The sequence below is a fragment of the Apodemus sylvaticus genome, chromosome 3, assembly GCF_947179515.1.
Source record: "Apodemus sylvaticus chromosome 3, mApoSyl1.1, whole genome shotgun sequence".
Classification (NCBI taxonomy): Eukaryota; Metazoa; Chordata; class Mammalia; order Rodentia; family Muridae; genus Apodemus; species Apodemus sylvaticus.
This window is the reverse complement of record NC_067474.1, coordinates 165,222,558-165,446,833: the sequence shown is the minus strand read 5'-3', so window position 1 is coordinate 165,446,833 and position 224,276 is coordinate 165,222,558. Positions and strand designations below refer to the sequence as shown.

The 224,276-nt window shown below is 49.5% G+C and overlaps 4 protein-coding genes and 2 long non-coding RNA genes across 11 annotated transcripts; 3 read left to right on the top strand and 3 right to left on the bottom strand.

The window, feature by feature from the left end:
- The first annotated feature begins 15,832 nt into the window (after positions 1–15,832).
- Positions 15,833–32,569, top strand: Ca6 (carbonic anhydrase 6). The gene is made up of 7 exons (XM_052175759.1): positions 15,833–16,111; positions 19,127–19,272; positions 20,476–20,568; positions 24,564–24,633; positions 25,778–25,935; positions 29,769–29,892; positions 32,071–32,569. Exons 1-7 carry the CDS (start codon positions 16,057–16,059, stop codon positions 32,160–32,162), a joined length of 738 nt encoding a protein of 245 aa, XP_052031719.1. The 5' UTR covers positions 15,833–16,056; the 3' UTR covers positions 32,163–32,569.
- Positions 32,570–60,073: 27,504 nt separating this feature from the next.
- Positions 60,074–78,308, bottom strand: Slc2a7 (solute carrier family 2 member 7). Of its 2 annotated transcripts, none has more exons than XM_052175757.1 (12): positions 78,258–78,308; positions 77,722–77,831; positions 75,068–75,253; positions 73,036–73,160; positions 70,454–70,606; positions 69,838–69,963; positions 69,418–69,608; positions 67,777–67,887; positions 65,237–65,338; positions 64,315–64,390; positions 62,796–62,923; positions 60,074–60,292 (listed from the first exon to the last, which is right to left on the bottom strand). In XM_052175757.1, the coding sequence occupies exons 1-12, from the start codon at positions 78,306–78,308 to the stop codon at positions 60,074–60,076; spliced, it is 1,578 nt and encodes a 525-aa protein (XP_052031717.1). The 2 variants fall into 2 exon arrangements, with proteins under 2 accessions (XP_052031717.1, XP_052031718.1); XM_052175758.1 differs by having other exon boundaries at positions 75,068–75,228; positions 77,733–77,831.
- Positions 78,309–86,783: 8,475 nt separating this feature from the next.
- Slc2a5 (solute carrier family 2 member 5) lies at positions 86,784–121,133 on the bottom strand. 5 transcript variants are annotated; one of them, XM_052178227.1, is made up of 14 exons: positions 121,007–121,133; positions 113,791–113,841; positions 110,989–111,068; positions 106,102–106,200; positions 105,517–105,677; positions 100,952–101,076; positions 95,670–95,822; positions 91,207–91,332; positions 90,933–91,120; positions 90,656–90,766; positions 89,647–89,748; positions 88,323–88,398; positions 87,614–87,741; positions 86,784–87,518 (listed from the first exon to the last, which is right to left on the bottom strand). In XM_052178227.1, exons 3-14 carry the CDS (start codon positions 111,016–111,018, stop codon positions 87,312–87,314), a joined length of 1,506 nt encoding a protein of 501 aa, XP_052034187.1. In that variant the 5' UTR covers positions 111,019–111,068; positions 113,791–113,841; positions 121,007–121,133; the 3' UTR covers positions 86,784–87,311. The 5 variants fall into 5 exon arrangements, with proteins under 5 accessions (XP_052034187.1, XP_052034185.1, XP_052034188.1 ...); XM_052178225.1 differs by having other exon boundaries at positions 110,989–111,073; positions 121,007–121,132; XM_052178228.1 differs by lacking the exon at positions 110,989–111,068 and having other exon boundaries at positions 121,007–121,131.
- Positions 121,134–122,172: 1,039 nt separating this feature from the next.
- On the bottom strand, positions 122,173–149,445 carry Gpr157 (G protein-coupled receptor 157). The gene is made up of 4 exons (XM_052178230.1): positions 148,835–149,445; positions 134,779–134,992; positions 131,012–131,209; positions 122,173–130,277 (listed from the first exon to the last, which is right to left on the bottom strand). The coding sequence occupies exons 1-4, from the start codon at positions 149,215–149,217 to the stop codon at positions 130,080–130,082; spliced, it is 993 nt and encodes a 330-aa protein (XP_052034190.1). The 5' UTR covers positions 149,218–149,445; the 3' UTR covers positions 122,173–130,079.
- Positions 149,446–151,530: 2,085 nt separating this feature from the next.
- LOC127680195 (uncharacterized) lies at positions 151,531–161,831 on the top strand. The gene is made up of 2 exons (XR_007976944.1): positions 151,531–151,713; positions 161,712–161,831. It is a non-coding gene; the product is annotated as an uncharacterized LOC127680195 (long non-coding RNA).
- Positions 161,832–189,602: 27,771 nt separating this feature from the next.
- LOC127680194 (uncharacterized) lies at positions 189,603–192,933 on the top strand. The gene is made up of 4 exons (XR_007976943.1): positions 189,603–189,787; positions 190,207–190,386; positions 190,793–190,952; positions 192,606–192,933. It is a non-coding gene; the product is annotated as an uncharacterized LOC127680194 (long non-coding RNA).
- Positions 192,934–224,276: the final 31,343 nt, after the last annotated feature.

Genomic DNA, 224,276 nt, shown 5'->3' with positions numbered 1-224,276 from the left:
CGTGCTGAGCGGAAGAAGCCAGGCATGGAGGCTGCTGGTGTGTGATTCCATGCACATAAAACATGCAGGACCAGTAAACTGGGTGTCAGGCTGTGCCCGGAGCCGGATCACAGTGCACTACATTCCCAGAGGTGGTGGTGGTGGCTCCGTCTTCCTCCTTCAATGAGAAAGGGTCTCATTTTGTAGCATTTGCTGGTCTGAAACTTGTAGAGTTTGGCCTGCCTCTGCTGAGTGCTGTGGACTGGTTCTAATGCTATTTATGTGAATTCAGCTCCCCAGCTCCCTAAATCACATGGGAACCTGAATGTCTGCACTGAGGGTCCCTGGCCCCAGTAGACTCTGCTTGGGAAATAAGGTTGCTGGACAGGGTGACAGGGGTGGATTTTTTTTTTTTTTTTTTTTTTTTTTTTTTTTTTTTGGTTTTTTGGATTTGGTTTTTTTCGAGACAGGGTTTCTCTGTGTATCCCTGGCTGTCCTGGAACTCACTCTGTAGACCAGGCTGGCCTCGAACTCAGAGATCTGCCTGCCTCTGCCTCCCAAGTGCTGGGATTACAGGTGTGTGCCACCACCACCCGGCAGGGGGTGAAACTTTTAAGATTCCCAGGCATAAAACACACGAGGTGGAGAAGAGAGAGAGAGAGGGAAAGGGAGAGGGAGAGGGAGAGGGAGAGGGAGAGGGAGAGGGAGAGGGAGAGGGAGAGGGAGAGGGAGAGGGAGAGGGAGAGGGGCTGAATCACTGTGACTGAGAAGCAGAGAGATCACAGTTGAGGGAGCAGGAGAGAAAGCAGCCAGCCCCAGAAGAGTCAGAGAAGCCTCCCTGACCCTGAGATTACTAGTGTACACAGAATGAAGGAGGTGCCAGGGGTCTGACCCAAGGTTCTTTCATGCCAGCAAGAGAGCTCTACCAACTGACCTGTCCTCCAAGAGGGTTAATGCCAGCTTAGTGTGGTGACATGTGCCCTGATCCCTGTTCTCTGGAGCACGAGGCAGGAAGATTAGGAGTTTGGGCCCGGTCTGTGATACACTGTGAGTTCAAAGCCAGTTTGAGTTATACTGAAAGATCATCTCTCAAAAACAACAGGAGGCCTCTTCAGATAAAGGTACTTGTCACACAGGCATGACACCCTGAATTCTTCCCTCCTGGGACCCACATAAAGGTTAGGGAAAGTCCTGAGGCCACAAAGTTATCCTTTGACATCAACACACCCCACGGCAGAATCTCCATGCCCATTTTGTCTCCAGTACCATCAAAAAAAAAAGGGGGGGGGGTTAATGTTATGCTACCCTATGCAAATTTTACCTCAATATGACAAAATCAGGGCAGATACTAGATGAACAGGGCCTGGGCCTAATGCTCAGCCCACTATCTACCACTGAACCCCTCCCCCAGCCCCAATCACACAATTGTTTTAAAAGATTTATTTATTTTGTTTATATGAGTACGTCGTAGCTGTCTTTAGACACACCAGCAGAGGGTGCCAGATCCCATCACAGATGGTTGTGAGCCACCATGTGGGTCCTGGGAATTGAACTCAGGACCTCTGGAAGAGCAGTCAGTGCTCTTGACCACTGAGCCATCTCTCCAGGCCCAGTCATACACTTTCTTAAAATTGCTTTCTCTATATTCAGTTATATTCACTATAACTAAGTGGCTGGAATGCAAATTTCTTACATTTCCAAACACCTTTTTCTAGACATCTGCTCACTCTTGAGATAGGCGGTCCAAGGTCTCCTGGAGATGATAGAGCCACTATTAAAATAGGTGCTCAGTAGGTTGGGTGCCCTCTCTCCTTGGGCACCCTCAATCTGCCCATCATCCCTCCGCCATCTAGAGACCAGGCATCTGTGGTGACACCCTGGGTCTTGCATGAAAAAGAAAACACGTGTGTGGAAATGGTAGTTCTTTCCGCACGTGTGCCCTCTTACCACTGGATGTCATGAGTGTACAAACTATCCTTGGGTCAGAGCCACTGCCTTAAGGGAAGCGGTTTCATGCCATCTGGGGGAGGTTCTTCTTGTCTCTGCAGAGGTCACTGAGGAGTGATGGGCCTGTCACAGCTGTTTTCTTTGGAAGCCTGACATTGAGCTGTAGATCTCCTTACGTTCCTCAGATCACTCAGGAGAGTGTCTCGATGTGGGAAAAACGAAAATCTAAGGTAAAGCGTTCTTCAGATATTTCCCAGTGGTTTTGACCAAGAAAGGGAAAAGGCCTTGGGGCCTTTGGTCTCAGGCAGCTTCTGTCACCTGGAGAATTGAAACAGGTGCTCAGTAGGCTGCTTGCCCAGCCCTGGCGAGCTTGTCTGGAATCCCAGCACTTAGAACTGGAGGCCCAAGGGTCAGGAGTTCAAGGTCAGCCTAGGCTATATGTAACCTTATTGCTCAAAATATAACTAATTAAATACTCGTTATCATTATCTTTTTTTTTTTTTTGAGACAGGGTTTCTCTGTATAGCCCTGGCTATCCTGGAACTCACTCTGTAGACCAGGCTGGCCTTGAACTCAGAAATCTGCCTGCCTCTGCCTTCCAGACTGCTGGGACATTATCATTATCTTAATTCCCATCAGGTCCTTATTTCCACTGGAGAGTAGTGACCTTGTCACTGTCCTGAGAATCAGGTCTGTTCTATTTGCTTTTCTGTCGGGACTCAGGGCCGCAGCTGGTTCTGCACCCATAAAAGCACCCCGTCTCCATCCCTGCTGAGGGCAGTTCAGGGAGGGCTGACTGCAAGTTGGGGCTTATGTGACGATAACATCACTAGGATTTATTGAAATTTCTACTTTATTTTGAGCTGGTGTCTCACTGTGTTCTTCAGGCTGGTTGCAAATCCCTGGACCCAAGCCACCATCTGTCCTCAGCTGTCCAGTAGCTCAGAGGACAGTCTTGCGTGCCAACACAGTCATCTGGCCTCACTAACTTTTTCATTTGACTGGGGCTGGAGAGGTGGCTTAGTACTTAAAGTGACCGCTTCTCTTGCCAAGGACCTGAGTTTGATCCCTTCATGTCTGGAAGCTGCCTCTTCTGGGCTCCACAGACACACAGCACCCCACCACAGCATACATTCACATACATACATACAAAAATAAGTCTTTGTATTTATTTATTTATTTATTTATTTATTTATTTATTTATTTATTTAATGTGAGTACACTGTAGCTGTCTTCAGACACCAGAAGAGGGCATCTGATCCCATTACAGATGGTTGTGATCCACCATGTGGTTGCCGGGAATTGAACTCAGGACCTTCGGAAGAGCAGTCAGTGCTCTTAACCACTGAGCCATCTCTCTAGCCCCCAAATAAGTCTTTTTTTAGTGTATGTGTGTGTTTGTCTATGTGGGTATGTGGTAAAATGGAGTCGAAAGTGTGTGTGCCCACACCAGGCTCTGCTGGGTTTTGTTGTTTAATTTTGAGATTAATATAATTACAACATCCTGCTCTTCTCTGCTTTCCAATTCATGGACTCTTTTTTCACTGTTTGTAATTGTGTGCATGTCTCTGTGTGTCTGTGTCTGTGTATGTACATAGGCATATGTATATGCATATATATATATACATATGTACATATATATATATACATACATGCATATTTCTGAATAGAAACTATCCAGTCTTTTTGTTTGAGACAGGATCTCATTATGTAGCCTCAGCTGACCTCACAGAGGACAGCCTCTCTGCATCCTGAATGCTGTGTGCAATCACACCAGGCCCTGGCCTCAATTTTTATATTATTATTGTTAATATAATTATTTGAGATATGGTTTCATGAATCTCTGGGCTGGACATTGGCCTTAAATTCTCTGTTGAGAGGAGGATGACCTTGAACTTCTGGACCTCTTGCCTTTACCCTCTAAGTGCTGTGACTGCAGGCATATGCCACCATGCTAGGTTTATTCAGGGCAGGAAGTTGAACCCAGGGTTATGCACAAGCTAGGTGGTCACTCTACCAGCTGAACTACATTCTAAGCCCATATCACTAGAGATAGGTGGATATCCGTGAGTTCCAGGCCAATCTGGTCTACATAGCAAGTTCCAGGCCATCCAGGGCTTCAATGAGACCTCATTTCAAAAACAGTGGTGGCGGTTGCAGGGGCAAGAGGGAGTTGTAGAGGTGGCTCAGTGGTTAAGAGAACTGCCTGCTCTTCCCAAGGACAGGAGCCTGATTCGCAACACCCACTAGGGTGTTCATAACTGTTAACTCCAGTCCAGGAGGATCCAGTCCCATGCCCTCTTCTGGCCTCCAAGGGTATTGTACACAAGACATACACAGGCATACATGTAAGTAAACAAAGCTGTGACACGCTGAAAATTTAAAAAAAAATAAATAAATAAAAAAAAAAGGAAAGCAAAACTCCAAGGAGTCTCTTCAGAAAAGTTCCCATGTGTCCGGGTGTCTAGAAATGAGTGATGTCTCTGTTTCAGCTCTAGGAGGCACTGGGAGGTGACTGGGAAATCAGGCAGCTCAGTCAGGTTTGTCTCCCATTCAGCATAGTAAATGAATAGAGAGACTGAGTAACAAAAACATTATATTCATAGAAAAGGACCAAATGTTCCTAAGAGGTAGAGACTGGGAGTTAGGAAAGTGCTAGGAGGATTGAACAATTGCTTATCCATTTATCTATCCATCCATCTATCCATCCACTCACCTACCCACCCACACAACCACACACCGGTCCATTCACTCACCCACATACCCACCCCCACCCCCACCCCCACACACCCACCTACACACTCATACATCCACTTGCCCACACACACATCCTTCTATCCATCCATCCATTCATTCATCTATCCATCCATCCATTCATCTACTCACTCACCCATCCATTCACCTGCCTACCCACCGACCCACCCACATATCCTTCCATCTACCCATCCATCCATCCACTCACACACTCATCCATCCATTCACCTGTCCACCACCTGTCCATCCATCCATCCATCCATCCATCTACTCACCCACACACTCACCCACTTATCCACCCACCTACCCACCCATTCACCCATTCACCCATCCATCCACCCACACATCCATCCATCCATCCATCCATCCATTCATGGCTTGTTTTGAATTTTTAAATAGCTAAGCTCACTTATAATTACTTGCTGACAGTTTTTGCTTATTTTGGTCCTTTGTTAGATCAAAGATATATTGGCTTCATAAAATAGGTTGGTTAGCCTCTCTAGACAAAGTTATGTTGGTAAACATGTGGGATCTGAGACTCTCTCTCTCTCTCTCTCAACTGCCTCAGGGATTCGCTGCAGAGCAAGCCACAGACAGTACGTAAAGAACAGGCTGCCCCAGTGTGGCTCTCATGCTGTGGTTTACCAAGCCCTGTCTGGCTTATGGTTTTATTATGTTTGTTTGTTTGTTTTGTCAATCTTTGGAAATACTTGACACTAATACATCCCGGGTTTGTTTTTTATTCACGAGAATACATTTCTATTTTTTAAATTTTAATTTTTTCTAATGTCAAAAGTTCTAGTCTCTCTCTGTGTGTGTGTGTGTGTGTGTGTGAGCATGTGTCCCTCAGCACATGTAGAGATCTGAGGACAACACGTGAGAGTCTGCTTGTCTGTTCTTTTCCTCTTCCATGTGAGTTCTAGGGATTAAACCCAGGATATGCGTCTTTACCCACTGATCCATCTTGTTTAAAGCAGCAAGCCAATAAGCCTTCTGCTCGGTTCTGGCCTCCAGGTTCCTGCCCTGAGCTCCTGAAATGTTTTTCCTTCACGAAGGACTGGAACTTTAAGGCCAGTTTAACTCTTCTCTCTCCAAGTTGCTTTGGGTCATGGTGTTTATCACAGCAACAGAAAGCAAACTTCATGGTGCCTGGTGCTTTTCTCAGGTTCTCAAGGTTGGCGTAGTTCAGTCAGCTGTCATAGCACAGCGGCCACAGGGAGCTCAGGAATGTCCCGGCGGTGGCAGCTGTGTTCTGCGGTTCACTTGTCTCCTCCGAAACCCCTCCATGCCCGGGAGCCTCAGGCCACTGCAGAGCTCTCATTTTGTTCTCTGAAGTTAGAATCCAATTTCCAGAAAACCCCGGTTTTGCTTAACCTTTGTACGTGTGTAGGAACACACATGTATCTGTGTATGTAGGATACATGCAGAGGTCAGAGGTCAACTTTGGGCGTCATTTCTTGAGAGCTGTGCATCTTATTTTGAGACAAGGTCTCTCATGGCACCCGGGGTCACCAATTAAAGTAGGCTGCTTAGCCAGGGAGCCTCTGCATCTGCTTCTCTCTGCCCTGTGCTAAAATTACAGGCCCAGGGCGCCAAGGCCCAGCTTTTTACATGGGTTCTGGTTTTTAAGCTTGCACAGCAAATACTTCACCAAGGGAGCTGCCCCTCCCCCACCCCATAATTTAATCTAATGGTGGTTCCTTCTCTCATTGCGGCAGGCTAAATACTTATCTGGGTCCCCTGGAAACTGTGGTTGGTTTCTGCTGTTGTTTGAGCTTTTCCCAGGAAGCTTTGGACAAACACCTTTTCTTCCAGACGGGTGTCCACAATGGATCAAACAAAGTACGATTTCATCTGAGTTCAACTTGGTGAAATCAGTGAGCTTATTGTGTTTCTTTACAGGAGTGTAGGGGACTCCGCAGAAACAGCCGCCGCATCATTGCAGAGTCCGTCACGGCAGTTGCATCATGGAATCATCTATTCGGTTAACTCCACTTTCTGTGCAGCCTAGACTCTCCCAAGATCACTTTCAGTGAGGGAGAGGGCAGGGAGTGCAGCGACAGCCTACATTTTTCTATCCTACTTGCCGTGGCTACTAAGCAAAGACATTTTTACTCCAAGGTGGCAGGCATCAGGTTAAGTCCAGAGGGAAAACCATTGCACTAGCATGTTCGAAGGCAAGAGTCATGGTAAGGGTGAGTGGGGGTCTGGGGTGAGATTATTGGGGGTCTCAGGAGGGTCAGGATTATAACTTTAGCAACCTCGATCAGAGAGAGGCAGGAGGTCAAGGAGAGAACAGGAGTAGGGGTGACGTCAGATATCTGAGTGGTTTGTGGGTGAGGGCACAAGCCTGGATGTAGGTGACCACCAGGAGCTTAAGGATACATTGTCTACTTGAGGCCCGTAAGGCACCAGTCCAGCAAACACCTAGACCTGACCTCCTGACCTGTTAGACAGTGAGTCTGTGTCCCTGTTTCTCACATGTGTCGGCACACATATGTGTGGGGATTGCATACATCTGTGTGTGCATGCGTGTGTAGATCAGAGGACCTCTTCTGGTTATCATTCCCCAGGAGCCTTCCACCTTTTATTTGAGAGTCCCCCATTAGTCTAGAACATCACCAAACAAGCTAGACCAGTAAGCTTCCGGGGATCCACTTGTCCCCAGCACCCATCTCTCTGTTTCTGGAATTATAAGCCCCCATCATGTTTACATGGGTGTGGGAGTCTAAACTCAGGTCCTCAGGCCCGTGAGGCAACCACTCTCCAGACAGGGCCACTGCTCCAGCCAGAGTTCTCCCCCTTTTAAGTACTGAGTTTGTGGACATCTGTTTCATTGGCGCCAGGAAACCAACAGAAACTTCTTTCTTGTCAGGTTACACTTGCATAGACTTTAACTGGACTTGATCAGTCAAGCGTAGGGTGGAGAGACACAAACTTTTCCTGAAGAAGTAAACTGATAGGTACCCAAGTGCTGGGATTAAAGGTGTGCGCCCCTACTGCCCAGTGAGATCCTATCTTTAAAAAGAAAAAAAAAAGAAAATTGTTAATTTTTCCTTGAGTGCTAGATATCCAACCTTGTGCTCTAGGTAAATTCACTGACACTGAGTTATATCCCCAGCTCAGGAAAAGCTTAGACACATTCCTATTAATATGGTTAAGAAAGCAGGTTTTACCAGGTGTGGTAGCCCATTTTAATCCCAGTACTCGGGAGGCAGAGGCCTGCAGATCTCTGAGTCAGAGGTCAGCTTGGTCTTCCATGGCAGATTCTAGGACAGCCAGACCACGGAAGACCTTGTCTCACACAAAACAAGACACAACACAACAGCAAGAGGCAAGCAAGCGGGTGGGCTTCGACTGTGACAGATTAAGCAAGGGGAAGGGGCTTAAATAGGACCAAACGATGCAGAAGGCTCAGGCAGAATGGCTCAGCCTTCCTGATCCTGGGAACTCCCAGTGCTGTGGGGAATGGATAATGGCCTCTCTGTGTTGGGCACAGTGCATTCTTGTGCAACTACAGTCGCCCTGTATGTCAGACCCGTGTGAACCTGAGCGTCGGCTCACGGGCTCTCTTCCAGCTCACCTGTGCTCCCCTTCCCTGATCTTGTCTCTGTTCCCTGTGCGGCGGCTGGATGGCCCCTCCCTGCCCATGAGGGTTGCGCACAGCTGTGCCTGCCTGTTTACTTGGGCCTCTGGTACTTCCTCCTCACCTGGGATGACCATGCCTCCCTCTCTGAATTTTCTTCGCCTCCTTGGGCCTTTCCATGAAACAGTCAGTCACAAACCCAAGAAACACAAAGACTCCTTTCTCACTCTTAACTTCTGTTGTGAGGAAGACGGTAAACTTGTCAGCTCATCAGATGCAGTCAATAAAGTCATGAGTTGTGGGGAACAGGAGGGTAGAACCAAAACGTGCTTCAGTGAGCTGGGGGTGTGGGAGGGTGAAGGCAGAAGGACATGTACACACATACACAAACACACACACACAGGGACATACACACGCACATGCACACACACACAGGGACATACACACATGCACATGCACACACTCACAGATACACACACATGCGTGCACACAGACACATACAAATTCATGGGCATGTGATCCACAAACACAAGCACATACAAACATTCAGAGACACACACACACACATATACAGGGATGTACACACTCAAACATGCACACATAGGGTATATGCTCATGTGCTCATGCACACAAACACATATACATACATTGGTATGTGACTCACAAACACAAGCACACACAAACACACACACATACACAAATATACACACATGCACTCAAACAGACACAGTGTTGTACACACATGCACGTGCACACATACAGGGCATATACACATATGCAAGTGTACACAAGCACATATACATATACACACAAACATACATACACACACAGACACACACGCAGGCACACACACACACACACACACACACATAGACATGTGACCCACAAACACATGAAGCAAGGCATCTCCTCTTCAGAGTAGATGGATGGAAAATTTTAGGATCAAAGAAGACAATGGGTCAGAAATTAGGCAACAAAATTGTCATTGCTTTATCTGTGTGAGTCCATCATTGGGAGTATGCCATGCAGAAGAGGGAGAGACACCCATCTAATGATGCGCCCTCATTAGCAGGCTGTTGATTTCAGGAGCCCATCTGATCTCCTTTCTTTATTAATTTAATTGCTGCCTGTAACACAGGCGACAGCATGGGCAGCTGTGTGTGGCGGTGGGCGGCAGGACCTCTGGAAGGTGGCAACGAGGCTTGGAGTTACAGACTCAGCCACAGCAGCCATGGACAGCATGCAAGGAGAGTCACGGGCCATATGAGCACAAGGGAACCCCGAAATGCTCACCCCAGGGTTGCAGAGATGGGCTGGGAGTGATGAATACAACCCAGGTGCCACTTCCTGGAGGCCCCCCCCCCACCTCAGCGTAGTTGTTCTCTCTCCTCCTCCTTCCCTCCCTGTGGACTTTGCCTCCCCAAGGCCTAGCCTACTCCCAGATCAACTGCCTCCTGACCTCAGCTATACACATTGCAGAGTCCTAAAGAAAATCTGCACGCCTTAAGCCCTAACACTCTGGAGGCAGAGGCGGCCAGGTCTCCAAGTTCAGGGCCAGCCTGAGATCAGCAGAGAGACCGTGGCTCCGCGGGCGCTCTTCATTCACCCTGAACAAGATGCTGTCTTGTCTAGAGTTGGTGGGATGTTGGTGGGACGGTGAATATCTCCAGTCATCCAGGTTGATCTCAAACTTAAAATCGGTAGCCAAGGGTGATTTTTAACTTCTGAGTGCCGGGAATATGGTCATCCTTCCATACCAAGGTTATGTGATGGTGGGGATTGAAAGGCTTTTTGTTTGTTTAAGATGTATTTATTTATTATATGTAAGTACACTGTAGCTGTCTTCAGACACTCCAGAAGAGGGAGTCAGATCTCGATACAGATGGTTGTGAGCCACCATGTGGTTGCTGGGACTTGAACTCAGGACCTTTAGAAGAGCAGCCAGTGCCCTTAACCTCTGAGCCATCTCTTCAGCTCTGAACCCAGGCTTTTGTGCATATGGGACCAGAGCTCTACCAACTGAATTACAACCTCAGCTCTCAAGAACATTTCTATTTCTTTTACTTTTGTTATTTATGTGTGCATGCATGAGTGCCTGTGTGCAAGAACTTGTGTGTGTGTGTTTATGTGTGTGTGAGTGTGTGTGTGTGTGTACTCACGTGTGTGCATGAGTTACAGTGCTGATGCCCACAGAGACTGGAATAGTGTCAGATGCTCAAGGTGTGGACTTACAGGTGGTTGTGATCTGCCCGAGGTGGGTGCTGGGAACTGAACTCAGGTCCTCTGCGAGAGCACCATTTCATCTGAACTGCTGAGCCGTCTCTCCAGCCCCCTCTCTCCAACCCTCGCATTTTTATGTCAGAGCTTCACTCTGTAGCTTCGACCTCCCTACAGTCATCCCGTCTTAAACTCGAGACACTCTCCTGGCCACAGTCTCCCAGTTGTGATGAGATCTACTAAACTCTTCAGCAGATATGGCGCTCATGGGGTCAGCAAGGCGGCCCTACTGCAGGTCCACGGGCTCAGCGGACCGGGTGGGTCGGACTTTGTGAGACAGTAGAGTGGGGTTTGAATTTGGGGAAGTTCCACACGCTGAAGAGCAGTTGCTTTGTAACCTCTCCCTCACAAACTGGGTGACAATGGTAAGTTACTCCCTTGTCATAAAATGCCATTAAATGTCATAAAATGTCAAAAATAATGCCAATCACCATGCATCAGGGCTACTCTGAGTACATAAAGCTACTGGTGAATTCTGTGTGTGTGTGTGTGTGTGTGCAAGGGTGTGTGTATATATGAGGGTGTGTGTGTGAGGGTGTGTATGTGTGTGAGGGTATGTGGGTGTGTGTGTCAGGGTGTGTGTATTGAGGGTATGTGTTTGTGTGAGGTTGTGTGTATGCATGTGTGTGTGTGTGAGGGCATGTGCATATGTGTGTGTGTGTGTGTGTGTGAGGGCATGTGTGTATGTGTGTGTATGTGTGTGAGGGTGTGTATATGTGAGGATGTGTGTATATGTGTCTGTGAATGTGTGTGTGCATGCATGTGTGGAGTGTGTGTGTGTGAGTGTGTGTATGAGTGTGTGTGTATGTGTATGTGTGTGTGAAAGAGAGAGTGTGTGTGTGTGTGTGTATGTGTGTGTGAAGGTAGGTGTGCGCTGTCTCAGGCTCCTGTTGAAGATGGGGAAACTGAGGCACAGAGCAGTTGGGTAGCTGGTTCCTTTGCACTTCTTTGGGTTCTTGAGCTTTAAGGGTCTGGGATCTGTGAAGATCAGTGGGATCGTCACAGCAATGGATGTCTCCCGATTAAAGGTCTGCAGGGAGCCCTCTGAGACATGAGCGACCCACCCTGTCTCATACACTCCACCAATTGCTGCCACTTTGCTTCCCAGAGAGCAGATCCAGTCTTTGTCAGAGCAGATCAGTTCTTTGCATCCGGCCAGCATGGCAGGTACCCTCCGGGAGCCCCGCCTGCCTATGCCTTTGCCTCTCTGAAGGACATGGGACAGGCTGGCTTGTCAGGGAGGCGTACATGCCGGTTTCTCCTGCGCTATCCACACAGATGCACAGGATAGGGCAACTCATTGATTCAGTCTGCGTGTTCCCACGTGCACTGCGGCTATCAGAACAAATCCCCAGGGAGGCGGGAGCCCCTGCACCTCCTCTACCTCAGTGTCCCCAAGGCCTGTGAACTGGTGTAGCTCAAAAGCCCTGCTCTGAGGTCAAGGTTGGATTACCTTATCTCTGCCTCTAACTGGGCTCCTCCGGTTCTTGCTCTAAGCTCGGCTACAAGGCCATCTTTCCGGTTGCCTAGCAGGCCAGGGGACGGGGGTCAACCCTTGAGCCATCAGGGATGGGCTTATGTCCACTCTTGGACAAGCAGGAAATACCAACTGGAATCTGGCACGGTTTTCAGACCCTGGTGACTCCACTTCGCAGCCAGGAGAAAGGGCAGAGGACTCAATGCTACTGTCCAGGAAGCCCCTGCTTCCGGGAGCGCTGCGCCTCGGGCCGTTCGCATCCCTCCAGCTCACTCATCCCTCCAGCTCCACAATGGCTGCAGTGTGTGGCCACCGAGCTGAGTTTCCAAAGACGCTGAACAACCAGACGTGGGCTAATTGGCTCTGGTAAAGCCCTGGGAGGCGGCGAGGCACGTGCACAGGCACCCAGTCAGAAGGGCCATTGTGGGGAGGGTGTTGCCGCTCAGTGGGCGCAGCAAGGGCGGAGCGGCCAGCTGGACCTGGTAAATTGTTATTTACAGGTTCTGGGCATTTAAAAGAAGTGCAGCCCAGAACCTGTCCCGCATCATTCAGGGCTCCAGCAGCCGCCATGCGGGCTCTGGTGAGCGTGGTGTCCCTGTTCTTCCTGGGCACCCGGGCCCACAGTGAATGGAGCTACACAGGTAAGCACCTGACACCTGGCGCTTCAGGGCAGACCGACTGCACTGCATGTGGGTCCTCTGTTGGGGCCCGTCTGCTCTTTGTGGGTTCACGTGTGTTTTGGTATCTCTGAATGAACAACAAATAGACTTAAAACCCCGATGAGTGAAAAGAGGAGACAGTGTCCCCTGCCTCTGCCCCCCTTCACTTGGCAGCTTTAAAACTTCAAGAACCCACTTCTTTCTTTTTTTAAAAAAAGAGATTTATTTATTGTTATATGTAAGTACACTGTAGGTGTCTTCAGACACACTAAGAAGAGGGCGTCAGATCTCATTACAGATGGCTGTGAGCCACCATGTGGTTGCTGGGATTTGAACTCAGGACCTTCAGAAGAGCAGTCAGTGCTCTTAACTGCTGAGCCATCTCTCCAGCCCTGAGAACCCACTTCTGACTGTAAGGTTGTTATCAATATCAGAATATGTGACGAAAGTGGCCTCTAGAAAGGACAACCAGGGCCTCCTAGGGACTACTAGATCACAGAAGGCGTCCTCCTTGGGAATGTGCCCGCTCACAATTTACCCAGGATGCCTGTCCTTCCCCAGAGCTCACTGACATTACCTATAGATGCCCAGTCAGACTTCTCAAGGGAACATAAGAAGAAGCTTCCCCTTGGAGCTCCCTGGAACTGGGTTGGGGGTGGTCGTGCCTGGGGGAGGCTGGAGGCTGCTGGGTGGTGCAGGAGGCACGAGGGACACAGGACAAAGTCTGCTCTGCATGATCTGCCCCGTCACACGGGGACACACAGTCAGAGCAGACTGTAAGTCCTAGATGAAGGTGACAGGGACGTCGTGGGGGCTCAGATAATCCAGTTAGTTCAGGGGCGGTTCTGTAAACTACCCTACTGGGAGATGGAGCCCACGCCTGCCTGGGAGGATCGTGGCTTTGCAGTGTCCCCAGGCAGCCTGCTGGCAGAGCTTCAGAGGTGACAGAAGACAGAAGATTCAGGAGGCAAATCCTTGTCTTCCTTAGGGTTTCAGAGATTCCCAGACTGAAGGCCTCCCTCTCACAAGGCCCGCAGAGGGCCTGGAGAACAGGGTGACTTTTGTAAATGCCTGGTGGGTTCTCTGTCTCCTCCCCCCACTCCCAGCACTAGAATCGGAGACTGGTCTTGTGTATGCTAGGCAAGCTCTACAGACGCTAGCTATGCCTCTGGCTTCTTCCCAATATCCTGAAGACCCAGACCCAACGCACTGGATCAAGGGAGGGCTATGCTCCAGAAAGATTTGCTCCAATCTTGGTTTGAATTATTGAGCAGGGTGAGAAAATAATAAACGTTTCTGTTGACTGTAAACCAAGAAGCTCCAACCGTGCTCTGGTTCCAGAACAAGCCGTGTGCTCAGTCAAAGCTCCCCTCGAAGGGGCCTCACTGCAAAGGGCTGTACAGAGCTGGGCACGGTGAGCCTTTAATCCCAATACTCAGGAAACAGAGGCAGCCAGATGTCTTGTGAGTTCAAAGCCAGCCTTGTTTACGTATTGAGTTTAAGGACAGCCAGGGCTGTGTTTTTGAAACACAGAGACTGTGTTTCAAAAACCCCAAAGTAAACCAAAACAAATAGCTTAACAAACCCCTCAGTGGTGAGGGCCTCTGTCATCTGCAGTGACTGGCCACCATTACTCTGGCCTTGGGATTATTAACCATCTCCTAGAAGATAAACTTCACACCCTTCCTTTCCTTCCTATCTCCCTCCCTCCATCTTTTCTTCCTCTTCTTCTTCTTCTTCTTCTTCTTCTTCTTCTTCTTCTTCTTCTTCTTCTTCTTCTTCTTCTTCTTCTTCTTCTTCTCCTCCTCCTCCTCCTCCTCCTCCTCCTCCTCCTCCTCCTCCTCTTCCTCCTCCTCTTCCTTCTCCTCCTCCTCTTCCTCTTCCTCCTCTTCCTCCTCCTCTTCCTCCTCCTCCTGCTTCTCCTTGACATGATTTCTCCATTTAGCTGCGTAGAGCTCACTCTGTAGACCAGGCTGGCCTCAAACTCAGACACCAGCCCCCCTCTTCTTCCTTGGTGCTGGGACTAAAGGCCTGTGCCACCACCTCCAGGTTGTTCTTTCCTTTTTAAACAGTATCTCACCATGCTGCCCAGGCTGGCCTAGAACCTCTGGCTCAGTAACACCTGGTATCACAGGACTATAATCGCAACACCTAAAAGACAGAAGGTTTTTTTTAGCTGGCCACAAGTTTAAGGCCAGCTAGGACTACATAGTAAGATGTTTCAAAAAACCAAAACAAGTTAACTCCTCAGTTCAAAAGAAACTTCTGCCTCTAGAAAAAAGACAGACAGACAAACAAATAGAAAGAAAGAAAGAAAGAAAGAAAGAAAGAAAGAAAGAAAGAAAGAAAGGAAGGAAACAAAGGAAGAGATTCTCTCACCTCTGCCTCCTGAGAAGCTGGGAAGATAGATACGCCTAAGGCTTTTTGTTTGTTTGTTTGTTTGTTTTTGAGGCAGGGTTTCTCTGTGTAGCCCTGGCTGTCCTGGAACTCACTCTGTAGACCTCTGATCTCAAACTAAGAAACCCGCCTGCCTCTGCCTCCCAAGTGCTGGGATTAAAGGCATGTGCCACCACTGCCCAGCGAGTGACTTCTAAAATCGGATCCGATGTAGCCCATGATGGCCTTGCATTTGTTTTGTAGCTGAGGATGACCTTGTCCTTCTGATCCTCCTGCCTCTACCTAGCCAGTGCTGGGGTTCCAGGCCTGCACCACCTTTATGACTGTGTGCATGGGTCGCCATTTAGATGGTCTTTGCCTCCCTGTGAACCCAGAGAAGCAGTTACAGGAAGAAGAAAGTCCCTGCTTTTCGGGGGGTTTGGGGGAGGGGTGTTCCAACTGTAGGGGAAGCTGGGGTGGGGATGGGGCTCAGGTCCAGGGCTTGGAAAGGAACTGTGTGCTCTCTGAAAATGAGGTCAGGGGTTATTGGTAGACCCAAGCCATCTTCAGGAGCCTTCATCACGTGACTACTGCAAGGTAGAGGCCCAACTGCTCTGCAGAAGACCTTGGGCTTCCATCACCAGCTCTGGGTTCTTACTGCCAGCAGCCGCAGGGGAAGAACACTATTGTCACCCCCATGTCCTGGGCTTAGTTTAGAGCTTTCCCAGCCTGCCTCCGGGAAGCCCCGTTTCTGTTTGCAGAAGGCTGCCCCATGGGTCATCCACCCAGAAGCCTCTGACCCCAGCCTGCTGAGAAGCCTCAGAGAAGAAGGCTCAGTGGGGCAGCTCTGAGTTGGGCCTCACTCTCCTATTGCAGGGGAGGACGGCGTGGGAGAAGATCAGTGGCCTGAGAAGTACCCTGACTGTGGCGGGGCAAGGCAGTCGCCTATCGACGTGAAGAGGAGGAATGTGCATTACAATAGCTATTTGAAGCCCCTGCTCATGGTGAACTATGATGAGAACCTGGACCTCCCGGTGGTTAACAACGGGCACACAGGTAGGCGGTACCCGTGGGGCTGGCGGTCGGCATGAGAAACCGGGAGTGCGCATGCGTGTCAGGAGCAGCATGCACAGAGACCCAGTTTCCTAGGGCTGAGGTAGGACAGCTACCGCAGGAGCTCCTCTCCTGCTGGGCATACCCGGGGGAGGGCTAGCTCTACTTGTCAATGTTCCTCCTTTTAAAGACAACCCAGGCTGACTTTGGTAAAGAACGACCCTGACTGAGCTCCTGACTTCCCCACTTGCGCTTCCTGAGAGCTGGGGTTATGGGGTGTATTACCACGGTTTGTGTCGAGCTGAGGATCAAACCCAGGGTCCAGTGCATGCTGGTCAAGCGCTCTACCTCAGCCCCATGGGCGGTCACCTGAGGACGGCAAACATCTGGCGAGACACTGGTTAAATCGTCACTCCTCACAAAGGGAGCAAATGCTTTCACAAGGTGAAGCCATTTTCAGAATCTGGAAACTTTAGTCAGTGGAACTGGGGACGGAGAGATACGAACTGAGCTTCTCTTTGCTTTTTTTTTTTAACTTTTTTTTTTTTAAGATTAATTTTCCTATTTTATGAATGTGAGTGCTCTGTAGCCATCTTCAGACACACCAGAAGAGGGCATTGGATCTCATTACAGATGATTGTGAGCCACCATGTGGTTGCTGGGATTTGAACTCGGGACCTCCGAAAGAGCAGTTGGTGCTCTTAACCACTGAGCCATCTCTCCTGCCCTGGGCCTGAGCTTTTCAACAGCACAATTACCAGCTCAAAAAACAAACAAACAACAAACAAACAAACACTAAAGGACAACAATAACAAAACCCAGGACAGCTCCTTTCTTAGCTGCCTGAGCAGGCCTATCAGTGGCATGGCCAGATGGGGACAGCCTGTCTCCTAGAAGCTGCGCTCTGGGAATGGTAATTGCCAGGACCTCTCTCGTTGCTCCTGTGGTGACAACTGTCTGTTTGTCCGAAGCTCTGTGGCGTCTAGGTTCCTGGCTCCCACCAACTCTGAGCAGCGCTTGTGCTGCAGTTTCATCCTTTCAGCTCTCTTCAACTCTTGAGAATGTACATTTTTTTAAGGCTCTAAACAGTAAGCCTGTGTTCTGCAAGGGGGCCGTTCCCACCTCTGAGTTAGTAGGTTAGTTACTACTAACTCAGTTACTAACTACTACTGAGTTACTGGGTTAGTAGGTTATGTCCACCCAGTCACAGGCTCCCAACTCCCTGGTACAGTTTGGGAAGAAAAAACGTTTCAAATATGAATGCTTGCTCTTTAAGGAAACATATGCATTCACGACCAGCTTTAAAAACACTTAAATGAAGCCAGGCGGTGGTGGCGCACGCCTCTAATCCCAGCACTTGGGAGGCAGAGACAGGTGGATTTCTGAGTTCGAGGCCAGCCTTGTCTACAGAGTGAGTTTCAGGACAGCCAGGACTACACAGAGAAACCCTGTCTCAGAAAACCAAACCAAACCAAACCAAAACCATAACAAAACAAAAACAAAACAAAAAGTTTAAATGAGAGAGAGAGAGAGAGAGAGAGAGAGAGAGAGACATGGGAAGGGACCCCCATCAGTCCTGCTCTGCCTAAGAGTCATCTCAGTGGCCCTGTAGGCATTTGGGTGGCTTTTAATAAGAAGACCTTGGCAGCAGGTCAGATATTGTTTTCATAGTTCCAGATCAGATCCTTTTAAACAGTACTTTTGACTCGCCGTGACTGCATGTGTGATCTGTGTATGTGCACATACCACAGAGGTCAGAGGACCGAAGTCAGGGTGCCAGGCTTAAAAGTCAGCTTCTTTTATCTGCCAATCCATCCAGCTGATCTCATTTTTTTTTTTTTTGAGACAGGGCCTCAGTTTGTAGCCAAGGCTAGCCAAGAACTCATGATCCTCCTGCCTCAGCATCCTGAGATTGCAGAGATATAATATCAAAGACCCTTTCTTTCATCCTATGCTGGCGACCTGGCCTTGTGTCTGTGCGGCAGACACTCAGTAACTGAGCTGTAGTCTCAGCTCTTAAATTATGCCTTTTTTGTTTGTTTTAAAATGGGGTGTCCTGGAGCCCAGGCTAGCCTCCAAATGCAGAAGCAGGGAGACGGTCCTGAAGTTCCGATTGTTCATCTCTGTTTCCCAAGTGCTGAGACCACACTGGGCCCGACCCTCACATCTTTTCCTTCTCAGTCCCTGGGGTCGCTACCCAGTGTTGCTCTCGGGTGGCTCATTCTGAGAGACAACACCGTTTAAAGGTCTGAGCCAGTGGGATGGATGTCTGCTGACATTTGACCCGAGTAATGCCCCTGTGGGAAGTCTGGGGGCATGTGGCAGGAGGACACATTTATTTTTCCTCTGGCAAAGGCCTCCCATTTCAGGGTTAGAATCTCAGTCAAATTAAGACCTAAGCAAGAGTGCAGGTCCTGGCTGGCTGTGCATCTTGGTTTCTTGTCTTCTGAGGACAGGCTGAGCCACACCATGGCGGTGTGTGGATGGAGATGCAGATGTACGGTTCTCAGCCCAGCTCTGCCCCGGCCCAAGGCACAATAAGATACTGAGTCTTCCCATCCCCGGGGTCAGTTTTCTTGTCCACAAAATGGGAGTGCTGGAGCCCAGCCTGGTGCTGTCTCAGACCCCAGCAGAGCTGGCACTTCTGTGGGCTGCATGGGCAAAAGCCATGAAGCCATGCCTCAAACTAGCAATCCTCCTGCCTCAGCCTCCTCCAAGTGCTGGGAGTATAGGCATGTACTTTGGGCAATATTTTTTTCTGAGAGTTTCCACTTTCTAAGATCAAAAAGCTGCACCTCGTGCTCCATAGTCCTGCCCCTGACCGGTTGGTTCTCGACAGAGAGGTGTCCTGGAACCCATCTTGGCTCGCTCTGTGCACCACAGGTGCTCCAGGGCCATCTTCCCTTTGGGGACAATGCTCTGATCCATCAATAACACCTTGGGTTGCCTCAAGTGCGTGGTAGGGGATGACCACAGAGCTCCTTACGGGAAATCTGAGTGCCGTGTTCTCTCCTGCAGTGGAGCTCACCCTGCCGCACACCATGCACATGACAGACTCTGACGGCACTGTGTACGCCGCAGAGCAGATGCACTGCCACTGGGGCGGGAACTCAGAAATCAGTGGCTCCGAACACACCATTGATGGGATCAGGAGTATGATGGAGGTATGTGACGAACCCCTCACAGGGTCCCCTTCCCTTCAAGCTCCAGTGTCTGCATGCTTGTGTTATCTAGGTGTCATGTATGTGCACATGCGTGTGAGTGTGCACGCACATATGTATGCATACGTGTGGAGGCCGGGGGTTGCTGCTGCCTTCCTCTATCACACACTCTCTCTCTGAGCCTGGATCTCACCCATCAGCTGGCCATCGGGCCCCAGGGGTGCTATTGCCACAGTCTCAGAGATTATGCAATACTGTGCCCAGTTTTCCTTTGTGGGTGCTGGGAATCGAACTCAGTTCCCTGTGCTCGACAGCAAGTGCTTTTACCAACTGAGCCATCTCTCCAGCTTGACCTTTCTTTTTAAAATAGCCAATTTGAATATATATTTTTTTTGGTTTTCCAGACAGGGTTTCTCTGTGTAGCCCTGGCTGTCCTGGAACTCACGCTGTAGACCAGGCTGGCCTCGAACTCAGAAATCCACCTACCTCTGCCTCCCAGAGTGCTGGGATTACAGGCGTGCGCCACCACCGCCCAGCAATATTGGCTATTTTTATAACAATAACCAATATGATTCTGAGCGGTGGTGATGGTCCAGTCACCCTGTGGTCGAATTTATTTTTGGTTCCTTCGGGAATGTCTCTGTGTCATTGCATTGTGGGGTGTGTGTGTGTGTGTGTGTGTGTGGTGTAAACAGAGTCTCCGTAGAACTCACAGCACGGCAGGAGTCTCTTGTCTGCACTGAGGTAGGCCCTCCTGTTTCTGCTGAATTTGTGTGTTAGCGTTTTTAGGGCACCTCTCTGGCCTGCATCCATCCTTGGGCTGGTTTCCAGGCCTACTGTAGATTCCAGTGGCTTCCTGAGGGAGGGGAGATCATTGCTTGCCCTCTCCTTAAACCCCTCTAGAGGCCCGAGGATCGCATAGAGGACTCATAGAATCCAGTCTCTGGCGGAGAGAGTTTGAATCAAGGCAAACTAGGGCCACAACCTTCCAGAATCCCACGCACCCTCTTTTTATTCTCAGAAGAGTTTCTGGTCCTGGCAGGTGGGACTTGTAGCCTGCACAGAAGGAGAGAGGCCAGAGCTGTGTGCGTGGCTTAGCCTGAGACCTCTGCTGGAGCGAGCATCTCACATTTCCTCTCTCTTTAGAATCTTTGAGTGTTTGAAGTCCAGATGAACTACCCTCGACCTACTTTTTCTCACTCGCAGATTCACATCGTTCACTACAATAAGAAGTACGGGAGCTATGAGGAAGCCAAGGACAAAGAAGACGGCTTGGCAGTGGTAGCGATCTTGGTCAAGGTAGGCTGGAACTACGCATGCGTGTCTGCACTCAGGCGATGGCTGCAACTACGCATGCCTGTCTGCATTCAGGCTATAACGGGAATGATGCATGCGTGTCTGTACTTAGGCTATGCTCTCAAATCCAAATGAGGTATGCGGTCTGAATGACACGTCTTCTTCATTTTTCTCCCTCCATCCCGTCCTGAGCTCAGCATTCCTGGGAAAACTTCCCAGTGGAAGGCTGAGCATTTCTCCAGCCCTTGGTCACTTTTGTGTTACGAACCACATGGCCCTGGGTACTAAGATGATTTAAAAGGCCTGTAGTCCCAGAAGGGCTCACTAGACAGGCTGGTCTAATGGGCTAGGTAAAACCAGCCAGATGGATTCTAAGAAAGTCTACATGAAGCCAGGCAGTGGTGGTGCACACCTTTGATCCCAGCACTTGGGAGACAGGGCAGGCTGATTTCAGAGTTGGAGGCCAGCCTGGTCTACAGAGTGAGTTCCAGGACAACCAGGGCTACACAGAGAAACCCTGTCTCAAAAAACCAGAGAGAGAGAGAGAGAGAGAGAGAGAGAGAGAGAGAGAGAGAGAGAGAGAGAGTCCACACAATAGACTTAGGGATAGGTCCTTTGAAGCCGACAGGAATCTGGGCTGGAGAGATGTTCCATGATTAAGAGTTGTGGCTGTTCTCCCCGAGGACCCAGGCTTAGCAATCACATGGCAATTCACACAACCAGGTCTAGGAGATCCCCGGCCTCTGAGGGCACCAGGCTTGCACATGGTATTCGGGCATACATGCAGATAAAACACCCATACATATAAAAAAAATCTAAAAAAAAACAAATTCAGAGCAGTCAGGATTCTAACTCTCAAAAACTTAATGTAAATCTGGATAAAGTTATAAGCAAAATGAAACACCCAGTTGTTTCCATAGTATCTCAAAACACGAAGCTGGTCGTGGTAGTGTAGACCCGTAATCCTAGCATTCAGGTGGCCGAGGCAGAGGATCGCAGGTTCAAAGTCAGCCTGGGCTAGACAGTAAGATCTTGTCTCAACCAAAACATAGCAAACCAAGATTTAAAAACAAAAGCAAAATAAAAAACCCACCCAAACCTCTTCCCACCATTTCAGCATGAAGTCGAGGCAAATAATACATTAAGACATTTATTCACCAAATAGGGTAGAATTTCTGCAAAGCATGAGTTCTAGAAGACATTTGCCCGGGGTTCTTTTGGTCCCCACCCCTACTGAGGTCAGCCAGGAAGTTTCTTCAGGATGAGGCTGGCCTAGAGAACAAGTTATGGTTGAAGCCCCACTGTCAGCGAAATAACATGTGATCAAATGGCCAGCAAACACAGAGAACTCACCGACAGAGCAGCCGGGGGTGGGGGGTGGGGTGGGGGGTGCAGTCCAGAGACTGCGGTAGCAGTCAATCAGATCTTTACCGGGCAAACGCTCAGAGGAGCCGGGAGGTAATGCAGGCTACAGGAGCTACATACATGGGTGTGTGCTGAGTTTCTCACAGAGAGGTCTGTAGAAAGGCAAGCCACAAACTTGTGGGGTTTGAGCATGACCTCCAGTTCACTGTGACCACGGAACTACAACTGTCCCTGGGCACTCCAGCGAGTCAAGAAAAGTGAGATTTAACAGCCATGTATGGCCGGGTAGTAGCACACACCTTTATCCCCAGCCCTCAGGAGACAGGTGGAGCTCTGTGACATCAGGACCAGTCTGGTCTACAGAGTGAGTTCTACTACAGCCAGGGCTGCCTAAAACAACAAAAACCCAAAACCCAGTCTCAAGAAACCAAAAAGAGAGCTAAGTTTGGTAATACCTGCGTTTCATCCCAGTTTGAAGCCAGTCTTGCCTACTTAGAGATCTAAGCTATCCAGGGCAACAGTGAGACCCTGTCAGAGAGAGAGAGAGAGAGAGAGAGAGAGAGAGAGAGAGAGAGAGAGAGAGAGAGAGAGAGAGAGAGAGTTAGAAACTGAGCAGAGTCAGGTGTAACACATGTATTTGCAGCACTTGGGAGGCTGAGCTAAGATTGTCGTGAGTTCAAAGCCTGCCTGGAATACACAGTGAGTTCTAGGACAACCTGAAGTAAAAAGGGAGGCATCAAATAATAGATAGATAGATAGATAGATAGATAGATACATACATACATACATACATAGATACATAGATAGATACATAGATACATAGATACATAGAGAGATAGATAGATACATAGATAGATAGATACATAGATATATAGATACATACATAGATAGATACATAGATAGATAGATAGATACATAGATAGATACATAGATAGATAGATAGATAGATAGATAGATAGATAGATAGGTAGGTAGGTAGGTAAAGTTTAAAATCTAGAAGCATCAAGCTTAGCAGCGACATTACCTGCTCTGTGCTGCTGGGGAGGCACATTCTGCAGATTAAACAGGCAAGTACCTAAGCAAGCCCACACAGTACAAATAAGAAAACACCCTAGGGCAATTTTAGAAGATCAGAATCAGAATTGCTAGCATATACCATCTGATATGTTCAAAAAAAAAGTTTCCCTTGCTAAGAAACAGGGAGACACAGGAACTGGGGTGCTAGAAAGTCAGTGCTTTCTGTGCAAACCTGAGGACCCGAGTTCCATCCCCAGCACCCACATGAAAGGCCAGGCGTGGTGGCACATGCGCACATGTGTGCACACACACAGATAACAGAAGGCAGAAGTAAGAGCAGCCGAGATCGCCTCGTGGGCAGAGTCCGTTGCTGTTAGAGCATGGCGACCTAAATTCAATCCCTGGAACCTGCATAAGAGAGAACCGATTCCACACAGTTGTACTCTGACCCCGATACGTGCATGCCACAGTCATGACCCCTCATTCAAACACACCATAATAACAAAGTTAAAAGAAGAAATCAGGAGACTAGCATGAATAATTCACTTAAACTATATGAAGGAGAGAGGAAAAAAAAAAAAAAACCAACAGAACAGGCCCCAGGAGTCTGTCACCCAGCACTTGGAAACAGTATCAGATGGAAACAGTATCAGATTGCTGCAGATCTCAGACCCCGTCTTAAAAAAACAAAAACAAGGGCTGGAGACAAAATTAAAAGCACTGGCTGTGCTTCCGAAGGTCCTGAGTTCAATTCCCAGCAACATGGTGACTCAGAACCATCCGTAATGATATCTGACGCCCTCTTCTGGGGTGTCTATAGCAGGCAGCTACAGTGTACTCATACACATTAAATAAATAAATAAATAAACAAATCTTTAAAAAACAAAACAACACACACACACACAAACCCCAAAATTAAGTCAGTCAATTGTGGTACACACCTTTAGTCCCAGCACTTAGAAGGCAAAGGAAGGCAGGTTTCTCAAGTTGGAGGTCAGCCTGGGTCTACATAGTGAGTTCCGGGACAGCAAGGGCTACACAGAGAAACCCTGTCTCAAACAACCAAAACCAAACCAAACCCAAACTAAAACAAAATCAGACCTAAACCAACCAAATCAACAGGGGGAAACAACAACAACTTTTATTTTCTTCTTAAAAAAATCAGGGCTGGAGAGATGGCTCAACAGTTAAGGGTGCCTCCTGCCCTTACTGATAATCGCACCCTTAGAATAGCTTGCAACCTACTGTGACTCCAGTTCCAGTGGGTCTAGTGCCCTCTTCTGGATTCCATGGGCACTGCATGCAGATGGTGCCCGCACAGCCACACAGGCAAACTCTGATACACATTAAAATAAGTCAACGAAATCAACATTCATGCAAAAGAGTGTTGTAGCAATAGCGTTACAGGAGCTTCTTGTGGCATCATGTCTGTGAGGAGCCCTGAGGATAGAGATGAGGGCAGGTGGGGAGCAGGGAGCAGCCATCATGTCTCCCACTAGGACTGCTGAACCCGGCTACCTGCGTGTATTTTGCTCAGCTGGGAAATCAACCAGCTGGTGTGGGGGGGTAGTGGGCCAAGTTCTCCCGCGTGGTGAGCGCTCTGTGCTTCTCCCCAGGTTAAGGAGTACGACGAAAATACGTACTACAGCACCTTCATTTCTGAGCTGAAAAACATCAAGTATCCAGGTGAGGAACGCCCACAGGAGGGGCGTGGCATGAGTCGGAAAGCCGCAGCCCTCCAGAGAGGAGCAGTGTCTCAGACTGAGGGCCTTGTCCCGGCCCTTTCTGCTGCAGGTTTAGGAGGGAAGCACACCTCTGAGGAAACCATGCATAAGTTCTTGTGCCCTGTCCTCTCCCCATGTACTAGTTAGAATCAGGTCCTTTGCCAGGCGGTGGTGGCACACGCCTTTAATCCCAGCACTTGGGAGGCAGAGGCAGGTGGATTTCTGAGTCTGAGGCCAGCCTGGTCTACAGAGTGAGTTCCAGGACAGCCAGGGCTACACAGAGAAACCCTGTCTCCAAAAACAACAACAACAACAAAAAGGTGTAGCGGGGTTTGCCATTGTGCTCTGACACGCTCCCAGAGCCCAGAGCCTTCATGCTCAGTTGTTAAGAGAACTCGATACTCTCAAAGAAGACCTCAGTTTGATTTCCGGCACCTAGATAGCAGCTCGCAACTGTCTGTAACTCCTGTTTTAGGGGATCTGAAGACAGTTTCTGACCCCTTTGGGCACCATGCATACACATGGTATACATACGTACATACATACATACATACATACAAAAATACTCATACACTTTATTTGTTTATTTTAAAGATTTATTTAGCCGGGCAGTGGTGGCGCACGCCTGTAATCCCAGCACTTTGAGAGGCAGAGGAAGGCGGATAGATAATGAGATCTATCTCCCTCTTCTGGTGTGTCTGAAGACAGCCACAGTATACTTAGATATAACAATAAATAAATCTTTGGGCCAGAGGTCCTGAGTTCAATTCCCAGCAACCACATGATGGCTCACAACCATCTGTACAGCTGCAGTGTACTCATATACATAAAATAAGTAAATAAATCTTTAAAAAAAAAAAAGCCCAGGCTGGCTTTGAACTCAGGGACAGGTTTGGGTCTCACTCTCCCAAGCGCTAGGATTACAGTGTGCCCCACCAGGCCCAGCTCTCTGCTGCCTACCCATCCACAGAGTGGTAAAGCCAGGGGACAGCTTTTCAGCCATCAGCCTCTTTGTTCTGCGGCTTAGGTCAGCCGACTAGAACACTCCTGAGTCCCTGCAGGGTAACAGGGCTCCACTCTCCTTCACTCTTTGTCTTTTCTCTTAGGACAAACCACCACTCTGAAAAACATTAACATTCGGAACCTGATGCCTGAGGACATCGGCCAGTATTACACCTACCCAGGCTCGCTCACCACGCCCCCCTGCACGGAGAACGTCAAGTGGTTTATCTTCCGTGATTACGTCTTTATCTCCAAGGTCCAGGTAACAACAGCTCCACTCCCCAAAGCCTTCTCTCGGCTGCCTGGGTAGTAAGGACACTCCCAGAAGCCCACATGACTCACTGAAATAAGCCACACACAGACTCCGATACTCTTAGTCAGGGTTTCTGTGCAAAACACCGCGACCAAAGAAATGGGCTAGGAAAGGGTTTATTTGGGTCACGTTTCCATAGCACTGTTTGTCCTCAAAGGAAGTCAGGACCGGAACTCAAACAAGGCAGGTTCCTGGAGGCAGGAGCTGAAGCAGAGGCCATGGAGGGGTGCTGCTGGCTGCCTTGCTCTCTTACAGAACCCAGGGCCAACAGCTCAGGACGGGACCACCCACCAGGCTGGGCCCTCCCCCACCAGTTACTAATTAAGAAACCGCTGTAGAGCTGGATTTCATGGAGGCATTTTCCCAGCTGAGGTTCCCGCATTTGAGATGACTCTAACTTGTGGCAAGTTCATATAAAACCAGCCAAGGCCAATATCAACCCCACTCCCACCCACTCGGAACTGTGGGTGACCTTCAGCCGTCAAGGCAGGGATGGGTGCGAATGGCGCCTGCTGCTCCGAGGAGGAGGAGCTTTGATTTAACATAGTAAAAGCTCTGGAGTCGGATCCATGGGGAAGGGAAGGCGCAGGCTGAGGACAGATGCTCTCAAGCCGACCTGGCTAAGCCCCGTCCTAGGTCCTGTGTGGCCTACATCCTCGTGTCCTAGGCCAAGGACTGTTTCTGCTCTTTGTTGTGGTAAAACCACAGCTTTATAGTCTTAAAAAAATTGTTAACTTTGTGTGTATTGTGTGTGTGTGTGTGTGCACCTGAGTGTATGTCTGTTGCACTGGAGTGTATATTTGTGTATCGTGTGTATGCAGGAGCTTGTGGAGGTCAGAAGAGGCCATCAGAACTCTCTCTCTTTTTTTTTTAAAGATTTATTTATTTATTATATGTAAGTACACTGTAGCTGCTTTTCAGACACACCAGAAGAGGGAGTCAGATCTCTTTTACGGATGGTTGTGAGCCACCATGTGGTTGCTGGAATTTGAACTCAGGACCTCCCGAAGAGCAGTCGGTGCTCTTAACCGCTGAGTCATCTCTTCAGCCCCATCAGAACTCTTAGAATTAGAGTTAGAGGTACTTCTAAACTGCGGTGTGGGTGCTGGGAACCAAACTTAGGTCTACAAGAGCAACGAGTGTTCTTAACCACTGAATCATTTCTCCAACCCTATATTCACTCTTCTGAGGAGAACTGTTCTTAGATTGTCTTTCAGAATGATAAAACATCTAGGTACATGAAGGAATCAATCAACCAACCTCCCTCTCCCTCCCTCCCTCCCTTCCTCTCCCTCTTTCCCTCCCTCCCTCCCCTTCATTTCCTCCCTCCCTCCCTTCCCCTCCTTCCGTCCCTCTTTCCCTCCCTCCCTTCCCCTCTTTCCCTCCCTCCCTTCCCCTCCTTCCGTCCCTCTCTCCCTCCATCTCTTCTCCTCCCCACCCCTGCCACCTCCTCTGCATCCTTCTGAAGGATTTTATAACCCAGAGTCATGACCATCCTCCTGCTTCAGCTTCCTGAATGTTCAGATTACAGGCAAGAGCCGCCACGCCCAGCTCTGAATTCTCTTGACTTTAGTGAACAGCCGTACCACACACAGTACACACTTGTGGAACTGAGTATACTGTAAGCACTGCTGACGCTACGAGGCGACTTTAATAGTTCCTTAGACTGATATTTTCCCCCAGAAACCAAAATTTTTTCTCTTAAATATTATTTCTCTTCTCCAAGAAAATGATGGAAAAGGCTTCTATTAAGCAAGGACCCTTCTACACGAAAATTCTGGAAGTGCCCCCAGATAAGAGACCTAGCATGTGCCACTTCTCTCTGGAAGGATCCAACAAGTGGCGTCATTAGAAAGAAGCAAGCCTGGGCTTGTTCATGTGTTACCTCAGCAAAGGCTGAGGCAGGAGGTTTGAGAGCTCTAGGCCAGTCTTGGACACACACACAGTAAGTTCTAGGCTGGCCTGGCCTACAAAAGAAGAGTTGTTTTTTTTAAAAAAAAAAAAAGCTCAGATTATAGGTTGGTTTTAAGAACACTTGCCTAGAATAACAAGGCCTCAGATTCAATTCCTACCACTGTGGGGGAGAAATCCCAAAACACACAAGGAAAAAAACGGTGTGAAAGAGGATTATTGCTAGGCGGTAGTAGCCCATGCCTGTAATCCCAGCACTCTGGGAGGCAGAAGCAGGTGGATTTCTGAGTTCGAGGCCAGCCTGGTGAGTTCTAGGACAGCCAGGGCTATACAGAGAAACCCTATCTCAAAAACAAAAAACAAACAAACAAACAAAAAAAACCAAATCCAAAAAACCAAAAAAAAGGATTATCAGAGTCAGAGTTACAAAGACTTCAGACAGGGGAATCACTAGACAAAATGTAACAGTGTCTGATGTATACACACACACACACACACACACACACACATTAAAATATACACATAATTGTCCGTGTGTGTGTGTGTGTGTGTGTGTGTGTGTGTGTGTGTGTATGAGTTTCTCTGTGTAGCCCGGTCTGTCCTGGAACTCACTCTGTAGATGAGGCTGGCATGATCTCGCAGAGATCCTCCTTCCTCTGCCTCCTGAGGGCTGGGGATTAGAAGCATTGCCCCCACCCCCACCTGGTGAAATGAAATTTTGTCAAGCACAATTCCCGACTGAATGGCTGGGTTCAACAGCACATTAGATTTAATTCAAGAGGTAACTAATGAGTTGGAAGACCGAGGCAGGAAGACAGTCTAACTGTGGCACAAAGAGGAACACGGGTGGAAATGCACAGTGTCTAAGAGAGATGAAGGAGGAGCAGACAGACCTAGCAGATGCCGCCAATCCCAGGGGAGGCTCAGTTGGGTGTGGGGTATATGGCTTTGGTTGTAGCACCTGGGAAGCAGAGGCAGGCAGAATTTGGGGAGTTCGAGGTTAGCCTGCTCTACATAGTGAGTTCTAGACTAGCCAGGGCTATGTAGTGAGACACTGTCTAAGAAAATAAAATTATTTATTATTATTATTAATCAAGTTAGCCATAGAGAGAGGGCAGGGGACTCAAAATCTCGTTCTCTCTCTCTCTCTCGGTTGGTTTTTTTGTTTGTTTGTTTGCTTGTTTTGAGACAGGTTTCTCTTTGTAGCTGTGGCTGTCCTGGAACTCACTCTGTAGACCAGGCTGGCCTCGAACTCAGAAATCCACCTGCCTTTGCCTCCCAAGTGCTGGGATTAAAGGTGTGTGCCCCCACTGCCTGGTCCTCTCTCTCTTTTTTAAAAGTTGGGTCTTCAAACACTTCAGAAGAGCGAGTCAGATCTCTTTATGGATGGTTGTGAGCCACCATGTGGTTGCTGGGATTTGAACTCAGGACCTCTGGAAGAGCATTCAGTGCTCTTAACCATTGATCTCTCTTTCTAGGCCAGGACTCAAAATCTTAGAGGGAGGAAAATGACTGGAGAATCCAGACTTTCTCATACAGAAGAAAACAAAAAACAACAAAACAAAACAAAAACACTTCTCAAAGATGTAGACAGAATATATTTTAGAAAAAACACTGAGCTGACCTCAATATATTTCTGTTACTGATTGCTTTTGTTTCGTTAACCAAATACTAACATAAAATGTGGAAGGGAGACTGTGGAGACGTTTGCTGGGAAGGTGGACGGACAGACAGATGGATGGATGGATGGTGAGGTAGATCGCTCAGAACAGATCTACTTGACATTTGCTTATGGTTTATGACCAACTAAATGCTTTCACGTTCTCCGGTGCTTTCCACCTCATAACCAACTCCCTTTATGTTGTCTGCAGGCTGTGACCATAGAAAATTCTGTCGTGGATTACAACAACAAGACCATTCAAAATGGTTACCGCCACACACAGCCCCTCTACAACAGGACGGTGGAAGCCAATTTCCAATACTCCTCTGGTGAATGTGAGTGCATCGACTCTTAATTCCTTCCTTAGATTTGCGAGCTCAGTGCTCGTTCCTCTTCTGCCTGGACCCATGTTGGCAGAGGGGAATTCAAGGCGGGGATGCTCACATGGGTCGATGTGGGCAGGGCGGGAGAAGAACACAGTCTCCCTGCAGCCTCCCTGGTCTTGAGAGTGGGTGGGAGAAACTGGCAAAGAGATAATCCGAAAACTCTCATCTGAGTGTAGGTCCGTGTGCGGTCATTTCCCGGGAGCCTGCACCTGCCTTCCTCTGTATCACGAACGACTCTCAGACCGCTTCACAGATCACACTTCTACCCTTTACCCTACACATTAAGGCCCATCTTAGCCCCTCCCATCTTACTTCCGGCTCATTTATTATTCCCTCTTGTGCTGTTTCCCAGAACGCGTCTAACAGATTAGTGACAGCGCCTGCCCTGCCGGGTTCCCAGCTCTGGCTGTGGCGATTCCTATTCTTAGAGAGACGCCTGTCACGTGGTTCACGCAGACTCATTCATTGGTCTTTTTGTTCCATGATTTTCCATGTCCCATTTTTCCCTGAAAAAAATTTTTACCATTCTTAAACATATATATATCTATAATTTAATGATTAATGATTAATGATATTATATAATTATATGTTAATATATCATTATATCATTATATCATTAATCATTAATCATATAATGTTAATTGTTAATATATTAACACCATTTAAGAATGGTATATATATATATATATATATATATAATTTTACTCTTCTTGCACACATACCATTTGGAGTTTTGCACCCCACGTCCCAAAAGCTCTTTCCATGGGAGACTCTCCAGCTGACCCTCAGACTCACCCAGACTGGGGTGCTCCCTGGTGTAGGTAACTGCCTCACCTCCCACTGGGCGTCAGGACACCTCACCCCTCAGTGCCACCCATGGGATCTCAATGACTGGGCCCTGTGCTGATGCCAGTGCTCTGAGAACAGATGTCCTTCTGTTCTTCCTTGTGATCCGGATTTCTGTACAGCCGTGGGCAGCTCACCTCAGCCACGCTGCACGACCACAGCAACGCACAGCTCTACAGGATTCCATCACGGCTGAATGTATTAACTGATAACATTTTATGTCATCATTTCTTTTGTTTGTTTTTTGTTTTCGTTTTTGTTTTTGTTTTTGAGACAGGGTTTCTCTGTGTAGCCCTGGCTGTCCTGGAACTCACTCTGTAGAACAGGCTGGCCTCGAACTCAGAAATCTGCCTGCCTCTGCCTCCCAAGTGCTGGGACAAGGCATGTACCACCAATGCTCAGCTAGGCAGGCACTTTATTTAAGAGAGCTGAGGAATTCTCGGGTGACTGGATAAAGAATGGATGATGTCCCAAGTGAACGTGTGTTGTTTGACCCGGGCACAGCCGTGTCAAAAACCCAAACGCCTCAGGCCCAAGGCCGCAGGCAAAGCCTTCCCAGGCGAGGGTCAGAGGAGTCCCAACGCCTTCCTGGGGTCTGAGTGTAAGTGTTAGCACTGTGTGCAAGGACATGCATGTCTGAGCAACTGTGTGTGCAGAAGCCAGCTTTGCAGCTTCCTCCTCAGTGTAACGACCTGACTCTGCTCCCTGTGGAGATGCCCTCCCACTGAGACTCTCTAGCTCCTCCTTCTCCGCTGTATGTAAGAAAAACTTGGAGATTCCAGGCTGTGCACAGTAGGTGCACTCCGTCAGAGTGAGTGGAACTTACTGATCCTGGTGGTTTCCTGTACGTGTATCTGTCCTTTCTTTGTCCCCTTGTTGCCATAGTCAGGGTCCGGGATCAAACAATGTAGGACATGACAGTTTGTCAGCTCAGTCATCTCTGGAAATTTGTAATTACACTGTCTCTGTCTCTCTCTCTCTGTCTCTCTGTCACTTTGTTTCTCTCTGTGTCTCTGTCTCTCTATCTTTGTCTCTCTGTGTCTCTGTCTCTGTGTCTCTCTGTCTCTGTCTGTCTCTTTTTCTCTGACTCTCCCTCTGTGTCTCTGTCTGTCTGTCTCTCTCCCTCTCTCAGGACAGTGCTCCTCCACATACCTCTGGCTGTCCTAGAACTCCTCTGTAGCTCAAGCTGGCCTTAAATCCAGAGACACGCCTGCCTCCTGGGATCGGAGTCATGGGCCTCTGTGCCTGTCTTAATTCTTCTTTTTCTTCAATGTGCTCTAGGCTGTAGGTACCCCGCTCACACAAAAAACCAGCAGGAGAGTATTCCACACGGTTGGAAAGTGAAGAAAATAAAGAAAGTCCACCATCATTGAGCCGGAGATGACACGAGGCCGAGGGCTCACCCTGCCCCTTTCCTAAGGAATCCTGGAATGTGGGTCTCCTTGCTGCCTGCGGCAAGTCTCTGATTGACCTGGAGGGAGTTCTCATCCATGAGAGGAAGTGGAGCTACATCTGCCAGAAGAGGAGGGATGGGGGTGAGAGAGAAAAGACTTGGACGGATGTGCAAGGATCAAGCCTTCCATAATCCCCTGTCAATCATTCACCTAAATTTGGGGTCTGCAGATGCAGTGCACGGTAGAGAGCTTGTCATGATCTTAGGTTTGATAACCAGCACCAAAAAAAGGAAAATCATTCACCTTGATCTACGTTATAAATCAGCCCGAACTTCCCTTTAGCATTTAGATGTAATAAAGTGATTTTGAAATTTTTCATTTTTAAATTCTGTGTTACTATTCTTTTTGTACCACTTTACATTTTTAATTAAGATTTATTTGTTTATTTTTAAAGATTTATTTATTTTATGTATATAAGTACACTGTCACTATCTTCAGACACACCAGAGGAGGCCACCAGAAGCCACCAGATGTTATTATAGATGGTTGTGAGCCACCATGTGGTTGCTGGGAATGGAACTCATGATTTCTGGAAGAGCAGCCCCTGCTCTTAACCGCTGAACCATCTCTCCAGTCCCAAGATTTATTTTTAGTTTTATGTGTAAGTTTTGCCTGTATGTGGCTGTGTATAATATGTGTGTAGTCCCCAAAAAGGCCAGAGGAGGGCAGTAAAGCCCCTGGGACTGGAGCTACAGATGGTTGTAAGCAGCCTTGTGGGTTCTAGGAATTGAGCCATGCCCTCTGCAAGATCAACATGATCCTAACCACTGAGCCATCCCTCCAGCCTCTATGCCACTTGGAATAACCCTCTTTGCCCTATTCTGAGGGGCATACATGAGTGATTGCAGAGGGAAGTGTATTCTTTTGTGACTGAATTACCTCACTCAGGATGATATTTTCTAGCTCCATCCATTTGCCTGTGAATTTCATGAGGTCATTTTTTTTTTTTTAGATTTGTTTTTTTTCCTGAGACAGGGTTCTCTGTACAGCCCTGGTTGTCCTGGAACTCACTCTGTAGACCAGGCTGGCCTCAAACTCAGAAATCTGCCTGCCTCTGCCTCCCAGAGTGCTGGGATTACAGGCGTGCGCCACCACCGCCCGGCTGAGGTCATTGTTTTTAATAGCTGAGTAGTATTCCATTGTGTAAATGTACCACATTTTCTATATCCATTCCTCTATTGAGGGCCATCTGGGTTTTTCCCAGCTTCTGGCTATTATAAATATGGCTGCTATGAACATAGTGGAGCATGTGTCCTTATTACATGTAGGAGCATCTTCTGGGTATACGCCCAAGAGTGGTATAGCTGGATCCTTAGGTAGTGCAATTTTCTCCAGAGTGCTTGTACCAGATTGCAATCCCACCAGCAATGGAGGAGTGTTCCTCTTTCTCCACATCCTCACCAGCATCTGCTGTCCCCTGAGTTTTTGATCTTAGCCATTCTGACTGGCATGAGGTGGAATCTTGGGGTTGTTTTGATTTTCAATTCCCTGATGACTAAGGATGTTGAACATTTTGTTATGTGTTTCTTGGACATTTGGGTTTCCTCAGCTGAGAATTCTCTGTTTAGCTCTGTTCCCCATTTTTAATAGGGTTATTTGGTTCTCTGGAGTCTAACTTATTGAGTTCTTTGTATATATTAGATATTAGCCCCCTACCGGATGTAGGATTGGTAAAGATTTTTTCCCAATCTGGTGGTTGCTGTTTTGTCCTATTGACAGTGTCCTTTGCCTTACAGAAGTTTTACAATTTTATCAAGTCCCATTTGTCGATTCTTGATCTTAGAACATAAGCCATCAGGAAATTTTCCCCTGTGCCCATGTGTTCCAGGTTCTTTCCCACTTTCTCTTCTATTAGAGTCAGTGTATCTGGTTTTATGTGGAGGCCCTTGATCCACATGGACTTGAGCTTTGTACAGGGAGATAAGAATGGATCAATTTGCATCCTTCTATATGGTGACTGCCAGTTGAACCAGCACCATTTGTTGAAAATGCTTTCTTTTTTCCACTACATGGTTGTAGCTCCTTTGTCAAAGATCAAGTAACTATGGGAGTGTGAGTTTATTTCTGGGTCTTCAATTTTATTCCATTGATCTACCTGCCTGTCACTGCACTAATACCAGGAAACCTTTTTTTCCCCTTCAAGACAGGATTTTTCTGTATAGCCCTGGCTGTCCTGGAACTCACTCTTTGGCCAGGCTGGCCTTGAACTCAGAAATTCGCCTGCCTCTGCCTCCCAATGGCTGGGATTAAAGACATGTGCCATCACTACCCAGCACCAGAAAGGTTTTTTGTTGTTGTTGTTGTTTGATTGTTTGTTTGTTTTGGTTGTTTTAAAATTACCATTGCTCTGTAGTACATCCTGAGGTCAGGGATGGTGATTCCCCCAGAACTTCTTTTATTGTTGAGAATAGTTTTCACTATCCTGGGTTTTTTGTAATTCCAAATGAATTTGAGAATTGCTCTTTCTACCTCTATGAAGATTGAGTTGGAATTTTAATGGGGATCACATTGAATCTGTAGATTGCTTTTGGCAAGATGGGCATTTTTACTATATTAATCCTGACAATCCATGGGACATGGGAGATCTTTTCATCTTCTGAGGTCTTCAATTTTTTTTTCTTCAGAGACTTGAAGTTCTTGTTGTACAGATCTTTCACTTGTTTGGTTAGAGTCACACCAAGGTATTTTATATTGTTTGTGACTATTGTGAAGGGTGTCATTTCCCTAATTTCTTTCTCAGCCCATTTATCCTTGGAGTATAGGAAGGCTACTGATTTAATTTTTTATCCAGCCACTTTGCTGAAGTTGTTTATCAGCTGTAGGAGTTCTCTGGTGGAATTTTTGGTGTCACTTAAGTATATCATCTGCAAATAGTGATATTTTGACCTCCTCCTTTCCAATTTGTATCCCTTTGACCTCCTTATGTTGTCTAATTGCTCTGGCTAGAACTTCAAGTACTATGTTAAAAAGATATGGAGAGAGGAGCAGCCTTGTCTAGTCCCTGATTTTAGTGGGATTGCTTCAAGTTCTCTCCATTGAGTTTGATGTTGGCTACCAGTTTGCTGTATATTGCTTTTACTATGTTTAGGTATGGGCCTTGAACTCCTGTTCTTTCCAAGACTTTTAACATGAAGGGATGTTGAATTTTGTGAAATGCTTTTTCAGTATCTAATAAAATATCCATGTGTTTTTTTTATTTGAGTTTGTTTATGTAGTGGATTCCATTGATGGATTTCCATATATTGAACCATCCCTGCATCCCTGGGATGAAGCCTACTTGATCATGGTGAATGATTGTTTTGATGTGTTCTTGGATTCGGTTGGCAAGAATTTTATCGAGTATTTTTGCATCGATATTCATAAGGGAAATTGGTCTGAAGTTCTTTCTTTGTTGGGTCTTTGTGTGGTTTTGGTATCAACATAACTGTGGCTTCATAGAATGAGTTGGGTGGTGTTCCCTCTGTTTCTATTTTGTGGAATAGTTCGAAGAGTATTGGTGTTAGGTCTTCTTTGAAGGTTTCATAGAATTTGCACTAAACCCATCTGGTCCTGGGCTTTTTTTGGATGGCTTATCTGATCCTGATTTAACTTTGGCACCTGGTATATGTCTAGAAAATTGTCCATTTCATCCAGATTTTCCAGTTTTGTTGAGTTTAGACTTTTGTAGTATGATCTGTTGATTTTTTGAATTTCCTCGGTTTCTGTTGTCATATCTCCCTTTTCATTTCTGATTTTATTAATTTGGATACTGTCTCTGTGCCCTCTGGTTAGTCTGGCTAAGATAGAGTTATCTATCTTGTTGATTTTTTCAAAGAATCAGCTCCTGGTTTTGTTGATTCTTTGTATAGTTCTTTTTGTTTCTACTTGGCTAATTTCAGCCCAAGTTTGATTATTTCCTGCCATCTACTCCTCTTGGGTGTGTTTGCTTCTCTTTGTTCTAGAGCTTTCAGATGTGCTATCAAGCTGCTAGTGTATGCTCTCTCCAGTTTCTTTTTGGAGGCACTCGGAGCTATGAGTTTTCCTCTTAGCACTACTTTCATTGTGTCCCATAAGTTTGAGTATGTTGTGCTTTTATTTTCATTAAATTCTAAAAAGTCTTTGATTTCTTTCTTTCTTCCTTGACCAAGTTATTATTGAGAAGGGCGTTGTTCAGCTTCCATGTATATGTGAACTTTTTGTTGCTTTTATTGTTATTGAAGACCAGCCTTACTCCGTGGTGATCTGAAAGTATGCATGGGGTTATTTCACTCCTCTTGTATCTGTTGAGGTCTATTTTGTGATGATTATATGGTCACTTTGGAGAAGGTACCATGAGGTGCTGAGAAGAAGATATATTCTTTTGTTTTAGGATGAAATGTTCTATTGATATCTGTTAGATCCATTTGGTCCATCACTTCTGTTAGTTTCACTGTGTCTCTGTTTAGTTTTTGTTTCCATGATCTGTCCATTGATGAGAGTCGGGTGTTAGCTGGCTGATGAGAGTTGGGTGTTAGCCAGGTGGTGGTGGCGCACACTTTTAATCTCAGCACTTGGGAGGTAGAGGCAGGCAGATTTCTGAGTTTGAGGCCATCCTGGTCTACAGAGTGAGTTCCATGACAGCCTGGGCTATACAGAAAAACCCTGTCTCAAATAAACAAACAAACAAAAAACAAACAGAGAGAGAGAGAGAGAGAGAGAGAGAGAGCACCAGGTGTTGAAGTCTCCCACTATTATTGTGTGAAGTACAATGTGTGCTTTGAGCTTTAGTAAAGTTTCTTTTATGAATGTGGGTGCCCTTGCATTTGGAGCATAGATGTTCAGAATTGAGAGTTCATCTTGACAGATTTTTCCTTTGATGAGTATGAAGTGTCCTTCCTTATCTTTTTTGATAACTTTTGGTTGAACGTCAATTTCATTCAATATTAGAATGGCTACTCCAGCTTGTTTCTTGGCACCATTTGTTTGGAAAATTGTTTTCCAGTCCTTTACTCTTAGGTAGTGTCTGTTTTTGACACTGAGGTGCATTTCCTGTATGTTGCAAAATACTGGGTCCTGTTTATGTATGCAGTCTGTTAGTCTATTTTTTTTAAAATTGGGGAATTAAGTCCATTGATGTTAAGTGATATTAAGAAATAGTAATTGTTACTTCCTGTTTTTTTTTTGTTGTTGTTGTTATAGGTGGAATTAACGTTTGTGTGGCTATCTGCTTTTGGGTTTGTTGAAAGATTACTTTCTTGCTTTTTCTAGGGTGTAGTTTCCCTCTTTGTATTGAAGTTTTCCATCTATTATCCTTTGTAGGGATGGATTTGTGGAAAGATATTGTGTACATTTGGTTTTTATTATGGAATATCTTGGTTTCTCCATCTATGATGATTGAGAGTTTTGCTGGGTATAGTAGCCTGGGCTGGCATTTGTGTTCTCTTAGGATCTGTATGAGGTCTTCCCAGGATCTTCTAGCTTTCATTGTCTCCGGTGAGAAGTCTGGTGTAATTCTGATAGGTCTGCCTTTATATGGTACTTGGTCTTTTTCCCTTACTGCTTTTAATATTCTTTCTCTGTTTTGTGCATTTGGTGTTTTGATTACTATGTGCCAGGAGGACTTTCTGTTCTGATCCAGTCTGTTTGTAGTTCTGTAGGCTTCTTGTATGTTCATGGGCATCTCTTTCTTTAGGCTAGGGAAGTTTTCTTCCGTAATTTTGTTGAAGATATTTACTGGCCCTTTAAGTTGTAAATCTTTTCTCTCTTCTATACCTGTTATACTTAGGTTTGGTCTTTTCATTGTGTTCTGGATTTCCTGGATGTTTTGTGTTAGGAGCTTTTTGAGTTTTGCATTTTCTTTGACTGTCAATGTTTTTTCTATGGTATCTTCTGCACCTGAGATTCTCCCTTTTATCTCCTGTATTCTGTGGTTGCTGCTTGTGTCTATGACTCCTGATCTCTTTCCTAGGTTTTCTTTTTCTTTTTTAAAGATGTATTTATTTATTTTTATGTGAGTCCACTGTAGTTGTCTTCAGACACAGAAGAGGGCATCAGATCCCATTACAGACAGTTGTGAGCCACCATGTGGGTGCTGGGAATTGAACTCAGGTCCTCTGGAAGAGCAGTCAGATGCTCTTAACTGCTGAGCCATCTCTCCAGCCCGGCTACAAGCATCTTTACCCACTGAGCTACCTGACCTACACTCTTAAGCCTTTTTTAATCCAGAGAATAGCAAATGGAAAAAGATCATAACCGTCATGTCAAAACGACATTGGGGTCTGAGTGTGACAGTGCACACCTTTAATCCCAGGGCTCAGGGGGTAGAGGTAGGGGATCTCTGTGAGTTTGAGGCCAGCTTGGTCTGTCCAGTGAGTTGTAAGACAACCAGAGATATACATAGTGAGCTCCATCTTAAAATTCACACACACACATGTACACATACTCACACTCACACACACACTCACACACTCACGCAGACACAGATATACACATATATATACACACAGATGCACACACACTCATGCAGACACAAATACACACATACACATATGCAGACACACATACACATGCAGACACAGATACACACATGCACACACACATACACACACTCATGTAGACACAGATGTACACACACATACACAAGTACACAAGCTCAGTGGTATGCCTAGAGCCATGCAAAAATGCAGAACACGTGCATCCATCATGGTCTCAAAAATGCTAGGAAGGGATCTGGGGAGAAGGAGGGTTGTAACGTTAGATTTTCTCAACCCTAATTGTAATAACGGTTCTTAAATGCTTTGGCTTCTCTTCTGGCCCACCAACCACAGAGGTAGTGGAAGAGAAAGGTGGTTAGGATACGGGGGGAGGGGGGAGTGGACCTGTTTAGAAATGGTTCTTTGAGGCTGGAGAGATGGCTCAGCGGTTAAGAGTACCGCCTGTTCTTTCGGAGGTCCTGAGTTCAAATCCCAGCAACCACATGGGGGCTCACAACCACCTGTAATGAGATCTGATGCCCTCTTCTGGTGTGTCTGAAGATTGCTACAGTGTACTCACATATAATAAGTAAATAAATAAATAAATAAATAAAAAAAAAGAAATGGTTCTGTGGGACAAATCCTATCTGTGTTTTCAGGAAATCAGGCGTGCAGTTTACAGGTCAGCAGTGGCAAGTCTATGCACTCACGAACATTTCACAAACACACCAGCAGTCCAGTTCAGTAGTGTTGGGACAGCAGCAGCAGCAGCCATGGCATGACTTAGCAGAGACAAGCCTGGCCCAATGGCTTTCCTTAGTTGCGTGGAGACTCCATAACCCCTTTTCTGGTATCCTTGACTCTAGAGCCAGAACCTCGTGACCAAAACTCCCAAGTTCTGCTGCTTGCTGAGGCTGGCACATGGGCCCCTCATTCAAATACATTTTCACCAGCTTCCTGTTTTCAGGGGTCTCTCACTGCCTAACTCTGGCTGTTCTAGAACTCACTCTGTAGACCAGGCCCGGAACTTTCTGTCTCTCATTGCCTAACTCTGGCTGTTCTAGAACTCACTCTGTAGACCAGGCCCGGAACTTTCTGTCTCTCATTGCCTAACTTTGGCTGTTCTAGAACTCATTCTGTAGACCAGTACCCATTTTGGGTGGCTAACAGTTTTCTGTAACTTCAGTTACAGGAGACCCAGTGCCCTCCGTAGCCTCTGAAAGCACCTGCATGCATGCGGAACACACACACACACACACACACACACACACACACACACACGCACTTAGGCACACACATGTCCTCAAAATAAAATAAAATAAATCTGAAAAAAATTCCCCTTTCAAATAAGGCCATATTCGCAGGTTCTGAGTGGACCTGGGTTTTGGTGTACGGTTGATAATCTGCAGTTGGCAAGGGCATTTTTTCCTTGGAACAATTCCATTTAGTGAGTTCAGCAGGTATACTCCTAGAAACTCTGAGATAATAGACTCAGGTTATAGTCGCCATTGGTGCGTAACACTAGCAGTTGGAAGACTGATAGGCTCGAAATACAGGGTAAGATACGATTGTTACATATAATTATATAATGCACAGTTATTGACATTTATCATAGGCAATTAGCAATTTTCTTAAACATTAAATTATGTTATATAACATACCATATATCTTACCTTATGGTATATGGGATGGTTCAGGGTAGCAACTTTAGAAACACAGAGTACTGTTCACATCACGTAACGAAAGACAAGCTGGTATTGATTTCCAGAAATGCAGGTCATGAAAGAATATGTAATTCACCCCCAAAGAAGGGAGCTCCACAGGTCAGGTGTGATGGTGCGCACCTGCAATGCCAGGTCAGGTGTGGTGGTGCACACCTGTGATCCCAGGTCAGGTGTGGTGGTGCACACCTGTGATCCCAGGTCAGGTGTGGTGGTGCACACCTGTGATCCCAGGTCAGGTGTTGTGGTGCACACCTGTGATCCCAGGTCAGGTGTGGTGGTGCACACCCATGATTCCAGGACAGGTGTGGTGGTGCACACCCGTGATCCCAGGTCAGGTGTGGTGGTGCGCACCTGTGATCCCAGGTCAGGTGTGGTGGTGCACACCTGTGATCCCAGGTCAGGTGTGGTGGTGCACACCCATGATTCCAGGTCAGGTGTGGTGGTGCACACCCATGATTCCAGGACAGGTGTGGTGGTGCACACCTGTAGTCCCAGGTCAGGTGTGGTGGATCCCAGGTGAGGTGTGGTGGTGCACACCCACGATTCCAGGACAGGTGTGGTGGTGCACACCTGTAATCTCAGGTCAGGTGCATGGTGCACACCTGTGCTCCACAGGTCAGCTGTGGTGGTGCAAAGCTGCAATCTTGGTGTTCAGGAGGCAGAAGCAGGGTGGGTCTTGAGTAAGAGAACCTCCTGGGCCTCACGGAGAGACCTGTCTCAAAGCAAGATACCAGTGGTTGGAGCACACAGCTCCATAACAGGACCCTTAACCTGTTCATGGATCTGAGAGCAATCCCCAGAACTGATAAGAATAAAAATCTTGGGGGCTGGAGAGATGGCTCAGCCGATAAGCACACTGACTGCTCTTCCAGAGGTCCTGAGTTCAATTCCCAGCAACCACATGGTGGCTCACAACCATCCGTAATGGGATCCCATGCCCTCTTCTGGTGTGTCTGAAGACAGCGACAGTGTACTCACTTATAATAAATAAATGAACGAATAAATAAATTTTAAAGAATTATAAAGATCTAGGCAACGTAGTACACGACTGTGATTGCAGGATCCACCTAACATTCAGTATTCAGCTAGTCTGTGCCTGGTGAACCTTGCTGTGCTCGCCAGTTTTAAGTTGTAAGTCAACTTGACTCAAGGCAGAGTCATGGAGGAGGAGGGAGTCTCAACTGAGAAAATGCTTCCATAAGATCAGCTATAGTGAAGTCTGTAGGACATTTTCTTAATTGGTGATTGACAGAGGAGGGCCCAGCCCATTGTGGGTGGAGCCACCCTGGGCTGATGGTCCTGGGTTCTATAAAAAAGCAGGCCCAGCAAGCCATGAGGAACAAGCCAGTAAGTAACAGCCCTCCATGGCCTCCACATCAGCTCCTGCCCTGTTGGAGTTCTGGCTCTCACCACTTATGATGATGAGGTGTTGTGAACAGAACTGTGAGTGTAACAAACCCTTTCCTCCTAATTTGCTGTTGGCCATGGTGTTTCAGGTCGCCTGTCTTTTTTGTTTGTTTGTTTGTTTGTTTGTTTGTTTGTTTCGAGACAGGGTTTCTCTGTGTAGGTCTGGCTGTCCTGGAACTCACTCTGTAGACCAGGCTGGCCTGGAACTCAGAAATCCGCCTGCCTCTGCCTCCCAAGTGCTGGGATTAAAGGTGTGTGCCACCACCATCCGGCTCAGGTCTCCTGTCTTAATGAGAGGCCTGGGAAGGTTCAGTCAGGAAGGCGCTGGCTGCACAGCACAAGCGGCTCTCCATCCCCAACGCCCACATAAAAAGGCAAAGCCAGGCCCAGAGGTACAGTCTATAATTACAGTTCTGGGGAAGCAGGGACGGGAGGCTCCACGGGACTCGGTGGCCAGCCGAGAGAGGTCCAGTCTCAGGAAGTGGAGAGTGCTTGAGGGAAGCATCCCGCACAGACCTCTGACTCTCCACTCATGTGCACGTGGGCTCACACAGGTCCAAACATGTTAATCGGAGGAGTGCTTTGTAAAATAATCCTAAAAATTAAAAAAGGAACCCCAGGAGGAAATCATAAAAAAGAACAAATTGACAGTTTATAGGAGAAGTAGGGGTGATCAGCAGATCTGAGAAGGCTCCGCCTTGAGGTGGAGAGACGGCTCAGCTCTGGCCACTCCCCCAGAGGACAGGTGTTCAGTTCCCAGCATGCACATGGCAGCTCACAGCATCTTAACTCCAGCTTCAGGGGACCTAGCGCCATTTTCTGGCCTCTGCTGATATTGCAAGCACATGGTGCACATAAAGATAGTAGGCAAAAAACCGCTCATAAACAAACAAAAGGACTCCACCTCACTCATCTGTGGAATGGAATTCAGTCACAGAAAAGTAAAGGAGGGAGTTTTTCACACCTCCAGACAGACGCAGGGAGGCTTGATGTTACCCCACGTTTCTGAGACAGTGGAGCCAGCTCTGCCCTGCGCGGTCACTGCGCAGATGGCTTGGCGAGTTGGCCACCTACATGTTGTTAGATGCAGAAATTAGTCTGCTCTTATTTTTCTTGAGAGAGACATCCATGAATGGAGAAGAAAGAAGATGTTCATAGTAGCATTTCTCTCTCTCTCTGTGTGTGTGTGTGTGTGTGTATGTGTGTGTATGTGTGTGCGTACACACATGCTCGCGGCCGGGCACCTGTTCATTGGAGACTAGAGCTCGGCACTGGCATCTTGATCTCTCATTCTCTACCTTATCTTTTGAGACCGTGTTTCTCATTGTACTTGGAGTTCTCATGGAAACAGTTGACTGTACTGACTGGACAGTGAACTCTGGGGATTCACCTGTCTCCCTCCCTCCCTACACACACACACACACACACACACACACACACACACACACACGTGTGTGTACACACTGATGTGCACATGCACAGATGTGCACATGGATGTGCACACCCACAGATATGCACACGGAAAGATGTGCATATGCACAGATGTGCATTGCCTCTACATCCAGCTGCTATGTGAGTGATGGAAATCCACATTTAGGGCTTCACTGCTATGTAACACTTTAACAGTCTCCCCAGCCCCACAATGCAGTCCTCTACCGTGTGCGTGTGCGTGTGCGTGTGTGTGTGTGTGTGTGTGTGTGTCTGCGCATGTGTGTGTTCAGGTACATGTATGTACACATGCATGTGGGAGCTATCTGTATTTTATTTTACCTTCATGTGTGTACCTGTGTGCACTCTATAAGAGAGTAGAAGCCCTTTGTCATGGTTTGTATATGCTGGGCCCTATTTAGAAGGTGTGGCCCTGTTGGAGTAGGTGTGCCACTGTGGGCGTGGACTTTAAGACCCTCATCCTAAACCGGGCGGTGGTGGCACATGCCTTTAATCCCAGCGCTTGGGGAGGCAGAGGCAGGCAGATTTCTGAGTTTGAGGCCAGCCTGGTCTACAGAGTAAGTTCCAGAACAGCTAGGGCTACACAGAGAAACTTTGTCTCAGAAAAAATCAAAAGAACAAAAAAAAAAAAAAAACCAAAGCCGGGCAGTGGTGGTGCAAGCCTGTAATACCAGCACTCTGGGAGGCAGAGGCAGGCAGATTTCTGAGTTTGAGGTCAGCCTGGTCTACAGAGTAAGTTCCAGGACAGCCAGGGCTATACAGAGAAATCCTGTCTCAGAAAAAACCAAATCCAAAAAACCAAACCCAAAAAACCAAACAAAAACAACAACAACAAAAAAGACCCTCATCCTAGCTGCCTGGAAGCCAGTATTCTGCTAGCAGCCTTCAGATGAAGATGTAGAACTCTCAGCTCCTCCTGCACCATGCCCACCTGGACGCTGCCATGGTCCCACCATGATGATAATGGCCCGAACCTCTGAACCTGTACATCAGCCCCGATTAAATGTTGTTCTTGGTCATGGTGTCTGTTAAAAACCCTAACCAACACACCTTTGACAGAGGGCATCAGATCGTCTGCAACTTGAATTATAGCTCTCTGTGATCTGGCACACGGGAGCTGGGAACCTCAAACCCAGGTCTCTGCAAGAGCAGTCAGTGATCCTTACTGCTGAGCCAGATCTCCAGGTTATTACCTTGGTTTTTGAGACAAGGTTTCTCACTGATCTGAGACTTGATGATTAGGCTGTGCTGGGCAGCCAGGGATTGCCAGGGACTCACCCATCTCTGCCTTTCCAGTCCTGGGATTCCAAGTGTGGCCCCATACCTGGCTTTTTATGTGGGTGCTAGGGCTCGAGGTTAACTCTTAAAGGTTGAGCGACCATTTTATCAGCTGAGCCAGCTCTCCTGCCCTCGAAGCAGCACTTCTTACAATTAAATATTAGTGGGGAAAACCTAATGTTTGTCAAGAGACTGATATAAAATAATGATGGCTTATAGATCATAACAGCAAAGGGTGAGGGAGTGCAATCAGACACATCAACAGGGTTAAAAACCCACAAACGACAGTGAACCGTAAACACGGACAACGAGAGAAACAGAATAATATTATTCCTAAAAAGTTCAACAATATGACATGATCTATTCACAATTTTAAGGAGGCAAAATACATAACAAGATAATAAAGAAATACCCAAGGCAGAACAGTGGTTAGGTCCATTAACAGGAGGGGCGGTCGGAGAAAATGCAGGATTCTGCACTTGTAATGACCTATTGCTGAGAGTGGCCGAGGGCAGTGTGTTGGAGGGTAGTCATTACTCTTTATTGCTATTTATTTCCTTGAAATACAAACTTAATCATGTCATTTTGCTACCGAAATCCCTCCAGCAGTGGTTTTCCATTACATGGAATTAATTCCAAAGCCTCAATCACAGGCTATGTCATTTGGCCCCCGGTTATTTCTAGACGGTCAACTTTTACTGAGTCCCCTTTGCTCCCTGAACTCTGGGCCATGGTGTTCTAATCTCAGGGCCTTGGAATATGTGTGAGTGTATGTGAGTGTGTGTGAACCTGTTGGTATGCGTGTGTGAACCTGTGTGAGTGTGTGAGTATGTTGGTGTGTGAGAATATGTGCGAGTGTATTTGAGTGTGTTAGTGTGTGTATATGTGAATGTGTGAGAGTATGCTAGTGTGTGTGAGTGTGAATGTGTGTGAGTGTATGTGTGTGAGAGTATGTTGGTGTGTGTTAGTGTGTGAGTGTATGTATGCGAGTGTGTTTGTTAGTGAGTGTGCAAGAGTATGTTGGTATGAGTGTGAATGAGTGTGAGTGTGTGTGTATATGTGAGTGTGAGAGAGTATGATAGTGTGTGAGAATGTGAATGTGTGTGAGTGTATGTGAGTGTGAAAGTGTATGAGTGTGTTTAGTGTGTGAGTGTGTGAAAGTATGAGTGTGTGTGAACACATGTGTGCGCATTTGTGTGCAATAGCATGAGGGCATGTGCCATAGCGTGTGTAGAGGTCAGAGACCATTTCAGGTACTAACCGTTGCCTCCCTCCTTGTTTGAGATGAGTTTTCTTGGTTGGCTATCATTGTGAGCTGGCCTGTGAGCTTCTGCTGAATTCTCCTGCCTCCCACCTCAGTGGCAGTGCACTGGGTCTAGAGACACACCCGCTGTGCTGGGCTTAATGTGCTGGGCTCTACATGGGGTCTGGAGGTTTGAATTCAGCCCATCAGTCTTGTATTCTTGTATGGTATGTTTACTCACCGAGCCACTGCCCCAGCCTGGAACCTATTCTTTCTTACAGTGCTTCTCCAGCCAGAGCAGAATAAAGGATATCAGGACATCTGACAACAGACGTGAGCACAGCTCACTCCAGCAATACTGTGGTGGACAATGCCATCTTCAGAGGCAGGAGCAGGGGGAAGTAGGGAAGGAAGAATGAGAAGGCCCAGACTAGTCTGCCCTGGCCTGCACCGCTGCCTGGAGGTCTGGCTTCCTTCAGTCCAGGACCTCCTGCAGGCCACTGGGTGAGCTGAGCCTGGGTGGCTCTCAAGGATTATTAATAGGGACAGTGAAATAAACAGAATAGTTCCTGCCACCCACTCCAGGAACAAAATACTTGAGAGCAAAGAGAAGTTTTAGAAGCGTTTTATTTAAAATCTTTATTACTTTTTAAGATTTGAAGACAGAGTCTCACGATGTAACTCCAGTTGGCCTGGAACTCTCTAAGTAAACCTGGCTGGCCCTGAACCCACAGAGATTGGTCTGCCTCTGCTTCTTGAGTGTTGGCAATTGAGGTAGATGCCACTCTGCCCATAAGGCACACATGCTGTGACACATTTGTGTCACACACAGACAACCTCCAGCATCAGCTCAGGAATAGAACTCAGGTACTGCACTTGGTGGTAAGAACATTTGCCTCCTGAGCCGTCTCTCTGTCCTTAAGAATATTTTTCAGTAAATTTTAGCCCAAAGTTGGCCATTATCTGTTTTCTTTGGGAATGAGAACAGGCCTGAAATTGTGTGTGTGTGTGTGTGTGTGTGTGTGTGTGTGTGTACATATAAAGAGATCTAGAGGGGGCTGAAGAGATAGCTCAGCAGTTAAGAGCACTGACTGCTCTTCTGGAGGTCCTGAGTTCAAATCCCAGCAAGCACACGGTGATTCACAACCATCTGTAATGGGATCTGATGCCCTCTTCTGGTGTGTCTGAAGACAGCTACAGTGTACTTACATACAATAAATAAATAAACCTTTTTTTAAAAAGAACCTTGAAAAAATTCCTGTTTTAAAAAAAAAAGAGAGATCTAGAATGTTCTATGTGCTTGGGTTGGGTAATATGTCTCCCATACAAGTAGCACTGATTCTATAATAATAAGAAAGCAAGTAATAAACTCAAATTAAAACAGCTAGAATTTTTCAATATTTAAAATTTCTGGGCTGGTGAGATGGCTCAGTGGGGAGGGCATTTTTGGTTAAACCTGATCACCTAAATTCAGACTCCAGAACCCACATAGTAGGAGGCAAGATCCTGACTCCACAAAAGTTGTCCTCTGACCTCCACACGTGTGTTCCGTGGTCTGAGACCCACACTGTCTGTCGCACCACCCCTCCCCCACGCTAAAAACGTTAAAATTTTAAAAAGAGGCTAGGGAGATGACTCAGGAAAATCATCAATAATGCTTTTGTTATTTCTAGGCAAACTGACTGTGGCCATAATTGTGTTATTACGGTTAATTTCTGATTCCAGCTTTCCCTATCACAAACATAGTAGAAATTGTTTCAAAACAACCCAAACACCAGCCTATGGGTGGGGGGGTGGGGAGGACATTTTCTTGTGATAATTTGAGGGTAACACTCTTTAAGCCAAATTTCTGAGGTCAACCTTGTTTTCTGAAAAAGGTTCTCGGAGGGTCACCTGGGAGTCAGAAAACCAGTTTCAGGCAGAGGGAACAAAGTCCTCAGGCAGACTCCTCAGGAGGAAGCAGGGCCAGGATCCAGGAGGCCCTGGGGCAGGCAGGCCCTGAGGTTTCAGTGTTCAGAGCTGGCTTCAGGAAGCTCAAGATGGGCATTAGAACCCTTGAGGAACTGGCCGTTCTTCAGAAACAGCGAGGCAGGCCTCTTCCAGGGCACAGCCTGTCCGTGTTTCTGTCACTAGTGCCAGAATGTTCTGAAAGGCCTTTTGGGAAAAACAAGAACACAGGAAGGTGCTACCTGGGGCTGGAGGGGAGGGGTGAGGAGGGGCAGCAGGGCCAGTGGTGCTGCCCTCTATGACCCCCGTGAGGAGTGCCTGGTCTGTGCATACAGGACTTTTGAGACCTAGGTAGCGCCTCCTATAGTGTGTGCCTGCACTTTCCTGAGGCTGTGTGTATGTGGGGGACACACCCTGCACAGATTTACTAGAGCACCAGCTCCAGGAGGAGTTGCAGGGGAGGTACACACCGAATATTCTCGGGTGCAAACGCCGAGGTAGGTCAGTCCACAGACCGTGTAACGTTACCTTTCTTGTTTCCGGACAAAATACCTGGCAAACCAACTTAAGAAAGGAAGACTTGGATTTGCTCACTGTTTGAGGGCCTCTGTCCATCATGGTGGGGAGGCAGGCGGCTGGATTGGGAGCAAGCTGTTCACATCACATCAGGCATCAGGAGGGGGGAGGGAGGCAGAGACTCGCAGAGAGACTGAGAGGATGGGGATATGTTGGCGCTCAGCCGGGGTTATTTATTTATTTATTTAATGTATGTGAGTAATGTGTCTTCGGACACCTCAGAAGAGGGCATAGGATCCCATCACAGATGATTGTGAGCCACCATGTGGTTGCTGGGAATTGAACTCGGGACCTCTGGAAGAGCAGTCAGTGCCATCTCTCCAGCCCTCAGCTCACGGAACAGTGGGACCCGCATTCATGATGGGTCCTCCCTCAGGTGTCCGTCCAAATTAGAATTTCTCCCAGGCATGCCCAGAGAGGTGTCTACTGGGTGATTCCAGCTCCTGTTAAGTTATCAATCAATATTAACCGAGGCAGGATAAACGGGAGAATTATGAGGACACGGGAAGGAAAAGGCCCCTCCGCTGGCGTCTGGTTGAAGCCTCTTGCCAACTGGGAAGCTGGGATTCCAGCACATTCCACCACATTTGGCCTGCAAGATGGCTTAACACATAAAGGCATTGGCGGCAGGCCCGAGTTTCATCCGCTATATGCTGGAAAGGGAGAACCAGCTTCTGTAAATTGTCCTCTGACCTTCACGCATGAACTGTGGTTCCTTCCGCACACACAGAGCAGCTAAACAAAATTCAAAAATAACCCAGAATTTGCTATAAATATAGAGGTACTATCCTTCTCACATGTAGATTTTTTATGTTAAAATAACAATGACCAGGGTAAAGGCCCAACCCACACATCTAAGCTTATATTAAAATATCATAATTAAAAGTCCATTAGAGCTAAAGTTTTTTGGGGGGGGGGTTGTTTGTTTTTTTGTTTTTTGTTTGTTTTTTCGAGACAGGGTTTCTCTGTGTAGTCCTGGCTGTCCTGGAACTCACTCTGTAGACCAGGCTGGCCTCAAACTCATAAATCCACCTGCCTCTGCCTCCCAAGTGCTGGGATTAAAGGCATACACTACCACCGCCCGGCTAGACCTAAAGTTCTTTTCTGCGCTGAAGCCACGGACACCGGTTGGGCCTGAGTCATCTGAGCTGAGGTCCCAGGAAGGCCAGGGGAGCTCCTCAGGGGGCTGCGTGTGACAGTGGGAAGCTGTGCTTCCACCTCTGTCCTTACAAACACGAACTGACCCGCTCAGCTTTCTGTTGCTGGGTTAAACATTAGGACCAAACCGGCTGTGGGAGGAGAAGGCTCACTGGTTACAGTCCCCTGAGTGGACCCATGGAACCAAATCAGGGAGCGTGAAAGAACCTGCTTCTGAGCACCTCGGTTTCTTTATAGGAGCTAGGGCCACCGATCCAGGGTGGCACCGCCCACGGAGGGCAAGGCCCTCCTCCATCAATTACCAATCAAGAACATGCTCCGCCCCACAGACATCCCCTAGGTGAGAGAGAGAGAGAGAGAGAGAGAGAGGAGAGAGAGGAGAGAGAGGAGAGAGGGGGGGAGGGGGAGAGGAGAGGAGGGAGGGGAAGGCAGGGGGGAGGGGGAGGAAGGGGAAGGAGAGGAGAGGAGAGGAGTGCTGACTACCAAAAATGTGTGACTAACAATTACAGTGATATCAACCGTCACACCCAGTCAAATAAAACAACAAATATTGTTGACGTTTTGGTACTAGGACTGGAACCCAGAGTCTTAGCACACTCATCGCAGCTGCTCCTCAGCCTTGATCAGGGTTTTCTGTTTCTAGCAACACATTATTTTTTTTTTCTGGAGATTTATTTATTTTTATTTCACACGTGTGGGTGTTAAGGTCTGGGCGCCGCATGTGTGCAGTGCCTGCTAGGGCCAGAAGAGGGCGTGCTTCAACCTCCCAAGTGCCAGGACTAGGAATGCAAAAGACTCAGAAGAAATGTCGAGTTAGGGGGCTGGAGAAATGGCTCAGCGACTGCTCTTCCGGAGGTCCTGAGTTCAAATTCCATCAACCACACGGTAGCTCACAGCCATCTATAAAGAGATCTGATGCCCTCTTCTGGTGTGTCTGAAGACAGCTACACTGTATAATAATACAGTGTATAATAATAAATAAATCAATCTTAGCACATGCCTTTAGTCCCACTGGGAGGCAAAGGCAGGCGAATTTTCTGAGTTCAAGACCAGTCTGGTCTATAGTGGCCCATGTCCATGAGGTCTGGCCTCAAGACACTAATCTCAACATCCCAAGTCAGCAGAGCCCAGGCTACCCTCATCCTGTGTCCCCTCCTCTCTGCTTCAGAATGGAAGAGAGGATTGGTGCAGAAGCTTTTGCCTGCTGGGGATCCCTAAACACAGACTCACAGTGTAGGCCTGGCCTTGCTAAAAGCTCCTCTGGACACAAGTTTTTTTATTTTGGCTTTTGTGTGTGCGCTAGGTATGGGACCCGTCACGTCCTGCGTGCTCGGCACACATTCGATCGCTGAGTTCCTTATACCCTCATCCTCCACCAGGACCATCCATCTCTGTCGCAGACTGAGACGGGATCCAGGCCCCGAGGAGGGACAAGGTGGCCCATGCGCATTCATAAGTAACAACTGGCTTCCTCTGGCTATGGGGTAGCAATCTCTGCCTTCCTTCCCCCAGGGAAAGAAAAATTCAGCTCAATGGCACCTCCTGGTGTCTGACAGGAGCAATCACAACAGTATTTGGGGAGCCGCTGTGGACAGCAGAGTACATAGATAAAGCAGATAATATATGAGAAAAAAATGAACAATTTGAAATTTGAGACACTTAATAAGATGCTATTAAGACATAAAACATGATTTTATTTTAAAAGATAAGGCATGGAAAATCATGATGTCTGTTGCTTAAAATTCTTCAGCCAATCCAGGGTGTGGTGACACATGTCTGAAATTCCTGCACTTTGGAGACAAAAGGCTTTGAGGATCAGAGCTCGAGGTCATCCTTGGGTACATAAAGAGTTCTAGGCTAGCCTGGACTACATGAGACCCTGTCTCTCTCTTATATACACTCAAACCACCTATAAAAATGGAGATTCAAAACACATTTTTCCCTAAAGATCTGTCACTGAGAACAGTATTTTACACACACACACACACACACACACACACACACACACACAAACCTGTGTGCAAAGAGGCCTTAGGTGGGCACTGGGTGTCTTTCCTCAGTCACTTTCCACCTTAATTTCTGAGACAGGGTCTCTCGCTGAACCTTGAGGTCAGCAATTCGGCTCAGCATCCTGGCCAGCGAGTTCCAGGAATTTTCTCGTGTTTGCTTCCTCAGCAGGTTGCAGACACCTTGCCATTCCTGGTGTATTAGTTTGGGTTTTCTAGAGTCACAAAATGTATGGGCAGTCTCTATATAGTTAGGGAATTTGTCAATGACTTACAGTCTATAGTCCAACTCCCCAAAAATGGTCAGCAGCAGCTGTGGATGGAAGTCTAAGGATCTAGCAGTTGCTCAGTTCCACAAGGCAAGCAGGCAAAGAAGAGTGAGTGAATCTTCCTTCTTCCAATGTTCTTATATAGATCTCCAGCAGAGGGTGTGGCCCAGATTAAAGGCGTGTGCCTCCATGTCTTTAATCCCAGATGATCTTGAACTCAGAGATCTCCTTGTCTTAGTCTTCCGGAATTCATAGCCACTGTGCTTCAAGATCTCCATGCCAAGATCCAGGTCAGAAACTTATATCTCTGAGCCTCTGAAAAGATAGAAAATAATACAGCCTAACTCTAATGACCCCAAGAAGTCAGAAGTTTAAAATGCTATCTCGCTTTGTTAGAAACTAGGTAAAAGGTCACATTCCAGAGCCCGCCCTTTGTTTAAACCTAGCAGAAAGGCCTTGAATAGGTGATCCTGGCACCACAAGGTAACTGGAAATGGGCTAAGCTTATCTTGCTTCTGTAAACTGCTTACACTATTACCCCTATGCAGGAGTTCACGCAGCTGTAGACATTCAAGAAAATAGGAAACTGGTCCACTGAGCGCGGGCTCCAATAATTTAAACTGATTGGCCTAAAAACTATGGAGTGGTACAAATCAATTGGCTCGCATTTCGTAGGCTCTTCATGTTAAGAAATGATTGGTTTGTGATTTGCGGGCTTTGTTGTAAACTTATAAAAGCTGTCGCAATTCGGCACTCGTGGTCCTCAGTCCTCTACCCCTGCGCGGTGTATGGCTGTGGAACCCAGAATTCTGGAATAAAGAAATCCTCATGTTATTGCATCGAGACCGTTCTCGCGAGTGATTTGGGTGTCGCCTTCCGAGGTGTGGGGTGCTGGGGCACCCTCTGGTTTTGGGGGGTCTTAACATTTTTTGGTGCATTGGCCGGGAAGTGTGACTTTCCTTCACACAGGAGAACCAGCTCGGAGGTAAAGGGGATCCCCTCTGGAATGTGTGTGTGCCAGCTGGTGTCTGTGTCCTGAATGTCTGTACTGGTTTGTTTTCTGTATCTGAGGAGATGCGCGTTTTCGGTGGACAGCTGTCCTCTTGGGTTCGTGAGAACCAGAGGACTGTGGTGAGCAGACGTGCTCTGTACCACAGGCTGCGACCCGGGGAGACGTTCCTGGGTATTTTGGGGGAACTCCAGAGACCCTGGAAGATTCCCGACTGTATGTCAGAGAGGACATGGTAGTTCTACTGAATTGGAGAACTTATACGCCCTCCCGGCCGTCTGCTTTTCTGATCTGGTTCTGTCCCTCTCAGTGGAGCCGAATACTTGTCAGTTTTGTGTCTTTGTCTACAGTTTGACCACTGGACGGGTGCCGCATTTTGTTTTCTGTCTGTCTCACTGTGTGTCAAAGTCTGAGTCTATAAGCCTTTCTGAAAATTTCGGTTTTGCTTGCAAGCTTCTGGTGTGGTGCGTTCGACTGGCTGCTGCTAGAGTCGAGACCGTGAGGGTCTGGAGGAAGCTTTAGACCTGGGAGAGAGTTGAATAAGGCTCTCCTCCATCTGTAAACAGCAAGTCAGTAATGGTGGAAGCCATGCTTTGCTGAAATCTGTTTTATCTGATCCCTGCTGTGTGTGCAGGGACGCCTGGTGTCTGAAACTGGGCCGCTCTGGGGGGAAATTGTGTGATTTTCCTTGCTCTGTGTTCTTGAATCTAGAGTCCTGACTGTGGCAGGGTCAGGCTGTCTATGTGGTGTTGTTTTGTATCGTGTTCTGTGTTCTTGGACTTAGATGGACGATATTATTTTGACTTTGACTGAAAAGCAACTCTGTGGTGCCAAAATCAGGTCACATGACTCAAGCGTGACTCAAGCGTGTCTCAAGCACGCCAACTTAGAACAAAAGGAGAGACAAAATACTTGGGCTCTGATGCCCCCTGAAAAGGAAAACAAGTCTTAACAAGACGCTCAATGTGGCAGGTGCGAGAATTTTGGGTTTAAGTTGGTATAGATGTTTATTTGTTCTATTTTAATTTGTTTAAATTGTTATGATCAATGTGATGTTAAACTTTGTAATTATATTGTTCCTCTGGGAGAGAGGTCAAAATAAGGGAGACCTCCAGAAGACTAGATTCTAAAATATTAAGTGAAAAAAAATCTGTATTTGTGATACTAAAATCTTTATAATTGGTATTAAGTTCAAGGCATAAGTTCTTATTTGATAAAAGGTTTATTTTGATAGAAAATCAAGGTTTTCATTGGTATAAATACTAAAAATTTGAAAGTACAGGATTTACAACCAGTTCTTTGTTATTATTACTGATCTGAGATGTGTTTAAGTCTATGCGTTTAGGGCTAAATAGAAATATAAGGCTCTGAGTTTATTGTTAGGATGTTTTCTAGGTTTTAATCAGAAATAGCTGAATATAGTTTAACAGACAACAGTCCACATTACTTTACATAGATAGTTGGTTTTCAAAAACATCAAAAATCCATGTTTAAGTCTTAAAAGCTGTGTTAAGCTTTCTATATATTTTCAGTTAATATTAGTCACTCTTAGATTTCTGATGGTATTAAAGACTGTTAGTCTCACAGACAGCCCAAGCTGTTTAATCCTGAGAATGCTGATATAGATTTAAATAAATGATTTTCAGGTGACATGAAATTTAAAGCCAGGACATGAGTCAGTTCTTACAATGTTAATTCTTAAGTGTTAATTCTGACAGTCTTTTAAGATAATACAGATAAAAAGGGTTCTGTTTAATTGACAGGGATGATAAACTAGGTGTTATGTCTATCTTATAGTTTATAATTTACAAAATGGTAATAATTATGCTCAATTGATATTTAGAGAGGACCACAGAGTGGAGTAGGAGAGGACCTGAGACCTGATACCATGGTAGCTTTTTCACTAAGGATATATTTCCCAAGAGACTGATCAATCTCTTTGAGACTGTTTTATTTGTAATACAGGAAGCCAAAGGGACAAAAAGTAAGAGGCACCTAAAAGACCAACACACCAGACTCCATTGGCAGGTCTCGAGGGCATGGCAGCCCACAAATTTGGCCAAGGTATGTAAGGTTAAGCAGGGACCAGATGAGTCATCTGCGGCTTTTCTAGAGCAGCTCATAGAGGCATTCTGCCAATATACGTGCTATGAATCCAGGGGCTCAGAATATAAAGCTACTATGATGATGGCTCTTATAGACAGGGCTAGTAGAGATATCAGGAAAAAGCTTCAGAGGCTAGAGGGATTTGGTGCAGGTTGCTGAGAAGGTCTGTAGAAGGATTTAATATAGGTTGTTGAGAAAGTCTGTAGAGAGATTTAGTACAGTTTGCTGAGATTGGGAGACAGAGGAGGAGAAGAAACAGAAAAAGAAAATGACAGAAGAAAGGAAGCTACAGAGAATCCTGGCTATAATAGTTAGAAAAAGCAGAAAAGGGAGACAGAAAAGGACCAGTGTGCATACTATAAGGAAAGAAGCCACTGAGCCAGAGTGTGCCCTAAGAAATAGAAGCCTGGAGCAGGAATTCACAGGTCTTGGGAAAAGTGCTCCCAAATGGCAAACCCAGGTGTTAGCCCTGGGTGAAGACAGCTACTAGGGGAGATGGGTTTTCTGACCACCTCCCCAAACGCAGGATAACTGTGGGAGTGAAAGAGAAACCCATTCAGTTCTTGGTGGACACAGGGGCTCAACACTCGGTCTTCCAAGCCAATGGCGCTGTTTCCAAGAAAAGATCTTGGATCCGAGAAGCCCCTGGCACCAAAATGTATTCATGGACTACCCAAAGAACAGCGGACCTAGGGATGGGATGGGTAGCCCATTCATTTAGGGTCACCTCAGACTGTTCCTACTCTCTGTTGGAGTAAGACATACTCTCCAAAATGGGGAGGGGGCAGATATGCTTCCTGCCCGATGAGCTGCAGCTAACTGGCCCAAAAAGAGAGACTGACCCCTGCTGAAAGTCGCTACAGACAGGAGCAGTTTTCTCCATGATGGACAGAAATAAGCAGGTGCTGCTATGGTGGACGACACAAATGTCATCTGGGTGTCAGAATTTTTACCCCCTGACATGTCAATGCAGAAAGTGGAGTTTGTTGCCCTCACCAAGACCTTGGAACTTGGAACCAGCAAGAAAATCAACATCCACATGGATAACAGGTATGCCTTTGCCACAGCCCATGTCCACAAGGATATATGCCAAGAGGACTGCTCACATTAGAGAAACCAACAGGAAATCTTGGACCTCTTAGATGTCCTAATGAAGTCAGTCACTGTGAGTATTCACTGCCCAGGACGTCCAAAGGGAAAAGACTCAATGGGCAATAACCAGGCAGAGCAAGTGGCTCCAGGAATGGATATATAGGAGCCTATACTGATTATGGGTCTGTAAGAGACACCCATTGGGAAATGAGACAAAATTAAGGAACAGCCTCACTTAAAAAAGAACTGAGATTGCTGGCCACCCTACCAACTATTACCAAGAGAAGGTGCACACAAGAAGGGAGAACTATATTTCCCAGAAAGTAAGCCAAAGACTCACTAGGCCAAATGCACAGAAGGACTCATTTAGGGGATTTAAAAAAAAAACGTTGTCCTGGCAGTTAAGAGACCAAATATATATATTTATGACTCAGGTTTTAGGCTAGAGAGATAATAGAACAGTGTATAATAGAAGATATGCCAGCAAGTAAATGCTTATGCAGTAAAGAATAAACAGGGCAAAAGACCTAGAAGAGAACAGCCTGGAATATATTAAGAGATTTTATAAAAGCTAAGGCAGGAGAATATGGTTATAAAATATCTTCCAGCATTTATAGATACTTTTCTCTAGATGGGTTGAAGCAGGAAACACCTGCAAAGGTTAGAAGAAATTTTCCCAAGTTTCAGAGTGCCCAAGGTAATTGGATCAGATAATGGTTCTGTTTTTGTTTCTAAGGTAAGTCAGAAATTGACAGAGATATTGGGGACTAATTGGAAACATTATTGGATGTACTGTCCCCAGGGCTCAAGGCAGGTAGAGAGAATAAACAAAATGCTATGAGAGACCTTAACTAAATTGACCTTGGAGACTGGCTCAGGCTGGGTAGTGCCTCTCCCCTTGTTTCTGAAGGGCCCCTACCATTTTAACCTGACCCCCCCTAGAGATCCTCTTTGATACCCCAACTCTTTTGGTGTCCACTGGGCCCTCCCAGGAGGTGTCCTACAATATGAGATTTGCCTTAAATGCTCCAGACATGCCAGAGACTCCTCACTGCTTCCAGACAGGTGACTGGATCTGTATAAGAAGGCTTCAGGAACTGTTGCTAGAACCCTGATGAAAGAAACCCTCACCAAATTGACCACAGAGACTGGTGTTAATGATTAGATAGCTCTCCTACCTTTTGTGCTCTTCAGGCCTTTGTTCTCTAGGCTCAAGACCCCCGGAGTGGGTGAGGCAGCGAGCGTGGAAGGCCTACTCAGGAGAAAGAGACTTGCAAGTCGTTTCCAAGTTGGAGGTTCAGTCTACGTTATACGCCACTGTGCAGAATACCTTGAGACTTGATGGAAAAGCCCTTATCTTGTACTCTTGACCACCCTGCTATGCCAACAATATCAGAGATTTAGGGCAGGACAATCCAGAATATAGAGTCAGAGATTTAGCTCTATAGTTCTAAGATTAGAACTATTAACAAGAGAAGAAGTGGGGAGTGAAAGGATAGAAAATAATACAGCCTAACTCTAATGACCCCAAGAAGTCAGAAGTTTAAAATGCTATCTCACTTTGTTAGAAACTAGGTAAAAGGTTACCCTTTGTTTAGACCTAGCAGAAAGGCCTTGAATAGGTGATCCTGGCCCTACAAGGTAACTGGAAATGGGCTAAGCTTATCTTGCTTCTGAAAACTGCTTACACCATTACCCCTATGCAGAAGTTCACGCAGTTATAGACATTCAAGAAAATAGAAAACTAATTGGTCCACTGAGCGCGGGCTCCGATAATTTAAACTGATTGGCCTAAAACTATGGAGTGGTACAAATCAATTGGCTCGCATTTTGTGGGCTCTCCATGCTAAGAAATGATTGGTTTGTGATTTGTGGGCTTTGTTGTAAACTTATAAAAACTGTCGCAATTCGGCACTCGTGGTCCTCAGTCCTCTACCCCCGCTCGGTGTATGGCTGTGGAACCCAGAATTCTGGAATAAAGAAATCCTCATGCTATTGCATCGAGACCGTTTCTCACGAGTGATTTGGGTGTCACCTTCTGAGGTGTGGAGTGCTGGGGCACCCTCAGTTTTTGGGGGTCTTACACCTCCAGATTAGGATCAGAGGTGAGCCTTCCAATTCTAGATTGTAGTTCATTCCAGATATAGTCAAGTTGACAACCAGGAATTGACAACTACACCTGGCTTTTATTTTTTAATTTAAAAATATTTTTATTATGTTTTGTTTAGTGTATGTATATATGCATGCATGCATGTATGGGTGAGTGTGTACTGTAGTATGAATGTGGAGGTCAAAGGTCAACTTTTGGGAATCAGTTCTTTGCTTTTACAATGGAGATCGGGAGGTGTGTGTGTGTCAGGGGGAGTAGGGTAGTGAACTGTGTATGTACGTGTGTATGAATGTATTTGTGTATATATGTGTATGTGCATGTGTTTGTGTGGTGTATGTGTGTATATGTACATGTGTATGTTTATGTGTGTGTGTTCTGTGTATCTGAGTATATATGTATTTCTGTGTGTATCTGTGTGAGTGTATGTTTGTGTGTATATGAGTGTGAGTGTTTGTTTGCTATTAGCGTTGGGGGAGGGATCCTGGAGAGATGGCTCAGCAGTAAAGAGTAGAAAATGGTGCTTGTTTCCAGCACTCACGTTGGGCCTTTGGCAGTCTACCACACCTGTAACTCTAGCACCAGTGGGATCTGGGGTCCTCCTCTCACATCTGCAGACCCCAGGGCACTCCTGCACCTGCTGCCACTGTGATCTATAGAACACAGTTGAAAACATTGGCTTGGACATTTCCATGATCTCCTGTCACAGAAGGGAGAGAGGGACCCACCTCATAGGGACGGTGGTGACATCTATAATCTTGATTTTAGATCCTTTTATTTGTTAACAGAAACACTGTCTGGAATTCAGGTTTCTACCATCAGTTGTGCACTTTTTAAACAAGTGTGTGTGTGTGTGTGGTTCATGTGAGGGCATGTGTGTGTACATTTGTGCATGTTTTTCCTCAGACACCGTCCACTGGGACCCTGGGTTCGTCAATCAGCTGGGCTAACTACCCAGTGAGGTTCTAGAATCCTCCTGTCTCTGCTTCCCCTGAGCTGAGATTACAAGCAGGTGCCACACCCAGCAGTTCATGTAGGTCGGTGGTTGGCATCAGACTCGTGGTTGGCATCCCTGGGCTCGGAGGGCAGGCTCGGAGGGCAGGCTCGGAGGGCAGGCTCGGAGGGCAGGCTCGGAGGGCAGGCTCGGAGGGCAGGCTCGGAGCTGACTGAACCATCCCTCATCCCTATGGCAACCATTGAATATTATGGTTTGGATGTTGTGTCCCCAAAGTTTCATAGGTTGAAAGCTCAGTCCTCAGCCTGTGGTACTGGGAGGTGGCAGACCCCTCCCCCACGGGTGGAGCCTAGTAGGAGGGTTTTAGATTATTTGTGGCATGTTCTGAAAGGGGACTTTGTGTCCTTCCACATCTGGATTCTGATGTAAGAAGTCTGTTCTGCCGCACATTTCCACTGTCATGAGTCACATCTGCCAGAGGCCTAAAGTCACGGGGTTCACCCAATCTTGGGCTGGAACCCGAGGAACAGGAGCCCAAATAACCTTTCATTTTTGTTTGTTTATTTCTGAGACAGCGTTTCTCTCTGTAGCCCTGGCTGCCCTGGAACTCGCTCTGTAGACCAGGCTGGCCTTGAACTCAGAGGTCTGTCTACCTCTGCCTCCCGAGTGCTGGGATTACAGCCATGTGCCACCACTGCACAGCTTATCTTTAAAAAAAAAAAAAATCAGTTAACTGCCTCAATGATTTTGTTATGGTAACATGAAGCTAAGACCTTGAACTTGTAAAGCTTTAGCTTTAAAAAAAAATGCACCCATACCTCGTGTATGTTTTGGAATTAATATAGAATCAGCTCCTATCAATCAATAAGTCCTCGCCAGCCTACTCAGTCTCTCTCATGGTTAGCCTTGAAGCCTGGAAGCCAATCCCTGCCAGTAAATCAGAGCTGAGCTGTGTTTTCCAAAGTCTTCCAGTTGCTATAGGAGCAACAAAGTCTCAGAGCTGTTACCCTCCCTGAAGGCCTGGTCCCTGAGTGCCCTTCAAAGAAGGGACTAGGTATGGGTCCCCAGAGCCATCAAAAGAACGTTTCCTTGACAGGCAGGGAAGGTGTGTGAGGCTTGGCCGTGGTTACTTCTTTCTCTTCTGGAAACTCCACTCCATTTCTCTTGGCAAAAACACAGTTTATCTCCACAAATGTCCTGCCCTTGGTCTCAGGGATTACCACGTAGATGTAAGCAGCCGTGAGGAGACAGATGGCAGCAAAGATGACAAAACTGTAGGCCCCGATGGCCACCTAGAGAGGGGACAGGAGGAGGGGGACCCTTCAGACAACACACTTGGTCTCTTTGTGAGTCAAAGTTGTTCTATCCCTAGAGGTAACAAACAAAGCAACAACAACAATAAAAAAAAAAACACCGGGGAAAACTGGGCCCCTCCCTAACCTCCAAAGGAATCTTCAGTGTTTGGCTCACGGGGCCCTCTTGAACTGGAGTCTGGCAGACTCAGGAGAGGGAGGCAGCTGGCTTTGCCCCTCTTGTGTGCTATCACTTCAGATCTTCACAGCTCTGAGCCCTCAGCCATGAGCCATTTCCACCTCTAGGTGCAATCTAGGTGTGTGTGTGTGTGTGTGTACTGGCTGGTTATCACAGAGAAAGGAGCTACAGGTGAGGAAGTGCCTCCATGAGATCCAGCTGTGGGGCGTTTTCTCAATTAGTGATCAAGGGGGGAGGGCCCCTTGTGGGTGGTGCCATCCCTGGGCTGGGTGGTGCTGGGTTCTATAAGAGAGCAGGCTTAGCAGCACGGTGGTGGTACACACCTTTAGTCCCAGCACTTGGAAGGCAGAGGCAGGGAGATTTCTGACTCTGAGGCCAGCCTGGTCTACAGAGTGAGATCCAGGACAGTCAGGGCTTCAGAGACAGAGAAACCCTGTCTTGAAAACCCAAAAAATTAAGAAAGAAAGAAAGAAAGAAAGAAAGAAAGAAAGAAAGAAAGAAAGAAAGAGAAAGAAAAAGAAAGAAAAAGAAAAAGAAAGAAAGAAACAGAAAGGAAGAGAAGAGAAGAGAAGAGAAGAGAAGAGAAGAAAAGAAAAGAAAAGAAAAGAAAAGAAAAGAAAAGAAAAGAAAAAAAGAGAGCAAGCTGAGCAAGCCAGGGGAAGCAAGTCAGTAAGGAACATCCCTCCATGGCCTCTGCATCAGCTCCTGCTTCCTGACCTGCTTGAGTTCCAGTCCTGACTTCCTTTAGTGATGAACAGCAACGCAGAAGTGTAAGCTGAATAAACCCTCTCCTCCCCAACTTGCTTCTTGGTCATGACGTTTATGCAGGTATAGAAACCTGTTTGAGCAGGAATAGGAACCCTGACTGAGACATGGGCTGTGGCATACGCAAGAATTACCAATTGGGTTCCATGGCATGTGCTTCTAACCCCAGCCCTATGGGTGCTGAGGCAGGAGGATGAAGAGTTCCAGGCTGGGGTGGAGCATTGCCTGACAAGCATTGTTAGGTTCTGGGTTCGATCACAGGCACTGGAAAATAAGTACATAATAGGAACTGGGCCGGAGTGAGTCAGCTTGTGCCCCTTTGAACTGGTAGATTTTTGGGGGGGATTGTTGTGTTTAGAGGCAAGAGTTCATGTAGCCCAGGTTGGCCACAAACTCTATGCTGCTAAGGATGACCCTGAACTTCTGATCTTTCGGTCTCCATCTTCTAAGCACTGGTTTTACAGACCTGGACCCCCAGATGCAGTTTATGCTGTGCCGAGGACTGAACTCAAACCTGTGTGGGTGGTAGGCAAACACTCTGACCAACTGAACTACATCCCTAGCCTCTAGGAGGCGTTCTTCATAAAGCAGGAACTACTTCCTGTCTGAGGTAAGGCGAGGGACCAAGTGTGGGATGTAAAACCATGCCAGGAACGTTGGTAAAATAGTTCCTGGAGACTCGGTGGACACACACCTGAGGCTTAGGCGACTCCCAGCTCCCTGCCAGACTCCTGACTTAGAACAGGTGCCATGCTTCTCACATAAAAGAAACGTGTCTGGACGTTCTCCAAGGCTCAAAACAGGGTTCTCCATGTTAATGAGGTACCTAGAGACCCGGAGAGCTTAGCCACAAATCGTCTATGCCCAGACACTCCTCCCTGCAAACGATATTTAATCTCAGGCCCACCCTGAGAAGTGGGGTATGGTTTTACACATCCATTGCCGCCATGACAGCAAACTGTTTAGAACTTGGACTGCCTCTTTTCATCGAGATCTGCCGTGGGGAGCCATGAGGAAGGCCTTCGCCTGCAGGGCTGCAGCCTAATCTCCCGTAGAAGGCCTCTCTGTGCTCCCAGCCACAACCACCACCAAGCCTGCCACCTAGCTAAGGACAATCATCCCGACCAGGACAAGCTGGAATTCCCCTTTCCCCCAGGCCCTTGGGTTCGATGCTATCCCAGCCTGCAGGGCCCCCGACTCCATTCCCCCTTCATCTTTGACTCCCAGTGGTGCCTGGATGTCCTTGAGTCTGAGAACCCCATGGCCCCGGGCCTCCTCGTAGACCCAGGGATCCCCTAACCAGCTCTGGTTTTCCCATTTCTTAGACTGCGCTTCCCCCCACCCCTACCTCCACCCCGCCCCCCCCCCGCCCCCCAGCGGTACCTCAATGCTACCTATAGCCCAGCACCTGCCCCTGCCCTGTCTTCAGTGTGGTATTAGGACAAATTCCCAGATTTCCACCTCCCCAAGTGGCCATGAGTGGCATGCCCTGTGGCGAACTGGAGTCGATAGTCAAGGATGGCGTGAAGGGCCACTCACCTGGATGGATGGAAATGCCAAGCCCACGATGAAGTTAGTGAGCCAGTGCACAGCCCCGTCCACTGTGAAAGCGGCCGTCCGAGAGGACTGCAGGACAATCTCTGTCCTCACCACCGAGGGGACAGGACCTGGGGGAAAGGCAGGCTCAGAGGGTCCTGAAGGCTGCTAGGACCTGCCATGATCTATCTTTGAACCTCACATCCCTGTATGGACCACCCCTGCTGGGACTGGGGACTAAAAAAAAAAACCCAACCCATCTTCACCCACAAACTATGGCAGAGGTTTGGAAAGCCAAGGATGGCCGCCAGGACTGTTTCTCTCAACTGGATGCTATCGAAGGTTTGTAGAAACCCAGCAGATGCTGGGCGGTGGTGGCACATGCCTTTAATCCCAGGACTTGGGAGGCAGAGGCAGGCGGATTTCTGAGTTCCAGGCCAGCCTGGTCTACAGAGTGAGTTCCAGGACAGCCAGGGCTACACAGAGAAACCATGTCTTGAAAAAACAAAAACAAAAACAAAAAAAACAAACAAACAAAAAAAGGAAAACCAAAAAAGAAACCCAGCAGATGCTTCTGGGGAGCCTCATAGTGCAATCCCCTCCAGCTTCGCTCTATATCCGCACGGTTTGGAAATTCTCGCTTGTCGGGAGTCTCTGGGCCCTGCGACCTCCTGGCTTGGGCATTGCTGCCCATGCCCCACCCATGGTGTGTACAGGGATGGTAAGGCCAGCTCTCCACCTCTTTTGCAATTCCAGATCTTTCTCTGCTGTCTTGTTGCTTCCAGAGAGAGTCTTGTCTCAAATGTCTATAGCTATGTTTCTCCCTAATTGCTACCTCCATTGTAAAAAAGTGTTTTTTAGGGGCCAGTAAGTTGGCTCAGTGGCTAAAGGTGTTTGCTGCCAAGCCTGGGGACCTATGTGAACCCCAAGACCCACAAAATGGAAGAAGAGCATCACCTCTCACAAGTTGTCTGTGACCTCCACATATGCACGGTAGCACATGCAAGAATACGGGTATAATATATATAATATATATATTATATATATTATATATAATAAATGCATAAATAAGAGGTAAAAACAAGTTTATGTATTTTTAGACAAGGGCTTCTTTATCTCAGGCTGGTTTTCAAGTCACCTAGTAGCCAAGGAGTATGTAGCCTTGGCTAGCCTGGATCTCATTATGTATGCATGAATGAAATTGATAATACATTTTAAAAGATCAAGTGGGTCCAGAGCTGAGCAGGGTAACAATACACAATTGCGATCCTAGCACTTTGGGGGCTGAGACAGGAGGTTGTGAGACTGAAGGCAGCCTGGTAAGGAAGATTTTTATATAGTAAAATTATGACTACAAAACCCCAGACTGAAAAAGAATGCTGGAGCTGTCCAGGCCGCTGTTTGAAAGGTGGTGGCGGCAGAAAGAGGAACGGGCAGCCGCGGACTCACGCATTTATCCAGCACCTTACGTGTGTCGAGCTCTACAGACGGGCAGAGGGGGAGGCCCCGAACTGGAACTTACTGGGCCCTATGGAATGTCCCACGATGTAAGAGAAGACACAGCCGATGCTGAGGTAAGACAGCTCAGGGACCTTGCTCTGTGGGAGAAGCAGCCCTGTGTGTCAGAGGGCGTGGCGAGCGAATCCCCCGCCTACCTCTTAACATTTGAGGTTCTGTTCCTCGCGGCCCAACAGGATGGCAGATGCTAAACCAGGTTAACCGGGTTAACTGAACTAAATGGCAGGCTCCAAGCTAAGTGGCCAGCTAACCGATGATCAGGACAGATGCTGCAACGGCGCCACTGACGGAAGGGTCGGGAGCCGTGGAGAGCCACCGGGGCTTCTGACAGAGGGACGTGATCTCTTCTCTCTCTTTTCCTTCTCGTGTCCCCTACTGGTTTACATAATGAGTTCCTGGCCAGCCTGGGCTACATGGTCCCCAAGTATTTTCTAGCACCTATTGCTGTAATCCTTTCCTTTCCAGGTTCAGCGCAGATCTGGATTTGGATCTGGCTGATGAACCCTGGGACTTAGCGCTGTCACATCTGGCAGGATTCCAAGAGGGGATCTGGGCCCAGCTGTCCCCATCACAGGGTATTGCCTCAAGACTGTGTTTATAAATCAAGAGTCCAGGGGCTAGAGAGACGGTTTAGCACTTAAAAGCATTTGCTGCTCTTATAGAGGACCGGAGTTCAATTCCCAGCATCTACATCAAATGGATCCCAACAGCCTGCAAGTCCAGGGTCACGCTGAGTTTCATGCCTGCATTTACCGGCACAAGGGAGCCAAGCCACTCCCGAGCCTCACGCTGGGAATGGGTTTTCTGAAGCAGTTGTCCAGGAATGAATGGCGGCCGCTGGAGAGGGCTGAGACCCATCCAGGAAGTTGGGACCTCGAACCCCTCATGCCAGCCTCCCACCCACAGGGCAGGACGTGAGCACAGACCTGGAGGAGGAGTGCCACGGTCAGTACCAGGCAGGCAGAGCCGCAGATGCCATAGCCAGACAGCAGGAGAATCCGCCGCCCCAGACGCTCTACGATCATGGCCTGCAGGGGGTGTGAATGACCTTGAGTCTCTTGGAACTAAGGATTGACCTCGAAGCTCCACCCTCTCCAGCTTGGGTTCCTTAGGTGCCCCTCCCTTACATCCCCCCCCCTTCCCAGCTACATCAGGTGGCCTATTTGGTGTAACTTACACCTTGGGATTCTGCCGTCTTTGTCATTTACAGACCCTTGGGTATCTACTCCCTGCAGCCCCATTTCCCAGTAGTACCCGCATTACATTCTTTTAGGTAGAATAAAACCTGCTTGACCTCTATGTGCATGCAGTACCCAAGGAGGACAGTAGGGGGAGCTGGATATCCTGGAACTAGAGCTACAGTGGGCTGTGAGCTTCCCAATGTGGGTGCTGACACCCAAACTCAGATCCTGCTCAAGAGCAGTGAGCACTCTTACCTGCTGAGCCACCTCTCTGCCCTGAGACCCATATTGTCTAGTCTGCATATAACGCTTCAGCATCTTTGGGCTTTTCTCACTTGTGGAAGGGTTGCTTCTCTTGCAGGCAAGTAACGCCAGAAGAGGCTAGCAAACTCTGTTGTCTGAGAGTATATCTCTCATCTTCTGGAGAGCAAAGGAGAAAGGCCTTTGCCACCAATGTGTAAGATCCCTCCTCTCTAGCCTCCTGGGTAAGATCCATCCGTCATCCTAAACACAGAGTAACGTTACCAGCCTTTCTTTCCCACTCCCTGCTTGGAGAAATCCCAGACAGAAAAATAGCTGTGTGTCCCTGAAGACAGTCTGAGATGGCCACAGTGCTCCAGTCTGGCTTTCTCTGGATGGCAGTGACCACTTTTGTTGTGCTGGCTAATTTAAGTCAAATCGACACAAGCTCGAGTCCTGTCGGACAAGAGAGCTTCATTGAGAAAATGCCTCCGTAAGACCAGTTTGTGCTTAAGACTATAGGGCACTTTCTTAATCAATGATTTATATGGGAGATCCCAGATCCACTGTGGGTGGGTGCTGCCACATCTGGGCTGTGGTCTGGGGTTCTACACGAAAGCAAGCTGAGCAAGCCATGAGGAGCAAGCCAGTAAGCAGCACCCCTCTGTAACACAGCCTCTGTGTGCCGACCCTGAGGAAACACTTCCAGAGGATTTTCACCTCGCTGGAGCTGGTCTCTTTTTAACCACATTATTCTTTAGCCCCCATTGACCAGAACCACAGATTCCCAACTCAAAACAGTAAACGGCCCTGGTAGTGTCTGTAAGTGACTCTCTCTGGAACTTTACAAGCCTGGACTCCACCATCTGTACTGTTTTTTAGGTGTTTGTTTGCTTGCTTTTGAGACAGGGTTTCTCTGTGTAGCCTTGGCATCCTTAAACTCACTCGGTAGACCAGGCTAGCCTCAAACTCAGAGCTCTGCCTGCCCCTGCCTCTGAGTGCTGGGATTAAAGGCGTTCTTGCCCTCGCCTGGCTCAATATGCTTATCTTCCAAACTCCTACCAGAGCTCACGAGGCTTCAAACTCAATGGCATTTCTAGCCCAAAGTCCCCCAAATCCTTCCATAGTCCTCCTGAAAATAACATTTGTGTCGGGTCTGTCACAGCAGCACCTCACAATCCTGGAATTAAATCTACATTTTAGCCAGTGTTCTTTAGAGGAACAGAATCTCCAGGTCCAGCTAGTCCAACAATGGTTGTCTACCAACAGAAGGCCCAGGAATCCAGAGGTTGTTCAGTCCATGAGTCGGGATGTCTCTTTAGCTGGTTTTCAGTATACACCGGAATTCTGAAGTAGTAGTCTCTAACGGCAGTGAAGAAATAGACTTGCCAGTGAGAGCGAGAGCAGCAGGTAATTTCTTATTCCACATGCTTTATATAGGCTGCCACAGAAGGTGTGCCCCAAATTAGAGATGGCTCTTCTAGTTTCCGATGATCTGGATTAAAGGCGGCTCTTCCACTCTGGGCAGTGGCGGTGCACACCTTTAATACCCGCACTTGGGAGGCAGAGGCAGGTGGATCTCTTTGAATTTAAAAAAAAAAAAATCCCGTACACATGTGCTTAGCTGCTTGGGTTTCATTTCATTCCTGATGTGGTCAAGTTGACAACGAAGAATGACATCACAGCTGGGTTTGCAGTGCTTGAGTCTCACGTTGCCCAGGCTGGTCTGGAATTCACTATGTTATCAAGGATGACTTTGAACTTCTGATCCTCCTGCCTTCGACTCCCAAGTGCTGATATTATAAGTGTGAGCCATCATGTGTACTACGATTCTGCCACTGGGGACCAAGCCCAGGAACTTGTGCATGCCAGGTAAGTGTTCAACCAACTGTACTATGCCCCAAACCCTGACCAAGGTTACCATTGTGCCTCCCAGACTAGGGTCACTCCTACTCTCTGGCCTGAGAGGCCTCTGTTTTCTAGTCAGGGAACTGATTGGGGACCCTGCTATGACAGGCCACCTCCTCAGCCCCCCAATAACTCACCGAGACGAGAGTCATCACCAAGTTGATGACACCAGAGCCCAGGGTCACATACTGGGACTGGGTGGGGTCTACACCAGCCGAGGTGTAGATGATGTCTGCATAGTAGTTGACCTATGATGCAAACAGGGGTGTGAGTAGAGGCCCCGAGACACCTCACTGTGAGCAATGGAAAGGTTTAGGAACCTGGGTTGGGGAGCCTGGGTAGGATGGAGCTTAGCAGGGTGTGGTGAAGTTAGGCGCCTGGTAGATCTGACCCCACCCTGCTATCTCTGAGTCTTGGCTTCTGTGCTTATAACATGGGAGCCAGGCCACAGTGCCACTAGGTAGTTTTCCCTGCTGACTTACTATTCTGCACACACAGACTCTTAACTGTTTGGGGCCAGCTCTGGCCCAGTCTCAGGACAGTCACAGAAAGCCACATAAGCTGGTCCCCACTGAGTGGCTCAAAAAAAAAATCACTTTGCTAAACAACTCAACTCTTGAAGACAGATGTCACCTCTTCCTGTTTCTTCTCCTAGACATCTACAGGGTCACCTCTCTCCAATGGCTCCAGAGTGGGCATTTGAGATTTTCCTATTTGCCCACCCACAGAGAGAATGAAATAGCCACCAGAGAACATGACATATTTCCACGGCAAATGAGTCTACCAGGGCCTCCTGACCCAGGATGGATCAACAAGGGTCCTTCTCTGGAGCCTGTGATTGACACCCGAGGTCAGGCACCTCCCCGATGGTCTCTTATGGAGAGAGTAAAAAACTTACAGGCAGGAGATTTTCTTTGCGGGACTAAGAAACAGAGAAAAACAGGCATGTAGCAAAAGAAGAGTAAAGGGCAGGGAGAGGTGGTCCACACGGAGTTCAGAAGAGTTATCGATGGCTGTGAGAGATCATTTGAGGAAAGGAACCTGGAGCAGGGCAGGAGTAACAGTAGTTCTAACTGATGAGCTATCTCCATCCATCCACCCACCCATCCATCCACCCATCCATCCACCCATCCGTCTGTCCGTCCATCCACCCATCCATCCGTCCATCCACCCACCCATCCATCAATCTGTCAACCCACCCATCCATCCACCCATCCATCCATCCATCCGTCCATCCACCCATCCATCCACCCACCTGTCCGTCCATCCACCCATCCATCTGTCCATCCACCCACCCATCCATCCATCCACCCACCCATCCACCCATCCATCCATCTGTTCATCCTTCTATCTTTTTCTTCCTTTCTTCCTCCACTCCTCTACCTACACTCATCTATTTATCTTCATTATTTTTATTGCAGGTATTTATCTCTGTGACATTCTACAGCACTTGTGTGGAAGTCTGAAGAGTTAGATCTCTCATTCCCGGTGTGGGACCCAGGGATCAACCTCAGGTTGTCAGGCTTGGTGCAAGCATGTTTGAATATGGAACCATCGAACCATCCTGCAGGCCGAGGTCCTGTTAGTTTTGAATGAAACGCCCCCAGTGCTAAAGCGCACTGCGCTCCCAGAACTCTCCACCCAGCGCCAGCCTTGTGGCTCCTCACTCCTGGAGACCTGAGCTCTCCAGAAGTCAAAATGCAAAATGCTACTCCTGAGCCTCTGTGAATTCATTCAAAAAGACCCAAGAGGACCAAAAACCAGGTGGCACCGCGCACCGCGTTAATCCCGGACAGCTGCTGGCCCGCCATGAGCACGACGATAGAGATCAGCTGCCAGCGCAGGGGCCGGAAGGTGAAGAGGTTGAGCACAGACAGGCGGCCCTCGGCTTGCTCGGTGCGCTCCTCTGTGCGCATTTCTTCTATCTCAGCCTCCACATTGTAGTTGTGACCTCGCAGCCTCCTTAAAGCTGCAGAGCAGAGAGGCGGCACGCCACACTCACCCCCTGCCCTATGGCACCTCAGCCAGGCCCTTCTCCAGAGCCCAGGCCTTACCCCAGTCACCACCGCCCACCCTGCTCAAGCTCTCTATCCCTGCCCATGTGCCTGATCCGGATCACAATCTCACCAGATGGTTCCTGCCCATCCCATGCCCCTTCGTGCACTGGGAGCCTGGGCGAGCAGCCTGAGTCCCGGTACCTTGTCTGGCCGTCTCCTCGTCTCCTTTCTCAATCAGAGTGTAGCGGGGGCTCTCAGGGAAGAAGGGCAGAGAGAGGAGCTGAATCAGTGCAGGGACGCCTGTGAGAGCCAAGAGGATTGGCCAGCCTGGACGGAACACAAATGGCGGCTTGAGACTCGAATCTGCTGCAGGGAACCTACAGGGCCACAGGTGCTTTCCCTCGAGCTCTCCCTCACCATGCCCACCCAGGTGATAGGCGAGGGTGGTGGCCACCCAGTCCTTGCCAAGATGTCGCTGCCCACAAAGAACGTCCCTATTAAAAATAGAGGAAAGGACCTGGTGGGTGAGGACATTTGCACGAGGACCTCAAGCTAAAAAGCTGTGTTTGCGCATGCCGGGGACCCCAGCATTCAGGTGGGTGGGTTGGGCAGGGGCAGGGAAGCAGATCCAGGGAGCTCATTGGCTGGCCAGCCTAGCCTAGGTTATTTCTGGTTCCTCTCCCCGTTTCCAGGAGTCAGAAACCCTGCCTTGGGCAAAGTACTAAAGGTCACCAAAGCACCTTCCTGTTTGAACTATGGCTAACTTTGGGCTCAGCTGAGAACTCTGCATGCCTCACCCCCACACGGTGCAGGTTACCTGTGGCGTTGCCCAGGATGGGCTGCAGGCTGAAGATCTGGGCCAAGAGGACTCCAATGATGACGAATACCTCAGTCATTGTCCCCAATGCACCCCTGAGGTTCTGGGGAGCCAGTTCTCCCAGGTACATGGGAAGAGTACTGTAGGCGATGCCTGGGTCAGAGGAGACGGGAATCAGGACCACTAAGAACAGTCCCTGCCTCTCAGAACCCAGTGCCTACGGTTGTTTCAACCCCATCTCCTGGGACGGGAAGAATCTGCTCTGTATTTAGTTTAAACCTTCCCCCAGTCTGCCCGTTCAGCTGGAGAAATTCCTTTTCCCAAAGTTTGGCATTTATATAAAAACTAGTATTCCCTCAGGGACTTGAGAAACTAGTCCCTACCTGGAAAAGGAGTCATTCTTATCTCTGGCAAAGGGATCTCTGGCTCTTCCATTAATATATGTCTACAGTGTTTATTAGCACACGTTCTATGCTGGCCTCTAGACTCCTTCAATTCTTACTTACAAGTACGTGTTAGACACCTCAAAGCCCTCTACCGCAGCACACAGGTTCCCTCCTTCTGGGTCAACTGTTCCCTTAAAACCCTTGAAATAGCTCACTACCACCACCACTGCTGCCACCTCTGCCACCACCACCACCACCACCACCAAATGTCACCCCAGCTCCTGTCCCTTCTCTCTGCTTTCCAGAGACACAGAGGTTTAAAATAACTTCTCCCTTTTCATATGGAAACAGCTGTTTTGGTTTCTTTACTGTAGCCATTTCATTCAAAAAACGATACTGTTTCCTTCTTGGTTTCTGGGCCAGATTACAGTTAGAGGGGAGGAATCTAGGCAGGGTAGGAACTCTTGATATAGACTTAAATATCTGTCTTTTTTTTGGTTGATTTTCTCTTCTTTGTTTGTTTCTTTCTTTTTGAGAAAGGGGTTCTCTGTGTAGCTCTGGCTGTCCTGGAATGCTCTCTCTAGACCAGGCTGGGCTTGAACTCACAGACATCCATCTGTCTCTCCCTCCTGGCTGCTGGGATTAAAGGTGTGCCACCACCACCTGGTGGTCTTCTGTTATTTCTTAAGCACACATTACTTCCACAGCCTTTTTGCTTTGATTTTGCGGTGGTATTCATGCATGCTAGGCAAGGACTCTACTACTGAGCTGGGCTCAACCTTTTATTGTTTTCTGTGTGTGTGTGGGGTCTGGGGAAGGAATCTAAGGTTTTGTGTATACAAGGCAGTCACATTCCTGGCCCTAGATCTCTTTCTTTAAAAACCGTAAAAGAGACCACGTAGTGAAGACTCTTAAGTGCTGCCTGAGGTGGAGACTCTGGATTCTGTAGTCTCAGTTTAACCTGTTTGTCTTTAACACTGAGAGTGATCTGTGGTAGTCTGCATGAACATTACCCCACAGACTCACAGGAAGTGCCATTGTTGGAGGCGTGGCCTTGTTGGAGGAAGTATGTCTTGGGGGCTGGGGGAGGATGGGTTTTGCAATGTCAGAAGCTCAAGCCAGGCCTAGTAGCTCACTGTCTCTTCATGCTGCCTGTGGATCTGGATATAGAACTCTGGGTTACCTCTCCAGGGTTGTGTCTGCCAGCATGCCACCATGCTTCCTAACATGGCGATAGTGGACTGAACTATACTGTGACCCAGCCACAATGAAAGGTTTCCTTTATAAGTGTTGTTGCGTTCATGGTGTCTTTTCTCGGCAATAGAAACGCTAACTAAGATCCCATCCTTGGAAGGTGCATGCAGAGCTGGTTTGGTTATGTGTTTGTCACAGTAAGGGAAGTCGTCCTCCCCACCCCCCATGCCATCTCTCCTTTCCTCCCCCTCTCTTCCTTCCTTTCTTTTGAGGTAAAGTCTCAAAATTGTTTGATCTCAAACCAGGGACAAATGGCAATTTGTCATATCCTATTCGACATATCCAAGCAGAAGCTGGCTGTCAGGTTCTCCCAGCGTCCCTCTGTCACTACCTGTTACACAGGCCCTGGGCGGCAAACCCTCCCCCTCTCCTAACCCTCTCCAGCCTAGGGACTGAGCTTGTCCTTGCCCAGGGGCTCTTACCTATAGAAGCCAGACATTTTGTTTACTCGGGCTCTTCTACCTTCACGCCCCTGGGCTTTCTCCTGTCCCCTCTCCTCTCTCGTCACATGACTCAGCTCAGGGTCTTGGTCGCTCTGGACCCTTCCAGATGCCTCTGGCTATGCTGTCCCTCATATCTCCAATAAACCTTCTCCTGCACATTCTAGGAGCAGCCATGTTCTCCTGTTTATTTATGGATAGCCGTGGCTGGCCTGGAGCTCACTATATAGACTGACTTAGACTTGAATCCACAGCAATTCACTTGCCTCTGCCTTCTGAATGCTGGGACTATGGGCAAGATGGAAGACCTTATTACATCATGGGGAGGAGCTAGGAAGCATGGGGCCTACTAGGGCCTAGGACTGGAAACTGGAGGAAAAAGCAGAGAGCCAGACCCCTTGAGTCCAGTGTTGGCTCCTGTCATAGACACCCATGTCTCAGAGCTGTCCCCTGACTAGTGCACATCGGAACACCCTGGTCTTCCGTGGCTGCCCTAAGGTACCTGCACAGATTCCCACCAGCACTCGAGACAGGATGATCAGCTCAAAAGCCCGGGCCACTTTGCTGATTCCCATCAGGATGGCAGAGGTGATCGCGAAGACGTTGTTGATCAACAGCGTTCCCTTTCTGCAAGACAGCAAGGCCTAGTGGGTGGGGGTGGGGGGCACCCAGTAGATGCTTTGACACCCCAAACCCAACATTCCAGGGTGTTCCCTACAGAGGAGCTAGACTGTGCCTGAGAAGGACTGGAAGATAGGATAGTGTCCTGGAGTGTCCGCATTCATTGTGTGTGCTGCATTCCCTGCTCCTCAGTGTGAGGAAGGGTGATTGGGTCTCCTCACGATGGACTAGGGCTCTTATAATGTGTAACACTCTCTCCACGGATACAAAAGACAGTCCACGCTGTCCAAGAATGGGCACAGCTGTAAGGAAATTGGAAGGAAGGAAGCTAAGGGGCCAGCGGGGGTGGGGGAGGGGAGGCGTGTCTCAAACACTGCAGCCATTCCACAAGTGGGAGCCTCCTGTGACTGGTGGGCAGTCAAGCCCCAGTGGGGGTGTCTAGACCAGACCTGATGTTGGTCAGGGATGCTAACCAGATGGGATGCGGAATGGGGCCCTGACCTCTATGACCCACAGGGCTCAAACCCAATGGTCCGTGGAGGGCAGGGCTGAGAAGCAGCCCTGAGCTTGTTTTGGTTTTTGGAAATAGGGTCTCATATACCCCGCGCTGGTCTTAGATTTGCTCTGTAGCCGGTCCTCCCGTCTCTACCGTCAGAGTGTTTGGTTACAGCTGTGTTCTTCCGAGCTCAGTGTAGGAGCTGCTGATTGCTCCCCATCCTCACACTGGAGAAGACAGGTGCAGAGGACCCAGCCTCTGACTGTTACAGGTGAAGCAGGGCCAATAGGGTCCTTATAAAAACGTCGTCCGGGGTCAATACCCCGGGAAGTACCAAGATCCACAGACGTGCACCCTGAAGACCCAGGAGGGTAAATAGCACATAGCAATCCTGTACCCCTGATACCCTCTCCTTCTCTCTGATCCCTAAGAAACCTGCTGGACTCACAGAGGCTCAGGCTGGTGGCTCCTCACCAGGCAGACTGATTCCACCCCGCCCCCTGCAATATGCTTCCAATAGAAGCAGGTGGATCTCGGTGAGTGACAGGCCATCCTGATCTACATAGTGCGTCAAAGGATGTGACGCCTGGGTCTTTAGACGAGCCTAACGAATGCTTACAGGTCATATATAGCCTGGCCCCACAGCAACATTACAATCTATCAACTTCTCTCTTCAGTTAGTGCACAAGAGAGGACAGGGGCCCGGCTCACTAAGCATTTACAAGGCGATGCTTCTGGGTCCAGCTTTCATAAATAGGTTCCAGCTGATACTATTTTCTTTAATGCGTGACCATGAGCCTGGCTGCTGTGTTTTGGGGGTTATTTGTCCCGAGGGGTTCTCCACTGCCCATTCTTACACAGCCTAACTCGGCCTGACAACTTCGATCGACCGAAAGCAAGCCTGCCCACGCAGAAGAACGCAGCTGTGCCCCGCCCTGTGACTTGAACTCAGCTGCTCCTTCCTGGGGACCTTGATCGGCACAAACCTCCTTATCTTCAGTCATGCCCCTGCAGCGTGGGCCTCTGAGTAGCCAAGCAAAGTGCACAGAACAGGGCTTCACCTTCGAAGCAGACAGGAGACCGAGGCCCAGCTTCGGGAGAGCATGCCGCTGAGCCCGCGTGTGTGGGCGCTGCTGAGCTCTCGTGTGGGGGCGCCGCTGGAACCCAAAGCCGCCTGACCCCAGAGAGCCCCTCTAGCGGCATTTCTGAATACCTGCCGCGGTGCTTACAAGGCTGAGCACTGACAGAAGCCGTTCCTATGCAGCTGTCGGGGAAAGAGATTCCAAAGGGTCTCTGGCAACATGGGAGCTTGCTTTTAGATCTGCTTTTCAGGGTGGTCTCAGCTACCCACCAGCAACTCAATCATCGAAAATAGCTAAAATTAATCTCACGTTTGGGAATGCCGTCTTCCATTTACCTGCCCCACTTATCGACCATCAGGCCAACCACCAAGGACCCCAACAACCCTCCCAGAGGGAACATGGAGACTGTGCACGACCACAGGAGGAGCAGGGTGTTCTCATCCATGGACGTTCCGTGTCGCTCCAAGTACGTGTCATTGTAAAATGACTTCAAGACCTGAAAGACAGGACACCATCCGCCGCTCAGGGTATAATGTAACTCACAGAAATGGAGCTGTAGATCCTCAGCTGTCCTTGTCATCCATCTCACAGAGATGACACATTCCTGCCGGTACCCACAGGACATAATTGAATCCAGGTTTGTTGTTGTTGTTGGTATCTGGAGAGCAAAATAATATTCTGAGGAGAAGAGAAAGGGAAAATTCACTTCTGTAGCCTTATTCTGCCAGGGAAACGTGGGAAAGGTTCACACTAGCTGGGGACGCTGGGCAGTGGGTCATCCTTCGTAGTCATATTTTCTCGCCAGTAACAGAAAGCACCTCTAGCCACCAGGCGGAGGAAAAGGTTTTATTTCGGCTCACAAGTCTCAGGCCAGACTCCATCACTGAGAAAAGTCAGGGCAAGGACTCAACAGAGACCTGGAGGCGGGAACTGGTGCAGAGGCTGTGGAGGGGAGCTGCTCACTGGCTTGCTCCTCGTGGCTTGCTCAGCCTGCTTTCATATACAACTCAGAACCCCCTGCCCCAGATGCTACCACCCACGGTGAACAGGGTTCTCTCATAACAAGCCTTCAGTCAAGAAGACGCATCATGGTCTTAGCCATAGGCCAGTCTGGTGGCAGTGTTACTCAGTTTAGCCTCCCTCAACCCGAACAACTCTAACTTGTGTCAAGCCGGCATAAAACTAGCCAGCGCTTTAATGATAATACTGACGTAGCCTGTGTTGCACTTAGAAAGGAGGACCTAGGCCTGCTCATTCAGTCCAGAGTTGGAGTGCTTGCTCTATATGCACGGAGCCCTGGGTTCCAGCCCCAGCCCTGAATGAGATTCGCAGATGTACACCTGTACCCTCAGCACTTGGGGGGCGGGCGGTAGAGGTGGCCGAGGGATCAGAAATTCAAGGCCAGCTTCAGCTACATATATGAAATTTGAGGCCAGGCACAGCCACATGAGACTCTGCCTTGAAAAAGTGTGCTGCGGTTGGGCGGTGGTGGCGCACGTCTTTGATCCCAGCACTTGGGAGGCAGAGGTAGGCGGATTTCTGAGTTCGAGGCCAGCCTGGTCTACAGAGTGACAGCCAGGGCTATACAGAGAAACCCTGTTTTGGAAAGGAAAAAGAAAAGTGTGGTGGGGAGGGGAGGCTGGAGAGACGGCTCAGCAGTGTGGTCACTTAATGTTCTTCCAGAGGCTCCCGGCATCCATATCAGATGACTCGCAATCACCAGCTTCAGAGGCTCTTCCTGTCACTACTGGGACACACACAGTAACATACACACACACACACACAGAGAGAGAGAGAGAACGAATTCCCAGACTGGGGGAATAGCACATTGATGGAGCCCTTGCCTACCACTCCACACCTTGGGTTTAATTCTTGATACCACAAGATCCCAACACTGGAGAGGCTGAGGCAGGAGGATGGTTCAATGCCAGCTCACTATCTTGATGTACATAATGTCTCAATCAACCTGGGACTGGGGCCGGTAAGCTGGCTCAGTGGGTGAAGGTGCTCACAGCCAAGGCTGATGGCCTGAGTCAGACCCCGAAGACAGAAGCAGAGGAAAACTCCTGTGCACTGCTTTCTGACCTTTACACAAACACTCTCGGTGGCAGGTCCACGCCCCACACACATGCAGACACATTCAAGACACGTGGACTAACTACAAATAACAAAAGTATAAGTATATTTTTTCTTCATTGTCGTTGGAGACAGGGTCTCTCTATGTGGTCCTGGCTGTTCTGGGGCTTGCTATGTAGACCAGGCTGGCCTTGAACTCCCAAGAGGTCCTCCTGCCTCTGCCTCCCCAGTGCTGAGAATAAACACGTATGCACCACCATGCCTGGAGAGAATAACCTGGGCTGGGGATGTTTTTCTCTTTTCTGGCATGCATGAGGCCTTGGGTCTGGTTCTCAATATTGCAAAATAAAGCACCAGCAAAACCTTTATAAGATCAAAGGTGCTCCATTAATGATAATAAGTAGTGAATATATGTATAGATAACATACACATAAACCCAGGCTCCTGCTGCACATACACACATACACACACACACACACACACACACACACACACACGCACACACACACAAATGCACACGCGCGCGCACACACAAATGCACACGCGCGCGCACACACACACACACATGCACACACACGCGCACACACACACACACACACACCCGTCTCCCCTTGAACTCGCTCCAGCCAGACTTTATTCCCATTGCTCCTCCGTGACCCAAACACGATCCCTAAATGTTAACAGACTTCAGTTTTGATGTGTCTGTCATCTACAAATGGCCGCCCTGGTGAACAAGGCAAGGTACCCAGGCAGAGCATCCAGGTCCCCCCCACATCTCCGCCATGCTGATGTCCCAGAGAAAATGGCTCTAGTTGCCCCTCATCCTCAGAGGTAGGCATCTAGGGGACCCCTAGAAGAAAGCGGAAGCTTCCAGAAGCAAGACAACAGCTGACTTCTCCCTGCTGAGACCCACCTTGCGCCCACCTTGTGAGGTGTGTTGATCACGGAGATGTTGTAGCCATACTGGAAGGCTGAACCGAAGGCCGCACTTAGGGTAGTCAGGACCAGTGTGGGCTGGAGGCCCTGAGCGGGAGAGTTGCGAGGTCAGAGACTCTAGGGTGGGCTCCTGTAACTTCTAGGATTGGGGTGGGGTTAGGGTGGAAAGGGAGGTCTGGCTGGGAGCAGGCTATAATCCTGGAAGGCGGAGGAGGAGGAGGGGGCTGTCTGGGAAGGCATCCCAAGCAGACGTTGTCTTGTTTCTAGATACACATTTTCCTGCCTTCGGTGGAGAACAGGTAGGGTTGTTAGGTGGTACAATCCGGCTTCCCAAGGCTTTACGGGAGTGTGCTTATGTCTGAGCCAAAGGGCTTGGGCGTGGCAGTCCCTCTGTGACCATCTCGGTAGGTGCTCCCCCAAGCCCCCCTTGATAGATTGATTCCAGGGCCCTCAGCTGCATACAAAGATCTCCAGCTTGGTGGCAGAGAGGCAGTATCCAGAGCTGGCACTTACCGCTTTTATGTGTGGTGAGGGCGGAGGTGTCCCTGTCTCCCTGTTTTCCATTCTTATTCAGGTAGGTAGATGCACAGGTGTGCTGTGCCTCTCTGATGGCACTGGTCCCTGTTCTGCCAGCTGCCCTGCTGGGTCTGCTGGTTCCTGGAGGCTGGACTCACATATGATCCTCTTGCCCTCTGGACCTTGATGGCTTTCTGCACGAGACCGTTCTCCCTGGCAGCTGATAAGATATGTGTTCTTATTTTGCTGGTGGCGTCCATGCACAGGGTGGGTACCTCTTTAGTTCCTACAACCCCCACCCAGCAGCCTCCCTGTTGCCCCAAGGAGGGGAAAGGGCACTGGTTGGTCCCCTGAAATGAGTTCTAGAAAACAAGGCAAGCTACAGCTTGGATCTTCTCTTGGGCGTTTCCTCTAGATGTGCCTCCTTTGTGCATTGTCTAATTGTCTATGTGGGGGAAAGAACCCCAGTTGTTTTCTAGTACAACTTTGCTGGCCCTGTGGACAAACACCTATAATCTCAGCACTTGGGGATCAGCGACAGGAGGACCATGGGTTTGAAATTAGTCCAGGAAACACAGTAAGACCTCATATATATATATATATATATATATATATATATATATATATATATATATATAAATGCACAGCAAAAACAAAATCCAAACCAAGGCTGAGGAGAGGGCTCTGGTGCAATCAGCTGCTTAGTGTGTAGAAAACTTTGGATTCCATTCTTGGTATTGTAAAACAAGACACAAGGACAACCTTAATAAAATTATATTTATAATTTTATAATTTTATTATTATTATTATTGCGTTCTTATTGCTGTGTATGGATGGGGGTATGCATGTGTCACAGCGCACATCTGGAGGTCAGAGGACAGCTTGCAGGAGTCAGTTCTCTCTTACCATGTGTGTCACTGGGACTGAACTCTGAGCGTCAGGACTGGTAGTAATCATCTTTACCTCCTGAGTCAGCTCATGGGCCTTCTGTGTTTTGTTATCTCTCCATGTGCATTAGTTATTTTCCTGTTGCTGTGATAAAACACAAGGGCCAGAAGCCACTTGAAGATAAGAGACTTTATTTTGGCTGCTGGCTCCAGAGAAGTTGAGTCCATCAGTGCCAGGAGGCAGTGTCAGGCAGCTGGGGCAGGAAGCAGAGAGCTCACCTATGTAACAGCAAGCACAGAGCAGAGAGAGCAAATCAGAGGTAGGATAGATAATGTCATGGCTCACTCGCAGTGACAGCTGTGCCACGTGGACCTCCCCAAACTGCTCCACCAACTGGAAATCAAGTATTCAAATACCAGAGCCATGAGGACATTTCTCACTTAAAACACCATGGTGTTTGTGTGTGTGTGTGCATGTGTGAGACAGAGAGAGAGAGAGAGAAAGAGAGAGAGAGAAAGAGGTGTTGTAAGTGAGTGTTTTAGTCAGAGTTTCTATTCCTGCACAAACATCATGACCAAGAAGCAAGTTGGGGAGGAAAGGGCTTATTCAGCTTACACTTCCACATTGCTGTCCATCACCAAAGGAAGTCAGGACTGGAACTCAAGCAAGTCAGGAAGCAGGAGCTGATGCAGAGGCCATGGAGGGATGTTTCTTACTGTCTTGCTTCCCCTGGCTTGCTCAGCCTGTTCTCTTCTAGAACCCAAGACTACCAGCCCAGGGATGGCACCACCCACAAGGGGCCCTCCCACCTTGATCACCAACCCAGAAAATGCCCCACAGTTGGATCTCATGGAGACACTTCTCTAACTGAAGTTCCTTTCTCTGTGTTAACTCCAGCCTGTGTCAAGTTGACACACAATGCCAGCCAGTACAGAGTGTAATTGTGGACATGCATGAGAAGGTCACAGGACAATTTCAGGTGTCTGTTATTGGCTTCTATCTTCTTTGAATCAGGGTCTGTTACTGTTTAATGCTGCGTGTGCTAGCTTAGGGGGCAACTAGCTTCTGGGGATTCTCCTGTCTCTGTCTCCCATCTATATGATCGTAGGGGTGGTTCTGATGCTTTGATTTGGAATCCCCATTTGGACACTGAAGGTCCTGTTCCCCAATTGGTTCTTGATCAATCAATAAAGATGCTAGCAGCCAATGGCTGGGCAGGAGAGGTGGGACTTCCAGGATTCTGAAGGCAGGCTAGGAGACACAGAGGAGGAAAGAAGATTTACCATGATTCAGAGGGAGAGAGAGCCGATTTCAGGTGGAGTGGCCATTGGCTGCATCCCCAACTGGGCCTGGGGTAGCAGGTGGGAGATTAGAAACACAACTGAGCTGAGGGCAGATTCAGAGGTGTTGAGCTAGGAGCGACAATCCGATAGCCATGGGAATCTTAGAAGTGCCCAGTCACTGTGCACTGTGCTAAAAAGCATATTTAATATAAGCTAGTGTGTGTGTGTGTCTTCCAATGACAGATCCAAGGGAAGCAGGGCAGTGGCTAGTAGTGTGTTCTGCCTGGAGCTTAAAGCCAGCTACTAGAAACAACATGTTACATATGATTAATTGGATTCAGCCCCATGTTATCATGTCTAGGTGTTACATGGGTTATAAGAACTCAAACTCAGGTCCTCATGTTAGTGTGGCAAACATTTTACCCACTGAGCCATATCCTTATCCCATGACCTTATTATTTCTAATTATACTTAGAAATTTTAGTATTAGGAATAATGGCTAGAAGTAATTAGTAAATAATTGTAATTGCTGAGATTTGGATCTGTGATACCCCAAAACCTGTGTGTTTGGGCCCCAGTTTGTTTGGCAGGAAGCCTTGGGTTACTGCAATGTGTTCTTGAAGAGGATTGTGGGATACCTGTGTCTTCCTTTCCCTTTACTTCTTGGCTCTGAGGTGAATGAGTTTTATCTGCTCTGTGTTCCCATCATGGCATGATGACTCAAGACACAAAAGCAAAAGCCAAACTGACCATACAGGGACAGCTCCCAAACAGACATAAGTGTATTCCTGTTTTAAAGTTGACTATGGGGCTGGCAAATGGCTCAGAGGATAAACATGTGTGCTGCAGTGTCTGATGCCCTGAGTTCGGTAACACATGATGGAGGGACAGGACTGACCCCCTTTGTCAGGAAGAAAACTGATAACACAAGTGTTTGATAAGTCAGTAAAATATTGAATGACAGAATGATAATCATGTCAGTTAGATTGGAAGTTAGAGTAGGAAGGAAGGAAAGAAGAAAGGAAGGAAGGGAGAGAAGGAGGAAGGGAGAGAGGGAGGAAACAGAGGGAGGGAATTGGTTCTGTATATGTGCTCAAACGCCCATGGCTAAGGAGGATGTCTGAGTCACTGCTTTATTACCTGAAAGAGACACCATGACCAAGGCAACTCTTATAAGAGAAGACATTTAATTTGGTCTGGCTTAATTTCCAAGGTTTAGTCAATTATCATGGTAGGAAGCTGTTGCAAGATATTTCCTATCCATTCACATTGAGGCACTAAGAGGCCAGTGATTGGAGGGGAGAGAGGAGGAGGAGCTAAGAGAAGTGAGGGGAGGAGAGAGAGAGGAGGCTCGGTGGACCAGAAGAGAGGAGCAGAGCGTGAGACATGGATACCCAGATGGCTTCAGACGTGTTTCTGGTGTTTGGGAGAGGTTAGAAATATTGGGATAAGACTTTATCATTATAATTTGGCATTATGAAATTGGGAGTTTCTTATACATAGATACATTTGGTTAACTATTCAAGCTTAAAAGTCATGCTTTACTGGATACTTGGAAGGAGTGGGTGCTGGGCGGGAGCGTGGGACTCCCACTGTTTATTGAGTCTATAGCAGAGAGGAAACACAGCTGGGATGCTGAGAGATCTAGCTGGGAAGGATTGGCTTGGGTGAGAAATCTGTGAGGGTCGAGCTGGGCAGGACCACCAGGACCTGGTACAGAGGCCTGGCAGGGCGGTGCCTTTTATAATTATTTAACACTACAGGAAGCATGGCTGCACTCAGGCAGACACTGGAGCAGTAGCTGAAAGCTACTGCCCGATCTGTAGGCAAAGAGAAAACATTGGGCCTGGCTTGGATTTTAAAAACTTCAAAGCCCACTCTCAGGAACACACTTTGTGACAAGGCCACATTTCCTAATCCTTCTAATCCTTTCCAACAGCCTGGTGACTGAACATTCAAATATATGGGTCTGTGGGTTCATTCTTATTTAAACTACCACAGACGTCATAGGCTAGGGGCAAACCTATTGTTTTGCTCAAAGGTCATATTGTCATACTGCCTTCTAAATATGCATCTGTGTGTGTGTGTGTGTGTGTTTATACTCATATATTAGTGCTGCCTTCAGTCTTGGAGAAATTTTTTTACAGTAAGCAGAGAGATCAAGGCAGAGACTCATATACTGGGGTTCAGGAACCACCACATAAGCCACTCAGACACCGATCTCAGATAGATACGATGAAAGTTTATTGAAAGCCTAATTCAGACTGATTGACTAGGGCCATAGAGAGGACTTGGGGGGTGGGGAGCCAGACTGTGATGCTGGCTTGTTCTTAGGTCTGGCTTTTTATAGGAAAACCAAGTGCAGAAGGCAAGTGGGGATTGTTACATTTTGCCTAACTAGTCCAAGTATCATCAGCTGACCTTTAAGTTGATCGGTCCTCACTGAGGTAAGTGTGGTGGAGGTTAGGACTTTTCCGGAGCACTGAGATAACAGGACATGAATACCACAACCATAGCATTGTGACCTTTTAGGAGAATTTTTCAGTGTCAGCTACGAATAATTACTTCTGGGAAGTGAAGTCCGAGAACCTGAAATTAATTTCACCCTTTGAGCAAAATGGAGACTAAATACAAAATGGCTACAGTCATGTTCAAAAGAGCAGGCCTCAACAATTGGTCAGGGCTGAAGAGGTGGCTCAGTGGTTAGGAGCACTGGCTGCTCTTCCCGAGGTCCAGAGTTCAAATTCCAGCAACCACCTGGTGGCTCACAACCACCTGTAATGGGATCCGATGCCCTCTTCTGTAACGCAGGCATACATGCGATAGAGCACTCATATAATAAACAAACAAAATAATTCATATTGGTCAAATAATTCATATAATCACATCACAAAACTCTTATATTTGCTGAGAATAGTGGCTGTGAGTGCTCCATCTTTTTTTTTTTTTTTTTTTTTTGGATTTGTTTTTTTGTTTTTGTTTTTTTTTTGAGACAGGGTTTCTCTGTGTAGCCCTGGCTGTCCTGGAACTCACTTTGTAGACCAGGCTGGCCTCGAACTCAGAAATCCACCTGCCTCTGCCTCCCAGAGTGCTGGGATTACAGGCGTGCGCCACCACCGCCCGGCTCGTGAGTGCTCCATCTTAAAAGACACGCCGTTATCATCACCCCCAAAGCTCAGGGAACATTGTGGAGAAGGGCAGGAAGGATGCAGGAGCTGGAGGATGGTGATGGTGAGTGTGTGAGTGTGTGTGTGTGTGTGTGTAAGTGTGTGAGTGCTGTGTATGTATGTGAGTGCTGTGTGTAAATGAGTGTTGTGTTAAGGAGTGCTATATGTATGTGGGGGGGTGCTGTGTGTGTGAGTGCTGTGTTTGTGAGCATGTGGCTGTAAGTGTGTGGGTATGTGAGTATGCAGTGTGTGAGTGTGAGACCCTGGGCCTAATTTGGGCTCTGAATGTGTCTGGTCACTGGGGCTGCAAGAACCCTTGCTCAGTCCTGTCCTTTCCACCTCTGCTCTCACGACTTAAAACCCTCCCCGTTGAGACTCACCTGCCCTGATGCATTTCCATTTGGATCCACCCAAGTGTCATTTCTAGGGGAGGAGATTGGTTTTGGATTTTGGAGACAGGTTCTTAAGTGTCCCAGGCTAGTCTGGAATCTACTATGTAGCCAAGGATGACCTCGAACTCCTAATCTCCTCCCTTCTCTTTCCAAGTGCTAGGATTACAGAGAAGTACAGCTATGCCTGGTGTAGCCCCTGGAACATCTTGACTTCACACCTCTGGAATCTGGGGATTTGTCATTGACCACCAGGTGACACACAGATGAGGAAGCACTCAGACTGAAGGGCAAGGAGAGAGAACTGTTTGATCACTCCTGTCTCAGGAGTGGTCCTTAGCCTGCGTACTTACCTTCTGCCCTTGCCCCCACCAAACCATGCACCTTGGGGGGCAGGGTCACTGAATCCAATGAGTCTCTTCCCTCGGCCCTTTCCTTGCAGTTTCTGTGCAACCCCCAACTTCTCCTGTGAACACCCGAGTGACTCTTACACAAATGAAGTCTGTAAAAAGCTCTGGAGACCTCCAGAGCTCCCCCAACTCTTCTGTGGGACACAGGGGGTGATTCTCTAGACTGTATGTGTGACTAGGCCTGGGGCTCTGCTCTGCCCACGGACTGACCATCACACTCAGACCTTCCTGCGGCCTCTGTGTTCCTAGTCATCGCTTCTCTGGCTTTCTCATTCACCGTCTCTTTCTTCCAGCCCTATGTTTCCCAGCAGGTCTCTCCCTTCTCCAATCCCACCCAGAACTGCTAGGGACTTGCTGTTCTAACACCAGGGTTATCGTGATTGTTTTTCAAGGCTGGGGATGGAACCCAGGGCCTGGTATCTGCTAGGCTCTGCCACTGAGCTACACACTCAGCTTCCAGGACGATTGTAACTAAGTTCAGACTCAGTGTGGTTCTTAAGACTTAAAGGGTCACCGAATATGGTAGGGCACCCATTTAATCCCAACACTCGGGAGGAAGAGGCAGGCAGATCTGAGCTCAAAGCACATTGTCTACAAAGCAAGTTCCAGGCCAGCCAGGGAATTCTAATGAGGCCCTGTATCCAACCCACTCCCCAGCCCCCAAAGACATATTGGCTCTCTTTTAGCCCTGCAACTTACAACCCACTCACACAAGCAAAACTCTAGGTGTTTCTATTCATAACTACCGTGTGAGTTTTAAACTGCATGCGAGCTCAAGCCCAGGTCTTTAGCTCTAATCAACTGCCACACGGAGTATTCCAGGATCCATACCATTGGCGCTCTCTGTCTGCCATCCACTCAGTCTCTCTCGCCTGTGATTCACTTGTGGGCTTAAGTAGTCTTGAGTGGAGCTGGAGCGCTTATCTCAGAGTGCTTTACCCAGCAGAGTAACAAATGCACATCACTGAGCTAGACACCATGAGTATATGAAGTCTTTTAACCCTGCAGCAGCCACATGGGACATGCTCTGTTTGTTCTACCTTCACTAAAAGTATAGAAAAGCTAAGTGACTTGGCATTTTGCATACATAATGGCAGAGCCATGGTTAGAACCAGGGAGTAGATTTGTGTAGAGTGTAGCTTTTGCTACCCAGTCATAATGTTCTAGGAACTGGCTGCCCTACCAGCCCTTGCCCAGAAAATCACTCACACTCACACAACACATACACACACACACACACACACACACACACACACACACACACACACACGTTGCTCAATTTCTACCTGCCTTTTTGGCTCAACCCCTGGGTGCCTCCAATCTACCATGGCTAGCGTGCCCTTTCCAGTACACCCAGCTCAACATTCTATCTGCTGTCAACTTCAGTTTCTCAGACACCTTCAGTCCCAGCTCAACACCCCAGCTTCCTGCCTGGAAAAGTGGCCGATGGCCGGTCCAACGGAGATCTCACATGGTCGCTTGGCCTTCCCTCTCCCAAGCATGGTGAAAACTCTCCTCTCTCCTCTCTCCTCTCTCCTACATTGGCTGGCTTGCCAGAGACCAGAAGTCCCGCCTATTTCTCCCAGGTCATTGGCCGCTAGTTTTTTTATTGATGTGATCAGGTCAGGAACCAATTGGGGAACAGAACCTGAGCAGCAGTACCAGTCCTACAGATTCGGGACTCTCCAGGGGTTCCTGTTCCTGGGAGCAGAATCCACAGTGGTACCACAATCCCTAGCTCCCGATACTGACAGCACCTCTCCTCAGCATTCAGAGAGTCTGGCCTTCAGTGTTCTCTGTTCCTCATGTGGCAAGCCAAGGATGGCTCAGTGGTAGCATGTGCTTCCTGTGTGTCAGATTGTTCTTGCATGATTCAATGCGGGTGGGGGGCTTGGGGAGTAACTTTCTATCTGTAACAACTGCTCCAGACTCCCATAGCTTTCCCTGTTATCCTGACTGCTGCCATAGAAGACACCACCTTCCACAGCCCACTTAGGACCTCCTTTCACATCTCAAGGCTTTCTCTATACTTTTGTAATCTCTCTCTCTCTCTCTCTCTCTCTCTCTCTCTCTCTCTCTCTCTCTCTCTCTCTCTCTCTCTCTCTCTCTCTCCCCCAGTCCCATCCCTCCCATTTCCCTTTCTGTAGCCTCCTCTTCCGGCCCCCTTGGTATTCACCATGTAACTGCAGACATGCAGATTCTCCCCCGACTTTACACACAACACTTCACAGTTTTGCAGTTCTCTCCCAGCCCTTCCTTAAGCAGGGAGTGTCTGTGTGTCTCTCTGTGGCAGATCCTGCTCTGGGGGCGACCAACCATCCTCGGCAGCAGCAGTAGGGCCACCACTACAGCCTTCCTCTGCTCGCAGAGAACTGCTTTGTCTTGGTGAGAAGTGATCAGATCTGTTTTATTGGCTATACAGAATAGTATCATTTACAGTTAATAATTCATGCTCAGTGTGTCTTCCCAAATGGTCTGTTCCCCAGCTTTGTGACATGGCTGGGTCGGAAAACAGGATGTCATCGATCCCAAGTAGATGCCAGCGGCCTCTCCAGGCCCACGGGAACCACACAAGAGTCAGTGTTTGCTGGTAAAATATGATCGCCACATCTGGTCTTGCAGTAACTCTCTTTGTTAGAAAAGCGATGTTTCAAGATCCTCACCAGAGTCAACCCAGCAAGGGCAAGGGACGGCTTTGCGTGTGACTGAGAGCCTGTGACTGGTTCTACGTTAGAGGTGGCAGAAAAGCACAGGAGTCGGTCAGATGTTCCTACTGAGAGGAGGCTGGTGACAGGGCTGCCGCTCCCCACCAGGCTTATCTCCCTTCCAGTGTCACAAACAGTAAGAATCCAGAACCGAAGTCTAGACAGGAGGTCCACGCACGCTGGCCACGCTGGCTGGTGGCCTGGCTCTGCTATGGTTCCGTGATAGCAGATGGGAGGTCACTAAGCTCCTCCGCCTTCTTCGGATATATTTCCGACACCTTGTTCTTCTTGGAAAAAATCTGGTTGATCTCAACGAACGTCCTGCCCTTGGTCTCTGGGATGATCATGAAGATGTAGATGGTGGTGAGGAGACATATGGTGGCAAAGATGATGAAGCTGTAGGGACCGAGGCCCATCTGTGGGGAGACGGAGAGGGGCCGGCGTGTTAGGGTGTGCTACGGGGCTCTGGCTCGGGGATGCAGGGGATGCAGGGGCCTTGGGTCCCACTCACTTGAATGAATGGGAAGATGAGCCCCACGGTGAAGTTAGAGAGCCAGTGGACGCTGCCTCCAACCATGTAGGCGGCTGGCCGGGAGGACTGCAGGAAGATCTCAGTGATGAACAGGGCAGGGATGGGACCTGAGAGAGAGGACAGAGTGGTGAGGGAGCGGCGTGAGAGGGAAGGGGTGCAGAGAAGAAGAGGAGGACGGGAAGACAGGTAGGTTAGGGGGAATCATTTTCTCGGACAGCACAGTGGCTCGCAAAGGGACCTGGGACCCGTGGGTGCTTTGGCACCCTAGCTACCTGGCCATGGGGGCGGTGAGTAATCTGCAAGACACAAGACTCTCTGAGGTGCTAAGTGAGGATGCAGTGGAGTTCATAAGGATGCCAGGCGTGATGGATGCCAGGCGTGATGGATGCCAGGCGTGATGGATGCCAGGCGTGATGGATGCCAGGCGTGATGGATGCCAGGCGTGATGGATGCCAGGCGTGATGGATGCCAGGCGTGATGGCAGAGACTGCCTGTGGAGCTCACTCTGCCAATCAAACATGGCGGCACTCTCAACCCATTGTGCTAATTACAGCCCCTCCCATCCTGTGCTGGAAGGAGTGAGGGAGATGCCACTTGGGGTCACATCCACCCTCCCTGGGGACTCAGTATCATGAAGGATCAGGATGTGGGGTCACTGAAACCGTGAAACCGGCCAAGGGATACCTACTGGGCCCCAGGGCGTGTCCTATGACGTAGACAATAACACAGACAATGCTGATGTAGGGCATCCAGGAGATGGTGTTCTGTAGGGGTGGAGAGATGGAGTTAGTACGTAACAATGCAAAGGCCAGCTGGGGTGGGAGCCTTGGGGACCTCAGGGCAGAGATGGTGCTAGGATCTGGGAGGAGCCAGTGGCGACTGTGCAACTTGATGGGATCTTAGAAGTCACCTGAGGGGGAGCTGGATTCGCTGGGGGAAGGACACTCGGTCCCTCCACATCTGACGAGGACTACACCTGCTAGGACAAACTCATGCTAGTGCCTAGTCCCTTTACTATGGTGAAAACATAGGCGGGGACAGCATGCGTGTCACTTCTGAGCAGGGCCACCAGCTCAGCTGGAAGCTGCTGTGTTAATCTTTTCCTGAAAAGTCTGTGGCCTTCAGAGGGGCATAGCTTTTGCTGGCCCTTGTAGCTAAGTTACTAACATGCTCTGAGATCATGGACAACTACGTACATAACCTGCCCTCCTCCTGTCTGCTCAGCCTGTACATGTGTATTCTCCCGTTAAGGCAGCAATGGAACCAACCCGACTGTGCCTTGATTCCCTGTGCAACCAGCTCTCAAAACCTAAGCTAAATGCGTAACTTGTACATACGTGCATGTGTGCGTGCACGTGTACAAGTGTGTCTGTGTGTGTGTGTGCTGTGGTAATCATTTGCTGATGGCAGCCCCAATAGGCTAAAAGCAAACTTGAACAACAAATATCCTGTGTGTGTTGGAAGTATCGTGTGGATACAATTTGATAGCCTCTGTGTGTGATTTCAAATGCTATTCTAGTCTAGTCAGGGTTAGTACATAACGCCTTCTCTTGTAAGACTCTGTTCAATGTTTCTGTAAAATAGTTTGAGGCCAGCCTGGTCTAAATAGTGAGTTCTAGGACAGCCAGGACTACACAGAGAGACCCTGTTTTAAAACAAGCAAGCAAGCAAGCAAGCAAACAAACACCTATCCCTCATTCATTTCTATCTCATAGTATTTACTATGCTGTTCAGTAAACAGAATCAATACAGAACAAAGCCCTCTGTTAGAGACAAGCGTCAGAAACACACACACACACACACACACACACACACACACACACCATAATATACAACACAGGCCACAGGCCATAAACTTCAGACAGGTGGGGGACACAGGTGAGAGAGGAACTTCTATGTGGCCTCACTCTTGGTTTAGAGAACCCGAGAGGGTCTCTTCCCGCTTCTCGTTTGATGTGGCACTGCTTTCTCTAAGGTTCCTTTAAGTGGATTGTCCACACCGCGCTCCTTACCTGCAGTGCCAGCGCGACTGTCAGCACGATGCAGGCTGTGAGGCAGGTGGAGAAGCCGATGAGGAGTAGGAATCGCCGTCCCCAAAGCTCTACCACGAAGATCTGGAGGTGTGGGTGTAGGAAGGGAGACTGTGAGCGTCTAGGCCCCGTGCCCAATGCCCTCGTGGGATGGAGCGCCCCCACCAGAGGCTGCTGTCACAGGAATAGCCCTCACTCTCCCTTGACCAACTTTTGAGGGCCAGGAGGAGTGTGTGCCCAGCCACTGGTGTGTCAATAATTATACACCCATCCACAGAAGCCTGTGTTGGCGGGTGGCCAGCGTGAGACCCGGCTGAGTTACTAGGTCCCAGATGCTCACTCTTAAGTGGGTACTCACATCAAGAGCCTCAGTCCTGCCGGGTGGTGGCGCACGCCTGTGATCCCAGCACTTGGAGGCAGAGGCAGGCAGATTTCTGAGTTCTAGGCTAGCCTGGTCTACAGAGTGAGTTCCAGGACAGTTCTCCAAAAAACCAAATACAAAAAACAAAACAAAACAAACAAACAAAAGAGCCTCAGTCCTGTGGTTTGAGGCTTCTGGCCTTCCATAAAGAAGAAGCCAGGCACTGGAGTAAACCCGAGAGACTCTGTCTGCATGGAGGCCTGGCTCCAGGCCCCTCTACCCAGGGGACAAGTTTCACTAAGGAACCTAAACAGAGAGTCCTGGGCTCCCTGCAGGGCCTATGCAGAGACCTTGCACTTCTGACATGTTGGACAACCCTAGATAGAAGAGGTCAGGGCACGCTGTGGGAGCTCTGTGTCAGCGGTCCGTGGCTGTCCCCACTAGAGACAGGGACATGCTTACAGCAGAGCTTTGAGGCTGAGGCGTTGGAGCCCAGGGGGCATGTTGCAATCCGAAGGCCCAGCTCCGGCCAAGGCTGGGAGCTTTTACACTCCTCGGATATGTAGGATACACTCGGAGGATACACTCTTCCTTTGGTGGCTTAAGGACCGTCGCCTAGCAGACACTCACCGTGAGGATGGTCATGAACACATTGACAGCCCCTGTCCCAGCTGTCACATACTGGACGTCGTTGCTTTTCACACCCGCGCTGAGGTAGATCTGGTCAGCGTAGTAGTAGATCTGGAGGAGAACCATGGGGTTTGTCAGAGGGCCTCGAGTGTACGATGGCCTGCCAGTGGCCCCTACACTCCAGCCCCTCAGAGATGTGTGGGAGGATCATCATCAGCACCACACCCGGTCGGTCGCATGCCTCCTTCTGCCCCGCAGGCTCACGGGATGCCCGTACCGCGTTCACTCCCGACAGCTGCTGGCCGGCCATGAGGACGATCGTGGAGATGAGCTGCCAGCGGAGGGACTGCATAGTGAACAACTTCCACACAGAGATGAAGCCCGCCGCCTTCTCGGCCTCATCCTCCTTCCGGATCTCCTCCATCTCCAGGTGCACATCATTCCAGCCTCGGAGGGTCTGCAGGGCTGAGGGAGAGACAAGCGGAGGGCGTGAGCTCAGAGCTGGAGCCCCCGGGGCCCAGGGTCAGGAGAAAGCCTGCCACAAACCTCACCTTTCTCAGCCGCTGGCTCATTTTTCTTCTGAATCAGCAGGTAGCGGGGGCTCTCGGGAAAGAAGGGGAGGAGGAGGAGCTGCAGGCCCGCAGGGACTCCAGTGAGGCCAAGGAGAATTGGCCAACCTGCAAGCAAGGGTTACAGTCACAGAGGCCCGGAAGGAGAAGTGGAGAGCTTTTTCTCCACTCTCTGAACTGTGCTGGGGACGCTGAGCCTCCGCCCTGAGGGAGGACGAGGGCTCTTTGGCGTTTAAATTTGACTCTTGCAGAAGTTTGGTGGCTATTGACACAGTAGCTGAGGCGTGACTAACCACGGCCCATGAGGAGCTGGGCAAACAAAAACATCTGGCAATGCCAAATGTGGGCATGGACATGGGCAAACGGCAAGTCTCCGTGAGCCACATAGAGACCCGTGTTGTCCTTTAGAGACCAGCTGGCTGGGGCATAGAGACTGACCCTGCCATCCCACCCAGGTGTATATATGTCCAGAGACACTCGTGTGGGACAAAGACGCCTGACCTGGAGTGGTCCGAGCAGTGCTGATAACCCCAGAAGCAGTGGGAATGCAAATGCCCACTGTATTCCTCAGCGGGTGGACAGGGCAGCCATCCTGTGATCCTCGGATGTAAGTGAACACTGAGGAAAATGGCGCTGGCCTGGACAGGTCTGCCGGGTGTGGCATGGAGCGTGAACACGCATTGTCTAGTGAGGCCCTTATGCCAGGTTCTGAAGCAGGGAAAACTCCACCCTACCATTTCCCAGGGCAATGAGGTTTAGGTCAGCGCAGTGATCGCCTTCAGGGGAGGGAGGGTGCTGTCGAGGGGCTCACGGCGGCCTGGGGGCTCGATGCAGCTGTCTCTTGACCTGGGGGGTGGTCTCAGGGCATCTGGTTTCTTTGTCTTTCTTTATGTCTACTGGGAATTATGCATCATGTGCTCACAATAAAGATAGCTATAGCACGGGCTGGCCGGATGGCTCAGTGGCTGACAGCATTTGCTGCCCTTGCAGTGGATCCGGACTCAGTTTCTAGCACCCGACAGTGGCTCACGGCCACCTCTAAGGGGGTCTCGTGGCCTCTTCCAGCCTCTGTAGGCACCAGGTATGCACATGGTGCACAGACAGACATGTAAGCAAAACACCCATTTACATTAAAACATAGAATAAGTGGCTACCGAGACGAACGAGGAGTTCTGCCCCTGCTTGGGTCGTCTCTGGTTCTCTAGCCCTTTCTCCTGTGCTCTGGACCACTGGTCAGACATGTGCCTGCCAGCGGCCAACCAGCCAGTCACAAAGTAGCTCTCGCCCTCCATAAGACTCCCTTAGGGGGCGGGAACCAGCCCAGCCCCATTTGACACAGGCAGAGCAGAGTCGGGAGCCCTTGCTGAGAGCACTTAGTTCTCTGGGAGCAAAGCCGGACACACACAGGCTGACTCTGGTTGCTTGTGATGACACAGCGGGCCCTGCTCATCCAATTTAAGGAGGTTAAAGTCACCTGATGGCTGGCAAATAGCCAATCATGTGTCTCCTTTTGATATAGGTCTCATGTAGTCCAGGCTGCCTCGGACCTCTGTCTTCCTGTCTCAGCCTCTCGAGGGCTAGGATTACAGATGCACGTGCACCTTGATGCCCAGTGCACGTGCACTTTGGGTTTTGAGTTTTTACATTTTCATTACATTTACTTATTTATTTTATGATATGTGTGTGTAGACAAGGGAGAAAGAGGAGAGAGAGGAGAGAGGGTGGGAAGGAGGGAGGGTAAAGAGAAAGGGGGAGGGAGAGAGCAGAAGAAAGGAAGAAAAAGAGAGGGAAGGAGATGGGGAGGGAGGGAGGGAGAGGAGGAGAGGGGAAGAAATCCACAGAGGCCATGCATTGATCAGAGACAACTTGTGACATCACTTCCTCTCTGCACGGTATGGTTCCTTAGATCTTCTGATTTGACAACAAGTACCTCTACATACTGAATCATCTCTTTTTTTTTGTTTTTTGTTTGTTTGTTTTTTAAAGAAAATAGACTGTAAGTCAGGATGGCTCAAACCTAATCTACGTCTCAGGCTGACCTTCTGTCCCTCCGTCTCTTTCCTTTCCCTTCTCAACCCTGACCACTGTGCAGCCTTTATGGAGAGCGCCCTCTTCCTGCGCCTCCTCTGGCTGCGCCACCTGCTGGCCAGCCCTGTTATAGCAGAGCAGCTGTCCTAGGCCAGGGGCCACACTGAGGGCTCTAAAATGGGCAAGGTCAAACCACAGCCTTGCCCGGCAGGAAGGTCACAGACAACGGTGGAGGTCTAACACGCCACCCTTTTTCAGTTCCCTAAAGGCAGAAAGGATTTCAAAAATCTTGTCTCCTCTATCCAGGCCTAGAATGTTTTCTTCTGGACAGAACCGGCCCTGCCCTCCTGTGGGACCGTGAAAGGCAGTCTGTGGCCCGCTTGAGCGAGGCTTACTCCAGCGACCCAGAAGAATATTCTACAAGGGACGGAACATGAGCCATGCTCCCAGATACTCAGGCTCCTGACACCAACTCCATACTCCTGAGTCCTCAACTCTATAACCCTGTAGTCATCAGTGAGGTAGGGCCAGGCCCCCAGTGTTCTTGGCTGGACTCCACCCCACAGTCACCTGGCTACAGCCAGGTTTTCCCCGCCCCACAGTTACCTGGCAACAGCCCACTATAAAAAGGGCTGTCAGGCCCCTCCTAGCTCTCTTGCCCCCTCTCTCTTGTCCCTGTCTCTTGTCCCCCTGATCCCCCCTTCTTCTCCCCTCTTTCCACGTGGTCACGGCCAGCTCTCACCCCTCTATCTTTTCTTTCTCTCTTTACTTCTTTATCTCTTTTCCTACTTTTCTGTGCCCTCCCCCCAGCCTTTGAGCGGGAGGTTCAAGAACTCTGTTAACCACTGCTTCCCACCTAGGGTGGGGCACTTGACCAAGGTGAAGCCCATTGTTCTCCAAGAACCTGTGGCTTCTAGCTGCCCCCTGTCGCCAGGCTCCTGTGGAGCCAGTGAACCAGTTCCGCAGACCTGCTTCCAGCCTTGGGGGAACGATCTTCCCCCCGCCTATATATTTGGAGCCCCCCCCCCCCAACAAACTTTGAGCCTTGAGCAGGAAATCTTGTCTTGACTCCATGTTTCTCTTGCCACCCTGTTCCTATCCCCAGCTTTCCTTCCAGGGAACTTGGTAACCCAATCGAGTGTAGCCACGGGCGGCCCCACTTTTCTATAGTAAAGCTTTGAAACTGTGGGCTGCCTCTTCTTATCAAAAGCCTCTGTGTAGGAGCAATGGAAGTGGCCTCAGTGTCTCCAGCCGCCAGACGGGGCCAAAGGCTTCCCCCCTCCTCGCCAGGCTTCCCCCCACAGGCACTCAGGCCCACACCAGAAGGCCCTGCCTTCTAGGCAAGAACCTCCCCACTAGCCGGACAGCCTCCCTCCACAGGTACACGGGCGGGCGGTCGCCATCCCTACACGGGTACCCGGCCCCTCCTGCACAGTGCAGTGCAGTGGAGTGTCTGCTCCTGTTGTTCCCTGAGCCTCAACCCCAGGCCATCCATTTTAGGTCCCATCTCCTAGGGATAACAGGGCACCTTGATGGGGGTGTCCTGGACACGTGCCTGGACGACAGGAAGACGGGGGCGTGGCAAAGTGACACAGAGCCAGGCTCAGGCTGTAGGGCCTGAATCTTAACAGGACTTTGCACATGTTTCCAATCTGCAGAGTCTCAGGTTCTGTTATCTGTAAAATGGGTGTGTTTAAAGTACAAGATCTCCAGGTGCTGCTCAGAGGAACAGATGAACTATTACAGAAGTCATGGCGCCCAGGCCACGGCAGGCATGGTCACTGCGACTGATCTCCCTCGCAAGGTTAAGGCTCAAAAAGAAAGACAGGAAAGTAGGAACTAAGAGAGAAGAGATGGGAGTAGGGCTGGGCCCAGTTGGGAGAGTGTTTGCCTAGCATTTGCATGATCTCTGTGTTTGGTCTCCAGAACCACATAAAATGGTTGTAGTCTTGCCCACCTGTAATCTCAGGACTTTCTGGGTTGAGGCAGGAGCATCAGGAGGTCAAGACTCTGACTACCATGTGAGTTTGAGACCAGCCTGGCTTACACGAGACCTCGTCTCAACAACGGAAAAAAGTGTCTCAAGACTCAAGACAGAGAAAGAGAAGGTACCGGTGCCACCCATCAGTGGTCGTGTGCAGTCTGAGAGTGTGGCTGGTTGCCTAACTAGCGGTTCAGGGGGAACTAGGCCCTTCCTGTTCAGTTGAGATGCCTCGATGTCTTCTAGAAGGAACTTTTCACCATGTGCTTGTTTATGTAAAACCTGCGTAGTGAGCTCCGGAATAGCTCATGGACAAAGGACAGTTTCCACTGGACGGGACAGGGATGTCAGCAGGCAGAAGCTTCCAATAATGGTGGGAGGTAGGGGCTCTGGGGAGAGGGAGCGGGGCTATGGGCGAGGCGGGGCCTCTTCTCACCATCCTCATTGGCCAAGAGACTCCGAAGGCCGAACAGCTGGGCCACCAGGATGCCAACAGTGATGAAGAGCTGAGGAACCACTCCCAGAGCCCCTCGCAGGTTTTTCGGGGCCAGCTCCCCTAAGTACATAGGGACCACGTTGGAAGATATACCTGGAAGGAGAGTCGCCGTGAGAATACATCCAGGAAGGCTGGAGAGCTGGCTCAGAGGTTAAGAGCACTGGCTGCACTTCCGGAGGGCCCAAGATGGCTCACGACCATCTATGGTGAGATCTGGTGCCCTCTTCTGGTGTGCAGATATACATGCAGATAGGGCACTGTATGCATAATGAATATATCTTAATAAAATAAAATAAAATAAAAAGAACATAACCAGGAAAATGTCTGGTGGAAACCAACTGTGTCTTCAAAGACTCAATGTACCTAGCGAGGTGCACTATCTAGCACACACACATACCCTTAAAATGGGATCATTCGGTTGGTACGTGCTTGCTGTACAGGTAAGGGGACTTGAGTTCAATTCCCAGAATCCACAGAAAGTTGGGTATGAGGTACATATAGGTAATCCCCATGCAGAGCAGCCGGGCCTATCTATCTCTGCAGTTCGAAGGCCATCCTGGCCTGACCAGTGAAAGACCCTGCCTCAAAAATATGGAGAGCCCCTAAAAAGCACCCCCCCCAGAGGTGGACCTCTGTCCTCCACACACCTGTGTACCCTGCCTCTCACACACACCACACACCCTCCCATAACACAGTGAGTGAGTGAGTGAATGAATGAACAGCCCTTACAAACACTTCTTCTAACTCCCTTACACATCAAGGAAAGAAATGACAGGCTCGAAGCTCCTGACAGGAGTATTTGCTTCTTGGCTGTGTTGCCTGGGGGCGCAGCCCAGCCAGACCCTACTCCCTGCTCCTGACTTGCCCAAGTCGAAGAGGGAAGATTGGACACGCCCTCTCCTTTGCCTCAGGGAGAAAAGAATTAGCCATGGAAAGGCACAACAACAGCCCTGCCCACTGGCTTACTTTCTGGGCATAACGAGTGACAATGAACCCCTGCCTTAGGCGGCTAACACACATAGCAGGCAGAAGGTTAGATCCAGGCCAGCCTGGGATACAAAGGGATACCATGCCTTAGAAAAGCTTTGAGCGGCAGGTTAGCTCAGAAGAAAAGCTTAAAACATAAAAAATAACAAATTTCAGTATATATGTTTGAAAATCTGCATTTCTGGGATTTATGTAGGCTGAGGCTACTCTGAACCCCACTATGTAATGTTTTAAAAGGTTTATTATTATTGTTTTTAGTAATGTGGTTTGATGTGTGTGTTCAAATCCCCTGGGAGCTGGAGTTATAGGACCGTGGGTGGTTGTGAGCTGCCCGACCTGGGAACTAGGAACTGAACTCAGCCATCTCTCCAGAGCCTGCTACTATGTAATCCCGTAAGATTTCCCATCTATCAAAACACGACTCTTTTGGGAATAAATAGATGAAGCCGGGGGCTGGTGGGATGGCTCAGGGGGTAAGGCACCAGGTGCCCCAACCCTCGTGATCTGAGTAGGGTCACACATGGTGGAAGGAGAGAGGTGCATGCCTTCGTCCCCCCATGAAATAAACAACAACAACAACAAAAAACCAAAAACAAACACAAATGCAACAAAAATGTAAGAGCTCAGCAGTTAGGAGAGCGGGCTGCCGGTGCGGGGGTCCTGAGTTGGGTTCGCAGCGCCCTCACCAGGCGGCTCACAACAGCCTGTGACTGCAGTTGCACTGGATCCGATTCTCCTGTCTGCTGGCACCTGCCCCCTCCCCCCAGATAATAATAAAATAAATATTAACAAAAAGCATAGGCGGGGCCCTGGGAGACGAGAAGAGTGCGTGTCTAGTGTGCACGGGGCTGTGGGTTCCGTCCCAGGACGAAAGAAAGAAGGTAAGGAAGCTCGTGGTTTAGCTTAACGGGGAAAAAAATAAATAAAAGAGGGCCAGGCAGGATGCTCCACAGGCAAAAGCTCTTGAAACAAAACCCACCAACCTGACTTTCACCCCACACGGTGGGAGGAGAGAGCTGACTCCTGCCAGTTATCCGCTGACCTCCAAAGCGGGTAGTGGCAGGTGTGTGCCCGTCACTCCACACTCAATAAATAAATGTAAAAAAATAACAGCAAGGACAAAATGAGAACAAGTACAAAGGCCTGGTAGGTGTGTCTGGATTAAGTTCATTCACGTGTCCAGAAGCAATCTCTACTTTGTATATTTTTTTTAAGAGGAGGCTTTCTTTATGTAGCCCATGCTAGCCTCAAACTAGAGGCCCTCCTGTCTCAGGCCCCCAGGGCTAAAATTACAGGGATGCTGCTCTGCTGGGATAGACCCTGCAGACCAAAGTGGGAAGACCCTAGAGTTAAATTGGCGCGGGACAGGGCGGGGCGTGGAGGAAAGGGGCGGGGCGTGGGAGGGGCATGGGGTGGGGGGTAGGGGGGGAAAGCCTTCAGTCCTCTTGCCAAGGAGTTGATCAACAACAAACCCATGAACTGTGAGCCTCCGGCAAGCAAACCTCAGCTACCTTTGCTCCCCAGTCACGGCTGGGCTGCTTCATTCTCAGGAGAGCTATGCGGCTGGCGAAGGCGGTCTAAGGAGCTTTCCAGAAGCCGCTTGTCATCTCCTGCCACGGCTAACATCCAGAGAACCCTCTGACTGGGGCCTCACCCCAGTAGCCACTGGGCTCCTCCCACCGAGGGCCACCCAGCACACACCCCTTGGAGCCCGTGGTGCTGATAAGGAAGCCACGGGCTCATTATCATGTGTGATGGCCATGTGTGATGCACACGTGCCCGTGCCCTTCCTGGGAAACACCCGGGAGGAGGCGGGGGAGGGGCGCTGGTAGGCGGTTTTCTGATTTTGTTGACTGTTATACTTACTATATACCTATAATTTATCATTTGTCTTATGAACAAAACAACAACAACAACACAAAATCCAAATGTCTGCTGTTAAGGCGGACATTAAAGTGATTTGCAAAGGTGTGGAATGATGTCACCTCCGTGGGAAACTTTTGTTAAGTCCATTTAGGTAGGGCAGCCTGGTCTTGAGGCCTTCAACTCAGCACGCTGGCAATTGTATTGTTTTGTTTTCCGGCTGACTATCTTTCTTTCTTTTTTTTTTGTTTTTTTTTTTTTGTTTGTTTGTTTGTTTTTTGGATTTGGTTTTTTCGAGACAGGGTTTCTCTGTGTAGCCCTGGTTGTCCTAGAACTCACTCTGTAGACCAGGCTGGCCTGGAACTCAGAAATCCGCCTGCCTCTGCCTCCCAGAGTGCTGGGATTACAGGTGTGCGCCACCACCACCCAGCCCTCTGTTACTTTTTATTTTGCTTTGAGACAGGGTTCGCCCGAGCCAACAGAGAGTCCAAGCCAACCTTCAACTTCCAATCCTCTGGCCTTTGCTTCAAGTAGCTGGTATCATAGGTGTATGGCATCTGTCCTCTGTCTCTGTCTCTGTCTCTCTCTCTCTCTCTGTCTGTCTGTCTGTCTTCTGTCTTTCTCTGTCTCTACTGCCCTCTCAATGCCCCTCCCCATTCCCTGGTACCTCAGAGGGGGAAGGGATGCCTCAGCATGGGCCCACAGAGGTGCCCTTTCCCCCACATACCGCGCCTCCACCAAATGTATTCCTGGTTTCTCTTTCTTTTTATAAAACACAACAGCAAGTACTTTTACTTGATGAGCCATCTTACCAGGCCTACTTGTGGGATTTTAGCTGTGATTTATTGGTCACAGTTTATCGTCATCATCATCATCATCATTGGAAACCTATCCTGAGTGTTCCTAATCAATGGAAAAGAGACTGTACCAGCTCACAGCTGACAATTTCTGGAAGTTTTCTACCTCTTGAAAAGCTTTTGCAGGGAAAACCAAAGGCAGAAAGAGACAAGCCAGATGAAGATGTGACAGATGACTGCCCACGCGTTCTCAGGGGCGTGGTGGGGGCAGGGGGGACATGACTCAGTACTGAGTGGAGTCTGCCCAAAGGCTATAGTTCCTCCCCCACATATGGTTACCCTCCTCCCATACACACACACACACACACACACACACACACGTACGCACGCGTACTCACATCCTGCAGTTCTTCACTTTGGCTGGCCTAAGCTAACTATAGTAGATCAGGCTGGCCTCAAACTTAGAGAGATCTCTACTTGCTGAGTGCTGGACCAAAGGTGTGCACCACCTCTGGCAACAGCAGCTTCCGGGTTTCTCTGCCTGCTAAAGGACTTGAGGCATTCGCTTACATCTAGCTGAATCATCCCTCTGCCAGTCAGACATCAGCTAGATGGGGATGCAGGGGGTCAGCGTTCAGGAGGTGCCCGCCCTGCTTCTGAAGGATCCTGAGGGCCGGCAAGGCCTCTCTTAACTGGGCACTGGGAAAGGCTGACTGTCGGGAAGCCACAAGGGCAACTTTAAAAGTGTCTCCTTTTCTAACAATTAGGGAAGAGCTTTCTAAAGCCAATGCAGCCCTTCCCTGCAGCCTAGGCTGAGGAAGCTGTGTGTGAGGCTTATGAACCAGCTCCTCAACCTTTTAAAGACCACAAATCTCGGCTTTAAAAAATTACAGAAATTGGTCTGGAGAGAGGGCTCACCAGTGTGTGAACACTGGCTGCTCTTCCAGAGGACCCAGGTTCAATTCCCAGCAACCACATGGCAGCTCACAACTGTCTGTAACTGCAGGTCCAGAGGATCTGACACCCTCACACAGACACATATGCAGGCAAAACACCGAGCACATAAAAATAAAGAAAAACACAACAATTCAGAAATCTGTTGTTTGACTTGGTCCTCTTACACACACACACACACACACACACACACACACACACACACACACAGATAAACAACAACTGAAATAGAATTTCATGAAACCTTTCCATTCTCATGATGTAGGACAGTCTACCAAACAAAGACACCGCTCACTAAATGACGCTACCCTCCCACGGGCCATTATCTTAGTCAATGCTCAGATACTGAGAAGTAAGACCAGGCTGGAATCCTTCTAAACTCAGGGTTTGTAGTTTCCTCATAGAAAGAGCAGCTTTCCTGGACTAGGAATTGTGGCTCAGTGATAAAGTGATTATTTAGCTTTCACAGAGTCCTGGATTCAATCCTAGCTTTGGAAAAACAAAGCAAAAGACAGCTTCCCCCTTGGGGAGCACCGGTGTGCAGGTCTGTCATTAGTCTCTGTGCTTCAGAGGCCGTGGGTGGCATCGGATTCTTGGGAGCCGCCTGGTAGGGTTCCTTACCTGCGCATATTCCAACCAGAAGTCTGGAAGCAATTATTAGCTCAAATGATTGGGCGAGTTGGCTGCACCCCATTAAGATGGCCGGCACGATGGAGAATATGTTGTTGAACAGCAGGGCCCCTTTTCTGTGGAAGGTAAAGGTTGGGTTAGCTCAAGGATCCGTTCATTCATCTATTGCATGGCTTGGTCAACAGACACTCCTTAATGTCTGCTCTCCGCAGCGTCCCCTAGTTACAGTTACAGCAGTGAGCTTTGCTGGGCCCTGGACCTGACAGAGGTCAGGTGCATATCCTGCTGTGGGGGCAAAGGTCAGAGGGCACTGGTGACGGGGACAGAGAAACATGGACTGAAATACAAGGCCTGGGCTTGTCCCTGGGCCGTAGCCGTAGCACTCAGAAGACTGAGGTTATGCGGATTGCTGGACCTGGTAGTTCAGGCCAAACCTGGCAGCACAGGGTGGAGGCTGTTTCAAAAACAGACAGACTTGGCGTGCGGCTTGGGGGTAGAGTAGTTGCTTAACACGTGCAGAGGCCTGGATTCAGTTCCAGCACAACAATCAGAAACAAGACAAACAAACAAACAAACAAAAAACTATTAGAATGTAGACTAGAGGCCACTGTCTTGCAGAGGCCCTGGGTTCAAGTCCCGGCACCCACATAGCACCTCACAGTCACCTGTAATTCCAGTTCCAGGGGAACCGGTACCTTCTTCTGGTCTCCTGGGCATCAGTCACACATGAAGGCAAAATGCCCATAAACATCAAATAAAATGAAGGATAAAAAAAATTTAAGAAACAAATAAAAATGAATCTAGGCACAGATTTTATACCCTTTACAGATAGTAATTCAGTAAGATAATAGACAAAAGTGTAAAACTAGAAGATTCTAGAAATATAAACTCTAGGTGGCTTTGAGATGAGTTTTTAGATACAATGCCAAAGTATAATGCATGGGAGAAAGAAAGGATGCTTAAAATGAAGGGGGGAAAGTTGAAAAACAGGAATTAAGACAACAAAAAGCTAATATGGACTGAGGTCGCCTTAGGAAATGCGAAAATATAAACTGATGTAAAATAAAAAAAAAATCACAAACACAGGGCTATTAGAAAGAGGCAAACAGGGAGCTGGAGAGATGGCTCAGTGGTTAAGAGCACTGACTGCTCTCCCAAAGGTCCTGAGTTCAATTCCCAGCAACCACATGGTGGCTCACAACCATCCATAATGAGATCTGATGCACTCTTCTGGTGTGTCTGAAGAGAATGATAGTGTACTCACATACATAAAATAAATAAATAAATCTTTAGATTGGAGCAAGCAGGGCCAACCAGAGTGAGCAGAGGTCCTGAATTCAAAATCCCAGCAACCACAGTGGTGGCTCTCAGCGCTTGGGAGCCAGAGGCAGGCAGATCTCTGTGAATTCGAGGCCAGCCTGGTCTACAGAGTGAGCTGCAAGGCATAGAGAAATCCTGTCTTAGGGAGCAAAAGAAAATAAAAAACAACAAACAGGGCTAAAGAGGCAGCTCAGTGATTAAAAGCACTAGCTGTCCTCCTGTGGGACCCAGGTTCAATTCCTGGCACCAGTCTGATGTCTCACAGCTGCACACAGTACATATACACAGACAAAACACACACACACACACACACACACATGTTTAAAAAAGGCAAAACAAAAACAAAAAGCTTCAAAAACAAAAAACAAAACTAAGACCAAACAAAAGGAAGATAGAGCCATCTTGTCCACAGCAGCGCAGCTTCAAGACACACAGACACATCCATTCTATCAGTGATGCACGAGGCCTGGGGTTCCACTACCACGACCTCAGACAGAATAAAATAAGCAAGCGAGCAAAAGCCAACTAAAACTCCCATCAGGGTGTGTGTGCATGTATGCACATACATATTTAAGATAGTTTTGAAAAACACAATCTCACTATGCCATCTATGATGGTCTAAAACTTTAGATTTGCTGCCCCTGAAGAGCTGGGATCATAGGACTCAGCTGTGAACATACTTCTGGAAGCTCTTTAGATAGCATTTGGCACTTAGAAACCATCCATAAATTAAGCCGCTGCTGCTGTTCTGAAAAAATATATGCAAATATCTGGAGCAGTTGCAAGCCAGTGAGCCCACCCATGCCGACTGAATTCCCAGTGCTTGCCTCAGAGACAAGGCTTGGCCCCACCTGGCTAAGCTTTCCCTAGGGCCGACCTGTGTCCTGCAGACCTGACTTGCACTGGCAGCCCAGGTAGAAAGCTATGGGTTCACACTAACCCCACAGGGCAATCTCAAGGTCTCAGATCCAGAACCAGAGGTTGCATACTTAAGGAAAAATATAAAGATTTATTTAGGGCTGGGGAGATGGCTCAGCAGTTAAGAGCACTGACTGCTCTTCTGAAGGTCCTGAGTTCAAATCCCAGCAACCACATGGTGGCTCACAACCATCTGTAAAGAGATCTGACCCCCTCTTCTGGAGTGTCTGAAGATAGCTACAGTATACTTACATATAATAAATAAATAAATCTTTTTTAAAAAAGATTTATGTATACATTTAATTTTATGTGTATGAATTATTTTGCCTAAAAGTATGTATGTGCACTGAGTACATGTGTGTCTGTGGAAGTCAGAAGAAGGCATCAGATCCCCTGCAACTGGAGTTACAGGTGGTTAGGAGGAGCCACACAGGTGCTGGGAGCCCAAACTGGGTCCTCTGCAAGAGCAGCAAGTGCTCTCAGCCACCGAGACATCTTTCCATCCCCAAGACTCTTTCTAAAAGTCCTGCTGCATGAACTGGGGGACAGAGGGCTCAGACCAACACAGCCAGTTTGTTTCACGGAAAGGAATAACAGGTGTTTCGCTGCTGGGTGGGACAGCCCTAGCGGAGATAGGGACAGAGCTGCCTGGGCGGTGTGTTGTTTACGACACCTGTGGGAAGGTGTCAAAGCAAGGTTCCAGACTCCCGGGCTTGATTCCAGATCATGACTGGGTCTCACTTTGTAGACCAGGCTGGCATTGAACTCAAGATCCTTCTGCCTCCACCCACCGAGCCCTGAGATTATAGCACACTCTACCGCATTTGGGTACTTACTCTTCCAAAGTCAGAAATCACTAAAGGGGAAGTGGTTTTTGGTGTGACTGAAGCAAAGGACATGGAGTCCTGTGTCTTCTCTGGCACATGATGTTCATTCTGGGGGCGGGGGGGATGTCCCCAGCCATCCCTGATACCTAGGTCCTTTGTCTAGGGCCCCAAACATTAGTCCCTGTCCAGTTCCTTTTGAATGACCCCAATAGAAAGGAAAATTGGCCATGCTGAGTTTACCCTCATCTTAGGACACAGACTTCAGTTTTAGGCCATGTTTAAAAGCTGGTGATGGATATTTATGTTTGGGGTGACAAAAATCTATCTACCCTAATGGGGCAAGTGCACACATGACTGCAATGCCATCAATTAGGAGGAAGAAGGGAAAAAAATCACCCTGATTACACAGTGAGTGTGAGGCCAACCTGAGCTACATCAGACACTGTTTTGAAAATAGGAACAGAGGCTGGGGAGACAGCCCAGCCAGTAGAATGCCCATTGTGCAAGCTTGGGGACCTGAGTTCTGATCCCCAGAATACATCTTAAAAGCTAGGCACAGTGGCGTGTGTGACTGGAGCCCCAGGAGAAGAGAGAGAGAAGCGGTGGGGACTGAGGGGGAAGAGCAGGCGTGAAGCTGGACTTTGCTGTTGATGTGAAGGTGTGCATAACCACCTGAGACCATGTTGAGGCCTGTGGTCCGTGCCACCGCTGAGGGCCGTGAGTGAATGGGTTGGTGGTCCCGATAAGGCTGGGCACTGTGAAGTCCCCTAGGATTCAGCAAAAATATGTTGGAAATATGTTAGAAGGAAGATGGAGGAGGAAGAAGGAGATGAAGAGAGATGGTCTAGTGGTTAGGAATCCTTGCTGTTCTTGCAGAGGACCTGGACTCAGCTCCCAGCACTGATGTGGCAGCTCACAGCTGCCCGGGATCCCAGTCTAGTGCCCTCTTCTGACCTCATCAGGCATTAGACACACAGGCAGTGCACATACTTACATGGGGGCAGAACACTCAAGCACATCAAAGAAGAGGAGGAAGAGGAGGAGGAGGAGGGGGAAGAAGAAGAAGAAGAAGAGGAAGAAGAAGAAGAAGAAGAGGAAGAGGAAGAAGAAGAAGAAGAAGAAGAAGAAGAAGAAGAAGAAGAAGAAGAAGAAGAAGAAGAAGAAGAAGAAGAAGAAGAAGAAGAAGAAGAAAAATTTCTTTTGGTTTTTTTTTTTATTTGTTTTTTTTTTCCGAGACAGGGTTTCTCTGTGTAGCCCTGGCTGTCCTGGAACTCACTCTGTAGACCAGGCTGGCCTCGAACTAGAAATCCGCCTGACTCTGCCTCCCAGAAGAAAATTTTTAAAAAGATGAAAAGCAACAGAGGAAAGAACACTAAAGCGTGCACTAAACATGTTATACCATGTGCACCCTGTCATATACCAGCAAGTGCACACACACACACACACACACACACACACACGCACGCATGCACCAACCTACTCATCTCTTACCTGCCCAATTTAGTCACCAAGGTTCCAACCATGAGAGACCCTATAAAGCCTCCAAAGGGGAACATGGACACGGTCAGGGACCACAGCAGTGTCAAGGTGAAGGACTCGATCTTTTCCTCGTTTCGGTCATAGTAGGTGTCATTGTAGAACTGCTGCATGAACTGGGGGACAGAGGGCACAGACCGACACAGTCAGTTTGTTTCGCGGAGAGAATTAATAGGTGTTTAGCCGCTGGGTGGGCCAGCCCTAGCGGAGATAGGGACAGAGCTGCCTGGGTGGTGTGTTGTTTGCGACACCCGTGGGAAGAACTCTGGCAGATCAACCCCCTCAGTGTTTCTCACACCCTGGAATGGCTATAACCTTGCGGATGCTGTGGCCACTGCCCTCCAGATGACTCCACACACTGCCAGGCCACAGAAAGGTTGTGTCCGTGAGAATCTGAGGTCTGAGGACTTGGTCATTCATATGACCTAGGTCCTGAAGGGACCCTTAAGGGGCAGGCTGAGTTTGCTCTCTAGGGATCACAAGCACTTCCAAGCCCCTCCTTCTGTCAGCGGCTGTGGGTCACTCACCACAGTGACCTACCTCTGAGGGGGAGTTGACGGCAGCCACGTTGTACCCATATTGGAAGGATGAGCCAAAGGCGGCGATCAGTGTTGCCAGGGCAAGGACCAGCGTCAGCCTCTGTAGGAGGTAGGACAATGCCAGTGAGGGGCCGAGGGAAGTCCCTGCCGTCCTTCAGGGTGCACATTCGAGTCCACTCTACATCCAAGGACTGACCCACTGAGGTTAGGACAGGCTCCCAGTCAGGCGCCCCCTGTGTGACTGTTCTCCACCTCCTCAGTGCAAACAATCCTCCTGCCTACACCCAGGGTACCTGGGACTTCCAGCAAGAGCACTCTGCAGGACTCTGCAGCTGCCTTGCTGCAACTGGCCCTCGGGGGCTTTCCCCAAAACTCCTTGCATACCGAAATCCCGTGTGTGGAGGTCTGGGCAGGCGTGTGTGCACCAGGGCAACGGGTGGCCAGCTCTTGAGGAGTTGGTTCTCCCGTTCCTTCCCATGGCGTCCAGGCATGAAGTTTAGGCAGAAGGTTTACCTGCTGGATGCCGTCGCTTATCTAGACAGCTTGGGCCCTTCCTCTACAGACAAAAATCAACAGCCACAGGGAGCGCCCTCTGTCAGATTTGCTCGCCATGGTATCTCCGGCACTGAGACCGGTGACTGGTTCAGTTGGCTGTAGGATGGATGGATGGCCAGGTGGATGGGAATTGGACATTGACTGGGTCTTGTTCAGGCGAATCAAGTTTTTCACCACTTAGGGTGGCTGTTGTCGTCATTGTTGTTTTGAGACAGCTCTTAAGTTGCCCAGGCTGGCCTCGAACTTGTAATCCTCCTGCCTCAGCCTCCCTGAGTTCTTGCATTACAGATGTGAGCTACCATGGCTGCATGCTTTCCTTCCTTCCTTCCTCCCTCCCTCCCTCTCTCCCTCCCTTCCTTCCTTTTTTCCTTTTTGAGACAGAGTTTCTCTACATAGGTTTGGCTGTCCTGGAATTTCCTATGTAGAGCATGCTTCAAACTCACAGAGATCTGCCTCTCTGCCTCTGCCTCTGCCTCTGCCTCTGCCTCTGCCTCTGCCTCTGCCTCTGCCTCTGCCTCTGCCTCTGCCTCTGCCTCTGCCTCTGCCCCTGCCCCTGCCCCTGCCCCTGCCCCTGCCCCTGCCCCTGCCCCTGCCCCTGCCCCTGCCCCTGCCCCTGCCCCTGCCCCTGCCCCTGCCCCTGCCCCTGCCCCTGCCCCTGCCCCTGCCCCTGCCCCTGCCCCTGCCCCTGCCTCTGCCCCATGCTGGTATTAAAGCTGTGAGCTATCACCCCTAGCCTGTGCCTGACTTTCAAGAAGAGGTTGCAATGGGAAAGTTCTTAGAGGAGGCTTTCAAATCTCTGTTTCCAGCACCAGAGATTTCTCTCAAGAAGTGAGCTGGCTGGGCTGGGCTGGGTTGGGCTGGGGGCCCTCACAACAGAGGCATCTCCCACGTCCTCAGAAGTAGGTCCCCAGCAGCCCCTGCCTTCCTAGATAAGTGCTTTACAATGGACACCATTACCCAAAAGAAACTGTCAGTGTATCGACCCTATGAGCATCCCTCCGCCGCTGACAACTTTTAAGCCTTAGGTTTGTGGTAACCATGTGTATGTGTGTGGGTCTGTACAGACATACGCATGTGAATGCTGGTGCCCAGAGAGGCCAGAAGTGTCAGATTCCCCGGAACTGGAGTTATAAGACGGTTGTAAGCTGCCCAGGGTAGGTGTTGGGGATAGGACCTGGAGCCTCTGCAAGGGAGCCAGCACTCTTGATGCTGGGCCGTTTGCTCCTGCCCCTTGGCGGCTATTTTATTCTCGGATGGGGAATGTACCTGTTGAGGCCACATCCCACCTGTGGTACCGAAAAAGACCATTTTGCCCCCAAGCTGGATCCTTTCTCCTTTGCCCTCCTGGAACTGTAAGGCCAACAAGACTGAGCACCAGGGGCTGTAGAGACGGCTCAGCGGTTAAGAGCACTGACTGCTCTTCCAAAGGTCCTGAGTTCAAATCCCAGCAACCACGTGGTGGCTCACAACCATCTGTAATGAGATCTGACACCCTCTTCTGGTGTGTCTGAAGACAGCTACAGTGTACTCACATATAATAATAAATCTTAACACACACACAAAAAAAGCCTGAGTACCAACTAGCAATGAAAGAGGCTTTGAATTCTTGGTCAAAAACAGAAGTTGTGGGGGATGGGGGGAGGGAAGTTTTACAAATTAAGTTTTCATTTTCTGGGGATGTTATGAAGTTGCCTGCGCTGATCTTGAACTCTCTTTGTGTTCCTTGTGTCCCGGCCTTCAAAGTAGTGGGCAGGCCTGGGTTTTCTTCATGGTGTGTGATGTGGTGTTCTAACGCATGTGTATTGGTGAAATGGTTAGCACAGGATAGCCCATTAATACATTAGCACAGGATAGCTCATTAATACATTCTCCACCATGCACGGCGGTGAACACAGGTAAATACACTCGGAGCACTCCAAGCACCCGTGGCAGGCGTCGCTGCAATCAGTAAGTTCACAGCGCTGCGCACCGAAGCATCATTAACTGCATCATCGCCGGGCGCACTCTGACCAGCGCCATCCATGACCCTCTTCCCGGGCCCCTAGCAACTGCTCTAGGAGCACCCTGGTCTGATAACGCGCCCCATGTCCTTTGTGCCTGACCATCCACTTGTGAAACCATCGAGGCCTCAAAGCCATGGGGCTCCGCTCAGATTCTGGGAGCGATGAACTGTTTCTTTACCTGGTTGAATCACATGGCACGTGAGCTACAGTCTCACCTCAGCTTTCTTTCCTTTTCCTTCCCCGCCCCCTCCATTCTTCAAAGGGGAGGGAGGAGGAGAATTTGGGGATAGGACACAGCTCAGTTACAGAGCACTTGGGGAGCATGGACAAGGCCCTGATTCCATCCTCAGCACCCCACTCTCCCCACTGGGGAAAACATCTTGAGGCTTCAGGAAAGGCTTGACCCTGGGTCGGATGTGATTCAGGGGTGCAGGGAAGGAGGCCTCCCAGCCCCTCCCAGTCTATATAGTAAGTGCCACAGAGGTGGGCTAATTCACATAGCATTTGTTCAGTGTCCGAAGCTCAGTTTCCCAGGGAAAAGGGGACATTCAACAGTTCTTGAGTAGCTTTGAGACGTGAGCGGCACAGCCACTGAGGGACAGCTGGGCACACCTGCTATCTGGCATCTTCTCAGAAGACTACACAGCCTCCGCCTCCCTGGCTTCTCCTAACCCCCGGGTCCCTGTGTGGCCAGTTGAGGGGCGGGCACCTGAGGCCAGCCCAGGCCCCAAGCTAGTGGCTATCCGCGTAGTTTCCTTCCACACCGCTCATCCGCAGAGTGCACCCAGAGGGGCGTCTCCTTTTTATTGTTACTATTTCTTGTTGAGCTGCGGGCACAGGAACTCTTGTGACCCCGAGCATTCAAAACCTTAGCCGGAAATGTCTTCCCATCAGTGTTATCAGCCGGAGTTGCCTTCCTATCAAATACAGGTGATAACACTTGACCTGTTGGGATGACAATCTCAGACAGGCTGGGTGGGAGCAGCTCAGGCCTGGGATCTCAGCCACTTGGGAGGCTGAGGGAGGATGATCCAAGTCCAATTGCCAGTTTAGACAATTTAGAGAGCCCCCATTTTAAATTGAGAGGGAGAAAATGGTGGGGTGGGGTTGGGGGACAATTCAGTGGTGGAGCCCTTACCAGGGTCACGTGAGGCTCTGGCTTCTGTCCCCAGCACCAGAAAAATCAACAAACAACAAAACCAGAACAAAACAGTTCCCAGGTTAACTCTAATTCTGGGTTTCGGGGAGGGATGGAATCTGCCCTCTAGGGGACATTTGTTTGTGGGGTATTCCTCCTCATTCTAGACAGCTCCAGAGATTTCCCAGAGCCAGCGTCAATCGTGAGGTCATCTATCTGCTCCACAGGCCAAGCCAAGCTGTAGTGTTGGCAAGAGGACTCGGCCCTGGCCAACCGCCTGCTCTGCATTGCTACCTGTGGATTGTCTAAGTGTACACCCAGGGGAGGGCGTGGTTATCAGTCCACTTTACAGATGAGAGAAGTCACCGAAAGAGGTGTGACGGCACACACCTGCAATCCTAGCCCTGGGGAGTTTGAGGCTGGAGGATCAGGAGTTTGAGGCCAGCCTCAGATGCTCAAACTGACAAAATAAAGCATTGTGCCGAGGTGCTGCTAAAACAGGGAGGAGTTGGAACCAATCACAGGTGCTTCTCCCTCCCAAACCCACGCCCACTCTGTATGCTACAGGCCATGCTTCCAGTCCCTGGGTTACAGACCTTGATAAATAATATTTCTCACAGGTGCCTGCTTCTCGCCACCCACCTAGGAAGCAAACTCCGTGGGTCTAGGGATTTTTTTTTTCCTCAGTCAAGGAAATCTACACCTAATCTCCAGCTACACTGTAAGTTTGGAACAGAAAATAATTTTTTTTTTTTTTTTTGGAGAGACAGGGTCTTTATCCTAGGCTGGCTTCGAATTCCCCTTTGTAGCTGAGGTTAACCTCAAACTCTTTATCTCCTACTTCGACCTCCCAAGTGCTAAGGCACAAGCGTGATCGGTACCTGCTTCACCCTTGGACCTTCTGGACCCTTGGCAACTCTACTGAACCGTACTCCCCAGTCCAGTGCCACCTTCCCCAGCAGCTGTTCCCGGGGCAGGATCCCTCACCCACAGCTGTCTACAAACACCGCACTGACGCCTATAAAACCCCACCGTGTGCTTCACTGGGCTTATGAGCAAGTTGCCCTCTTCCAGACAGAGCATCCAGCTGAGGGCAGACTGCAATACCAGAGCCCTGGGGCATCCCATGGGAAGCTGAGCTCCCCATCCCCTCCCCCATCACCCCCTCCCCTGCTGCCAGTCACACACTCACCCCTGTCTTCTCTTGATCCTCTTTCTCCATCGTCTTTGCTCTGCAAGGGCAGCCCGAGGCTCACCTCCTCAAAGTGCCAGCTGTGCTGTTCAGGGAGGGAAGATATTTAGGCTGCCCTTTGGCCCTGCCAACTCTCAGCCAATTGCATTTTTATTGCTAGTCTAAATCAGAATAACCCTTTCAGGCACTGAAAGGGTTTGCCATTCCTTTCACTTCTGCTTTTAAGCTAAACATCTAGAGTTTGGCCAAGCCGGGGGAGGGGGGGCTGAAACTGCCAGGCTCAGCGAGGTACCCAGGGGAAACAGTCCGCACAGCTCAAGTCTTCACCAGTCACGGCTTTGAAGAATGACTAGAAAGGTTATTTCTGTCTGGAACACATGGGCAGCAACAGCTGTCACCGGCCCTATGCCACATCAGATAATGGGCCAACAGATGGGGCCTGAAAAGGCTTAGCCTAGTGGTGCCCACCACACCATCTATAGCCAAGTGTCCCTAGTGGAGAGTCAGTCCTTGCCCAAGCAACCATGCCAAAACTATTATTATTACTGTTACTATGATTATTGGTGCTCTGGTATTACTGAGTATAGATGGCTGTGCTCTCGGGCTGAGCTATACCCTGGCCTTAAGTGACGCTGTCTGAGGAGAAAAACTTTATTTTGTCTTTTTAAGGAACCCCGAGTGGCCCGGAGAGATACACTTCTCACTATTGGGAAAGTAGTAAATACCTTCTTGTGCTTTCTTTGCAGGGCAGGGTAAGTAAGTCGCCAGAGGCTGGTCCGGGTCCAGCAATCTGCCCACAAGCTGGCCACCACGGGCTCCGGCGCTCAGCACGTGTTCAGCTGCTCCCGGACTGACCAGACCAGGCGGCCAAATCCAGAGCAAAGTCCCACCAGGCCCGCAGATTTCCATCCTTGTTAGACATGTTCCTTTGATTTATTAGCTGCAGCTCGAGTTCAGTCAGCGATGTCTTCCTTCCCCTCCTTCGCCCTTCAGCCGTTTATCCAGAGGCCACTGTAGATCTGCTTGGGTGGCAACGGACAGTGGGGGCGTCTCCTTCCAGGAAAGCTTCCTTGGTTTCTTCCCACACCAACACGCGGGTCTCCAGCTAAGGCGTGACGGGACCAGAGCTTTCCATATATTTCAAATAGTTTAAAAGGAAAAATAAAACACCCCAAAGAAAATGCACGTAAATTGAAGGTGGCGTCACTTACTTCGGGGGCGGGAGTGTGAGTTGGGGTCCAAAAATAGCGAGCTGAGTTTGCAGTCTTGGGAGTGTAGAAAACGGCGACCAGTTTCTTGGCCCCCAACTAGTAATCTTCTCTCTGCCTGTTTTGCGATAAAATGATATCTGAAAGCTGAGGGTTCAATCCCTGCCTCAACTTCCCCAACAGGGCGGATGGGTACAGGTCTGGGGTCAGATCCTGAGAGAAGTATCCAGACAGTGGGATCTGGCTCCTGCGCAGTCGCAGTTCAGCGTGACCAACGCTCATCTTCAGTCCCAAGAGCACTTGCGGTTGAGCTGAGCTGGGGAGGGGTGCGGGGGGCAGGTGGGGGGCAGGGGCGTAGCTGCTTGGGACCCTGTGTCCCGTGGAGGGAGATGGCGATTCTGTAGGTCCTCCGCATCCTGAATGATCCTTTGGGCTGGCAACTGCAGTCTGCCCACAGGAATCACAGACCTTGCCCCAAAGACGCCCCCAGGGCTCTCATGGAGGTCATTCTATAGACACGTCTTCTGCGTCCCCTGAAGAACCTGTCTCCAGTTTCAGGACCCAGACAAGCCACGGCCAGCAGGCTCTAGGGCTGGAAGGTGTGCAGTGGGCACGCTTGGGGACACAGTACCCCGGGTGCTTCTGCTTTGGAAGTGTGTGGATGGATCTTGGTGGTTTTCAGACAGCCAGATGGATTTGGTCTGCCGAGCCTTCCCTGGCCTTGCTTCTGTGGCGTCTGGATGCGGAAGGAAATCCGCCACTGGATCTCTGGGATTCATTTTAATGCTTTGTTTGTTTGTTTGTATTTTGAGACTGGGTTCCATTCTGTAGTCCAGACTGTTCTGGAATTCACCGTATAGTCCAAGCTGGCCTTGAAACTGAGATGGCCCTGACTCCGCTTCCCTCAATGGGGCGTTTTAAAAGGCCTTTAATAAGCACCAATGAACCCACGGACATTTTGGTGAGCACAGAATGAAGCGGGTGGAAGGAACACACATGACTAATTACTAATATTTCCAGGAATTTAACCCGGGTTTGCAGCCATTTCTGATAAGAGCCTTAAAGAGAAAAGGGAGTGGCTAGGTGCAGCTCTTTCTTTATTTTTATATTATTATTGTTGTTGTTGTTTTTGTTGTTGTTGAGACATTATTTCTCTGTATAGCCCTGGCTGTCCTGAAACTCACTCTGTAGAGCAGGCTAGCCTTGAACTCAGAAATCTCCTGCCTCTGCCTCCCAAATGCTGGGATTAAAGGCGTGCTCCACCACTGCCGGCCTCCAGGTGCAGTTCTTGAGGCCGGACTCTAGGGGGCCTTCTTCTATACCCTTCTCTTCAGGAAGTCGTTTGATCCACTGTCAAATATGGACTTGACACTGGCAGGATATGAGACAGGCAGAGCTTACCAAGCATCCTCTCAGACCTTTTACAATATGTTGCTTCTAAAATATTTTAAAATATCTATTTATGTCGTTTTATGTGAGTATTTTGCCTCCACGTATATGTGTGTACCCCAAGTGGTGGTACACCCCACACACACCTCCCCCCGTGTCTGCTTAGGTCAGAAGAAGATGACAGGTCCCCTTGAACTAGACTTACTTGTATGGTTTCGAGCCACCATGTGGGTGCCGGGAATCAAACCTGGGTCCTCTGCAAGAAGAAAGAGATTTCTTAGCTGCCGAGTCCATTTCTCCAGCCCTTAAGTTGCCTCTAAGTGGGGAAATAACTGCCAAAAATTCTGGGATGAAGGTTTAGGACTCAGATCTCAATTCCAAAATCATCATTAGTAACATAACACAGAAACTTTGCCAGCACAGTTTCAGAATAAGAGTCTTGCCCAGTGTGGGTGGCACAGCCTACAATCCCAGCACTTGGGAGGTGGAGGCAGGCTATCAGAAGACCCAGGTCAACTTTGGATAGACAGCCTGGCCTATTCGAGACTGTCTAAAACAAACAAACAAACAAAAATTAAGAAAGAAAAGGGAATGGGGAGGGTTGGGGAAGGGAAGAAAACTTAAAGTTCGGAAGCTGCTTTTTCTGGGCTGTGAGTTTATGTACGATTTTTCTGCTAGTATTTTTATTTACTGGGCCCTTTGCTGTACTAGAGAAGAGAGAAAATGGATACAAAAATAGCCTTGGCCACTTGGGGCTCAGACTCGTTGGGGAAGCAGAATGGCCTAGTTTGCTTTGCGTTGCTGTGGTAAAGACCACAATGAAAAAGCCACAACCAAAAGCAGCTTTAGGAAGGAAAGGGTTTGCTCCAGCTTACAACTGCTGATCACAGTACATCCTCCTGAGAAGCCAGGGCAGAAACTCAAGCTAAACTAGGAACTGAAGCAGAGACGTGGAGGAACGCTGTTTGCTGGCTGTTTGCTGGCTCGTCTCTAAGGCTTGCTTTTTTGATATATCCCAGGACCACCTGCCCAAAGGTTGCACAATCCATACATAATGGGCTGGGCCCTCCCAAGTCAATCATTATTCAAGAAAACACCCACTGGGCTTGCCCACAAGCCAATCAGATGAAGGCATTTTCTCAAACGAGGTTCCCTCTTCTAAAGTCAATTGATAGAAAATTAAGCAGTGAACCGAGTTTAGTCAAGTGAACATATTGAGCAACTCAAGTCGAATGAAGGCTCTAGGTGGGCTGGAGAGGTGAGGTGGGAGCTGAGGAGGAAGGGGCTGGGGAAGGGGAAGAGTGCTGGGGGGAAAGGGGAGGCTCTAGACAGGATCTCTTTGCAATGAGGGAGTTACAAAATGACATTGTCTGAAGAGTATAAAGGAAAGGGGGGGGCATTGAAAGGAGACAGTGCATGTAGCCTTTGTTTGTTTCTTTTTGGTTTTGTTGTTTCTAAGACAATGTTGTTTTACATAGCCCTAGCTGTCCAGAACCTCATTATTCTTTTTTTTAAAAGATTTATTTTAGGTATGAGTACACCATAGCTGTTTTCAGACATATCAGTAGAGGGCATCGGATCCCATTACAGATGGTTGTGAGCCACCATGTGGTTGCTGGGATTTGAACTAGACCTCTGGAAGAGAAGTCAGTGCTCTTAACCACTGAGCCATCTCTCCAGCCCCAGAACCTCATTATGTAGATGAGTCCTGCCTTAAATTCACAGAGAGCTACCTGCCTCTACCCTCCCCCCCCCCCCTCCAAGTTCAGGAACTTGCTGTTTTTTTGGACATAGAGAAGATATTTAGAATTTGGGACAAGCCAGGTGTCCTGGTTTCCTTTCTACTGCTGTGATAAAATATCATGACCAAAAGCAACTTAGGAAGGAGGGGTGGAGGGGTTTAGTATTTTTTACAGTTCCAGGTTACTGTCCATCACTGAGGGGGAAATCGAGGCAGACATTCAGTCAGTAGTCAGTTAGTCAGTCAGATCATACTCAAAGTCAAGAGCAGAGAGAAACAAATACACCCCCAAGCTGCCGTAGCTCTCACTTGTTCTGAGTCCTGCAGGATCTCTGCCTAGGGAATGTGCCGCCCACAGTGGGCTGGGTCTTCTCATGTCAATCAGCAATCAAGACATGCCCCTAAAGACATGCCCACTGGCCTGATCTGAGCCTTTCTTCAGCCAAGGCTCTTGTCTCAGATGATTCTAGGTTGTCACAAGTTGGCATCACACTGGGCATGGTGGTACCTATCTGTCCTTCCAACACCAGGAAAGCTGAGGCGGGAAGATTTTGTGTAGCCACCAGTCTGGACTATATTCTGAGACTTTGGCTCCAAGAAAAATGTTTTGGGGTGGGGGAACTAGAAGTATATAGTTCAGATGCCCAGCATGACTAGGCCCTGGGTTCATCTGCTGCACTGTAAATGGAAAAGAAGAAATTCAATAAAATGACAAAACATGTGATTTTTGTTTTTTTATTTTTTTGTTTTTTTGTTTTTTTGTTTTTTTGTTTTTCGAGGCAGGGTTTCTCTGTGTAGCCCTGGCTGTCCTGGAACTCACTCTGTAGACCAGGCTGTCCTCGAACTCAGAAATCCACCTGCCTCTGCCTTCCAAGTGCTGGGATTAAAGTCGTGTGCCACCACTGCCCGGCTACATGTGATTATTTCTTGTGGAGTTTCTTTTTTTTTTTTTAAAGATTTATTTATTTATTATATGTGAGTACACTGTAACTGTCTTCAGACACCAGAAGAAAGCATCGGATGTCTTTTCTCTTTTCGGATGGTTGCAAGCCACCATGTGGGTGCTAGGATTTGAACTCATGACCCTTTGGAAGAACAGTCGTTGCTCTTACCCACTGAGCCATCTCTCCAGCCCCTCTTGTGGAGTTTCTTATATTAATTTTAATTCATGTTGTCTACGAGTATGTGCCACCATGTGTGTATGTGCACACTGTGCATGCCTAATGCCTGAGGAAGCCAAGGCGAGGACATCAGACCCCTTAAAACAAGAGCTCATGTAACACCGAGCCATGGATATCTCTTGGTGGCTGTCTCATGTGACCATGCTGATCCAAACTCCATAGGTAGAGAAGATGACCTTAAACTCCCGATCCTCTGTGTGCTGGGACTGCGTGTCTCCACTGGTGGAGGAGTGGAGAGGTTCCATTTGTTCTGATTCTGCCCTAACTGGACTTTTTTTCCCCAATGTATTCACCACCATTGTTCTCTTTAGACAGAAGAGGGCATCAGACCCCATGACAGATGGCTGTGAGCCTCCATGTGGTTGCTGGGAATTGAACTCAAAAGCTCTGGAAGAGCAGTCAGTGCTCTTAACTGCTGAGCCATCTCCCCAGTCCCTGGGCGTTGTTTTCTGGGTCATACCGGTGTAGGTAGGGCTCACAGCCTTTGCCACTGAACCACACTGCCACCTCTTCAGATTTTAAAGCCGAGGAAACAGTATCCTCCCAGCAGTGAGGAGCCTGAGGACCCTCTTATGCTGCTGAATGCCTGCTGAGATTTCCCAGCTTCTGTCTAACCGCAATTGCAATCTCTTCTGTTCGCATTCAGATTACATAGCATTCCACTAGCGGGCACAGACCGGCCTCTCGGTAAGCCGTTATCTTTCTATGCCGTAGGGCAGCACATCAGGTTATTCATGACAGCGTTAGTGGAAAGCCCTGATGCCCTCTGAGGGCATGGCGTGAGGCGGGCGTGTAAGGGAGGTTGTTTTCGGGTAGGATCTGGCACTCATCATTGCCATTGCGGGCTTCGATAAGGAAAGGGTCGTAACAAGGTCCAAGCACACCCATCCCTCAGCCACGCCGCCGTCTTGCACCTTGTCTCGAGAGGGAGGTGACATAGGATGGCTAAAGTCCAATGCTCACCCAACATTTTCTCTGTCACCTGTGCCCTGTTCCTAGCTATACTGCTCGGAGGCGTGTCCCCTGGCTGGGAGAACCCAAGTTCAAAACAATGAGTCAGCGATGAGGGAAGAGGCGAGAGCGGGAGTTTGTGCCTGGTCATCACTTCAGCCGCTGTCCACGCTGCTAACCAGCGTCTCCGAAGCAGGGAGCCTGGTCCGCCGCCGCACCCCGCACCAGGCGCGGACGGTCCAGAGGCGAGAATGACCAGCGTGCTCTGCGCTTTCCCTTTACCAAGGACAGGCTTTGACCTTGTCTATCGCAGGGGACGGTGGGCAAGCAGGGCGCGTTCCTCAGAATCGCCCGCAGCATGAGAGTTCTCAGCAACTTCGCGTGGCTTCTGAAGATTAAGGGTGGCCTCTTTGGTTTTTTTTTTTTTTTTTTGTTTGTTTTGGTTTTGTGTGTGTGTGTGTGTGTGTGTGTGTGTGTTTTGTTTTGGTTTGGTTTTTTTGGATTTTGGTTTTTCGAGACAGGGTTTCTCTGTGTAGCCCTGGCTGTCCTGGAGCTCACTCTGTAGACCAGGCTGGCCTCGAACTCAGAAATCCGCCTGCCTCTGCCTCCCAGAGTTCTGGGATTACAGGCGTGCGCCACCACCGCCCGGCTGGTTTTTGTTTTGTTTTGTTTTTAAACCATTCCTTTTATTTGCTTAAGGGATGTATTGTTTTCAGTTTTATTCCTGGTTTGTGCACACAGGTCATGTGTATGCAGGTGCTCTTGGAGGCCACAGATATCAGCATCCTTGGAGCTGGAGTTCCTAGCGGCCATGAATTGCCTGACACGGTGTTAGGAACCCAGCTCAGTCTCCGAAAGGGCAGGACATACTTTAACCATGGAGTCATCTCCCTCCCCTCCCCCATAGCATCTTCACTTTTTAATTTGTGATTAAAAAAATACATAAGGGCTAGATCTTATTTTATTTACCTTTTAAAAATTCAAATATTGGGGCTGGAGAGATGGCTCAGTGGTTAAGAGCACTGACTGCTCTTCAGAAGGTCCTAAGTTCAAATCCCAGCAACCACATGGTGGCTCACAACCATCCATAATAAGATCTGACACCCTCTTCTGATTTGTCTGAAGGCAGCTACAATGTGCTTACATATAACAATAAATAAATCTTGGGGTCAGAGGGAGCAGGGCCGGAGCGAGCAGAGGTCCTGAGTTCAATTCCTAGCAACCACATGATGGCTCACAGCCACCTGTACAGCTACAGTGAACTCATATACATAAAAACAAATAAATATTTTTTAAAAAAAACTTCAAGTACTTGTGTGTGATGGATGTGCACGTGTGTACACACGTTTGTGGAGACCAGAGGACAAACTCAGAAACACTGCCTACGTCCTTTGAGATAAAGCATCTCATTAGCCTGATGCTTACAACTTGGGCTAGACGGGCAGGCCGCTGAGCTCCAGCAATCCCGTCTCTGCCTGAGTGTTGACAGCCACTCTGCGAATTGAACCTGGGGACTCATGCCTGTAAGACAAGTGACTTGTCTTAATGACTGAGTGATCTCTCTAGCCCTCCAATCTTTTTATGGTATTTTGGGGGCTGGAACCCAGGACTGCCTTGGACATGGAGATAGCTGCTGACATTGGTTTTCTGAGCCTTGGTTTCCTGAGCCTGGACTCAGGATATATCCCGGCCTGGTCTGGAACTCACATAATCCCCCTGCCTCAGCTTCTTCAGTATTGGGATTACCCGTGTGTGTACCTCAGCCACCTTAAACATTTTGTACAATTTTTTTGTGTGTAAGGATGTTTTTCCTTCATGTTTGCATGTGTACCAGGTGAGTAAGGTACCTGAAGAGGCCAGAAGGGACCAGATTCCATGGAACTAAGGTTACAGATGACTGTGAGCTGTCATATTCGGGGAATTCACTGAACCAAGGTCTTTCAAAAGAGCAGACAGTGCTCTTAACCTCTGAGCTATTGATCCAGCCCCACCTTAACCATTTGACGGGTGCATTTCAGGGATAGGACGTCACCTAGGTGCATGTTGCTGGGCTTTGATCTCCAGCATCGCAAAGCAAGCAAACCTACTTGCTGTTGGACGAGGATATTTGGGAGGGACCAGAGGGAGGAAGGGGAGGGGGAAAGTAACATATTGCTACTTCAAGAAAAAGGTATTTCAAAAAAGCGTAAAGCTAAGTTAAAAAAAAATCCACACAGAAGACTTCACATGATTTCATTTAAACAGAAATTTTGGAACCTTGGGGGGAGGAGGAGGTGACATAGTTTCTGTCGGTAGCAGCTGTGTGGCGCTATGCGCTTCAAGGCCACCAGAGGGCAGAACAGGCAGTGAACACTCGTTCCCTACAGTAGTTTGACAGCTTCAAATCAGCACCCAGATTAGCGAGCAGTACGACTCCACCCCCTGGCTGTGCTGTCAATTATTCCGCAGCACCGGAAAGAACCGAATCCAGATACTCTTATCTTCCATTTCCTACCTTCACAGCCTGAGGAGCGTGCTGCGGAAGCCAGCCGCATCACGGGGGCCACACAGCTCCCCCCCCATCCAAAACTACCAGCAACTTCCCACACCCTGAGGGCTCCTGGAGGTGCAAGTTCCTCCAGGCGATGAGTCTGTGGGCCACCACACCACGGAGCTTGTCAGAAAGGCAATCTTGGGGGAGAGCACAGTAATACACACCTTTAATCCTTTGGGAGGCTGAGGCAGGAGGATCAAGAAAATTCAGGTCTTGACTGGGTGGGCTATAGAGGGAATTCTGGGCGAGCCTGGGTAACTTAGTGGGACCCTGTCTCAGGCTTGGGCTATGATATCTAATGACTGACTTCTTAGGGTGTCTTGTGTGAGCCCACCGCATATTTACAGCAGGCCTGGAAGGAGAGACCCAAGCACACTTCACAAAGGCCACAAGAATCGCTGCAATCCAAACAGAACTTAAAAGTCTCTAGCTGGCTTGCTACGCCCCACCTTAAACAGTTAAACGAAGGCTGAGAGCGTAGCTTGGCACAGCGCTCTTACCTCCCACGCACTTGTGCGCGCGCACGCGCGCGCGCACACACACACACACACCGCACGTGTGAGACTAGATTCACTTCCTAACACTACAAATACTGCTGGAAGCCAGGCTCTAGGAAAGCTGAAGTGAATTGGAGGCTGGCCTTGACTATTCGGTAAGGCCATGAGGTGGGGCACCTGGGTAGGGCCACTGTTTACAAGCCTGGGTTTGATCCTCCGATACCACGAGTCTCAGCTACGAGATTCACAGGTGAACTATGTCTGCATTCCAGAGATATCCCATCGCTTGAGACCGACACAAATATCTGAGAAGCATCGCCCTTTGCTTTTCCTGAATGTCACCGTCAATAATTCCGGTTGGCTACAGCAGGCATGCAAGCCGGTAATTCCAACACCAGGAGGCCCAGGTAGAAGGTGAACAGGAGTTCCAGCCCCTCTCCCCCCCCAACTACACAGAACGAGACCCAAACCCCAGAATAGTTTCTCCCAGATTTGAGCCCAGTCCAAGGCCGACTCACCCTCAAGGCTCCCTGATGCCTTCTTCCCCAGCAGATCATGCGAGGACTCTTGCCTGTCTGTGCCTCCTCCTGGGATGGTGGCCAAGGGGGCGAGGGAGGGAAGAGGGAGAGAAGAGGCAGGTTGTGTCCCTAGGGCTAGTGAGTGGCTCTCTCTGGTATCTTATCTGCATAAAGGCAGACCTGAACAGGAAAACATGGCCGTCTTGTACCTCTAGCCTGCATTCTGATGACCTACTCGCAGAAAGACTGCCCGAGGCTGGAGTATCAGGGACCGTACATGCCTATAACCCCAGAACAGGGGCAGGAGGGTACTTGATTCTGGAGTTTGGTTAAAACCCAGGCAACACAATTTTTAAAAAGAAGTCATCTTTGTGTAGTGGCGCATACCTGTAATATCAGCTCTGGGGAGGTAGAGGTGGCAGGATCGTGAGTTCAATGCTAACCTTAGCTATGTGAGTTAGAGGCCAGCCTGGGCTACATGAGAGTCTGTCTCAATAGTCCTGTCTTAGTTTGCTTTCGATTGCTGTGATAAAACACTGACCAAAAGCAACTTGGGGAAGAAAGGGGTATTTTATCTTCGAGCTTACAGTCCATTATGTGGGGCATCAGAACATTAGGGCAGGGACTCCAGGCAGGGACCTGGCATGGGAAGCTAATGCAGAGCCCACGGAGCTTACCTATGGTTTGTTTGGCTTTCTTGTATCTACAGCCTAGGACCACCTGTCCAGGAATGGTGACCCCACAATGGAGATGGGCCCTCCCACCTCCATCATTAATCAGGAAAATGCTCCACCGACCTGCCTGTGGGCCAGCCTGCTAGAGGCATTTTCTCAACCGAGGTTTCCTCCTCTCAAATTAGCTGGTTTCAAGTTGGAAAAAACAAACAAACAAAACACAGAAAAACAAAGAATCAAGACAGTTACTGCGGTCGGGTATCTGCCAGAGAAGACTGCTTGGGTGTGACTGTTAAGCCAATGGAAAAACTTTATTAGTTATCTGTCGACCACACTGGGTGTTTGGATCTCAGGGTAGCCCTGAGTCGATTTCAGCATGTGCTTTAAAGCTCAGAAGCCATATTCTGGGTTGATATATTTCAGTTAACAAGAACAGTTAGCCAGAATCAGAACCACAGAGGTCAAAGTACATACAGAAACGTGTCCAGAATAGACTTTGATAGATTAGGTCTTTGTTTTCATTTTGGCTGGTGGTACTGTCTACGTGCTGAGTCTTACAGCCTGAATGGGTGCTTCCATCATGGAATCAGTTGTGCTAAGGTCTGAGGGCCTCTAGATCTGGGGCTACTAAGGTCTGGGAGCCACTAAAGTCTGGGGGCCACTAAGGGTTAAATAACCTAAACCCCAAACCAAGTCAATTGAGCCCTGGGCCTGGGGTGTGGCTCAGAGAACACTCGCCCAGCACACAAAGCCCTAGATTCCGCCCCACACCAGTCCTGGATGTAACCCAGATGTAAGATGTTTACACGCTAGTTCCTGCCTCCTGAAGACGCTATCCCCACAACCATTTCACCCTGAAATCTGCTTTCATTCCTATTACTCTCTCTAGAAAAAGAAACATACAGCTTGTAATTTATGCTGGCCTGGTGGGTAATTTCACTGACTGCCTTTTGGATTTCGTAAGTTTATCTATTTTGTAACTAATCTTTGTCAGTTTGTTCTAGCAAACCACCGGATCTTTGGTGACTAAACCATAGCACAGTGAGCCCAGGCAAGCTCTTGCCTCTGCTATCTGCCAGGAAGAAACGCTGTGGGGAGGGCCAGAGGTGGGAGCTCCTTCTCTGGCAGCATGGGCATAAGAAATTGCCAGGCATGCTTGTATAAACAGAGCACCAACAGGAGTCATTATTAGGCTGGAGAGATGGTTCAGTGGTTAAGAGCTCAGGCTGTTCTTCCAGAGGACCCTGGTTCAATTCCCAGCACCCGTGTGGTGACTCACAGCCATCTATAACTCCAGTTCCTGAGTATCTGATGCTTTATTCTGTCTGATGAGGGCACCAGACATGCAATGGTGTGCAGACATACATATACAAAACACCTGTACATACATGTAAAAGTAGATTAATTACATTTTTTTGGGCTGGGGAGTTGGTTGGAGCACTGGCTGCTCATCCAGGGACTCAGGCTCAGTTCTGAGCATCCACGTGACTTACAACTTCCTGTAACTCCAATTCCAGCAATCTGACCCTGCTTCGGACCGCCAAGAGCACTAGACATGCATGTGGAACACAGATCTATAAGCAGGCAAAAACACATGTTAAAATAAAGTTACATTAGCCAGGTGTCGTGGCATCTGCCCTTCATCCCAGCACTCAGGAGGCAGAAGCAGGAAGAGCAGATCTGAGTTCAAGGCCAGCCTGGTCTACATAGTGAGTTCCAGGCCAGCCAGAGCTACATAGTGAGACTTTATCTAAAAACAAACCAAAAAACAAAACCAAAAGCCAAAACCAACCAACCAAACAAACAAACAACCCTATTTTTCTCTCAGGGTCCCCACTGACACCCAAGGCTGTGCCTGACATCAACTAGGACGTCTTCCATGCAGGGTCAGGCAAGAACTGGAATCTTCAGACTTGCTTCTTGGCCATGACGTTTGTCCAGGAATACAAACCCTGACTAAGACACATTACAATTCACAACAGTGCCAAAATTAGTTCTGAAGTAGCGACAAGAAGAACTTTATGGTTGGAGGTCACAATGCCGACGCTAACGCTGCTGCTGATGACGACATGGGGGACTGCGCACAGAGTGTCAGCGTGAGGAAGGCTGAGAAGCTCTGGAGGTATCAGGAAGGGCCTAGTGGCCTGGGCCCTGTGGCTGTGCCTCAAGGCGAGTTCTCTCTGCCGGCCACAGCCCCTACCTTCGCCTGCTTCTCAGTTCTACCAGTTCCTCCTTTCTTTGTATGTGCACGTGTGTGCACATGTGTGCATAGGGAGGCAAAGGACAACATCAGGTGTCATTCCTCTGGTGCCATCTTTTGAGAATGGGTCTCTCACTGGGACCTGCTGATCAGACCCAGGGGTCCTCCCATCTCTGCCTCCCTCATGCTGGGGTTCTAGGCATACACATAATGCTTTACTTTTTCAGTGGGTATTGGGACTCAAACTCTGGTGCTCATAATTATTCAGAAAACTCTACCTATGGAGACAGCATGCGTGATGGCTGTTTCCGGTTGTCATCTTGACCACATCTGGAATGAGCTACAATCCAGAAATGGAGGGCACAGCTATGATCCAGATCTTGAGGCTGGAAGACCCAGGCTTCTGACCCGGATCTTGACACGTGACAATTCACGCTTTTGATCCGGATTGTGAGGCATGGTGGCCATGCAAAGCTAAGGTGGTGCAGGCCTTTAATCCCAGGAGACAGAGGCGAGCAGATCTCTGAGTTCAAGGCCAGCCTTGGACAGAGCAAGTCCCAAGGAAAGAACAGCTTAGGCCCAGGTGTGGTGGTCACACAGAAGGTGTGGTATCTGGGTCACACCTTCTGCTGGAGGTCCACATAAGGACAACGGAAGAAGGAAGGCTTCTCCTTGCCTGCTTTTGATTACTTGCCAGCACATCTATTGGAGCCCACTTCTTCAGGATAAAGACCACCTAAAAGCCCAGCCTTGTGGGACGGAGCAACCACTAGATTCTCGGACTTCCCACTCTCAGCTGCACATTGTGGCTTAGTTGGACTGCAGGCTGTCAATCATTCCAACAACTTCCCTTCAAATACAGAGACATAAGTTCTGTGACTCTACAGAACCCTGACCAATACAGCACGTTTGTGGGAAATTGTTTTTCTTGCCTGAAGGATGTAGGAAGTCCCAGCCTGGGAGTGAGCAGTAGCATCATCAGGTTTGGACCCTGGGTTATCTAAGGTTATTCATGCGTTTGTTACTCTGTTCTTTGCTGTGGATGTGATGTGACCAACTGCTTTGAGGTTTTGCAACTGTTTCTTAAAATGATGGACTATAGCCTGGCGGTGGTGGTGGTGCACACCTTTAATCCCAGCACTTGGGAGGCAGAGGCAGGTGGATTTCTTGAGTTCGAGGCTAGCCTGGTCTACAGAGTGAGTTCCAGGACATCCAGGGCTACACAGAGAAACCCTGTCTCGAAAAAACAACAACAACAACAACAAAAAATGATGGACTATATGGAACATGCATTGGTAAGTTAAAGCAAATCTTTTCCCTAAATTGCTTTTTGTTGTTTTTTTGAGATACCATGTAGCCCTGGCTTACCTGAGACTCTCTCCTAAGACTGGTCTTGGACCCTCAGAGATCTGCCTGCCTCTACCACTCAAGCATGGGGATTAGAAGTGTGAGCCACCAGGCTCAGCCTCCAAATTGCTTTTTGTCAGGACTTTTTATTACAGCTGTGGAGATGAAACTAGGTTACAGGTGCACACTGAGCTGATCCCTGGAACACACGGTCCTAGAAGAAAATGACTTCCAGCTCTGCTGGGGAATCTGTGGGCACAAAAAGTCATCTGCTGGGTGTCCACTGGGTAAGGGCAGAAAGAGGTCACGAAGCACGGGGACACCGGGGAGCAGCAAGCTACCTTTCCTGCAGGGAGAAGGTTAGAGACAGCTTGGGAGACAGGGAAAAGCACCAGGTCAGGGAGGCCTGGCACGCCACATCCAGGCACTGGATACGTGGATCCTACGTCACTGTGGGGGCCTGTGACCCCAGCAGTGAGAGGCTGAGGTTCAGACCCATGGTCCTGATGGAGCTGGGGTGCTGCAGGAGAAGAAGAGAGGAGCTAGTGCTCAGAGTGAGGTTGGCAGTCAGGTGAGGCAGGAGAAGGATGGATGGAAAGGGAGAGAGGTATGGCAGTCAGTGAGAATGGAGTGCTGTGGAGGGCCAGGGAGGGTCACAGAGGGTCAGGGGGGGTCACAGAGGGTCAGGGAGGGTCACAGAGGGTCAGGGAGAGACAGGGAGGGTCACAGAGGGCCAGGGAGGGTCACAGAGGGTCGTGCAAGGTTGTGGAGAGTCACAGAGGATCATGGAGAGTCAGGGAGGGTCATGGAGAGCTAGGGAGGGTCAGGGAGGTCCAGGGAGGGTCATGGAGAGTCACAGAGGCTCATGCAAGGTTGCAGAGGGTCACAGAGGATCATGGAGATCCAGGGAGGGTCACGGAGGGTCATGCAAGGTTACAGAGGGTCAGGGAGAGCCAGGGAGGGTCACGGAGGGTCAGAGATGGTCATGCAAAGTTGTGGAGGGTCACAGAGGGTCAGGGAGGGCCAGGAGGGTCACAGGGGGTCACTGAGGGTCATGCAAGGTTGCAGAGGGTCACAGAGGATCATGGAGATCCAGGGAGGGTCACGGAGGGTCATGCAAGGTTACAGAGGGTCAGGGAGAGCCAGGGAGGGTCACGGAGGGTCAGAGATGGTCATGCAAAGTTGTGGAGGGTCACAGAGGGTCAGGGAGGGCCAGGAGGGTCACAGGGGGTCACTGAGGGTCATGCAAGGTTGTGGAGGGTCACAGAGGGTCACGGAGAGCCAGGGAGGGTCATGGAGAGTCAGGGAGGGTCATGGAGAGTCAGGGAGGGTGGGAGACACAGTGTATGAGAACCAACTGCTAACGGTGAAAGGCTGTGACTGGAGAGCGCTGTAACTTCAGGGTTACAGACTGTAACTGACCTGGGACTTAAGGACAGAAGCTAGACAAGGTGGTGGCGGCGGGGTTGCTGCAGCCAATCAAAGCAGGTTCCTGCACCTTCTCAAGTATCTGCTGGCAAAACCTAAGCACGCAGCCAGTGATTATACCCTTAAAAGAAGGTTCTCCAGGCCTCAGCCACACCCAGGCCAGCCGGACTGGCCTCACTCACCCCCTTCCCACATTGGTGTGGAGTCAGCTTAGCTCAGCAAACACGGGGCAGGGGGTGGAACGGGGGAATGACTGATTCGTTTAATTTAAAACAGCAAGAGGTTGGGCTTTCACCGAGAGTCAATATCACACTTCCAAAAAATCTCATGCCAGGTTTAATTATGCCACAACCGTGAGTTCACACAAAACATTTGCAGGGGGGGCTGGAGAGCTGGCTCAACAGGTAAGAGCACTGGCTATTCTTGCAAACCCGGGTTTAGTTCCTGTTACCCAGAGCTCACAGCTATTTGTGACTCTAGTTCCAGGGGATCAGAGTCCCTCTGGCCTCTAAGGGCACTGCACACACACTAAGGTGCACTTACACATGCAAAAAACCCGCACAAGTAAAAACAAAGACATACGGTCCCGTTTGTACTCTGAACTTCGGACACATAATAATTTTTATTTTTATTTTCAGAGAGGGAGAGGGAGAGGGAAAGAGAGAGAGCAAACAAACTAAAATGCTTTTAAAAGCAGGCTGGGGTGGCAGAGGTCTGTAATCCCAGAAACAGTAAAACAGTTTAAGTGCTACCTGGACAAGTAGTGAGAACCCTTTGTTTCAAAACTTTAAATACAAAATAAAAACAGAATGGGAAAATATCTAAGTGCTAGGACATAATGTCACACACACACACACACACACACACACACACACACACACACACAGAAAGTCAGGAGCAGGAAGCAGCTGGCGACAGATTAGCAGAACAAGATTCACAAAGTGCTTAAGAAGGGGGGGGAGATGGGAGTGCATGGCAAAGGCTGTAGCACCCATTAAGGCTGAGGTCACGTTTGGGTGACTGAGGGACACGGACAGATAGATATTAATAACACTGCCCTGTAGAGATGGGAACCCACCAGGCTGAGCAAAGCGATGGGGAGCCGGTGGCCTCACAGGCTCTACGCCTCCACCTGGCCTGAGGATTCTTTCTTTCCTCTTAAGTTCTGAACCCTGGGCTCCCAGAAGACCCACTTGGCTACTGACTGAGCTACACGTGATGTCTGTGAGCTCATAGGGCTAGAGGCCAGGCACCGAGCCCCGGGTCACCAGCAGCCACCTTCGGTGACAGGGCGTTGTGGGGAACCGAAGGAAAAAGCCGAGTGAAGACTTTGTAGAGGGTGTTATGGGCAGCAAACCTGGCCAGTGGCAGCAACCATCAAATAGAAAGCTTGGGTAAACCGCAGGCTCCAGGACCAGGGATTTCTGAAGCCCCTCTGCAAGCCTTTCCTTGAGCAAGGCCCCAAACAGCCAGGGCTCCACACTTCCCTGTCTAGCTGCTTTATCCCAACATCATTTCCTCTGTGGTATTTTGTAGCTTATTTTCTCCTCTACAGGAAACAAATTCCTAGAATTTCTGTTCCATTTTAGAAGCCAGGGCATCATGACCACTGCACGCTGACAGCGCACCCAGTGGCTGTAATATCTTCACAGGATCTCAGCTCCACCCTACACAGGCTGGTTTTGTAAGCAGACCGACTACCAAGCCAAGCCAAGGAGCTTTGACTCCCAGAAGGGAAGCCACCTCTTATAGATTTTCCTAAAGCAATGCTTTAGGAAACCAGAAAAGGAGCACACAGACACAGCCCTCTGATAGAGAAGAGAATGACGCCCCTCCTGCCCCCTGCATGACTCTTTAATTTTACTGTATTATCAGGCTCCGAGCATCCTCTTGGTTTTGCAGGGTATTGACAGAATCCAAGGACGCTACCTCACCTTGACTGCATACTTCCTGCACCAAGAGTCTGCAAGTCAACACACACTGCTTTCTGAAAAGAGGGATGTGTGGGTAGAAAGAGATGCAGATCTCAGTGAAACCCCACTCTAGGCTACAATCCTAGCTTCATGGGAAGTTGAGGTAGGAAAATCTCAAGTTCAAGACCAGCCTGGTCATTGGGGAGTTGAAGCCAGTCTAGGCAACTTAGTGAGGTTATGTCTTAAAAGGGGAAGAAAAGCAGGGCAGTGGTGGTGCACGCCTTTAATCCCAGCACTTGGGAGGCAGAGGCAGGGGGATTTCTGAGTTGGAGGCAAGCCTGGTCTACAGAGTGAGTCCCAGCACCTGATTACCAGGCACAGCACAACAAAACAAAACAGTTTTAAAACATGTCATTATCAGGAGGCAGAGGCAGGTGGATCTCTGTGAGTTTGAGGCCAGCCTGATCTACATAACAAGTTCCAGGCCAGCATGTCCACATGAGACCCTGTCTCAAAAAAATAAAATAAAATGTAATCATCACACAATCCTTTTTCTATATTCCCGCAGATAACTACAAAACAAAACACTTTTAAGTGCTTAAGCCTTTTAAGTATTCGGGGAGCTAGGACCAGCCTGCAAACTACCCTGAGCTGTAGGCTAGCCCAAGGCTGAATCTCAAAACATCTACCTTCGGGGTGGAATCAGATTCATTCGATGATCACCTTTCCTAGCCAGAGTGCAGAACCAGAGCCCGAGCCCCTCCCCACCGCACCCCGGCACGAATCACGGTAAGGACAGGGCTCTGTGGGAACAGCAGGTAGACTAGTGTATTGTCCACAGGGACCGTAGCAGAGCTGTCTTCTGCTCTGGGACTGGGAGGGGACATGGATGCTAAGTGATGGCTGGTGGACAGGACTCTGGACTCTGGTTTGCGCTGAAATTCAGACGTAATAAACATTGAGGGGCGATGACGTCGTGAGATGCCATGAGTGTGTGCCTGGGTGGTTTTGATCAATGCTGGCAGTCTCTTGTGACTTTGGTGGACTTGGGACCTAGTTTAAGGATATTACCCTCAGCTGGCCAGCATTACTAATCACCCCCAGGGTTTCTAGGGACTCTCAACACCCCGGCAAATCCAGACTCCATACTGTGATGTCTAGGATCCAAGACGGTGTTCATTATTCAGTCATGCCTGGGATGGGACCACAGATATGGGTCCCTCGGACTGTAAACAGCGCTGGTGTCCGGGGACACCGAGAACCAGTGCCCTGGCGGCATCCTGCATAGCCGAGTCTTGCGTCTTTGTGCTTAGAAAAACAAATCCCGCTGAACCAGGACATGAGTGTGCAAGAAACGCACGGCCTGCCTGAGAGTCTGGGAGGTAGAAGGGGCCACCCTGACGGCTGTCCCTCCGCTTCGGCGAGGCTTCCAGTGTGCTCGTCCCCGAATCCTGTCGCAGGAACCAGGAAGACAGCACCAGCGCGGACTGTGAGGAAAGCCGACTGACCGTTCAAGTGCTGGGCTCTTCTGGGGTCCGTCTGGATTCCTGAGATTCTCCCATCTTGGGGGGAGCAGGAGCCCCAGGAGGGCTCTGGGTGGAGGGCCTTGGGTAGCAGCAGCAGAGAGAGAAGAGCCTGGAGCGCACGGCCCGGGTGCACAGGACGAACATGATGCAGTTGGCCCCTCCCTGGAAGGTGTTTCCAATGCCCTGTGGGGGAGGGGAACAGACATAAACACAGGGCTGGGGGTGTCTTAGAAACATAATCATGGGGAGTCTGTGGCTGTCCCTGCCTCCAAACTGTCATGGGATGAGTTCAGACACATGGTTTTTTTTGGTTTTTTGTTTTGTTTTGTTTTGTTTTGTTTTTGGAGATAGGGTTTTTCTGTGTAGCCCTGGCTGTAGATCAGACTGGCCTCGAACTCAGAAATCCACCTGCCTCTGCCTCCTAAGTGCTAGGATTAAAGGCATGCACCACCACTGTCCAGCTTTGATACATGGTTGTTTTGTTTTGTTTTGGATTTGGTTTTTTAGAGACAGGGTTTCTCTGTGTAGCCCTGGCTGTCCTGGAACTCACTCTGTAGACCAGGCTGGCCTCGAACTCAGAAATCTGCCTGCCTCTGCAGAGTGCTGGGATTACAGGCGTGCGCCACCACCGCCTGGCGATACATGGTCTTAATTAGAGTTCTGAACAGGTCTAAACTGGCCACGTAGCCCGGACCTACATTTAGGCCTTCTGCATTGAGAAGAACCCAGGATCAGTGGACTCTGCCAGGGCTTCTCTAGTTTGCTGAGGACAAGCGGACACTCCAAGTCACGCCTGCTTTGGGACAGGGAAGGGACAGTGAGCTACCCAGCTTCCCATCCTGGCTAACACATTGGGACCTGAGATGCATCTGTAGGGAGGGGAGGGGAGCAGGGCCCACGGGAACAGACGTACGTACGTGTAGAACAACCAGCACGGGCGTCTGCACAGCCGGGGAGCCACAGAGGGTCAGGACAAAGCGGACGGTGCTCCAGACCCGGAGGCAGATGAATATGAGCGGAATGAGGACCAGCTTCTTATCAGCCATGGAGGCGGTGGAGCCTCGCCGCAGCCGGCGCCCCTCACAGATGGGCCGGTATTCTGAGAGCGCCTGGTGCTGTGTGGAGAACAGGGAGCAAAGTCGGGAATGAGCCGGATGGGCCTCTTACCAGATCACCTATGCAGGCCCAGTGCGCACACCTCTTACCAGATCACCTATGCAGGCCGAGTGCGCACGCTGGCCACGGAAGGCAAGAGGCGGACACTGGGGAGGACGGGAGCCTTTCACACTTGGAGGGTTCTCTCCAATCGCCAGCTCCCGGATAGCACGCCTTGCGATGGATCGCACGCGCCGGGATCGCACCTCTCCACAGACGTGACTCAGAGACCTCAGAGGTCATGTCATGGACCTCTGCTACCTTAGCCCTCATCTCGGCTGAAGCACTTCATCCTTCCGGCCACCCGTGTGACTTGGGAATCCTCTTTTACTCCTCCCTTTCCAGTCATGCCTCACCTATAGGCCACGGGACCTATGGGTCCCACCTCCAAATCAGACCCACAATCTGGATGCTCCGACCCACCACCACGCATGAACCAGGCATGTTCAAATTTGCCAAATGTCAAATTTGTCTCTCCTTCCCACGGCAGGCCATCCCCACCGCAGGCGGCAGGTTCTCAGAAGGTGTCGGGCAGGCTTGACAGGAGCACTCTGCTCAAAGCCCTCAGAGGCTCCATTCCAGCCCTTTCTTGCACGACCCCCGTCAGGGTGGACACGCCCAGCTCATGTCGGACCTCTGTTCCATGCTCTCCCCTGCTCAGCCACGTCGCTCTCCTCCGACCCCGGGTCTCAGTCAGTCCTTGTATCTGGGAAAGCATGTCCAGTTTCCTGAAGTTCCCTCACCGCCAAGTCCTTAGCCAGAGTCACATCCAGAATGCAGCTCGCAGCCAGCCCGCCTGCCCGCAGTGAGCCCTGACCCCACCCCAGCCCCGGCTGCTGGCTGCCTCCCCTGGTTCTTCCAGGCTCCCATCCTCTGAGGTCATCCACCCTTTTCCTCAGCTTATCCCCCTGCCCCCTCCACAGTGTAAGACCCCCAGAGTGCAGCCTTGCCCACAGAAGGGGCGGAGGAAGGGATGGAGCCAGGCTTGGCTCTTGCATTCCTTGGGAATGGCTGGCATGGCAGGAAATAATGTTCAGTTTCAAATCGTAATCAAATCTGCAAAACCAATTGAAGTGGCCAGCGAGGGGTGTCCGTTTGAGCCTGGTCTGGGACCCTGACGCCCCGGGAAAGAGAATAACCACATGCCTAGCATCCCTGAGTGCTCGCCTGATTAAGGGACCCACTTCCTCCTCCCCTAGGGGTCTGAGACTGCAGCCAGGGAGCCGAATACCTGCCTCACACAGCTAGGGAGGGGCAGGGCAGGGCAGAGCTGTCAGGAGACATGCAGCTCGGAGAACCTGAGCCGCTGGGCTGCTCCTCAGAGCCAAGTGTGCGTCCTGACTTGTTTTCTCTCCTCCCCATCTGCAGGCAGGAGATGATCTCTGCTCCCACCTCCCTGCCCACCTCATCTTCTTTTCTGAAAACTCTTGCCAGAGGGCAAGAGGAAACGGTCACATGCAGAGACCAACCTGGCAAATAGAGGGCTCCTGCCCTGCTCTAGAAAGGACAAAGGCACAGGCCAAGAGGATAAAGCCTGGTAGGGATGGGGGCGGGGCCTGGTAGGGATGGGGCGGGGCCTGGTAGGGATGGGAGCGGGGCTTCTTTCTCCAGGAGCAGCCCCCATCTTCCCCATTCAGTAGGAAGGGATTAGGACCTCCAGAAAGGTCCGGCCACTTGTCTGTGTGGAACCCACTGCCGGCCCTGCCCTCCAGCCAGGACTCCAGCGAAGCTGCGAGTACGTGGAGCAGGAGGATTGGCTAAATGGGGAACCAGGGTCTGAGAAGACACAGATGTAAATGCTGTTGAGGGATGAGGTGTCCCAAGAGCACAGATACCTACAAGAAGTATCTGTCGGTCAGAAGTGGCTGCTCAGGGCCAGGTAGGATGGTCTCTCATACCAGCACTGGGGAGGCAGAGGCAGGTGGAATATGCGAGTTCAAGGCCAGCCAGGGCTACACAGTAAGATTTTGTTGAAAGAAAGACAGAAAGAAAGAAAGAAAAGAAAGAAAGAAAAGAAAAGAAAAGAAAAGAAAGAAAGAGGAAAAATAAAAAGAGAAAGAAAGAGAGAAAGGAAGGAAGGAAAGAAGGGGAGAGAGAAAGAAAAGAAAGAGAAAAAGAGAAAGAGAGAGAAAGAAAGAAAGGAAGGAAGGAAGAAAGGAAGGAAGAGGAAAAATAAAAAAGAGAAAGAAAGAGAGAAAGGAAGGAAGGAAAGAAGGGGAGAGAGAGAAAGAAAAGAAAGAGAAAAAGAGAAAGAGAGAGAAAGAAAGAAAGAAAGAAAGGAAGGAAGGAAGAGGAAAAATAAAAAAGAGAAAGAGAGAAAGGAAGGAAGGAAAGAAGGGGAGAGAGAAAAAGAAAAGAAAGAGAAAAAGAGAAAGAGAGAGAAAGAAAGAAAGGAAGGAAGGAAGAGGAAAAATAAAAAAGAGAAAGGAAGGAAGGAAAGAAGGGGAGAGAGAAAAAGAAAAGAAAGAGAAAGAGAGAAAGAGAGAGAGAAAGAAAGAAAGAAAAGAAAAGAAAGAAAGAAAGAAAGAAAGAAAGAAAGAAAGAAAGAAAGAAAGAAAAGGACAAATGAGTTGTTGGGTCAGAAGAATCTACAGCCGTGGCCGTGCCTCTGTGACAGCCTGTTTAAGCAAGCAGAGGCCCTGGGGTCAATCTTAAGCACTGAAAGACAACGCAACCCAGTAAGACACATCCTCCCAGGGTTTCTGCCTTGAAAACTCAGGGGGTTAGAAACTTAAAGTTCCTCATTCCTTGAGAGGCAGAGGCAGGAGAAGCAAGGGTTTACGGTTCTCCTCAGCTGTCCAATGGCAGCCTGAGCTGCACCGGACCCGTCTCTGGGGCTAAGGGATATAGTACATTTGACGGGGCTCACTGAGCATGCACGAAGCCCTGGGTTCCAGCCCCGGCACTACCGAACTGGTATGCTGGTGCATGCCTGTAATCCTAACCCTTGGGAGGAGGAAGCAGGAGAAGAAATGCAAGGCCATCCTTGACAGGACTGTATCGTGAGTTCAAGGCCAGCCTAAGCTGCATATTACCCAATCTCAACAAGACCCCATCTCAAAAAAAAAAAAGTATGTAAATACACAGGAGGAAATGGGGTTCTCACTGGCCGGAATCTGAACTCAGTGCACCTTTTTGGAAGCCATCACTGCTTTAGCTACTGGTCAGTTTATCGGCTCCCATCTCTCTGAGGACAAGCCTCCCTTTCTGGATAGCCCTGTGAATTTGGGTCTTCATAATTCGGATTGCCAAAGGGTAACTAGGTGCGTTATCTGTGGACAACTCTACTTAACATCCATGACTTTAATCTTAACTCTTTGGTGTAATACTGAATCATGCCACACGGGGGCAGTGCAGGACCATGTGGATGTAGCTGTAGAAAATGTCGCTGCGGTCCAGCTACTTTTATATGCCTGAGCCTGTTCAGCCAGCCTCGAAGTAGGCCCAGGTACACAATCCCTATGGCCTAGACCTAGTTTGGTTCTTCAGATACACCCTGTCCCCTAAGGGCCAGTGCGGTGGCACCTACCGCCCTGTTGATGTGCTTCCTGACCAAAAGGTACAGCAGAGGTAGCAAGATATAAGCCAGCATCTCCCACAGCTTCCCGGTCAGCAGCATCCACAGGACACGGTCCTCGGCCTCCAGGTTGATCCAGCACCAGCCCACGGACACATCCGAGGCATCGTAGCCTATCTTCTTTAGCGAGACAGCTGCCACTGTGATGGCCAACGGGACACCCCAGCTGAAGAACAATGAGAAGAGAGAGGTGCCAAGGTTAGCCCCTAACACAGTGTCGGCATGGGCAAAACTGACTGGGGTTCTCTTTGAAGAGGACAGTGCTCCCCAAACCGGCACCAGTGCTCCTGCAAGACAAGGGGAGGGCAGGAAGGGCATGGGGGAAGCCTGCTCTAATTTAGAATGACAGGACTTTGGGGCTGGGGATGTGGCTTGGTTAGGAAGGAGACGGTCGGCCATCTCTAGCATCACAGAAACTGAGCATGCTGGTAGCTGCCTGTAGCTCAGCGCTTGAGAGGTGGAGACAGACAGACAGACCAGTGTGAGATCCAGGCCAACCTGGACTACATACACAGTGATATACTAGCCTGGGCTACAGAGTGAGGCTCTCTCAAAATGATGCACCTCAGTGGTCAAGATTACTGGCTGCTCTTCCAGGATTCTAAGCACCACATGGCGACTCACAACCATCTGGGGCCAAGGGGATTGGCTGTCAACCCACAGCCTACAATCCCCGATCCAGACCCTGGGTTCTCCCAACCCAGGTTGCCAGGGGCCTGAAGGAGGGTTTAAACGTCACACAAATGCTGGTATTTGCAGACTGGTACAAACTGGTAACTCCAGTTTCCGGTGATCCAATGCCCCCTTCTGGCACAGGCAAGCAGACAGACACACACACACAGGCAAAACACTCATATTGAAAAATAAAATAATTTAAAGCGAAGGTGTGGCCAGACAGTTGTAGCTCTTACGTGCCCAGCTCTTCGCCCTGTATCCAGAGGGGCGTGGGCCCCAGTCTGCAAACATCGGCATGGATGTCTAGGGTGAATCCCCTTCTTGTGTGGAGGAAGCGTAGCCGGGTGAGCATCAAAGTGACCTCCTAGACCACCTGGCTGGAGAGATGGCTCAGCGGTTAAGAGCACTGACTGCCTTTCCAGAGGTCCTGAGTTCAAATCCCAGCAACCACATGGTGGCTCACAGCCATCTGTGATGAGATCTGATGCCCGCTATTTGGAGATCACCCCCACAGCAACACAACTGGAATTAGGTCCCAGTTCCAAGTCTCCTTTGCAGAATCCCTATCCAGTTTCCTTCCAAAAAAAAAAAAATAATAAAATAATTTAAAGAGAAGATGTGGCCAGACAGTTCCAGCCTCTCAGAGAGATACCTCTTATTGACGGCTCTGATTTGATGCAATGGTTAGGCCCAAATTATCACTGTGTTGCCACTCTGGGCAAGCTGCTTAGCTTCAACACGCCAGGCCAGCGTTCCCACAGGGTGGGGATGGTGACCGCACCATCTGAGGAAATCCAGTGAGCATTCGCACGGCCAACACAAGCCCAGGCAACAACACGTCTGCCAGCGGCCATCAAGGCTGTGATTAGAGCCAAGGCGTGGCAGTCCAAGCCTGTAATCCCAGCGCTTGGAAGGCAGACACTGGAGGCCAACCTGGGCTACGCAGCTGTAATGTGTTAATGTTACGGTGCTCATGAGAAGAATGTGTATATAGCGTGTGCACATGTATACACACAGGCACATGCGTACACACACGTGCACACACACACATATGTATCATATGTGCCACGGATAGAAGGATGTTCATACCCTTGGGCACATGAGCAATGTCTAGCCCTTCCCCAAGGTCCTCAACTGAGACAGGATTCTGCCAAATTCACTATAGAAAACCAGTGAACTTACTGGGCTTCCATATAGACCATAGGTGAGGGGTTCCTTGGGGCGTGGGTGTTCCTCCCCTAAGGCTGCATCTTTAAAGCCTTTCCTTTAGCCAGTAGGAGGGAGGGCTTCCCCATGGCCCCTCCCCCATCTTTCTGGGACTATATACTGGAGGTGCTGGAAGTAGCTGGATCCTCAGATGAGGGTCTTGTGACCTCTACATCCTCGTGAGGGAATGTTAATGGTCAACAGGTCTGGCTGGGATAACCTCGGTAAACAGGCTAAGAGGACAGTCACAACAGACAATACTGAAACAGAAGGGCGGACTGAATCCCACAGGCTGCCCTCTGACCACACATGTGCCACGGCCATCCAAGCCCACCCTCACAAATAAACAAATGTAATTTAAAAAAGCCCCGCGTGTGCGCGTGCACACACACACACACACACACACACACACTTATGTTTCTACACTCCCATGGACACACCCATACAGCCAGCAGACTTTCCAGGGATGCTTTGCCGACCTCTGCTCTCCCCGGCCGGCCATGATCAGGAACTGAGAGTGACCTCATCACGCAAAGCAGCCTCATAACTTTCATTTTCTGAAACATCTAAGATGAAAGTGAGAGGCAGGTCTCTAACCCCAGCACTGGGGAGACTGAAGCAGGGGGATTGCCAGGAGTCTGAAGCCAGCCTGGGCTACATAGTGAGTCCTTGTCTGAAGCAGCTGAGAACACAGAGAACGAGACGCAGCCTCCAGCCTCCCCAGCAGCACTAAGGGAGCCCTTTGCGGGCTGAAGGCACCGAGCTCCCGCGCTGCTCGGCAGCTTCCTCTTTCTTTCCACTCTGTCTCCTGTCAACGCCACGCTGAACGCTTCCTGCCTGCCCGGTTCTGCCTCCACTCAGGGCTAACAACACCTTAAGTTTAAGGTTTGAAACATTTACTTATTTCATGGATATCTGTGTTTTGCCTGCATGGAGGCCCCAAGGGAGTGTTGGACCCCCCAGAACTGGAGTGCAGGCAGCTGTAAGCCGCTGTGTGGGTGCTGGGAACCAAACCCAGGTCCTCTAGAAGAACAGCAGATGCTCTTAACCACAAAGCTGTCTCTCCAGCCTGCCTCCACCCCGCTGTTCTCCCCTCATGGCTCTGGAGCTGGAAGTTCAAGGTGTAGGTGTGCACCAGCTGGTTCTGTGTCAACTTGACAGAGGCTGGAGTTACCACAGAGAAAGGAGCTTCAGGTGAGGAAATGCCTCCATGAGATCCAGCTGTAAGGTATTTCCTCAATTAGTGATCAAGGCAGGAGGGCCCCTTGTGGGTGGTGCCATCCCTGGACTGGTAGTTATATAGGAAAGCAAGCTGAGCAAGCCAGGGGAAGCAAGCCAGTAAGTAACATCCCCCCATGGCTTCCTGACCTGCTTGAGTTCCAGTCCTGACTTCCTTTGGTGATCAACAGCAATGTGGAAGTGTAAACTGAATAAACCCTTTCCTCCCCAACTTGCTTCTTGGTTATGATGTTCGTGCAGGAATAGAAACCCTGACTGAGACAAGGTGAGAAGGTGTCTCTTGGGTCCTCTCTCCTTGGCTCATAGCTGGCATTACCTCCCGGGATCCTTACAAGGATGCCCCTTTGTGCTTGTTGGTATCAAATTTGTTCCTACAAGATACAGCACTCTTGGATGTGGCCCCTGGCTGGGAAGGCAGGGGTCAGCAAAACTTCCCTGGGAAGTCCATCAGCTGTATGGGCGTGGCCATGGGGGTACTTGGTAGAAATGTGTGTGTGTGTGCTTTTAATTACATTTATTTGTTTGTGAGGGAAGGCTTGGATGTCCACGGCACACACACGGAGGTCAAAGGACAGCTTGTGGGACTCAGTCTGTCCTTCTAACTACTTTAGATTACTAAAGTTATCTCCATTACTTAAATTTCTTGAGACAGGGTCTCATGCAGACCAGGCTGATGAGACTGAGGGGGCCTCTCCTCTCTAAAACTCTGATTCTAAAGCCCGAGGACTCAAAGAGTAAGGTCTGTCTAACCGGAGGAGGGCTAGTGCACCACCCGTGAGCAGATCTCTCACTTGGAGTGGCACCAACGGTGCCTCCCAGGGTGCCTGGGATCCTGGTTTGTGTTTGCCTCGAACCCGAGAGCAGCTCTGCACCGGCTCCCTCCCTTCTGAGGCAGTTACAGACTAACTGTTCTCCATTCTAGATCTTTCTCTTGAAGCCCAACTTTCAGAGCCTGAGGCTATGACTGTGTATGGCGACAAGGTTCTTTAAGAGTTAAGTCAATTCAAATGGTGTGGCTGCCAGATCCGGTCCACATCCAATAAACAGCACTGTGTTGTGTGGGAACAGATTTGACACTAACAAGCACAAAAGGGCATCCTTGTAAGGATCCCGGGGGAAAATGCCATCTACAGCGAAGGAAGAGAGGACCCAGGAGAGACCTCCTCGCCTACCTTGAATTCTAGCTCCTGGGGCGTGAGGGAAGATCTCCAAGCTATCCTGGCTGCTGGTTGTTGGTGTACTATACACAATAAGGGCTTGAGTTCTGGGAGGCGTCACAGCCCGGAGCAGTGAGGAACAAGGCCCGGAGTCCCGGGATGAACTAGAAGGGCCCAGAGAAGAGAAACCGGTGCAGGGCAGTGGTGGCACACACCTTTAATCCCAGCACTTGGGAGGCAGAGACAGCCAAATTTCTGAGTTCAAGGTCAGCCTGGTCTACAGAGTGAGTTCCAGGACAGCCAGGGCTACACAGAGAAACTGTCTCAACTACCACCCCCTGCCCCCCCACACTCCGCCACCAAGAGAGAGAGACCAAACAAGATGGCACTTGCTTCCCCAGTTAAGCCCTTCTGGGACCTCTCTATTCATAGTAGTTTTAAATTTCCAGGGACGTGAAACTAATGGTGCACAAGAAAGAGGCAAACCACCCTCACCCTAGAAATTAATATGATGGCCGCAGGTAGGTGGCTGTCCTCAGAATGCTGGTTGCCCGCTGCGACCAGGTCCCTTGGGCATCCCGGCTCTGTCTGTCTGGAGAAGTTCTTCTTATAGAGCAGAGCACTTTTCTGGAAGGGCATCCCTTCTCCCACTTCTCAGAGTTCAGTGGAGAGGCCGCCCACTGCTTTCCAAAGAGCATCTGAAGCCCGTGCGCAGCCCCAGCCCATCCTACCCAGGGCCCAGTTTGTAAGTGGGCTCCAGGGATCATTTGTGCCGCCAGCTCTTTCCACAACCAGATCCAGTATTTCCCAGTTCCTCCTGATCCCTGGAGGTTGGCAACTGCTGGGGAGAAAACAAAGAGGGGGTCTTCCTTCCCCCCTTTCATGCGCCAAATGGTATTTTCTGGTTTAAGGACCCAGTGGCTGTAGAAAGCCTTAAATGTTAACAGAATTAACATTTAAGGGTCTGGAAAATAGAGGAAACTCTAAAGCAACAATGTTTCAGTTTATAAAAGCCCTGGGGAGGAGCCAGCGGGGCTGCTGTGAAGAGGCAGCTTCTCCAGGACAATGGCCTCCCATTGTCTTGCTGTGGGGACGAGCTAGGACGTGGGAGAGGTTCAGGGAGTCAGTCACTAGGAAGGCCAACTTGAGGTCATTCTGTGGCTTCAGCTGGGGGAGGGGGAGGGGTGTCCGGTGCACTGCAGAACGTAGGTACCTGGTGATACTCTAGTCCCCAGCCGACAGACAGCCCTGCACACCTAAGTCCTGGCCGTACTGGCCTGAAGAAAGATAAAATCTGCTCTACACTTGAAAGGATCAAAGGTAGCCTTGAAAGGATCAAAGCCACCCCTGGGGCCCTTGCTCTGGGTTTCCCATGGCTAAGACTTTACCAAATTATTTTGAAAAAAAAAAACCCGTAGGTAGAACGAAAAAACCCCAGCTTCAGTTTGGGGGTACCAAAGTCTTGGAGCATTGCTCAAGAGGCTGCCACTCAGAGGCTGCCCCTATCGAGGCGATGCCGGGACTTCCTATCCAGTACCTTCCCTAAGCAGCTAAACTCCTAACTCAGGCAGCCTAAGGTAGGGTGGGGCCCTAGGATCGCTTCCTGAGTTACACTTTCACTTAACTTCTAACTGAGGCTGCTCCCTTCTAAGCACAGAGACCTCTGCTCTCCCAAGTCTAAAAAGTAAGGAATTTCCTTTTGTTCTATGAATTACGGTTGGAGCTCCTATCTCAGCCCCCGTCTGGCCCTCCACACACCCCCTGTGACCTGGTGGCACTAAAGGTCGTTTTGCCTGCAATCCACTTTAGCTTATGCCTCTCCCCCAAAACCTGGAAAGGATCTTTGTTGCAGGGATGGACATGGTGACATGTGACTTAAATCCTAGCCTTTCCTAGGTAAGAGGCAGGCAGAGCTACAATAGGAAGTTCAAGGCTAGCCAAGACTACGTACGTAGTGAAACCGGTCTAAAAAAAAAACAAGAAAATGTTCCTTTCATAGAGCCTACTCCTCCCTTATTGGTGCTTGTAATAGCTCTAATAGCCCCTGGTCTATAGACCCCAACAACAGCATGGTCTATAGACCCCAACAACAGCACGGTCTATAGACCCCAACAACAGCACGGTCTATAGACCCCAACAACAGCACGGTCTATAGACCCCAACAACAGCACGGTCTATAGACCCCAACAACAGCACGGTCTATAGACCCCAACAACAGCATGGTCTATAGACCCTAACAACAGCACGGTCTATAGACCCCAACAACAGCACGGTCTATAGACCCCAACAACAGCACGGTCTATAGACCCCAACAACAGCATGGTCTATAGACCCCAACAACAGCATGGTCTATAGACGCCAACAACAGCATGGTCTATAGACCCCAACAACAGCATGGTCTATAGTCCCCAACAACAGCACGGTCTATAGACCCCAACAACAGCACGGTCTATAGACCCCAACAACAGCATGGTCTATAGACCCCAACAACAGCATGGTCTATAGACCCCAACAACAGCATGGTCTATAGACCCCAACAACAGCATGGTCTATAGACACCAACAACAGCATGGTCTATAGACCCCAACAACAGCATGGTCTATAGACCCCAACAACAGCACGGTCTATAGACGCCAACAACAGCATGGTCTATAGAACCCAACAACAGCACGGTCTATAGACCCCAACAACAGCATGGTCTATAGTCCCCAACAACAGCACGGTCTATAGACGCCAACAACAGCATGGTCTATAGACCCCAACAACAGCATGGTCTATAGACCCCAACAACAGCATGGTCTATAGACCCCAACAACAGCATGGTCTATAGACCCCAACAACAGCATGGTCTATAGACACCAACAACAGCATGGTCTATAGACACCAACAACAGCATGGTCTATAGAACCCAACAACAGCACGGTCTATAGACGCCAACAACAGCATGGTCTATAGAACCCAACAACAGCACGGTCTATAGACCCCAACAACAGCATGGTCTATAGTCCCCAACAACAGCATGGTCTATAGACGCCAACAACAGCATGGTCTATAGACCCCAACAACAGCATGGTCTATAGTCCCCAACAACAGCATGGTCTATAGACCCCAACAACAGCATGGTCTATAGACACCAACAACAGCATGGTCTATAGACCCCAACAACAGCACGGTCTATAGACACCAACAACAGCATGGTCTATAGAACCCAACAACAGCACGGTCTATAGACCCCAACAACAGCATGGTCTATAGACGCCAACAACAGCATGGTCTATAGACACCAACAACAGCATGGTCTATAGACCCCAACAACAGCATGGTCTATAGTCCCCAACAACAGCACGGTCTATAGACGCCAACAACAGCATGGTCTATAAACCCCAACAACAGCATGGTCTATAGAACCCAACAACAGCACGGTCTATAGACACCAACAACAGCATGGTCTATAGAACCCAACAACAGCATGGTCTATAGACCCCAACAACAGCATGGTCTATAGACCCCAACAACAGCATGGTCTATAGACCCCAACAACAGCACGGTCTATAGACCCCAACAACAGCATGGTCTATAGACACCAACAACAGCATGGTCTATAGAACCCAACAACAGCACGGTCTATAGACGCCAACAACAGCATGGTCTATAGACACCAACAACAGCATGGTCTATAGAACCCAACAACAGCACGGTCTATAGACCCCAACAACAGCATGGTCTATAGACTCCAACAACAGCATGGTCTATAGACACCAACAACAGCACAGTCTATAGACACCAACAACAGCACGGTCTATAGACCCCAACAACAGCACGGTCTATAGACCCCAACAACAGCATGGTCTATAGACCCCAACAACAGCACGGTCTATAGACCCCAACAACAGCACAGTCTATAGACACCAACAACAGCACGGTCTATAGACGCCAACAACAGCATGGTCTATAGACGCCAACAACAGCATGGTCTATAGACACCAACAACAGCATGGTCTATAGACCCCAACAACAGCACAGTCTATAGACCCCAACAACAGCATGGTCTATAGACCCCAACAACAGCACGGTCTATAGACCCCAACAACAGCACAGTCTATAGACACCAACAACAGCACGGTCTATAGACGCCAACAACAGCATGGTCTATAGACACCAACAACAGCATGGTCTATAGACCCCAACAACAGCACAGTCTATAGACCCCAACAACAGCATGGTCTATAGACACCAACAACAGCACGGTCTATAGACCCCAACAACAGCAATGGCTCATGGGAGGTGAGGGAGAGAAGCCTGACCTTTATTGAAAGCCAGTCTCCTGGGCTACACAGTGAATTCTGGGCTAGCCTGGGCTACAGTGCTAGACCTCAGCTAGGACAAAAGCCAAGCTGGGCATGGAGGATCTCTCCTGAAATCCTTGCACTTGGGAGGTGGAGGCAGAGAGATCAAGAGTTTGACCGCTCATGGGGCTATGCAGCAAGTTTGAGGCCAGGCCTACCTAAGAACCTGCCTCAGGAAGCACAAACAGAACAGATTTTCTCTCCCCACCCCTCTCTAGCACGAGTCTTAGAGAGGACACTGGGACACTGCAGGAAGAACCCTCAAATCCAGCTCTGCCCTTGAGTTCGTGGCAATCCCCCTGCTTCAGCCTCCTAAGTGTCAGGATTACGGGCGTGCACTACAATGCTTGGTGGACCCTACCTTTTCATTTGTGTTGGAACTCCCAACCCCCCCACCAAGAGTTTCTGTGGTCAGCTTGAGACACAAGACTCTTTCTTCTCCATCACCCGAGGGGGCGCCAGAGGCAGGTGAGAGAGAGTATGCAATACAGTCATGGTCACAGTCACTCACAGACTGCTGGAGGCCAGCTCAGTCAGGACCCCTAGCTCGGACCCTTGGAGATGACACCCACCTCCCACCCCTATCCACGGGACTCTAGAACTGGACTGGCAGAATAGGAGTGGGGTGGGGGTGGCTAGGCAGCTCTGCTGACTCTGGAGCCCTTGCCAAGGGGAGGGTGGAGACAGCTTCAGGGTTATCTCAGTTACCATAAAGGAAGGGTGAGTTCAAGACACCCCTCGTGCAGTTCCAGCCATGGCCACAGGTGGACGCTATACCAAATGGCCACAGAGGCACATTCTTGTGGATGCACAAAAGGAATGGTCAAAACTGAAGCAGGGGCTAGACCGGCTAAAAGCACTGGCTGTTCACCACATAGTGGTTCACAGCCATCTTAACTCCAGTCCCTGGGGACCCAGCACCTCCAGCCTCCTTGGGCAGTACACACGTGAGATACAGGCATACATGCCGGCAAAACACCCATACAGAAAGAAAAAGAAAGGGAGGGAGACAGACAGAGCAATAACCACACCAGGCCTGGCCGATGTCGCTTTGCCACGTCAACTCCACAGCACTTCTGAAACCTGCCAGGGTGCAGAACTTGAAACCCTTTGAGGAAGAGCCAGGCAAACAAAACCCAGGGACATTCTAGAAATCACCACGCTGAACTCCTCACAGCACCAGCGTTACCAATCCAGTACGGTGACCCGTTCAGGAGTCCCAGCACCCAGGAGCCAGTCGAAGGGTTTGCCTTGAGTCTGAAGCTAGCCTGGGCTACATATGGAATTCCAGGCCAGCCTTAGACTACAGACTAAGGCCTTGTCTGAACAAAATATAAATAGGAGCTTCGGATACACTCAGGTGTAAGGGCACTTGCCCGGGTTTCATCCTGACCCTCGGCACTGCATAGAACCCTGAGTGGCCACATCTCTGCAATCACGGCGCTCTGGAAGTGGAAGCGGGATCGGACTCAAAGAGTCACAAAAGTAAATGAGCAAAATCATCAATGTTGGGCTAGCAAGACGGCTCGGGGGTACAGGCGCTTACTGCCCAAGCCTGCTGGTTCAATCCCTGGAACCCACATAAAGATGGAAGGCGAGAACTGACTCCACAAAGCGTCTTCTGACCTCCACACACAAGTGCTCCCTGAAGGGGAATAGTAAGTACAGATAAAGTCAGCATTACGAAATAAGACGGCTGGGGAAATGGAAGAATGGAAGGGGTAAAAAGACATGAAAACCAGGTCAATGCACAAACCAGAACTTTCCTCAGAGATACTCTGAGGGTCCTCAGAGAAACAGAGGCCTGAGAGAGTCTACCTATCAGGTGACAGATGTCACCCTGGCACTTGTAGCTATGCATAAGTCTGTGGGCCTCTCTCTGTTGGAGACACACACACACATAAGCATTTAGAGAGAAGCACCTGTGTCTGCTCAAGAGAAAGAACAGAAGACGATAAGGTGCTAACGTTTGGGAAATCTGCAAAGCTAAAAATAAGTTTTGTTGCCAGGCAGTGGTGGCGCACGCCTTTAATCCCAGCACTTGGGAGGCAGAGACAGGTGGATTTCTGAGTTCAAGGCCAGCCTGGTCTACAGAGTGAGTTCCAGGACAGCCAGGGCTACACAGAAAAACCCTGTCTTGAAAAAACAAAAACAAAAATCAAAACAAAACAAAAGTTTTGTTCACATGGTTATTCCAGCCAGATAGACTCATAAAGGGCACGGACTCTGGAGTGGGTCAGAATCGGTGTCCACCAGAGCCTCCCACTTCCCAGTTCTGTGGTCTTGGGTCATTTGTCTTCTGTGAGTGGTGGGTGACTGTCCCATCCACCTCTGGAAGTCGAGGTTTCATGCCTGTAATTGGGTTTGGAGATAGGATTTCTCAGGGCTGGGGATGTAATTCTAGTGTCAAACCCCAGCGATTCCAGAAAACAAGCAGAAAAGGTCTCCCTTTGGTGCGGTCTTCTACTATACCAGTAAAAGCTTGATTTAGAGCACTAGCCACCAGCATGTAAAAGATGCATGACATTTTGGATAGGAGAGACATCTCTGAACTCACCACTCCTCTATCGTTGGACATTGAAATCAGTTCTAGTTCTTGATATGGCAAAAGCACCCTGGCGAGTCCTGCAAACACACAGTGTTGTGTGAACTTTGTATTATCTTCTTAGGCTGGGCTCTGGTCAAGAGGATTACAGGACCCAGAGGTACAAACCAGAGCTTCCTACAAGGATTACTCTGGTTTACAAAACCAGTAAAGCAGGCAGTTCAGTTTTGCCAACTTTTCACAGTGTTATTCTCATTATTTTTCTTCAAACTCAATGAGAAAATGGTACTGTCCATTATTCTGTCAATTCCTAGTAACTTTTAGGGGCTTGGGGGAGACAGGGTCCCATGCAGCCCAGCCTGGCAGGCTGACGTTCAAGTTTATATGACTCTGATGTCGCCTTCAAACTCCTGATTCCCCTACCTCTATTCCCCCTGGGATTATAGGGATGTGCCATCAACCCTGACTGTTCTTAAGAATTCTTCACAGAGACATCCATTTGGTCTGTAAGTATTTTAAAAATCTTTTGCAAGGCTGTAAAGTTTGAAGAGCCAGGATAATCTATGGGCGTGGTAGCACACACCTTTGATCTCTGCAGGGGCGGGAGCCAGAGGCAGGAGTTTCCAGGGCAGCCAAGGCTACAGGGAAACCCTGTCTAATAAGTACACACACAGACAGACACACAGTGAGGATTTAGGTAGGCTGTGTCCAGGAATGAGGATTCTTCCACAGACAGATCCGTCAGCAGCAATAACCTAATACTCCAAGGCTATACAGTGTGGAGAGCCCCTAGCGACCAGTGTGGGAGGATCTGGGTCAAAAGTGAACCTGTTGGGCAGGTTTTCCCAAGTCTCTTGAACACAGCCGGCCCTAGGAAGTCAGCTCCGAGCATCACAGAGAACCCTCCCAGAAGGTCTCTGATGCAGACGGAGCAGAGCACTTCCAACTCAGATGGGTTAGGGAATTCTTCTTCTGCAGGGACCACACAGAGGGGTCTGTCTCTTTGCTTTAAAACAAACAAACAAACAAACAAAACAAAACAAAAACAAAAACAAACAAAAAAAACCTGTCTTCATCGGTTTTTAAAGGAATGCAGCAGAGGAGAGGTCCTTGCAAAGAAAGGTCCAACCCTGGGCTCCTTTTCCAGGGCCAACGACCATTTGTGTTCAACCCTGCCAAGGAGGACTGTGGTGTCTGATGTGGCTGGTGTCTGGTGCATGCTGGAGTGGAGAGGAACCCCAGATTCCTGTTCAGTAGGTCCGTAGTCTATAGCGTGGTGACATGGCCATCGGAGAAGAGGGTTCTTCTGTTTCCTCAGGACCAGCTGGTCTCCTTCTAACAGCTATAAGAACAGGAGGTCAAGTGACTCTTCCCAGCTCGTTGCCTCTGCGTGTGACACCCAGGTGACCTGTCTCTACCAAAGTGCTGACTGCTCTCTCAGCCCTTGGAAAGCAGTCAAGTTTTTAATAGAAAGGACCTATAATTAGGGCAGACGCTGGGGCCTTGCGCTGAGGCAAGGAGGCCGGAAACAAGCCTTAGGATTCCTGCCTTAAACTCTGCACAGGCCGCTGGGAATTTCAAACTCTGAAATGACAGGAGGGAGGTTGGCCTCTGGGCACAGCCTTCTCGCTGACAAGCATGAAAGCAGGGGAGAGCAGTGCAGCACAGGGCCTTGGGGTTCCCCACTCTCAGGGACTCCAGTGCAGCGCAGAGCCTTGGGGTTCCCCACTCTCAGGGACTCCAGGTGGCGGAGAGCCTCATCCTGACCAGCCTTCTGCCGATGACCTGAATTCTCGACAGTTAAGACCACATAGAATAGCCTGGAGAGATGGCTGAGAACATGGGTAAGAGAGATGATTAAGAGCACTTCTTGCTCTCGTACAGGACCTGGGTTCAATTCCCGGCACCCACATGATGGTTCGAAACCATCTGTAACTCCAGTTCCAGGGGATCCGATGCCCTCGTCTGACCCATGAGGACACCAAGTACACGTGATACACATACACACATGCACCATACATACATACATATATGCAGTCAATATTCACACAGAAAATAAAATGAATAAAACTTTCTATTTTTCAAGACAGGGTTTCTCTATATAGCCCTAGCTGTCCTGGAACTCACTCTGTAGACCAGGCTGGCCTCAAACTCAGAAATCCTCCTGTCTCTGCCTCCCATGTACTGGGATTAAAGGCGTGTGCCACCACTGCCCAGTTGAATAAAACTTTTTTAAAAACATATAAGAAAAATGCAGGTGATGGAGGCCTGAAGTCTATAAAAGTCGTGAGAAGCGTAAAAAGCACACCTCTGTGTGTTTTATAGTTGACGCACTATCATCTGAGAGTGGCTGGATGCAGTATGCACACTGTGGTATAGAACTGGAAGCTGTGGGATCTTAGGCCAGTGCAGCCTAACTCATCTTCCAGTCTGCAGACTGGAACTTCTCTCCATGGGCAGCAGAGACGGCCAGATCACGGTGAAGTGCGAGGCAAGGGGCACAGACTGTCGTTCTGTCCCCAGTTCCTTTCTAAATGGCAGGCCTCTCTCCCTACGAGCAAGCTCTGTATCCACCCACACCTTGCTGGGAGGTTCTGACTGGGGCAGACACAGAAACCACCCTCCTCAGAGACGCTCGGACAGGTTTAGCTCCGATTTCTTGGGCAAGTTGGGCATCCTTCCATGGTTCGGGGGTGCATGAGGATATGAGTGCCAGTAGGACACACCACCTTGCCACCGAGCTAGGGAACGCACCAATGAATGCCACAGCGCAGCACGCAAGGCCAGGGACCCATAAGCCTGGGTCTGGGGCCTGGATAAAAGCAGTGCCTCCTACTCACCTGATGAGGTGAAAAGCCCAGATTAGGTGGTCCGCGCAGGGCCCGCGCGCAGTTCGGACGATGCTGAGGTATAGGTAGAGGGCGATGGCCACCGTCCAGAAGAAGGAGCTGGTGTTGGCGAAAGTAGAGAGGGCGCCCTGAAGGACGCAATCCCACGAAGTGCCTGCAAAGTCCTGCAGCACTCCGTAGAAGTACGAGGCAGCCGAGAGCAGGTCCGCTAGCGACAGGAAGAGCAGCAGGCGCCGCGCCCGGCTACGCAGGTCAGGCCACAGGGCGTGCGTGGCCACCAGGAGGCCCGAGCCCAGAGCTGACAGCGCACACGACAGCAGCACCACCGCGCGCTCCCACGGCAGCAGCTCGGTGGGAGGCGCGGGTGAGGGCATGGCCGGCTGGGGACCAAGGGCAGACGGCCAGGGTGCACAGGCCCAAGGGTGCTGAGAGGTCGTGGCCAAGCCGAGCCCGCGGTCGCTTCTGTCTGGGCATCTAGGCGCCGGGGCTCGCGTCCCCACGGGTCCCGCCTGCGTCCCAGCCCCGCCCAGTCTATCAAATACACAGCAGCGGTCTCACCGTGGTGCCTGCCACTCCCTGAGCGCTACAATCTTACCCTGGGTCCTCCAGGTCCCGCCCCTGAGCTCTCCATGCCCGCCCCTGAGCACTCTAATCCCCGCCCCTGAGCTCCTTAGAGTCCCCGCCCCTGCAGTCGCCAAGCTGAGTAGCCTCTTGGTGAGCACTCCACACCCTGCCTCCATAGCCCTGCACGCTCCCCTCGCGCCCCGCCCCTGCGCCCCGCCCCTGCGCCCCGCCCCTGCGCCCCGCCCCTGCGCCGTAACACTACGGGTTCTGAAGCTCCAGCGTTCCGCCCTCGAGCTCTCCACGTCCCGCCCTGGAGCCCTGGAGCCCCGCCCAGCCTCCATCAAGCTCCTCTCGTGCTCCCCACTTGTGCATTGCTCCGCCCTGATGCTCATTCTGCCCCAAGTTCAAGCGCTTCTCCTCGTTTCCCCACGCCTCCGCGCCTCTACGCTTCCCTCCTACCTAGTACCTCCCAGTCTTGTTCCAGTCTTTGCTTTCTGCCTCCCAGAGCCACTCTAGGAGGTTAGCAAAGGGCTAGAACATCCCGTCCTGGGGGGGAGGGGAGAGTGACATTTTTAGGGCTAATGTTACTTTCCCCTGGTCAGCCTGCTTACGTGTGTTAGGGAGAGGAGGGGCGGTTGTTGGAGACATTCTTTCCGATGGGGACAAAAACAGGTCCAGAGCATGACCTACATTCCTGAAGCCTGGGTACTCGAAGTCTTCACAAGATCCGTGGTGGTGATTTGGGGAAGTTTCTAACTTTTGTTCCAATGAACAAATTGTTTTTGTGGAGCTGGGAGTAGAACTCAGGACCTTACAGATCCCAATAAAATGTTCAGCTACTGAAATATATATATATATATTTTCATATATAATATATATTATATATATTTCAGTCAGTACTGATATATATATATCAGCACTGAAGTATATAAATATATATTTCATTATATACTGAACATATGTAAATATATATGAATTTATATATATGAATACATATAATGAATATATGTATATATAAATTTGTATAAATGAATGTGTATTTATATATACTAAAAGTATATATATTACTTTTAGAATATATGTATATATAAATTTGTATAAATGAATGTGTATTAAGTATATATATATTACTTTTAGTCTATATATACTTTTATATATATAAATAATATATATAAATAAAAAATATAAAAGTATATATATATATTTTTAGTTCCTTGTTTATTCTATATACCTTATTAGTGCTATTTTAAAAATACATCCCATTATTTTACATGCGTGGCTATTTTGTCTGCATGGATGTTGAAGGACTTGAGCACCATTGGAGAGAAGGGGGGAGTATAGGGGGTTAGTTGAGTGTGGCTAGGCAGCGTGGGGGAAGGTGTCCAGGCGGGCCCTTGCCTGGGCACCTCTGCCCCTGAGGGACCACACACACACAGACATGGTATAGAATAGAGTTTATTCAGAATAGGGGATGGGAGTTAGTGGTAGAGAAAGAGAGGTAGAGAGAGAGAGAGAGAGAGAGAGAGAGAGAGAGAGTGGAGGCCGGCCATGACCACGTGGAGGGGGGGGAGAGCCCCAGGGGCAGAGAGGTGAGAGTATGTGGGAGAGCGGAGAGCAAAGAGAGAGAGGAGGGGCAAGTAGCCCCTCTTATAGTGGGCCAGATCTCTGGGGCGGGGCATACTTGGCTATTGCCAGGTAGGTGTGGGGTGGAGCTTAGACAAAACCCCAACAGATGTGCCCGTACCATGTGCATGCAGTGCCCACAGAGGCTAGAAAACTGCGTCAGACTCCCCGCCCCCTGCACCATGTGGGGGCTGGAATCGAATCTGACCCTCTGGAAGGGCAGCAAATGCCTTTAACGGCTGAGCCGTCGCTCCAGCGCCAGGTGCGATGTTAAGGAATGAAAGAGTGCCTATGAGATGGCCTTGAGTAATCGCCCTGGCAGAACACTGACAATCTAAATTTGATTCTCAGGACCCCCTTGGTGGAAAGAGCTAAGTTGTCATCTGACCTCTACACCTGTGGGTGGCGCCACCCATACCCATAAAATTGAAAAAATGTAGTTTTAAATATGTAACATGAAAAGAAAAAAAAAATAAGGAAGCATTAGTTCCCGATTTACAGAGTCTTTTTCTTGTTTGAACATTTTGTATTTTGTAGGGATGGAGATCCTTTTGCAAAGACCCAGCTTGCATAGTTGGTGACTCACACCACTTATGACTCCAGCTGCAGAGCATCCCATGACTGAGGGCAAGGTACTCACGTGCACGTAAGCCAGTATGGACGCACACACATAATTAAGAGAAGTAAGAATAACTTTAAAAATGTTTTATTATAATAACATTGGTCCTTTTAGCCCTAAAGTCCCTGGGTTTTAGTACATTTGCAAGTCTGTGCAACCATAGCAGTGATCTAAGCTATAGCATTTGTTCTCCCTCAAGTACCTGGGCTGGAAGATGGGGTAGCCATGGAGAGCAGCAGCTGCGGCCCCTCAGAGGGCTTGATTGAGCTCAGGACCCGGCACCCACAACCGTCATCTGGAGCTCTAGTTCCAGGGCATCAGAAGCCCTCTCTGCGCTCCCCCAACGCTGCACACACGAGGCACACATGCAGGCGTACCCTCATACACACAGAAAACACAACTAAGGAAATGTTGTTCTTTTTTAATGGGAGACAGAAAGGGAGTGGATCCAGATAGAAGGGGAGGTTGGCAGGACAGGGAGGCAGAGAGGGAGGGAAATGCTGTAATCGGGATGTAGTGTGTAAGAAAATCTATTTCCGACAAAAAGAGGAAGAAAGAATTTCATACTAAATATTCAGAAAGCCAAGAAATGGTTCTATATTAAGGTTGGAAACCATAAAATGGCCGTTTAAAACTTGTGAAGTTGCAATGTAAAATCCAAGTACAAATTAAATAGTTGCATAAAAATATATTTTTTTAAAAAAAACCAATGCGTTCCTTAACCCCCTAACTACTAATTTTCTTCTCTCTCTCTCTCTCTCTCTCTCTCTCTCTCTCTCTCTCTTTCTTGTGGTTTTGGTTTCGGTTTTGGTTTGTTTTTGTTTTTTCATAACAGGGTTTCTCTGTGTAGCCCTGGCTGGCCTCAAACTCAGAAATCCGCCTGCCTATGCCTCCCAAGTGCTGGGATTAAAGACATGTGCCACCACTGTCTGGCCTATTTTTTTTTCTGGCCTAATTTTATTAATGTGTCTTTTGATGTCTACTCTGGACACTTCCTATGCATGGGATTATGTAGTGAGCAGGCTTCAGTGTCTGGTTTCCTTTGCTTGGCATGTTTTTAAGATCTCCTCACTGTAAAGTATCAGTATTCCTCGTCTTTCTGTGAGCGATCATATTCTACAGCATGAATCCACTCTGCAGCCAATGGAAACACCTTCTGGCCGTAATGAGCAGTGCTGCTGTAAAAACTCAGCTAGAAATGCTACGTGGGCGTGTTCTCGGTTCGCTTGGGCATGCGCCTGGGTGTGGGCTTGCTGGGTCATGAGCCTGTCTCTGCGAGGAATGCGTGGCCTCCGTCCGAGGTCTCTGCATGGTCTTCTTCACAAGTAGCATAGGAGGGACAGTTGAATGGCATCTGGCTGACCTTAAGGACGATATGACCTTGAGTTTCTTCTTATTTTATTTTATTTATTTTATTTATTTTTTTATTGTTTTTTGTTTTTTGGATTTGGTTTTTTGAGACAGGGTTTTTCTGCATAGCCCTGGCTGTCCTGGAACTCACTCTGTAGACCAGGCTGGCCTCGAACTCAGAAATCCGCCTGCCTCTGCCTCCCAAGTGCTGGGATTACAGGTGTGCCCCACCAACGCCCAGCGACCTTGAGTTTCTTGTCCCTTTCCCAGGAGCTCAGATTACAGATTTGTATCATCAAGCCCTTTTTTTTTGATCATGTTTATTTATGAGCTAGCGTGCTGGCTACTTTTATGCCAGCTTGACACAGGCTAGAGTTGTCCGAGAGAAGGGAGTTCCCAGTAACGAAATCCCTCCATAGGACTGAGCTATAGGTGAGCCTGTAAGGTATTTCCTTAATTGGTGATTGATGGGAGAGGGCACAGCCCATTGTGGGTAGGACGCCCCTTGGGATGGTTGTCCTGGGTTCTATAAGAAAGCAAGGCACAGGAAGCAAGCCAGTAAGCAGCGTCCCTCCCTGGCCTCTGCATTAGCTCCTGCCCTGTTTTGAGTTCCTACCCTGTTTTCCTTCAGTGATGGACTGTTTACCTGGAAGTGTAAACTGAAATAAACCCTTTCCTCTCCAAGTTGCTTTGGTTATGATGTTTCTTTTCAGAAGTCGTAACCCTAGTTAGGACAGAAACTAGCACCAGGGTTGTAGGGTATTGCTGTGACAGAGCAGACCTTGTTTTGGGGAGGACTGCGGAAGGACTTTGGAACTTTGAGCTAGAAAAGCCAGTGAGTGTGGAGAACTCGGTGAGTGGTTCTAAGGGAGTTTGGAAAATTGGAAAGTTGAGCACAGAGAAGATGGAGGCCTGGCTTGTGAGCTACAGAGAGAAGCCAAGACTCCACAGGGCCGATTGTGTGAGGGAGCTGTGGTTCTGGTCAGCTGGGGCTGAAGAGTCAGCGTGATTCACAGGGAGGCGGAAACACTGAAGTGAAACCTTTGCTTTACAGGGCACTTGACGCTGGTCAGCTGGAGCTAAGAAATTTGTGGTGATTAAGAAGAGATCAATACGGGGGTGGTGGCGCACGCCTTTAATCCCAGCGCTTGGAAGGCAGAGGCAGGTGGATTTCTGAGTTCGAGGCCAGCCTGGTCTACAGAGTGAGCTCCAGGACAGCCAGGGCTACACAGAAAACCCTGTCTCAGGAAGAGAGAGAGAGAGAGAGAGAGAGAGAGAGAGAGAGAGAGAGAGAGAGGGAGGGAGGGAGAGAGAGAGAGGAAGGGAGAGGGAGAGGGAGAGATCAGTATCAGAGGTGAAATCTTCTGGGAGGTGCTTAGGTCAACACACAGAAACTGTTCTAGAGGTGGCCTAGGTTGTAACATGAGCTGGCAACCAGGCTTGGTAGTGTAAGAGTCACCAAGGTTGTTCTGGTTGTGAGAGCATGAATGGGGTCATGGAGAAACAACCGAGGCCTGGCACTGTGAGAGGCCACTGGTAAAGGTGCAGCCCAGGTATAGCAGGAGACCCAGTGTTTTGGAGATGCCGAGACCGGGGGATGACCACCAAGAGCAGCAGCAGCGGTGGTGGAGAGGAGCCAGCTGGAGGCTAGAAGACAAACTGTGCATACGGAGGGCAGAGCTGGAGAAGTGACCCTTTGGAGGAACCCAGAAAAATCATGAGTGACTCTTAGATTATAGACAGTGAGACAGTTAGACTGTGGGGAGTTTGGTTTTGATTTTTTTAGATGGTGACTATGCCCTGTTCTTTTCTCTTTATGAGAGCCCATAATTGAATAGCTTTGGATTTTTAGAAACTAAACCTATTTTTTTTGTGTGTGCTTTTCAAGACAGAGTTTCTCTGTGTAGCCCTGGCTGTCCTGGAACTCACTCTGTAGGCCAGGCTAGCCCCAAACTCAGAGATCTTCCTGCCTTTGCCTCCCAAGTGCTGGTATTAAAGGCATGCACCACTACTGCCCAGCCCTAAGACTCAACTTTTTTCTTTTCTTTTCTTTTCTTTTCTTTTCTTTTCTTTTCTTTCCTTTCCTTTCCTTTCCTTTCCTTGTCTTGTCTTTTCTTTCCTTTCTCTCTTTCTTTCCTTTTTTTGGTGTGTTTTGTTTTGTTTTGTTTTTTGAAACAGGATTTCTCTTTGTAGCTTTAGCTGTCTTGGAACTCATTCTGTAGAACAGGATGGTCTCGAACTCACAGAGATCTGCTTGCTGTCTGTCTCTGCTTCCCAAGTGCTGGGATTTAAGGCCTGCATCACTACTGCGCAGTCCAAGACTGAACTTTGAAAGTGTTTAACTTGGTAAAACATTGTGAGACTTCTACATTCGCAATATGTTTTCTATTTGTGATATTATTAACCTAAGATCTTTGGGATTCATAAAAAAAAAAAAACAGAAAAAGCTGTGTCTTAGTAAATGAAGTGTTCATGTATCAGGTTAACAAGGGGTCAACTATTTGGCTAATTTTATGTCAATTTGACATAGGCTATTGTCATCTGAGAGAAGGGAACCCCAGTTGAGGAAATTCCTCTGTAAGATAGGGCTGTAGGCCCATTAATGAGCCCCTTGTGGGCAGGGCCGCTTCTGGTCAAATGGTCCTGCATTCTGTCAGAAAGCGGGCTGAGCAAATCAAGGGAAGCAAGACATAAGCAGCATCAGCTCCTGCCTCCAGGTCTCTGCTCTGTTAGAGTTCCTGCCCTGACTTCCCTCAGCGATGGACTGTTACCTGACAGTCTGAAGAGGAAATAAACCTTTTCCTACCCAAGTTGCTCTGGTCAGGGTTTGATCACTGCAACAGAAACCCTAACGGACAGTTAGTTTCTTGTGAGAGTGGTGGATACCTGCGGCAAGGCCAGAGGATGTTACTGTCCTTCCCTTCCATGCTGTAATGGTTGTCTATGCTTGGCCAAGGGAATGGCACTGTTAGGAGGTGTGGCCTTATTTGAGTAGGTGTGGCCTTGACGGAGTGGGCGTGGCCTTCTTGTGTGCCACAATGCCCAGCTTATATAGATTCTACTTATAAATGTGAAACCATTTCTCTCCTTCACTGCGTTGGAGACTGAACCTAGAGGCCTGTGCACGCTAGGACAGGGTTGTACCACGGAGTTAGATTCACAGTTACCTTCTATTCTTCATTCAACACTAGCTATGAGACTTGGCAACATTCTCACAACTGTGTCTCCTCACTTTCAGGCTGTGTGAAACAGTTTCCAATGTGTAAACAGTTTACAATGATACTTAGTCGCCTGGGGACATTGAGTTGTTTCCAAGTTTTACTTGTAAGAAAGAATGGACTTGTATTCTTTTGTAATGAAAGGAAAGGGTCACTAAAAACAATTTTTAGTAATGTCAGCAAACCTATTTGTGGAATGTTTGCTCTACAGAGAGCCCAAGAACAGCTGTTATCCTTCCCAGTCACTTGAATTGTTCAAAAGTCCCCTAACCTCCCCCTGAGGTCCCTTGCCACAGTTTAACCCTGGCTAAGAGTAGTCATTGAGTTCCCATAGAGTTTTGCAAGCAGCCCTGTGCCTGGGCACAAGGAAGGACAGGGGCCTGGGATGTTTCTTATGCTCAGATCACGGCCATTTAATCCTTAGGGCATGTTGGGGTGCAATGGGGTGGGGTGCGCAAAGGGGGGCAGGGGAGGTGGACAACAGCTTTCCTCTTGTTTGCTTCCCTTGTTTGAGATAGTCTCCTACATAGCCCAGGTTGGCCTTGAACTCCCAGCCTTCTTCTCAGCCTCCTCAATGCTGGGCTCCCAGGTGTGCCAGGCTTGTCAGATCAATGCTAGCTGCATCTTTCCTGAGTCACGGAGGTGTAAGCACTGCGTCTGACACCTCGGGGAGCAGCTGGCTGCTGGACCAGGCTTGGTCATCTCAGGAAATAGCAGGCTAACAACACCTCTCTTCTTAGGGGAAATTCCTGAGATGTGTGTGTGAGATGTGGCTCTAATTTGCTGAGATTTAAGCTTGAAGCCAAATCTCCACCTTGGAGGCTCACTCCTGCTTGCATCGGGGAAGGATGCTGGGCTGGCTCTCAGGTGGCTGGGTGATGCTAAGCCATGCGTGTGGGCTCACCCACGAGATGGGGCAGCTAAGGACCCAGGCTTCGGAGGGTCTTCTTCTCCTATGCAGGGGCTGACCGAGAATAGCAAACCGAGGGGAGCCAGAAGTTTGCAATTCCCTCCGCAGTTCCGATCCTCTGCTGCCTGTCCCTGTGCTGGGGACTCGCTCTGCTCCGTCCGCCTGTCCCCATCCCCTTCTTTTCACAGCACTCAGAGGAGTTGACCCTGAGGTGTTTCACCAGTGGCTGTGCTGAGCTAGCTGACAGCTGTCAAGACTGCTCTCCATCCAGAGTCCTCAGGGGCCATGACCAGCATTCTGCCAGATCGTCTCCAGCTCTGTGCACCCCAATTTTCTGGCTTGAGAGCTGGAAATGCAGACCCAGGAAAGCCCCAGCATCGAGGCTTGCTGGCCCAGAAAGGGGGTCAGCTTCCCTTTGCACCTTCTTACAATCTCACCCCAAGAAGAACAGTTTCTTCCTCTGGTACAGGTCGGGTGTGTCTGTGTGCAGAGTTGACATCTCAGGACCTCTATATTGGAGATCGCTGAGTGTTTTTCTGAGGTTGATTTTGGCATAAGTAACAGGCCACATACGTTGTTCTTGAAACTGAAACAGAGAAGGACTTCCCTTGTGCTCCTGGGAGAAGCTACCGTAGCCACCTGTCCCACTTCCCCATTTAAAGGTGAGCAGGACAAAGGCCCTGCCCTGATTGGGAAGAGGAAGCAGGGCCTTTAGGGCCTACAGAGCCCCTTCCCCCATTCTATCCCAGGCCTCCAGTATCTTCAGAGGAGACTGTGACTCAGCCAAACCTGGCCACTACATTTCTGGAATTAGGGGCCTTGGTCTTCAAGGAACAGCCAACCAGCAGCTGACAGGTCAGGGTGTTTACTCCAGCCCACCCTTGCTGTCCTTACCCCTTAAGTTAAGGCTGTTGCTCCTTGCTGAACACCTGAAGTCCCACCCAGTAACCTATACATAGACCCTGGTCCTGCTAGGCCTACCCACCAAGGTAGCTCTTGCTACAGCCACTGCTATGAGGAACTCAATGTTCCTCAGAGTGTGGGTGAAGGAGGGCTGGCCAGATTCTAATTTTAAGGCAGGTAAAATCGCCTTAAGACATAGTAGCAAAAGAGAGGTTTAAGGGTATAGAGGAAGGCTCCAGGTCTAGCTCTGTCCCTCTGTCCTGTCCATGTTTGTGGGCGGGATTTTCGAGAGCCTCCTTGTTCCCCCAAGCCAAACTTGTAACCCTCTGAGTACTTGGTCAAATACGAACATGGGAGGCCATGTGAGTTCAGGAGGTAAAGTTGGTAAGACTTTTAAGGGTCATTTGTGAGTCATAAGGTCATAATGAAAGGACACATGAAGGGAGAAGGTTCTAGACTTCTGAGATTACAGTGCTAGATTTACAGATGTGCAATTGTGCCCAGTTCCAGAGAGCAGGTATAACAGGAGGCAGTCATGTTTTGTGAAGTCAGGAAGGTTAGGTTTCTAGTAGAAAAGGCAAGGGGGCGGGTCTGGAGCCCTGCAGGAGCCAGGCCCTCTCCTCTCCACTAGAATGTAGGCAGTGGACAGCCAGCCTCAAGGGGCTGGAGCTGTGTGGCTCAGTGGTTAAGAACATTTGCTCTTGAAGATGACGCAGAGGACCTGAGTTCAGTTCCCAGCACCCACATGGCAAGTCACAATCATCTGTAACTCCAGTGTTAGGAGATCCAACGCCCTCTTCTGGCCTTTGTGGGTATAAGGATAAAGTATACCAGTGGTACACATGCAAAAATGTAAAATACTCATGCACATAAAATAAATAAATTTGGAGCTGGAAAGATGGCTCAGAGGTTAAGACCACTGACTGTTCTTCTGAAGGTCCTGAGTTCAAATCCCAGCAACCACATGGTGTCTCAGAAGCATCTGTAATGAGATCTGATGCCCTCTTCTGGTGTCTGAAGACAGCTACAGTGTACTTACATATAATAATAAATAAATCTTTAAAAAATAAATTTATAAATAGGGGCTGGTGAGATGGCTCAGCAGTTAAGAGCACCGAATGCTCTTCCGAAGGTCCTGAGTTCAAATCCCAGCAACCACATGGTGGCTCACAACCATCCATAATGAGATCTGACGCCCTCTTCTGGGGTGTCTGAAGACAGCTACAGTGTACTTACATATAGTAAATAAATAAATCTTTAAAATAAAATAAAATACATTTATAAATAGATATTAAAGAGAATATATATATACAGCCTGCTCTTTGGCATTACTTTTATTATTACTATTACTATTTTAATTATTTCTTATTTATTATTAATTTTTTAGACAGTCTCATCTATCCCAGGCAGTAACCCTCCCATTAGCTCTATAGGTGAAAATAGCCTTGACGCTCCTGACCCATTTTCCAAGCACCGGGATCACATGTGTGCGCCATCACCCCCACCCAGCCTTTTATTTTAACGATCCTTAAGTATATAACGCAGCAGCATCCCGCGCAGAGGCAGGCAGGCAGGCAGTGTTGTGCAATGGTCACCGTCTATTTCCAGGATGCTTTCATCATTCCCAACAGAAGCTTTATATGCCTTAAGCAATAGGCCTCCCGCCCCTACCCCCTCCACGTTCCGTCTCTGTGCCACCTGCCTCTGGGTAGCTGGCTTACTTCGCACCTTGCCCTTCAGGTTCACCCCCGCTGTGGCATGCGTCAGAATCTCCTGTCTCTTTGTGACCAGTGTTATAATGTATGACCACACCATGTTTGCGTGTGGGAATGTATGTTTGCTTGGATTTAAGACGAGGTCTAACAGCCCGAGTCTAAACTATGTTGTCCAGGCTGCTCCGGCGTCCTCCTCCTGGGCAGCTGGATTCCGCCATGTGCCGCTGCGCAGTGAGACCACGCCCTCGTGCACCGATAGACACGCAGGCCATTTTACTTCTTGGCACGGTGAACAATGCTCCCGTGAATAAGGGCCTGGCCCCGCTGTTTCTGGAGGCTGGATCTCCTGTAGCCCAGGCTGGCTTTCAACTCCTGTTCCTCTTGCCTTTCCCTCCCACATGCTGGAATGCTGGGATTCCAGGTCACGACACCCAGCCTAGCTCTTTAATATGGGCTGGGGAAAAAGATAAAACTGTGAGTTGTAGCCATTCCTGAAGCCCTTCAGAGTATTCCGAAGAACGTGAGCTGCGCATGCGTGTGTGTGTGTGTGTGTGTGTGTGTGTGTGTGTGTGTACGCGCGCACGCGCCTTATGAGAGAAGACCCCGACCTGGATGAAACCAGCTCCATATTCCTAGCTTTAAAGCAAATGAGATTGAAAGAACACCCTCAGATAGAAGAACCACAGTTAATCATTCTCCAAACGCTGATACATAGCACATAATCCGTTCCTAGGATCTTCTTCCCGGCGTGTTCGGCTTGTAGAACCTGTTCCATGGGGTTTTGTGTTCTGCCTGAACTGAGGGATTGGTAGGGCAGGGACCTCGCTGGTCTAGGTGAGTAGGCCCTGCACCAGTACGTGAAGCCTGGCTGGCCTGGATGCTGTTCTCAGGGCCTGGCCCCGCCCAGCAATCTAGAGGACGGCCACACCCTTTTGTTTTCTCCAAGGCTCACACCACAGGGCATTTCCTGTCCTTATCAGTACATTTTCTCCTTTTATTTTAGCAATACTTACAGTTGTTTTAGCATCATACCCTAGGCTGGGTACAATGGTCCATGCCATAGTCCCAGATACTGGTGAGGCTGAGACAGGAGGATAGCTTGACCTAGGGGGTAGAGTTGGGATTAACCCTGGGCGATTCAGGAGATATTTTCTTAAAATATAATAATAATAATAATAATAATAATAATAATAATATGGGCTGGAGAAATAGCTCAGCCATTAAGAGCACTGACCGCTCCTCTGAAGGTCCTGAGTTCAAATCCCAGCAACCACATGGTGGCTCACAACCATCGGTAAAGAGATCTGACGCCCTCTGCTGGTGTATCTAAAGACAGCTACAGTGTACTTACATGAAATAATAAATAAATCTTTAGACCTGAGCGAGTGGGGTCGACCAGAGTGAGCAGAGGTCCTGAATTCAAATTCCCAGCAACCACATAAAGGCTCACAACCGTCTGTACAGCTACAGTGTACTCATATACATAAAATAAATAAGTAAATCTATAAATATATATTTAGTTTAAAAAAGAGAGAAATATATACTTATAAGTTTTATATTATGTTTCAAATTATCAAAATGTCACCAGTGTTCATGTAAAGATTTATAATTATTATAGATAATTAATATATAATAAATATATGTTAATTTATTTCTTAAACAGTCTGTGTAGCCCTGGCTGTCCTGAAACTTCCCACGTACAGCAGACTTGCCTCAAATTCCCAGAGGTCTGCCTGCCTCTGTCTCCTGAGTGTTGGGCTGATGCAGTTTTTGACACATGGCCTCATGGAGTCTAGGCTGGTCTGGAACTCACTATGGAGTGGAGGATCCCTGATCCTCTTGACCTCCAACCTGCCAAGTGTGACCTTGCCTGACTCATTCCTACCGTGTGATAATATATATTATTTTCTTTCACACTGTAATGGGTTAGTTACATAATCGGTGTATTTTTTTCCTTTTGTTCTAGAGATTGAACCTGAGCCTCGCCAGTGTGAAACAGGAGCCCACCACCCAGATGCACCTTTCAATCTTTTATTTCACAGCTGATCTTAGCCAAGGCGTACAATATACTTCTTTTCTACATTAATCTATTACAATTGTTTTTTATTTTGCTTTTGCTTAGCTGGTTGTTTGTTTGTTTGTTTCGGTTTTTGGTTTTTGGAGACAAGGTTTCTCTGTGTAGCCCCGGCTGTCCTGGAACTCACTCTGTAGACCAGGCTGGCCTGCCTCTGCCTCCTAAGTGCTAGGATTAAAGGCGTGTGCCACCACTGCCCAGCTTAGCTGTTGTTTTTGAGACAAGGGCTCACTCTGTAGCCTTCTTAGAATTCTGCCTTTCAAGGGCTGGGATTAAAGGTATCGTTGTGAATTTATTGACAATTCATCTGTGTGTGTGTGTGTGTGTGTGTGTGTGTGAGAGAGAGAGAGAGAGAGAGAGAGAGAGAGAGAGAGCGAGCACATGGAGCTCAGAGAACATTTGGGGGGGGGGGAGATCTGTCTTGTCCATCCACTACCTGGATCTGGATTCTGGGCACCAACCCTGGGTCATACCTTCATCAGCAAAGTCCCTGTACCCACAGCCCCCCCCCCCCCCCAGACTCTATAACATACTTTTACATTTTGAAATAGGGTCTCACTAAATAGCTTGGGCTGGCCCTAAGTGCGGTCCTGTGGCCTCAGCTTCTCACAGGAGTGCATCACCACACCTGGCTTCCTCTGCAGGTGAAAACTCTTGTTTCCGGGGTCCATAGGCTTTGCTAGACCAGCAGAGGGGAATGAGGTAAAACCGTGGTTAGGGTTGGCTCTGGCCAGGCGTGGCGACAAAGGCCTTCAGTCCTATAACTTGGGAGGAGGGTCAGGTGTGCCAGGAGTTCCAGGTCAGCCAACCCTACATACTGAGATTGGCGTGGGGGCACGGGGGGGGGGATATGGGAATAATATGAACATTATTCTGAAGTTTGGCATGGTATCATGTGCCTGTAATCCAGGCTTAAATTCAGGAGGCTGAGGCAGGAGGATAATGATATTGAGGTCAGAGTGGATTACATAATGAGAACCTGAATGAGAACCTGACAAAAAAGGAGGAGAAGGAAGAGGAAGAAGAGGATGAGGAGAAGAAAGAAAAGGAGGAGGAAGAGGAGGAAGGAGCAGCAGTCCTTGGAAGGCAGAAGTATGTAGATCTTTGTGAGTTCAAGGCCAGCCTGGTCAATACAGAGAGATCTCAGACAGCTAAGGAGTCATAGGAAACTTTGTCTAAGAGAGGGGGAGGGGGAAAGAGAGGAAGGGGAGGAGAGAAGAAAAACCCTTGCTTTTCGGGGCTGGTTTCCCTCCCCTCCACGCAGCTCTAGGGTGCAGCATGGTGCCAGTAACCAGATAGAATTCTGGTGCCAACTCCAGTTCACTCTTCTGTGCTGGCAATGGCCTCGACTTGCCACCAGGTGGCGACGCTTCCCGATGTCAGAGGACATCAATTATCCATCCTACCGGACAAAAGCTTTGGGGCTTCCTTCACACACACACACACACACACACACACACACACCCGCTTTGTCCAGAGGAGGAGAGCTGGGCTCCTAGACCATTTCTTTTTCACTTTGTAAAAATATGTGCTGTGGACATTTCAAGCAAGCACAGAGTGTTTGAGCACCAGGGAGCCGAGAACCAACCTACACCCTGACTGGAGCACTCCAACTATACAGGGCCACACAGGATACAGTCTCAGAGTCCTCCAGTTCTCCACGCTCCCTTTGGCTGCTCCCATCCAAAGCCTGACCCTGCCCCCCAGACCTCCACGAAAGGGATCCAGCAAGATCCCAAAGTCTGCTTTCCAGCCAGCACACTGCCCAGGTCTGACCAGAGTCCTCCGGGAATACTTTCTCTGGCTCCGCCCCTTAGGAATTAAGGCGCAGCTGACTGGACTGGTGCCCTCCGGGTTCTCGCGGTGGCATCTAAAAGCCAGGATGAATTCCGGCAACCGCACACCCTTCACAACTACCGCTGTCTGTGTCACAGGCTCACCACGGACTCTTCCTGGGGACAGGGAACAGAGACAAGCCCTGGATTGGTATCTGTACCTCAGACCAGAGCTGGATTGTGAAGTATCCAGAAAGATCCTGCGTACTCTGGGCTGGCTGCCCTCTAATTCAGTTGCTAAGATGCAGGCTCCTGTCTCACAAGGTGACTGTTGGAGACACAGTTGTTCAGGAGGTGATTAGATTAAAATGGGGTCATTGGGGCAGGCCCCCAATTTAACCAATATCCTGTTTGGGTTTTGCCTTTAAAAAAAAGATTAATTTGTTTAAAGGATATTTCTTTCTTTCTTTTAAGGATATATCTTTTTAAACAAGTAAATTTTAAAAAGAATTAAATGGTTTTATGTGCATTGGTGTTTTACCTTCATGTGTGTCTGTGTGAGTGTGTCAGTCCCCCTCCAACTGGACTTACAGACAGGTGTGAGCTGCCATGAGATTGCTGGGATTTGAACCCTGGTCCTTTGGAAGAGCAGCCAGTGCTTTTTACCCCTGAGCCATTGCTCTAGCAGCAAAGGATGTTCTTGTTTGTTTGAGACAGGGCCTCACATTGTCGCTCTGGCTGGCCTGGAACTCCCTATGTAGACCAGGCTGGTCTCAAACTCGGATCTGAAGACAGGACATTCTTTAAGGGCCCCAGTATACACATGCACTGATACTCATTTTTGTTTTAAATAAACGTTTTATTATGGAAAATTCTTAGCAGATGGAATAAGAACAGTACAGAACTTCCACACCTGTCCGACCCGGAACGTCCTCTGGTGTGACGATACACCAGCTCCTACGAAGGCATTAGTTAACACAGGGGCTGGTAGTGGAGCCCGGCGGTGCAGAGCTATTTAACACAACTCAGGCCCTGGCTGTATCCAAGCACTAAATAAATTAACATTATCATGATACCTCTTTGTTATTTTTCAAAAGCTTTGTAATGATTACAATATTAAGCCTAGGTGTTTTCTCTGCAAGTGTGTCTGTGCGCCACATGCATGCAATACCCATGGAGGCCAGCAGAGGGCAACAGATTCCCCTGGAGCTGGCGTTACAGAAGGCTCAGCTACCACTTCCGGTGCTGAGTAGTGAATCCAGGTCTCCTGGAAAAGCAGTAACCACTGGACCGCTGCTGCTCCAGCCCCGCTTTTCTGTTTTTTGAGGTAGGATCTTGTGTAACTCAGTCAGCTTTGAACTGATCCTCCTGCCTCCACCCCTGAAGTGTTAGAATGACAGAATGACAGGTATGAGCTACCCCACCCAGCCGCCATTTCTGAATTCTTTTTTTTTCTCTCGAGACTGAGTCTCCTCTCTGTGTAGCCCAGGCTGGCCTTGAACTCAGAAATCTGCCTGCCTCTGCCTCCCAGAGTGCAGAGATTAAAGGCGTGGGCCACCATTGCCGGCAAGAATTCTTATTATCTAGACATTTAATTTTTTTCTTTCTTTTTTAGACAAGGTCTCGCTCTGTAGCTTTGGTAGGTTCGGCACTCTCCATACATAGTTCAGGCGGGCCTTGAACTCGGAGAGATCCACCTGTTTCTGCGCTCAGAGGCTTCAATTAAACGCTAACAATCCAGGTATTTTTACAGGTGAATCCTGTCTAAAAAGGATACTTCTTTCTGGCACAAATAAAAACCAAGCTAGGCTGGAAAAAAATTTGTTAAAAGGACTCTCAGCAGTTAAGAGTCCTGGCGCACGCCTGTAATCCCAGCACTCTGGGAGGCAGAGGAAGGCGGATTTCTGAGTTTGAGGCCAGCCTGGTCTACAGAGTGAGTTCCAGGACAGCCAGGGCTACACAGAGAAACCCTGTCTCGAAAAAACAAACAGAGGGAGAGAGAGTACTGGATGCTCTTCAAGAGGACGTGGGTCCAATACCCAGCATGAGCTGAACTCACAAATTGTGTGTAACTCCAGTTCCAGGGCTTCTGACAGACAGACATGCAGGCAAGAACTCAAGCTAATACACTAGAAGCCAGAGTGTGGCCCCTTTAATTTACAAGCCCGAGGCCAGTCAACTGCTGGGGAGGAGGGGCAGGCATTCTTGACTTCTGCAGGAAAACTGGGAAAATGCGCTGGCAGGCCCTCTGCTGCGGGCAACCCCCTGGAGGACTGTGAACCCTCCTGCCAGTGTGCAGAATTCCTGGCATTTCAGCTGCCTCAACTCAGCCCACACCGGCTTCCCCAGGCCTGTGGAGCTGACGGAGTGTGTGGTCGAGTGGGCACGGGTCACGGTCCATCCACCAGGCCCCATTACAAAGGGGCCTCTCGAAAGGCAGCCCTCGGTGCAAAGGTCTAGTCAGGGAAAGTGCAATTCCTGCGGGCAGGGGCTTGCAGAAGAGTGCGACTGCACACCCTCCTCCACGTGAGGAGGAGGGGATGGCGTTGGGTGTGGTGACAGGTGCCTACCACCCCAGTACTTGGGAGGCTGAGGCAGGAGGATTGCTTCAAGTGTGAGGCCCAGCCTGGTCTGTATGACAAGCTGCAGGCTAACTGGGGCCACACAGCGAGACCCTGTCTCTGGAAACCTGGTCTGGAACCCACATAGAAGTGAAAGGAGAAAACTTACTTCATAGAGCTGACCTCTGACCTCCACACGTGAACCATGGCACTTGGCATGCCTTCTCCATGCACACACAATAAGGAGAAATAAAAAAACTGAAAAAAAAAATACCAGAGATGGGCTGGAGAGATGGCTCAGTGGTTCAGAGCACTGACTGCTCTTCCGAAGGTCCTGAGTTCAAATCCCGGCAACCACATGGTGGCTCACAACCATCAGTAATGAGGTATAACACCCTCTTCTGCGGTGTCTGAAGAGAGCTACAGTGTACTTACATATAATAATAAATAAATCTTTTTTAAAAAATACCAGAGGGAGTTTTGTTTTAATGAGGGTTTCACATTGTAGCTCAGGCTGGCCCCAAACTCATTATGAGCTCTGGCTAGGAAACCAGTTATCCTCTTAAATGCTGGGATTGCAGGCCTAAGCCATCACACCTGACTCATTCAGGTTTTCTGAGACGCACTTGAAATCTGCTTCATGAGAGGAGGCATTGTTGGTTTAACGGCAAAGCACCTCTGCGCCCATCTCCAGGGACAGCAGCTGGAGACTTCTGTGCTCCACCCCTGCTCTGACCTGCGTCCTCGGCTACCTTTGGGTTTGAACCTGTGCATCTGTCTGTAAGAAGCAGATCACTGCAGACCCCTGATGTGTATGCCTGCTTCCCACAGGCAAATGCAGACTTTACCCAGCGGCTGCCCTCTTCCTGGGCTTGCCCAGACCCACAGCTCAGCCCCTCCCTGAGGCCAGGTGCACTAAGGTCAGAGCTGCACGGAGCAGGTGGAAGGGGGCAGCTGGGTTCTCAGGCGAGGGTCTTGTGACCCTCCCCAGCCCTCTTCGGGGAAGTGTAAACAGTCAACAAGCCCAGCGGGAACAGCCCTTTCTCAAGGGTGCACAGCCAAAGGCCCCAAGATGGCGGCTGCCTGGCTAGGAGGCTAAACACAGCACACGCTCTCCACACATGCTCGAACTATTCCCCCAACATGCAAACCTCTCTCAGCCAGAAGTGGCTCACCCCCCAGCCCTGTGCCTCCCCCGACACCCAGCACCCCTAAACACACTCCTCCCGGGTGCTAACGCCAGCCTCCCCGGCGTTCCTTACCCACCAGCACAGCAGAGCAGCTCCCGGAAGTCCTGCGCCACTCGGAGGTCTGGGCATCGTTGACCTTTTCCTTCTCGGCCCAACAATGTGCAGCACTTCTAGGGCAGTATACTTGCTGATTGCTTCCTTAGCTAATACTCACAACAACCAGCTAAGACACTGCCAAAGAATCACTCACAGCTGGCCGGCCCCGGCTGAGGTGCGTGTAGTGCAGGAGGATGGAGAGGCTGCGGGAGAAAGATGTGCAGCGGACCCTACCAAGGCATGACGGTTCCTCCTGCACATGGAAGCCAGCACGCTAGCACAGGAGAGAAGGAGCAGGGTTCATCAGTGCCTCCCCATCCCAGATCCAGGAAGGGCACACTAGTCAGAGTTCAGCTGGAGGGAGAATGCCACCCACCCAGAGGGCTTCAGGAATGGGATTCCGGCTTCCATGAGAAGGCAGGAGGTTTCTTTGAGTTCAGGAGTTCAAGACCTGGGCAATATGGTGAGACTGAAGTAAAAACAGGAGGCTGGAGAGATGGCAGAGGTTAAGAGCACTGGCTGCTTTTGCAGAGGACCCAGGTTCTGTTGTGAGCAGCTATACGGTGACTCACAACCACCTGTAACTCCAGTTACAGGGACTCTGTCCGACACCCTCTTCCAGCATCTGGGCTCACCAGGCACACACATAGTCTATACACATCAGGCCAAACACTTACACACATTAAAAACAAGCAATTCTTTAAAAATAAAACTAAGCGCCGGGCAGTGGTGGCGCACACCTTCAATCCCAGCACTTGGGAGGCAGAGGCAGGTGGATTTCTGAGTTTGAGGCTAGCCTGGTCTACAGAGTGAGTTCCAGGATATCCAGGGCTACACAGAGAAACCCTGTCTCAAAACAAACAAACAATTTAAAAAAAAACAATAAAAAATACAAATAAATAAAACTAAGCCAGTAAGATAGGATCGAGGACAGCAGGCAAAGGCACTCGTACGAAGCAAGGCCACCTGAGTTAGATCCCAGAACCTGCGAGGCGGGAAGAGAGACCTGACTCCTGCAAGCTGTCCTCTGCCCTCCACACACACATGCTATGTTTGACATGCACCCCACCCCCACACCCAGTAACAAAGAGATGGAAAACAGCAAAGGCCTTCCCTCAACCGAACCCACATAACCAGCAGGGCTGCTGAGCCCTGCGGAGCTGAGCCTGAGCTCAGCAGGAAGCGTTTCCTCTTCAGGGAAACCCTATGTGGCCCCTCAGCTGCTTGGATGAAGCCTACCCACTGTCAGAGGGCAGAGGGTCCTCTTTACTTCAGGGCAGTGACTCGTCCACAGCAACTCCTAGGCTAGTGTTTGGGCGGATGCCTCTGAACTCCAGCTCGCAGCTACAGAGAAAACTGACGGCTATTGCCTGCCGGCCGCCTTACTACACGGTGACTGGGCTGGGGCATTCACTTGTTCATTTGTGGAAGCCTTGCTTGGCAGGTGCTGGACCCTGGGCTTCCCCCGCAGCACTGTAAACAAAAAGGAGACGGCAGTTAACAGAGACCCACAAGCTGTCTGTGTACTGAGAATAAGACCGGGGTGTTATTCTATCATACACTCTTCCAGGGCTCCCCGTCATCTAGGAAGGGGGCGGGGCCAGAAGAGTTAGAGGTAGCAAATGTTTTCAGGGAAACAGTAGTTGCCACACAAAACAGGGCCGGTGCACACCTGAACTCAGTGGCTGCGACTGTATTCATAAGACCGGCAGAAGGTCAAGTCAGCCAAAAACCCAGCGTGGACTTTTCTGCCGGGCAGTGGTGGCGCACACCTTTCATCCTAGCACTTGGGAGGCAGAGGCAAGCAGATTTCTGAGTTCGAGGCTGGCCTGGTCTACAGAGTGAGTTCCAGGACAGCCAGGGCTACACAGAGAAACCTTGTCTCGAAAAACCATAAAAAAACCATAAAAAAACCAAAAACAAAACCAAAAAACAAACAAACAAACAAACAAAACAATTCAATGGCTTCAGGAAATTCCTGAAATTGACCAGATTTACTAGACACACACACACACACACACACACACACACAGCTTTCCAAGCATATATAGGCATTAAAGCCGCTGAGCTGCCTTAAAGAGGCATGGACCAACCCAGGGCAGGGCAAGGACATTCTCCAACCTGCCGCGCTGCCTACAGACTATGCAGTGTGTTTCAGGTTCCCAGCTTTTGTGAGCTGTCACTCATGCTGGGGCGGGCTTTGGTGACACAGCCGTCTTTGAGTCATTTCTGTTCCTGTAACTTCACCCATACTTCTCTAAGTCACACCAATAAAATTCATTGGCTTACCAAGTTGGATTTTGGTAGAGTTTTGGTCTGGCAGAGGCAGGCGGAAGAGTTTTGGTCTGGCAGAGGCAGGCAGATTTCTGAGTTCGAGGCCAGCCTGGTCTATAGAGTAAGTTCCAGGACAGCCAGGGCTACACAGAGAAACCCCGTCTTGAAAAACCGAAAAACCAAACCAAAACAACAAAACAAAACAAAACAAAAACCAGCGTAGACTGGGGAGGGGCTCGGAAAGTCCCACCCCTAGCTGAGGCACGATTGGCAATTGGTGGCTGCTGGGGGGGGGGCAGGGCGGGGTCAGGCTCCTCAGGGAAACAGTCCAGGAGCGATTGCCTTCAGTGGATGATTCTACACACGTGTAGACAGCACTAAATAGTCTCAAAGGGCTTAAATAGAAAGCGCACGGAGACCAGAGGCGCGGAGATGGAGGGGATTGTGAGAGGTCCGTAGCAGCTTGGGCCCAGCCTGATTGACTGGCCCGCAGTGCCTTGGCCTTCCCCAGCTCCGCTTTGTACCTGGGCATGTTGGTCACTATCCCCTGAGTTGTCCATGGGCTGACCCCTGCCCCTTGCTACCACCCAACTAAAGAGGATCAGGCTGGGAAGTTGTGGGGTTGTTTCCACCTCTCCAACAGCGTTCGAGGTAACGCCGGACACAGTAGATGACATCCCAGGGATCTAGGAGAGGCGAGAGGAGCCTGTGTCCGAGGCCGGCCTTACCTTTACACCAGGACTTTGTCTTAGGAAACAGGGCCAGGGGAACTCACCAGCAGTATCTCAGCAGCTCCAGCAGTCAGGGAATCTGCAATCTGCCGCCAAGGCTGACAGCCAAAACTTGATCCCTGGAATCGTGCATGATAAATAGAACCGATTCTCAGAAGCTGTCCTCTGATCTGCACACGTGCCTCCACGCACACATGCACACACATAACATGAAGGAACGAAGAAATGTAAAGTTTTTAGAAAGGAGCTGTGGTATCTCATAGTTGTCATCCGGGTGCTTGGGAGACACAGAAGACAGCCTCGCTTACATGAGACCTCCTTTTTAAAGAAATGGCAAAGCAAAACAAAAACTTTATGCTTGGAAGGAGCCTCGGGGCAGTCACCTGGCCCCAGCAAGAGAGCCCTGTTGGCACAATCTATGTGAGAAACCAAAAACCCACAAACCCCACTTCACCTCACCCCTGCCTGTGTGTGGGAATCCAGAGGCCACACCAATGTCCTCTAATGAGGCCTGGCCAAGGTGGGGTCACAGAGAACACCTCAAGAAGAGAAATCACGTTCACAAAAGAAACAGGGTGAGGCCAGGCTGGGGCCTTCTCCTCTCTAAGAATCAATGTTCTTTTATTTGTGCTCTGGGAATAAGGACAAGAGTTTGAAGCCCCCAACTTGGACAGAGGACAGTCCCTGAGGACAATGACTGTGGCTCTGACCACACTCCCCATATCCTCTTGGGCTTTGCCACGACAGAGCTCTGTCCTTGCCTAGATATTATTGGAAAGGCTGACTGGGGAGTGGGAAGGGGTCCGCGGCTGAGGGCGCTGAGTTTTGAATCTCAAACATTCATGGTGCAGGAGCGATAGCTCAGTGGTTAAGAACATTTGTCACTCTTGTGGAGGACCTGAGTTCGGTTCCCAGCACCCCCCCGACACCTGTGGCTCGTAACCATCTTTAACTTCTGTCCCAAGGGGATTTGATGCCTTGTCTGACCTCCACAGGTACCAGATTTGCACGTGCTACACAGACATGCGTGCAGGAAAGCCACATATTAAATTTAGAAAAATCTAAAAGAAAAAAAAAAGATAAGGGTAAGATCAGGATGGGACAGTGTCTGCCTATGACGTCAGGATTCAGAAGGCAGAGAGGCAGGAAGTTCACGGCCACCTTGGGCTACATAAGGAACTCTGGACAAGCACGGAGCCTTATATGGGAACCATGCAGACCCTCTGCATTTGCTGCTGCCCAGCCCAGGCACCGCAAGTGCTTTCCAGAAGAAAAGCTTGAGCTAGTCAACGCCTGTCACTAGACCAAGGCAAGCCCTGATGAGTGGCTCGATGACCTCCTGGCTTCTGGGACTGCTAGCCAGCAGCCTGTGGCCTCTGCTCTGGTGGAGCTGCGGCCTCAACTGCCAACCTCCCTAGTCTTTAGGAGTTCGTGTTTTCCTTTACTGGGTCTTTTCAAACATTTTGTGTATTGAATGCCTTGCCTGTGTGAGTTACAGGTGACTTCTCTGGAGACCGGAAGAGGGCAATCTGCGAGCTGGGAACCAAACCCAGGACCACTGCAAGAGCAACAAGTCCTCTTAATACTGAGACATCTCTCCAGCCTCAGTCTTTACCTTACAGATGGGGTGTCAGGTAGCCAACAGTGGATGGCTAATCAACGGAAAAACACTGCCGCAGGAAAGGAAAGGAGGGAGGAGGGAATGGGAGAGGAAGAGAGAGAAGGCACTGACTGGAAGGAACGGCCTATCTGGGCAGTGAAGGATTTAAGAATAGTTCTTGCTGTTTGAGACCGCCTTTGCATTAAAAGTATCTTATGAAATGGGAGCTGAAACTATGGAAATCAGTCTGGAGGTTCCTCAAGAAACTAAAAATGGAGGTTCTATATGACGCAGATACACACCCCAAGGGTGTGATCCTAAGGACTCTCTACCCTGTCATAGAGACATCTGTACATCCGTGGTACTTGCTGCCCTATTCACAGAACCCAGACAAGTGGAACCAGCATAGCTCCTCCTGGGTACGGGAATAATAGGAAAATATGGTATGTATATATGCTATAATATTATCTATATTTGACACAGGGTCTCACTATGTAGTCCTGGTTGTCCTGGAACTCACTATGTAGAACTCAGAGAGATCCTCCTGCCTAGCGCTGGGTTAGAGGCTCACACTACCATATTTGGTTTGACAGGATGGAATTTTATATAGCCATCAAGAAGAAGGAACTCAGGACAGTGGCAGAGAATGGAAGTTGTGATGTCAAGCAAAGTCAGCCAGACTCCGACCAACCCCTTGTCAGACTCAGACAAGTATACTGCACGCTTCCTACGTGTAGAACCTGAGTTTAAAATGCCTGTTTCTATGGGGTGGGGGGTGGCAGCGTTCAAGAAGCTAGACTAGGGGATCAGAAGAGGGGAGGAAGAGATCTTAAGGGAGGAATAGAGGTAGCCGTGGAGATCATGATATAAGAAAGCAGAAAAAGACTGACTGGGGGCGGGGGTGGGAGAGAGGAAGGAAAACCTGAGAGAAGGTTGTGGGGGAGGGGGAGGGGGGGAGAATGAGAACAAAGGAGACAGGTGGGCATGAAGATGCAAAGAGGAGACATCACCTTTTGTGCTACTCCCCCGCCCCCCCCAAAAAAAACTAAAAAAGCAAAACCTCCAGGGCCCGGCAGTTAAGAGCGTTTGCTGCTTTTCTAGAGGACCAGAGTTCGGTTCCCAGCTCTGACGCCAATCTGTTCACAACCACCGGTAACTGAAGCTGGCAGATCGGGGCAGCCTCTCCTGGTCTTCTTAGTGTCTGCACTCACACTAGTCCCAAAATTCTTAGTGACACCTTCCCTCCACACTGACAGGTTGCAGGCTAGGTGTGACAAATAATTCTAGCCAATGGGATGAATGGAAAAGCGTTTGGACTTTTGGGGAAAGATTTCCACCCATGTGCAGAGAGAACCAGACCTGGCAGGAGGTGAAGTCTTAAGGGGTCATCACAAAGTTGCTCTATTTCTGGACTTCTTGCCTAATGACTGTGAAGGTCAGTGGTTGAGCCTGCATGCCTGAGGCCTTAAGTCTGGTGGGGGGGGGCAGAAAGAGAGAGAAAGATTTTAGTTTAAGCCAAGCACAACAGTGTCTACCTACCTGCTCACTTGCCATGCAGCTATTTTGGAAGCTACTGCAGGAGAATCAACCAGTTTAAATCCCATCTCAAAAAAAAAAAAAAAAAATCAAACCCAAACAAGACAGACCACCCAGCTAGCAAAGCTTTGTTACAAAGTTTTCATTTAGCAAGGGAAAAAAAAAAATCACTGCTGTCCCTGTCTGCAGCTCCACCATGCGAGGTATGTTTTGTTTTGATTATCTTTTCTCTGGCTGACATGTTGTGGACACCTGTAATTCCAGCTCCTGGGAGAGACTGAGGCAGGAAGGCCGTCACAAGTTCAAGGCTAGCCTAAGCTACCTGGGTGAGTTCCGAACCAGCCTGAGCTACAAAGTAGGGCTCTGTCCTCAACAAAACGAACGAATAAACAAAAACAACAACAACAACAAAACAAACTCACCAAACCAAACAACAACAAACCAAGCTTTCCTGGCCTGCGGAGGAGGGAGATGCTCCAGGAGGCGGCAAAGAGGGTGTGACCCACCAAGAGGAGACGGTAAACACAGCCCCAGTGTTTCCAGGTAGACACAGCCATCTGGTTTCAGGGGAAGCACCATGAGCTAGCTCTCTGTTGAAACAACCACCCCTTCTGTCTGCCCTCCCTCCTCAGACAGGAGTTCGTCAGAGACTGTCTGGAGAAACAGATTGGCTGAGGCCCCACCTTCAGTGAGGAGAGGAGAGCCCACTCCCAGAAAGTGTCTGTAACTTATGGCAGTGTTTGAGAACGTCTAACCCCCCCCCCCCCACAGAAACCAAAGAGAGTCACCCCAATAAAGCCAGGTGCCGTCACTGTGCAGAGGCAGCCCCCTGAGGAAGGAGAAGCTCACATTACCCAATAAAGCGTCTCCTCTAGAGTTCTCTTCCAGTGACGGATCTCCCTAAGGTTTCTGGACCTGTCTCCTCAATCCGTCACCAAACATTTGGGCTCCTTGTGAGATCTGCCTCTCAGAACCAAGGGCCTGAAAACCACAAGTGCTTCTCCAAGGCCAAGATCATGTTTCCACACTTGAATTCAACCAGTGTCTCTCCAAGCAAATTGGCAATCCGTTCTCCACTCCCGGTGTCCTTGTCCAGTGTTGGAAATAGACCCTGAAAGCGCCAGGCAGCTTTGGCACTGGGAAGAAGAAAAGGGTGGTTCCCTGTTCAGGAAACCGAGAGAGGCCCTGCGTGGCCGGCTGGGGATGGGGACTGGCTCCACCTGTCTGACCTGCTCAACTCACTGCCCCCTCAGGCGAAGCACAGCTGCTAGGAGCTGAGCTAGCTAGCTGCTGGCACCTACCTGGGCCCCTCCAGAGGTGTGCACTCACCTGTCCCCTGTCCCTCCCCGCCGCTGCTACTCTTTTGCGCAGGGAAGCCATCACTGGACCGCCTCCCTTGAGTCACCTGGATGCTAACCCAGAAGCTAGTGGGGAGAACAAAGAGAAGCAAAGCGGGGAGAGGGAGGAAAATCCCCAGTCTCCACACCTGAGCATGCATGCTAGCCTGTCCAGTCCGTCATGCGGGTGAGGCAGGGTGGGGCCTGGAGCCGTGCCAGGTCATGGCCAGGGCCAAATCTCAGGACTGCTCTATCTCTGTGGGCAGCTCTTTGGAGGAAGCAGTTCCCCTATCCATCCATGGGCTGGCTCCGGCTACTGCAGACCCTGGACTCACAGGACTCGGAGCTGTCCGTGGATATGGAGAAGCATGGCAGCTGCCTCCAGGAGCCCAGAGGCCACCGTCAGCTGTGCCAGGTCCCTTCCCTAAACTCTGCTGTGAGCACACAGGGCCCATCTGTCCCTCTTGCTCCTAGACTTCAAAAAGAAGCCCCAGGTTCTTGGGTGCTGCTGGTTTGTTAGGGGGGTGGATGGCTTGGTTTGATGGATTCACCAAGGTGCTGATTGGCTTAGAAAGCTGGGGTTGGGGACAGGGACACTGGGCTGGGAGCATCACTAGCGATTTCCTTGTTACCCAGGATCAAGAGGCCTGAGCAGGCAGATTTCGCTTCTCTTGCCTTTCACCCTGTGCCTGGCACATGGGGAGCGTCTACACACACAGCTCTGTCTGGGTAGAAGGTCACAGACACAGTGCTTGCAATGAAGCCAGCTGGACAGCTGACACTTGGCTTCTGACCATGTGCTTCTGAGCTGTCCGAAGAAGGGGAGTCTTGGAGAGTCACAGCAGAACCCAATGGGGAAGTTGGAGACACAGAGGGTTTCCCAATAGATGCAGGGTGGGTTCCCGACTGTAAGATTCAAACCGGAAAAGCAGACTCACTTTTCCTAAGGCAGCAGAGAGGCAGAGAAAGGAGCCGAGAGAGAGAGAGAGAGAGAGAGAGAGAGAGAGAGAGAGAGAGAGCCCTGATGGAATTCACACAGCAACAGGGGACAGCCGCCTGAGGCTGGGAGTGGCCCAGCAGGTCTCAGGCCTCACTCAGGGTGTGCCTGTCTCCAGGGAACACTTTAGGAAGCCTCAACTCAAAGCCGACACCTTCACTCCATGGCTAACCCATGAGGAACCGACAGACACACCAAGCCTCGTTCCGGAGCCAGTCCTCCACACTGGTGCAGGTTCCGCTGGTCCACCTAGGAGTCTGACCCCTCTGCTCACATAGTCAGGCTTCTGCCTTCCCCCCACACCAGACCCTGAATCAAAGGCCTAAAAAACCCACAATCACGACCAACTTCAGACTTGCCTGGCTCTTACATCATCCACCAGACCCTGGGGCTAGAACCCAAACCAGTAACCAGTAAGCACAAAATGCCTGCTGGCTGCAGAACACCTCAAGGCAGCCTCAGGGCAGCATCCTCTTAATGGGCTAAGAAAGCATTGACCAGGTTAGACCAGGCTAGGAGAGAGAGAGAGAGAGAGAGAGAGAGAGAGAGAGAGAGAGAGAGAGAGAGAGGTGTTTACTAGCTTCAATTTAGAAAAAAGAAAATTATGTATTTACATACCAAGCCCCATGATAAGTCATCTGGGATCCCCCCAAGTAGGAAGGCTGCTGTGGTTACGGCTGGTGAGTCAACTGAAATCGCCCCACCGAGCCAATGAGGTCAGCTTCCCGGGAAGGGACACAGGAAGCTGCAACAGCCAGCGGCCACTCCAGGCACTGAGCAGTGGTCCCAGGAAGCCCTCCGCTGAAGCCTCTGACCAGAGCTGTGCCGCAGAGGACGGTTTGCTTCCCAAGGGGCTTTGGCAAAGTCTGGAAACATGCGTGTTTACTGCCCTGGGTGGGGGCTGGAATTACAAGGCATCCTAGCTCACGCACGGGACAGTCCCCACAAACAAGGACTATGATCTAAATGTCAATAGCCCTGTGGTGGAGAAGCTGCCCCCACCCTCTGAAAGCCCCTTTCCTTCGGTGGAATTCACCGATAGTGACTCACTCGTGTGACCCTCAGCTCTGAGGGTCCTTGGTTATCACCGAGAGCTCCTTCCCGTGGGAAGGCCAAGCCTGTGGGCTCCGTGTCTCTGCAAGAAAACAGAACCCAGCCTGGGGCAATCTGCCAGGTCAACTTTCCTCGCACTGCCCAGCTCCAAGCATCCCATGGTTCCCACCAGCATCACACTGGTGACCTCAGCTGGTTCCCACCAGCATCACACTGGTGACCTCAGCTGGTTCCCACCAGCATCACACTGGTGACCTCAGCTGGTTCCCACCACCATCACACTGGTGACCTCAGCTGGTTCCCACCACCATCACACTAGTGACCTCAGCTGGTTCCCACTACCATCACACTGGTGACCTCAGCTGGTTCCCACCAGCATCACACTGGTGACCTCAGCTGGTTCCCACCACCATCACACTGGTGACCTCAGCTGGTTCCCACCAGCATCACACTGGTGACCTCAGCTGGTTCCCACCACCATCACACTGGTGACCTCAGCTGGTTCCCACCACCATCACACTGGTGACCTCAGCTGGTTCCCACCAGCATCACACTGGTGACCTCAGCTGGTTCCCACCACCATCACACTAGTGATCCCACAGCTGGTTCCCACCACCATCACACTAGTGACCTCAGCTGGTTCCCACCACCATCACACTAGTGACCCCACAGCTGGTTCCCACCACCATCACACTAGTGATCTCAGCTGGTTCCTACCACCATCACACTAGTGACCCCACAGCTGGTTCCCACCACCATCACACTAGTGATCTCAGCTGGTTCCCACCACCATCACACTAGTGACCCCATAGCTGGTTCTTACCACCATCACACTAGTGACCTCACAGCTGGCTCCTACCACTACCACACTAGTGACCCCACAGCTGGCAGGTGCTTCTTGGGTAACAAGGAGGACTCAACTTCTTTGTCTTGAGGAAAAGGTTTGTTCATTTCCCCCCATTCCATCGAGCTTTCTGCACTCCTGAGCCACACAGTGGCCACCCTGTGAAGGGCATGAGGCTGTCTGCTTTCACAGAGACAGGGCGTGGAAAAACAGAGTTGCGGACCCTCCGGACCTGCAGGGTCAATCTCTAGCAGGGATAGCAGGAGACACTGGTGCTGAGGATCATACTGGCCTAGAGAAATCTCAAAGCACAGAACTGGGCGGGGACAACCGCAGTCTGTCTTGGGACCTGGAGTGGACAGAGCTCTGAAGTGTCTGTGGCCCGCCCCTGCCATGGGCCCGCAGCTCTCAACTAGGACACAGAAGTCCCACTGAGACTGAGGCTTCGGGCCCAAGGAGGACATCACACCCTCTGGAGGTCGGCCTAGGTCGCTAAAGGCTCAGCAAAGCTACACAGACTCTAGAGGTAAGGATAGGAAGGACAGACAGACAGGCTAGCCCAAGACCTTCATTCACAACTGTTTGGTTTTGCTGTAGCTCAGGCTGGCCTTGAACTCGAATTTACTCTATAGCTGAGAATGACCTTGAATTTCTCATCCTCCTGCCTCCACCCTCCAGGATTATAAGCGTGCCCAGTTTTTCTGAAGTGCTGGGAATCAAACTTCGGGGCCGTGCATGCCAGGCTAACACCCAACCAACTGAACTCCATCCCCCAGCCTCTGCAGATTTTTTTTTAAAACTAGTAATGTTATTTATTCTATAATTATATCATAATTATGTCACAATTCTATAACAAGACATGAGAGGGTGGCAGAGACAACCAATGAGGAGAGGCTGGCGAGATGGCTCAGTGGTTAAAAGCACCGGAGGCCCTCCCAGAGGACCTGGGTTCGACTTCCAGCATTCAGCAGGCGACTCCCAACTGTCTGCAGCTCTAGAGCCGGTGGATCTGATGCCGTCTCTGGACTCCGTGGACTGTGCATGCCGATAGGTGCACAGACATACATGTGGGTAAAACACCCCTGCCCTCGCACATTAAAAATAAAATAACAGGAGCAGGCTGTCGGGTGGCTCTTCCCACCATCCCGGGACGAGGGCTCCACTTGCTTAGGAAGATCCCCACTGGTGTTCTGGCTGAGAAAAAAATGCCTCGTTGATCCTGGTCATCGGGTCCCAGGAAACGACCACTAAATTGGACTCTGAGAGGACCTATGGACAAAGGGGACGGACGAGAGGCAGTGCCTGGAGCAGAGAGTCCCTCATCCAGCTAGGCTCAGGCTAACTGCAGGAGTTTACGCCTGTACTCCACAGAAGGACACAGGGAGAGCTGGGACTTAGCTACTCAGCATCTCTGCCTCCTCACCTCTCCACCAAGTGGCGGCCACCACTGCCCGACCCTCAGATCAAGAGCTTCCAGGAGAAGGAGGTCTGAGAGGGGAAGGCCCAGCTCTCCACCAAGCCCCGGCCACAGACCCTGAGGTTCCCTTTTGAGGTGCAGGCAAATCAGAGGCTATAGTCCTCCAGGCAGACAGGCAGGCAAGAGCTGAGCCACTTCCCAACGGCTTAACTGTCCAGCTACCAGCACACAGAAAAGGCTTGTGAGATCTGTCTAGATCCTCTGCTTACCTCCAAGGTTGGCGACAAGGAGAGTTACCCTCTGCTATCACGCTCTCTGCCCACCAGGCCCTCCTGAGCCTGGCACCTCCTCACACCCAGTCTGCTTTCCCAGCACAGGAAGAAGGGTAATGCGTTCTCGAGCTACCCTTGTTGACAAGGGTCAGGCTTGCTGACATGATCCAACATCTGCCCTCTTCACCCAAGTTTCAGATCCACGATTTCCAATGCTGCTGCTTCTGCTGCTTCAGGGAGGCACTAAGGAGGGTCGGCTCTCCCTCCTCTGCTCAGTTATCCATAACTAGTGTGGCTAAATACATAGATGTTCTCACAGTTGTCCCCCTGTCCAGGCACTCAGAGGCAGGGTCAGAGCCGGGAGGCTGATCCACGGGACAGCTCTCTGTATGCTGTCTTTAGGAAGGGCTTTTATTCCTCCTAACACTAGTGATAAATCAAGAAGCACAATGATATGGGCATAAAAATGTCACCTTCAGATGATATATAGTACTGATACAGTACAGGAGGCTGGAGAAATGGAGTACAGCGATGCTCACGGCTGCAGGAGCAGAGGGTGTGGGTTTGATTCCCAGCATCCACATGGCAGCTCACAACCATCTGTAACCTTAGATCCCAGAGTTGACACCCTCTTCTGGCTCCCACAGGGACTTCACACACATGGTACACAGCCACACATACAGGGAAAACATCCATACACAGAAAATAAAAGATAATTAAAAGATAAAAAGCACTTGGGAAGCAGAGGCAGGCAGATTTCTGAGTTCGAGACTGGCCTGGTCTACAGAGTGAGTTCCAGGATAGCCAGAGCTACACAGAGAAACCCTGTCTCGAAAAACAAAACAAAACAAAACAAAACAAAACAAAAAAGAATCATCTCCTAAGACCCTAGGGCCTGTATAGGTGAATCCTAAAGGTTCTTGAGATGGCCATCATGGACCAGTGGGAGCCTGTCCAGGAACGAGCATCCTGGTGGACAGGCAGATGGAGACAGATGTAAGGCAGGCAGGCACACAGCATAGGTTGGGAGGGATGCAGCTACGAACCCAGGCAGGCTTCGGGAGCTGAGACAAGATCCTTCCTTTCACAGAGACAACAGATGGGTGGACTCTGCTGTCTTTCAGTCTTTTGGCTTCCAGGATACATTTCTCTTGCCCAAGTCCATCAGTGGTTATCTATCTGGACACAGTCCTGAAATGAAGAGAGGGGTGTGTAAGGCAGGGTGAGAGTCTCTGGTGGGCTGCTATGATGGTACTCCTGGATCCCCTTCTTAGGCAAACACCCCACGGTTCCCAATTCTGCAGTCAGATGAAATGTGGCGGAAGTAAATACCACAATCACACTAGCACGCCCGAGGACGGGAAGCAGGCCTCGTTGTCAGTCGACCACACCTCTTACCCTGACCCTGGAGGTGAACTCCATTGCACCAGACTGACTGCTTCACACTCAGTGCCAACCCAACTAGGGACGGAAGTGTTGACCCTCAGTGACTCAGGCAGCCACACGGAAGGGAAGGCTAGGTCTGTTGAAATCACATCCACACGGGATCAGCGGAAGCAACTCATACTTCAGAACACACGTGGGCATGTGTAAAAAGCTCTGTGGGCTGAGGCCGAGCCTTTAGGCTGTTGACCATACAGCATAGTCCGCTGACTCATGTTCGGTCTGGCTCAGGAAGAAGGGCTGATAAGTGAGGTAACCCAGTCTCAAAAGAACACTCATGGGATGCACCCACTGATAAGCGGATAGTAGCCCAGAAGCTTGGAATACCCAAGACAGAATTCACATATCAAATGATGCCCAAGAAGAAGGAAGGAGAGGCCCCAGGTCCTGGAAAGGCTCAGTGCAACAGTGTAGGGGAATACCAGGACAGGGAAGTGGGAAGGGGTGGATTGGGGAACAGGGGGAGGGAAGAGGGCTTATGGGACTTTCGGGGAGGGGGGATCCAGTAAAGGGGAAATCATTTGAAATGTAAATAAAGAATATATCGAATTAAAAAAAAAAGGAAGAAAGGGTGATTTTGTGTTTAGCTTGGTAGCATTTTTTGCCTTGTTTTTGTTTGGCTTTTTGAAGATAGGGTCTCATAGAGTCCAGGCTGTCCTCAAACTCAATAGATAGCTAAGGATGACCTTGAATTCTTATCTTCCCATTTCCCTCCCCTCACCTTGGGATTACAAGTGAGTACTGCTGGGTATCAAGCCAAGGGCCTGTGCATGCTAGGCGAGCCTCTGGTTGGGCATAGTAGCAGATGCCTGTGATGTCAAACACTCAGGAGTCAGGAGTCTGCAGCAGGTTAAATCTGCTATTCAAGCAAGCTCCTATTTCAAAATCTGCTTAGCAAGCTCCTATTTCAAAACAATTCCCTCCCTTGTGGGAAGATGGGTGCTAAAGGCTTCTGCTCACTTTACATATTGAGAACCGAAGAAGGGGCCTTGTGGGATCAGAGGCCTCCAGAACCAGAGGGAAGGCCCCGTCAGCAGTGCGAGGGAAGCTAGTGGCTTTGATACAAACGAACACAGGAATCTACAAAGCAGCTGAGTGATCTTCACCTATTCCCAGGTGACGCTAGATAAGACCTCAAGGACAGCCCTGAACAGGACCTGGGGAAGCTGTGCTAGGACTCCTGACCCAGGAAAGAGTTGACAAGAATGTGCTCTCGATGGATCCCACCAGTCTTGTGCTTCTAGAAGCTCAAGATACCTTGAGCTTCTAGGTATCTTCGCAGTCATTTTGATTCCTTCACGGAGTCACACTGAGTCAGTCATATGACACAAAGCCAAGCTGGCTCTACTGTGACCACACTTATTCCCAATGATACGACTCAAAACAGGGACATGTCAGGGACTTGAGAACATCACTACAGCGTTAGATAAGGTAACGGCTGCTGCGCTTGCCGGCACCTGTGGGAAGGGGCCCAGCAAGGGCTTGATCTTTATGGATTATTTCACTCTGTCAACCTGGCCACCCTCTAAAGCTTTCGAGGGCACACACACACACACACACACACACGCACGCACGCACGCACGCACGCACGCACGCCTTGCCTTTTCAAAAGCCCAGAGCACAAAGCCTTGACTATGGGTGGACTGGACGGATGGGGTGTTTGGCAATGAGTGACCTTCCTCATCTGAACTTCCTAGACGCTCTGAGGGGGAGAGCAGAGAGGAATGATTCTCTAGCTCTAGCTGGAATTAGTTACACACTCCAGGATGACCTTGGATGATGAGCATGGTAACTTATGTCGTCCATGCAGAAAAGGTGGGTGTCAGCCTTGTTTACATTGAGAGTTCTAGGCGAGCCTGGGCTACAGAGCCAGACCTTAATATCATCATCATCATCTAAAGGAAAGAAAAAAAGGATGACCTTGAACTCCTGGCCTTTCTGCCTCAACCCTCCGAGTTGTGGGATTATAGAAATGTGCCAATTTATTCAATGGTAGAGATCAATTGAGCCCAAGGCCCTGTGCATGCCAGGCAAGTACACGACCTCTGGGATGACATCCCCAGGTCCTAAATGGTTTTTGAGGGCACAGCAAAGTCCTTAACAGATGCCAAAGTGGAGGCTCCTGAACAGCTACTGGTCCCCCAGGATAGCTGGGGTTCCCACTTGAAATCAAAACAGACAGGACCAAATACGGAGGAACCTGACCCTGGAACAGCTACTGCATCTGGGTTCTAGCTCTGCGGGGCTGCTGTCCCAGAGCAGAGAGCGCACCAGGAGGGAACCAATTCTCGGCACATCCTGAGCTGCTGTCTTCCAGCAAGTTCTCAAGAACTGAGCTCTGGCCAGGAAGGTAGTACGGCCTGTCTGTAATCCTAGCTACTCGGGACTCCGAGGCCAGAGGAGGGATGACTTAGGGAGACCTTGACTCAGTGATTAGAGCATTGTGCAGAGCAGATTTGGGGACTGGAACCCATATAAATGTCAGGTGGGCATGGCGGGCACCTGCAATTCCAGCCCAGAAAGTAGAGAAAGCTGGCTCTCAAAACTAACCATCCGCCGGGCGGTGGTGGCGCACGCCTGTAATCCCAGCACTCTGGGAGGCAGAGGCAGGTGGATTTCTGAGTTCGAGGCCAGCCTGGTCTACAGAGTGAGTTCCAGGACAGCCAAGGCTACACAGAGAAACCCTGTCTCAAAAAAAAAAAAAAATCCAAAAAACAAAAAACAAACAAAGAAACAAACAAAAAAACAAAAACAAAACCCTAACCATCCGTTATCGGTGAGCTCTGAGGTTGATTGAGGAACCCTGCCCATTGAGAGAGTCAGAAGAGTCGGTGAGGATGGCTTCCATATGCATAGCACCCTGCACACCCGTGCCCACACACATGCAAACATGTAACTACATACACATGCATGCATATAGAAAATAAAAATAAATGATAGCTCTGTGATGGGGTGTTCACCCAGCACGTAAGGGGCCCTCACTCCTGGGATGGGAGCCGAGGGGTTTGTTCACTTGTGGCTGGTAGAAGCTTTTGCATCCCTGCACCGTGATTGTGGGACCAGGGGGCCTCAGGATCCAGGACCTTAAGCTTCCCTCACTGGTTGCGTTGATAGGAGGACAGTGTGCTCAGTTGCCTTCACATAGCAGAGTGGGCGTGGCCATCTTACCCGCTGTCATTCCTGGTCCATTTTAATTAATAATGTCGCAAGATGAGGTGGCCATCTGAGGAAGAATTAAAGATCACTAGAATTAAGGATCAAGCTGGGGTGACGCATGCCTTTAACCCCAGCATTTGGGAAGTGGAGGCAGACAGATCCCTGTGAGTTCGAGGCCAGCCTGGTCTATTTCTAGGACAGCCAGGGCTACACAAGGAAACTGTCACGAAACTCCAAAACTATCTCAGCCTTGCTGGACAAGAGATGGGAGGCTCCCTGGGGTTTTCGGGCTGATAAGCAGCTCCAGGCTCAAGGAAGAAGGTTAGGAGAGGACACTTAAGGACCCTCTCCGGTCACTATGAGCTCACCCAGGCATGTGTGCACACGTGTGCAAATACATGACACACACGCCAACAAGAAATAAAACCAGCCGGGCGTGGTGGCTCACGCCTGTAATCCCAGCACTTGGGAGGCAGAGGTAGGCAGATTTCTGAGTTCAAGGCCAGCCTGGTCTACAGAGTGAGTTCCAGGACAGCCAGGACTATACAGAGAAACCCTGTCTCAAAAAACCAAAAAAAAAAAAAAAAAAGAAAAAAAGAAATAAAACCAAAGCCAATTAACTTTAAAAAAGAACAAAGCCAAGACTAGGGATGAATGTGGGTCAAACAGTCAATTAACACTGGGCTCTTAACAGCACACACACACACTATACATACCACACATTCACACACTACACACATAGACACATACATACAAACCACATACACACACACACACCACACACACACACACTACACACACATACACACTACACACATATACACACACATACATGCACACTACACACATACACACTATACACACCACACATCACACACTACACACATACACACACATATATATATATATCACACACATACACACTACACACATACACACTACACACATACACACACACTACACACACATACATACTAGACACATACATACACACACATACACACACACTACACATATACACACACACTACACACACCACACAGGCACATACACACACACTACACACATACACACTACACATATACACACATACTACATACCACACACACACACACTACACACATACACTCACTATACACACTTCACACATACACAAACCACCCACATATGAATACACACACCACACACATAGACATTCAGACACAAATACCACACACACATGAACACACACACACACTATATACATACACATACCCATACATACACACACTGGACATCTGCAAAGACTCTTCTTTTTTACGCCACCTCGGAGCATTTTACTTAGTTTAAATATCTGCAGTACTAGGTCTAAAAAAAAAAAAATCAAAGCAGTAGCTTTTAAGAAGGGGAAGAGAGAAACATTTGCAATGCAAAATTAAAAAAAAAAACAAAAAACAAAAAAATACCCCAAACCTGTTGGATTCTGTCAGTGAGGACAGATTTTTGAGTTCAAGACCAGCCTGGTCTACAGAATGAGTTTGGTTTTTTTTGTTTGTTTGTTTTTTGTTTTTTTATTTTGGTTTTTCAAGACAGGGTTTCTCTGTGTAGCCCTGTCTGTCCTGGAACTCACTCTGTAGACCAGGCTGACCTCAAACTCAGAAATCTGCCTGCCTCTGCCTCCCAAGTGCTGGGATTACAGGTGTACGCCACCAGGCCCGGTTTACAGAATGAGTTCGAGGCCAGCCACGGCTACACAGAAAAACCTTGTCTGGAAAGACCAAAAAAAAAAAAAAGGTTTCTCTGTGTAGCCCTGGCTTGTTCTAGAACACTGTAAACCAGGCTGGCCTTGAACTCACAGAGATCCACCTGCCTCTGCCTCCCAAGTGCTGGGATTAGCCACCGCTGCCTGGCCTCTGATGACTAGTTATTTTCCACCACCACTCAGTACACAGTACATCCTAACTTAAGGCCAATGCACTTCCCCCTCCTCTCCCTCTGATCCAGGGTCTCGCTCTGTAGCCCGGTCTGGCTTCTGGAGTCTCAGCCTCCAGGTGCCGGGATTATGGGCGTGTCCTACCCTACCCAGTTCACAAGTCCAATTTTGTGACTGAGGAACCAAAGCTAAAAGGTCAACTTCTACTTCCAGACTCACAAAGCTGGTGACAGAGCTGGCTAAGACAGGACAGGTCCTGGAGCCTAACGTCTCGCCTAGACCTGAACGCTGAGGCTCCAAAGGGTCCTGCGATTCCCTTGGGAGGAGACACATGAGCTATACCAGGTGTCTGCAGGTGACACATCCCACACCGCTTCCATCTGCTGAACCCTTGAGCCTGCAGGGCTGAGCTGTGCTCTCTGGGAAGAGTGGGTCTTCGGGCCACAGCAGGCTACAAGGTTGCAGTCTAATCTCTCTTATCTTCCTGTCTGATACTTGCTACTGGGTGTCCTGAAAAACCACCTGCAGCCTCACAGCTTCCTTGAGATTTCTCATATACAACAAACGCAGGCATTTGCATGTGCTGGCCCTTCTGCCTACAGAGAGCCCACCTTCCACTCTCTGTCAGACTCACCCTCAGTGACTCTCTGCACACGGCAACCCGTGAAGGAGTGAGCCCTGCCCACCTATTTACTTGTCCATCTCCAGATCTCTTGAGGTTAGAGGTCATGTGTCCTAATACCACAGCCGCCTCCTTTCACCCTGGCATCCTGCTATGCCGTCTAGACCAATTGCCAGCTGCAAGAGTAGTACAAACTAACAATAGCGGGGTACCAAGTTACTGGGAGGCTCGCCCTGGATGCTACGTGCAGACAATTCGGGGGCTTGTCTAGGTTTAGCTGGTGATGTATAGTAAGAATTCAGGGTGAGAAGCAAAAATGGCCTCGTGGCTGTCAAGCCTGTTAGTCAAGGATCCTTGAGACTTAGAAGAAAGGCAGAGTAGCAGAGGAAGGGAGAGCCCACTGGTCTGAAGGCCGGGTTTGCTCAGGGGAACGGTGATTACTGACACACACGGCATCTGATGTCAACGGGTCCTGGGATACCGGTTGGTCCTGTCCCAGACAGCCCAGATGAACCTTCAAGGTTAATATTAAATGCACACACCTCCCTCCTTCCCTCACATAGCTACTCTGGCCATTACTGCACAGTAAGTGCCATAGCTTAAAGAACAGCCATTTGTCCCCGAGTTCTCTCGGAACTGCAGACAGGGGCAGGACTGGCCGCACATAACACTGTGCCACTTTGTCCCTGGATGTGACATTTTATACAAGAGGCCCAGTCATGTCTAGATGCGTGAGCCCAAGCATTAGACTGTCAAGAGGCCACGGGTTCCAGGTTTCTGTAGAGCCCTGACAGACATGGAGCTGGGGTGGGGGAGGGTGATGGCCATATGCGTCCTGTGGGTGCGGCTCAATGTTCACCTAATGCTCCGTAGCTAGATCTCAGGGGGGCACTCAGGATGAACCCCCCACTTCCTGTCTCCCTGGTAATGTTAATAAATGAAAACATTCAAATAGTCTCCTTAAGATTTAAAATACCATCTAAAAAAATGGAGGGTTCTTGTCTTTGTTGAGGCTTATTACGGGAAAGCTAATTCCTCCCAGTTGGAAGAATAAAATATAAATTCCACTTCTGGCCAGGGGTGGAGATCTGACATCCTAAGCTACCCCAAAATATCGCATGCTGTCTTCTCCTCCTTTTAACCAGTAATCTAGTGGGGCCTGTCAATCACCTGGCCAGAAGTCAATCACCACACCCCTCCCACATCCAGGAAACCGGATTCTCCTGAAGACAAGCCAAGAAGACTGAAGAAATAATTATCTCCCCGATGAAATGATGCCCTTGTCCTTCCTGGAAGCAGCTGCGACCCGGGCTTTCTCCACCTCACAGGGCTTCTGAGCTCAGCACTGCAGGGGCTGCCTGCTCTGCCTTTAGCGTCCTAACTCACACTTCCTCCTTCTCGGTCACCTTTTCTCTTGGATACAGCCCAAGCCTGCGCTCTCCGGCCCCTGGGTTTTCTTGCACTCTTTCTCTGAAGTCTTCCACCCCTGACACGCTAGCCCACCTCCACTGCAAAAGCATGGCTTTCTCTTCTCCTCTCCTATGCCTTCCTCCCGGGGCAACAAGTTCAGCTTCCCTGACACCTTGTTTTCTCTCCCATCCTAATAAACCTGTCCTTGAGCTGCCTTCCGAGTTCATCAAATTCTCCTATTAACGACACGAAGAACCCAAAAAGGAAACCTTTCACTCTAGCCTGGGAAAGAAGGGCACCTGAGACTTGGCCCCCCGCTGCTCTGGGAAGCGGCAGGGGGCACTAAACAATAAAGCTCTTTCAGGCTAGGCAGAGCTCCTGCCAGCAGGGGCGCTCGCACCCACCGAGGGGGACCGGGATGGAGGCGGAGACCCCTCAGCTCATTATAATTTGAACCCACACGCAGGAGGCGGAGACGGGAAATGCCTAGAGCTCGAGGCTAGCTTGGGCTATACTCTACTTTGGCGCGCGCGCGCGCACACACACACACACACACTTTCAGCTTTAGTGACCCAAGCACTTTTTTCCCCCTGCCGAATAAATTTTTCAGTACAACTCTGGGTGGTAGGGTCCGCGCCCCATTTTTATATGGGTGGGAAAGAGAACCTGGGAGTCGTCAGCTTTAGCTCAACTCCCACATTGGTGAGCACAGCCCAAGGGCGTCAGAGCCTTCTTCACGCCCAACAAAGATCAAAGAAGAAAAAAAAAATCGGTCCAAGCAAAACTCCCCCAAAGGAATCCTTTCTCTCCAGAGATGATGATATCAAAGGACATTTTGTTACTTCTTGGAACTTCTTCGCCTTCCTGTGCTGGGCTGCACAACCCAGCAGTTTTCTGTAATTATCACTCAAGCATTCGGCCTAGTTCCTGACTCCTTCGCACACTTTCCCACAGACAAGAGCACCGGCTCGGTGTTTACCTGAGCTCCTCGGCGAGCAGGTGCGCAGACCCCGGGCCCCTGTAGCCCCGGCCTTGGCTTCCAGATTCTGGCAACGTCTTCCAAAGCCCCCAATCTGTGCAGTTGCCGAGGGGAGGGGGAAAGCCCTGCTCTGAACAAGCCCAGGCAAGCCCAGGCGTAGCCCCTGCTCGATCCTCCTCCAGGCTCCCGGAATGGAAGCTTCGTCTTTCCAGTAAGGCTTCACCGAAGTTGGGATCGCTTTAAATGGTCGGTGTGGCCACTTCTCTGTCACCTGGAAAGAAAAAAGTGGGTCAAGGTGGGCGAAAGGCCGGGCGCGCAAGGGCGGTGCCAGCGAGCACTGCGGGCGCCGGGGTCACGCTGGTCTATGCGTTGGCCAGGCTGGGGGGCGGGGTGGGGAGGTGGCCGGACACGGCAAGGGGACCTAGCAGCCAGGCTGGGGTCCTATGGAGCGGGATGCAGACATTGGGTCCCGCACCTCCGCCTCTGCTCTGCCCGGGTCGGCTCTTCCTCCAGAGAGGGCTCAGAGTTTGCGCAGCGCCTCTTGTCTCGCTCGCTGACCACCCAGTTCCAGGGCGCACCCAGTTCCAGGGCGCACCACCCTAAGGCTGATGTAGCATGCACCCCGGGCCATCGCGATCCTTCCGGGTACCCCCTCGCCTCTCCGCGATGAGACCGAAACCCGAGTGGGCCTATAACAAGCGAACAGAAACCACGGCGACACTCAACACAATACTCAGCCCGCGGGATAGCGCGCTGGGAAGAGGTCAGAAAAAGTTCCACGTCCAGGAACTTAAATATGGAAGCGTCTTCTCTGAGCCATTGCCAGCTCAGAGTGTTTCGGGTGTCCCTCATAGACCCAGGTTTTCACGCCAGGAACAAGCGCCCTGCCGTGGCCCTGTGTCATGTCCCCCAACTCACCGTGTCCCCAAGTTGTGGCGCTGCAGGGATTTTGTGGCGACCCAGCTCCGTAGGTCTTAAAAGTCTGTGAGCTGGTCCGTCCCGGGAGCGAGGAAGCCGTGCTGGGCGCATGGCGCTCTTGAGCTGGGAGCGCAGGGCCACAGACCTCGAGCGGGGCAGGGCTTTTGCTAACTTAGACTGAAGTACGGAGCAGAGCTGCGGGGAGGAGTCTGGCAGCCAGCCAGGCACGCGCCTCCCATTTCTCACGCCTTCTTCTCCATCCAGTGCGTGTGGTACAGGACCCCCTTGTGCGTTCGTAGAGAGGCTCAGTGTAGACAGTCCTGAAGACTACCTTGCCTTGTGGGACAGGGGACTCCACCTGTCATCCTGTCCCCAGCCAGTATGGAACTGAGGCTCAGCCCGGATGCTCCAGAGACAAATTGCCCTCCGGTCCATCGTACCCAGGTACTAAGCCACAGGCTCACCGAGGCTCCTGCCTCTGCCCTGGGGGGTGGGGGGTGGGGGTGGTGGTTACGTGACAGAAATCCCTTCAGCAGCCGCAGACTCGCACCCATACACGTCATCTCCAGCCCTCCACGCACTTGGAATTCACACTTCAGCAGGGCCCCATGAGCGAGCTCTAAGCACAACCCTGAGACTGAAGCTGTCCCTGGTCACCAGAGCAAAATTCTCTGAAGCGAGAGGGAGAGACCCCATTCTTCCTACATGGAAGGGAAAGGGGTTCTTCTGAGGAGGAGAGAGGCAAACACTGCCTCAGCATGCAAGGACCCTTGGCAGCGGCCACACGAGCTGTCCCCATTTCGCAGAAGGAGATGCTCTGGAGATAAGCCTCTGCGTTCTCTTTTCCCAGTCTTCTAGTATCTGGAAGATCTCAAGAGACCTAGAGTGAGCCAGTCTTCTGCTAGCAACCTTCAGACGAAGACGTAGAACTCTCAGCTCCTCCTGCACCATGCCTGCCTGGATGCTGCCATGTTCCTACCTTGATGATAATGGACTGAACCTCTGAACCTGTAAGCCAGCCCCAGTTAAATGTTGGCTTATAAAAGTAGCCTTGGTCAGCCGGGCAGTGGTGGCACACGCCTTTAATCCCAGCACTCGGGAGGCAGAGGCAGGTGGGTTTCTGAGTTTGAGCTAGCCTGGTCTACAGAGTGAGTTCCAGGACAGCCAGAGCTATACAGAGAAACCCTGTCTCAAAAAACCACCACCACTAACAACAACAAAAAGAGCAGCCTTGGTCATGGTATCTGTTCACAGCAGTAAAACCCTGACTAAGACATGGGTTCTGGAGGCTGCCCTCAGAAAGGTGTTTGTTTCTCAAGTCAGGGTTTCACTATAGAGCCCAGGCTGGCCCAGAACTCACTATAAAGACCAGGTTAACATCAAATGCACAGAGAGGTGCCTGCCTCTGCCTCCTGCTGAGATTAAAGGTGTCTGCCGTCATGTCACACACAGCTAGGGCAAGGTTTTGTGGACAGCCAACGTGAAGTCCCCTTCTGATCCAGTAATGAGTTCAAACACACACACACACACACACACACCCCACACACACCTCTTTCCCCCCATGCATCTTGTAACACTAGGTAGCATATTAAATCTCCCCTGGAGATTTTCAAAGACTCCATTTGAGATTAAACCCTGGTCCTCTCTAATTTACAAGTGACAACCAGAAATGTGAAACTTGGCCCCTTGTCACAGTGAGAAGAAAACGGATATACGTGCTCTGCCCTGGGGCGGGGTGTCCTGAGGACTGCAGCTAAACACCAGCCCACAGCAGACATCCCATTCCCACGCACTGCACCATCCGTTAATCTGAGCCTCTGGGGAGCACTGGCTATGTCACGAGCTTGCAGGACCCTCATTCTCTGTCCACGGGGACAGACCCATGGGAGCATTCGGATCTGGGTGTTCCATCCCCACCGGCTTTCCTGTATCCTACTTTTCTCTGAGAATCACTGAAGGCCTTGATGTGGGCAGCTAATAGGAGATAAGATACACTGTATAGCATTAGATACCACCAACCAGAAACTAAAAAAAGCCCAATTCTTGCTTTTCCATCCTAGAAGGCCCTCCTTTTCTTCTTTATTATACACATACATATTATATATTATATGTTATATATACATATATAATAATATGTATGTATACCCCCCCATGGTGGGAAAGAAACCCAGGGCTTTGTCACTGTTAACAAGCATATCCCCAATTCTCTGCTTTGTTTGATCTTTTTTTTGATTTGGTTTTGAGGCTAGGTAACACAAGCTAGCCTTAATGTTCCTCCTGCCTCAGCTCCCTGCAAGCTGATAAGGCAGGGGCATGCTATCCTGTTTGGCTAAGGACTGCTTTTGAAAAGCCTCTCTGTCCAACAAGCTTGGTCCTACCTCTCCCTAGTTTTTGATTTAGAGCGTCGCAACCATCAGCCCACACTTGGAGCCCCACTGGCCTCCAGGCTGTGCAGGAGATCTCTGGAGAGAGGGAATACCGGGGAAGCAGGAAAGATGCCAGCTGAGGTCCCAGCAGCACCAGCCCATGTCCCCAGACAGCTGTCATAGAGTGTTCTAGGAGACATCAGCATCTCCTATATGGCTACCAATGCCCAGAGGTGCTTAGGTTCCAACTTGCTTTTCTCTCTAACATAATCTATAGAATGTTGCATATGTTTCTAGATCTGATCATCCAGAACGCCCAGCGAGGAATCCATGGAGTACTGATCTCCCCGTGAAGATCTCCTGTATGAAGAGGCTTTTCAGAGGAGGTTGAAAATATTCTAGAATTAAAGACCAGTGATGTTTGCATGGTGTGGTGGTGGTTTGTATGTGATACTCCCCACAGTCTGGGGCAATGGAATGCTCTGTCAGCACTTGGTGGCACTGTTGGGGTGGGGGCGAGGTTAGGTGTGGCCTTGTTGGAGTACTGTGTTACTTAGAGATGGGCTTTGAGAGTTTAGAGCTTCGTGCCACTTCACGTTCCCTTCCTCTGCTTCCTGCTCGCAGTTTGAGATGTGATCTCTGGGGTGTTACTGTTGCCATGCCTGCCTCCTGCCACTCTCCCGGCAGCTGTGACAGTAATAGACTCCCATCCCCCTGGAGACATAAACCCCTCCTTCTATAGGTTGCCTTGGGCGGGGTGGCTTATTACAGCAACACAAGACTAAGGTATGACATTTGATTTTGTGACCATCCTCACACGGTTGGTCGTAACTGTTGATGTTGCGGTAAGTTCATCTCAGGAAGGAAAGGGCTCCGTGGAGAAAGGCCCTTGTGTGCAGGCCTGAGATCCCGAGCGAGAGGCCCCAGAACCCGTGGAAAGCCAGCACAGTTCGCATACATCTGTAATCCCTGTGTTGCAGAGACAGGAGAGCCCCCTGTAAGTTCTTGAGCCAATAGCAAAAGCAAGAGACCCTTTCTCAAGCAAGGAGGAAGTTGGGGGACCTGAGGCTGTCACCTGACCTCAACACTTGTGCTGTGGTGTGCACACACAGTGACATACACACATACAAATATACAGTCAGTCAGACACATACACAGAGCCAGGCACACACACACATACACACACACACACACACACACACACACACACATACACAAAGATTGAAACAAAAGAAGAAAGGAGCCTTGTCGGTACCATCTTGTCCAGCACCAGGAAGCCCTGTGCCTCTTTTTCTAGCATCAGAAAGGAAAAGGGGACAAAGCCATCTCGGCATCATTTCTTCCCATCCTGGTTTCCCTGAGAGTCCACTCACTCCCCTGACCTAGAAGCTCTCCTTCTATGGTAGATGACAGGAAATCAGGCACCCTGTGGCTGCAGCTGATCTCTGCTGGGGCCGAGTCAAGAGTCCAAGCAGCCTGCCTCTTCCCTGGAGACTCCAGGGATACTAACTACACCAAACTGGACCCTGGCATAGGAAAGTATATGTACTTGTGTGCATGTGTGTGTGTGTGCGTGTGCATGTGTGTGTGTGCATGTATGTATGTGTGTGCAGGTGTATATGTGCATGTGTGTGCATGTGTGTGTGCATGTGTGTGTGTGTGCATGTGTGTATGTGCATGTGTGTGTGGCATGGGGGTGGGTCCTCCAGGGAGCCTCCAGGGCCTGTGGAGAGTCTTAGCCAACATCAAGCACGGTTCTCTAGGCTTTGTCTGTGAGTATCAAAGCCATCTCACTTGGCAAACAGATCACCACTGGATTAAAAACCGCAACCAGCCAGAGCACAGAAGAAGCGGTTTTCGCTGGGCTCCTGGCGCTGACTGCTGAACTCCTGGGTTCCAGCAGCCTGAAGGCCCTGCCAATTGGCCAGCTTCTAAAGCTGCTGGGTGGCTCCTGCGTCAGATCAACCACTCTCTGAGCAGGCACCAAGGAGTGCCTTGTTCTAAGACTGAATTGATTATCAGGCAGTAGATAGATGGAAAGTTATTTCATCAATGAGCAGTTGTCAAGACTATTCCGTGTCTGATAGTCTGTATCAAATTTGCTCCCTCTGCAGCGCTACATTTGGGCTGATGGGATGGCTCAGTGGGTAGAGGTGCTTGCTGCCAGCCCTGATGAACTGAGCTTGCTCGCTAGACCCCACATGCTAGGAAGAGAGGACCAAGTCCTATAAGCTGTCCTTTGACCTCTCCATGTGCTCCGAGGAGTTCCTGCGCTATTTGTAGGCATGGGGGGGGGGGTGCAGGCAGGAGGATCACTATGCTGTACTCCATAGACTTTGTCTTATCTCTAGAAACAAAAAACAAAAAAGAAAGAAAGTAAGTAAAAAAAAAAAGAGCTATTTTCTTCAAGGAATTTGGGATAGCTTATTTGGATAAAGACTTCATCAAAGAAGCAGTTAGAAGAAAAACAAAACAACAAAAACCCAGTGCACTTTGATTACAACCCAGAGAGTGAAATCTAACATAAAGGAAGGAACTGGGGATTCTTTTCTTTTTCTTTAAAAAAAATTTGTTTTTGTTGTTGTGTTTTTGCGATGTGGTCACGTTTAGGTCAGGCTGTCCTTGAGTTCCCTAAGTCTTGGATGGATGACCTTGAAGTTCTGACCCTCCGGCCTCTAACAGCTGAGTTTTTAGATTGTAGGTGTGGGCCACCACACCCACTTAATTATTTTATTTTATTTTACTTTATTTGTGTGTGAGTATTTTGTCTGTATGTTAATTATACCTAACGTATTTGTAAGATGCTTGTAGACATCAGAAGAGGACATCAGACCCCCTGGGACTGGAGTTACAGATTGTTACGAGCCACCTCTGCGTGGGAGCTGAGAACCAAACTCAGGTTCTCTGTCAGCACGGCCAGGGCTCTAACCACTAAGCCACCTCTGCACCCCACCACACCCTGTTTCTGAGTGCTTAGGATTGAACCTGACTCTGTGCATGCTAGGCAAGCATTCTATCAACCAAACTACGTTCTCAGCCTTATCTTAAAATATATAAAAGATATAAAAATGTCTTAGGATATTATTTTTATAAAATGGCATATATGTGTATGTGTGTATATGTGTGTGTGTGTATGTGTGTGTATATGTGTGCGCATGTGTGTGTGTATGTGTGTGCATGTGTGTGTGTATGTATGTGTGTATGTGTGTGTATGTGTGTGTGCATGTGTGTGTGTATATGTGTGTGTGTGTATATGTGTGTGTGTGTGTGCGCGTGCGTATCATTCTTGTATGTGAATCTGGGCCATCTCAGGTAAGCCAGAGGACAACCTTAAGTATCAGCCACAGCCTCCCACCTTGTTTGAGATAAGGTCTCTTGTTTGCCACTGTGTATGCCAGGCTACAGTGCCCAAGCGTTTGGGGAATTGTCCTGTGTCTGTTTTCCATCTCCCCACAGGAGCTCAGGGATCACAGTGACTTACCTACCTGTCTTGCTTTCCCATGGGTTCTGGGGTTTGAACTCAGCTCCTTACATTCATGTGCCAAGTGCTTTTATCCACGGAGCCGCCCTTGATTCCCCTAGCAGATTATTTTTAAAGAACTGGTGGATCTTCGTGTCTGGCAGCTAGCCCTCAAGGCCTATCAATCACAGTTGGATTAGCATGGGATCCAACGACCAGGGACTAGGGGTCATTTCTGCAAGAAGTTCGTGGTAGAGGCCAGTGCGACCTCCGCAACCTCCTGCCTGCCTCCCCATCAATGGGTTTACAGATCGAATAGCTCACTGACCAGCGCCCATTTACCGTGCTGTCCTCACTCTGCCCTCCCTCCACCCCCCAAGTCTAGTGGGATTAGGGAAGTAGCATTAAAGCTGCTCCCAAATCCTGGTGTGGTGGAATGTTCCTGTGATCCCAGAACATGAGGCTCTGAGATGCAAGGACCGCCAGTTTCAGGCCAGCCTGGGCTATATAAGAAGACTGTCTCAAAATACCAAAGCACCACCACCATAGGTTGTAATACAACTTGGTGATTAAGCACTTGCTACCCAAATATGGGGTCCAGAGTTGAGATCCCCAGAACCCACCTAGACACTGGGTGGGCTTGTGGGCCACCTGAGGTTCCAGCCTTGGAAGGCAGACAAGTGACCTCCAGAGTAGTCTGGGTGGCTAGACTGCCGTACTGCTGAGCTCTGGGTTTGATTGAGAGGTCCTGCCTCATGGACTAAGGTGGAAGAGCCTTTGAGGATGGATCCCCACGCCAGCCTTGGTTCTCACATGCACACACACCTATGTTCATGGACACCCCGTGCATGTGTGCCTGCACATGGGTAAATGTGTATACATACATACATACAGACAGACAGACAGATGAACACACGCACACACAGAATGGAAAAAGAAAAAACCCAACAAATCCTATTTATATCTTGTCCATGTCTTGCGAGATCTCCCTATCAGTCGCTCCAGCCATTGGTTCACAGTCCCTGGCGTGAAGGGCTGATGGCACATTGTTTCCTGGTCTTTGGAGCCCTGATTCCTCCTGGTCTTTGCAGCTCTAGCTCTCAGGGCCCTCAGCAGTGCCTCTGTCACTCACAGTTCTCCTTCGGGCTCCTCCCCTGCTCCCCTCTCTCTTCTAGTCGGAGGACACCAGGGCTTGGCCCTCGCTCCATTATTCTCTCCCCTAACATTCCTGTCTACTTGGGACTCTCAGTAACACTTAACCACCAGCAGCTGAAACCACGCCCTATCTTCCGACAATTATCAGTGCAAAGTCCTAAGGTGTGTAGAGGAACATCACACAGAAAGCTAAGGTCACATCTGTACCCCCACTTATACATGGTATTCCTCTGGGGTCACCCCAGCTCTGAAGACAGCAACTTCCTCCTGTGAGAGCTCCAGATAATCACATACCATAGGCTATCCCATCCACCAGCCCAGCCTGCTACCCCCACCCAAAGCACACCACCCCAGGACTCCTCTACCTTCCTGACACACACACATTGTTTCTAATCTCCTCCCAGTAACTACACTGCTCTTGATTGTGTGACTGCCTGGTGTCCTACCTGCTCACCAGAGTCCATGATCAGCACAGCGTCAGGGGTGATTCACACAGGAGGGCAGCCAACTCCATTCCTCTATGAAAATCCTTCCCATGAAGCCTTGTCTCGCCAAGAGTCAAAGCCCAAATGGACTTTCCCTCAACTAACTCTAAGCCTGCTTTCTTTTTTTCTTTCTTTTTTCTTAAAAACAGAAAAAAAAATTTAGCGACATAGTTTCAAATGTCAGGTGGCTTCCGATTTACTATGTAGCTGGCAATGGCCTTGAACTCTTCATCCTCCTGCCTCCACCTCCCAAGAGCTGGGATTACAGACAGGCACTGGCATGCTGCTTTTTCTTCCTCTCTTCCTCTCTTTTAACACATAATTAATTAATTGACTAATTAATTAACTTATTAATTTTATGTGGAGTACGTGTGTGTGTGTGTGTGTGTGTGTGTGTGTGTGTGTCAGAGAACAACTTAGAAGTGAGTGGCAATCACAATTTTTGGGAGTCAGTTCTTTCCTTCTACCCACTGAGCTGCTTCATGGTGACCTTTGAAAGAGTTCTCTAACGCTCCTGAACCTCAATTTTTCTCATTCTGTTATGTGAGTAGTGGAATATCTCAGCCTTTCGTCCCGCAGTATCTGGTCTTCCCTGAATGGGCAGCACACCTTGCTGGCACCGCAGGGGTGACCCCGGACGCAGATCCCCTCCCTCCAGGGTCTCTGCATTGAGGGGAGGGTGAAGGGCAGGGCAGCGTGGTCACCCACACACATGCGTATTTATAAAGCCCACCCCTGGAGGTCAAAGGACCTGCAGAAGTCAGGCTTGTCCCTTGGTCATGTGGCTTCTGAGGACTGAACTCAGGCCATGAGGCTCGGTGACATTCAGGGCGTGATCTCCCGCCCTGAATCATCTTGCTGGTCTTAGGTTTCCTTTTCCCTTCCACTTTTTAGCATTTTGTTTTGTTTCACTTTTGAAACAGAGTTTCTCTCTTTAGTTCCGACTATCCTGCAGCTTGAAATGTAAACCAGACTGGCCTGAACTCAGTGGGATCCTCCTGCCTCTGCCCCCCATGTGCTGAGACTAAAGGCCTGTGCCACCACGATTAGCCTTCTTTTTTCTTTTTGAGACATGATCTCACGTGACCCAGGCCACCCTTGGGCTCAGTGTGTAACAGGCGCTGACCTTAACCATCTGATCCTCCCGACTTCCCGAGGGGCCCTGTGTGGGTTCATTCAGTGCTGGGTGTAGAACCAGGAGCTCAGAACAGAGCTGTCAATCAGGCTGTATCCCACCTCCTTCCCACACCAAGTACTCATTTAAATGCACCAAAGGGACATAGAAGGGAAATAGTTCTCTTCTAATTTAAACTTCAGAGCAGACACCTGATTTCTCATGTATGTACCCACAGGAGTCCATCCATTACTCAGGAAATGGAAGCGGGTCCACCCCAAGGGGTCCTGAGATTGTTCTGACGACAGAAGGGACACGATGGCTTTGAAAACACCCTAGAGTCTGGGTAGGAGGGAGATGTAGGGGTGCTAAGAGTAGAAATAAGGATGCATATTAATCAGAGCTCAGATAAAGACTACCCATCCAAGGGGGATGAACTCTAAAGGACAGTAGAGGCCCAAAGAACGAGCCAGGGTAACCGTACAAATCCCAAGATGGAGATACTTCCAACATGAGACCCGACAGGAAGACTCTCACAACCACCGAGGTCCTTCTGTCCTGCCTCTACTCCCCTGTCTGTCGTCAGCTCCTGCAGAGTTCCCCACCTCCTCTTCTACACGTAGAAAGAAGCCCTCAATATGCTGTCAGAAAACTGCGCTTTGAAGCGTCGGATCCCTGGCCAGACAAGGTAGAACACTTACCCGGCTTCCGGCTGAAGCAGAGTCTCTCTTGCTGTAAAAGAACATGTTGGGACAGAAGCCACTTTGGGTCACTGGAACCTAAAGAAACAAAGAGGAAATGCAGTTAGGACAGTATTGCGGCTGAAGCCATTCTAAGCTACACTGTGGTGACTGCCAGGGCTTTTGAGGACGTACCTCTCCCCTTTCCTCTCCTCCCCTCCCCTCCCCTCCCCAGGAGGAATGCCCTCCCCTCCTTTCTGTTAAAGGGTTGCAGTCCTGGGTCACTGAAGGACTCTGCACCTTAGCAATGGCTATGAATGCAGACTTGTGTCTCCAACGAAGTGTTAGCTTTTCAGAAGAGTTGGTTCAGAGGGGACGCAGATGTGGCTTTAGGGACACCAGGCTGAGCAGAGGCGCTCAGGAAGATCAGCCGGGTGGGTTCCTTGTGAACCGGTTGGCTGGCCCTGGGGTGGCTGGTGGGTCAAGGACGACAGGAACGTCACAGACATGCTCCACACATTTTACAGTTTGTATTTTTCCTGCAGATTAAGCCCAGGTCTCCCACACAGGAGCCAAATACTCTCTCGACTGAGTTACATCCCCAGCCCTTTAATGTTTGATTTTTTTCTTTCCTGGTATTAATTTGAGATAGGAACTCACTAAGTTGCCCAGGTGACCTTGAACTTTTGGTCCTCCTGCTTCAGCCTCCCGAGTAGCTAGGACCACAGGCCAAGGCCCACCGCACCCAGCTCCGTTGTATAATTTTACCATGAGCTAGCCCATCTGACTCCAGTTTGGAAGAAAAGCCAAGTTTGTGTGTTTAAAAGAAACTACTTACACCAGTTGTTGATGTGAAATACCCAAATTTGCCTGGTATGGTATTACATATCTTATATCTCAGAACTTCAGAGGCAGAGACAGGCAGATCTCTGTGAGTTCAAGGCCAGCCTAGTCTACATAGAGAGATCCAGGCCAGGCAGGACTGCATACTGTGACCCTGTCTTAACAAACAAACGAACAAAAATCCTATCATACAGGGACAGCCTAGACTCTTGGAGACTTTGAATGGGCTATTTGCAAGATTTGGACTGCAGGACAATCTGACCTTTGGATCACAAACAGGAGATGGAGCTGGTGGGGCATTGAAGCCACAGTCACATCTTAGGGGACTTGAGATACAAACAAATGTCAAAACAGCATTAGAGAAAAAAATGCACGATTCGGACATTGAAATGGAATGTTTTTTTCACACACTGCCGAAGCGTGGTGTAATTGTGCTATTTACTGAGAGTGCTATAAAAACTCTCCAAGCCCGGGAGAACCACTCCACCTGCAGCAGACAGCCCTGCATCGAGATGTTTAAGAACAGAAACCACAGAGATGGACACAGAATTACGCAAAGGAGGAGCTAAGCCCTGGGATTACTGAAATTCTTCCTACCTAGGACACAGACTAAGAAGGAAGAGTCAGGAGCTACCCGGAAGCTCTGTCATCTCTTGTGAGGAAGTGCAATGCTGTGAATTCTTTCTCCCTTAAGTGGGGGATCGACCCCAGAGCCTTGAGCGAGCTAGGCAAGCAGTAGTCCTTGAAGTAGCTTTTGATCTGTTTGTTTCACTCTTGCAAGAGTCTCACTGTGCAGTTCATGATGGTCTTGGGCTTCTCTGGAAGACCAGGTTGGTCTCAGACTCCTGCCAGGCATGATGGTTCAGGCCTGTAATCCTGGATGCCCAGCCTAGAATGTGGAGGTAATAAAAGACTTCCCAGCCTCCTCCTGCATCCATCTCTCAAATGCTAGGGCTACAGGATCAGCTCATCAACCTCTGCACACCTGGGTTGACCCGGAACTTGTGAATACAGGAGAAACATTGTATCCACTGAGCTACATTGCCCGCCTTCCTTCCTCCCTACATTGACTTAAATATTTTCTGACATTTATTTGCTGATGAAGTTATTTAGTGTGAGTGTAGGGGCATGGGTGTGCTGTGAGTGTGGGGGTGAGGGGACAGTTTGTGGGAGTCCATTCTCTTCCACTATGTGGATCTTGGAGATTAGACACAGGTCACCAATCTTGGTGGCTAGCATCCCTGTGTACACACCGAGCCACCGACACCCTTCCTGTTGACTTCAAAGGCATGGAGACTTTGCTTTCTGCTTTCCACACTTCCTCCCATGAATCTCTCAATGGTGGATGCTCAGTCAATCAGTCTTTTTCTTTTTTTTCTTCTTCCTTTTCTTTTTCTTTTCTTTTCTTTCTTTCTTTCTTTCTTTCTTTCTTTCTTTCTTTCTTTCTTTCTTTCTTTCTTCTTTTTTTTTTGGTTTCTGAGACAGGGTTTCTCTGTGTAGCCCTGGCTGCCCTGGAACTCACTCTGTAGACCAGGCTGGCCTCGAACTCAGAAATCCGCCTGCCTCTGCCTCCCATGTGCTGGGATTAAAGGCATGCGCCACCACCCCTGCCCGTCTGTCAGTCAATTATTCTTTCTTTGTTTTCTTCTCTATTTAGTCCTAGGGATCAAACCCAAGGCTTCGTATGTGTTGGGCAAGTGTTCTAATACAGAAATGTAATCTTGGCTCCCAATACATTCTTTGAGTTAAACTGAGTTGTTAGAGGATGCAGTTGAGTGTCCGGGGCTCATACCTGTAATTCCAGCACTCAGGAGTCATGTTCTCTAAATCATGAGGGTTGCTTTGAGTTTGAAGCCAGGCAGCTGGTATTACAGTACAAAACCCTGTCTCAAAGGGAGGGGTCGGGGGCGTGTTATGGGGGTGGGGTGAGGGTTCTTCTCTGTGGAAAATGTAATGACTTTGCACCGTTAGTGAGTCAAACAGGGCCAGGGAGCCTAAGGTGCTTGCCACCACACCTGAGTACTTGAGTTTAATCCCTAGAACCCACTGGATAGAAGCCCAGAACTGACTCCTGCCATTTATCTCCTGATTTCTGTGCATATGCACCCTCTGACACACTCACACAACACCCCCAACATACTCACACACAACACTCAAACAATGAATGAAAATAATTTTTAAAGCAAGTCAAAATAAAAGGGGAAAAAAAAACCTGGCTTGCTTATATCCTGTTTAAGGTGGCTCTGGCCAAGTTTCTTGGTTACTTCTCTGTAACCCTGTCAAGGTCACCTAGATCTCAGCAGGGGTCTGGCAGCTCTCCTGATCTGCAGCCTGATCTGCAGGCTGCTGGAATACAGACTCCCACTTTGACCTAAACCGGAAGTCACCAAGACATGACCATCCAACACAGACATTAGAATCTATAAAAGAGTGTTTTTATCGCAGAGAAGCAAGACAATCTGATTTAAGCAGATGGGCTGATTTCTAGAGGATTGCAGTAATTCACCTCTGAACAGCTGAAGGTCACCAAGGCACATCAACAAGGAACCATTTGAGAAGAAACTGGGACCTCTCTGGATACAAAAGTGAGCTGAGATTCCCAACAGATACTGCCACTGATGGAAATATCTTTCCATCCTTGAGGGAGAGGTTGACGGGATAAGAATGGTGCTGCTGAAGCCATCTGTGACTGATTCCTGACTGAGTCTGTGCTCGTCTTTTGGTGATATTCTGCAAGCAAAGGGTGGACAGAGCCCCTGGAGGGCAGTATCAGCAGAATCTAAGTTCAGAACCTGCTTTGGCCACCCTATAGAATGATAGACCTTTCTTAGGACCATTGCTAAATTCCCGGTAATCGCTGGCGCGCAAATGACATGTCAGATTGGCTCTAAGAAATGAGAACTGCGGTGAAATTCCCTCAAATACACCACACTGCATCACAAAAATAGAACAAGGGTTCAGGAAGTGACACAGATACAGAAGCGCCCCAGACATTTCTAAGCAAACTTCTTGTTCTTATTAGTTGAAAGAAAAAAAAATTGAAAACTATCGTCTGCCACAATTCACCGGACCATGGAAAACTGAAAACCCCTTTCTTGGAAACCCGCTTGCCAGGCTGAGCGCCGGCTCCATTTCCTTACCGTGTCCTTGGGAGCCACCTGCTGGCCAAAGTCTGAATTACAGAGCACCGATAACCAGACAGCGAGCCGCCAGACCCAAGTGGCCCTGATTTTCCAGAATTGCAGAGGAGGAACTATAAAAGCAGCAGAATGGCTTCTCCCTTTGGCACGTTGCCCAGTGGCAGTTGTAAACCAGGGGCGCTGCAGAGGCGCTCAAAGGGAGTGAAGCGGAATTGTCTCATGTTCTCCCGGCTTTGCCCATGGTCCCTAGGATTCCAGGCCTGTGTCCCCTAGAGATCCCCAGTTTCTTTACCTTGTCCTATATCACCATCGGGGCACCTGGTGGGTCCAGCGCTGATGATCTCATCTTTACTCCATATGCCAGGCTGAAATCTGTCCTATGGGATCCCAGGTCAGCCCTGAGCCTTCCGTGTCCTTGGGAAAGTCAGCCCTCCTCTGGATCTCACTTTCTTTAGCTACAAGCTCAGCTCAGAGTTTGGGTGGCTACTTTCCAGAGACCTTCTGGCCTAGTCTAGAGTGTCTGCAAAGTTACTGGGTCTCGGGGTTAAAGTTTAAGTATGTAAAATGAATGACAAAGCTTGATCCTTTGTCAGATCTGCAGAAGGGACAGTGGGGACACGGCAGATCACAGAAACGCTGGAGCGCTGAAGGCCCTGGATCCCGATAGCAACTTAGTATCTTTCCCTGTGACCCCTGCCTCTGCCTGACTCCCAGAGTCTGGGTGCTGCCTCTTCACAGGGTAACCCCCACCAGCACGGCATTGCGAGGTGGAGGCCCAACCTCTTGTGGCTGTCAACTCTCTTATACCCGAGTCCCTCGAGTGACCACTTGGTTCTGCCTGAAGGGTGAAGCTCTTCTGTAGAGCCACCTCACCCTGCGTCCTTGGCAGAGAGACACAGCCGCAATGCTGTCCTGTCTTGGGCTGAACAAGAGGGTTCCTGGTGTCAGTTCTGGGACAGCCTCGGGCCTGAGCAGACCCTACAACTGATTACATCAGCACAGAAACCCCAGGGTCTGCGGGCCCCGCCACTTTGGCTATCTCAGTACCTTCTCCCCACCTTCCCTCCTTCCTCCCCCTTGCCCCCTACCTCCACCCCAGCACGATGCAGGCCTCAAGGGCAACCTGTGAGGAGGAGACCCCCAATCCAAAGCAGGAAAAGGCGGCCACGGGGCCAATACGCCTTTCAGCATGAAGTTCAGGGTCGAGAACAATTAGCGGGCCCAGCCTCTGAAGTGTCTCACAGCTGTGAGCAATCCTACAGCAGTCAGCCAGCTCCAGGGTGCAGCCTGCTGTGACTTCCCGCTTTGCCTGGGAGACCAGGAATGGGCTCCTGGGTGACCATTTCAAGCTATTTGCCTGAATAAAGGTTTTCCCCACCATCTACCGGGGAGAAGATGCTTCCTGGACCACCAAAGCTTCCCTCTCTGTTTCCAGGCCTTGCTTCCTGCCACTTTAGCCCTATTTCCTCACCCCAGAGGGCCAGCGGCTCTGGACCCCACCCACACTCACTGAACTGCTTTCCCTCTGCAGAGGAAGCTGGACTGCAAATCAAACTTCAACCTTCCGCCAACGGACTACATGCCGCAGGGTGCGCGAACCTCTCCCCACCACTTCCAAGCCTTTCTCGCCACAGACTGTCCCAGAAATGCCAAAGGAGAACATTCAAGAATAGGATCCCAGTAGGTCCCTTCGCCTCACCTGTCAGATGCCTGACTTGAAACCCCATCCTTACCCCTAAACAAGAAGGCAGCCTTGTCTTCCAAGCTGGGAGTCTCAGAGCAGAAGATCTAAAGCCGGTGCCTGGACACAGGATCCCGGTCCAGTCCCAAGCCCGCCTAACCCTTCTGAGGGTCTGTCTTGTTCTCCACTGGAGTTTCCTCAAAGCATGCCCCACACTTGGGTGCGCAGTCTCGGAGCAGCTGTGGAAATGGTCGGTCCGAGGATGCGCAAAGCCACTGGAGTTTAGAGCCACCAGGCGCAGAACTGCTCATTTATCATCCTCCTGTCGCCGGGGAGGGTTGCCTCCTGCCCCCAGCCCTCGACTCTAGTGAAGTATTGTCTTCCAGAAAAGGTGGTCTGAATAAAGCCAGGGACTCTCACTCGCTGCACCAATCAGCGCCGCCGTCCGGTCGGGTCTACCCGGCGCGGGCTACGCGCAGCCGCCAGGAGGTGGCCGTCGGGACGCGGGTGCGGGCAGAGCACTGCGCCCGCCCTGAGCAGTGGTGCAGGGTCTCTGCATCGCCGCCGCTGCTGCAGCCCCGCAGCCGTCAGCACTGCTGACTTGGCCCAGGAGGGGAGGGCGGGGATGGGGGGAGGAGGGCCTGCAGCAGTCTGGGCTCCAACTGCCCCTGCGCAAGGAGCCTGAGAGAATCTAGCTTCAAGGGCTTGGCTGGCCAAGGCTAGGGTAGAAGAGCTGGAGGAAAGGGCCCTGAGTCAGCGCTGGTGCAGCTGAGGTGTCCCAGGAGCCGGTGCACAGGAGGGATGGCTCCCTCTGCCCTGGGACCAGAGTGTCCAGCCTCAGCAGCTTACTGCACCCCACCCCCACCCCAACTGATTCAGGGAAACTGTGCTAGCCTCATTTCCCCTCATTAGCGTTGCTGTACTATATAATTCACTACGCTGAGCACTCTAGATGATGGAGAGAGAGACAGAGACAGAGAGAGAGACAGAGACAGAGACAGAGAGAGAGACAGAGGAGAGAGAGAGAGAGAGAGAGAGAGAGAGAGAGAGAGAGAGAGAGAGAGACCCTTCTAGGTCTACTCAAAGCCATGTAAGTCTCCACCTGGAACATGGGGTGAAGCACAAGGCCATCTGAGGCAACCCCCGTGTCCGGCTGTCTCTTGTAGGGGTCACAGGGAGATGTAGAGGGTATTACCACCTGCCCTGGATTTTCTGTCTGAGACACCTTGGAGACACGGGCTCTCCCAGCCCATCTTCCCTCTCAGCAGCAGCTCCTGTCCTGCTACTGAGAGGTAAAGGTGTCTAAGGGTGCAGAGGTCCAGCAGCCCCCATCCCTGTCTAATACTTCCCCTCAGACCAGGTTGGTGTGGTCACTGTGGCCCTGACAATGCCGATCTAAGGGAAGGATCTTTTGCAGTGAGACGCTTAGAGAAACTAGGTGGCCGGCCCTTTATTCATGTCACAGTGTCACTATGTACTGTTACTTTGACAAGCCTTAGCAGAATCAGAATGCTTGGCCCTGGGTTCACCTGCTTCCTCTCAGAACTTCCTGTACCATCTGATGTCCCTTAGGGGGCCAGGGGACCCCCTGACAGCATTTGCTCTGCAGCTGATACCTGCAGGCTTCTCCCCTGGCTAATTATCCATACAAAGGGCACTCATTCGTCATCCCCGCCTCGGGAGGCACAGACTGGAGAACCTTTAGCCTGGGCACACCTGCCTCATTCTCTTGCCCTCCCCCAGGCTGGGGAGGTCGCAGAGATGTCAATCTCAGGGATGGGGAGAATGATCAGTCCAGAGCCAGATGGCATGCCCTAGCAGCTTCTAGACATGTAGGGCGGAGCCCAGAAGAGCTAGAATCGGGCCTAGTGATATACAAGTAAGGTCCATCTTAGGCACCGTGGGACAATGATCTAAATAAATAAAAATAAAAAAATATAAAACCAATAGCCATGTATTGGGGACTCTAATGACATGTTCAGATGTACTGGGCTGGCTCAAAAAACAATTGCACCCAAGAATTAAAGTTGTTAACTATTTAAGGATTAATGTTGATTAATCAAAGACAGTTTTGGATATGCAGGGTATGCATTTTGGAAAATGAGCCAAGGATGGTCTGCAAGGATAAAGAGGTGTGTGTGCAAAGCCCATGTGTGCAAAAACCCCTAGTGCTTTTCCAGGCAAGATAAGCATGCGGCCTAACACCCCATAAAATATTTGTCTAGAGGTGCCCATTTCCCTGAGGACTGCAGCGTGCAGTTGTGAGCTTGGTGCCCTCCAGCAGCCCCCTGCTGTGTGCAGACCCAGAACCCCCGCAGGCGCCCACCGAGGTCACTTCCCTCCATCAGCTCAGCGGTTAAGGCAGCGGATGGCTGTTTCAGAGGTTGCTCTGGGTGATTTATATCTGAGAGGTTTGCTGCATAGCTTTTGAACTGAAGTTTTATGAGACCTAGGTTTTTCTTTTTCTTTTTTTTCTTTTTTCTCTCCCACTGGTCGAAAGAGGAATGACAAGGAACCCGAGTCCTTCAGTGCCAGACAGATGTTACCGGTTGGCACTTTGTGACATCACCCCCAATGCAGACCTGGACCCAAGTACTGTGCGTCTGGGATGGCACGCCAGCAGTACCAGCCTGGAACTTTGCCAGCTGGCACCTCAGCTTTGGGGTGGCGCTCTGGCTGGGCACACAGAAGTCTGGGTACCAGAGACACAACTCGGTGGGTGCCTCAGGGTGCTTGGGCCTTTCTCAGAAAGAATCCATAACCAGAGTGCATTTCTACCCATTTTCTGTGCAGGTGACTCCATCTAGGGGAGCTCTTCGTGGGGCCCCCTCCCCCCCTCCCCAGCACCGGCCAGTCAGCACTTTTTGCAACCAAAGGGGTTTCATCCTTTCTTTCACACGAAAGCCTAGGCCCCAGAAGAGTAAGTCATCCCGTTTGAGTTTCCCTCCCAGCGCTCCTCTCAGTAAATCCAGGAAAAATAAAATCTGCACCCTGGGCATGGCCCAGGAGCAAGGCTATGAAGGCTGCCTCTGCATCCCTAGGGTGCAAGCCCTGCTGAAGATCGGAACAGCTCAGACCAGCCTTCTGCAGCTCCATTGCACATGACTTAAAGAGCCAGCGAGCCACATGTGTGAGGCAGCAGATGACACGCACCCAGGCAGGACTGAGCCCAAACTCATCAGGAAGTCCGCAGGGTCTCCGCCCCCGGCGCGGGCGCGTGAGAAAGAAAGAAACTAACGGAGAAAGTGCGCCCCAATTGTGTTTCGGGTTCGCCTGGGGCCGAGTGCATCCCAGGTCAAGGTACCCGACGAGCTGACCCCACCTGGGAGTGGGCACCCCTTTTCTCCCTCCACCCTACCTCCAGCCACCTCCTCCCACTGCAGCCTCTGCTGAGGTTCTGCAGTCACTTGAAGGAGAAAGATTTCGCAGTACGGCACTGGCATTCTTAAAGCTGCAGTGTCCAAATTCTCCTTCAAACCCCAGCTGTCCGCGACATCAGCTTACTTACCCGGGTCCTCTGCAGAGGGTGGGTGGGCAAGAGGAAGCTTGGAGCAGCCCTGCAGGTGGGGATCAGACGCCCAGACTCTGGCAAGGGTAAAGAGAGAGGAGACTGTACCGAGAGCCTCCGCAGTTAAACCAGGTTGCTGGGACTGCAGCGCAGACTGCAATGGAGTAGTTTTTTTTTTTTTTTTTTTTTTTTTTTTAAATCATAAACCCCCATCATGATTTCCTCCACAAACTTAAATTTTCTACAGCTAATTAAAACACAAGATGCACACACGTGAAACCCACACGAGAAAGAACATCCACCCCCTGCTTTTTCACCCCAAAGAATTTAAATAGCATTTTAAATTATTTTTAAATTGACTCCCGCGAGCAACTGACTCAGCTTTCGCTGTGCTGCTAGCCTGGCAAGCCATGCAGGAAAGAGCCTGGACGGAGGGAGTTCATTGAAATCAGACTTTCTGCAAAGTGCAGGGAGAGAGGACTCCTCGGGGAGCTTTTTTGAAATCCCCAGAGGTAACTAACTACCTAAGCAGGACGTTTAGTGTCACTAGCATCCAGCAACATCACACCCATGCCCGAAAGTTACCTCTCTCTCCTGCTCAGCCGCTGAACCGTTGGGATGGCTGGCAAGTTGCAGACTGCTGCCGGGGAGAGGCAGGACCCAAAATCAAAGTGTCAGCTGGGTGCAGGGAACAAAGTGGTGCAGGCGGGGCTGGTCCCTCCCCATCCCCCCACCCCTCCCCAGTTTAATTTAAACCCCTGATACTGCAGGATGCCCACTCCTGTAGGCACGTCTCCAGTCTCCAGAGCCGTCTGGGGCTTTGTTCTACCTCCTAGACTTGCTCACCTGGAGATGATGAAGGCGAAGAGGAGGGAGGCTGGAAGACTCCAGCCTGAGGCAAAGGTGACAGTGACAGGTGGCCCTCGGTCCTTTCTCCCAGAGGGGAAAGAAGCCGGCTCCTCTCTGCCCATCAGCAAATTCCCAACAGTTTGGGAGGCATCCGCTTTTGCGTTCTGGCTAAAAAGAAAATTTTCAAACCGTGTGTGCACAGGAGATGTCGAAGGAGGAGCACTGAGTGTCACTTCGACCCCGAGGTGTCTCTGGCGCCTGAAGTTTGTGCTCCTGCCTCCGCATGAGTCAATATCACCTAAGATTGAGACAGGGATTTAATTGAGAAAGTTCCAGGAGAGAATGCACTTTAAATGCAGATATGGTTAAATAGCTCATTCTGCTATAATCCGCAGGGAAATGCTCAGAACAGACACACGGGGAGATGGCAGAGGGTGAGGGGGAAGTAGGTATTCTCAGGTTTTAAATTTATTATAAACTCAGAGTATGAGAAAGGACAGTGAAGGAGAAAAGTGCATGCGTGTGGATGTCTGCATAGGTGCATGTGCACACATGCACACACACGCATACATTCAGGAAGGAAAAGTAAAACTCCCCCCGCCCCCCACACACACTTTAAAAAGCCTGCTCAGTAGAAACAATTGCACCAACTCTGAGTCTGGAGTCTTCTTCAGTCCTGAGGGAAAAGACCAGGAGGGCACCTCTGCAGCCTGCAGTCTGCATCCTGCTGGGATACAGCCATCCTACTGCAATGCATCATGGCCGACGGGCACCCCTGCCCACCTTCCGAGCTTGCAGACCTTGTATAGCACACACTCCTGCTGGAGGGCACAGCCCAGGACCCCCCTCTTCCTCATAGCTCTTCTTCCTTGTCTGCGGGGTGGAGCTGCAGAGACTCCTGAGATGCCATAGCAGAAGAGATTCCAGAGAGTATATAGCCAAATCTTTCCCCTAGGTGGGTGGGAAACCCAGGACTTGAGGACCACCAGGACTCCCTCAAGGTCACTTGGCCAATGAGTTGCAGCCTGAGTTAGACCTTGGGCCTTGGGGTTCTTGGTCCTGTAAGACTCTTGCTGTTTCCATCATCAGACCCTTGTGAGTGAGTAATCTGCCTTGGCTGTGACCTCAGGTGACCTTGACATTCACCCCCTACTGTGCTACACAGATTACCCCAGTAAATAACAGGATCAATTACACACAAACCCAAGCCAAGAACGCCAACTCTCTGGAAGCAGGAAAGACTCAAGCATCTGTCCTATGACCAGAAGGGCAGACACTTGCTGATCTAAGGCAGCCCTTCCTTAGTGTCTCCCACAGGTAAAACCGACAACGTCGACCACAAACACAGAGCTATACAATAACACAAGTATATCCTCCCCCATGCCAAGGGGCCAAAGTCTAAATGGAGGGGTGGGCAGGGAGTTTGGCTCAGGAGCTGTGAGCAGACTGAGGTAGGCCCAGCCTCTCTCCAGCTCTGGGACCCTCCTGCCTCGTCTATATCAGAGTGGCTACTCCTCTCTGAGCCCCACCTCTTTCCTTTTGTAAAAGGGGTTCAAAGGCTAGCCCAGTCCAAGATGATCTCTTTGCTAGGTCTGTCACTTAAAAATTATTATTTTTATGTGCATGTGTACCTCCTTGCATGAGTTTATGTGTACCATGTGCACGAGGAACTGAAGGTCAGAAGAGGGCATCAGATCCGCAGGATCTTGGCTTACAGGCAGTTGTGAGCCACCAACGAGGATCTGGGAACAGAAGCCAGTTCTACAAAATCATTCCGTGCTTTTAACCACTGAGCCATCTCCCCAGCCCCTCTCGGTCCTTATTTTAATTATATCTGCAAAGATCCTTTTCCCAAGCCGGGACACACTCAGAGATTCTAGCTAGACCTCTCTTTGCCTGGCCAGAATTTATCTCTCTGCACCTTGCAACAAATTCTCTACCCGCCTCAGAACAATGGCAGTGAAATGGAGTGGTGCCATCCCTTCACCGTCCTCGTCTTCACCAGGGTAGTGACAGTGACCCCATTGGTGAAACCACATGCTGGCCTTTCTTGTGCTTTTGGTATTGGCTCTACAACACAGGCCCTGCCATCTTGATACTAAAGGAAACTAAAGCGCAAAGAGGTTTGTGTCATGTAGGTATTAACAGAGGCAGGCTTGAGGCCATCTGCCTCTTACCCACACTTCTGCTTTACCACGCCCGAGCTGCAAATGCTCCCAACTCAACTTTCTAGTGGCGGTTTTCAGCCGCCTCTGATGTGCGGCTTTTCTCTGGCATTTTGGATGTGAGTTCTGTGCCGGTCTCACCCGTGGCTTCTTCCTCTGTGGTCCACACTGGCCATGACTTTTTACAAGTCATTGCACAATGTCCAAGGTCACACTAAGCCTGAGAATGGAGGAAAACTTCTACTGCACACTGAGCTTGGTCAGCTGGGAGGAGCAAAACCCAGAATCCTGTCTGTGTGTGCTAGCAAACTACTGTCTGCGTAGTGCTGAACCAGAGGCAACCAGTCACAATCGCCTTTTCTGCCTCTTCCTCTTCCTCCTCCCCCTCTTATTCCTCTTTCTCTTCCCCCTTCTGTTCCTCTTCTTCCTTTTCCTCTTCCTTCTCTTCTTCCTCTGGCCTTCATCTTCCTCCTCCTCCTCCTCTACCCCTCCCCTTTATAACTCAGGTGATGGAACACAGGGCTTCTCACAGTCTAAGCAAGCAGTCTACCACCATGCTGGATCTCTAGCCCCAGCCATTCACTTTGAAATAAACATGAAGGCAGAAGCTGAGGGGCCATGGGCAGTCTTTTGGACAGTAGTCAGCCACACCAGATTTCTCCTTAGCCCCCAAATCTTTGAGTTTTTCCACAAAAACGATTCCATCACTTACACCTTTTTTAAAAAAGATTTATTTTTTATATGTGAGTACACTGTAGCTGTCTTCAAATACTCCAGAAGAGGATGTCAGATCTTATTACAGATGGTTGTGAGCCACAATGTGGTCACTGGGAATTGAACTCAGGACCTTTGGAAGAGCAGCCATCTCTCCAGCCCCAACTTACACCTTGATAGGAAGACAAAATGTGCTGGGGTGGGGGTGGGGGGAGCCTCTAGGCCAGCGAGGGAGGTGGGGTTTGCATACAGGGGTCTGAGGCAGCCGTGGTCAAGCTCTCTGCACGGTGGCACCGGCAGGCACTGATGCCACCGTTTCGTTTCTTTTCTTTTCCATAACATCAGGAGAAAACCAGGTTAAAGCCATGTGATGTTCTGGCTGGAGGTCACTCTCAAACACAGCTCCAGGGTCAATGGTGGGGCCTTTCCTGTTTAAGGATGAAGCAGACTCTCACTATCCCAGAGCCTGGGGCTAGTGTCATTGGAAGTCAGGATCACTGCTGGATTTGGGAGATTCTCTTCGTTAAGTTATAGAAAGTCCCCTGGCCCGTGGATGACCATGTGTCTACATTGGTAGTGGACAAAGTAACATCGGTCAGGGCTTTCCCTTCCTGTAGAGTAAAGCCTCAGCCTCTTACCCAACAGCACAAAATTACGGTCACCAGAAAGGGGAACAAGATGGTGGTGGCCATCAGAAGATGAAGGTCTTCTCTGTCAGGATCTCTTAGGACCTTTATGTTGATGACCGCACGTGGAGAACCCTCCAGTCTGAGGACATGGGGATGACAAAGTCAAATGCATGCACCCTTGGTGAGACCCCTTCCACCACAACCAAGTGTTCATACCCCGAGCTGGACTGCTCTGGACATGCTCAGGCAGAACCATGCGTGTCCAAGCAGCAGATGGGGCAGCCTGCGCCTGCATCTTTGGGGTTCCCCATTTGCTGGTTGTTTGTATTAAGCAGATGCCACGAACAGAGAGGAGAAAACAGTCTGCCCACAGAGTCTTTGCCGCTGCCTCTCTCGTCTCCAACACAACTAAAGCGTAGCTGGCATTTCCTTGCTTGTTAAACTGTTCTGTTAAGAGGTTGGGAGTTAGCGGGCTTCTGGGAACGTTCTTCCCAAGGGGGGTCTGTGTTTAACAGAAGAACAAAGACATTTTAACTACAAAAGGAACGGTGGGTGCATCTTCAGGCCCCAGTAGCCAAATGGAAGCTATTTTTATCACAGGGCAGCCTGCCAGGGCCCTTGAGTGCCTCCCTGCGAATGTGCCTACATTTCTTCATCTGCACCAAAATGTCCCCCGAACCTGCCTTGTGCTGCCAGGTTGTCCTTTTGTCTCCCTGCCATGGGACAATTGCTTCATTTCTCCTAAGCCCCCAGCAACAGCCAGGAGCAAAATGGGGCCACACAGCACTTGAGAATAAATGGAGAAGAAGCCTTCTAGTCTTTTCTCCGAGGCTGGGTCAAACTGCTCATTTCTAGGCAAATCTGCATCCTCACGCTGCTTGCAAAATTCTCATGGGCCACCGTGAGAGGAAGCTGCTCCTTACAGCTCCATGTCACAGTTGATGGGCACAGACGCCGGATCCCCTGCTGCGTCCTCACACACAGGCTGGGAACGTTGGTTTCTGCAGACCCCACCTCTGCAACCCTTTATTCCTTCAAAATGGGCCCCTGGCTTAGGATAAAAGGAAGGCCTCTGCAAGGCAAAGGCTGTGAGACCTAGCCCTCACCCTCTCAGCTCACAGCTCTGTCCCTCCCCACAGGGGCTTCCTTCCATATCTCTGTTCCTCATACATTTTGCCACAGTCTCTGCGGCCTGGCCCCTGATGCTGTCTGGGCCTGGCCCCTGCTGCTGTCTGGGGTTCCCTGGCTCTCTGGTTCATGCATGCCTCTGTCTCTTCTCAGTGGGATGAGACCCTGAGTAGACAGAGGCTTCTTAGTGGGCTGGAACCCTGTATAGACAGAGGACGGGGCCTTGTGCAGACAGAGCTGTGCAGATTCTTCACAGGAAACCGTCTAGTCCGAGAGCGAGACCCCTCAACAAATGGTAGCAACACTCAGAGTTATCGTGACTACTTCCCAGCTGGCCAGCTGCTGCCATCCCACCATCTTTTACCCCGATGCCCGTGTTCGTCTGTCTGCTGCTCTATCAGAGCACCCTGGGGCTGGACGGCTGAAACAGTAGAATCTCTCTGTTTCAGTTCTGGGGTTTGGGAGTGCAGGAGGAAGACGGTGTTGGTGCGGGCGCTTCCTCCTGAGGCTGCTCTGCTGGCTTGAAGGTGACATCTTCTCAAGTACTCTGTGGGTGTTTCTCTGTCTGTCCGAGTCTCTTTATACAAGACAAGAAAGGTGAGAGGCCCAGGCCTCTCCTAAGGACCTTGCTTGAACAAAGATATCTCTTGGAAGTTGGTCTGCAGGTTTGGCCCTTGGGGTTAGGCCCGCCCCCCCTGCCCCTGGATGAATGAAGTTTTAGGAAAAATGAGCTCCTTTCTCTTTCATTCAAAAACACCATAGAGGGGCCAGTAGCATGGCTCAGCAGGTAAAGGAGCTTGCTGCAAACCACCCACTGTCATCCCCAGGATGGTGGAAGGAGAGAACCAATTCCTGAAACTTGACCTCTGACCTCCAGACCTGTAGGACTGGCACATGTGCAGTCCCTGATTCTTGGTCCCCAAATGATCACATAAATTTGCTTTATTTTTTCTTTCTAATTAAAAAAAATTGTAGAGGCCAAAATATCCCAGCTGTCCTTGGTACTTATGGCTGCTTGTCCGACTTTCTGATCTGCCATCCTTAACCTGAGGCGAAAGAGAGACTGGCTTGTCATCTGTCCCATCAGCATCTCGAACAAGAAGATGCAAGGGAAAACACAACTCCAGGACAGCCGGAGCCTCGGCTGGCATCATTCTACCTGGTCGGCTTTGGTGCGCAGGACTCAGACGCACGCCAAACCCAGCTGCAGAAGAAGCTTGGGAACACAGCGCTAGAACTCCTAACATTGCCGCACAGAATAAAAGCAAGGGTCTGTCATTAGGGAGAGGGGGACAGCAAGCAAGTGTGCTCCGGGACTGCCAAGTGGGTGACGAATGCCAGTCTGTCTGATGACTTCTGCTCGCCACTGTTCTCGGGCGCCCAGGGCACAATGTCAAACAACAGAAGAGTAAAGAAAGAAGACTGAATCCTTTTGTAACTAGGATCAAATTTTAAAAGGCTGTTTTTAAAGAGGAGACAGAGCTCCTGGAATAGTAGGCCTCCGGGTCTTGTAGACCACTGAAGTCAGCCCGAGCCTAGGAAATGACTGACTGGCGTGAGGGCGGGACTAAGCCTAGGAATTGACTGGCGTGAGGGCGGGACTAAGCCTAGGAATTGACTGGCGTGAGGGCAGGACTAAGGTGACGGACAGGAGGGTCAGGGCTGCATCTGCCCACCCAGAGGATGGTCCCTTCTATATTAGGGCAGTTGAGGACCACACCTATACTGTGGAGCTGAGAGGAAGGAGGGTGGCTGGGAGATCTTTTCACCTTTTAGATTTTGCATGACTAAAAACATTAATATTATTTAATTAAAATAACATTAATATTATTATTAACTGCTTATTATTATTATTAACTGTTTAATTTTTATTTATTATAGCTTTAATTATCTATTATGGTTATTATTATAATATATAATTACAGCATTGTGCTTATTATACTTTTTATTATTATTATAGTTATTACTATTATTTGATGTTAGGAGTAAATCCAAGGTTTGGAGCAGCTAAGCAGCACTTTTTCATTGAGATGCAAACCCAAAACACCCAGATCTATTTTTTCTTTTCCTTTTTCCTTCTTTGAGACAGGGTCTTGCTATGTAGCCCAGGCTAGCCTGGAACTTGTATTCTTCCCATCTTGGCCTGCTGAGGGTTGGAACCTCAGGTCTGCACCACTGGGCCCTGCTCTCTGCTCCTGAACTCTGGGGATGCATCTCAGAGGCAGGGGCTCACCTCACACAAGGTCCTAGGTTTGATCCCCAGCACCATATGGGACAAAGTTAAAAAAAAGGAAAATAACAAGTGTTGGCAAGGATATAGAGGAGAAGTGTTGTGAGCATGGGGCATTGACAGTAGGGCAGTTATACGATGTAGCTACTGTGGAAACCAGTTGTGGGGGCTTTAAAAGGATAAATATATGTGGTTAAGACACTTTCTTTTCTTTTCTTTTTCTTTTTTTCTTTTCCTTTCTTTTCTTCCTTCCTTCCTTCCTTTCTTTTCTTTTCTTTCTTTCTTTCTTTTTTTTTTTTTTGAGACAGGGTTTCTCTGTGTAGACCTGGCTGCCCTGGAACTCACTGTGTAGGTCAGACTGGCCTCAAACTCAGAAATCTCCTGCCTCTGCCTCCCAAGTGCTGGGATTAAAGGCATGCACAACCACTGGCTTTTTAAAACAACATTTATTTATTATTATATATAAGTACACTGTGGCTGTCTTCAGATGCCCCAGAAGAGGGTGTCAGATCTCATTACGGATGGTTGTGACCACTATGTGGTTGCTAGGATTTGAACTCAGAACCTTTGCAAGAGCAGTCGGTGCTCGGTGCTCTTAACCACTGAGCCATCTTTCCAGACCTAAGAGCACTTTCTGCTTTTGCAGAGGACCCAAGTTCAGTTCCCAGCACCCAGTTTACAGCTGCCTGTAGCTCCAGTTCCAGGGGATCCCACGCTGTCTTCAGTCCTCCATTAACACCAGCAATATACAGCGGTGCACATGAATTCAGGCAAATATACACACATAGTCATAATAAACAATACATACATTTAAAACTAAATATAGACTTGCTTTAATAATCAACCTAGCAGCTCTAGTTCTTTGTAAAGATCTGAGAGAGAGAGAGAGAGAGAGAGAGAGAGAGAGAGAGAGACATTGGAAAAAAGCTGGAGCTCGGATACTTGAACACCAGTGTTTACAGCAGCATCATTTATAGAAACCAAAATGTGCAAACAACCCCAGTGTCTACAAACAAACGAATAATCAACAAAAATATGGTATGTCCATATAGTGGAATACTATACAGTCATGAATTCAATCATGTTGCTTCCAGACAGTAGACCTGGGAGAACATTAAGCTAAATGGAAGAAGCTACTCTCCCAAACCCTAGCTGCCGTGAATTGGCGTTTAATGGGGACAGTTTTGTTGGGGGAGATGACAACAGTTTGGAGGGAATGCTGGGGATAGTTGCTGAGCACTGGGAAGACTCGGAGCATATGAAACAGGAACTTACAGTAAGCAAAATGATCAGAGTTTATAGTTTTGATTACTGAAAATGGGAGGGGAAAAAGACATCACATGAGGAGCTGTGTCCCGTGAGTTAGAAGCCAACAGACCCTGGGAAGGTACAGCACCACATATAGCAGGCTCTCTTCCCCCTGGCTGAGCTGCCTCCTGGCTGTACTTGCATGGAGTGGGTCGGAGATATGGAGTCCTTATCCCATATCAGACGTTTATCACAGTCGGGGCAATGCCTCTATATCTGCACAGCAGGAACAGTGATCTCTTCAAAGACCCAGTTCCTGTATCTGTGCCCCTCTCGATGCCCAGAGAAAGCATCGTCCAGCTGCTACTTTAAAAAGATGATTTTATATGCATGAGTGATTTGCCTGCATGTGTGTCTATATGATGTATATGTCCCTAGGGCCCACGGGGGCCAGAAAAGGCTATGAGAGCCTTAAACTGGAGTTACAAATGGTTATGAGCCTACATATAGGTGCTGGGACTTGAACCCTGGTCCTCTGGAAGAGCATCCAGCTCTCTTAACTGTTGGGCCATTTCTTCAGCTCCCAATCCATTTGCCATTTTCATGCAGAAGGTAATGAAAGCTAGTATTAGCCAAGTCCCTCACCTTGGTCCCCGGCTCGGTAAGGAGTGTTGACAGTCCACCTTAGCACAAACTGGGCATGTGCAATTCGAATCTAGGCACTTGAGTGGGAGGCTCGGTTGGTTGCACTTGGAACCTCAGTGGGAAGCCTTGGGTTCCATCCCAGCATTAATAACCTAAGGATGGTGGTGCATTGGGGAGGTGAAGGCAGGAGGATGAGGAATTCAAGGTCATCCTGGGCTACATAGTGAGTTTGAGGCCAGCCTGGGCTTTATGAGATTTTGTCTTAAAAGGAAGGGGGAAAGGGAGAGGGGGAGGGAGAGGGGGAGGGGAGGGAGGGAGGGGAGGGAGAAGGGAAAGGGGAGGGGGAAGGAGGAGAAGGAGGGGGAGGGAGAGGGGGAGGGAGAGGAAGAGGGAAAGGAGAGGAAGATGGAGGGGAGAGGGAGAAGGGGAGGGGGAGGGGGAGGGAGGGGAGGGAGAAGGGAAGGGGGAGGGGGAAGGATAGGGGGAGGGAGAAGAAGAGGGGGAGGGAGAGGAAGATGGAGGGGAGAGGGAGAGGGGGAGGGGGAGGGAGAGGGAGAGGGAGGGAGAGGGAGAGGGGGAGGGGGAGGGGAGAGGGAGAGGGAGAGGGAGAAAGAGAGCCCAACAACTTAGACTGAGGCCCCTGAAACACTTTTTCCCCAGAGCCCACTCAGTAAACTCACAGGGTGCTTCTCTTCTGACTTGCAGTCGGAAGCACTCCTTGCTCGAGGCCCTATCTGAACCCACGTCCCTGGTCTAGGTTCCAGCACATGGGGCCATGCTCTGGCAGTTGAAGGAATCCCCGTGGCATATAGCACACCAATGAACGCGGGCCTTTGGAGCGGTGTCTGCAGAAAGCAGGTAGAGGCGAGGCAGGAAGTGTGAGCAGGAACCCTCATTGATGCCAGTGCTAACTGTGCTAATTGCAGAGGCGAGAAGAATTGCTGGCAGACATTTTTAGAGCTGTTGCCTGCTGTACTGAACAAGTGGAACTCACAGGGTGCAAAAGAAAACAGCCTGGCCTTCCCTGTGCTTGGTCCAAAAAAATGGCTCCCATGACCCTTGGATGGCATCAAAGACTGGGCCCTAAAACTCCTGGTCCTTGCCTCAGTCCCACAGAGGAGCGGCCACCCCAAAGTCATGACTCCTCTCTTAGTTTAGAGTCTCCCCCTGATGTTCTCCTCCTTGTGACATGCCTGCTTCCTCCTGCAGTGGGGAAAGCAGGAGACACAGGAACACACGGGTCTAAAGCTTCTCACTTGGGATGTGCTGGAGGGACGTTCATGACTCTGTAACACGAGGATAATCCCAGCCCCCCTTCTTTCTTTCTTCCTTCTTTCTGGTTCAAGCAAGGTAGGATCTTCTGATATTTCTTTGTTTCTTTTTCTTTTCTTTTCTTTTCTTTTCTTTTCTTTTCTTTAAAAAAAGAATTATTAAGGGGGAAAAAAAGCTGGGCAGTGGTGGCGCATGTCTTTAATGCCAGCACTTGGGAGGCAGAGGCAGGCAGATTTCTGAGTTCGAGGCCAACCTGGTCTTCAGAGTGAGTTCCAGGAAAACTAGGGCTAACCCTGTCTCAAAAAAAAAATCCTGTGTGTCTGTGTCTGCGTGTCTGTGTCTGCATGTGCACATAAAGATGTATGCATGTGTGTATGTGCGGACACACACGCACACACACAACACACACACACACACACACACACACACACACACACACACGCACGCACGTGCCATGGCACATGTTGGGAGGTCAGAAGACAACCTCAGCTGCTGGTCCTCACTTCTACCTTCCACTTTGTTTGAGGCAGGGTCTCTTTTGTTGCTGGGTGCTCTGGCAGAGCTGACTCTTAGGTTCCCATCTCACAATAGGTGTCCTAGCAGAAGGGACCCATGCTGCCTCCTGTCCAGCTTTACCTGAGTTCTCAGGACCCCGCCCTCAAGCTACCTCAGCAAATGCCTCACCCACCAACCCTCTGACCCACCAACCCTCTGACCCACTGACCCACTGACCCACCGACCCACCGACCCACTGACCTGGCTCTGCAATTCACTCTCTTGATCCCACCCTTTCATTTACCAAACAAATGAAAGTTATCCATTCATTGAACACAGGACTTTAATCTGACAAAGATCTACTCTGCTTACAACTATGTAATGTCAATTAAACTCAGGTAACCAACAAACATTTGTAAGAAGAGCATTAAGAAAACAGAGTTCCTCTATGACATAAAATAAGTGCAAAATTAAAAAGAAGGAGTTCTCTGGTTTTTGATGGCCCAGTCTCCTTGGAAGAAGGATGGGGCACTGGGTAAGGCTGGTAATCCCCAGACAAACACCTTGCCTGCAAAGTGTTTGCATATGGGTGACAAGACATTCCCTACATAAGAGAAGCCTGCAAGCTATTGCTATTACACTTTTTGCCTGTACACAATGAGGCTTGAAGATGCCACACGGTCACCTCTGACCTGTGCGTTTGTCAGTCGATGTGATGGGAATGCTTCAGTGTCCAAAAGGCCACTTGGCTCTTTCTTCAGCTGCCCTAAACCACGCAATCCAATTTCTCACCGAGAATCAATACTTCTGCCCACATGCCAGATGCTGAGTGACATCAGCGAGCATTTGACGCCAGGTGTTGACATCCCCGGCCCAGTGGGTCTCTTACCAGGCCAAGGTCATTTTCTAAAGAGGGACTTTGTCCTAGTTTTTGCTTTTCTGTTGCTGTGATAAACACCATGACCAAAAGCAATGCGGGGAAGGAAAAGGTTTAATTGGCTTACCTTCTGGGTCGCAGTCCATCACAGGGGGGGGGGGGGGCGGAGTCAGGGGGGGCGGAGTCAGAGGTAGCGGCTCAGGATGAACTGATGCAGAGAACTGTGGAGCTGTGCGGCTTGTTAGCTCAGCCTCCAGCTCGCACTTTGCTGGATCCCTTACACGCATGGCCCAGGCTCGCTTGCTTAGGGATGGTGCCTCCCACAGGGGGTTGGGCTATCCCACAGCAAGCATCTGTCAAGCCAGTGTCTCTGAACTGAGCAGTTATTTAATTACCGGTTCCCTCTTCCCTCTCGACTCTCCATTGTGTCGATTGTCAAGAAAATCTGACCAGTACAGAGTCCTTCCATAGCTTTTGGTCAGGTACGAAAATATCACCTTCCTTCCCTCCAGCGAGAGAGTCATCAAACCCCAGAGAACTATTTTTTTCTTCTTATTTTTTTATTTTATTTTATATGTTTTCTTAATCTTGCTTTAAAAAGGAGAATAACGGCCAGATTCGGGAGTGTAGACCTGTAATTGCTGCTACTTCAGAAACTGACGTTTACAGGTTCAAGTCCAGCCTTGGCTACATAGTAAGACCCCGTCTCTACATAAATAAGCAGCCAAATAAGAATGGCGTGCTCAGGGGGCTAGAGAGATGGCTCAGCGGTTAAGAGCACTGACTCCTCTTCCAGAGGTCCTGAGTTCAAATCCCAGCAACCCTAAGGTGGCTCACAACCATCTGTAACGAGATCAGATGCCCTCTTCTGGTGTGTCTGAAGAGAGCAACAGTGTACTTACATAAAATAAATAAAGAATGGTGTGCTCAGGTGTGGAACATGTCTGTAATCTCAACAGTGTGGGAGGCTGAGGCAGGAGGAGTGCCATGGGTCTCCGGCTAGCCTGGGCTACATAATTATACCTTTAAAAAAAGTTACAGCCAGGTGGTAGTGGTGCATGCCTTTAATCCCAGCACTTGGGTGGCAGAGGCAGGCAGATTTCTGAGTTCAAGGCCAGCCTGGTCTACAGAGTGAGTTTCAGGACAACCAGAAAAAAAAGTTACAAGCATATATATATAATTAAATTCAACAAAATGAGCTCTAATAAAACAAGTTAGGAAGCAATTATTTACACAGTCAGGAGAATCCTCCGTGTGTGGTGTTTCTACATTATTCATATTTTGTCTATAGGTGTTCTGCCTGTACCACATGTGTATCTGATCTCCACAGAGGCCAGAAGAGAGCACTGGAGTTCAGACAGCATGTGCCTCCGTGTGCTGGGAATTGAACCCAGGTCTTCTGGAAGAGCAGCCAGTGCTCTTAGCCACTGAGCCATCAATCCTGTCCCATGAAAAGAAGTTAAAAGAAAACCATAAACAGGGCAATGTCTCTCGGTTCCCCTCTTCCCGGGTGGACATCTGTCTATCAGTCAGTCCTGCTAATTGCCCCTCTCTAAGCCCATGCCACAGAGCCCAGGAGTCTTGTGTATACTGTTTCTGGAGCCCTGACATTTGGGGCCCTAATCCACAAACACAGAAGGCCTTGAACCTCTAGTTGATGGAGCTGTCAAGAGTTTGCCTGGGAGCTACTCATGTCCAAACTGAACAACTACAGCTCCACACCACATTCCCAACATCACCATGCCCCTGCCTTCCACACCCCAGAGCCAAGCACAGACAGCAGAGGAGCAGGCAGTGCTATACAAGCATGTGTGGTGGAAGCTTGGTTCTCAGGTGGTTAGGTCAGGAGGGAGGTGAGGCCCTCGGATGCTTGGCCCTCAGGGGGTAAGTGTTGCAGGATTTTCCACTGTCCATTCACATTAGGCCTGTGGAAGGCCTGTGATTGGACGGGAAAAGGGAGGCAGGGCTAGGAGTTGGGGAGCTAGAGAGGTCACAGGAGGAGAAGGGAGGGGACCCTAGAAGGCTTCCAACCTGTGTGGCATTTACTAGCCACAAATAGCTATGTCTTCATAAGGTTAGAAATATTGGGATAAAGCTTTTATCATTGTCAATTGGCTCTAAAATTATTATATTGACACCTTGTAGATTGTAATATTATGTATACATAAGTCTGATTGGTTAATTAAGTGTTAAGAGTTTTGATTTACTTGGTTACTGGAATGTGGGTCTGCCGATTACAGGGGTTTATGGCGGAGAGGGAACACAGCTGAGATGCTGTGGGAGCTAGAACACACCAAGCGGGACCCCGCCAGGACATGTGCTGTGGCCTGGCGAGGCAGGAGAGATGGTGGGTTCTTTTTTAATATTTCCTACCACAGGTATTAAGGTAGTTCATCCTGGTGGGATCCTGGTTTCTCTTGCTAAGGCAGTTTGTTGTAAAAGGAAAAGCCTGTCCCTAGCATTTTCTAACTTCCTATCTCTCTGGGATCCGTACACCTCACATACGACTCGTTCGATGCTATGTTCTTGACCCTTCAAACACTATGAACCTTGCAGGGCTGGAGCGAGCAAGGCAGGAGCGAGAAGAAAACAGAACAAAACAAGACAAAACAAAAAACAAAACAAAACAACAAAACAAAAACAAACAAAACAAAACAAAAACCCAAAACTATGAATCAGATAAGCCTGTTCTGTTATAAAGGACCAGTCTCAAGTATTTCGTTATGGCGATGGGGAATGGGCTGGTGGGGCTTCTTTATCGGAAGTACTACCCAGTCACAGACCTACTTACTCTGAGTCTCTGCTCCTCCCGGCAGAGGCAGAAGCTGTGCTCTCTTGTCCTTGTGCCTGCTTTACCTCCTGAGCAGCTCAGACGCTTCCTCCTCGTGAGGGTGCCCCCCCCCCCCCGACTGTGCCTCTGTCTCTCTGTCTCTCTCTCTCACTCTGTCTCTGTTGTTGCTGTTCTTTTTGTTTTTGTATTTTCAAGGCAGGATTTCTCTGTGTCTTGAGACAGAACCCTGGTTGTCAACAACTTGCTTTGTAAACTAGGCTGGCCTAGAACTCACAGAGATCCACCTGCCTCCACCTCCCAAGTGTTGGGATTAAAGGCGTGCACCACCTTGACAGCCTCTCTCCCTCTTGTTGGAGATTTTGAAAACAGTAAGCCATTTCTCCGTGTCAGTGGGTCTGGGTCTGTTTTCCTTTTAAGAGCCCACAGTGTCTCCCTGTTCAGTGGTGGAAATCAAAACCCAGGACCTCATACATGCTAGGTACACATACACACTAGGTACACACATGCTAGGTACACACATGCTAGGTACGTACACACATGCTAGGTACACACATGCTAGGTATATACCTGCTAGGCAAGTATTCTACTATAGAACTTCTTTCCTAGCCTCAAACTTTTGTTTGTTTGTTTATTTGTTTGTTTGTTAGAGATCAGCTCTCTTTGTAGTCTTGACTGGCCTGGAAGTCCCTATGTAGACCAGGCTGACCTCATGCTCAGAGATCCACCTGTCTCTGCTTTTTCAAGTGCTGGGATTATGGCGTGCACCACCATGTCCAACCTAAGCTTTCAATGCCCCGTGATGCTGTGAAGCTGACCCGAATGGCCTCACTAGGGCCTCTACCAACCATGCTTGTCTGTA

Bases quoted from the DNA above. Each gene is read 5' to 3' on its own strand.
- Ca6 (XM_052175759.1), top strand. From the start codon at position 16,057: ATGGTGAACTATGATGAGAACCTGGACCTCCCGGTGGTTAACAACGGG. The intron at 16,112-19,126 runs GTAGGCGGTACC...TCTCTCCTGCAG, and splicing joins GGTTAACAACGGGCACACAG to TGGAGCTCACCCTGCCGCAC. The intron at 29,893-32,070 runs GTGAGTGCATCG...AATGTGCTCTAG, and splicing joins CCAATACTCCTCTGGTGAAT to GCTGTAGGTACCCCGCTCAC.
- Slc2a7 (XM_052175757.1), bottom strand. From the start codon at position 78,308: ATGGAAAACAGGGAGACAGGGACACCTCCGCCCTCACCACACATAAAA. The intron at 67,888-69,417 runs GTGCGCGGTGCC...TTTGCATCATAG, and splicing joins AGCTGTCCGGGATTAACGCG to GTCAACTACTATGCAGACAT. The intron at 65,339-67,776 runs GTGAGTTATTGG...CACCCCCTGCAG, and splicing joins TGGTGATGACTCTCGTCTCG to GCCATGATCGTAGAGCGTCT.
- Slc2a5 (XM_052178227.1), bottom strand. From the start codon at position 111,018: ATGGAGAAAGAGGATCAAGAGAAGACAGGG. The intron at 105,678-106,101 runs GTAGGTCACTGT...TCTGTCCCCCAG, and splicing joins CCGTCAACTCCCCCTCAGAG to TTCATGCAGCAGTTCTACAA. The intron at 88,399-89,646 runs GTAAGGAGCGCG...CCACCCCTACAG, and splicing joins CAGTCGCGCTGGCACTGCAG to AACACCATCTCCTGGATGCC.
- Gpr157 (XM_052178230.1), bottom strand. From the start codon at position 149,217: ATGCCCTCACCCGCGCCTCCCACCGAGCTGCTGCCGTGGGAGCGCGCG. The intron at 131,210-134,778 runs GTAGGTGCCACC...TTCTCCACACAG, and splicing joins GGAAGCACATCAACAGGGCG to CACCAGGCGCTCTCAGAATA. The intron at 130,278-131,011 runs GTACGTACGTCT...CCTCCCCCACAG, and splicing joins CCGTGCTGGTTGTTCTACAC to GGCATTGGAAACACCTTCCA.